Genomic DNA, 213,396 nt, shown 5'->3' on the forward strand with positions numbered 1-213,396 from the left:
GCCCCTCTGCCCTCCCCCATCCCAGAGCCTGGGGGGGGGGCATCGTCTGGGAGGAGACTCCAGGAGAAATGCCAGAACAGATGACTGAGCCCACGTCCAGGGAGCAGAGGCCGAGCTGCGGGGGGGGGGGGGGGGGGGGGAGGCAGAGAAAGGGTCAATGTGTCCCCCCCGAAGCCCCCAGGGCCATCCCTTCTGAGAGGTGAGGGCTGGCTCTGGGCCTGAGGCCTCTGGAGGATGGGGTGGTCTGGGGCCCAGGGGGTGCCCCTGAGCTGGGGGAGGAGCTGGCCCAGAGGCCTGGGCAGCTGGCACTGGAGTGGGGTCTCCCTGGTCTCCAGCTGCCTCAGCCCTGCAGGCTGGGCTGTGCTCTCCAGGTCCTGGCGGTGCCGCCCCCCCCCCCCCCCCCCCCCCCCCCCCGCGAGGCCTGGCCTAATGCGGGTTTACCTGACTGGACCGCCAGCCCCGCTCCCGCCCCGCCCGCCCAGGGGGTGAGCCAGACGTGCATTAAGGCCGGACGTGACTTATCGAGCTGTCAGGGGGAGCGTTTTAAGACAGAATTATAGGGGAGAGGAAAAAGATTTTTACCAAATTAATGAAAATCAATCTGGCTTCAAAAATCCATTAGCCTTCATAATGCGCCCTGCTACGGGCCGGGCGCCCCCTCGGCCATTCCATTACCCGCGGTGTTTACATCTGAGACTGACACCTGCCGCCCCACCCCCCACCCCCGGACCAGAGGCCCCAGCCCTGGGCTCCCCCGACCCACAGACCAGGGCCCGGGGGAGGGTGAGGCTGGGCAGACGGGAGGGGGGCTGCCGGTGGTGGTGGTGTCCGGCGGCTCGGGCAGGGGGCTGGTTGCGGTGGGGGCCGCGTGGCCGCGGGTCCGTGCGGCTGGCAGTGGACGGCAGGGAGGGTCCGTGTGGGTGACCGGGGAGGCTGTGGTCACAGGTCACTGTGGTGACGGCCTGTGGCCCGCCCATGGAGGCCCTTCGCTGTCCCACTGCCCCAGGCCACACGGGCGGGCGGGCGGGCGAGCCAGAGGGACAGGCAGGACGGCCGGGGAGTCCCCCGCCCCCCACCCGACAGCCCTTGACAAGTGGGTCCTTCCGGAAGCAGTCGCTCCAAGGGTGCCGCCTCCTGAGTTCTCTTGAGCGTCTTTTCACCTCATTTGTTCATTCGTTCATTCATTCACCGCATTTCTCCAGAGCCCTCCTGGAGCCCAGCTGGCTGCCTGCCCAGAGGGACAGAACGCGTGGGCTGCTGGGGGCCGACAGGCCTGGGGCAGGAGGCTGGGCTGGGGCGAGCCCAGGAGGTGGGCTGGGGGCAGGTGCCGTGGGGGCCTGGGGGCGCCAGGGATGTAGGTGCTTGGAGTCCCAGGCCCTGGGGGGCGGGCAGAGCCCAGGGGGCCTGGAGAAGTGGGGGGCCTGCCCGGCCCGGCCCGGCTCACCCACCCCTGGGGCTGCTGCAGGAGGCAGCGGGGAGCCCTGGCCCTGGGAGGGAGCCACAGCCCAGAGGGGCAGCTTCCCCGAGGCCATGAGCAGGGGGGAGGGGCAACATTAGCTCGGGCCCTGGGTCGGGGCCAGCAGGACCCCCCTCACAGCCGCCCACCCCTCACCCAGCCCCACGGAGCCAGACAGTCGTGCTGCAGGCTGTGGTCTCGCAGATCAAATCCCACTTCGTTAGCGGTGCGGCTGGGGCAGGGGTGGGGGCAGGGGCCCAGGCCAGGCGTCTGCGGTTCTCGGGGTGGCCCTGGCCGCCTGGCTCAGAGGCACCCAGCCAACTGTTTCCCACCACGATCGGGTGCAGGCAGAGCGTGGACAGCACCCGGTAACCGGAGGCTGGCCCTGCCTCTTGGGGGGGGGGCCCCGGAGGGGGCCCTTCCTCTCCTGGGGCCCCACTGGCCTCGCTGGTGCCTCGGGCCCTGCTCCCCCCCCCCTCTCGCCTGTGTCTCACTGCCTGGGTCCCAGGAGGCCTCCCCTCCCTGCCGCCCTCTCAGGGCAGGCGTCCCCTCCCGTCCTGGTCCCTGTGGGAGCACCTGTCTCTTCTCCGTGTCTGTGCCCCCCGCACCCTCAGGAGGGAGTTGGCAGCGTGCCCACCGGGCGCAGAGCTCAGCCCCTGCCTGGGTGAGGGGGCCCGCCCGGCAGGAGCAGAGCCGGGGTGCAGGCCAGGCCTGAGCTCTGCCCCGGGGGACTGTGCCAGGGCAAGCGTCAGGGACCCAGGCCCTCAGGGTGGGCCGAGCAGAGCCTGCTGGGAGGCTCACCTCAGCCTGCCCCCCGGCCCCCAGGGCCTGCGATCGATGCCGGCGCATCCTGAGCCCCGGGCGGATCTGCTGACCCGGCCGCCCGCCCTCCTGTCCCTTCCTCGTCAATAGTGGCTCCTCCGGCCGGCTTCCCAGCCCCGGAGCTTGCGGACCGTGGCCCAGCTCTGCCTCACCCTGGGGTGCGGCCCCCAGAGCCGGCGGGTCAGCTGGAGCTCTCCCCTCCCCTCCCCCCGCCCAGCCCAGTGGCCTCCTTGGCCCAGGGGGCGGCCGCCCCAGGGCTCACTCCAGGGCCCTGCGTGGCTTTGGGACAGTGGCCAGGCCCTGGGAGGGGCTCTCGGGGGCAAGGCCGGCCCGTTGGTGGTGGGGCTGGGGGGGCGGGGGTGTGGGGGTGAGTTCCCACCGCAGGGATGTCCACTGAGGCCAGGGCCTTGCCTGGTCAGAGGCTGCACCCACTGTCCCCAAGAGGGGGGACTGGAGCCCCCCCCCATGCCTCTCCCCCCACACCCCCTCAAAAACTGAGCAGCTGGGTGACTAAGATTTACCTGTTCTTGGAACCGGTGCTCTGAATATTCTTAAAGAGAGAAACCAATCAATGAAACCGGACACAAGCTATTTCTCCAACTGGAGGGCAAGCAGTTTATACACCTCGGAGGGGCGGCCGGGAATCGATGGCCAGCGAGCTGCCCTGTGGATCCTCTGGGGGCTGCCAGCCGCCGCCCGGGCTCCAGGAAGCCATCCACCCTGGGGCAAAGCGCGATACTGCCCGTCAGCAGCCCCGACCAGGCCCCTTGGCGTGAGGGCTGCCACAGACCGCCCACCAGGAGGACTGGCTTGGGAGAGAATGAGAGGCTCAAATCCCCAGTGAACAGGACTGCAACCATCCAGCCAACGGATTGCATAATCGAAAGCATTCGAATATTTCCAGAAAGAAAGGCAGTTGATTCCAGGGCAAAGCCATTGAAAATCACAAAGAAATCGTAGATCCCACGGATGTAAGCCAGAACGAAAAACAGTAACACGAAACCAAGATGCTAAGAACTAAAGAACCTAACCCTAACACCTAACCTAACCCTAACCCTAACCATAACCCTAACCCTAACCCTATCCATAACCCTACACTCCTAACCCTAACCCTAACCCTAACCCTAACCCTAACCCTATCCATAACCCTAACCCTAACCCTAATCGACAACCCTAACCCTAACCCTAACCATAACCCTAACCCTAACCCTATCCACAACCCAACCCTAACCCTAACCCTAACCTAACCCTATCCCTAACCCTATCCCTAACCTACCTAACCCTAACCCTAACCCTAACCTATCCTAACCCTAACCCTAACCCTAACCCTAACACTATCCCTAACCCTAACCCTAAACCCTAACCCTAACCCTATCCCTAACCCCCTAACCCTAACCCTACCTAACCCCTAACCCTAACCCTAACACTATTCCTATCCATAACCCTAACCCTCACCCTAACCCTAACCCTAACACTATTCCTATCCATAACCCTAACCCTAACCCTAACCCTAACCCTAACACTATTCCTATCCATAACCCTAACCCTAACCCTAACCCTAACCCTAACACTATTCCTATCCATAACCCTAACCCTAACCCTATCCCTAACCCTATCCATAAGCCTACACCCTAACCCTAACCCTAACCCTATCCATAAGCCTAACCCTAACCCTAACCCTACCCTAACCCTACCCTATCCATAAGCCTAACCCTAACCCTAACCCTAACCCTAACCCTATCCATAAGCCTAACCCTAACCCTAACCCTAACCCTAACCCTATCCATAAGCCTAACCCTAACCCCTAACCCTAACCCTAACCCTATCCTATAAGCCTAACCCTAACCCTACCTAACCCTAACCCTAACCCTATCCATAAGCCTAACCCCTAACCCTAACCCTAACCCTAACTACTATTCCTATCCATAAACCCTAACCCTAACCCTAACCCAAAACCGCTATCCATAAGCCTAACCCTAACCCTAACCCTAACCCTAACCCTAACCCTATCCACAACCCTAACCCTAACCCTAACCCTAACCCTAACCCTAACCCTAACCCTAACCCCTCCCCTCCCCCTCCCCCTCCCCTCCCTCCCCCTCCCCTCCCCTCCCCCTCCCCTCCCCCTCCTCTCTCCTCCCCCTCCCCCCCTCCCCCTCCCCCTCCCCCTCCCTCCCCTCCCGCGCCCAGTGAGCAGCTGTGGTGAGTGTCCCCACTCGCTCTCCTGCGTTAAGGAGACAGGAGTTGCAGCTGGAATTGAATTTGTTTTGACGAAAGAGCAGTGGCCTGAGAGGTTTTAAAATAAGGCCGCGCCCAAGCCGGACTGAGCAAGGACCTGAGAACCAGGAGGTCATGGTCGATTCGATTCCTGGTCACGGGCACAGGCTGATCCCCAGGGGGGGGCCTGCAGGAGGCCAGCGGTGGATGGTTCTCATCATGGATCTCTCTCTCTCTCTCTCCCCCCTTCTCTCTGAAATCAATAAAAATATTTTTAAAAAATAAACAATAAATGAAAGAAGGCCGTGCCCCAGAGCCCCCCTCAGGCGCCCACCCCCGTTCCCCCCTCGCCCCCGGGATGGGCGGGCGGCTGGGGGAGCGATGTGGAGGGCGGGCGGGTGCACAGACCTCCGCGGGGGCCAGAAGTCCACGCCCACCTGCGCCCGGTGGACCCGGGCTACTCCCCGCCCAGCGGCTCATCCGGAAACAAGAGGTGGTCCGGCCCCTGCCTCCTGGGGTGCAGCTCAGGGACTGTGGCTGGGCCGCCCCCTCCCCCCGCCGCCTCCCCCGCCCTAACGGGGAGTGGAGGAGGGGAGCCGGGCGGGGGGCCGGGGGTCACAGGTGGGGCCAGGACCCTGAAGGGGCCGGAGGGGCCGGACAGGTGCCCGGGAGGGAGTGGCTGCCACAGAGGAGCCGCACTTTGCCCAGCGATGCCAAGGGGTGCAGGCGGCAGAGCATGTGTCAGGTGGTCAGGGGGACAGCGAGGCCGTGGAGGAGCCACAGGGACAGAGGCGGATGCAGGGGCCAGCCCAGGGCAGGGCAGGGCTGGGCGGGGGGGAGCTGCCCCCTCACAGCCCCAGGGCAGGGCAGGGCGGAGGGAGCTGCCCCTCACAGCCCAGGGCAGGGCAGGGCGGGGGGAGCGCCCCCTCACAGCCCAGGGCAGGGCAGGGCGGGGGGAGCGCCCCTCACAGCCCAGGGCAGGGCAGGGCGGGGGGAGCGCCCCTCACAGCCCAGGGCAGGGCAGGGCGGGGGGAGCGCCCCTCACAGCCCAGGGCAGGGCAGGGCGGGGGGAGCGCCCCTCACAGCCAGGGCAGGGCAGGGCAGGGCGGGGGGAGAGCCCCTCACAGCCCAAGGGCAGGGCAGGGCAGGGCAGGGCGGGGCGGAGGGAGCTGCCCCCTCACAGCCCAGGGCAGGGCAGGGCAGGGCGGAGGGAGCGCCCCCAGGAGAGGCGTGCCCACTGCCAAGGTCGCCCGTCACCCTCCTGCGGTCTCCATCAAGCCGCTAATTAGCATCCTGACCACTCAATTAATTAGGCTGCGCGCTAATTATAACTCCAGTGTCTGCGGGCGGGCAGCGCTCTCGCCTGCGCCCCAGGCCCCGGAGGCGAGGTTTATTGACCAGAAAGGACCTGGTCAGGCCGCAGGTGGGGTACGGGGTGAACGAAGAGGGAGGAGGCCCCGTCCTGGGGGCACCCCCTCACCCTCCGCCCGCTCCCAGGTCCCAGAAGTGAGTCCACCTCTGGCCTCCAAGTGTCTACCCTGGGCCACCTCCCCGAAGCTGCAGCTGATGTTTCCAGGCGGGTGTGGGGGGGCCCTGGACCCCACGCTGGAGGCCACACCCCTGCCCGGCCTCCTGCCTGCAGCCTCCGTCTCAGGCCCACCGGGGCCTGGAGTGTGGGACGCCCCCCCCCACCCCCGTCTGGTCACGCTGTTCAACTCACTGTCCTTCCTGACCCCCACCCAGGGCTGGGCACAGGCCTCTCAGAAAACCCAGCCCCCGAACACCTCCCTGTTCACAGCTTCATGGGCGAACATGGCCAATCGGCACTTGGTGTTTCTCAGAAATTCACGAGGTTTTCTTACGGCGTTGATGGTGATGTGGTGATGATGGTGATGGTGATGTGGTGTGGTGATGGTGATGGTGGTGATGGTGGTGGAGGTGATGGTGATGGTGGTGATGATGGTGATGGTGATGGTGGTGGAGGTGATGGTGATGGTGGTGGTGGAGGTGATGGTGGTGGAGGTGATGGTGGTGGAGGTGATGATGGTGATGGTGATGGTGGTGGAGGTGATGGTGATGGAGGTGGTGGTGTGGTGATGGAGTGGTGGTGGTGATGGTGGTGGAGGTGATGGTGGTGATGGAGGTGGTGGTGGAGGTGGTGGTGGTGATGGAGGTGGTGGTGGAGGTGGTGGTGGTGATGGAGGTGGTGGTGGAGGTGATGGTGGTGATGGAGGTGGTGGTGGAGGTGGTGGTGGTGATGGAGGTGATGGAGGTGGACGATAGAGGTTGTGGTGGTGATGGAAGGTGGTGATGGAGGTGGTGGTGGAGGTGATTGGTGGTGATGGAGGTGGTGGTGGTGATGGAAGGTGGTGGTGGAGGTGGTGGTGGAGGTGATGGTGGTGATGGAGGTGGTGGTGGAGGTGATGGTGGTGATGGAGGTGATGGAGGTGGAGGTAGAGGTGGTGCGTGGTGAGTGGAGGTGGTGATGGAGGTGGTGGTGGAGGTGATGGTGGTGATGGAGGGGTGGTGGTGGTGATGGAGGTGGTGGAGGTGATGGTGGTGATGGAGGTGACTGGAGGTGGAGGTAGAGGTGGTGGTGGTGATGGAGGTGGTGATGGAGGTGGTGGTGGAGGTGGTAGGGTGGTGATGGAGGTGGTGGTGGTGGATGGAGGTGGTGGGGAGGTGGTGGTGGAGGTGGTGGTGGTGATGGAGGTGATGGTGGTGATGGAGGTGGTGGAGGTGGTGGTGGTGATGGAGGTGATGGTGGTGATGGAGGTGGTGGAGGTGGTGGTGGGAGGGTGATGGTGGTGATGGAGGTGGTGGTGGTGATGGAGGTGGTGGAGGTGGTGGTGGAGGTGGATGGTGGTGGATGGAGGTGGTGGTGATAGGTGGATGGTGGTGATGGAGGTGGTGGAGGTGGTGGTGGAGGTGATAGGTGGTGGTGGAGGTGGTGGTGGAGGTGGTGGTGGTGATGGAGGTGATGGTGGTGATGGAGGTGGTGGAGGTGGTGGTGGAGGTGATGGTGGTGGTGGATGGTGGTGGTGGTGGAGGTGGTGTGGTGATGGAGGTGATGGTGGTGATGGAGGTGGTGGAGGTGGTGGTGGAGGTGATGGTGGTGGTGGAGGTGGTGGTTGGAGGTGATGGTGGTGGTGGAGGTGGTGGTGGTGATGGAGGTGGTGGTGGAGGTGGAGGTGGTGGTGGAGGTGGTGGTGGTGATGGAGGTGGTGGTGGAGGTGATGGTGGTGGTGGAGGTGGTGGTGGAGGTGGTGGTGGAGGTGATGGTGGTGATGGAGGTGATGGAGGTGGTGGTGGAGGTGGTGGTGGAGGTGATGGTGGTGGTGGTGGAGGTGGTGGTGGTGATGGAGGTGATGGAGGTGGTGGTGGTGATGGAGGTGATGGAGGTGGTGGTGGAGGTGGTGGTGGTGATGGAGGTGATGGAGGTGGTGGTGGAGGTGGTGGTGGTGATGGAGGTGATGGAGGTGGTGGTGGAGGTGGTGGTGGTGATGGAGGTGGTGGTGGAGGTGATGGTGGTGATGGAGGTGGTGGTGGGCGTGACAGACACAAGGACCCATGCCCACTGGTGCTCCTCACAGGCCTGAATGGCATGTGCCCGGTGAGTCTCAGGAAGCCCTGGTGTCTGGGGAGGGCAGGGCAGGGTGCAGGCCCAGGGCACAGGGTCCTCAACAGGGATTTCGTGGACTCTGGGTTCCTGTGTCTCCTGAGACCTGGGCCTGCCCCCTGACCTCTCCCAGCCGGGCGCTCAGGCGCAGTCAGGCCCGGGCGCTGCTGGAGACCGCAGGGCCCCCTGCCCGCTGGCTCTGGGCTGGTGCTGCCGGGACCTGGGGAGACAGGCTTGGGGGAGGGAAGGGCGCGACACTGGGCGGGGGTGGGGTGGGGGAGGCAGGAGCCCTGTGGGCTGACAGGTCTGAGGGGAGGCCGCAGCCCCCTGACCGGTGGCGCTGGGCAGCGTGCCCGTGTCCGCCCCGAGGCCCGAGGTGCCCGAGGCTCCCCCTGTGCGCTGGGCCCCGGGCGGCAGGGCAGGGCTCGGAGTCCCCGCTGGTGGGGCTCAGGTCCCAGGCGAGACGAGGGCCCCAGGACAGGCCCTGTGGGGAGTCACAGAGGCCCAGCCACACCCAGACGGGAGCCGCCGGGGAGGGAGGAGGGGGTGCTCTGTCCCGGGGGTGAGCCCCATCGGACTCTGGGGGGGACGCTGTGGGTGCTGCCGGGAAGGAGGCCCATAAGCTCTGGGAGCCGAGGGCCCAGGACCTTGGCCTCAGGCCCAGGAGGGCCCCGGGCCGGGGTGCTGGGCGGGGCGGTCCCAGGGTCCCAGGCCGTGGGCAGAGCGACTGGGGGGGAGAGGGCCCGGCCCCCCCTCCATGGCAGGCACCGGAGTCAGATGCAATTACTCAGTCCGTGCGTCCTGATTACTGCCGATCGCCCATTAGAGGGGCATTGTCATCAGCATGCGATTAGCAGCAGCGGGGAAATGGAGAAGAAAAGTGCGTAATTACCCGCCGTGGTCCCTGTCACGTCCTGGGGAGAAACGGGGAGAAACGGGGCGGCAGCCGCACCGTCTGAGGACCTAACGCCCTCCCTCCCTCCCTCCCTCTGCCTGCGGCCTCCTGGTCCCCAGGGAAAGCCCGGGAGGGGGTGTGAGACTGGGGGGGCACAGGCGTCCCTCCTCAGTGCCTCCCCAGAAGCCACCAACATGGCCGAGAGGAGAGAGAGGACGGTCGGGAGAGGACCCTGCGCAGCGGTCAGGGGTCTGTCCCGCCCGAGGGACTGCGATGGCCCCGGAGCCCCCAGGTGGTTGGCCGCCCAGTGCCCACCCCTGTGCGCCAGGGCCCGGAGCTGGCTGACGGCAGCAGCCTCCCCGCTGGGCGGGCTCAGGTCCCCAGCCCTCACCTCCCCCTGATGGGGTCCCCCTGAGCCGAGGGAGGCTCGCTGCCCGGTGGCCCCAGGCGGTGGGGGTGGAGTGAGGCTTGAACCCAGCGGGGGGCAGGTGAGGGGCCCCTGCGACCCCCCAAGGAAACCGCTGGTGGCCTCTGCCCGGCCTGCGCCTCCGACCCCAGGGCCCTGGGAACTCGGGATCTTAGCGGAGCTCAGGGAGCCCCTCAGGGCGGGCGTTCGGCCCAGAGCTGCTCCTCCGGGGGGCGGACCCCCCCCTGGAGGAGGCGGGGGGGGGGATGGGGAGGATGGGAAGATGGGGGAGGGGAGCACCCCCCATGCACCCGGCTGGCCCCGCCCCTCCCCCCACCTCACCGCCTGTCAGGTCGGATGCCACCGGGCGCCCCCCACTTCTCTGCGCCCCCAGCCCTGTCCCGGGCGCAGGCGAATGGACTGTGACAGCGGAGCCCCCAGCAGCTGAGGGGATCGCAGTGAATTAGGCGGCGCCCGCAGCGGCCGATTACTGGTCGGGGCTCCGCGGGCAGGTGGGGGGCGCAGGCACCGCGACCTGGGAGCCTGACGGGCTGTGCGCTGGAGGGAGTGGCCCGCGCCCCCTGCCCCCCTGCCCTGTGCACCCCCAGCCTCACCCTCTCCCACCTCCTGCCGCACCTCCACTCTCCCTGCCCCTCCTCCTGCCTCCACCTCATGCAGACCCTCGCCCCCCCCCCCGCCCCCCGCTGAGGGGACCCCTCCCCGCTTCTCCCGCATCCCCAGGCCCAGCCGCCCGCAGGTCTCTCCTCCAGCTAGCCCCCTCCCCCGCCAGTCCCCTCTTCTGTTTTTTTAAAAATACATTGCATTGATGTCAGAGAGGGAGAGAGAGAAACATCAGTGATGAGAACCACCGATCAGCTGCCTCCTGCGCGCCCCCCACTGGGGAGGAGCCCGCAACCTGGGCCTGCGCCCTTGACTGGAACTGAACCGGGACCCTTCAGTCTGCGGGCCGACGCTCTATCCACTGAGCCACGCTGGCCTGACCACCTGCTCTCCTTTTAGCAAACCCCCCTAAAGTGATCTAGGGGGCCCACTGGCTGTGGGTCAGGAGGAGCCCAGTCCGGACCCGCCTCTCCGGTCAGGTCACCCTGCACCCTCTGGCTGGTCGGCTGGCAGTGTCCTTGTGCCCTGGGGCGCAGGCCTGCACCCTCTCACGCTGCCACCCCCTCCCCCAGGGCCCAGCCTGCCCACCTCCCTGCCCCCCTGCACCTGCCTCTCCCAGGTCCCCGCCCAGGCTCCCTCCCTCGGCTCCCACACCTCGGGGACCCCAGTGGGGGCTCTGTCCCTGGTGGGCAGTGCTGTCCCCATGCCTATGGCCCTGGCGCACAGGTTTCCCGTGAAGGATGAGTTTCCTGGGGGCCAGGGCTGTCCACTCACTCGGACCGGCCTGACCCCGAAGGGTGGGGTGCTCCTTGGAGGGCTGGGGCCAGGACCCCATCCCCGCACCCCAGCAGGGCCTCCTGGCAGGGCCTCCGGAACCGCTGACCAGGCAGCTGGGCCCCGGGGTGGCTGGTCCCACATCAGAGCCACAGGCAGGGCTGGGCCCTTCCCCGTCTCCCAAGCGGCCCCTGCGTCTCTTCCATGGGTCGCGGGGGGTCGCGTCGGAGTGAGGCCCGTTCCCCCCCTCCCCGCCCCCCGTGTCAGTCCCCAGGCCTGGGCCCTGGCTGGTGGGTGGCTTGACTCTTCCTTGGGGCCCAGGAGAAGGGGTCCCCCAAGCTCCTGACCTGTCGGGTGGAGGTCGAGCGCCTGTTCCCCAGGGGCCTGACCGCGGGCGGAACCTGTCCGTTCCCTGTGCCCCCCAGCCCAGCCCAGCACCCACAGGCCCAGCCCCGGGCGGCCCTGGCGCCCACAGGCAGGGTCCCTGGACAAGCCCCAGCTCAGCGATCGGTGATGGTCCCCACGGAGCGTGGCTGGGGGACGAGGGGACACCTCCCCCCTGGAGGGCATCGCCGTGCTGGGCACTGAGGCCCCGGCCAGGGTCCCCCCAGCTGTGCTGTGTGCCTGGAGGGTAGGGGGCCCTGTGGAAGCGGAGATGAGGCCCAGCTGGTGCTCCGTGGGCAGGAGCTGCTGGCCTTGGGCCCTGGGTGCTGGGCCCTGGGTACTGGGCCTGGGTGCTGGGCCTGGGTGCTGGGCCTGGGTAGTGGGCTCTGGGTGCTGGGCTCTGGGTGCTGGGCTCTTGGTGCTAGGCCCTGGTTGCTGGGCCCTGGGGTCTGGGCCTGGGCTCTGGGCCTGGGTGCTGGGCCCTGGTCTCTGGGCCTGGGTGCTGGACTCTTGGTGCTGGGCTCTGGGTGCTGGGCCCTGGGTTCTGGGCTCTGGGGCCTGGGGGCTGGGAGTGGGCAGCTGGTGAGAGGTGGCCTGGCCCCCATCCTGGGAACCCAGGAACAGAGTACAGCTGGGGGGGGGGGGGGGCGCGTGGGAGTGACCTCCGTCCTGACTGGCGGCTGTGGTGGGGCAGGTGTGCTGGGGACACGTGTGTGGGAGCCTGTGGTGTGCACACCTGTCTAGTGTCAAGTGTGTGCATGTGGCCCTGTCATCTCCCAGGTCATGCGACCCCTCAGCCCTCTCTGCCCACCCAGCTGCAGAGGGGCGGCTCCTGGGAACTTGAGGTCCTTAGCTGCCCTCAGGGCGCCCCAATCTATTCTGTCTCAGCCCTCCTCACGCCCAGACCCCTGGCATCGCTGGCTCCCTGCATGGGTTACTGTCTACCTCCCTCGGGCACACTTGGCCCCTGCTGGGTCCTCCCTGCTGGTCAGGAAAAGAGAAGGGACCAGGGATGGAGAGGAATTCCCTCCAGAGGCGGGTGGGGTGGGGGCAGGGGTGGCGCTGGGAGGCCAAGGTGTGGATTCTGTCAGCACAGGTCCCTGCGCCCCTCACAGGACGGATCTGGGGTGCACAGGGCCCAGGTGCCAAGAGGATGGTGCCGCCACAGCCCCCTGGGCATGACATTCAGGCAGGGGCTGGGGCCTTAGTGCTGAGCAGGCTCCTCCTGCAGCTGGACGCTGCCACTGCCCTGCCCCGGGCCCCCTACTACCCGGCCCCAGGCCCCTCCCCGCTGCCCCAGGTCCGGCTGCCCTGCCAGCTCCCTCAGACCCATGGGCCCAGGGGGCTCCTAGCTGGGCATCTTGGTGCCGCCTCTGTCCACACTCCTGAGACCCGTCTCCAGTCCCTGGGTCCCTGTCCCGTGGCCCACGAGTTCTCAGGCCTCCAGTTCTCACGAAGCCCCTGCCCAGCCCCAGCCCCAGCCCCAGCCCAGGCGGCTGCACTTCCTCCTCGGAGGGGAGGGAGGCCTGGGGCTGCCTGGGAGGCGGTGGAGGAGCAGGACGGGGCCTTGCTCTGCACTCTGGGCCAGGCCAGCGCTTCCCACAATCGGCTGTTCTCCCATGAGTCCGCGGTTCCCCCAAATGCGTTTGGAAAACGTCTCCAAACGCCCAGAGCAGGCCCCCCTGCCCCCTGCCTCCCGCAGCGACTGAGTCCATGCTCTCGGGACCCCCTGCCTCCCCAGGTCTCTCCTGGGGGAACTGGGGGGAGGGAGGGCCAGAGGAAAACGAAAGGGGGTGGTGGCAGGACTAGAGGATAAAGGAGAAGAGGAGGGACGTGAAGTCACAGCCAGGCGCCCGGGAAGCTCCCTCCCCAAACCCACTGGCGCTTCTGCAGGAGGAAGGCTCCCTCGACCACTCGACCACTCGGTGGAAACCGGAGGGCCTCCTGCCAGCGGCCGCCCCGCAGCGTCCTCAGGGCTGAGCCGGCCCGTCCTGAGGTGCTGGGACCGGCTGGGCCCCTCCCTGGTCACCCCGCAGCCTATTCCGTCCCTTTACCGACCGCCCCCCCCCCCCCCCCCCCCCGGCACACAGTCCCCGCTCGCGCCGGGGGCGCTGCCTCGGGACCTGGGGTGCTGCTCAAGCTCCGCTCTGAGTTCTATTCCCAAGCGCAGCCTCGCCTTTTGGAGACAATAAACCAAACTTTGGGAGAACTCAGACTCGCGGGAGGCAGCCCTCTACTCGGGAGCGCCCGGAGCCCTTCTCCCCGAAAGTGCCAGCCGCGGGGTCACTAGCTCCCTCCTCTGTGAAGGGAGGTGACAGTCAGGCTGCAGCCAGACTTCCCCAAGCCGCCCCGTCTCCGGCCGGCTGTCCAGGCCTTGGCCTTGCGGGATGGAGGCCAGGCCCCCTCTTCAGAGGGGAGACCCCGGGCTCAGGGGGTCTGGGGACAGCGCTGGCCACCAGGACACTAGGCACTGCACGTGGGGTCACCACCAAGGGCGCCCCAGCGGCCCCTCGCCGCCTGGAGGGGCGGGCGGAGGGCGGGCGGCTCGCCGTGGCCCAGAGCGGAGGCAGGGCCCAGGCCAGGGTCCCCTTCTGATCAGGGAGAAGCGCGACAGAAAGGAAACCAGCGCCCCAGCGACTCGTTTCGGCCTCAGCGGGTTTATTGGTGCTTCCCCTCTTTCCTCCCCTCTTTCCGCAGTTTCGCAGCAAATAAAAAAGGAGCCAACAGCCCAACAAATCGGAGCGTTGCCTTACCGCGCGCTCCCCGCGGGCAGGAGCCAGGACCGCGGGCCTCCCCACCCTCCCGCTCGCCCATAAAGGTCGGGCTTTTTAAAAAAATCCCACAAACAAAAGGAAACAATTTAAATGAAAATAGAGACACTTTTTTCACCCGCCCCCATGCCAGGAGGTTCAGGCCAAAACCTCCGCTTAACGTGGTTTTTCTGCTAGAAACGCGGCCACACTTTTCTCGTTCATTCCTCCTGAAGGTTAAATAAGATGCATCTCCCCGAGTCAGTACCATCTGGTGCAGAGAACGCGCGGCCGGGTCCGAGCCCCCCCTCCCCCCTCCCCAGGCAGCAGGACTGGGTGCAGCCCCGGCTCCTGGGCCTGCATCTCCCAGGGACCGGGCGGGGCGGGGCGGGGACGGGGCCAGGCCCCTGCGGGCGGGCGGGCGGCACATGCTGGGAACGCGGGCGTCCAAGGGAGACCCCGGCGGGCAGGAGCCTCTTCCGGGGCCTTTTCTAATCGCCAAGCGAAGTAAATACAAATGCGTCGAAAACAAGACCGCTTCAAACGGAGGCGTAAAAAAGGGCGAGGACGGGAGGCGAAGGAGAGACGAGGGAGGCGAAGGAGAGACGAGGGAGGGCGGGCCCCCACCCCCGGCCCGGACCGCGGCCCCTCGGTGGGCGGCGGCGTCCCGGCGGAGACCGCGCCCGTGCGTGCACGTGGGGCTCCCGGGAAGTCCGACCCGGAGCCACTTTCCTGGAAATCACTGCGCTCCCCGCGCGGAGGAGCCGCGGCCTGGCAGGTGCGCGGGGAGGGCCTCCGGTCTGGCGCCCGCGGACCTGGAGCGGGTGCCCGGGGCCGGCCCGCAGCGGCGGCGCTGACTCCGGGCGGCCTCGCGTCCTAGTCCCGGCCCGCGGGGTCTGAGCCTCTCCCGGCGGCGGCGGCGCGGGCTCGGGCCGAGTCACAGGAAGAAGTCGGGCGCGCCCTTGGCCCCGCCGGGCCCGGCCTGCGGCGGCGAGGACGCCCGCGGGAAGCCGGGCCCGCCCGCGCCCCCGGAGCCGCCGCGGCCCGCCAGCTTCTCGTACTTCTCCTTGTACAGGTCCCGCTCCTTGGCCAGGCGCCCCACCTCCAGCTTCAGCTGCTCCACCTGGCCCTGCAGCTGGCACTTCTCGCTCTCCAGGATGTGCCGCTGCTGCACGCGCTTGAAGCGGCAGGACTGCGCGTAGCCGCGGTTCTTGAGCGTGCGCCGCTTCTGCTTCAGCCGGATCACCTCCTCCTTGCTGACGCCGCGCAGCTGCCGGTTCAGCTCGCGCACGGACATGGACACCAGCTGGTCGTCGGAGAAGCGCTCCTCCAGGCGCACGTGGTGGCCCGCGCCGCCGCCGCCGTGGTGGTGGTGGTGGTGGTGGTGGTGGTGGGCCGCGTGGTGGTGGTGGGCGCCGTGGTGCGCGCCGTGGGGGTGGCCGGCGCCCACGTCCCCCGCGCCGGCGCCCGCGAAGCCCTGGCCCCGGAAGGCCTCGTAGGCCGCCGCGGCTGCCGGGTGGTGCGCGCCGTGGTGCCCGGCGTGCTGGCCGCTGCCGATGAGCGCCTCCACCGCGTCCTCCGGCGTCAGGCTGAGCGCCTCGGGGTTCAGGTGGTGCTGGTAGCCGCTCATCCAGTACAGATCCTCCAGCGCCGGCTTCCCCGAGGCGCCCCCGACGGGGCCGGGACCCCCGCTCGCCGCGCCCGGGGCGCCCCCGGCCTGCGCTGCGCCGCCGCCGCCCGCTGCGCCGCCGCCGGCCCCGACGCCCGGGCTGGGCGCGCAGAAGCTGGGCGAGGAGGGCACGGAGGAGCAGGGCGTGCTGAGCGGCGTCGAGGACAACGAGCCGGGAGGCAGGCGGTGGCAGAAACGCTCGGCCTCGGGGGGTTCCTTCTTCACCTCGAACTTCATCAGGTCGAAGTCGTTGACGTACTCGATGGCCAGCGGGCTACTGGGCAGCTCGGCGCCCATCGCCAGCTCCGCGGCCATCGCCCGGGCCTGGCCCCGCCCGGTTGCGCCCCAAAGGAGGGCGTGGGGGGGAGCCGCGGGCCTCTCCCCCCCTCCGATCCCCACGGGCCCTGGGTCCCGGCGGGTGGCAAGGGCGGCCAGTTCCTGGCTGCAGCGCCAAGGCGCGCGTGTAAAAGTTTCGCGCGCAGTCAACTCACTCTCGGCCGCTGGGGACACGCTGGCTGGGTCCTTGGGCGGCTCGGGCCGCGAGCGCGCCCAGGTCACCGCGGGCGCTGGCCAGCCGCGCTCCCCTGTCCCCACGCCGGCGCCCGGGCAGGTGGCCGGGCGGGTGGCCGGGCGGCCGCCGCCTCGGGCAGCTGGGACTCCCCCGCGTTCCGCCCGCGCTCGGCCGGCCCCGCCTCCAAGGCCGAGCGCCGCACCGAGCGCTCCCCTTTTATAGAGCCCGGCACCCGGGCCCGCCTCCCTGGGAGGGGCGCGCGCCCTCGGGCCAATAAGAGTCCCAGACCCACCGCCCTCATTTGCCTATCCCCATGGCAACCCGGATCCCAGCTGTCAATCTCCTGCGGGGAACAGCTGTGGGAAGGGGTGGTGACGGCCGCGGGCTGGAGGAGGAGTAGGGCCCTCTGGTGGCCACCGCGGGGGACTGCAGCGGCGGAGGGCGCGGGGGCGCGAGGCAGAGGGTCGCCGGGTGTGGGCACCGGTTCGGGGCCTCTGGGGTCTCGCGTCCGCGACGGGGCGGCCGGGGAGTCCTGGGAGCAGAGGGTGTCCCTTGGTGCCTCGGTCCCCCCACCGCCCCGCTGGCCGGGACCCAGCTGCCCCTTCCCGGGGCTGCCCGGCTGGCGGGAGGCCGCGTCCCGCCGCTGGCGTGGCCGTGCGGGGACCTCCCGGCCTCTCGACGCCGTGACACCCGGCCCGGCGGGCGCTGCGCGGGGCGCGCGGTTATTTTTAGCGCCGGTTCAGGCGGCTTCAGGAATTCAGTCAACAAAGTTTCACCCTGGCGGCGGGATCCAGGGGTGCGGACAGGTGGGGAGGGGACCGCGGAGGGGGTGCTCGGGGACGGGGCGCGGGCGGGGCCTGGCGGGCACGGGGGTGGGGGTTTGAAGGTGCAGTCGGTGGCCCAGGGCTCGGGACAGCGGAAAGGGCAGTGAAACCGGGGCGCCCTAGCGGGGAGGGTCCCTGCCCCCGCCCCCCGGGGTCAGAGGGCGGGGCCTGAGCAGAGTGAGCCCCTCCCCATTCTCTCTCCTGCTGTTACATGACTTGTAAAAAGTCAGTGTTAACTGCGGTGTTTATGCAGAAGGAAAGTGTGGCAGGACGCGGGCAGGAAGCCGCCAGGGGCCGACCAACCCCGTGTGCCTGGGCATAGCTACAGGGCTGTGCCTTGTTCTGTTCAAACGTCTGTCATTTATAATAAAAATGTCCCACCACTGGGGCTGAAACCCACCTGATGCGCCACAGGTGGCCCAGCCCCGTGTTAGCGGGCGCCTCTCTGCCTTCCCTGCTGCCCCCACACCCTGCGGGGGGCGGGGGGGGGGCGGGCAGGGACTCCTCTCACAGGGCGAGGCAGCGCGGGGCAGGAGGGAGCCCCCAGGACAGGCGTTGACTCCAGGACACAGGTTGACAGAAGCATCACAGGGTTTGGGGCTCCCCCTAAAGCCCCCCGTGTCCAGGGGGAGGCCTCTGGACTCAGGAGTGAAGCGTTTGTTTGCCTGTCCGGGGAGAGTGCCGGCACTGGGCTGCCCCTCGGTGCCGGCCTGCTGGGCCAGACAGGGGTGGCCCAAGCCCAGGAGGGTGCTGGGGTGGAGGAGCCCAACCCCAGGGCCCACCGGGCCTCCTCCCAGCTCCTGGTCTCCAGCTGAGGGTACAGACCCGTCACGCTGGGCTCTGGCACGCCCCCCCCAGTCTGCCCAAGTGCCTCCCCTCGTCCTGAGGTCACGCCGGTGGCCGCGCGGACCGGCTGAGCCCCCACCAGAGCCCAGGAGGTCCCTGAGGCCGGTGCTCAGCTACCACCAAGACAGCTGCCCCCGCGGTCCACCCCGAAACGTGACGTGCTCCGCCAGATGGTGCTGTGCTGCCCAGTGGCCAGGGCGGGGTCGGCAGGGCATGTCTGTCCCTGGGAGGCAGCTCCTGAGCTGGGGCCACCTGCGTGGACATGGACAGGAAGCTGCAAGCCTCTTCTCTCGCACTTCCTCCCCAGGCTTTGCCTCCTGGGCACAGTGTCTGCAGGGCCGCGCCTGCCCCACCTAGGAGCCTGCTGTCTGCCCCCTGCCATTCTGGGGGTGCGCATCAGCAGCCACAGTGGGGGAGGCAGGGGGTGCCCCTCCCCAGTCCATGCCTCCTCCAGACCCACACCTGGAGTCATCTCTGTCCTCTGGGCCCAGCGCCACTGCCCTGCCCATGGCCCCATCGGGCACCTTCCCTCTCCAAGACCAAAGGCCCAGATGCCCAAGGACCCGCCAGCTTGGAGCTGAGACAAGCCGCTCCAGGTCTCCTCTGCAGCTGCAGGCCCCCAGCCCCCCGGTCCACTCTGCTGGTCGCACAGCTTCAGGCCTCCTGGACGCGGGCCTGCCCTGCCTGGGGCGGCGGGGCCACCTGCTCCTGGCTGTCCCCTCAGGTGAGGTGCGCAGGGACAGCTGGAGAGGGGACAGCCCAGCGAGGATGGCAGGAGCCAGGGGGCACGGCCCTTCCCGGGCGAAAAGCCTGCTCCTGGCCGAGGCCCGTGGCGCCCCTTTAGTCTGGGTTGGGGGTGACTGCACCTTCATCCCCGAGGGTCTTCATCGCCCTGCCTCTTGGCGAGGGGAGCCCAGAGTGACGCGCGAGCTAGGATGTTGCTCAGCCGAGGCTGAGGCTGAGCAGGTCCCCTAATGGGTCACAGGGAGTTGGGGGGGCAGGGGGGTTGAGGCTCAGAGTGGCCATCGGCCTGGTATCTCCCACTGAGGCCCAGCCCTTCCAGAGCCTTCCATGGCGGCTGCGGGCAGTCTGGTGCTCCGGGCGCTGGGCTACAGCGGGGGCAGTGGGTCCCGGCTTCCCCCTCTTTGCCTCAGGCCTCCCGCTGGCAGCCCCAAAGCTTCGCCCTTCGAGGACAGCTCAAGGGCATCCAAGGGCATGGGGAGAAGGCGAGGGAACGCAGGCAGGTCCCGGGCCGTGACCAGGGACAGTGACCGATGACCAGACGCTGCGCTGCTGGTCAGCCATCGGCTTGGCTCCCGTCACCTTCGGGGCTGGTGTGGAGACCCCTCCTCGCAGGGGGCCCGGGGGAAGCAGGGCTCCGGGTTCCTCCTGGGCCCGCCCCCCGAGCATGGGCTGGGCCAAAGGGCCTGCGTCCCCAGCTCTGGACAGGGCTGCCCCTTCTACCTGGGCCGAGGGCAGGCAGAGCAACCCCAACTCCAGGCAGCGGGCGGAGCTGCTGGCTCCCAGACCAGGTGGAGCCCCTCCCTCCTCTGCAGGGAACGGGAAACACCCTAAAGGCCCGTGCCCTCCAGACCTCGGACTCTGCCTGTCACACCAGACCCTGTCCCAGGCCCCCAAGCTGAGCCCCAACCCTCAGCCAGGCTCGGGGTCCCTGTGGAGACGCCTGGAGCGTGGGAGGTGCGCGAGCCGCGCCAGCTGCCTCCGCCTCAGCCTGCCCGGCCCAGCCACTCTCGAGCTGCCCAGGGGCCTCCGGGGAACTCGGTGTGGGGACCCCATCCCAGCTAGCCACAGTCATGGCCCCTGGCTCCCTTGGGCCTTTCCCCACAAGTCACGGTGGCGTGGCCATGAGGGACAGGCAGGGAGGGGGGCACCTTTACCCTGCCTGGCCCTGTTCAGGTCCAGAGCCTGGTGGGCAGGTGGGAGGACAGAGCAGTGGTCACAGCTCTGTACCTCTGGGGTCTGCGGCCAGCCCCTCCCCTTCTCCAGGGCGACTCAACTGCAGGCCTCCAGGTCCCAGCAGGGGCTCCCAGAGGACCCGTGGGCAGCGGCCGTCCGTGAGCTGTGGCATGGCGACAGACAGGCAGCCAAGCAGACATGGGACAACCTTTATTGCTGAACAGAAATGCCCGCCAGGGAGCCTGGCTGGTGGCCCCGTGCCCAGGCGGGAGGTGCAGTGACCACCACTGCCTCACCCACAGAGGGCGGGGAGCTGGGGGCATGTGCTGGGTGGGAGGCTGAGGACCCAAGGGTGGGAGGTGCGGGGTGCAGAGGGGCCGGCCAGGCAGGACCCAGCCCGAGGGAGGGGGAGGCCTGGGCTCGCACTGGTCAGGGAAGCTGGGAGCCAGGGGGCAGAGCGATGGCCCTGCGGCCCCCAGGGCATCTGGTGGCAGGCAGCCCTCCTGGGGCGGTGGCGGTGGGTAGCCTCCTTCCTGTCCAGCGCGGAGGGCTGAGGTAGGCGCGGGCTGGCACCCTGGGCCCTCACAGCCGGGGTTTGATGTGCAGAGGTTTCCCTGTTCCGAGAAGGGCAGAGGTCAGGTGCCAGGAGCCCCCTGGCAGGTGAAGCCCCCCAAGCTCCCTGAGGGGCATGCACAGCAGGGGCTCTGTGGCTTCAGACAGGCCACCCTGGATCCAGCGTCCAGCGGGCGCAGGCCTGGCCCCTGTGGCCCAGGAGAGGTGGGAGCAGGGCCCTGGCTGGGTAGGCCCTGGCGGTCTGCAGGCGGAGCTGGGAGCAGGTGCACACCTGGCACCACGCTGCGCCTTCGCGGGAAAGCCAGGTGTGTGCAAGCAGCTGGCTGGGTGGGGCAGGGGGCGGGGCAGCCTGTGGTCAGGAGCAAGGAACCAGAGGGCGGAGAGTCCTGTTCAAGGGGCCCGCTCAGGTCCACACTCATGGGTGCCACCGCCTCTCCCTGCCCATGAAGCCCCCTCACAGGCCGTGTTCCCGAGGACCAGACGCCCCCACACAGCTGCCCACAGGCGGCCTCTCCATGTGCCTCTCAGGCTGAGCCCCAGCCACCTGCTCAGCTGAGCGCAAGCCCAGGAGTCAGGCCCAGCAGCTGGGGCCCCAGGCCTCTGGCCTTCACGGCTGTGCAGGCCTGGGCGGGTGCGGCTCGGCCTCCTGCCCTGGGCCCTCCCCCCCGCCTCCAGGGAGCAGGGAGGGCAGGCGGATGGGGTGCCCACCTCCCTCCTCTGACTCTGGGTTGGCTGCCGGGTTCCTGATCTTACAGAATAAAAGTGGCAGCAGAGCTCCCCGCGGCCCCTCTGCACCCCCGGAGGCCACACCTGACAGAGGGCCAGGCCGCTCCTCGCCCGAGTGGGGGCTGAGATGAGGCAGGCGGGCGGGCCGGCCCCTCCGCGTCCGCGTTTGAGCGTGCTCAGCGGAGCTGCTAGAGGAGGCTGCGGCAAGCATCTTCCATTAACGTTACGACCGTGAAATATGACAATAAAATGATGGCCGTATGGTCGCAAATTTGCAGCCCGCCGAGCTGCGTGGGGTTTATCGTCACTCAAACGCGCGGAGAGCTGTAAAATGTTTACAGAAAGGGTCGTTTGCAGCCATAAAATCCTCTTTTCTCTCCTCAACAAGGCTGAGTGGAGCCATTTACCAAGCCCCAAATGCTCATCGGGGAGAGGGAGCATCTGTTCTCTCCAGGAGCGTGCGCCGAGCTTCCAGAACAAATTAACAGAAATGGGTGCTTTCTAATTAAATCAGCCCTTGGCCGCTGTGCGCTCACACCTCAGCCCCGCCCCTTGGCGGCAGGTGCTCAGCCATGGGCCACCTGGAGACTCTGATTGTTGGGTCGGAGCTGGGCACGGAAAGACCCCTGGCCGTGCTGGGGCCGGCTGCCTACCTGAGTCCTTGGCGGGGGCGCTCCTGGTGGTCGGGGCCCTGGGCTGGCCGCCTGGGCTGGGCGTGGACTGCAGGGAGATGAAGGAAGGCAGCTTGGAGAGGCCTCCAGAGCCCTTCCCCACAGAGGCAGCCTCCTCCTGGAGCACCGGCTCCTCCCGGTCTAAGGAGGGGGAGGAGGAGGGGGAGGGAGAAGAGGGGGAGGGGGAGAAGGGAGCCTTTGATGGCAGGGCACAGGCTGCAGCTGACCCCCGTGCGGAGGAGAGAGGGGAGGCCGGGCCAGCAGCCTCCGAGGCGAGGGAGCTGGGCGTCTGCCTCGCAGGGCGCTGGGCGGCCGAGGGCTTCCTGCGGGAGAGAAGGGAGAGCACCGTGTGAAGGGCGGCCGCTCCGCAGGGCAGGTCTGGAGACCCCGGCCAACCACCTGGAGAACCCCTCCCGGCGGCCAGGCTCCCAGCGCCCCCCTCCTGGCCCCCCATCCACTAGGCATCACCATCCAGGTGCCAGGCCAGCCTGAGCCTGCCCTCCTCTTCCGCAAGGCTCCTTCCCACCCTCGGGAGGGTGAGCCACAGGCCCCACCTCAGCAGGCCCTCCCCTGGGAGTGGGAGTAATGGCTGAGGACCCCCACCTCCTCCCTGGGGTAGGGGCAGGGGCAGGGGCAGGGGCTGGCAGCACCACACTAGCTGGTTGGGGCCAGGGATGCCCTTGGCTCTGTCCAGCTTGGAGGCCACTTAGGGCTGAGGTTTCTTTTAGGATCTGAAGCCAAAAGAGCTGGGTGGGATATGGGGCTGCCCAGGGGCCCTGAATGTCCCCCTGTCACCTGGGCCCCTGGCCAGTGCAGGCCCTGCTCCTGAGAGGCACGTTGCTGGGCTCCGGGGCTGGGGGTGCAGATGCCTGGCGGCCGGGGCGCTTCTGGTTGCGGTGGAGCAGCTGGCACTGGGCGCCCCGGGGGCAGGAGCCCCTGCGGGAGAAGTCGGGGCACAGCAGGGTGTGCTTCTTCTTGCACTGGGGGAAGAGGGCACAGCTGGTGAGGCCTCGTGGGGCGGCAGCCTTCCTGCTCGGCTGGAGCCCAGGCTCCCTGTGCGCTGGCCGGGGCTCCAGCTGCAATCTCTACAGCATGTGCCCTGAGCAACCTGTACGGCGAGGGCAGCGCCCTGCTGGAACTGAGGGCCTGGGGGTCCTGCCAGGCTGGGTGGGGGTGCCCGGGGTGTGAACCCCTCCTCCTGACCACAGCTGCCCATCCTGGAGGAAGAGAGGGTGGGGTGAGGAATGGGGTGAGTGGGACTTGGGCCTTGAGGCCTGGGAGAACCTCACTGGGAGGGGTTCAGGCTTCAAGCCCAGGGGTGCGGCCAGTCATCCCAGGCCACTGCCACCAGATCCACCACACCTGCCAGGGTGGCTAATTATACCCTTGAGGGGCAGGCGCTCCGGGCACAGCTTCAGCCCCTGCCGTGGGCCCCCCTCCAGCCGAGGGGGTCCTTTCTCCCCCTCTCCCTGCAGCTGGCTCCGTGGGCAGGGCAGGGGCGAGGGCAGATGCTGCGAGCCTGGGCACCCCAACTGCCCCTCACGTGGTGGCAGCAGGCAGCCGGGGACCCCCAGAGACGAACCTGCAGGAGAGCCACTGCCGAGACCACTAAGCCCACCCAGAACCGAGTTCAGACCTGCCAGCGCCGGAGCGGCCGCGTGCTCGGGGGCAGCCACACACCGAGAATGCGTGGCCGTGGCCAGGGACACCGTGCTCCAGTGGAACCTCCCCCTGCACTCGTCCAGGGCCTGGCGGAACCTCTCTCCTGCCCTCGTCCACGCTCTGAGGAGGTCTGGGCACTGGCCCACTCTTGTCCCCACCTGGCCCCACGGCCACAGGGACCAGAAGCCGCCATACTGGGGTGCGAGCCAGCGGGCCCTGCATGGACAAACCTCTAGCAAAACAGACAAAGAAGAGAAAAGCCATACGTTTCCAGTAAGGAGTGGACATGGGATAGTTGTCCCCGCAGACACGGGGTAACCAGGGACACTTCCACTCTCCTACACACCGGCCCCGACAACTTCGTGAGGTGGACAACTGCGCGCACAGCCACCGGGCCTGACGCAAGAAACAGGGCCGGCTAGACCCGTGGGCGGCAAGGAGGCTGCGTCAGCATCTACCTCTGAGCAAGAAAGGCCCCACCAGATGGCTTCCCGGGAACCTCCTGAACGTGGAAAGGTTAGACCCCCCCGCCCCAATTCTTCCAAAACTCTGCAGAGTCCGAGGAAAGTCTGCCGACCTGAATGGCCCAAGCAATCTGCGAAGCTCGACTTGTTACCTCGATACCAATACCAGACCAAGATGCTGCAGGAAAAGGAACTACGGTTCATATTCCTTGTGCACAGATGCAAAATCCTCCACGAAATGCCAGAGGACGGGTTCAGCACACGTTAAAAGGATTATGTATCATGACCAGGTCGGAATCACTCCCAGAATGCAAGGATGGTCCAACACCCAAACAGCCATCCCTGTGACGGACTGACCCTGACAAAGGGAAGGGGAAGCACAAGGCTCATCTCAATTAAGCAAAACAACGGACAGGATTCAACGCCTCCTTGTGATAAAAACACCACACAAACTAGACTCTAGAAAGGGAGCACCCTGCACAGGACAGGCCTTCGAACAGCCCGCAGCTCAGCCAGCTCAGGGTGCAGGCTGGCAGCGGTCCCCTAGGGTGTGGAAGCGGACAAGGGCGCCCCCTTCTGCCACTTTTATTCAACGCAGTACTGGAAGTTCTGGCAGAGCAATGAGGCAAAAATAGATTAAAAAAACAGCAGGCATCCAGATAAAAAGGAAAGAAAATGATCTGTTAGCAGAGAAGAAGCCACAGAATAACTGTTAGATCAGTAAATACATTCAGCCACGTTCCAGGATATAAAATCAACAATTACATCCTTATACCCTTGCGGCGAACAATGTAAAAAGGAAGCTTCAAAACTCTCACTTATAATACTTAGAAATAAGCTTAAACAAGGCGGCAAAAGACTTGCACACTGAAAGCTACAGAACACGGCTGAGAGGAATGAAAGACACCGCCTCTGTGTGGACAGGAAGCCCTACCACTGCGGATGCTCCCAGAGGGAACCTACAGACTCAGGACAGTCCCGACAAAATCCCAAAGGCCTAGGACAGTGACGGCGAACCTATGACACGCGTGTCAGAGGTGACACGCGAACTCATTTTTTGGGTTGATTTTTCTTTGTTAAATGGCATTTAAATATATAAAATAAATATCAAAAATATAAGTCTTTGTTTTTCTATGGTTGCAAAGATCAAAAAATTTCTATATGTGACACGGCACCAGAGTGAAGTTAGGGTTTTTCACAACGCTGACACGCCGAGCTCAGAAGGTTCACCATCGCTGCCTTAGGAAAACTCACCCAAACGGCCACAGAGAACCTCGAGGGTCCCCGAGGAGGCAAAGCAATCTTGGGAAAGACCGGTATCTGAAGGACTGCTGCTCCTGATTTCTAAACTTATTCTAAAGCTGCAGTGATAGGGACAGACAGAGACCAACGGGACAGCACAGACCCCGGGAACAAGCCCTCCCACGAACGTCAACGGCCCCCGACAAGGGCGCCACCGTCGGTGGAAAGAACCGTCTTTTCGCGAATGGTGCTGGGACAACGGGACCCCCACAGGCAGAGAAATGAGGTGGCCCCTCTAACACCTCAGACAAAGATGAACTCGAAATGGGCCAAAGACCCACACGTCAGGCTGAAGCTCCAACACCCCACAGGGCAGGACGGGCAGCGGCATGGCGCTGAATTTACAAAACTGCATCTCGGACACCCGGGCGAGGGGGGGAGGCAGGAGCCACAGGAGAGTGACAGCACAGCTCACTGAGCCCGAGAAAGGATTCGCAGGCCACTCTCTGGTAGGGATTGGTTTCGACAATATGTTCATTTCCGTTCAAAAATGGCAAAGGACTTGAGTAGACGTTCTCCCACGAGGACACCCCAGTGACCAGTGAGCACCTGCAGGAACGTCAGCGCCGCCGGTCGCCGGGGAAATGCAAACCCCCCCCACGCGAGCCTCCTCAGATGCGACTGTAAAAGGGGAGCAGGGGCCCCGTGAGGGAGGGGGAGCCGCGCACACACTGCCGGGCGCTGCGGCGGGTCCTCACACGCTAAGAGCAGACTCACCCGCCGGCCCCTCGGCTTCCCTGTGGGGCGTGTGCCCCAAACAACACCCACGTCCACCCAGAGACTCGGCACCCACGTGCACAGCAGGAGGTGGAACGGCCGGGCCAGGAGGCCGTCGAAGGAATGCAGTCCTGCGACCACAACACGATGACGCCCAAACACGCTAAACCAGGGCAGCCACGACCTGCCCGGAACAGACCGTTCGGAGAGGAGGGGCGGCCGCGATGCTGCACAGCATTGCACATGGACTGGACTAGACCTGGGGGCGTGCGCCTGCCCTGGGTGAGCAGGAAGGTCCGCAAACCGCCCTCTTTACACAGAGCAGCGGCTTTGTGACCCTGGGCGCCGGGATCGGAGGGAAGGGTGGGCAGTTCGCACGCGGTGCGGGGAAGGGCCCATGTGTGAGAACACCTGGCCCCAGCGGGTGGACCGCGAGCAGCGGACACGGCCTTCCCTTCCCCCGGCGCCTGCGCAGAGGCTGCCGCGCCCCACGTGGTGGGCTCTGCCACATCCCCGTTTCACAGAAAAGAAAAGGGGCCCGGAGTGGCAGGCGTGGGGCCGGCCTGGGGCCGGCGGCAGAAGATGAGGGCCGTGGCCTAGGTGGGACAGATCCTAGAACAGACCACAGGGTGGAAAACGGAAGAACGGTGCCCCCCAAGCCAGGAAGAGTTCAGCTGAAAGGCAAAGCTACCAGGTGGTGGCCGACGGGGACGCTGCTGCGATCGGAAGGCAGCGAACGAACACCAGCCAGAGGACACAGCGTCTGTGAGGCAGCAGAGGGGACGCCTCGCTGCTGGGAGCCCCCAGGCAGCATGAGCAACAGGAAGTCCAGGGAGGGCCGGAGTGCGAGCAGGCAGGCGGCAGTGGCAGTGTGATCTCAAGGTTCTGTGCAGAGGGGGCCACGGGATAATCCACATGCACGGATCTGTCCCCACCTGCACTGGGAAGCAGGGAACACCTGACGCCCAGACCGAGGGCTTGAAACACAAGGAAAGGAGTCAGGCCCCAGGAGGAGGAGCGGCCAGTGCAGGGCTGGAGGGTGCAGGGCTGGAGGGTGCAGGGCTGGAGGGTGCAGGGCTGGAGGGTGCAGGTTGGAGGCTGTAGGGCTGGAGGGTGCAGGGCTGGAGGGTGCAGGGCTGGAGGGTGCAGGGCTGGAGGGTGCAGGTTGGAGGCTGGAGGGCTGGAGGCTGCAGGGCTGGAGGCTGCAGGGCTGGAGGGTGCAGGGCTGGAGGGTGCAGGTCGGAGGCTGGAGGGCTGGAGGGTGCAGGGCTGGAGGGTGCAGGTTGGAGGCTGTAGGGCTGGAGGGTGCAGGGCTGGAGGCTGGAGGGCTGGAGGGTGCAGGGCTGGAGGGTGCAGGGCTGGAGGCTGGAGGGCTGGAGGGTGCAGGGCTGGAGGGTGCAGGGCTGGAGGGTGCAGGGCTGGAGGGTGCAGGGCTGCAGCGGGAGAGCCAGGTGAGCCTGCAGCACCTGCAGTGCCTCAAATGCAAAGCGAGGCCATATGCCCCTAAAGTGGACAGGGACAGGGAGGGACGTAACCTGCAGAGTCCACAATGACGCAAACCTGACTGAGCTCAACCTGAGCCAGCACCACCAGAAACCACGGATGGGACGACGGCTTCGCACGCAAAGGACAAACACAGCAGCTGTGAAACTAGCGGGTGGAGCGGCTCCCGGAGTCTCCCCCGCCACACGCACACGCACACGCACGAAGCAGAAGGCTGACACCACACTGAGTGACGCGGGTCAGCAGGCCCCGTGGCCGGTGAGCCCCAGCCCAGAGGCCAGTGCAGCCTGAATTATTCACAAGAAAAGGGACGCTCCCCTTTAACAAGCCGCGGCTCCAGGAAGCAGGGTTAACAATTCCACTCGATCCAGTGGAATGTTACCAACTCTCTGGGGCCATCCGCCTGGCACTCCAGGCGGGAGGTGCCCACTCAGCACTTCTCATATTATTTAGAGAATCGAGTTAACCCTCCCGGGCCCGGCTCGCGCCCCGCGCGGCCTGCTCAGCGCTTTCCCATCTATAATTACGAGCCGCTATCCATCATGTGGGCCGCGCAGCGCCCGCACCGAAAGGGGCTCAGTAAGCACTTCCTCCAGGAGCAGCAGAACTTAAACACAGCTCTGATCTTCCTTTAAAGTGGAAGATTTTACAATAACCATCCACCGCCCGACCCCGCACCGGGCGTCCCTCAGGTGACCCGTCCACTCCGTCAGGCCCATCTCGGCCTGGTGCAGGAAGGGGTCAGCCCTGCCCGGTGCCTCCGCTTCCCTCAGAGCCCGGCCAGACTGCAGGCCCCCGCGGCGGGCGGCGGGCGCCATGCACCAGCAGCGGGGCAGGTGAGCAGCTGCCTGTTGGGGCGCCAGGGACTGAGGGGACCGGAGGGGGAGGGGCTCACCTTGGCGCCCAGCGGGCAGTAGCCTTTGAGGAAGTCGGTGCAGACCTCCGCCTTCCGGGACACGTAGACGTGGCTGTAGGGGCAGTCGCTGTTGCTGCAGATCCCCTTCAGGAAGTAGGAGCACACGGGCATCTGTGGGGAGGGAGGGGCGGCAGTGAGGGCGAGGCCAGCAGCTCCTGCACCTGTCAGGCGTCGGCACCCCACTTCTCAGGTAAACACCCCGACTCGAGGGTCCTGCCACGTGCTCCACAGCCAGGAATGCGCCGCACAGACTGTGGCTGGAGGCCTCACAAGGTCCTGCCCCAGGAGGAGGGGCCACAGCACCGGCCACAGCAGGGCCAGCAGGAGCCAGGCACCTCCTTGGACAGGAGCCGGGCAGGCCCTGCCAGGGGCTCAGGACCGAGATGGGACCTGCCCGTCCCAGGCTGTGGGCCGCACGGGGGCAGGCTTTCCAGTGACCTGAGGAGTGGACGCCTCAGTTTCCCGGGCTGGAGACCTGGCCGCTCCTGGGCAAGGGTGGGCGGTGGGCTCAGCGGGCAGGGAGCCACCGGAGCAGCCCGGTCTGTGGAGGCCTGGCAGGGGCCCGGCAGCACCCTGGCCTGTGGCAGGTGGCCCAGCTGGGACAGGAAGATGCACGGCCCCCTCCTTCCCACTGGGAAACAGGCCCGAGCGCCAGCGGAGTCTCTGACCCCACCCTGACCTTCGCAGCTGCCACTTTTCCAGCGACTCCTCTCTGGGACCTCAGCTGCCCGCTGTCCTGCGGGAGCCACACAGGGCCCCGCGGGCCTCCCTCTCCGGGTACTCTGCGGGCGGGGCAGCACCCCCAGTCGGTCCCCCTGACTCCCCACTGGCACTTTTCTGGGGAGGAGGGAGGGGGCTGAGGAGGGAGAACAGAGAAACAAAGGCGGTTTCCCTGCGTGCGAGTTTGTTTCTAATTGTCTTTTAACTGCAGCGCAGAGCGGAGAGGGGCGGGGGGGGGGGGGGGGGGGGCTGCAGACAATCCCTTAATGTGGCTTTTGATCTAGAGCCCAAATGAGCTCTAATAAAAAGGATAATGAAGCCAGCTCCACGCCAGGCGGAGCCCCGCCTCGCTGTCAGCACGGCCGTTATCCAGAGGAGACGGCCTTCTCGTTTCAATTAACCTTGTTTGCACCCACGGCGTCCACACAAATAACAGCAACATTAACGCAGATGCCGCGGCCACGCAGACAGCCCGGGCGCGCGGCTTTGGAGCCGGGAGCTAATGAACCCGAAACTCGACGTGAGTCTCCAAATCGCTCACCAGAGCTCGGAGCTCCATTAGGGAAAACGCTGATTCTCCCCAAGCTCCTCAAGGGGAAAAGCTGTTGCCGCAGCAGCACTGCCCGCTGCCCGTCCCCCTCCCCCGTCGGCCCTTCCTGGGCTCCCAGGCCAGCACTGGCCCGGCCTGAACTCCCGTACCCACTGGGACCACACGCCACCCTGGCTCTGCCCCTTGGGGAGCCTGCAGATGGGGTCCACTCACCTCAACCCACGGGGTAGGGGCCTGGGACCAGAGGCCCTCTGCCCCCCCCCCCCCCCCCCCCCCCCCGTTCCCTGTGATTGGGAAGCCTCTGGCTTCTCAGCACCCTGTGCCCACGGCTGCCCCTTGCCCATCGCAGGCCTGTCCTCACAGCGCGGGGCCCTGTGGGCACTGGCAGGAGGCATGGCACCGGACCCCACCAGGTGGGCTGGGTGAGAGCCAGCTGAGCAGAGTGGGGGGGCCCCCCCGGGGGATGGAGGGCAGAGCTTTTGGGTCACAGCCCAGCTCCTGGCAGACGCCAGGGGACCTGACAGGAACACACCAGGTGCCCCCGCCGGAGCTGTGCTCACCTTCTCCTTGGAGACCTGGTGGGAGAAGGGGCAGGTCCCGTCCGTCTTCTTGCACGTGCCCCGGAGAAACCTATGCGAACGGACGGGGAAGAGAGTTGAGGGTGGGTAAGACGGACCTCACAGACCCACGCCAGCCGCCTGGAGGCCGGGCTCACCTGGTGCACACGGCCACCTTCTCAGGGTCGTGGATGTAGGGGCAGCGCTCGCCGCGGTTGCACCTGCCGAAGCGGTTGTAGTACATGCAGTACTCCTGCTCCGCCCGGCGCCGCCTCTGCCGGGCCTGCCGCACGATGGCCAGGCTGCGCTGCACGGCCCGGCTGTGGACAGGGGAGGGGGGTGAGACCAACAGAGGTGCATAGACCACGTCCCCCGCCCCCCCCCCCCCCACCGCCCGCTACCCCAGGGACATACCTGGCCAGGGAGCGGCTGCAGCTGCCAGGAGGGTCCAGCCGGCCTATGGGGAGAGGCAGGTCAGGCCCACCCCCACCCTGGGCTCTGCCCGCTCCCCAGCTTGGCACAGGCCCCTGGGTCTCCACCCCCAGCTCAGGCCCTGCAGTCCCCTCCCGGAGACCAGCCCCCTTCCCCTGAGGCTGGGCTCCTGCCAGGCCCTGCCTCTCGCCCCCTACATGTGGCCTGCAGGTGTGGCACAGGGACACGGCTCCCCCAGGGCCATAATGGTTGCTGGCCCCTCTGCCCCCTCTGCCTGGGGCAGAGCCCAGGGCATGTGACCGAGTGGCTCTGGAGACAGCCCTGGCTTCCCACGAGCCAGTGGTCTTGTGTATGTAAAGGGAGTGAAATCAGACAGACAGAGGTACGTGGCCATGAGCCGGACACCCTCAGCCCGGCTCTGGGGAGCGGGCCCACCGGTGAGGGGCCCTGACAAGCAGGCCCAGCTCCCAGGCCTCAGCAGCCCAAAGGGCAGCTGCTCACAAAGTGGACGTGGGGGGGGGGGGGGGGCGCTTGGGCTTGCCCTGCGGGGGCTCCTTGAACACTGAACCCCGCATGTGACACAGGTCCCCTCCCAGGCGCAGGGCGGGGCGGGAGCCTCCGAGGCCACCACGTCCCATTTCCCCGGCCGGCGACCCCACAGGAAGCCAGGGGCCGGGCGATGACAGAGCACTGCTGCCAAGGGCTGTCCCTGCGCTTCCTGGCCTGGCAGGTGCCCTCCGGTGACCTTCCCACGGCTGCCTCTGCAGCCTGTGCTGCCCCCCAAGTCCCTGCCCCACCTGGGCACTCGGGCGCCCTCTACAGGCCCGGCCCTCACTGCCTGCTGGAGCTGGAGCCACACTCTGCCAGTTGCCGCCCCCCCCACCCCCCCTCAGTCTCCTCCAGTTTAAAAGGGAGGCAGCGGTGGTTCCTTGTCTCTCTCACACCCATGTCTCTCTCTCCCTTCCTCTCTGAAATCAATAAAAAAAAAAATAAAGGGGTGTCTCCAAGGCTGAACAGCAGGAAGTGCTCTGCACGGCAGCCAGGCTGGTGGCGGTGCAGGAGGCGGGGGCGGGGGTACAGAGGGGCTCTGGGGGGCGTAGGGCAGCCCAGGCCCAGTGGAGCCGGTTCCCAGGCTGGGACACCCCCGTGGTACGTGGGGCCAGCCCCGTGGTGCGTGCACCTGCCCGCTGGCGGGGACGGTGCGATGGGGTGGCCGGTGCTGGCGGTCCCGGCTGCCACCCAGGCCGCGCTGACGCCGTGGCGCCACCTGCTCCTGCCACCGCGTGGCTCCTGAGGGGCAGGCTCGCTCCCCTTCCACCTTCTGCTCTCAGAGATGCCAGTGTGGGGCTCGGGGCGCTCTGCCAGGCACAGGAGGCGGCTTTCAGACGCTCCGGGTGTTAAAAATGCACATCAAGTGGCGGCGAGAGGGGCCGAGGTGCTGAAAAGTTCAGCTGAAACCGCGACCTGGGAGCAGGAGGTGCTGAGCCTTCGAGAGAACTCGCACTTCCCAGGATCTTCCCAAAATAGCGGCAGCCGCCGCCCCACCCACCGTGCCCTCCCTGCGGGTGCCTGGCCCTGGCCGGCTCTGGTCAGAGGGCGCCCTGGGCACAGTGCCCCCGGGCGAGACGGACACCCTGGCCTGGCTCTGGTAACGGGAGCCTAGGAGGTGGCGTGTGGGAGGGAGGGAGGGAGGCAGGGGGTGGGGTGCGGGCCACAGTCAGGCACTCGGTGACCTCAAAGCAGCCATCTTGCGGCCGACAGGTCACAGGTCAAGGGTGAGAGGCATGCAGACAGACCTGCCCAGGAGGAGCCGCCCACGGCGGCCGTGCTCTGGGGCTGGGGCCAGCCTGCAGCCCCGGCCGAGACGGTGGCCCTGGCAGGGACGAGGCTTCTGCCCCACCGCAGGGACCCAGCTCTGGGGCCGGGACTGCACAGGCCAACGAAGTGCCCATCAGGGCCACACCCGGTGCACCAGGTCTCAGCAGGGCATGTGGGAGGGGTCCTGGGGCTGGGCCTGTGGAGGGCAGGCCTTGGACCCAGGAAGGAAGTGCCTGGCCCCAGGGTTGGGGGGCGGGGGTCTGCCCCAGGAAGACAGGCTCTGAGCTCTGCACCCCCCAGAAAGCAACGCCCCCCAGAAAGCCACGGAGGCAGGAGAGGCCGAGGGAGGGTCAGGAGGCTGCTCCTTCCTGCTGAGGCCACAGCTCCTCTCACATGAGGAGAAGTTATTCGGCCAAGTGGGCGCAGGTCAGGGCACAGCGCCAGCTGGAGCCATCGGCCCCTCCCAGGGAGGAGCCCTGAGGGCTCGCTCCCGTCTGTCCCCGCCCACCCTGCCCTGAGCTGGGAGGGCTGAACCCCAGGCCTGCCCCTCAGAGACCACCGAGGCTGGTCAGCAGGTGGCAGCGCGGCCTGCAGGGCAGGTCTTTGGGGAGGGGCCTCCTGGACCGGTGGCCCCAGGCCCCTGAGGCTGGGGGTGGGGAGAAGGGTGGGGGCCGATTCTGGGGAGCAAGTGCAATGAGGCCGCCACCCTGTGCGGAGAGACAGCTCTACCCCCAGCAGGTGGGCAGGTGGGGCCTGACTGGGGGGAAGGGTGCACCCCCACAGTGGCCCCGGCGCCGGCCCCTCCCACAGGCTCTGCCTGCCTCCCCAGGTGGCACCTGGGTCTCTCCCTAGGGCTGGACACAGGGCCCAGCGGCAGCTCTGTGAGGAGGTGCAGACCGCCTCTTCCTCTCCTGCCACGGAGACCAGGGGATACGGAAGGGGAGGCGGGGCCTGCCGGCGTGGCTCGCTGTTAGAGTGTCGGCCCACGCACCCAAGGGTCTCCAGTCTGATTCCCGGACAAGGGTGTGAACCGCTGGCCAGGGAGGAGTCCCTGAGGCCTGGTTTCAGTAAGTGGCACCAGACCCCCGGGGCTGACGGGGTGGGCATGTGGCCCCATGAGATGCCCACTGAAGGGCATCCTGTCTGCAGGCCAGTAAGCTCGTCCAGCCCGTGAGGAGAGGACGCAAGAGCAGAGCCAGGTCCTGCCAGCCAGGCCAGCGTGGGGGTCGGGGGACAAGAGCCAGTGCCAAGGAGGCCCCAGGGGAGATGGGCCAGCGGGTTCAACCACAGGGGCCAACCAGACATCCCTCTGCAGCGCGGCCCTGGGCCCGCCCTCTGTGGCTCCGTCACCCGGAGGAGCTCGCCCTCTGTGGCTCCGTCACCCGGAGGAGCCCGCCCTCTGTGGCTCCCTTATCCAGGACGAGCCCGCCCTCTGTGGCTCCCTTATCCAGGACGAGCCCGCCCTCTGTGGCTCCATCACCCGGAGGAGCCCGCCCTCTGTGGCTCCCTTATCCAGGACGAGCCCGCCCTCTGTGGCTCCATCACCCGGAGGAGCCCGCCCTCTGTGGCTCCGTCACCCGGAGGAGCCCGCCCTCTGTGGCTCCCTTACCCAGGAGGAGCCCGCCCTCTGTGGCTCCCTTACCCAGGAGGAGCCCGCCCTCTGTGGCTCCATCACCCGGAGGAGCCCGCCCTCTGTGGCTCCATCACCCGGAGGAGCCCGCCCTCTGTGGCTCCCTTACCCAGGAGGAGCCCGCCCTCTGTGGCTCCCTTACCCAGGACGAGCCCGCCCTCTGTGGCTCCGTCACGCGGAGGAGCCCGCCCTCTGTGGCTCCGTCACCCGGAGGAGCCCGCCCTCTGTGGCTCCGTCACCCGGAGGAGCCCGCCCTCTGTGGCTCCGTCACCCGGAGGAGCCCGCCCTCTGTGGCTCCGTCACCCGGAGGAGCCCGCCCTCTGTGGCTCCCTTACCCAGGAGGAGCCCGCCCTCTGTGGCTCCGTCACGCGGAGGAGCCCGCCCTCTGTGGCTCCCTTACCCAGGAGGAGCCCGCCCTCTGTGGCTCCATCACCCAGGACGAGCCTGCCCTCTGTGGCTCCCTTACCCAGGAGGAGCCCACCCTCTGTGGCTCCTTCACCCAGGAGGAGCCCACCCTCTGTGGCTCCATCACCCGGAGGAGCCCGCCCTCTGTGGCTCCGTCACCCGGAGGAGCCCGCCCTCTGTGGCTCCCTTACCCAGGAGGAGCCCGCCCTCTGTGGCTCCTTCACCCAGGACGAGCCCACCTCAGGGGAGCGGCAGGTGGGGAGGGCTCTGCTTCTGGGGAAGGCAGTGGAGGAGACCCTGCCCTCCACCATGCCACCGCTGTGTGTGGAGCCCGTGGGCCATGACTACAGATGCCACCGGCCTTTCAGCTCTGACGTTAGAGGCAACCGACCTGCTGGTGGGAGGGGCTGTCCTGACCCAGCACTGCACCCTTGGGGCTGAGTCTCAGGAGGCCCCGTAGGGAGGCCTGGCCAGCGCCCTGCACCTGCTTTTCCCCAGCAAAGGGATGGTGACGCTGAGGCCCACGGGCAGAATGGAGCCAGGCCTCCCAGGCCCTGAGTGTCTCCCTGGGTAGCCCAGCGAACCTGCCTGGAAGAGGGCTGTGGGCGCCCGGAGCGCCACAGACAGAGGCCCTGGGAGCCTGGCCGGCAGGGGCGGGGCCAGGGCCCTGGTGCTGAAACCCCACCCACCTGCAATCCTGCCCTTTTCTCTGACAGAAAGGGAAGAGGGTAAAAGTGGACCGAAACCAAAACATTCCCCGAGTCAATCCGTACAGTAAGCGAACCCAAAGCACCCCTCCGCTCGGGCTGTTTCTGGGAGGCGGTGCCAATGTGATTCCAGGGCCGCGGCCCCAGGTGCTCCCTCGCCAGCCCTGTTCACCATACCTGACCGTTGCCTTTGTCCAGGAGCAAACACGGGAAATCGGGGACCGCTCAGGCCAGCGAGAGCCCTCGCCTGCCTGAGGGGCCTTCCCTGGGAACAGAGGCTGCAGGGCCTCCCGTCAGTGCCTGGACTGCTGCCCGCCTCGCCCAACATCGGGGCGAGTTGAAGTGATGAATGCTGCTGGGATTTGGGGAGTACTCACTCGGAAGGGGGAGCACCCATTCGGAAGGGGGCCCAGGAGCATGTTGGGAGTGAAGGCGGGGAGTGAGGCGGGCCGGGCCTCAGGGAGCCTCACCTGTACGCAGGAGGGGCCTGCAGGCCCCCTCAGCACTGGGCCGGCCGGGAGTCTTGGCGAGCTTGTTGGCCGTCACCCGGTAGAGCACCCCTCCGATACAGCGGTAGCCTCTGTCCCGCCAGCGGGGGGAGCCGAGCTGGACTCTCCCACCCCCGCGGGCAGGGCGCAGGCGATTTGGCACCAGGGACCTGCAGACACAGGGAGATGCCAGTCAGCTGAGCTCCAAGATCCCAGGCGGGAGGCCTCTGTTGCCCTGCCCCCCACGGCACAGGAGGGGTGTCCCAACCCCACCAACCAGGCTCTGTGAGCCCCTGAAGGGTCACGGGGAAGGGACAAGCCTCCCCTCCAACAGGCACACCCCGGAGCCAGGACGGCCTGGGCCCTGGGAGGCAGCCTGCAGGCACCAGGGCCCCCACAGTGGGATCGGCCACAGGCTCCCGGGCTGGGCTCGGTGGCCCTGCAGCGTCCTGGCTGACCTGCCCCCAGCTGTCGCCTGAGCAGCTGCCACCAGGAGGAGGGGTGGGGCGTCCAGGGTGGGACCAGCCAGCCTCCTGACTCCAGAGGGCGTGGGGCTCACCCCTCAGGACAAATCCCAACAGTAATTTATTTATGGGAATGGAGCTTCATTCCATGCCAGCTATGACCACTGCGCCCCCTGCCCCCTGCCCCCTGCCCCCTGGCAAAGGAGCCTGCCTGTCTTCGTGGACACGTTGCCTCTCCCCTAGAGGCCCCCCTCGAGCCCAGCAGGGAGCAGTGAGGTGGAGGCCCACAACTCGCACATGGACCCCAACCCCACGTGGGGCAGCAGGAAGCCCTTTCCTGCCGCCCTGAGCCAGGAGGGCGCCCCTAAACGAGGATGTGATGAGTGCGGTGGGGCCACACTCAGAACTGAGGTGCTGGGTCAGCAGACCTGCTCCTGGGGGTGGCCGCCACCCCCACATGCAGCCTGTACCCCTCTCGGTCTGCAAGCTGGGGGGATTCTCGCCCCAGGCCCTCGGGACGAATCTGCGGCGTAAGGACAAGCTCCGGTGCAGGCACAGGGAGGCAGCCCGCCTGGAGCACTTAACCCAGTTTCCCTTCATTAAGTCAAGTCCCGAGCTCCGACCATGGAGGGGCAAGCCCCACCCAGGGGCCCGAGAGATGGCCCAGGCTGCCCCTGCCCGTGCGCTCCAGCTGCCCCACAAAAGGCGAGTCTGGGCGGGAGGGTGGGGTGCGTGGGCACCCCCTGGGGGAGGCAGCCAGCCCTGCAGGCTCTCCTGAGACCTCGGGCCAGGCCAAGGGGTGAGGAGAGAGGGCAGGGCTGGTAGGGGAGGGTCTTCTCCCGCCAGCCAACGCTGGGGGCCCCCAGGGGGCTCTGACCTTCCGCAGGAGCTGTGGCCCCTGTTCTCAGGGCAGCTGTGCCTGAGCCCCCATCCCACAGCCCAGAGCGGAGCCCCGGCCAGCGGGGTCGGGGAAACTGCGTCCCTGCAGGGTCATGAGGCCGCCCCGAGGAAGGGCGCACCCACAGAACAGCGGGGAGCGGGCCAGGGCCCGGGGAAAGCCCACCTGCCCTGGAAAACAGGCCCAACCTGCAGTGCCCTGACCACCTGTGTCCTTCCTCACCCGCTGTCCCTGAGGCTGGGACGGGGGAGGGGGCACCCGCCCGCACGCAGGAGCCTCTCGCTGCCTGGGTGTCAGAGCCTCAGCAAATGGTTACCTAATGGCGAGGACAGCCTGTGGGAAGGAGCTGTGCTGAGGAGAGGGGGTGAGATTAATGAGATAATAGCGGGGCCAAGGGCCTGGGGACGCTCCTGCCCTCGCCCAGGGCCTGGTAATTCCTTTTCTCCAACAGCAGCCTCAGGTCTAAAGGCTTCTCCCTGCGTCCGGTGGGCCCACGCCGCCAGGAAATTTCATTAAGGCTGGGAAATAGAAAAGGTATTAAGCGTGGATAATGAAGGCCAGGGAGGGAGCGGTGCCTTTAGATGGTCTTCTTTCTCGCCTCTGTAATAGGAGGCATGAACTCCCCTCAAATCCATCTCTAATCCATTTGAAATACTACAGCAAATTATCTTCCCTCCAGCCTGAAAGAGGTCAGCCAATTTACTCCGAATAGAAGTGACGATGCCCCAGGATTTATCGCCATAACCTTGACTACACCCCCCCGGGGGGGGGGCACGAAGGACGGGGGCGGGGGGGGGGGAGGCAACACTTTAAGTGAAAATGGGCAGCAATGGGGGCAAGACACACCACAGAGGCAGGTTAAAAAGAAGAGCTGCCCACGTGTCCTCCGCGTGGGGAGCAGCGGGCAGTTCCCGGCCGCCCGCCTGCCCACCGTGAGCACATGGGTGGGGCCAGGCCGTGCCGGGAGCGGAGTGGGAGATACCAGGGCAGAGACCCAGAGGAAGGCACCAGGGTCCGGGCAGGACAGGAGGCTGCGTGGAGAAGCCAGGGACCAGGGAAGGGTGTGCAGGGCTCACCTCGGGCAGACCCGAGAGGGCCACTCCGCCAGGCCCCCCTGGACACCAGGCTCTGCTCCTTCAACCCTGAGGTCCCCGAGGCCTCTCTCGGCTCAGCACACCAGCCCCACCAGCAGCCTGGCACCCTCCTCAGGGACTAGAGAGGGCGGGGCCTCCCCTGGGACAGGGTCACTCGGGGCCAGAGACCCCGCCCAGACCAGAGGTGCTGCCTCCCGCAGGGAGCCCCTGGGCACGAGAGTGTGGTGGCGGGTGGGCCGAGGCCTGGGCCGCAGGGGCGGTGGCTGGCAGGGGCTCAGCCTGGCTCCCAGGTGGAATTTGACCGCCGACCCCCCTTGGCTGGGGCGGGGGCAGTGAGTGGCCAGGCGGCCCAGGCAGGCTGGCTGGGGAGCAGAGAAAACAAGCGGGGAAGCAGTTTCAGGAAATGGAGCGCGGGGCCGCGGGGCTGCGGGGCCGAGGGGCTGCGAGGCGCAGGGAATGCGCTGTCAGCAGAAGCGGAGGCGGCTCCGCACAGCAAATCCCAAGTAGGTCAGGCAGCGCCACCGTGACGGCTGCAGGCTTAGCACGCTTCCCACAGAAACGCTGACGCCCTCCGCCCTCCCCCTGCTCCCGGCCCCGGCGCAGCCTGTGCCCACCTGCCTGGCAGAGAAGGGGCTCGAGCTCAGAGAGAGCCCACACCCGTCCTCAACCCCCCTCAAGGCCAGCGCAGCTCAGGCCTCCCCTCACGAGGCCCCCACATGCTGGGTGGTCTGCAGGGCGGTGCTGACAGAAGGTTCTGGGGGGAGACAGAGTCCCCCAGTGCGCAGGGCTGCAGCAGGGGAGGTGAGGGGGCCACCCCCCTGCAGCCAACCCCCTGCAGCCGCTCCCCTGCAGCTGCCTGGCTCTCTGGGCCACCTCCCACCCTTTCCCGCCACCGTGGGACAGAGGCAGGACCACTGCTGGGCACGGAGCCTGGGTAACATGGGGCTGTGTGACCTTGGGGGGCTGGCCCGCAGGTCACCTGGAGGCTCCCCCAGGTGCCGCTCCTTCCTGAGGGAGGCCCCCACCTCCCCAGGTAACAAGCAGAGGTGGCTCCTGCGCCCTGCCAGCCGCGCTGTGGCAACACGAACTGCGCTGCGTCCATCACAGGCCGCGGCCCCGTCACGAGGCTGGGCTACTTGATGTGCTCACATCTGCTCAATTGGTATTTCGATCAATGGATGCATTACAAGCTTTCCCTATAAGAGCCTAATAAACAACAAGATGGAAAGTAAAATTCTCCATAAAATGACACTTTAAACATCCATTCCAGCCAAAGCTATTGGTGTTTTGAACGTTAGCTGCAAAAAACAGGTATTATTGGGCCTTAATGGCCCCACGAGGGGGTGCAGAGTTCAGCTTGAGGGGCAGAGGGGCTGGGGCCCAGGGCTGGGGTGGGTCCTCGACCGAGTGTCCAGGGGTCACCCCCTCAGCCTGTGGCCCCTCCTCTGCTCCCTCGCCCCCAACTCTCTCCATCACCCCTCCTCTCCCTCTCTACCCTCTGTCTCTCTGTCCCCACCCCACCTGGCCCCGCACTGGCCATCCCCTGCCCTGATGTGAGCTCCTGAGGCAGCCCGCCACCTGGGCCGAGCCCGCAGGACCCCTGGCAGGGCTCCGCGTGGGGACAAGCCATGGATGGAAGGCACAGGCCGATCCTGCCTGGGTTCCCTGGGAGACAGTCCCCATGGGGGTCCGTGCCAGAGGCCTACCCTGCCCGGCACCTGCCCTCCCACAGCAGCGCAGCCTGAGGAGGCCCCAAGGCCTCGTCCCCAATACCCTCCCTCCACGGCCCAGCCCGGAACCCGGACACTTCGTCAGGCCGGACCCACCTGCCACCCCCGTCCACGCAGCAGCCCCCTGCACCCTCCACCCTCCACCCCGATGCCTCGTGTGGGCTCTGAGGCCCATAGACCGGAGCCCTGACGGCCAAGGCCCCTGAGAAGCCGGCACCGTGGCGTCTGCAGCGGGCGCCTCGAGCTGCTCCGATAGGCCCCTCTCGCCTGCTGGGACCGTCGCTGGGCCTCGTCCTCACCTCTGGTCAGCTGAGGTGCCACCTGGCCTGACCCACCGGGACAAGCCCCTCTCTTGATGGGCTCCAGGTAAAGGGCCCCGCTGCCTGCACCCCATTTCTCCAGCTCCCTCTGGGTCGTGCCCCTCACCCTCTGCCCCCTGGCCGGGTTCCAGCCCCCCGCCCCGCCACGGCCACCATCTGCTCTGCCCCTGCCCCCTCCCACCTCCCTGGCGACCCCTAGGACAGTCACCCCATGAGTGTCATGATGCAGCCCAGCTGAGGGACGTGAGGGCAGTCCGAGCCAGGGGTGCGCGAGCTTCCATCTTACACACGTCCCCAAACACATTCCCAGTAGATCAACGTTTTAAATGTAAAACTTGTAAATGTCACTGAACTCACATAATTGAGCAGGGGCCTCTGCTCTAAGCAGATCAATATCCTGCCTTAAGAGGATGGCAGATTGAAGTCCACAGGAAAGTGAAAACCCTGTTAAAAATTCTCAAACAAAACTGAAGGCAAAACCGAAGATGAAGAAAAAGAAGAGTCTGATGAAAGGGTGACACGCCGGCCATCTGACACGCCAGGAACACGCCAGGAACACGCGGAGGCACACGAACAGGACGCACCTGACAAGGACTCCGAGGGAACAGCCTGGCCTGGCGAGCGCGGCCGAGCTGCCCAGAGGCTCCTGGCTGGTGGCCACACTGAGGGGCCAGAGAGATGCAAACGGCCTGCAGGAGGCACTGCCCGGCTGGGCTCCCGGCAGCAGAGCAGCGGCCTGTCCTGGAGGGGCGGTCTCCCCGGAGGAAACCCCAGAAATGAGGACGAGTGATTTCAACAGGCTGCTTGGGACCTGCGTGGTGGTCCAGTTGTGTCTACCTAACAGACGGCCAACGCTCCTCCAAGAAGTCGCCCAGGCTGCAGACAGAGGGCCCCGGCCACCTGGGGGCAGGCTGAGGGGGTGCACGCTAGCGGTGCCAGGTGTCCAATTCCTCAGGGAGCCCTCCAGGGCCAAGCAGAGCCACCGCCCACACCCCCCTCGGGCGGGGCAGGCTTGGGACGGGGTGGGCGGGGCCTCTGGCCAGAGGGTAGGAGGGGCTGGAAGAGCGCCCCGCCCCCAGAGGAGCAGCGGGCAGAGGGGACGAGGCCGGCCATCCTTTAGGCCCGGCCGGTGCTTTATGGCCTTTTTAATTCGGCTCCGGCTGCTATTAATGCGGGTAACGCTGAGATTATATCTATTTTCTGGCGTCAGGCTGTGATTTACTCGCGCCGTCTTTCCGGTGGAGGCCCCCGCGCTGCTAAATCAAGCGCCTGCCAATTAAGTGCTGACTGGGGAGTGGACGCGGCCCACAGACATCGCCGCAAATTACCCCGCTCGGCGGGCGCTCGGGGCGCGGGTGGCAGCGGGCCTTGCTGACTTCAGGAAAGTCAAGAGCATAAACCCTGCACCTGCCGCTGGCTCGGCTGCCCCGCCAGGCGCAGCAGGAGCCAGGCCAGTCCCACTGGCCGAGGGCTGCCCAACAGCTGAGGGTGGCCGGAGGAAGGGCAGGCAGGGGTCACCTGGCCTGGCCCACAGGGGCTATCTGCAGCTGTAGTGGCCCCCACCCTCAGACACCCCTGGATTCCTGAACCACCCCTACCACCTGCACATGAAGCGGCTGCACAGCCCCTCAGCCCTGATCCTGGGGGACCCACATGGAGAGGGAGGCCCCGAAGGACACAGCCACACAGCAGGGTGAGGGGCAGGTACAGAAAGAAGGGGCAGTGGGGCGGGAGGGGGAGGGGAGGCACCAGAGCCACGCAGGGGACGGACACCGCCCAGGCCAGTGCCTCCTGGGGCCTCCCAGCCAGAGAACCCTTGTGTGACACTGGGACATGGGCCTCGGGACGAGGCAGTGGCCAGGCCGCCTGAGGCTGCCAGGGCCGGAGAGAGCCCTTGCTGTTGGAGCCCCCTGGACGTGGTCCCCAGGCCCCTGGGCAACGCCCCCCCGCACACCTGAGCAAGTGGGGGGAGGAGTTTGGGGCAGATGAGGCTGGAGCTGACATGGACGTCCAGCAGGACACAGACGCGGGGACGCTGCTCTCCCGCCTCAGGACCAGGAGAGGAGCAGGCGGTGTTGGACTGCGTGAGGCGACTGGACAACTCGGTGGTGAGGACACTGTGTCTCTGCGGTCGGGCAGTGTTCTGTGTCATCTGCTCGTCGTTCCCAGGGTCACCGGGCACCCACGGGGCCACACGAGGCCCTCAGTGCTGGCACGGTGTGGCCAGGGCCCGGGCGCAGCCGAGGGCAACCCTCACACGTCCCATGGGGACAACCTGAAGGGAACTCTGAGGCTCCGATGGTCAGAGCCAAGCTGCTCCGGGCAAACCACAGGGACCACCTTGTCCGTCAGGAAACACCCACCCGCCCACCTGCCGGCCCCAGGCTGGTCCCCTCCCTCCCCTCGCAGACCGCAGGGGGGTGCAGGGTCAAGGCCCCCCATCCCCCCCATTCCCCTGCAAGGAGCACGGGCAGGTGACAGCAGAGAGGCTGCCGCCTCCGACAGAGAAGTAAGTAAATACCGGCGCTTTGAACCGGCTTCCAAATTAAGAGTTGCATCCGCTGTCAGGCCCGCGGGCAGCCCGCACCTCCCGTGCAGGATGGCGGCGCGGCCGTCCATTAGGATGATGGAGGCAGAGGCTGCCGCGCGCCTTCCCTAATGAGCAGCGAAGGGATCGGTAAGCATAATCTCACAGGCAGTCATATTTTATGTAATCGCCAAGCAGTTTAAATTGAAAACCCCCAACTGAATCAATATTTACTGCATTGAAACGAAATGAATAGTAATAAGTCACTAAGTTCCCTGTCCTGTTTCATAAAGTAAAAAATTATAAAAATGAGGAGCACGGCACATGCGGCCATCACGTTAGCTTTTACGGCACCTGGGGAGCCGTACCCGCCGGCCCCATAAAACAGGTCTCCAATCCCCTCAGCACCGCTGGGGTCACCCCCACCCCCCACCCCTGCCTCTCTCCGAAGCTCAGACCAGCTGCCACCCGCCCTGTCTCCTCAGGGCAACTCCTGCTCCAAGTTCCCCTCCTATTTCCTCCCATTCGGCCAGGCAAGGGGACAGGCGGGACCCGGACAGGTGCTCTTGGCCGACTGCCCGTGGGCGGAGGAAAGCTATGCTCTCACCAGGGTGGGCGCGGGGCTGATGAGGGACAAACGTGCCCTGGGCTGGGGCAGGCTCCCGAGCCCTGGAGCAGCCAGACTCCCCTCTGGGCTCCAGGTCCCCGGGACACGGCCTGCAGCGGGCAGAGGCCAGGCAAGTGAGAGCCGGGGGCGGGTCCCTGATGGTGCTCTGAGCCAGGCGCACCCCTCCCCGCCCCCCCCGCAGACTCCTGGCCAGGAAACAAGGCCTCGTCCAAGCAGGGGAGGCCGACTTGGCACAGATGTGAAGGGCACCGGCCTCACCACGTTCAGCTCGCTCCGGCCAAACCAAAACCAACTGCCAATTTGAAGCTGGGCAGAGGCCTGAGGCCTGTCCCAGGAGAAGACGAGGAGTGGCCACGTGCAACGCACGGTCATCGGGGGACGCAAAGTAAGCCACGAGGAGCCCCGTGGCATGTGGGGGAGGTGACACTGAAGAGCCAGCAGCACCCGGCTGTCACGGGACAGAAGGCACCGAGGCCGTGGAGGCGGCAGCTCCACGTGAAGCCACTCTCGCGGCCGCAGGCCTGCACTCGGTCCCAGGCAACCGCAGAGAAGCCGTGTGCCCACAGCTGCGGCCCCGTCCATCCTCACTCAGCACGGAAACAGCTCCAGTCCACGGGGACAGACACTGGAGCGCCCCGGCTGGGGACCACGCTCTGTGGAGGTGGCTGGTGCAGCGGGGAGGGCAGGGGCTGGGGCCGACGCACCGCCCACAGCACCCGGCAGAGGCCCTGCGGCCAGGGTGGCCGCGGTCAGGCTCACACGGCTGCACAGAGCCGCTCGCACTCCCACAGCCCAGAGACGCTGCACCAAGCACTGGGCCTCTGCTCCCCACAGCGGCAGGTCACGAAAGACAGGGCGGGGCTGAGGCTGAAGAGGCGTGGCCGTGACCGTGACCCCGAGCCGTGGGCAGCACTCCCTGACCAGGCCACACTCAGTGCCTGGTCAAGGGGCACCACGTCTCCACTCTCCCCGGAAATCGTGCCTGAACAGAGGGGTGTGAGGAGCAGCGGGGACCAGGTGGACCCGGTCAGTGACCCCGGCGAAGTGCAAACGGGAATCCAAAGTCACCCCAAAAAGTTAAATGTACAATCAGGAGAGGGACAGGGTCTGAGCTGGAGTCCCAGGGCGACCGTCCTCCTTCCTCCCTGCCCCCTGGCCAGCGGCCCTGACTCCTCCCTCGTGCCCTCCCACAGGGCAGCCCTCGCTGTCTGGGAAGCTCCTCCTGGGCCAAGGGGTGGCCCGCAGCAGCAGGCACTGCCCCACAATGCACTACACAGCGGGGAGGGGCAGCTTGGGTCCCCTCAGGCCACAAGCCACAGAGCAGGTCTGCCTCGGGCAGGGCCCTGGGCAGCCGGGTGCCCCAGAGCAGGCGCTGGGTCAGGGTCACCCGTTAGGTGTTAGGTGGCCGCCACGTGTGGCTCCCAGCAGGTCCAGGGCTGGGCCGGCCCCTGTACTTGACCCTGCTCTGCCTCCTGCCCGGCTCCTGGTCTCCTCCAGCCACCTGCTTCCTCCACTGGGGGCGCCCTCTGTGCTGGTCCTCCCAGGGACCCGCCGAGCCTGCTGGCCTCCGGCGCACCGCCAGGGCAGGCAGCGGGCGGTGGGAGCACAGCTCCACGGCCTGATCACAACAGGTCTGGGCACGAGCAGGACGCCCTGCTGTGGACGGGGTGGTGTGTCCCCCAAACTCCTGTTGGTGTGATGGACCTGGAGGCGGGGCCTTGGAGGTGACGAGGGTGAGTGAGGGGGTGAGAGTGGGCCCATGAAGGATTAGGGTCCTCACAGGAGGGGCTCAGCGAGGAGGTGGCCGTGTGCGGCCGGGAGAGGACTGACCGGGGGGCCCTGACCCGAGCCTTCCAGCCTCCAGAGCTGAGAGACGATGTCCCGAGCGGCCCCACATGCTGCAAACCACGCGAACCACACGTCGCCGGCCGCGGAAGGACATGCCTGGGAGGGACGGGTGGGCGGACGGGCGGGCGGGCGGGCACTGGCTCGGGGGGGCCTGCCCCTCCTGGGCTGAGTTCCTCCTTGATGAGACGTCACTTGGGAGAAGCCTTCCAGAGCCTTCAAAGTCACAGCCCAAACCCGCCAAGCCGCCCAGAGAGCCCGAGAGTCACGGCACAGACACAAAAGCGAAACAAGATAGAGCGAGGCGCCGGCGACGGCAGTGCCGTGACAGCGCCATTTGTAGCCCGAGGAGCAGCTCAGACGCAGCGGCTTGTTTATTCCGCACTTTCACATCAAATGAATTTGGAGAGAAAAAAAGCGACAGGCGGTTTAGGGATATAAGTCACACTTCAGCCTCCGTGCAGATTAATGAACCTGCTGGAAGCCAGCGAGGATGCAGGCAAATCCACAAATCTTACAGCAAAAGCATTCAACCCTCGCTCATGAGCCTCAGCCCTGGGGTGCCTTCTGCTGCCCCCCCAGACCCCAGGCCTGGCAGACCCCGAGCACCAGGGCCAGTTCTGGGCAGCAGTGGTCTGGAGTCCTCAGGGCCCGGCCAGCTCCTGTGGCCCCAGATCCAGGACGTAGGCTGCCTGGGGAGCTTGAAGCTGCAGCGGCACAGGACAGCGGTCAGCGTCGGGGCCAAGGGCTCGGCCACTGCCAGCGGCTGCAGAGCCTTCCCCTGGTGAAGCTGAAGGCAGCGGGTGGGTGGCATCAGACTGGCCACTGGCCCCAGAGAAGGCCCTTTCCGCTGCCCCGACGAGCCGAGCCCGGCGCGCACTCCTGACGGGCTGGGCAGCTGGCGAGCAGCCACCGAGCAGCCACCGTGCTGAGCAGGCAGCCCCGGCGAGGACACAGGTGGCCTTGGCGAACAAAGCCCAGCCACTGGCAGCACTCAGCCCGTGGCACCCGCACCCCCCACCCTGCAGGCCCAAGCCCAGGGCTCTGCGCTCAGCTGTGTCCTGGGTACCTGCTAACGGGCAGACAGGCCTGGGGAGGCAGTCAGGGCGGAGGGAGGCCCACTGAGCACGGCCCCACGCACGCCCTTAGGTAACACACGGCCATCCGGTGGGTTCCCTGTGCCTCCTCCCACAGGGAAGGGACTGAGGCCCGAGAGCCACGCCAGGGCTGCAGGAGCCAGAGCATCCAGACAGCAAGGCGACTAGGCGGGGGCTTGAGGGGGGGAGCAGCTGGGCCTCCGTCAGGGGCTCACCCCCTCCACCTGACCCAAGGTGCGCCCCACACACCTGCCCGCCCAGCACACAGGCTCCTCGGGGCGGGGCCGGGCCGAGCTCCACCCGCTGGGCTTGGAGCTCCGCTGAGGAGCAGGGCAGCACTGACTGAGGGCGCCCAAGGCCACCGCCCTCCCCAGGGAACCTTCACCCACTGGGCCATGGACACCCCCACCAGGCCCCAGCTGGTGCTCAGAGGCTGGGAGGGAGGAGAGGCCCACGGACCACCCCGGAGGCGGGGCCTGGCCAGCAGGTGGGCGGAATACCTATGGCAGGAGGGGAGGCAGGAGTAGAACCAATAAATCTGAACCTCATTCACGACGATCTCTTATTAAGTAAATTAATTTAAGTTAATTCAGCGCGATCCTGGCTCCCGATCACAGTGATTTAGTGAGGGGGAAATTGCATTAGGAAAAGGCCACGCTCACCAGACAGAAGAACGGAAGGAAATTAGACCCACTTAGCACTGTGAATTAATATGGAAATAGCAGGTGTAAATTCAACCTTATCGAGAGAGTGAAAATTATCTTCATAAATTTGTAGAAATAGCCCCCAAGATGCTTATAAATCTATTTAAAACAAAAATATTACAAAAAGTGCAGTAAAATTAACTTAAAATATACTCGCAGCTCTTGCCTCCAGAGAAGCAGGCGCAGGGCCAAGTTCCCTGGGCCTGGCGGTGCGGGAGGAGGGCAGTGGGCGCCACCAGGGCAGGCTGCGTGCCCACATCTGCGGAGGCCGCAGGCGCACCCTCTGCCCACAGCCCAAGCCAGGCGGTCTCAGAGGGCGGCCGACACCACACTCTCAGCCGAGGCAGGTGGCGTGGGGCGGGCTGCGGCCTCCCTCCCGCCCTCAGCAGTCAGTGTACCGATGACAAGATGTCACAGGTCCCAAAGGGCTGCTCAGGGCCCAGCCTCTCACCACAAGGGCCTCCTGAGGGACACCACAGCCTCCAGCGCCAGCTGATAGCTCGCCGATGCAGGAGGCATGAGCACATGCGTGAGCGTGTCTGCGTGGTGTGCCACGCATCTGGGGCAGAAGCTGCTGAACAGAAAGATGAGCTCAATCCCAGTCGGCAAACAGGAGACCAGTGGTGAGCTCGGTGCCCTCGGCCTCAGGCCCGCCTGCAGCCCTGAGCCCCACCAGCCCGGCCCCAGGCCACAGGAGCCTGGGCAGGGCCTCCTACCTGGACAGGGAGAGCCGCCGAGCCCGCCAGGAAGGCAGGGACAGGGGGAAGGGGGATGCGCTGAAAGGCGACACCGGGGTCTTCTTGACGATGCGGTACCGGGTCTTGATCACTTTGCTGGTAGCCGGGGCCGGCAGGGCGTTCAGGTTGGAGGCTGCAGAGAAAACCCAGACGGGCGGTCAGCGGAGGCTGTAGGGACCTTCCAGCCTGACCCCCGAGGCCATGCACGTCCGCACCAGCCCAGCAGCCTGGGCTCCAGGAGAGCCGGGCCCAGGCCTAAGCCTTGACCAGCCACCAGGATGCGCGTGCGGTAGGCGGGGAGGAGGCTAGTGTCCTCTGCAGCAGCACCCATGTCCCCAAGCCCAGGGCGGCACCATGGCCGCGAGAGGTCCCTCAGGCAGGCCCAGGAGGCTGGGAGTGCAGGGGGCACCGTACCAGGTGCCCACGCAGGTTTGTGTACTTGGCCACATCTGTGTTCACCGCAGGGTGACGACACCCGGCTTCCTGCCTGCTGAGGGCTCACGCAATTGCAGGACCTGCTGTGCCCGAGTCCCTTCCACTTGATGCTGACGATGTCCCCACAGCTCGAGGAGCACGTCTGGGTGCCCTGCTGTCATCATCTGCAGCTGCACTGCCCAGATCACTGATCTAATGCCCCGCTTCCCCCGCGGCCAGGCTGCCTGGGCTCCCCCTGCGCCCCACCTGCCTGCACAGCGCCTCGGGCTCTGCTCCCAGGGGCTGCCGACAAGGCCCCAGCACAGGGCTCCTCAGGGTTCTGCCCACAGAGACCCCCACACCAGCAGCTCGGCCAGGCAGCCCATCAGTGGGAAGAGGCGGGCAGAGGCTGGGGGCGTCTGTGCCAGGCGAGGCCTCCCAGAAGGCACACAGGGATCTGCCCGGCGGCTCCCCTCCTGCCCCGCAGCCACAGGCAGCGCTCTCTCCCGCCCGCGGCCGGCTGAGGGTCTGTGTAGATAATCATGTTATTTAGATAGGATGTTGGTTTAATTCCCTTCATTACGGACTCCCAGGGCTGTAATTTTTTTCTCCGCATGATGTATCCCTGCGGCACGTTTCACTCGAATCAAACCCTTCGTGCCTTTATTGCCGACGAGGCCGGGCGCGTTATCAGGCCCGCACACACAGCCCTCCGCCCCGCCGTGCAGAGGTCACTTCTAATGACTAATCGACCTCATTAGCTTTCCTAATTAAAAACTTTACTGCCGCAATGGAAGACAAACCACAAAAACTGCTGGCATCATATCTGAATGGAGTATGAGCCCATCCATCAGCAGGGCCTCTCCGGTTCCCACGCCCCGGCCTTGGCCCAGTGGGGAGCCGGCAGGGCACCCAGGGGCCCTCTGAGCATGGTGCAGCCATGGGACCAGCAGGCAGGCAGGCGGCAGAGCCCAGGCCGTCTGGCTTGGCCCCCAGCGTGCACTGCCCTCTCGCCAGCCCTGGGGTGGCAAAGCGGGGTGTGCGAAGTGGGGTGGCAGGGTCCCCAGGCCCCCAGCACACTGGGCAGAAGGCAGAGAAGCAGGGGACGTGATTGCCCGGAGCCGCCTCTGTACCAGCCCCGTCCCCTTCGGCGGAGCCAGCAGAGGGAGGTCACGGCTCGGCTCGCACTGTTTACTGAGGAGCGGGAGTTGAGAAGGAGTTCAGGTCTTTATGGAACTTCAAGGGCACTAACTGGGGAGAAATGAATGGCTAACGCCACGATTCTCCAAGGAGGTGGTGAACCCAGAGCTGCCGTCTGTGCAAAGAGCTGCCTGTGCCACTGCCCAGGAGAGAGAAGGCTGCTCCCAAAACAAGCTGGAGCGGGGGGGGGGGGGGGGGGGGGGCGCGCAGTGAGTCCCCCGGCATCCGGCTGTCTGTCGCTCTCCATGTGAGATGGGAGCCGGGACGCCCTAGAAGACAAGCCACGCCCAGAGGGTGCCAGGCCAGTCCGCGGGGGGAGGGGGCAGTGCGGTGTGGCCTCCATCCCGTGCGATTCCACTTTCTCCAGTTACTGCCAATCCGCTTTTTCTCAACAGCCACCCTGACCCGGGTTCCGTGTCTGCCCACTGCCCCACCTCACCCGCCACCCGCAGCTCTAAAGGCCACGTCCTGGCTCAGCCTTGTCTGAAGCCACATGGACTTCTGCCCCATAAACCACGCTCCCTCCCCAGTCACTCCGTCCCGGCGGACACAGGGCAGCCTAGGGAGCAGGGCCCACCTGGTCCTGGGTCAGAGCCTCTCCCCAGCAGCGGAGCGGCTTGGGAAATGGAGCAGAAACTGAACAGCAGCAGGCACATCTGGGCCTCGAGCAGAGCCCGGCCTGCGGGCCTCAGGGCCCACGGCTGGAGCCGGAGCAAAAGCCACGCCAGCAGGACCCTGTCTCTGGGGATGGCCGTGCAGGCAAAGTGCTGCTCCCAGGGCCGGAGCAGGGCCCAGGGGTCGGGGCCTCAGTGCCTCCTGGAAGGCCTGACCCAGGCCAAGGGCTGGGATTTGGCCCCCAAACCCTGCTCGGCTCCAGCCGCGCTCTCGAGGCTGCCCGTCCATCAGGGCATGGCTGAGGGTTAGTCCCGTCTAAGCTCCCGCCTCAGGGATCCCTATGGTCCTGGAGACGGTGAAACCAGGGCTGCATTTGGGGGTAACAAGAATCCTGGGACCCCAAGGGCCACCATTGGCAGGAAGCATCAGGAGGAAGGCAGAGGGGTGTGGGCTCCGGTGCTCGGTGCTGCAGAGGGGTCCCGGGAGCACTCCCCCCGTGTCCCGCCCCACCGAGGGGAAGCTGGCCCAGTCCCCAGCGCGTGCACACACGTGTGGTCGTTCCCCTCGGGCCTGGCTGTCAGCCCCCGGGCCTCGGGGCTCACACCTGCACCCTACCACCTGCACCCCAGGCCCTCCAGTTCTGGGCTCAGCCAAGCTGGACGGGTCCAGATGCAGGGCTGGGACCCTGATGGCACCCCACCCGTACTGCTGGGAGTAAACATCTGGAAGGGGATCCGGTCCGGGACCTGGCGGAGGGCACCAATGGCCCAGCTTCTACTGAGCTGGTGAGACGCTGTGTGCCCTGCACCTGCCCTCTCAGCGTAAGGTGGGCAGCAGGGTCCCCCAGGAGGCTGAGGGGCAACCTGGCCCCCTCTCTCCCCTGGGCTGGACTGTCCCTCTGCTGCCCTCCAGCCCCGCCGGCGGGAGGGCTTCAGCAGAGGGTCCGGTGGGTGGGCAGGGTGCTCACAGGGCGGCTCTCTCCCCGCCAGCCACTGCCAGTGCCAGGCAGGGAGCCAGGCTGGCGCGGACGCTCATGGGGCAGGCTGGCTCTGGCCGGTGGGAGGGGGAGGACACAGGAGGCTGGCCCTGGCCGGTGGGAAGGGAGACACAGGAGGCTGGCTCTGGCCGGTGGGAGGGGGAGCATCCTTGCTGGGAGCAGTGGAAGCCTCTGTCCCCCCATCTCCTTTGCACAGACTAGTGCCCACCTCACGGCACAGCGGGCAGGGCACGGCGCTCCCAGGTGCACAGCGGGGGAGACGGAGCCCAGGGAAGGAGAGGGATTGCCCGCCAGGCCCAGAAGACCTGCTCCAGTCGCAGGAAGGGCGGGGGCTCCACTGCCACGGACCAGCCTGGAAAGCAAGGAGGCCCCGCCACGCCTGTGGACTGCCGGGCACACACCGCTGCCCAGCCCGGCTGCAGGGGTGGAGCATGCAGGCCACCGGGCCCGCCTCCGCTCCCTCCTGTGAGGGCAGAGCCCAGGCTGACAGCAAAGCCCTGCCCGCCCGGGACACTCACTCCGGAGCTTGCAGCGTCCATTCCTCAAAGGAGCCTCGAAGGCAGCCCAGGCAGGAGACGCGCACGCCCCACCCCCGCGTGAACACGGCGGGAGCTGCCAGGGACGCGCTCTAACAAGCTTCAGACGGGGTGGCTGGAATCGCAAGCATGAATTTTTATGAGTCTAATAAATCACTCCACTTTCCCTGAGCTTGCCCATGGCTCCTGGCACTTCAAACGCAGAAAAGCGCTGCTGCCATCAGAGGCCTCGGCCTGTGTCGGGGGGCCGCCCGGCAAGGCGGGCACACGGCTCCCACAGGAGGGGGCACACGGCTCCCACAGGAGGGGGGCACACGGCTCCCACAGGTGAGGCGGGCACACGGCTCCCACAGGAGGGGGGCACACGGCTCCCACAGGTGAGGCGGGCACACGGCTCCCACAGGAGGGGGCACACGGCTCCCACAGGAGGGGGGCACACGGCTCCCACAGGAAGGGGGCACAAGGCTCTACGGGTGAAGGGGGCACACGGCTCCACAGGAAGGGGGCACACGGCTCCACAGGAAGGGGGCACACGGCTCCCACAGGAGGGGGCACACGGCTCCCACAGGAGGGGGCACAAGGCTCTACGGGTGAAGGGGGCACACGGCTCCCACAGGAGGGGGGCACACGGCTCCCACAGGAGGGGGCACACGGCTCCCACAGGAGGGGGCACACGGCTCTACGGGTGAAGGGGGCACACGGCTCCCACAGGAGGGGGCACACGGCTCCCACAGGAGGGGGCACAAGGCTCTACGGGTGAAGGGGGCACACGGCTCTGCCGGAGGGGTGGGCGGACCAGGCCCTGCGGGAGCCCTCAGCGCCTCCTGGGGAGGATGAGGCAGCGGCCTGCCCGGCCCAGGGCCTCTCGCCGGCCGGCGGGAGGAGGACAGGGCGGGCTCCACCTGCAGCCCAGAAGCGGGAAGGCGCTGGGCACCGCCTTCCTGCAGCCGAGGCGTCGATCCGCCGGATCAGCCTGACAAACGCTTACCGATGATCAAGTCACAGCGGCAGCCGGCAGGCACGCGTCACCTGAGCCCGCCAGCACTGCAGGCTGCGGCGCAGGCAGCTCGCGATGACAAACAACGCGTCAGCCGCCTGTCCCGGGGCGGCCGTCCCACGCTACCTGGTGTTTAATGACAACACTGTCAGCCCGAGACGCAGCCGCCGCTGCGGCCTATCAGGCCTGTTAGAGGGAGATTGAGACCCTGCCCTTACACCCACTCGAGTGGCACGAGCCTCGTCCTGCACTCGCCAAGCAGGAGCCGTGGACCGCGCACAGCTCCCCCGACCCCAAATCTCGCGTCTGCATGGACCAGGTGGTCTGCTCCCTGACAGTCGCTGTAGGTTGTGGGGGTGGGTTTCCCCTCCCCTCCCCATCGCTCTGTGGGGGCAGGGAGCCCCAGCACACCCCCAGGCTCAGGAGGGTACCCCAAAGACAGAGGTGACAGCCTGGCGGGAAGCGAGGGGATCCAGGCAGAGCACGCTGCAGCAAGAGACGGCGCGCCCCAGCCACGCGCTCCGGCTCCCAAGGGCAGGGCCGGTGCCAGGCAGCAGCGCGCGCCCCGGAGCCTCATCACAGGCGGTGAGCAGGGTCTGCACGGAGCAGTGTGCCCACACGGCCGGTGCCCCCGCGGCCCGGGCAGCTTGGCCGTGCTGTGGGCCCCGGGACCCCAGCCGCTGCTGCTGCAGTGCCTGCCTGGCCCCCCTGGAGCAGCTAAGACCGTCGTCTCCTGGCACTGGTGTCCTTCAGCTGGGCCCCCAGGTCTCAGTCACATCACGTCCGCTCTGACGCTTCTCTGGAGGCGCCCCTAGCAGCCCCTCCTCACTCCACAGGACTCCGGGGGCCAGCAGGCTCCTGCCTCAGACAGCGCCCCATCCGTCTGTCCGTCCGTCCGTCCGTCGGGGTTAGGTCTGCTGGCTGCTCTCACAGGGGCTGTGGGAGGGCACCATGCGTCCACGGCCCTGCCCCAGCCTCCATGCAATCCCTCAGATTCAGAGAGGACAGTGAGGAGAAGGGCTGCGGGAGCCCAGCGCAGCGCAGGGTGCACTGAGAGAAGGGGAGGCTGCAGCTCGCGAGTTCACCGAGGAGCCACGGAGTCTGCAGCATGGCCCAGGGGACCGGCTGGGACCCGCGGCTCTCGGGCCACAGGGCTGGCCCAGGAGCGGTCCACCCCAGGCCGACACACGGAGGCACCTCCCTGACCGACCCCGAGCACACAGCCAACACGGAGCAGGCCAGGCCGCTCCCTCAGGGAGCCCAGGACTTGCTCGTGGCCAGTGGGACACAGCAGCTCTGCCACAGCCCAGGAGGCCCGGCTCCCGCCCCGAGGCTGAGGGGCGCAGGCAGGAGGACGCAGGCCCAGGCCGGGGCTCCCGGGGTGTCCCGTCCTCGCCGGCCCAGCACTCCTCCTGGGGTTTTCCCAGGTGCTGGCCAGCCCTGGCAGGAGCCTGCAGGCTGGTGCTGGCACTGCCCTGCCCCTTCCCCACCGGCTGCAGCTGTGCTGGGGGCGGCAGGAGGGCAGTGTGGCCGGCAGCACTCTGTTCACCCCCCTCCCTCACAGGGACAGGGGTGCGCCCAGAGCCCTGCCCACAGCCGCCCAGGACACAGCACAGTGTGGGGACGGCAGCCTGAGCCCAACACAGACAATGACCCCCCACCTCCCCTTAACGACAAGCGGCAAGGAGAGCCAGGCTGGAGACTGAGGATTCCTCCCGCCCCTCCAGGCCCCTCCGGGCAGAGGGGCAGGACCGCACGGCTCGCCCCACAGCCAGTGCGGCCGTCCTCACACCAGAGGCCTGCCTCGGCCCCAGGTGCAGAGGAGGAAGAGCAGGTGCCCAGCCCCTCGGCACCGGCCTGAGGAGCGCGCTGCACCTGGCCGTTTGCACCCCCAAGGAGCGCGCCCACTGGGATCCCCTGGCCCGGCCGGCACCCGCTGCACCAGATCCCTGCTGAGGGCGGCCGGCCCGCACCCCTCCTGGCTGCTGCCTCACCAGGGCTTCGCGGGACACAAAGCAGCACCCATGCCGCCGCTCCCACCTGTCCCCTTAGTGCCGATGCCGTGTTCAGCCCACACTGGCAGGGAGCCTGGGGCCTGGCACAGCCCGGAGGAGCGCCCAGCAGGCCACACAAGGGTGCACAGGCCCACACTTAGGTGCAGACTGCTGCCCACACAGGGAGGCCCAGGGCCCGCAGCTTCATCTCCGCCTCAGGAAGGGGGTGGTTGGGCACAGGGTTTGGCACAGCAGTCACTCAACCAGCAGCGTGGCTCCCTGCCCCCCCCCCCCGCCCCCCGGCCGCTTCCCGAGAGCCCAGAGCCCAGCAGCAGCACTCATGGCGCCGACAGTGCTGGGGTCCACGTGGGCACTTCCCAGGGCGGCACCACAGAGAGCGCAGCAGGCAGGGGTGGGGTCCTGGGAGGCCTGGCAGGCTGTGGGAGGTGGGGCAGGAAGTTAGCGTCAGATGATCTGGGGCCTCCGGCCTGGCTCCTGCACGCTGTGTCCCACCCCTTCGTTCAGGCACCAGCAGGTGAAGGAAAGCCACGCCTGCTCCAACACCACCGACCTCGTCCTCGCTGTGCACCTGCTCAGGAGCCCCTCCCCGCACCCAGGTTCCTCCACTCTCTGGGCCTCAGGAAGCCCTGCCCAGCCTCCTGGCCAGCTGGCCAGTCCCTCTGTCTTCTCTCTGCCCCCAGAGTCACGTCTGTGCTGCCGTCACCCTTTCTGTCCCCAGGTTGACCGGGCCTCACCAGGCTGGCCCATTGGCCACGTGCCCAGCACACTGCCTGGAGCAGGTGACATTTAGTGACCGCCAGCTTACCAGGGCAGGGATGGCACAGAGGAGCGAGTAGCAGAGCGAGAAGGTGCCCTGTGGGCTCGAGCTGCCTCCTCCCACAGCCCTGCTGACCAGCCCTGCGCTGGGCAGGAGACGCCAAGGGGCCTGGTGCTTCCTGCTCACCAGGATCTGGCCCGCCCCCAGGGGACCAAGACCCACATCCACGTGGAGGTCTGGCCACGCCCTGCCCTGGGGGTGGGAGGGCTGGGCCCAGGAGAGCCGGTGGGACAGACCACAGGGGTGGGGGGCGCTGCAGGGAGAGCCCTGAGGGGAGAGGGCAGAGCTGGGTGGGCCAGGAGGCCCTGACTCAGGGGCCAGAACACAAGGTGTGACATCCTGGGCACTCCACCTCCGTTGTCAGACACAAGGAACAGCCCACGCCATCCCTACCTGGGACCCAGCCCCCTAGGAGGGTGCTCCCCAGGCCCCTGGGTGCAAGCTCCAGGCACCCTGAGAACACACCCCTGCTTCCCGGCCCAGCTCCGAGAGGTCGCGGCTGCACTGAGGCTCCGAGCCTGCCGGGCATCGCTCGGCTCTGGGCACACGTGCTCGGGACGCACACGAGACTCCTGCCCGGCTCCAGGAAAATAATTAGCGCAGCCCCGGGAAACATAAACCAGAGCCTCCGACAGGCCTGTAATTTATGCAAAGCTCAGGACTGTGGTGCCTGCCTCCTGAGCCCCTAACTCAGCATTTTCTTTTCCCTGACGAAAGCAGGACTCCAGGCTTAACTGCTCTCACGCCCTCATGGTGCTGCTGTAGGAAACTGAACCCACTGCACACGCAGGGGCAGGCGAGCATGGGGCGGGGGGCAGGCGAGCATGAGAGGGGCAGGGGAGCATGGGGGGGGCAGGCGAGCATGAGGGGGGCAGGGGAGCATGAGGGGGGCAGGGGAGCATGGGGCGGGGGGCAGGCGAGCATGGGGGGGGCAGGGGAGCATGAGGGGGGCAGGGGAGCATGGGGCGGGGGGCAGGCGAGCATGGGGGGGCAGGGGAGCATGGGGCGGGGGGCAGGCGAGCATGAGGGGGGCAGGGGAGCATGGGGCGGGGGGCAGGCGAGCATGAGGGGGGCAGGGGAGCATGGGGCAGGGGGCAGGCGAGCATGGGGGGGGCAGGGGAGCATGGGGCGGGGGGCAGGCGAGCATGAGGGGGGCAGGGGAGCATGGGGCGGGGGGCAGGCGAGCATGAGGGGGGCAGGGGAGCATGGGGGGGCAGGCGAGCATGGGGGGGCAGGCGAGCATGGGGCGGGGGGCAGGCGAGCATGGGGGGGCAGGGAAGCATGGGGGGGCAGGCGAGAATGAGGGGGGTAGGCGAGCATGGGGGGGCAGGGGAGCATGGGGCGGGGGGCAGGCGAGCATGAGGGGGGCAGGGGAGCATGGGGGGGCAGGCGAGCATGAGGGGGGCAGGCGAGCATGAGGCGGGGGGCAGGCGAGCATGAGGGGGGCAGGGGAGCATGGGGGGGCAGGCGAGAATGAGGGGGCAGGGGAGCATGAGGGGGGACAGGTGAGCATGGGGGGGCAGGGGAGCATGAGGGGCAGGGGAGCATGAGGGGGGCAGGCGAGCATGGAGGGACAGGGGAGCATGGGGGGCAGGGGAGCATGAGGGGGGCAGGCGAGCGTGGGGGTCACAGAATCCCCAGGCCACACAGCAGCCCCAGGCCAACCCCCGGGCAGTCACAGCCAGGGAAGGGGCAGGGCCGGGCCAGCACCAGCCTGCAGGCTCCTGCCCGGCTGGTCAGTACCTGGGAAGCCCCAAGAGGAGAACAGGACGGGCTGCTTCCCAGCACCTGTGGGAGCTGACAGGACACCTGGGAGCCCGGCCCCGGCCCTGCTGAGCTCGAGGCACCTCTGCTCCCACCGCGCAGAGCCAGTTAGCCCAGCTGCTGACCACCCCACAGCACCCTGGGAAAGCACGTCGGTGAGGCAATGCCTCCTTTCTGTGGGAACTCAGGGCAAGGCTCCCTCCACCCACTGACCCTCCTGAAGCCCTGAGGCCAGTGCAGGCCACACACAGGGCTGCCCAGTGCCCAGCGCAGGTCCTGGGCCGCCTCCCCAGTGAGTGCAGCTGCTGCCTCCGCCAGGATCGCTGTGCAGCCTGTGAGAGGGACAGGGCTGGTCAGAGATGAACACTGGGCCCTCCTGTCCACCACAGCCCAGCCCCACAGTGGTGAGCAGCTGGCCAGGCCCACACCCTCCCCCACCACACTGTGCAGTCTGGGGCTTCGCAGGCAGAGCCCGGCTTGGGACAGGCAGGGGAAGGAGAAGAGGTGGGGCTATGGCCAGGTGTCCACTGTCTGGGGCAGGCGGGCATGGGACCTCCCACCCAGCGACTTCTGGGAGCTGACAACCCACCGCCCACCATGGCTTCTCCTTGGCCGCCACAGCACACGCTGCCCACTGCTGGAGGAATCGTGTGACCTGCTGTCACCATGAAGCCCCGAGCCTGGGGCTCAGGGGTCGGTGGGCTGCCAGCCCCACAGAGCAGGCAGGGACACAGCTCTCCGACCGGCCTGGGTGCGGGAGCTGGGCAGCACCCTCTCTGCCTTCGGGAGCCAGGCTCAGGGGCACAGGTGCAGCCTATGCCATCAGGGTGCCCCAGGGACAGCACTGGGCCCAGCGAGGCCAGAGGAGGCGGAGTCTGGGAGCTGGAGTCTGGGAGCTGGCCCTGAACCCCCGGGTGCTGCACTGCACTGAGAGTCGGCTCCCACGTGGGGCCGTGGGGCCGTGAGCACCCCTGGCTGGGTTGCTAATTGCCCCAATTACACGGGCGGTAAATTGGAAACCACTGCTGAGGTCTAGGAAAGGCTCTCTCCTCTCCTGCCTCCTCCAGCGCCTGCCCACCCGAGACAGGCCCCACGGGGTCCCTGTGCAGCCATCAGCAAGCGCTCCCGGCCGTTCCTCAGGCACCCTCTCCCGTCCCCCAGCTGCCCATGGACAGCTGACGGCAGAGTGAAACCGAGGCCCTCAGCTCCCTTAGCACATGGTGGCCCAGGGCCCCCACCCAGTCAAAGTCTGACTGAGCCCTCTGGGCCCACAGAGCCAGGCCGTGGGAGGGCAGGGAGCGAGGAGGGGAGCGAGGAGGCGGAGGGAACCCTCACCACTCCATCCCCAGGCGCCTGGGCCCCAGCCTGCTGAACAATGCAGTTTTGAATTCAATTAAAGCGATTATCTGTTGTGCCAAATAAATTGTGTACAGCATATATCCTGCAGCACGCTACACCTCCGGGCTCATTATTCCCTAACTGTTTCCTCCTGTTTATGCGCTCTCAAATTAAACTGCTGATAACATGCGCCAAAATAAAAAATGAGCACACCTTGTCCCAGGAAAATTGATTCTCCCTTTCCCTGAACCGGCGATTGCCAGGTTTTATACACTCTGTTCCTGGTGATCATTAGTAATTCAATTTTCTTTTTATTAGCCCCTTATCTGCTGAGCAATATAGTGGCGGAGCTGACCTCTTTCGCACGGGTAAATGTTTAAAATCTTTTCCCTGATTAATTTTGCCAGTTAAGAAAAAGAGGAGAAATGGCCCGGCTCTCAGCCATCACAATGAATAAAGCTTAATGTTGATTGTGATGGAATCTCTAATGCCAGGGAAATTGATTGAACGCGGCAATTACACCGCAACAGCCACTCCAGGGAGATGGGCTGGCCTTCTCCTGGCCGCAGCCTTTTGGTTATTTAAAACAATCCAATTTGCAAGGATAATTATGTATTAGTGTTTTATCTGCCACTTGAAATGAACAGGGGAGTTTCGATACTGGCCCCGCATTAGCAGGTTATTGCTGCAAATTACTTGATATCTGCTTTCTTTCACATAAACAGGAAATTAGGCAATCAATCACCAGAAAAAAGAGGGACCGAGGGATAGGAGGGGCAAGAGCGCCCTCTGCTGGGCACCCGGCCGCACGGCAGGGCGTGGGGCTGGGACTGGGCTTCCCCCACCTGCACCACAGGGGGCGCCCTCTCCCGTCACCTCGCCACGAAGTCCACACTCGCAGGCACACGGGCGGGCGGGCGGGCGGGCGGGCGGGCGGACGTGGCAGCCAAAGGGCAGGGGGACAACCAGCCCTGCAGCCTGGCCTCCGGCCTCGGGGCCCACGCCTGCCCTCTAGTGGCAGCTCCCACAGGCCCTCCCTGAGGCGCCCGCCAGTCTCCTCCACGCCGAGCTGGGCCCTGGCACAACAGTCCTGAGGGGAGAGCGCAGCCTCCACCTGCTCAGTGGGCGCAAGTCCCAAGTCAAACTGGCTGGGGCCCCGCCTGCTCAGCCCCAAACCCTGTTGCCTCCGTATTTCACAGGCGTCGGCCCGGCAGTCCCACCACACGCTCCCCGCTGCTCCAAGGGGAGGGAAAGGGGACCACAGGACCAGTGCGCCCGGTGGGGGGGTGGGGAGGGAGCCTGGCTCTCCAGGACGGCATCGAGTGACCCCTGCCTCCCCCGTGCCCACTCTCCACGGCCCCAGACCTCCACCACGAGCCCCGCCCGCCCGCCCGTGCCAGCAGTCCCCGTGTGCTGCCAGCACCTCACGCGGGCCACGCCCACGACGCTCCCCTCAGGCTGGCCAGGAACCAGTGACTCAGCTCAGCGGGCAAAGCCGGCCCTCCCAGGCCTCCTCCTTCAGGACGGCTGGGCAGCCACCCTCTCCTCCACTTCCCACTCCTTCCACCAACAGGAATGCAGCTGGGCCAGCGTGGGGCCAGCTGAGGCTTCCCAGAGCCCCCTCCCAGTGCCCCTCCTGTCCGCATACCTTCCTTGACGGGGAGGTGGGTGCGGCCAGGAGGCAGGCAGCACAGCCGGTGCCGGGTGACCTGCACCAGGCCCTTGGGGGGAGTCTTCTTCTGGACAGGGCCGCTCCTCCCCCGCAGGGCCTGCCTCCTGCGCAGGCTGAACTGGCTCTTGGCGGTGGCAGTTGGCGGGGGGCTGCTCTTCTTGTCCCCAGGAAGGCTGCGGAGACAAAGCGGCAGCTCTCAACAGGCCCTCCCCACGGAGGGCGACCCCCCCAGCCCACTCGGATAGAGCCCCATGGAAGCGGCCCCAGGAGTTCCCGCCTCGGCAGCACCAGGCCTGCAGGCTCCCAGCCACAGCGGGAGGATCCCAGGATCCGAGCCGGGCAGGTGGGGAGCAGAGCAGAGTGACCCAGCCCTGGCCCCACCCAGTCTGTCTCCTCCCCTCCGCAGGCCAAGAGCCTCCAGAGGAGCTGGGGTGGGGGCAGAGCAGACAGGGTGTGCAGAGGCGCATCCCGCCTTCTCCGCAGGAGGGGCTGTTCCCTCCTGACACAGAGGCTGCCACCATCCAGAAAAAGATGGAGTCACCCAGGGTCAGACGGCGGGAAGGACCCGCAGAGGGGCACGCACATGAGGATGGGCATGCGCCATGTCTGAGGGCAGAGGTAGGCCCTCTGCATGGCCAGCAGTAGCCACCTGACCCCAGGCCTCACGCCAGGCCATGTGCCATCTTTGAGCCTCCTCAATCCACAGGGTGGAGGGTGGGAGGGGACACGTGGTCACGGTGGGCAGCTCTCCTCCCAGGGTGGACAGCTCCTCCCACAGGCACACTACAACCCTGCGTGTGTCTAGCCGGCACCGGGCCAGGCACAGAGCCTCCTGCCCACAGATCCCGGGCCCAAAGGGAAGCTGCCCAGCAGCCTCTCCAGCAGAAGGGGGGTTGCTGGCACCAGCCTCCACCTGCCCTGCCTGGCCCTGCCCCTGCCGAGCCCCCGCACTCAGCAGCAGCCCGGCCTCATCCCTACTAACAAAGCTCCCCTCTCACTCAGGCTCAACCAGGCAGAGGCCAGGAGGCGGCAGGTGATGCTTCACCTCCCCTCCCCCTCCCCCATCACTGCAGGCGGGCCCTCCCACCAGCTGAGTCACCAGGAGGGGGTGCCGGGCCCAGCCCCGCTGCCCACTCAGGACCCGTACGGCCGGGACACGTACTTGGCACTCCCCCGCCTCTTGATGATCTTGGTGCGGCTCTTCACTTTGTAAGCCGAGAGCCCTGGGGTCTCACTGAAGAGGGGCTTCAAGCCACTGGGTCCCACTGCTGGCTTGTCCCCCGGGGGGGACCTAGAAGGGACTGGAGAGAGCTGGAAGGCATGGTCCTTGCTGCCAGCCTCCGACTGCCAGCGGAAGGAGGAGCAGGAGGAGGCCGAGGGGCTGGAGGCCTTCCACTTGTACTTGCTGCGGGGAGCCCCCGTGGGGCACACGGCCGGCTTCTTGGGTTTGGTCTCTGGGTCGGCTCTGGGCTGCAGCTTCTCGGCTCGCTCCGCTGTACACACGTTCTCCGCAGCTGCTCTGGGGCTGAGGGCCCTGCGAGGGGCCCGGGGGCTCTTCGGCGAAGCAGCCACCCATTTGTAGTTGTTTTTCTGGAACTTGTTGTTTTGACAGGACACCAGCAGCGAGGCCTCCGGGGCCTGCCTGGGTCCAGAAGCTGGTCGGGCTGGGCCTGCCACGGAGCCAGAGTGAGCTGGCTGATCGGGGTGGCCGGCATCGGCTCTCCTGTCCCCAAGGAGCTGTGCAGCACAGCTGGCCACAGGGTGCGAGCTCACCTTCACAGTCAGGGCCCCGCCACCGCGCTGGGGCCCGGGGGGAGGCAGGAGGCGGGCCTTGACGGAAATGGCGCTCTCGCTGACCGTCCGCCGGGACTCCGAGGGGCTGTCGCTCAAGCTGCTCACAGACTTCACCACCCGGGGCTTGCCGGCCTCCTTCTGGCAGACCAGCTGGCAGTCCTCTGTGCTGTCGGCCCCCTTGGCCCTTCCTGGCTTTGAGGGCGGGCGCTGCCCGCCAGGGGGCTCGCCCTCCCCTCCCCGAGGCCTGCGGTCGCTCCAAGGAGGGTCCTCATATTCTTTCGAGGAGCCCCGGGGGGCACCTGCAGCACCAGCCACGCCGGGCTGGGACGGGGGTTTGATCTTGATGACCATGCTCTGGTCAGCACTGAGCTGGACCTGCCTCTCCAGGACATACTGCTGGGGGGTGGGGTCCTGGCTGCCTCCAGCCCCAAGGGTGGGGTGCGCAGCACAGTCCCCGGGTGGGTCCAAGGAATCACTGGGTGGGTCCAAGGAGTCGCCAGGTGGGTCCAAGGGTCCCGGGGGTCGATTCACAAGGGAGTATTTCTTGCGCCACGCAGGCCCATGGCTCGTGGAGAAGCCCCTCCGGCTGGGACGAGGGTAGCGAGCCCCAAAGGCCCTGCTGCTGTTGTAGACGGGCGGCTGCCAGCGGCAAGAGGCTGAGGGGCCTGGGGTGTTGCCATGGAGGTTCTTGTAGTCATCAATCAGACCTAGGAGACAGAATCACAGGCTGACCGGAGGCTCAGAGCAAAATTAGCAACAGTCGGGGGGAGGGGGGGCATCAGTTGACAAGACACCCCAAAGACCCCCATCTCTCTCCTGAGCCCCTCCGCGGCGGAGACCCACTGACAGTTGAGCCCGATCCTCTTGGGCCTGTCTTTCGCCTGAGCCTTTCCCCATCAGATCTACTCCAGTCCTGTTTCTGGTTGCCCATCCTGATCATGCACCCTTGTGGCATCATGTTCCCTATTTTCTGGGTCCACAATCCTTTGAAGCCATAGCTGGTGTGGCTCAATGGATAGAGTGTCTGCCGGTGGAATGAAGGGTCCCGGGTTCGATTCCGGACAAGGGCACAAGCCTGGGTTGCGGGCTCCATCCCCAGTAGGGAGCGTGCAGGAGGCAGCCAATCCATGATTCTCTCTCATCACTGACGTTTCTATCTCTCTCTCCCTCTCCCTTCCTCTCTGAAATCAATAAAAATATTTTTTTTTAAAAAAAAGATCAGTGTCTCTCAGCATGAAAAGACCAGCAAGGCCTACGCTGCATGCCTCGGCCCTCTGGCTGCCCGCGGATGGGGAGGGGTTGGGGCGACACAGGACAACGGGTGCTCGATGACCGACAGCGCTGGGCACGCAGCACTTGACAAGAATGTCACAGCGTCCTCCTCGGGAGGCGAGGCCTGGCCCGCGGGGAGAACCCGGGGCAGGGGCTGACGGCCACCACGGCCTTTCCAAGGAGGCCCCGGACAACTGTCCTCGCAGGAGGCCGCCAGGGCTGCGGGCATTTCAGCCCAACGAGCAGCCAGCCCCCCAGCCCCCCAATCCCGGGCACCACACCCTCCCAGCCCAAAAAAGCCGCGTCCACACATGGGGACACCTCGGGGCGGTGGCCCCCACAGGCCAGCCCACCGGGACTCTCCCATACGCGCGTCCCAGGTCCTCAGTCTTTGTGGAAATAACCGGGGGGGGGGGGGCGGGGGGGACAGTTTAAGTATAAAAAGCCCGATTGGGTCTAGAATTTGAAAAGTTTGGAAACTGAGGCCTGGCGTCTGGGTCTGGCGTATGTGATGTGCGGAGCGAAAGCGCGTGGAAACGGGGTGCCCGGGAAGAAACACCGCCCTCGCCCGAACGAGCTGGGCCGCCTGCACCTCCGCCCCCTGTCGGGGCCGGGAGCGCGGGGGCGGGGGCCGCCTCCGCCGGTTACTAAGCGACCGCCCCGCCGCCCCAGCACAGCGCTGGAAAGGCCCGCGGTGTCCGTCAGACGAACCCGGGCAGGGCCGACCCCGCAGGCCCGGAGCCCCTCGGGCCCCACCTCCCGCCCGGCCCACATCCTGCCCGGCCCGGCCCGACCCGGTCCGGCTGTGGAGACCGCGGGCGGGTGAGTGCGCCCCCTCAGTGAGGGGAAGAGCGAGACGCGCGACCCCAACCCGGCCGACTCACCCTGCAGGAGGCGGATCTGCTGCCGTAACAACTCCTTTTCCTCCATCTCCCGAGTCTGCGACGCCCGGCCAGGCCCCCGCGACGTCATCGCCGCGCGACCGCTTCCCTGTGGGCGGGGCGGGCGGAGCGCGAGAGGCTCCGAGACTGCGCACTGCAGCCGGCCCGGCCTCCGCCGGTCGCCCTGGCAACGCCTCAGCTACGCATGCGCAGAGCAGAGGACGGGGCGCGGTCACCGCGGGGCGGAGGAGACGGCCGTGGGAGTCACCGGGGACGGCGCTCTCGATCCCCGCGGGACCGGACGAGTTGCCGCGCAGCCCTTCGCAGCCTCCGCCTGCCCCCCTCTCTGTCCCGCCGCCTTGACCAGCCCAGCCGGCACCCAGGGGGCCGGGGGTTGGCCGGCGGGGACCACTCCTCGCGGGTGCCCCCCTCGCCTGTACCACGCGCGGAGCGGGAGCAGGAAGTGGTTGGGAGAGAACTGCCCGCGAGGCCCTCGTGGGTCCTTCACCCCAGCATCTCGCCCCGCATGGACCCGCACTGCCAAGTGCAACTCGGCCGAGGCAGATGCTCCCGGAAGGGAAAGCTGTTGCCCGGCCGGGGCTCAGAGCGCCGCCCGGCGAACCCGGAGGCCAGGATACGAGCGGGGGTTGCGGCTGGGTCGCCCGGGGGCGCGCAGGAGGCGGCCGATCCGTGATTCTCTCTCCTCCTCTCCCATTCATTCTGAAATCCATAAAAATATTTTTTTAAAGAAAAAGAAAATGGCCCTGACCGGTTTGGTTCAGTGGATTGAGCGTCGGCCTGCGGACCCAAGGTTCCCAGGTCGGATTCTGGTCAAGGGCATGTACCTTGGCTCCGGGCACATCCCCAGTAAGGGGTGTGCAGGAGGCAGCTGATCGATGTTTCTCTCTCATTGATGTTTCTAATTCTCTATCCTTCTCCCTTCCTCTATGTAAAAAGTCAATATATTTTTTTTAAAAAAGAAAGAAAGAAAATGTCATTGGTCAGCTGTTCCCTGCAGCCCGGCATTCCCACCAGGCTCCCAGGACCACGACGAGGGTGGCGTGAGCTGCACGGGACCGTCCTCCCCTGCGCTCCTCCGGGCGAGGCGCGGGCGGGGCTGCCTGGATGCCGCAGCGCTTCCTCCCGCCGGGCGGACCCGGAGCTCCCGCACCTGAAGCCGGACGAGGGCCCCTCCCGCCCCGGGCCCAGCGGTTGGGCTGGGTTCCGCGTGCCCCACCCCGGGGGAGCCAGGCAGGACGCGTAATCCGGCGGCTACGGCTACGCGCAGGGCCCTCTGCGTGCGGGCGGGGGTTTCCCTGGCCAGCGGCCCGGCAGAGACGAGGGCGCGAGCTGGCGGGGCGGGGAGAGGCTGGCACCGGGGAATTCCGGAGGGAGGGAGGGAGGGAGCGGCTGCCCGGGCGCGGACGCGGGGCGGGGCGGGGCGGGCCCTGGCTGCTCCCCGGGCTCGGGAGGCCGCGCTGGAATCCGCGGAGCCCGCATGCGCCCGCCCCGGTCGCTGCGGCCCGGACCTCCCGGTCTCACTAGCCTCGGAGTCCAGGTCTCGGGCGGCCCGCCGCGCGCTTCTTTGAAGCGCAGGGGGTGCCTGGAGCTCGCTGCCCCCTCCAGGTCTCAGCCCTCCGGGCTCGGGCCGACTCCTCTCCCGGAGCCCGCTGCCCCCGCCCCCGCGGCACCCCCCGCGCTCCCTCCCGCGCACTCCCGGGTTATCTCCGCGACCTGAATGCCCTGCTCTTCCCTCCCAGGTCACTGCCCGCCAGGCCCCATTCCCTGCGTGTCTGGCCGGTCAGCAGCCCCTGACACGGGTGGGTGGGGACGGGCCAGCGACAGGGGCTTCCTCTCCCTTAGGCCCGCTCCGAGCGGCGCCCCCCTCCCCAGCACACGCAGCAGCCCCCTCCCAGCCTCCCAGTCCCGGGACACCGTGTCCTCCCCCGCTCCGCACCCCACCCAGGTGGCCGGACCTTGCCCCGGGCGACCCCCCACCTCCACATAACGGGGGGCGGGGGGGACGTGTGCCCCAGGGTTTCTGGCTGCCTCCCCGCCATGCGCCATGCGCCATGGGCCTAGGAGGATGGAGTGCACCCCAGCCCCTCGCACTTCCTCCCTTCCTCCCCAGCGGCTCACTTCCTGCCTCTGGCGCTGTCACACACACACACACACACACACACACACACACACACACCACACGCACACGCTGTCCTCTGTGAGTGGGGGCAGAGGCAACACCACCCCTGGCCAGCGCAGTGTTCCTTGTTTGGGTTGTTACTAAGGAGCACATACGGCCATAAATGGCGCAGGCCAGGCCAGGCCCGGTCCTGCCCACCCAGCTGGGCTGTGGCAGCCGAGGGCACTGCCTAAGGCATGTGGCCACAGTGTGCCATGCTGTCCCCCCGTTGCCACATGGATGTCACCTGCCTGGCACTCTGCCTCAGACCAAGGTTCTGTGCCCCCTCCCCCCAGTTCTCCCACAGCAGCGAGGCCCGTGCAGACAAATGACCGCACTGGTCACACCCCTGCTGGAAGCCCAGGCCAGGTCACCCCTGAGGAGGCTGCCCTCCTGACCTGACCGTGGCCTGGAGTCTGCCCGCTGCACCCGGCCACACAGAGCTCTGCCTGGGAAACAGGGAGCAGCAGATGTAGCTGGAGGAGTCGGAACCTCCAGTGGGACCAGCATGCAGCCCCCAACACACGCAAACACAGCACATGCAAACATGCACATACAAACAACACACGTATGAATACACATGCATGTGTGCGCGTACAGCGTGCACACATGGACACACATGTGGACACACACTCAGCCCTACTCAGGCTCTTGGAGCTCCTGCCACCACCAGCAAGGATGTCCCCTCAACCAGGGGCTGGACCAGAGCCGGGAGCTCCTCACCAGGCTGGACGGGCACCCACGGCCCCAGAGGCCCTCAGCTGGCCGCGCTCAGCCCCAGGCCTGCCCCCTCGGCCCCCAGCAGGAGGAGAAACCACAGGCAGGCACCGGAGCGGCCAGCCCCCTGCCTGCCCACCCCCAGGGCCTCGCCTGCCCCTGTCCTGCCCAGGGTACCCAGCAGGTGGGGACTTCTGCTTGCACAAGACATTGTTTCCTTTGTGTGGGGGGGAAGGGGGGCTAAAACATTTTTATTGATTTCAGAGAGGAAGGGAGAGGCAGAGAGAGAGAGAAACATCAGTGATGAGAGAAAAACATCGATCCATCGGCTGCCTCCTGCAAGCCCCACACTGGAGACCGAGCCTGCAACCCGGGCATGTGCTCTGTCAGGGAGTTGAACCCGTGACCTCCTGGTTGATAGGTCGATGCTTAACCGCTGAGCCACGCCAGCCTTTCCAGTCACTGCAGCTGCAACAGGCCAGGGCAGGGAGTCACCTTCTGGCTCACAGTGACAGCCCTCACGGTCGGGCACCGGGCACAGGTGCTGATGGGGTGGAGGAGTGTGCAGCGCTTTCGGGGTGAGTGTCAGCCAGCAGCCCCGTGCGGGCTCCCCACTGTCCTCTGGGTTCAGGGCGAGAGGCAAGGTGCGGAGCAGGAGGCGGGGTGCCGGCTGCTGCCTTGGCCCAGACAGGATTCGCTCGGGACCCATGACCCAGGGCAGGACGGGCGGGGAGCCTGTGCGGCTGGTAGTGCCCTCTGGCCGCTGTGTAACCGCCTCCTTAGGGGGGAACTCAAGTGCCTCATCATTCCCGCGCGGAGAGTGTGCGACTCCGTGGGTGTCAGCATCCTCAGGGTTGTGCAACCCTCACCACAGCCGGCTAGAACGTTTTCCTCACCCCAAGGGAACGCGCCCCTCCCAGCTGTCTCACTCACACACACACACACACACCCGCTACGTGCAGTGTGTGGCCTCTCCTGCTGACTCCTGAGCTGGCTCCTCTCACGGAGGGTGGTGGTCTGAGTTCCCCCCTGCTGTCCCCGCACCAGAACTTCACTCCTTTCCAGGGTGCGTGGCTGATGGGGGGGGGGTCTGTGTCCCTCTGTCCCTCTGTTATCTACACCCGTGTGCAGGCCGACGTGGAGGGACTCATCTCCTGACGCCACACCCGGAAGGACTGGCTGGGGCGTGCCACCGGCTCCTGTCCCCAGAGCTGGTGGTGCCGGCTCCCTCCCCAGCTCTTACCCGCACCCCCGGCGCCTGCGAGCGCCCCTCACCGCGGTCTGATGTGCTTGATGTCTGTGTGGACAGCACTCGGAGAAACGGAGAAACGGCGCTTCCGCGTGCCACAGGCATTTGGAAAAAAACCGCCTGGAAGCTCAGCCGGTGGGCGAGGCCCCTGGTCATTTCCGGCAGCGACTGGCGGTCCCAGCCGCGTCTGCAGGTTTCACTTTTGGGTCCTGAGCCCGCGGCCGGCTGAGCGCTGCTTTGGCGGCTCCAGAGCACAGTCCGGCAGCCCAGCCCCAGCGACGTCGCCTCCTGCGTCCCCGGAACCTGGGCACCAAGGTCAAAGTCACGGTGAGCTTCCCCGTGTTCCCCTGGCACCGGGGTGGCCATGCTCGTTCACACTGGGTCAGGGGTGCCAGCTCCCTCTAAGGACTCCCCCAATCCAGGCCCACCCGGGGAAGCCCAGGGCCCTGGGAAGTGGCCCCCTCACCAGCCAGACTGCGGGTGGGCCCTCCAGGCGCCCCTTGGCCCCTCTGATTTCAGGCCGGCCCTGGAGGGGCCCTTGCCTGGGGCCCAGGTCTGCCTGGGTCTCTAAGCCCTGAAGCCTCAGCCTCAGACAAGTGGCTCCTGAGGCTCAGGACACAGGAGCCTGGCTTCTGGGGAGGCGGTGACTCTATTTCTCCCTCTCCCCCTCCCCCCCCACCCCAACCCATTGAACACCTCAGCCAGGGAGGCAGTGGCTACAGCAGACAGAGCAGCGGTCTGGGGTCACCCCAAGGCCCCTGCCTTGCCCTGCCCTCCCTCCGGGGTGGACCTAAGCCACGTTGGGCCGACAAAGTGATGGAGGCCTGGCTGTGTGACCCGAAGCTGACCACCCCCATCACTGACTGCCCGGGGCGGCCCCCTGAGGGTTGTGGGAGACGGTCCCCCGGAGGGGCTCCAGGCTCCTTGGAGGGAGGGAGGGGGTGGCAGGCAGGACACGGTCCCTCTCCGTGCTGGGTGGTGCCAGTCAGAGCGCCCAGGACTGACCCTGCGGTGGCTTCGGAGGGAAACAGCGCCCGGTCCTCGGAGGCATCCAGGCGCCCACTGTCCCCTCCCCTCTGTCCCAGCCCGAGGCCGCCTCCGGGGAGCATGTCCGCCTTCGAGCGGGTGGTGAAGAGCGTGGTCCAGGAGCTGGACCGCAGCGGGGAGCTGGTCCCGGTGGACAGCCTGCGGAGCTCCACCAGCTTCCAGCCCTACTGCCTGCTGGCCAGGAGGCCCCCCGGCTCCCCGTTCTGGAGGCCCCGCTACAGGGGCATCAACCTGTCCATCAAGGACATCCTGGAGCCCGATGACCCCGAGCCAGGTACCGAAGGCGGCCCCAGGGGCGGAGCCTGTGGTCCAGGACCCGGATGCCTCCCCACCCACCCAGCCACCTGGGCCTCAGGCTCTGTGACCCCAGAGGGCAGCTCCTTTTCAAAGGTCCGGTCCCCCGGCGGGGCAGGTGGGCATGGCGGGCGGGGCCTCAGCTCCGGTCTCGTTCCAGCCGTCCAGTACATCGGTCCCTACCAATTCCAAGACGCGGTGGATGGGCAGCTGCAGGGCCGCGTGGAGCTGAGCGTCCCAGGGCAGGGCGGGTTCTCGGGCGGGGCCTCCGTGTCCGGCAGCTCCAGCGCCTCCATGATTGTGTGCACGCTGCGAGTGGACCCCAACACCTGGGTGGCCATGCACCAAGAGAGGTGAGCCCCCAAACCTGGGGCAGGCCCTGCGGACCCCACGCAGCCCGGGGTCACGGGGTCTGTGCTGGGTGCAGGGGAGGCCCAGGCTGGGGCTGCTGGGACCGGCAGAGGGAGGGAGGCCGCAGAGGAGGCAGGGCTGCTGCGGGGAGCGGAAACGGCGACACGGTGAGGGGTGTTACCTCAGAGTGGAGACCGAAACGTGAACTCAAGGGGTGGAGGGAGAGAGCAGCCCGTGAGCCGCTGGGGGAGGGGTGTCCACGTGTCCCTGCCGGGCCTCGTCCCTCCTCCCCGCACCCGCACCCCCACCAGGACCTGGGCCTCCCGGAACTCCCGGTCCCCTCAGCCGCCTGCCCCCTGTCATCCCTGCCGGGGGACACAGAGGCGGGGGGTGGGGAGGAAGGCAGGTCCCTGGGTGGGGTGTGGAGCGGGTGCACCCCTAACCTCCTGCCCACCCCCTCGGCGCAGGCGCCTTCGGCAGCCAGAGCACAAGGTCCTGCAGCAGCTGCGCAGCCGCGGGGACGACGTGTTCGTGGTGACTGAGGTGCTGCAGACGCAGGAGGAGGTGGAGGTCACCCGGACCCGCCGGCAGGAGGGCTCGGGCCAGTTTGTGCTGCCGGGAGCCATGTGCTTTCAGGTGCGGGACGGGCCCTGCCCAGGGCGGGGGAGGGCAGGGCATGGTGCCAGGCAGATTCGAACCCAGCAGCTCTGAGCCCAGCTCTGCCCCCAGGGCCAGGGCCAGGGCGAGGGCCACCTGAGCCGGAAGAAGACCGTCACCATCCCCGCGGGCAGCATCCTCGCGTTCCAGGTGGCCCAGCTGGTCATCACTGGGTCGGGCTGGGGTGAGCTGGGCTCGGGGTGACTTCTGGGCCCAGACTCCGTGGCGAAGACGCAGGGAGGCCTGGGAAGAGCCCTGCTGGCTGCGGGGGTGCAGGCATCTGGCTGTGCAGCTCTCTGGGTCCGGGGGCCGAGGGTCCTGGGTTCTGGTGTGTGGGAGGTTGGGGTGCACTTGAGGGACGGTGAGGGGAGCCCCAGTGGGTGAGGGGAAGGCGAGCCTCGGCCAACCTGCCCCCCACTTCCGCTCCCACCCGGCCACCAGACATCCTCTTCAGCCCCAACAAGAAGCAGAGGACCTTCAAGCCGCCCCCACTACCTGAGGCCCATGGACCCCCAGCTGGGCCCGGCAAACTGTATCCCTGCATAGGAAGTGGCCAGCTCCAGTGGCCAACCCGCCGCTTCTTCATAGAGTCCATATCTAAGCTACTCAGTCGCATAGGAGGTCAGTACCTTCCTGCCCAGCCCTGGGGCACCTGGTGGGCTCCCCCTCTTCCTCCTGGGGGTCTCCCTGTCTGGAACAGGGCTCTCGACCCTGTGGACACCCAGGCAGTGCCAGCCCTGTCCCCACAGATGGACTGGAGGATGACAGGCTGGTGCCCGCGGAGGACCTCTCGGGCCTGCAGGCCCCCACGGAGGACTTCCCGGGCCTGAAGGCGGAGGTGAGGGCCTGGGCCCAGTGCCTGGAGAGCCTGTCCAGGCCGCTGAGCGAGCAGCTGCTGAGAGGCCTGAGGCAGGTGCTGCAGGATGAGCCGGCCCTGGAAGCCCTGGAGGAGTCGGTGAGCAGCCCTTTGGGTGGGGTCCAGGGGGCGGGGTCTGCCCTGGCCAGCGGGCTCAATGGCCCCCCCTGTGCCTGCAGCTGGAGCAGGGCCTGTGCTGCGGGCGGGTGGAGCCCCTAAAGGGTCCCGCGGGCGACATCCTCGAGTGCCTGGTGTCCTCCGGCTGGACGCTGGTGGGAGAGCTGGCCGGCCCCATCGCCTACCTGCTGGAAGCCCTGGCTGGTGAGGGGCCCAGGGCTGGGCAGGTGGGGCCGGGGTGGGCTTCTCAGCAGGGCCTTCCGGAGCCCCTCTTATCCCAGGTCTCTCCCCAGCGCTGAGCGAAACCCAGCACGTGCTGCTGGCCGAGGCGCTGGAGGCCAAGGCCCTGTCAGAGCCCTTGCAGCTGGTGAGAGGCCCAGATGCTGGGGGAGAGGCTGGGCTGTGGGTGGGGCTGGGTACCTCTGGGAGGGGGTGATGCGGGGTGGGGGTGGGGCTCCAGGGACAACCTCCCACCCTGTCCTGGCAGGTGGAGAGCCTTTTGAAGCAGACCACACCGTGGCAGGAGCCTAGGGCCGTGTCCCTGCCACCTGAGCTCCTGGGGAGCAGCTGGGGCCCAGAGGTGCCCACCTGGACCCTGCTGGAGGCATGCGGCCTAGAGCTGCAGGCGGGGGCCCCCCAGGCGTCCTGGAGGCCCGAGGCTCAGGGCCGCACGTGTGCACTCTACGCCTGCCTGGCCCTGCTGCTGAAGCTGAGCCAGCTCTGCTAGCTGCTGGCCTGCCCCAGGCAGCTCTGGGCAGGGAGCGCTCCCGGCTGCCGGCTGCCAGCCTGGGAAGATGGAGCCCAGCCCAGCCGAGGCCCGGTCCCCACGGGACTGGGGGGACTGGGGGGCTGGGGAGAGTCAATAAATGTGATACACAAAGGGAAGACGGGTCGTCGAGTTTTTGAGGGGCTCTAGACCTGGGAGAGGGAGCAGGGGTGGGACCTGCTCACACAGGAGAGGGAGGGATGTGGACCAGAAGCAGGCTTCTCCCCCGTGGTCTCAGTCGGCCACACCGTGGGGCTGAGGAGGGCCTGCCCTGTGCTGACCTGGCCCCTTGGGAGTGACCACACGCGGCTGGAGCCCTGGCCCCTCCCCAGCGTGCTGGCCAAGAAGATGGGGTGGGGTGGGGGGCAGTTCCACCAGCACAGTTCTCCCCCTGCCTCAGGGACCTGGAGGACACACCACTGCAGGCAGGGGCCCATCCTCAGCCTGAGGGGCCCCAAAGGGGACTGGGGCATGTGGGGTGAGCAGTGCACAGACCCTACACTCCTGGGACTGCCTGAGGCCCCTGGGGAGGCAGGGACCCGAGCCCGAGCCACTGGCCTCCATCTGCGTCTCATCCGGGCACATCTGCTCTGAGGTCACAGGACCCAGAGCACTGCGGGCCAGCGCCGTGGAGTGGCCGTGCGTGAGGACAGATGGTAGCTGATCAGCTGGGAGTCTGCCCTCCTCGCTTCAGGGGGCGGGGCCCCCTCACCAGACAGGCAGCTTCAGGATTCACCGAAGAGGAGGCCCTGGGTTCCAGGGTTCGGCTGGGACATGAACCCCACACAAACCCAGGGTCCAAGCCCAACAGAGGCTTTAACGTGAAAACAGAAGACAGTGCCCCCCAACACGCCAGACCCAGGGACAGGAAACCCCTAGAAATGGACCCCGCACGGAGAAGAGGCTCGAGGCCTCTCCAGCCCATTTGTCTCTTCGGGCCCAGGCCTCCTCTGGGGACCCTCATGGGGCGACTTGAAAGGCGACAGCCAGGTGAGGGGTCGGGAGCCGCCCAGGTCTGGGAAGCAGTGGAAAGCGCTGCAGACGCACGGCTTCTGGGCCCGAGACGCTGCCTGAGGCCCGGGGCAAAGACGGTCCTGGGCAGCCCCCCCAAACGTTCCCCCCCCGACCCGTACTCCTACCCACGCGCGGCCTTATCTACACCCCCGCCTGAGCCCCATCTCCGCAAGGCCCAGACCCCGGCCTTAGACAGACGGGACGGGACCCCTTCGATCACGCGTGTTTACTTCAGGCGCTTTCTGCCGAGTGGGCCGGACCCCAGGCCTTCCTGGGGGTCCCAGCCCGGACGGGCTGCCCAGCCTCCACCCGGCGGGGTGAGTCCCAGCCCCTCTGAGGCAGCAGCTTGGGGAGGCTTCCTCCCTGCCCATCAGTCATGCTCTCCTCACTCAACCCTTGCAGGGCGGTGGGTGCCAGCCAGCAGGCTCAGTCTGGTGAGGTGCCGAGGCCAGCGCCCCCCGGCACCCACAGTGGAGCACCAGGCCTAGGGTGTCCCGTGGGGAGCTCAGCTCGGTGGCCCCTCTGGAGGAGGCTCCGAGGGCGTCTGACGCTGTGACCAGGAGCAGGGACGTGCGCGGGAACGGTGCGGGCCCAGGGCCCCAGGTGTGCACAGGCCAGGACACAGGCCAGGACATGGGCTGGAGGGGGGGGGGGCACAGGACGGGGGGTGCAGGGCTGCAGGGAGTGGAGGCCCGGCGAGGCCCAGGAGGAGGCAGCTCGTTGGGCAGCAGCTCACGGGGCTGTTTCGGCTTCACAGTGTCCTCCACCAGAGCCCAGTGTGGCTGGCCAGGTGTGGTCTGGGCCAGGGGCTGGGAGAGCAGCAGGCCCTGGGAGGGACGGGTGGCCCACGGGTGCACGGGGCTGAGGGTGGACGGTGCGCACAGAGCGCTGATGTCCCTTCAGGAACGTGGCCTTCACAGTGGGGAGCTCCTACCGAGGAGTCCGGGTGCAGCAGGCCTTGCAGGGGCTGGGGTGGGTTTGGGGTGGGTTTGGAGTGGGGGTGACACCCGCGCCCAGGCCCAGGCCCAGGCCCAGGCTGCCCACAGAGCGGCGGGGCGCCCGACTCAGATGCCCAGACCCCCTGGAGGACGACGGGCATGGGGTCAGGCTCGGCCGGGTCGGGAGCAGCCCCACCGGCCCGCGAGGCTCGGGCGTTGGAAGGGGTTGTCGGGGTAGACCGGCGGGGGCCGGGCAGGGCGAGCGCGGCGCAGGCGGAGGCGGGCCAAGCGCAGGCCCTGCCCACTGCCCTGCGCGCGGGCCAGCAGCGCCACCTGCTGGGAGGACACTTGCGCCGCGGCGACCACGGCCGGCTCGGGGTCGCCCTGCAGCTGCCCCAGGTCTGCGGGGGAGAGGGCGGGGAACAGAAGGGTTCAGGCGGGGAGGGGCCTCGCAGAGCCGACCCCTCGCGCCTGCACACCCGCCCCCTCTGCCCCAGCGCCACCACCTCTCCGGGGCGCACGCCCTGGCGCGTTGGGACTCACCCTGGAACAGGGAGTCCAGCAGGTCCTGGCTGAAGCGGCTGGGGCTGCTGTGATGGACAAGGAAGCCTGGATGAAGGCAAACCCGTGAGTGCCGGCCCCGCCCCCAGCGGGCAGGCGGCCCAGCTCCCGGACCTCCGGACCTCCGCCCGCAGGGGCCTCACCTATGAGCACAGCCGCCGCCCGGCGCAGCGGGTCCTGTGGGCTCCGCAGGTAGCCCTGGGTCTGGCTCAGGAAGCTGGGCACGTGGCTCGGGTACCACTGGACCTGGGACAGAAGGGTTCGTGGCAGCAGAGCCCGTTCTGCGCGGAGAGAGGGGGGAGGGGGAGGGGGAGTGCCCAGGCCAGGGGTCAGGGCCTGCGGGCTTAGACCTGCCCCCCCTTGGCTGGGAGGGTGGGGAGACTCCGTTTGGGGGTGAGTGGGCCACACCCCATCACTGTCACTGTCCCCCTACCTACCAGGCGGTGGCAGATGCGACTCAGGGCCTCGGGGCTGTCGTAGTGGGCCACAGTGACCATCTCCTCCAGCAGGCCCCAGCGCAGGGCCCGGTCACAGCGCACCAGCGTCCACTCCGAGCTCTGGAACAGGGGCGGGCGGCGGGGAGGGGTCCACACAGGGGCAGAGGTGACGGGTGTGGCCAGCACGAGGGTTGGACAGCCCAGGGCAGGAGGGCCAGGAGACGGGGAGCCCAGGAGGCCTGCGCCTGAGGTCCCTGGGGCAGCCCGACCTGCCATCTTCGGAGCGGCAGTGGGGTGGGCCGGGTGGGGAGAGGGGGGGACCAGCAGCCCTGGGACCGCTGCAGGGGCGACTGACCTCGGCAGCATCCAGGCTGGGGTCATGCAGGCGCAGCAGCAGCGGCACCAGGCTCCTCAGCACCAGCTTCCGCAGGGGCCCCCGAAGCCCCACGCGGAGCCCGCCCCGGCCCCGCCGCACCAGCGTCCCGAGGAGCCCGACCGCCGAGGCGCGGACCGAGTCCCTGGCCTGCGAGGGAGGGCGCTGTCAGGGTGGGCGGGGAGGAAGAGGGTCTCAGGGGTCAGCTGTCGGGGGGCGAGGTCTGGGGGCGGGGGAGCCTGGGGAGAGGGGCTGTACCCCGAGGGGCGGGGCTTGTGGAGGGCGGGGCTTGTGGAAGGCGAGCCTGTGGGGGCGTGTCCTGGGGCGGGTCATGGGGGGAGGGCCGAGTTCTGGGGCGGGGCATGGCCGGGCCTGGGCGGGGCTTATGGAGGGCGAGCCTGTGGAGGGCGGGGTTACGGGAGGAAGCCTGGGGTCCCGACGGTGCTCACGTCGTCCAGCAGCGGAGGGAGGCGCGACCCCAGCTCGGTGCTCAGGCACCGCACGGGCGCCCGCGGCTGCTGCAGGACCCTCCGGAGTGCGCCCAGCGCGGCGCCCACGAGTCGTGCGTCGCCCTCGCCCAGGGCGCCCAGAAGCGCGGGGAGCAGCGCCCGCACGTGCCGCACCTGCGGAGGCAGGGGTCGTGGGTGGAGCTCGCAGGCCCCGCCAGGCCCCGCCCGGCCCGGCCCTGAGCCTCACCTTCCCGCGGTTCAGCGCCAGGTGGCCGAGGCCCAGCAGGCCGAGCCAGCGCACGGTGGGCTCGGGGTCGCTCCGCCAGGCGCGCAGCCGCTCCAGGATGGCCTCCTCCCGCAGGAGCCGCGCGGTGGGCCAGCTCTGCAACAGCTGGGCGGGGGCCTGGGGTCAGCGGCTTGCGGGCGGGAGCAGCGACCAAGGCCAGGGTTCTCCTCCCCACCCACCCGGGCACGGGCTCACCCCGATGAAGAAGGCCATGGCCGTGAGGCGCTCAGCGTCATCCGCGCTGCGCAGCCGGGGCAGCAAATCCGCGAAGAGACCCCGCAGGTGGTGGTCCGCGTGGGCCACCATGGCGCTGGTGGGAGGCAATGGGAGCTCTCCCTCTGCTTGTCCTCGATCCCGGAGAAGCCTCCACCCGACCACCCTCATGCTCCCGCCCCCCCCCCGCCCCCCTGCCTCGCACCTGGCCAGCAGCAGGACACCCTCCAGGTGGGTGTGGGCTCCTGCCAGCCGCCTCCAGCCTCCAGCCTGCTCCATGCACGTGACCACCATGCGGCCGCCGTCCCCAGTGAGCAGGGCCTTCAAGGCCTCCACGGCGCAGCTGGAGGGGGGGCGGGAGAGGGGGCAGTGAGGGCGGGTGGGCAGAGGGCCAGGCCACCCCCGCTCCCCCAGTGCGCCCGCACCTGGCATGGCTGTGCGGTGGTCCACGGTCAGAGGGGGCCCAAACCTTGTGGGCGTCGGGGGAGCGCGGGCCCTGGGCCAGCTCGTGCAGCTGTGTGACCAGCGCCAGGAGCAGGTGCGAGTAGAAGCCCCGCGTGGCGCCCACGCAGCCCGACACAGACAGCATCTCCCCGAGGGCGCGAGTGGCCTGTGGAACAAGCCGCCCGCTCAGGCTCGGCCTCACCGCGGGCAGGAGGGGGGGACGCGCCTCGGACACTCAGGCTCATTACAGATGCGTGTGAGCCTCCAGCCCAGGCCCCCTGTGGCCTGGCCGGCCCCACCCCTCAAGGTGGGGGTTAGGGGGGGCCCGGAGGTGCCAGCTGGAGTCACTTACTGCCAGTGCCTCCTGCTGGGGTCCCGCCCGGCCCTTCAGCGCCCACAGCAGCTGCACCAGCACCTGCCCGTTCACACGCTGGTTCCGGCTCAGGCTGCGCCACAGCTCGGCCGCAGCCCTGGGGGCACAGGGTTCATGAGACTGGGTCCCTGCTGGTGTACCAGGTCAGGGTGGGGGTGGCCACTGAGACTCCATCAGGGGAGGAGCTGGTAAACCATCCCACCCCCGCATGCACCCCCAATTCCAGAGGAACAAGGTCAGTGGCATCTGTGCAGGCCGATCGCAGCCGGGTGGGCAGGAGCAGCTTGAACCCTGTCCCGCAGCGACAGAGACACACCGGCAGCACAAGCACCCACATAGCCCTGGCGGGGGCTCAGGGGTGGAGCATCATCCCGTACAGCAACCAGTAAAAGGGTTGAGGGTTCGATTCCCGGTCAGGGTACATACCTAGGTTGTGGGTTCTGTCCCTGGCAACCAATCAATGCTTCTTTTTCACATTGATGTTTCTTTCTCTCTCTTTCTCTCTCTCTCTCTCTCTCTCTCTCTCTCTCTCATCTATAAACATATCCTCTGGTGAGGATTTAAAAAACAACAACACTCCCGTGGAGACTTGTAACCAGATAACTTCTGGAGCCGATTAAACCAAAGACCAGGGGTGTTGGGCACAGAAGCCACCCAACTGGCCGGCCCCGCCTTGCAGCACCCCTGCCCCCTGCCCCAGGCTGGGCCCAGGGGCAACCAGGAGAGAAAATTCAGGCCCCAAGCCAGGAACCCAGTGCCCAGGTCCGAGGTGGGGGGGGGTAGGAGGTTCTGCCCCCTCCACAACCTGCCCACTGGGGCCAGACTCCACCGACAGGTGAGAAGGGGGAGGAAGCTGCGTGGGGACGGCCATGGGCTGCAGCCCTGGCGAGTGGGCGGGGTGGGAGTTACCGGTCTGGGGGCAGTGAGCAGGGCAGCAGCGCGCCCACCACGTCCCGAGCGTGCTCCAGGGCCAGCGAGCTCAGCACCCGCAAGGCTGCTCGCCGGGGCCTCCCCTCGGCCAGGCTGGGCACCTGCGCCAGCAGCCCCAGCACCAGGGTGTGCACCTGGCGTGGAGAGGCAGGCGTCAGTGACCCGGCCGCCTTGACCCCGGACGTCCCCTCTGCCGCTCCAACCCCCCACCTTGGAGGGGACCAGGCAGGAGCCTCGGGGCAGGAAGGGTTGGGGCTCACCTGGTCCTCCAGCCGCTGCCCCCGGGCTTCCAGGGCTGAGGACAGAGTGAGCGCCGTCGCCTGTGTCCCTGAAAGGCCAGCCTCTTCCAGGCAGGCCGCCATGTACAGCGCCAGGTCAGAGAGAGCCCCCTCCTCCCAGGAGCTCTGGGGGGCCTGGAGCGGGTGGGTGGGATGTATGAAGTCCCCTTGCCTCTCCCAGTCCTCCTCCCACCCCCCGACCCCCACCCCATGAAGTCCCTGCCCTCTTGTTCCTCAGAGCAGCTCCCATGCCTGCCCCCAGCTGCCCCCCCTTTTCAGATCCGTGTCCCCCAGGCCACCCCCCAGCCTTCCTTCCCTCCCACTCACCTGATGGGCCCCCTCAGGGGCTGGCTCCTGCCCATGGGGAGGGGAGTGGGGCTCCCCGGCAGCTGTGGGGGTGGCTGCGGCTACACTTCCAGGCTCTGCCTCAGGTTGGAGCTCAGGTTGGGGCTGAGGGCGCTGGGGAGGGGGTCTGATGGGCTGCCCCTGGTTGGCCTGGATCCCCTCAGCCAGAGCGGTCAGGGTGAGGGCCCCCACAGGGCCGCCCCGGGCCCGGGCCCGGCTCCACACACCCCCAGCCATGGCTGCCGCACAGCCCTCGGCAGGCCCGGCCACAGCACCGGCCACGGGTCCTCCCAGGAAGTCATGCCTGAGCCTGACCTAGAAGCAGCTCTGGACGGGCGGGGCGGGGAGGCGTGGTGGTGTGTGAGCCTCTGCTCCAGGTATGTGGGGGGTTGGGGAGCCACACAGCAGACCCAGTGGCTGGCCTGGCCCACGGGTGGTGAGTGGCCCAAAGCCTGAGCGGCTGGGGTCTGGCTCTGCCCCCAGGGCCCAGGGGAGGGACAAGATTCCCAGGAGGTGGTCCATCTGCGAGGGGAGGGCAAGAAGGACCCTTGACCCTGACCTCAAACCCCGCTGGGCAGGGGGACCCTGGCAGGTGTGGACGCCCGAGGAGGCCCCAGCAGGGTCTAGCAGGCTGGGCCCAGCCCCGGGCTGAGTCAGGTCCAGGCTGAGTCACTGCATTCTGACCCAGCTGGACATCCCGGGGGCAGGGTGATGGGAGAGCTGGCACCACCTCTGAGCTCGGGCAGCCCTGGGGCAGAGCGCACGGGGCTGGGGGAGCTGCACCTGCTGCCTCCCCTGCACCTTGCAAGTGACCTTCAGGGCCCTGGACGGTGTGAGGGGCCCCTCCCCCCCAGTGCCGGACCTCGGGGCTCCTGGGAAGTGAGCACACAGAAGTGGTGGCCTGGAGGGACGTGGTCCTGCGTTGGTGTCTCCGACCCTCCACTGTCACCTTAGCCCAGCGACAGGGCAGGCATCGCCCAGGCCGACCCCGGAGCCGGAAGAGCTGGTTGGGCCAAATACCTGGCAGTGGAAGTGCTCCGGGAAGCGCCCCAGGCAGCACGCCCCACGCCCTGGCCCGCCCGCCCCTGCACCTACTGCTGCTCAGACAGGCCTGGCCTTCCCTGTGTCCCGCAGCCTCGACCCTCCCTCCTGAGCAGTTTCTTTGTGTTTTTCTTACACTTTTATTGATTCCAGAGAGGAAGGGAGAGGGAGATAGAAACATCCATGATGAGAGAAAACCATTGATCAGCTGCCTCCTGCACACCCCCCACTAGGGATCGAGCCTGCAACCCGGGCATGTGCCCCGACCGGCGATGGAACAACCTCCTGGTTCATAGGTTGATGCTCAGCCACTGAGTCCAGCCAGCCAGGCCTGAGCAGTTCTTTGGAGTCCGAGCTGCCAAGCCAGTGGGGACCGGCAGGCTTGCCTGCAGTGGCAGGGCCCGCCTCAGCCCCCAGGCGGCGCCCAGGGCAAAGGTTGCCCAGGCCGAGTTGTGGGGGGCTGGCGGCAGCAGTGGCGGAGGCCTGGGCTTTTCCTTGTCTTGGGAGGCGTGGTGTCCCACTGACCCAGAGCCTGGGGCAGGGCCCTTGATGGGTGTGGGAGACCGAGGCCTCGCTGGCACGCAGGAAACCCTGGCAGCTCATCCCCAACCCTGGCTCCTGCTGCTGAGCCTCCAGCAGGGTGAGGCCTTCCACAGCAACTCCCAGGAGGGCCCCCAGCAACTCCCCCAGCCCCGGGGATGGCACCACAGCCCCCGCCCCCAGCAACTCCCCCAGCTCCCGGGAGGGCCCCCCAACCCCCCAGCAACTCCCCCAGCTCCCCGCGGCCCTGCCCTGTCCAGCCTCAGATCTGCCCCCCAGGGCCCAGCTCTCGGAGCTCTGAGGCTCCGGCCTTGGCCTGGCTCCGGCCTCAGCACAGGCCTTCCTGGGAGCATGACCTCTCATCTGGTTGCACCCCTCCGAGGCCCTGGGAGAAGAAATGACACGTGACACGTTGTGGGGACTGTGAGCGACTCGTGTTAACTTCTGGCAGCTCCTGGGGCTCTCACAGGGGGGCTCCGGCGCTCAGCCGCTGCACCAGGGCCCGCAGCTTCTCCGACAGCGCCACCTGCAGGAGGAGAGGAGGCGACGCTGGGCGGCCCAGGGGCAGAGGGGCACCTGGGAGCTGCGGGGCTGGGCGCTCCACCCACCTGGTACCCGGCTGGCAGCTCCAGCCGCCTGTGGGCGGGGCTGAGCCGGCTCAGGGACCGCTGGGCGAAGGCTCTGGATTCGGCCAGCGATGGGAGGGGCTCGCACAGCTGAGGGAAGAGAAGGGGCTCAGGGCCAGGGGTCAGGGCTGGATGTGGGTTGCGGGCGCAGACCGAGCGGGTGGGTGGAGTCGTCACCTGCCCCTGCTGGACCCAGAGTCGCAGGAGTGGCTCCACACGGGCCGGCCGCACGGTACAGGCCTCCCGGGCCCCTCGAGGCCAGACCCTCAGCTCCTGGCCGGCCTGGGGCGCCGGCTCCTCCGCCAATTGCAGCAGGTCCAGCAGCGGAGACCCTGTGTCGGGGGTTTGGGGTGGGCACCAAGAATGAAGTGGGGGCCTGGGGCGTGGAGGGGGCCTCAGAGGTGTGGGGCCTCACCATCGGCGCCCAGGAGCCGGAAGGCGGCCTTGCTCCCCGGCAAGGTCTGCTTCTCGGGGTCCTCGGTCAGCTTCATCCGAGGCTGGCCTCCCACAGACACCAGCTGCAGGGACAGGGTGTGGAGAGAGCTGGACCCTCTCCAACCCATGATGCCCACGGCGGTTGCAGGAAGTGCAAACAAGGGTCCGGAATGCTGGTGGACCTTGCACCCATGGCAAGGGCCAGGGTTATGCACCGACTGTCTAGTCCTGACAATGGGGGCTCAAGCTATTTCCTGACCAAATCCTTCTAATATTTCCTGGCCTTTAAGATAGTCTGTCTGCTACCGCACTTACCTGCCTAAGAGCTAGATGTGTATCCAACGTTGAATAAAAGGCTGGCGAGGCCTGGGCACCAGTGGAAGTCCTTCCCCTTGAGTTGGGCTTGCCCGCCTGGCCCCCAATATTTCCAAATTATTATTTCTTGTCTCGTCTCTTTCATTTGCGTGTGGCCCCTCCTCCAGATCCTGAACCCTGAACCACGCGGGGCGTGGGAACATTCACAGCCCACCCCCCATGGGCCCCAGTCCGTCTCTACCTTGTAGACGCAGCCCAGGGAAGGCTGGCGGGGGCAGGTGACCATGCTGGTGCCAATGCCAATGACATTCACTTCGCTGCCCTGGAAAGGGGGGGGGGCACTGGGCTCAGCCCGCACCTACAGGCCCAGGGCCTCCTGGCCACCCGCCCCCCCCCGCCCCCCCCCCCCCCGCTCCGCCCAGCCCCGCCCCGCCCCACCTGCTCTGCCCGCCCCCCCCCCCCCCCCCCCCCCCCCGCCCTCACCTGCTGGGCCAGCCGGGCCAGCTCCTTCTCATCGATGTTGTTGCTGACAGCGATGGGGACCGACTCCAGCCAGGGTGCCTGGAACCTGGGATGGGGGGCTCAGAAGTTCCTGATTCACCAGGGCTCCCTCCCTCCCTGGTCACGCCCCTCCCACAGGAGAATCTGCCCTCAGCCACACAGGCCACTGTGACCCTGCAGGGCCACCATGTCTCCATGGAGGTAGACCCAGACCAGACCTCCTCACTGTGGGAAAGGCAGGCGGCAGGGGACAGGGGGCAGGGGACAGGGGGCAGGGGGCAGGGTCCCTCCCTCTCCCTGCCCCACCCCTATATCGGCACCCCCGAGGGGGTCTCTCAGCACACAGCCCCCTGGACTCACTGGGCCGCCGTGGTCCGGAAGAGCGCCCGGACCTCCTGGGCCTGCTGCAGCAGGTCCCCACTGTCCAGCCGCACGCCCACAGCCCGGTAGCCCAGCTCCCCCAGGGCCAGGGCCACTGCCAGGAAGTTGGGAAGTCCGCTTCTGCGGCCGGGACAAGGAGGTCAGGGTCCTGCAGCTTCTCTGCCGAGCCCCCCGCCCCCACTGTGTCTCGGGGTGCCTGGCCTCACCTCCTCACGCTGTAGGTGTCCAGCAGGCCCTGGAAGGCCCGGGGGAAGGCCAAGGCATAGGCCACAAAGGCCGCCCGCTCCCCGGGGTGTGGATCCTGCACCCCCAGCCCCAGGTGGGCGCACACACGTTCCAGCCACGCCTCCACACGGGGGGCCAGGTCCACCTTGGGGCCCTGACCAGCAGCCGGAGCCAACATCTAGGGAGAGGGGTCCGCGAAGGGTGGGGACTGAGTTCACCCCAGGGTGAGGGTCTGAGCAGGGGCGATGCCACCTGCCTGCCAGCTTCCCAGGGCCACACTGTGGCTACCTGCCCAGGTGGCTTCTGTCCTTGTGCAGAGGACCGGACCCCCTGCTCTAGGCCGGCCGGCCTGGCCTTGGGGTCCGCCCTCTGGAGCTCAGGGGGAAGAGAAGGGTACTGACCGGGTCAGGAGGCACCTCCGTGCCGGAAAAGGAAGTGACGAAGGAGTGCGCCAGGGTCCCCACCACGGGCACGCCCCGCAGCTGTCCTGCCAGCACGTTGCTGCTGCCGTCAAAGCCTAGGCGGGCATCGGGGCATCGGGCTGTGCTCACAGGGGCCTCCGGCTGGGGGCCCTCCTCTGCCCCCGTCCCTCCTTCCCGGCCTCACCCCCCAGGTAGCTGTAGGTGGAGGCCGTGAGACCCCCGTCGGGGCCCTGCGCGCGCCGCAACCCCATTTCTAGCAGCCGTTTCTCAGGCCCTGCGATCAGGCGGAGCCGCGCCGCGTTGGTAGCAATGAGGCTGTGGGGGAGGCAGGGGACCAGGGTGAGGGTCACGTAGGCCCCAGAACCCGCCCCTCCTGGAGGCCGTGCGAGACACCCACGGAGCTCGGACCCGGGCGCATGCAGCCACGCCCACACCCCAAAGGGCCGGCCTCCCGGACGTCCAGGTCACCCCGGCTGGGGTAGGGGGCGAGGGGGCCCACCTGGCGTAGCTGACCAGGCAGAGGAGCGGCGTCTCCAGCAGCTGCACCACCAGCAGCGGCCCCGACACCTGCAGCAGCGGCACCTGCGGGGAGGGTGTCAGCTGGCGGCCGCCCCGCCCCCTCGGGCTCCCCTCCGCCCCGCTCAGCCCGCACTCACGCCAGGGAAGGCGAGGGAGCCCTCGGGCAGGGCCCGCACCGTCACCCCGGAGCAGTCCAGGGCCCGGAGGTGCTCGAAGAACGCGGGGTCAGTGTCTGGGGGCAGCACCGAGGCCAGGAACTGCACGTCTGGGGGCGACAAGGGCCGGCGTGGGCTGCGGCCAGAGCGCGGCCAAGGGGGCTCGCCGGGCGGCACCGTCTCCGCGACCGAGGGGCTCACTGGGGCGCAGTGAAGGGCTCATCGGGGTCCCCCACCCGGTCGCGTGTGGGGCGAGCTGGCCGGGTGGAGGGTCCTGCCCCGGGGAGTCCCTGGCGGCGAGCAGGGCCGGTACCTGCGTCGAGCAGGCGGAAGGCGCGCAGGAAGCGCACGCAGTCCCGCAGCCCCGCGGCCAGCGCGAAGGCGCCGCCGAACGGGCTCTGGCGGAAGAAGAGCTCGAACTCGGCGGGGGCGCTGGCCCGGCCCGCGCGCCAGTAGCCCAGCGCCATGGTGACCTGGTACAGGTCGGTGAGCAGCGGCCGCGCCGCCGCGCGCCCCTCGGGGTCCTGCTCCGCCGCCATCACGCCCGTCCGGACTCCGGCCTCCCCGCCCCGCCGGCCCACGTGACCCCGCCCCCCCAATAGCCGGTGCCCAGGCCTGCCCGTCACGACGCCCTGTTAGCCCTTGTGGACCTGCTCCCGGGAGGCGAGCACGCCCGGGAAGCCACCGCCTTTCCTGGCAACGGAGGGGCGGGGCGGGGCTGCCGGTCTCTGGACAGGGGTCCCCTAGGCCGGAGCGGGCTGAAGTGGGGAGTGCCCCCCGTCCCGGGTCACCCAGCTCAGCCCCTTGAAGCCTGGTCCCCTCCTGCCTCCCCCAGCTCTGTGCACCGGGTGGGAGGGTACAAGAGGGCAGTGGTGACCCCACCCCTGCTGGACTGTCCCCGCCCCTCCTGGGAGCCACCCAGGCCTGGGGAGGGACAGATGGTGAGGTGCTTCCCGTCAGCTCCTCCCAGGTGTGGCCGGGAAGCAGCCAGCCTGGTGCCCACCCCCAGCGGGCACCGCGGCTTCGCCCTGAGCCCCACAGGAGCCCTGTAATACAGGGCAGCCTCAGGGCCCCCACCAAGGGGGGCAGCTCCGGCCACAAGTGGCTGCAGCCCAGACCTTTCTCGGATATGCACCAGCAGGACTGGCCTGTCCCGGGCGGAACCCAGTGGCACCCGGGCTGGTAGGCGGGGCTGGGGGTGGGGCAGCAGGCAGGAGTCCACAGGAGTGTCAGGACTTGTCCCAGGAGTCCTCCAGCAATGGAGCTGCAGGCACTGCGCTGGGGAGGGGGTGCCCTCTGAGGGCTGAATGAGGACCAGGGAGGGAGGCAGGGTCTCACAGGGCAGGAGGGCCAGGCCGGCCTCCAGGGCCTCTCTTTCCTGGACAGCTGCGGGCCGCACTTTTGCTCCCACAGAGACAGCTCAGCGGGAACAGCGAGGAGGCAGAGGGAGAGTGGAGGGCTGGGTGCCTCCTGGGCCCCAGGGAGGAGTGAAGGGCCTGCCTTCTTCCTGGCCCACAGCTTGAACGGGACATGGCACTTGATGGGCGAGTGAACACAGGCCCAGAGACGGGAGAGGGCAGCAGGGTGAGGTCACAGCCACAGGAAGGGGGTGAGGTCATGGCCCCCGGGACCACTGCTGTAGGACAGACGGGCCCCAAGTGGGACACCACTGAGGCTGGGCCTGGCAGCGCTGCTCACTGAACACCCCCGCCCACAGGGCCCAGACCAGACAGGAGCCAGACAGGGAATTGCAGTCTTTAATGGGGGCAGGGCCAACCGGGTGGGGCTGGGGCTGGGGCTCAGATCTTGTTGAAAGCAGCAATGTCCACACTCTGCACCTGGAGGAAGGAGGGCGGTGGTCACGTGAGGCCCAGGTTCCCAAAGGCCGCCCCCCCCGCCCCGCGCCCCCCCCCGCCCCCCCCCCCCGCCCCGCGCGGCCTGCCCACTCACGTGCTCCTCGAACTTGGTGATCTCCTCCTCCAGCAGGTCGGTGCCCACCTTGTCGTCCTCCACCACGCACTGGATCTGCAGCTTGCGGATGCCGTAGCCCACGGGCACCAGCTTGGAGCCCCCCCAGGTCAGCCCATCCAGCTGGACAGAGCGCACGCATGCCTCCAGCTGGGCCATGTCTGTCTCGTCATCCCACTGGGGAACGAAGGGAGGAGGGGCTGGGTCAGGGGCCCACAGACTGCCGGGAGGCCCGCCCAGCAGCGCAGTTTACTCCTGTCCTGCCCCCACATCTCTCTCTTAGCCCGAGATTCCTGAGCCGGGCAGGGGAGGTCCGAGGCGGGCACTCACAGGCTTCACGTCCAGGAGGATGGAGGACTTGGCCACCAGCGCCGGCTTCTTGGCCTTCTTCTCTGCGTACTGCCGCAGCCGCTCCTCCCGCAGCCGGACGGCCTCCTTGTCGTCCTCCTCGTCACTGCCGAACAGGTCGATGTCGTCGTCCTCGTCGTCCTCCGCAGCCGCCGCCTTCCTGGTGGGCGGCTCTGCTTGGCGCATGGGCGACACGTGCTGCCAGAGGGGAGGGGGCTGAGACGCAGGCCCCTGGTGGCAGGCCTCTCACCCTCACTACCCCTGGGCCGGCCTCGGCTCCTCTGTAGCAGCACCAGGTGTGGGGGCTCTGGTCTGCGGGGCGGCCTCACCTGGGTCTGCGGGGCTGTGGCCCGGTGGGCAGGCGAGCTCTTCTCCAGCAAGCTCAGACGGGCCTCCAGCTTGGCGATGGCCCGCTGCAGGTCCTGCACCACTGCGGGGTGAGGGGATGCTGGTCAGACCACAGCAGCCGGGCCCCACCCCTCCCCCACCGAGCCCAGGGCCTCACCTCCTCGCAGGCTCTGGTTCTCCACTTCCAGGCTGGCGATCCGGGTGACCAGCTCACTGTGGTCTCCGCTGGGCCCGCTGGAGGCTCCAGGGCCTGAGCTCTGCAAGGCAGGGGGAGGTGAGGGTGTGGCACTCAACCCGCTCCAAGGCCCCCACAGCCACTGAGCAGCACAGCCCCGAGCTGGGTAGGAGGCCTGAGACACGAGACGCAGTTCCTGTCTTCCCAGCCAGTCACCTGCCAGCGGCAGCCCTGTGGGGCCAGGGTGACTTCTCGGCCACGCAGGAAGCAGGGGGCCCAGGGCAGAAGCTCAGAGCCTGGCTGCCACTGCCCGGTGTGAGGCAAGGAGCAGGACTGACAGTCCCAGGGGCAGCCTGGCCTGGGGCCTCAGGGGGGCTGGGCAGCATGGCCTTGAGGTGGAAACGGGAGGGGAGAGCAGCTGAGAGGCCCGAGCAAAGGCAGCCCCCTTAGCAGCCAGCACAGCGCCTGGCCTTCCCCTGCTGGGCACACCCCGCTGGCTCACTGAGTCTGCGCTGGATGGCGCTGGCCCGTCCGACCCACACATGCTGCCCAGGGAGCTCAGCCACAGGGCGCCACAGCGCAAGCCGGAATCACGCCCTCGTGGAATGGCTCTGGGACACGGTGCACCTGGCCCGTTGCCCAGGGTCACTGTCCCTCCTCCAGTGTCCAATCATGATACAGACCTTGGCCTGAGGCCCACCCAAGCAGCCACAGGACAAGCCACTGCTCCGCACCCCCCAACCACGGAGAAGCTAAAGGTCTCCAGGCAGGACAGGTGCCGGGTGCCTGGCTCTGTCACTCACTGCGGGCAGCGCAAGGCTGACGCTGTCCCATGACCCACCGAGCAGAGCCGGCTCAGGGTGGCCAGGGCGCCGTGTGGCTGGAGAAGGAGCACTGACCAGCCAGGGGACCAGGTGGGCTCTGCTCACGCCACTCCCCTCCTCTCGGCGCACCTCCGTGCCCTGCTATGGTCAGTCAACAGCACCCATCGACTCTGCAGCTCCCGTTGGACCACCCACACCTGCATCTCAGACGCCACCACCAGCCGTGGCCCCCACACCATTCCCACTAAGACCTCCGATGGCCTGGATCACACAGGGATGGAGGCCAGAGCTACCGCCCCTGCCCAGCCGTCCGGCCCCAGCTCCGGAGGCTCCTCTCCCAGGGGTTAGTGCCGGGAGCAAGTGAGCGGGGTCCTGGCAACAGGCTGGTGCCTCGAGCCCTGCTGCGGGGCAGGTAAGTGGTGGGAAGACAGCAGGTCGCTGGTACCAGCCCTGCACATCACCAGTCCACTCCAAGAAGGCTATGCCCTCGCCCCGCCCCAGCATGAACTCACCCCCAAAGTTCTGGAACAGAGCCTCTACAGGGCGACCCCGTCACACTGGCTGGTGTCCTCGTAGGACACACAGAGGCAAGAGGATGCAGAGACAAGGGAAGAAACGGCCATCTGTAGGCCAAAGAATGCGGCCTTGGAAGGAACCAGCCCTGCCCACACCTTGATCCTGGACTCCAGCCTTCAGATTACGAGAAAATGACTGACGCTTACGCTGTGGTCCGTGGTGCTTTGTGACCCAAGCCCCAGCAGCACAGCACAGCTGTCCCCAAAGACCAGGGCCCAGCAGCTGGCCACCACAGCCAGGCCCAAGGGAGGGAGGAGGAAGAGCCTCCTGGGTGCAAAGACCTCGTGCCGCCAGGGCCTGTGTCTGCCCGGCTCACCCTGGGTGAGGTAGGAGGCAAGGCAAGTAGGGGCCATGCCCAACGCAGGGCCTGCTGGGCAGCTGGCAGTGGCACCACTTCCCAGAGGACACCTGCCCGGGGCTGCCCAGCCTGTGGCCAGGAGCCAGTACACCCGAACCAGCTGTGCAGGCAGGTGACCTCACATGGCAAAAAGGACTTTGCAGACGTGATGCGGTAGGGGAGATGGGAGGTGACCCTGGATTTTCCAGGTGGGCCCAGCGTCACCCCCCAGGTCCACAGAAGAGAAAGGCAGGGAGAGGAGACGTGACTAGAGCAGGCCGTGAACTGCTGGCGAGGAGCCACAGGCCACGGAGTGGGCAGCTTCTAGAAGCTGGAAGGGCGGGAAGGATGCTCCTGGAGGCTCCAAAGGAGCACAGCTGTGCGGACACTTGCCTCCAGGGCCAGGACACTTCATGTCCCAGAGAGAGAGGCCCCGGCTCCTCTGGCCAGGGAGGTGGACCAGTAGGTCCGCTGCCTCCTAGGGACACGCCTCCTGGCCTGGCAGGGACAGAGGTGGCCATGGTCCCATCTGGGACCAGGAAGCCGAGCTGGGCTGCAGGGCCCCTGCTTGGGCCTCAAACTCGATGGTGCTCGTTCTGTGATTGAACTCCACCCCCTGTGAACCCGGCTCCTCTGGGGAGGTCAAGGCCTAGGAGGGAAGGGAGGCTTCCCTTAGCAGAGAGCAAGCAGAAGGAAGTGACTGGCGGGGAGGGAGCAAAGGAGGGGACCCAGGTGAGCGCCAGCAAGCAGGCGATCAGCACAGCAAGGAGGCAGAGGAAGAGGTGCCTGTGGTCTGGGCCAGGTCCGTGCCTGCGCAGCAGCCTCGCCCTGGCTTTGCTCCAAGGGCAGAGCCATCAGCGGCACCGGGGAAGTCATGCGCAGAGGCATGAGGGCGGCGGCAGCGCCAGCCTGGATGCTCGGCCGCGGTACTCACTCCGGCCAGGGATTTCTGGATGTTCTCTCTGGCTCTCGCAATGTCCCGGAGGATCACGCTTGCGCCGTTCTCCTGCAGACAGTGCAGAAAGAACCAGTCTTTTCTTTCATTAAAAATTTTATAATTTCAAAAAAAAATAGGAACCTTATGTCCCTCATGTGGAGAGCGAGGAAGCGATGTGCAGGACGGAAGCTCAGCGGGGCAGCGAGGTGCGCGAGGTGCCAGAGCCCTGCCACAGTGGCCTCGGCCCCAGGCTTGCGCGTGCTGTGCTCCCAGTGGCCTGCAGACCGTGGGTGTGTGCTGCCTCGTGCTGAGACAGGAGCAGCCAGGACCCCTCCACAGACCCAGGAGCAGCCAGGACCCCCCCCACAGGCCCCCACCTCCAGCACCTGGGGCAGAGCCACCCAGCGCCCCAAGCACAGCCCTCACCTGGCGCGAGGAGCCCGCCACAGGCCCGTTCATCTGCTCATAGAATTTCCTTTCTGCATCGTCGTATTTGAACTTGTCGAACCAGATCTTCTCGTGCACAAGGAAGTTTGTGGCCATCTTCCTGCTGGGAGGAAAGGAGAGGCTGACAGCCTGGACTGCACAGGCCCCTTCTCACAGCCCAGATGCCAAAGGTGCAGGGTAGCCGCCCGGTGCCTGGGAGACCAGGCCTCCAGGCCCCACGGCAGAGCTGGGAAGCCCCCATCCACGCCACCTGTTCCCACGGCCATGCGGCTCCCTCCATGCACAGGCCACAGTCCCAGGCCCGCCCCAAAGACCAGCGGCTCTCAAAGTGTGGCCAAGGCCTGCTGAGGATCCCGAGGTCCCCCCTTTTCCAAGCACACATCAGTGCAAAGCTGGATTTGAGTCCGACAACACACACTCACAGCTGAACACACTGCCTCTTACTGAGCAGACACTAAAGATTTCAAAACGTAAAACGAGGCCACCTGCTCAGTGAGTCTGCTTACAGGAAAGCTCTTTCTCATGAAGTGCCCACCAGCGTGTAGCAAGCTGGTCACTACTCCCAGTGCACACCGGCAGCACCTCAGCTGATGTGGTGGACCCACAGATAAAACAAAAGCTCTCCAGGGTTCCGAGATCAGTCAGTTTGAGAACCACTGCTCTAGACCAGGGCAAGCCAACTAGGGCCCGAGCCACACCCAGCCTGGTGTCGGTCTGTGCACATACTGCCGGGCACAGACGCCCCTCTGCTGCTTCCCCAGCCCGACAATGTGGGGCAGCTGCCCAGACCTGGGCCCGCAGAGCTCTCTTGCTCCTCGCCCATCCCACCCGTTCCCTGTGCCCAGGAACCAGGTCCTCCAGTGGCCTCTTGCTGACAAGAGTAAGTGGGTCTCACCCAAGAAAAGCCAGCTCCATGAACTCGGCTTCTGCCCCATGCCCCCTCCTCCACGATGGGCCGTGCCCTGTCCCTCACGAGGCCCGTCCTGTCAACCCATCAGATCAACCCTTCAGAGAGCAGAGCAAAGGGGCTCCCACCGGGAATCGGGGGCCAGGCTGGCGCCCTTTCCCTGGAGACCCAGGGAGCCTCTGCAAGTCCCACTGGCCCAGCCCCTGCACCACAGGGCCTCTAGCTGCCCTAGGGTCCATAGTCTATGCCCACCTGCCTGGGAACCCCTTCCCTGGCCAGGCACTGGATGCCCCCCCCCCCCCCTCCAGGCCCCTGACCTGGCTTCCAGAGACCACGGCTGCACTGAGTGATGCTGTCCTAGGAGGAGGCCCTGGGGTCACCAGGCCGTAAGTCTGCCTCGATCAGCGCATCCTTCAGACTCAGGCCAACAGACTGGCCATGGGTGGGTCCCAGTGGGCCCAGGAGCCTCCACTGCGGCCCTAGGAATTGCCCAGACAATACCCTGCATGGGGCAGACTCAACCCTGAGCTATGACCCTGAAGGCTGCACTGCCCAACCCACTCCTGCATCCAACTTAGCCGGGTCCAGGGGTCAAGGAAAGAGCTCGCTGGGGTGGGGGCAGGGAGGGGGTGCGCGCGGCCCCGGCCCAGGCACCCATCCAGCATGTTTCTCCTACTTGGGTCTCAGGCTGGACATGGACGGGCCAGACCGGGCACTGGGCCGGTGAACCAGAGCCGTGGATTCGAGGCGCCAGGCCACACGCAGGGCCTCGGCAGCGTGGTGGCGGCACTCCGCACTGTCGTAGGTGGGCTTGCTGAGCCAGGGCGCCTCGGCGTCCTTGTGCAGGAAGTACCAGTAGGGCAGGGCAGACGGAGGGACGCCCGCCTCGGCCCGCCTCAGCTCAGCCCGCTTGCTTCCCACGGCGTTGCGGGCCCGCCGCTCTCGGCGGGCCCGCTTGGCATTCTCGGCCTGGCTGGCTCGCTCCTGCAGGCGCACCTTCCCAGGGGGGTGGCCGTCAAACAGGGCCTCGTAGAAGCCCCTCTCAGCTGCGTCGTAGCGGGGCTTGTCCAGCCACACCTCCCGCACCAGCGCCTGCAGGCTGCCCAGCAGGGGCTGGCCATTGGCTGGGGAGCTAGGCTGGTGGGCGAGGGCCAGGGCCAAGGCAGGTGCCCGCTGGCCCGTGTCAGGAGCCCCCTGCCCGCTGCTGCCCTCGGTGGCCAGCAGCAGAGCCTGAGACCACTCCACGAAGGCCCGCTCGGCCTGGTCAAAGGCAGACTTGTTGACCCAGATGCCCCAGGTCACATGGTGGCAGGCCACCTGGCTTCCGTGGGTGCAAGGGCCCCTGGGGGCCAGCGCCGGTGGCCGGGCTGCCTGGGCAGCCAAGTCTGCCAGCCTCTGACGGTAGGAGCTCTCCGCCTGGTCGAAAAGCGGCTTGTCCAGCCAGACGTGGTCGGCCGAGAGGCCCACGAGGGCCAGGTCTGCCCTGCCCAGCCCGCTCTTCGGGGAGCGCTTCCGCTTCTTCTGCAGGGGCTGCCGCCCGTAATGGCTCTTCCGGGGGCTGCCCCTGCTGCTGTCCGGGGCCTCGGCCTCCTCCGGCCCCGGCCCATTCACGGCTGGCACCTGAGCCGGGAGCTGCTGGGCAGCGGCGGCGGCTCGCGTGGCCTGGTGCTCGTGGGCGCGCTGCTTGGCCTCCCCATGCTTCTGCTTGTCCTCCCAGACGGTCTCCAGGGCACAGGAGGCCTTGCCGCTCCTCATCTGCGCGCAGCAGTGGAAGCAAGCACAGAAGGCAGTTGAGCACAGTGCCCCGCGGCCGCGCCCGCCCCGCCCTCAGCAGCCCGGCTGGTGCCGCAGGACCCTGCGGATGCTTCCCAAGGGGGGTGCCGTCCGGCAACATGCAGGACCCCAAGTCAAACCCGCAGGGACCTCGGTGAAGCGATCAGTAGGTAACATACACGTACGGGTGTATAAATATTTGTATCCTTTAACTGTGAAGCTTGTTTTCTAACCCAACATGCACCATGCTCTCCAAAGGGGTCTAGAGAAGATGGTTTCCAAGCCTCAGAAACCTTTTCTGATAGAATCCCCGACTGGGTGCCGGGGAACCAGTGCACTCCCTCCACCTGACCCTCACGGGAACACCCTTCCCAACAAGCCTGGCCCATGAGACAGGCAGACTCACGTCCACGGACAGTTACTATTGACCTGAAACGGTCCCTGGACAGCCTGTGCCTTTGCTAAGCCCGACCACTTCCGGGCACTGGTTTTAATGGATGCACTGGGCGGTCTCTGAGGTGGCCATCGTGGTGTAAGGGGCACCATCAGTGGGGCAGTGGGAGGCAGCTGGGGGCTGAGCCCCACCATCCTCATGGAGGGGACTTTCGTTGTCTGCCGCCCTCGTAGCAACAGCCTCACCACCCACCCCCCTGCTGCCAGGCGTGGCGCTGTGGAAAGGTGGCTGGCACCGTGCGGACCAGCCCAGAAACGGGAGGCAGCCCCCACTGAGCAGGAGCAGAGGGGCCTGGGCCCGCAGCCAGGGATCCCTGTGAGTCTGACCGGGATCCCTGCTCACCCAGGGCCTTCCTAGGAGGTGGCTGTGAGCTTGCCTCCCAGCCACAGCCCCACCCTGGGCCCTGCTCCCCAGAGCAGAGGGAGGCATCCTGACCAACACCCAGTGCTAACTCGCCAGGGCTGCAGCCCTCCCTCAGGACACCCCTACCGTCCCCGGCTTCTGTGGGTCACTGGTGGAGCCTAAGCAACCGCCGACCCAGTGGCCCACAGAGCCAGGCAGCCCTCAGACCTAGGAGGCAAGGTCTCCAGAGCAGGGCAGCCTTTCAGCCGGGAAGGCAAACCCTTCCCCCTCCTCGCCTGGACCCACACGCTTCCTAACACCAGCAGAAGTGGAAGCCCACGGACACGGGGACCAAGCCCCACACCTGCCGAGCACTTTGGGGAGAGACCCTTATCCCCTGGGCCTTTAACGGCACATGCCCCTGGCACCTTCCTGCCCAGGCTGGTGGCAGCACTTACCAAGGCCAGGCTGGCCGCAGAGGCAGTGGTGGGAGGCAGGAGCTTGTGCCCACAAGGCAGGGCATTGTGACATCACTCACTGTCCCTGAAGGGGCAGCAGGATGAGCAGGCAGGGCTTATGTGCCCTCTGACCTCTCTGAGGCCTGGCCCCTCTGGCTCAGCCCACAAGGCTGGCCCCTAGTGCCCAAGCCCTGCCAGACCCTGTTGGCCACAGCTCAGGGGAGGGGAAGTCAGTCTCTGGACGCCCCAACTAGGCCCGAGGACTGAGGCAAGGGCTGGTGGGGCCCGTCACCTGACCTGCCCAGGGAAGCCCTGAGGGGTGCGGGGCAAGTGGAAAGGCAGTGCCGCTACCTGGGGCCCCGGCTCAGGTGATGGGAGCTTGGGCAGGAGCAGGCGTACTTACTTTCACTCTGACCTCCTAGGACAGCATGGAGAGAAAGCAGCAGGTTAGAGGCAGTCAGACAGGCGGGCCCTTCCAGAAGCTGCTCGCTGAGGCGGCGTGCGGCGAGGTGGCTGGAGGAGCAGAGGTGAGCACCACAGACCCACCACCGACATCCCAGGAGGGGCCAGCTCCCCCTGCTCAGGCACCGTCACACTGAGCCGGGCACTTCCTGGGAGGCGCCATCTGAGCGCCCTCCCATCCGCTCTGCTGGGGCCTGAGCCCCACTGCCCACCGGAGCTGTGGAGGGTCCAGCGCAGCCCCGCCCTCTGCACCCGCGGGCTGAGGGATGCGGAGCAAGGTGAGGAGGCCCACACCACGAGTGTCCGTCACCAGAGCGCTGTCTGGGGGAGCCTCCCTGCCCTGAGCACAAGGACAGGGCTGTCAACGCCACGCAGACGGGACCAGCCGGCCAGATGCCGCACCCCAGGAGCTGAGAGCCAACCAGCTCTGCAAGGCCCTCCGGGCACAGACAGCAAGACCTCTCGCCCGGTGGCTAGAGCCCTAAGAACCTGCCTCCCTTCTCCAGAAGGCGCTCTGCCACCCAGGTCCCTGCCGGACAGGGACACACGAGGCGCCCTGAGGAGCCACTGACAAGAACGCGTACCAAGGGGAGCAGCGGCCTGCGGAGCGCACGGGAGGTCCCGGCTGCCGGGCTTCTGAGGTGAGGGTGGCAGATGGCTCTGGGGAGAGGGCACGCCGGCCAGAGGGGCAGCGCCCAGAGCCTGGCCACAGCGGAGGGCAGCAGAGCGCCACGTGGGCGTGGAGCGGTGTGGGGATGTGGCCGAGCGCCCACAGGGACGTCCGGGGTCCCAGCCCTGCGGCCAGATCCCCCAGGACAGCTGAGCGACGCAGGGCCCACCTCTACTTCCTCAGCACCCGCTCCCGATGGCCCGAGTTCCATGAGGGCCCCCAAACGAACGCCCATCCCTCGCGGGAGAAAAGCCACTGGGAGTTGGGACACTTCCCTCTGAGAACCAGCTCGCAAGCCCACAGCTCAGGACAGGTGCCCGCCCCGCCCGGGGCTGCAGGCAGGAGACGGGGCGAGGCTGCACCAGGAGCGGCGCCACAGCCAACAGGAGAATGGCCCCTGAGCCCCGCTGGCTGCCGACTCCCCCACTGGGTCAGCCCTCAACCCGAGGCACACTGACACCTCTCCCATAGAGGGGCCACCCTGCCGAGCTGCCAGAGTCCTCGGGGCCCATGGTTTGGGGGGCCCATGGTTGGGGAGGCCCCAGAGGGATGCCGCCCGGCCTGGCCCCCAGGCCCAGGGCAAAGGCGCGGACGCAGCAGGGCTGGTCCTGGTTAGAGAGACCTTACTTGCGGCTGCACTGACCTGCAGGACCTCGGTCCCGGGCCCTCTCGCCCCTGCAGAGCCGGGAAAGCAGCTTGCGGAGCCAGCACGGAGCCTGCTGTCCGGAGGGCCCTGCGGGAAGCTGAGGACCTGGCCTCAGAGCTGTGCCCAAGGTGCTGGGGAGCCACGAGGCTGGGCTAGTGAGGAAGGTTTCTGGGAGAGGTGGGCCCCCCAGCCCTGCTGGACCAGACCACCTTCCCATCCCCCAGACCCTGCTCAGGCAGCCCGTAGCCCACATCACCGCACTGCAGTCACACACGGGCTGCAGACGGTACACCCAGGGGTCAAAAAGCCTCCAGCTCCCAGGGAAGTGGGAAGTGGGAATGGCATGAGGTGTGAGGTGCTGGGGCCGGGTCTGCAGGCAGCTCGGCTTTCTACCCCCCACCCCCAGGCTGGAACCGGTGCTGCACAATGGAGCTGTCTGCAGCGTCCCAGCCGGCAATGAGCACCCCAAGCCTTGACGTTCTAGAACAGCCAAGTCGTGGGGCAGCTGCGTGGACAGGAGGCAGAGAGGATGCCCTTTGCCTCCTGTGGGGCCGCTCCAAAGGCCCAATTCCCACTCAGATGCTTTCTGACCCGACTCGGCCCCACTCAAAAATGCCAGCCTGTCCGAGGCCCTGCACCCCAGACCTCACACTGTGGCTGCCCATCACCCTGTCCCAGGCCCCGCCTCCAGCACCACAGCTGGTGGGGGTGTGGCCTAAGCTGACCAGCCAGGCCCTTCCCTTGGGGCAGCTCTAGGACTGCACACGTGCTCCCACCCCACCCGTCTATGCACACATCACGCGTGTGCGTGTCCAGGCCTCTACACGGCTGGGAGCCACGAGCGGGAGGGGAAGGCTCCGAGGCGGTGAGGAGTGGGGGTCGGTGTCCACGCCTGCACTCGGCATCAGTGCACGCGGCCACCCACTTCCAACACATACGTGTCATCGCCAAGTACCAGCTCCGGCCAGGGCTGGACAAATGCCCAGGCCGGCGCTTCCTGCCTGCAGCCCCCGAAACGCTGACGCTAGCACCTGACACTCCGGACGTATTCTTTTTGTTGATCTTTTTCAAACCTCACCTCCAAGCAACCATTTGCAAAAACACCAGTCCAGCAAGCCCTGCCCCCCTGAAGGCCGCGGCCTCTCCCAGCAGCCCAGGCGCAGAGCCCAGCGGCGGGAGGCGGGGATCCAGGCCCTTCGAGGCGCAAAGGGACCGACGGTCGAGTGCCCACTGCCCAGGCCCCCTGAGGCCCACAGCGGCCACACTCCAGGGTGAGGAAGGCGGCCTGGCCTGGCGGGCACCGCCCAGACGGGCACGGGGTCCAGGACGCGGCTCTGTGCCCCGGGAGTGTGCCCGGCGCTCTGGGAAGGCACTTCCCCCGGGACGTTCTGTCCCGCGCAGGCCGGGTCCATGCCCCCGACTCCCCGCAGGCGGGGCCCACCCCCTGCGCCCGGGCAGCCCCCCTGCTGGGACCCCTCACGCGGCCTCCGTGGGTCCGCCCCCCCGCCGCCCCCGGGGCTCCCGCAGGAGCCTTTCCCTCGTCCTCACTGAGGTGCCCGCTTGTAACGGACGGCACCGCCTTCCCTCGGGGCCTGCCGCCAGGTGCGCCTCCCGCCGGACCCGGATCCAAGTCGAGACCCGGTCACCCTGAGGACCCTGTCTCGGTCGCTCGGCAGTCGCTCCTCACTCCTCCCCGCTCAGGGGCCCTCACGGTTCCTAGACGGCCCGGCGCGGCGAATGCTCAGTACACACGGGCCGGGGACAGCTGGGCGGACGCCGGTCACCACCCGGGCTGGCCCAGGCGGCTCCCGCTTCCCCGCCGCGCTCGGGCGGCCACGTGGCCCGCGGGCCCCGCCCCTCTGCGCCGGGCCCGGGAGCCGCACTTGGCCCACGGCCCCCGGCCGGCACTTGGGCCCGGTCTCCGAAGGCGCGGAGCCGCCGGCGCAGCCCGAGCCGCCCGTCCCCTGGGGCCTCCCGGCAGGCGCGGCGGCCTCGGCGCGGGCCGCAGTACTCACACGCCAGCCAAGGACGCGGCGACCAGACACGAGTGCTCGGGGCGCGGGGCTGCGGAAAGAGAAGGCCGCCGGGGCGCGCACGGGAAATGAGACCGCGGGGCCGACCGCGCGACGCGGACGGGGACGCAGGGGAAGCGGCTCGCGCGCCCGCCACACCCCGCCGCCGGGGTCCGCTCTGCGACCCTCCCCGCGGCTGCAGAGACGGAAGCCGGAGGGAGACACCCACGCAGCTCGTCCTTCCCCGGAGGAGCCGGAGCAATCGGCTGGGAACCGGACCGCAGCTCACCAGGCCCCCCTCCGCTGCGGGCTCAATGGACTCGCCGGGATGGGGCGGAACTGACCGGCCTGTACGCACTGCGCGACGCAGGGGGGCGGGTCCTAGGGACGCTGGGGGCGGGGCGGAGTGCCGCGCTGGGGCGGGGCCAGCTTGCCCGCACCGCCCCCATCCCACCCCCCAAGCCAGCGAGACAAAAGGGAGGGCCGCAGCCAGCCCCGCCCCCAGAGCCCGCCCCGCCCCGCCCCGCCCCGCGCGGCCGGCAGGCCGGGCTTCTGGCTCCCGCGCCCCCGCCGCCGCCTCCATGTACCCCACGGGCCCTCTGGCTGGCCCGGCCCCGCGCCGTGGCCGCCACGCCCCGCCCGGGCGCCCGGCGCAGACGCCGCGGCCTCCCGCCCCCGCCCCGGCCCCCGCCGCGCGGCCCCGCGTGGCCGTGAAGATGGCCTTCCGAAAGGCCTACTCCATCAAGGACAAGCTGCAGGCCATCGAGCGCGTCAAGGGCGGCGAGCGGCAGGCCAGCGTGTGCCGCGACTTCGGCGTGCCCGGCGGCACGCTGCGGGGCTGGCTCAAGGACGAGCCGAAGCTCCGCTGGTTCCTGGAGCAGCTGGGCGGCGAGGTGGGCACGCAGCGCAAGAAGATGCGCCTGGCCAACGAGGAGGAGATCGACCGCGCCGTGTACGCGTGGTTCCTGGCGCTGCGCGGGCACGGCGTGCCGCTGTCCGGGCCGCTGATCCAGGCTCAGGCCGAGGCCTTCGCGCGCCAGATCTACGGGCCCGAGTGCACCTTCAAGGCGAGCCACGGCTGGTTCTGGCGCTGGCAGAAGCGCCACGGCATCTCCAGCCAGCGCATCTACGGCGAGGCCGAGCCCCCCGCCGCCGGACCCGCCCTCGGCCCGCCGGTCAAGCAGGAGACCCCGCCGCCCCCGGGCGCCGCCCCCCTGCCGGGCCGCGCCCGGGCCCCGCCGGCCCCGCCGCCCCCAGCCGAGGGCGGCTACGGTGATGAGCAGATCTACAACGCCAACGTCACCGGCCTCTACTGGAAGCTGCTTCCGGAGCAAGCTGCCCCCCTGGGCGCGGGGGACTGCGGCCGGCGACGGCGGGGCGACCGGGTGACCGTGCTGCTGGCCGCTAACCTCACTGGCAGCCACAAGCTGAAGCCGCTAGTCATCGGGCAGCTGCCAGACCCGCCCAGCCTGCGGCACCACAACCAGGACAAGTTCCCGGCCTCCTACCGCTACAGCCCCGACGCCTGGCTCAGTCGCCCTCTGCTGCGGGGCTGGTTCTTCGAGGAGTTCGTGCCCGGCGTCAGGCGCTACCTGCGCCGCAGCTGCCTGCAGCAGAGGGCGGTGCTGCTGGTCGCCCACCCGCCCGGCCCGAGCCCGGCCGCCAGGGTGCCCGCCCTGGAGGAGAGCGAGGAGACCCCTAGGCAGTTCCGGCCTGAGCCTCTCGGGCCCCCGGAGGAGCTGCAGACCCCCGACGGGGCCGTGCGAGTGCTGTTCCTGTCCAGGGACAGTGGCCGGACGCATATCCCGGCGCCGCTGGAGCAGGGCGTGGTGGCTGCGTTCAAGCAGCTGTACAAGCGGGAGCTGCTCCGCCTGGCGGTGTCCTGCGCCGGCGGGTCCCCGCTGGACTTCGTGCGCAGCTTCATGCTCAAGGACATGCTCTACCTGGCCGGCCTCTCCTGGGACCTGGTGCAGGCCGGCAGCATCGAACGGTGCTGGCTGCTGGGCTTGCGAGCTGCCTTCGAGCCTCAGCCAGGGCAGTGCACTGGGCAGCGCGCTGGGCAGGCTGAGGCCGAGCACAGCAGGGTGCTCAGCGACCTCACCCACCTGGCAGCCCTGGCCTACAAGCGCCTGGCACCTGAGGAGGTGGCCGAGTGGCTGCACCTGGACGACGACGGGGGGCTGCCTGAGCGCTGCAGAGAGGAGGCAGGCCCTGGCCGGCCCCCTGCACTGGCCCCTGTGGCCCCTCTGTCTCTTGGCAGCCTACCCTCTGTCATGGAGGGCGGGGAAGAGGAGGCAGCCGCCATGCCCACCGCTGGGGAGGCCGTGCGGGGTCTGGAGACAGCTCTCCGGTGGCTGGAGAGCCAGGACCCGCGGGAGGTGGGGCCCCTGAACCTGGTGCAGCTGCGCTGCCTGATCAGCACAGCCAGGAGGCTGGGGGGCATTGGTCCCTCCGTCCCCAGCAGCCCCTGACGACGGGGTGTGACAAGCCAGGCCTATTGCCCAGGGGCCTTTGTCCTGTCGCACCTGGAGGAGGGGGCACAGTCCCCTCTGCCCTTCCCGGAGTGGCCACCCCATGGCTGAGGGTTACGGGATCCCAGCCCCCACAGGCTTGGGGAGCTCTGTTGGTAAAGGGTTGTCCTACTCCACTGGTCCTGTCTCCTGGAGGAGCTGGAAGAGAGGCCCCTGCTCCTGCTCCCCCCTGTGGGAGCCGGGAGGTCTGCGGCTCAGCCAGGACCCCTCCCTCGCACACTGGCTCGCACACACCAGGGCACCTGTCAGCACAGCACAGCTCACTGTTCCTGTCCTGGCCACCAGGACCCAGGCCTCCTCCACGGCCCGTCAGCGTGCACTGGACAAGGAACGGCCTGGCCAGGCTGTCCACCCTGAGCCTCGGTGCTGTGGGTTCCTGTGCCACAGCCACAGCCACGGCTTCTCAGTGGGGAGGCACGACCCTTGGGTTTTTATCACATTACGGCCGTTTTTACAGATACTTGTGTGTGTGGGGGGGGGGTGGTCTCAGTCCGCAGCCTGGGTCCAGCCTCGCTCGGGTCTGGGAGACGGTGCCCAGCAAGCAGGCCCCCTAACGTTCTGGATGCAGCAGGAGCATCTGTTCCACTCTGACTTCTAATTTTCCTAAGAAAATACATTCTCCAGGCAGCTCTCTTGTTCCGTGGGGTTGGCATGCAACTGGATCTGGGCCCTGGTGATCTGACCAATGACTGGACAAGCTCGCTGGACTCTCGCAGCAGCCACAGCCCTTTGTCCAGGCCCAGGGCCCAAGGCCACTCACCCACCCACCGACCGGAACAGGGAACAGGCTCCTGACAGCCATGCAGAGCCACCCTGCAGTGCCTTAGCCCTCAGGCGCCTCCCCTCGCTGGCAGCTGGCACGGCCAGGGCCCCGCCCCGCACCTGGGCTTCTGGGTGGCGGTGTAAAGGGGAGAAAAGCTTCCTGCGTCTCAGCCCAGCTCTTTCAGGGTCTGCTGCCCTGTCCACTCGATTCAGATCCCTGTCCCTCCTGGGAGCTGCCTTTGCAGAGGCGCTGCCGGCCCTGGCCCCATGTCATCCTGGTGGCCAGAGGCTGCAGACGGGTGTTGGTAGAATGGCTGCCCTGGGGAGGCCACTAGAGGGCGCCCCTAGCAGATTTCACACAAATCCAAGACCATGAACTTAGGACTCGCCCAGTGCACACACACCTCAAATCTGAAAGTGAGGGAGGGTGTGGGGAATGGGAGCAGGGGAAGTGAGCCTGGGCCGGCCCAGGGCGGCCGCCCCTGCCAGCTGTGGAGCCTGCACACCCAGGGGGCCTCTGCAGTCAGACCCGCCCCCGGGATCCCTGCCTGTTACAGACTCTGCCCAGATGGGCAGCAGGCGAGGGTGCACGAGGTTCCAGGCAGCCTCTGGCCAAGGCTCCCAGCCCTTGCAGCCCTCGTGGGCCTGTGCAGGGGGTGCTGGCGTCCATGAGGCCGTGTCAGATTTCTTGCATGGGAGCCAAGGCTTCACCCCAGGAGGCTCGGGCCTGTCTGGGGGCCGAGTGGGCACTGGGTAAAGCGAGGCCTGTCCACACTGGCCTGGGGCCTGAGAAGCTAGTTTGAGTGCCAAGTGGGGGTCTGGAGGCTGTGGCTTTGCTGGACAGGGGACACCCTCATGAGGCCTGTAAAGGTGCCCCCTCCGAAATGGCGGCATGGGGGTGCCTTGGGGTGGAGGCTGCAGGCGCCCGGCCGTGGCTCTGGCGTGCCCGGGGCCCCATCCTGGTGCCGCGGGTTTAGTCACGTCTCCCTGGGCTAAGCTCCGTGTGAAGTCATAGGGCACCTGCCAGGGGCTGTCTGTGGGGGACCCGAGTTTGTCTGCAGCAAAAGCTGAAACAAACCCCAGGTTGTGGCCTCATCCACAGCCTGCCCCTCACTGTATCTGCTGGGCCCAAGGGCATCTGAGCTTGTCACCGGGTTTGTGATGACCTGAGAGTGAGCGGGGTCTGGGTTGATGCTGCTCGAATCCCTCACCCACAGTCTGCAAGCGGGAAACCTGCCTGGAGGGTCGCACGCTCCCTGCCTGGCACAGGGGCCCTGCAGCCTGGAGGGCGCGGGGACAAAGCCATCAGCCTCCTCCTGTTCACAATCCTTGCCGAAGGCACTGCTCTCCACACAGCAGCCAGGGTCAGGGTCAGGGTCAGGGTCACCGTGGGAGACCCCCTCCATGCGCTCGGCAGTGCGCAGGGGAGGTGTGTGCACAGGCTTCTGCTGAAAGCACCCCTGACCTACGTGGCTTTTGGGGGGTGAGGCCAGGTTGCAACAGTCGGGGGGAAGGGCACTGCTTGCCTAAGGGGCTCCATGCTTGGGAAGTGGCCCTCCAGACGTCAGCAGATGAACTACCTGAGGGAAGTGGGAGAGGAAGGGGAGGGCCTCAGCTGGGAGGCCCATCACCCAGGGGCCCCAGCCCATTGGCCCACGTGCAGGTCGGGCTGGTGAGAAGAGCCCAGGTGGGAGCAGGGCCCCGGCAGCTTGGTCCTTGGTAAGGGTGCCCCGGTGAGCCTGGCTCTGGTGCTGTATCCCTGAGGGTGCCGTGGGCAGCCTGCTCTGAGGGGCATGTTCATACCTGGCCTCGCTGAAGGTGGAGTTCCCCTCTCAGATGAGCCCAGTGGATTTTGTAATAAAGGCTGAACTGCCACCTCCACACACATCCCTATTCTAAAGTCTTATTTGTGTAGCTCTGACCCAGTGCTTGGGTCTGAAACACCTCATATGGCCCAGCCACGGTGGCTCAGTGGATGAGTGCTGACCTATGAGCCAGGAGGTTAGGGTTGGAGTCCTGGTCAGGGCACGTGCCCGGGGGCATGCAGGAGGCAGCCAATCAACGATTCTCATCACTGATGTTTCTACCTCTCTCCCTTACTCGCTGAAATCAATAAAAAATATATTTAAAAAACAACACCTCATATGCTGAAAAGCGGAAGGGTATGAAAATGGGACAACACGGAACAAAGAAACCATCACATGCACGTTTCTTTGGGAAGCCGTTCGCTGTGGGACTAGGGAAGAGACCTGGCCGGCCAGGGACTGGGCTGCGACCCTGCCCCCCTTGAATCGGTGTGTCCTCCAGGTGGGCTGGGGCTCACCAAGGACCTCATTCAGGGAGTGGCTGCTGGGCCGAGCCCACCCTGGGCCCCAGGACTGTGAGGCGATGCGTGGCTGGGTGCCAGGGTGACGGCGGGAGTCACTCACCGCTGCCAGGCCCAGGGATTTGGCTTTACCGCCTCCTGCTAAGTACCGGCCACTCGGTGCTACAGGACAGCGACTTTATTCCCACTTCACAGTAGAGAGAGCCCTCCTCTGATAACGGACTCTGGCAGACCCTCCGACCAGAGGCAGGAACAGGGTGGAGGAGGCCTGGGAGAAGGGACCGCCTGGGGCTGCCTGGATGGCGGGAGGCTGCTGCATAGGGCCCCGGCGCCCTCCTGGTGATCTCCCTGAGGCCTCGCTGGTAGGTGGCAGCGAGAACCGGGTGGAAGCCAGGGGAGCGCCAGCCTCTGGGGCCTTGGCGGGCGGGAGGCCTCAGTGAGCCTTGGGGGCAGAGCCGCAGGCCACCCCCACCGAAGGCCCCACAGCCCCGCCTCGCCCCAGTGCCCAGCCGGACAGTCTGTTCAGGGACATGGGGAGGGCCAGGACCTGCCGTCAGAGGCCTGGGACCTCAGGACTTGACGGAGAAGGCTCACCAGAGCCAGCGACACCTGCCCCTTGCCAGGAGCCTGGGGTCTCGGGCAGGGCCATGCCAGCTGAAGCCAGTGTGTGGTCCCCACTGGCCAAGGCCCATCCTTCCAACCCTGATGCTGCCCTCCCCCCACAAGGCCCCAGGCCACCCCACTAACAGGACAGACTGGCTTCACTAGGGGAGCAGGTCTCGTGCAGATCCTACGTCCCCACCCCCCGAGCTCTCCTGTGCCTGGGGCTCTGCTCCTGCTCTGCCAAGCAGCAGGCCACGGGCCCCTGACCAGCACCACCAGTGCTCGGCCTCGGAGCCTACGGCCCCTGGGTGGTGGCCAGGTGATGGACGCTCAGGGTCCCCCCGGTCCTGCCCCTCGTATTCCCCATGTGGGAAGCAGGGCACAGCCGTGAGGCCCCAGGGGTCAGAGAAGCAGTCCTCCGGGAGGGGCTGGGAGAGGGCATGGGGGCAGAGCTGCTCTGGGACCCTACTTCCTGCTGAGCTCCTTGGCCCGGAAGGTGGCGGCCTCCACGGCGCTCATGGTGGCTGCCCGCAGCCCGCCCTGCTCCAGGACGTGAAGCCCATGAATGGTGGTGCCGCCCGGCGTGCACACGTCCGTCCGCAGCTGGGCCGGGTGCTGCCCCTGCTGCAGCAGCATCTTGGCTGTCCCCTGGGAGAGGAGCAGGGGGGGCAGTGACGGGGGACAGAGGAACCCCTCTCCCTCCCCGCACTGTGCAGCTTTGCCACGCGTCCCCTCTGCTCCGGGAGGCCCCCAGGCCCACCCCTTTCCCTGGTCCCCGGGCCACAGTCACTCACCAGCAGGGTCTGGGCGGCGATGCGGTGAGCCAGGCCACTGGGCATGCCCATCTTGATGGCGCCTTCAGCCAGGGCCTCAGAGAACACGCACACCTGTGGGGGCGGCGGGGTCAGAGCCAACGCTCCCCTGGGCGCAGCCCCCGCGGGAAAAGGCTCGGACCTTCAGGAGCCGGCCCAGGCACCGGCCACAGGGCAGGGCCCAGAGCTGAGGCCCAGGAGGGCAGTGACTGGGGGGAGCCGAGCTCATGGGCAGCAGGGACCACGCCGTCGCATCTGAGGGTAGGAGCAGCCACAGGGACTTGGCTGATGGCTGGCCCGTGGGGGGTGGGGGGGTGGGCAGGTAACACTCACGAAGGCCACTCCACTGCCACTGAGGCCTGTGTGGACATCCACCTGGGCCTCAGGCACCTCCTCGCACTGCCCGCAGGCTTCCAGCAGATTCCGCAGGAGCTCGACCTCACTGCTCCCCGCGTGGCGGCCACGGGCCAGCACCATGGCCCCCTCCTGGACCACGCAGGGCAGGTTGGGGGAGACCCGAAGCACCCGCGTGTGCGGAGGAAGCAGCTGGCCAGAGAGAGGCTGTGGTCAGAGAGCCAGGCCACACCTCAGCCAGGCTCCCTCCCACTTCCCTGGTGTGGCGCCAGAAGGAACCCTAACCCCAGGCCCCCTGGCCACCTGGCCGTTCTGCAGGCTGGCTGGCTGCCACCCGTCCCCCCTGTGCTGAGCCCAGGCTGGCGCTGGTCTGAGGTCACACCTCATCGCCCTCCTCCCATGGGCCACTCACCTCCTCCAGGGAGCTGAGAGGAACCCCGGCAGCCACAGACACCAGGACGTGCTCGGCGGTGACCACAGGGGCCACTTCAGCCAGGACAGCGGGCAAGACGTGGGGCTTGGTGGCAAAGAAGACAAGGGAGCAGCTCTGAAGCACCTCCTGGTTGGAATGGGTGGTCTGGCAGCCCAGAGCCTGTGCCGGGGACGCAGGGGCCAGGATGGGGTAAGTGGGCGCCTGCCTGGACCTCGGCCCTTCTCGCTGAAGGCCACCCTGCACTCCCCTGGTGCCCGTGGGTCTGTCCCGTGGCAAATGCCTCACCACCCCACGCCCAATGCCGTGGGCTCGCCCAGGCCACCCCCTCTTGCTCAGGACCCAACCCTGAGCCTCACAGACTCCCTGATGCCAGCACCTCTGCGAGCTCTCCAACCCATGAGTGCCCACGACCATCCCTGCTCACCCCAACATAGGCACACGCGCACATACACACGTGCACATACCCACGTGCACACTCACACACGTGCACATAAACACGTGCACACACCCACAGCCCTTCACTCTGCCATGGCCTCCACAACCTGGACTTTCCTCCTGGCCTTTGACCTCCGCTTCCCCAGCCCAGCCCAGCCAGCCTCGAACCTTAGCTGCATAGGCAGGACTTCCCTGGCCTCAAGAAGTGTTTCAGAGGAGCAGGAGCCAAGAGCCCCCCTGGGTCCCTGGAAGGAGCCTCAGTTCAGAAGAGGTGGGCCCCCGCTCACCCGGAAGTGACAGAGGTTCCGGTCCGTTGGTGCACTGGCCAGCACGTGCTGGGCTTCCACTTTCCCTGGAGAGGAAGGCGAAGGACTGGTGTTATTGGGGGGGGGGGGGGGGGGATGGAGGGGAGGAGCCGGCCTGGCTGCCCCTTCCTGAAGATGGCCCTTGGCTGGCCTGAGACTCTCCAAGAACCCAGAGCTCAGCAGAGGTGCTCCGTGCAGCCAGGCCCAGGCAAGCAGGTGGCTGAGTTCTACGCGGCAGCCACGGCCACTCGTGCTGCTGAGTCCAGAGGCCCTGCTGGCCACGGGGGCAGAGCTGGCCTCATCCTGTGAGGACACAGATCCCAGGGGCCTCTGCCTCCAGGGACTGGAAGGTGGAGAGGAGGGGGACCTGATGGGGGTGAGGCCCAGTGGGGGTGGGGCTCCCCTGGGAGAGGGTAAAGCACGTGTGTGTGTGTGTGTGTGTGTGTGTGTGTGTGTGTGGAGGACGGGCCTAGGGAGGTCTAACCGGCGGCAGAAGTGCACCCCAAACCTGAGCCCGTGGTGTCCACTTTGCTCAACACGGAACCGGCCCGGCCCTGGGAGGCAGGTGATACTGCTGGTCTCCACAGGTAAAACGCCGGAGACTCGCATGCACTGTTCTGGGACTGGTTGTGCCCCTCTGGCCTTCAGTATACAGTGAAAGGCAGAACGCCAGCCAATTCTCCCCAGGAAAAGGCTTCTAGTTACTGCGAAGCAGCAAACCAGTGTCTCCAGATGACCTGGCCCCCAGGTCCTTAGAGCAGAGGCAGAGGAATCCTGTGGGTTGCGGGGAGGGAGCTGGTGCGAACGGGAAAGAGAATCGGGGCTCAGGGAGGTTAAGGCACCCGACCAAGGCCAGGGAGCCGGCGCGAGCCCGGACTCGGCCAGCGCTGCCCCGGAAAGGACACTCGCTCCGCGTGCGTAACTACACGTCCAGTCGCCACGGGAGCGAGGAGGACGCCCGGGAGGTTAACTGAACCCCCAAGCAGGGTCCCTCCAACACATAACTCATAAGATACGTTAATTTTCCTTCTTTGAGCCAAACCTTGCAAACCCAGAGGATATTTTATTCTCTACACTCAGAGCACTTCTCAACTCGGCCCCGCCACCCGGGTGCTCTCTGGCCGCGCGCGGGTGGCTCCTGTGGGGACAGCGACTCCGCCTGGGCCCCCGCCGCCCGCACCGGACCCACCCTGGGACCCCAGCCCCGCCGCCCGCACCGGACCCACCCTGGGACCCCAGCCCCGCCGCCCGCACCGGACCCACCCTGGGACCGCAGCCCCGCCGCCCGCACCGGACCCACCCTGGGACCCCAGCCCCGCCGCCCGCACCCGCTCCACCTGGGACCCCAGCGTGCAGACCCCTGGCTGCCAGGCTCCGCCCGGAGGTTCTGCGGGGTCCATCCCCGCGGGCAGGTGAGCTCGGCCAGACAGGCCCGGGGTCCCGCCCACACCAGCCCGGGGCCGGACGTCCCCGCGCGCCCCACCTGCTCGGATGAGGCCCTGCGCGATGGCCTCCGCCATGCGGCCCGCGCCCACGAAGCCCACGCGCCGAGAGGTCGGTTTCGCAGCCGCCACCGCCGCCATCACGCTGACCGGGAGCCCCAGGCCACGCCCCGTCCCGCCCCCATCCCGCCAATGGGCTACGCCGTCCCGCCCCTTCCTCGTCATTGGCTGTCGGGACCTCACGCTCCGCCCCCTCCCGTCGGGCTCTGCGCTCCACAGCTCGTGGAGCAGTGGGTCCCGCCCCTTCTCCGCTCATTGGTCGGAGGGTTTGGCGTCAGACATCCGGTGGGCGTGGCGTGGAAGGGACGCGTCCCGGGGCCGAGCTGGCGGCGCCCGGAGTCGTCGCGCGTGGATCGCGGCTGGCGGGAGTCCGGTCCCGGCAGGAGAGCGGCGGCGAGCCGGGGCCCATCCGGGCCGGTGTGTGCAGAGCAGGTCCTGGCTTTCCAGAGGGCGGCTGGACGAAGGGTCGGACCGGCGGTCGGTGCCCCGAGGAGTGCCCGGTGGTGTCCCTCGTGGGGACGCTGCGGAGCCCGGAGCCGCTGATGGCTGATCGCTGGGCAGCGGGGAGGCAGGAGAGCTCGGGGCCCCAGGAGTGCCCAGCGGCAGGGCCCGTGGTAGAGGCCGACCAGGGCCGGGGCGGGCGCGGGGAAGGAAGGCGGAAGGTCCGCGATGGCAGCTGGTGCGGCTCTTTGCTGCTCAGCCTGATCCACTCGTCGTTGTCCCTGCGGAGTGTGGCCTGCGGCCGCTCTGGTCGGGATGGGGCCACACAGAGCGGACCTGACGCCGGGCGGCTGAACCTCGGCCTGAGCACCCGCGTTCTGCGCGCACTGTCTGGGGAGACAGCGCCTCTATGTAAACACACACACAACCAGGGGCTCAGGACACACAACTGCTCGCGTCCTGCCGGTGCGCCCAGGCCTCTGCTCGGTCTGGCCTCCTTCCCATTGTTCTCACTGGCGGATCCCGCCCTGAATCCCACAGGGGAGCCCAGCGGTTACACTGGAGGGTCCTGGAGCTCCATGTATTTCCAGACAAGCAAACGGATCGCTACAGTACCGCACGGCAGGGTGGGCGCCCAGAAGAGAAGGACCACGGCTGAGACCACGGGGAGGCACTGACATGGGAGGGGCTCCGGGACCAGCCGTGGGGAGGCCCCTGGGATAGATGTCTGGGTGGTGGGAAGTCAATGGGGCCTGGCGCTGTGAGACAGCCAATACCGCCTAATGGATGAAGGAAGGAATGGACAAGGCAGCCGCCTCTGGGTCGGAGGAGAGCCAGGTGAAGGTGGCACCAGGCACGGCAGAGAGGGGCCCTGAGAAGAGGTGGCCCAGGCCAGGGAAGGTGCCGGGGTCCCGGGCGAGACAGTCCAGCGACTGGCTTTGGAGCTGGGTGCTCCAGGGCCCACACCAGTGCCAGCCGGCTGGCCGGGGCAACCTGTCTGAGCTCTGCTCAGCTCCTATTGAGAATGGGAGGCCCAGGCACTCACCTCCCAGCCCACCAGGGCCCCTCGGTGACACCTGTTACTGTTCATGGAATAAGGGCAGTTGGGCCCCACACCCAAGCTGCCGCCTGAGGCGGGGAGGGAGGCTGAGCCACCCAATCACCATCCTCCCCTCGGCCTGTCCAAATCTAGCCCCAGCCTCTTTCCCCAAAGCCCTTGTGGAGCTCAGGTCACCAGGCCTGCTCATGGCCAGGGGTCCAGCAGGGAACGCCCAGCCTGTCTCACCCCTGTGGCCTGCCTGCTTCCTGCCCACACACCGGCCTCTCCATGTCTCCACCTCCTCCGCCACCCCAGGCGCAGTTGGCCGCCGTGGCTCAGCACCTCTCAGGGGCTGGGCAGTCAGTAGGGGCGGCGGAGGGTCCTGGGGCTGGCCAGGCTCGAGCAGGCAGTGCCTGGGGAGGGGGACAGCTGGCACAGAGTGGCTGGGGCCGGGCCTGTGAAATGCACTTTATTGGATCCCAGAAGTGGACACACGCAGGACCCGGGCACTGGACCTGAGGAGCAAGGTGCGGGGCCTGGGCAGGCCTCGGTTTCCCTGAGGAACGACGTGAATGCTGGCCCCACTGGACAGCTGCCTGGAGCCTCCCTGGGGGAGGGGTGGAATGTGGGCCGAGTTGCTGGGCAGTGCCCTGGACTCCTGGCAGGGTCTGAGGGTGCTGCCCCTGGGCTCCGCCAGCTGAGCGGCCGCGGGGTCTGGGGCAGGGGCGCCGGGCCACCACCACGCTCACGGCTCACTTCCGCGCCTGCTCGTAGTTGTCACTGAACCAGGCACAGGTCTCCTTCACAGCTGCAGGGGGAGGTGAGGGTGGCAGGTGAGGGCAGGGCTGCACGGAGCTCCAAGGGAGGCAGGGTCGGTGGGGTCCCCAGCCTCAAAGGGTAGTCACCCCTGTTTCCTGCTGCCTGATGACGGTTTGAAGACCAAACCTGCCAGGCGTCCACCCCTGGCTGGAGTAGGAAGCTGAGGCCTCGGGCCGGGCAGTGGTCGCCCAGAGCCAGGAAGGAGAGGCCGGGAGGTCGTGAGGGACGGGGGCGGGAGGGCCATGAGGGGCAGGGGCTCACCCTGCTTGAAGGGCGTGAACCGGAAGTCGGGCAGGTAGGCCCGCAGCTTGCCGTTACTGGCCGTCTTCTTAAACTGCCCGTCCGACTTGGTTGTATCAAACTGGGAGCCTGGTCAAGGCCATAGCAGAAGGGGCAGCCCCGCCCCCAGCCTGCCCTTGAACCTCCCCCGCCTTTCCGGGGAGGCTCTGCCTTCCGGCTCCCAGGGTGAGCCCCATCCGTTGATCAGGATACGGTGACCTCCCCGTGGAAGTCCATGGCCTCCACCACGGCCTCGGCAGCCTCCTGGATGGAGACTTCATCCTCCTCGCCCACTGCAGGGAGCGCGGGCCGAGGCCAGGTCAGCGTCCGCTGCCTGGTCCCCCACCCCCGCCCCCACGCCGTGCCCGCCGCTGCAGTGCCCACCTGACAGGATGATGGGCTCCACCTCATTGTACTCCCGCAGGACCCAGAGGAAGAGCCGGGCCAGGTCCTAGTCAGCCAGGCAGGGTCAAAGGCCACAAGTCATGGCCACATGGGGCCCTGTCACCTCTCCCAACAGCCCGGCTAAGACCGGATCCCTCCCTTGGGGCAGCAGCCCTTGGCCAGCTCATCCCCAACGGGTCCGGTCCTCTCTCCCGCTGAGCTCAGCGCTGCACCCAGCAAACCCATGGGGCTCAGCGAGGACCAGTGGCTGCTCCTCCAGGTGTCAGCCAGGCCTCCCCTCCCCAGACTCCCCCCCCCGCCACCCCACCCCCACCCCCAGCCAGCGAGGCCGGCCTGGGGATGCTCTGGATGGGGACAGCTGTGTGCCCTCCAGCACGAACCAGTGAGTAGATGAACTGCCTCCGGGGCTTCCCCGTGCCCCACACCGTCAGGGCGGAGCCCCTGCCTGCAAATTCGGGGAGGGGCGTGTCAGAGGCGGGGCAGTCAGCGCACACCTACCCCAGCTGAGCCCAGGGGCCCATCGGGAGGGCGGGGCCTCGAGGGCAGCAGGCACTCACTCTTAGCCACGTGCACCTTGTGGATCAGGCCGGGCAGCACGTGGCCATCCTCGATATTGAAGTTGTCGTGGGGCCCGAAGACGTTGGTGGGGATGACGGCGGTGAAGGTGCAGCCATGCTGCTGGAAGTAGGCCCTGCAGAGCACAGCGTCCCTCCGGCCCTGCTCTCCGCCGCTCGCCCTGCCCCGCCCCGCCCGGCCTCCTTGCATGGAATAACCAGAGGCCAGCAGAGGACGGAGAGGAGGCCTGGGAGCCCCACGGGTGACCCACTGGGCCCTCCCCCTCAGGCCCTCTCCCCCATTCCTGGCGGGCCCCAGCTGGGCGGGTGGCGGGAGGACCTGTTCTGCACGTCGATCATCCTCTTGGCGTAGGAGTAGCCAAAGTTGCTGCTGTGCGGTGGCCCGTTGTGGATCTAGGGGGTGGTGGTGGGGTTAGAGGAGACGCTGCTTCCCGGCCACGCCCAGGCCCGATGCTCCGCCCCAGGCCCCGCCCCGCCCCGCCCCGCCGGGGGTCTCACCATGGTCTCGTCGATAGGGTAGGTGGTCTTGTCAGGGAAGATGCAGGTGGACAGGCAGGACACCACCTTGCGAGCTCCCACCTCGAAGGCCGAGTGCAGGACGTTGTCGTTGATGTGCACATTTTTCCTCTGGCGGGGCGGGGGGGGGGGCAGGTTCAGGCCCCTCCAGGCAGGGCCCCAACCCCTACCTGCTCCTCCAGGGACAGAAGTGGGGACACACCCTGGCTCCTCCCACAGGGGCGGTGCCTGAGCCTGCTCGTCCTCCTGCCCCTCCTGAGCTGTGGGTCCCACTCCCAGGCTGTGGGAGGGGCCTGGAGGAGAGGACCCCACCCCTCAGCTCAGGACGCGGCCCCAGCTCTGGGGGCTGCTCAGGGCAGGGGCAGAAGGAGCTCAGTGGCCCAATCTCACCGACCCAGAGGCGCGCACCCCCTCTCCTGCCCAGGAGCAGTGAAGCCTTCGCTGTCCGCACCCTCCCAGGGCCCCACCTGCCCCCTGGGAATTGGACATGAGGTGGCCCAGCTTTCGGACTGGCCTGGGGAGAAGGGAGGGAGGGTGACTAGGCTGCAGAGAAGGCTGTGTCTGGAAGGAGGGCCCCGGGCAGAATCTGGTTGGAGCTTCTGCCATCCCAGTGCCGGCCACTGGGCGGAACCACACCAAGGCCAACGCACAGGCAGAACCTGACAGCGCCCCATCCTCCTCCTGCCCTTACAGCACGTCCCATCCCCCCAGGAGCACATGCCACAGACCCCACAGGCCTTAAGGGGTGGCCGCAGCCGGTGGCTCAAGGGCAGGAGCCTGGCTCCTCACACAGCTGCACCCGGCAGGCCGGGCCCGGTGCAGCTGGACAGAGAGGTCCCCGGAGCAGGAGCATCTGGAAGCGCAAGTGGCAGGAACCAGCCCCGAGCCCCACAGCGGAGGCTGACTTCCCTCAGTTCCCCCGCCTGGGCAGCTCCACGGCTTTTTCTATTCGGCCAAGTGCCCCCAGACCCACCTGCATGCCCTCCGCCCACAGGCTATGCCCAGCCCTGACCATGAGTGTGGGAAGCCAGCCAGGAAGTTCCCAGAAGCCGGCTCTTGGCTCCCGTGCTCACTGGGGCCCTTCACTCACCCAGAAGTCCAGGTTGTATTTAATGTTCCGGAACAGGCCTCCCACCATGGCAGCAAGATGGATGACGTGCGTGGGCCGGACCTTTTCGAACAGGGCTCGGGTCTGTGCAGCATCCCTGGGGATAGCCGGGCTGTCAGCGGTCCCTTGAAGGCCCAGGGACTAGCCCTTGGGGTTGCGGAACTGGAGACGGGGCTGGGCAGGGCCCATGGCGGGATGGGCTGCCCCAAGGGAAGGCGGCCAGCTCAGGCCCTGCTGCTATGAGGGTGTGGGAGGATGTTTGCCTAGGAGCAGAGCTGTGCACATCCAGGCCACGCCTGCCACCTGGCGGGGAGGGTGCAGACACGAGGTCAGCAGGATCAGGGGTGGGCCTGGCCCAGAGCTGTCGGGAGAGGGCCTGAGGGGGTGGGTATGCCAGGGATGGGTCCACTCACGTGAGATCGGCATCCTTGGAGGAGACGAACACCCAGTCCTCGCCTGGCATCCTGGCCCCGTCTGCTACCACCTTCTGGATGGCTCTGCCCACCAGCCCAGAGCCCCCTGTCACCAGGATCCGCATGGACCCCTGGGGCTCACCCATGGCGCTGCACCTGCACAGCCAAAGGGTGTGAGGCTGAGGCCATCCTGTTTCCATCCGACCGAGCCCTAGGCTCCGGGGATGCTGCTGTTTAGGGTCATCTGTCCAAGGGCTGGCCCAGGACGCTGCCCCCAGGAGGGGAGAGACCCAGCTGGCTCGAGTCATCCCTCCTCCCCTCCAGCCACCAGAGCCTGTCCCTCGGTCCACCTGTCCCAGGCCTCGGGGCACCACCACCCCCAGTACCCTATCTTGGGGCCTGGAAATCGGCTTGAGTCCCTACTGGAAGCCCTGAGCCCGCTGCAGGGCCCCCTGTCCAGCCCCGACAGGAGGGGCCCTGCCCGGACACCCGCTGCTGCTCCCGCCCGCACAGGCAGTCCAGCAGCCGGCCTGTGGGGAGACCCCACGCGTCCAGCCCCCCACCGCTCCCTCGGATCCCTCTTCAGGCCCAGGGCCACCTACAGCCGCGGGTTCCCTCCCACGCCCCAGGCCCTTCCCGGCCCCTCCACAGGCACCTGGCAGCCAGGACCCGTCCCGGGTCCCCAGGACCCTCCCACGGCCGGGATACCCGCCAGCACCCTCGGGTCCCGCCCACGCCTCCGGGGCCCCAGCACCCCTCGGGCTCCGGGCAGTCGGGGAGCGCCCAGGGCCCAGGCCCGGCGCGCGACGTCTCACCCTCCCTCGGTGTTCAAGGGGTCTCCCCTGCACCCCACGCCACCTCACCTGCCCGGCTGCCAGCTGGCTACTTCCGGCGCTGGCGGGGTCCAGCCGCGCGCCAGAGCCAGGTGGAGGGCGGGGCGCGCGGTGCTCCCGGGGCATGCGGGGACTTGGAGTCCTCCCGGGGCGCGCGGGCGCTCCGTGAAGGGACTCGGGCACCGCGGGAACCGCGCAGCAGCCTGGGAAATGTAGTTCCCGCCGCGTCTGCATCCGCGGGGCGGGTCCTGGGGAGCTGATCCCGGCGCGGTGGCCTCCGGGCGCTCGGGCCACCACCGCCCGGGCGCGGGGCGCGACCCCGCTGGGGAGGCTCGGAGCCCGAATGAGGAGGAGAGGCAGTTACTGCTGGAGAAGCCGAGGCGCGCCGTCTGGGACTGGCCGCTGGTGGCTGCCGCAGAGCCGGCCGGACTGCGGGGCAGGGTCCGCAACCGGTGTGGAGCCCACGGCCTATCCGGCTACCGACCGGGTCCAGCGGGCGCCCACGGTGGTCCCGCCTTGGTCCGGGAGCTGCGACCCCAATGGCCCGAGCTCGGCCAAGAAACTCCAGCCAGTGAGTGGGAGGGTGGCGGGCAATGGCGGGGGGATAAGGACACATATGTAATGCCGTAATCCATAAAGAAAAAAAGAAACTCCAGTCAAGCTGACCATTCCACGCGCGGTGGGCGGGTCCCTTACCGGCCCCTTTCGCCTCTTCACCCCACAGGCCCCGCCCCCATCCTGGGCTCAGGCCCCGCCCCCCTTCCTGTCTCGCGCTGGGGCTGCCCCACAGGCCCCGCCCCTCGACTCCGTCCCTGGACTTCGCCTTCCCCGCCCGTGCGCTCAGTCTACGCCCCACACCATCTCAGGCCCCGCCCCCTCATGTGCACGCGCTCAGGCCCCGCCCCTGCGCCGATCGTCGACTCCGCCTCCGCTCAAGCCCCGCCTCCATCCTGGGCAGCGCTGGGGGCCTAGCTGTCTTCCGTTACCTGCCCTGGCTCACCGGCTCACCGGCTCACCGGGATGCTTGCTTTCGGCACAGAGTTGTTCAGATTTGAGAATCTTGTCACGAATTCCTTTTAAAGTTACGCACGGATCTTCTTCAATTATTTGCACAATTTTGTTTAATATCGAGGTGTTTAACTTACTACTTCTCTTACCTCCGCGTTTTTTTTCTATCAACACCCAACCATTCTTCTTATACTGGTAAATAATTGACTTTGCCGTATGGTTTTTAATACTGGCGATGGCAGCTGATTCATTTACCGTTCTACCATCTTCGTAACATTTTATTAAAACCTTTTATTTATCGTTGCTGGTACGATCGTATGTTGGTGGATTACTACGTCGGACAACGGGGCTTCTGATCCGGATCCCTTCATTTCCCACGATGGTGTTGCATTCCTCGGAGGATGCGTGTTGCCAATGACCTCCCAGAGCTTGACTCAGTGTTTGATGTATCCATTTCCAGGGTCTGAAAAAAACATTCAGGATTTATGTAAAAATACCTTAATGGAATCAAAATATGTAAAAAGCCTATTAACGTTATCACAAGGTTAGGTTCAGAGAAAAATGAAACATGTTGCGATGCACTATCTTTTTCGTTGTTGTGAACACTGCATAAGAAACTACATAGAATTGAAGCAGTTCTACCTTTCCCAGACGCATACCCCCTAGACTGGATTCAGTGGTGCACATGTACATATTAACATTTAACTTACCTTGGTATCATACCATTTATGGGAAAGTGTAATTTTTGTAAGTACTTTGTGATTTGAAGTTAAGGTGGCTCACCAATTGAAAGAAAACTGTTTACAATATAAGATTAAATTAATAAATGTATATGTATCAATTGATCACCTATCGAATGCCAGTCAATACGACTGGCTTTATGCATGCCTTAACTATGAATACAATCACAAAAAAAGTGACTTTATTGTTTTATTTTACTCTATTTTCACCCCAAAGTGAATTTGCTTTGCAAAGGATGAATTTGCTTTGCAAAACGGTGAATTTTTTTTTTTCCGGTTAATCCTCACCTGAGGATATTTTTCCATTGGTTTTTAGGGAGAGTGGAAGAGAGAGGGAAAGACAGAGAGAAAAGTTGATGTGAGAGAAACACATCGATTTGTTGACTCCTGAACGAGTCCCCACCAAGGACTGGAGTGGGGAGGAGCCTGCAACCAAGATAATCGAACCCGGGACCCTTTGGTCCGCAGGCTGACGCTCTATCCATGGAGCCATCCGGCTAAAATTGCAAGAGGTGCATTTGATTTGCGAAGGGTGTCCTGCTTCCAGGACTTGAGCAGCAGAAATGCAGATTAGGGAGGAGACAAGACAGACGAGTGAGCTGTGGCGTCCTTCCCGGGCGAGCAAGCTGATTCTGCACAAGGAAGCAGCCGCTGGTCGTAGAGAGGACGGTCCCTTGTCTTGCTTCATGTCTTATTGCGATCATCCAGGAGCAGGGTAGACGCCACCCAAAACGTGGTTCTGACGTCGGCGTGTGACCACACACACACACACACACATGCACACACATGCACGCACACACACACACACACATGCACACACACGCGCGCGCGCGCACACACAGTGTTTGAAGAAAATGTCCTACTTAAATAAGGAGGCTTTTCTGGACGCAGCAGGACGGGCCTCTGAACATGGCTCGAGAGAACCCAGAAAGCGAACTGGTTTGGGGTTTGATGGCGGGGCCGGAAGAGGGAACAGCCAGGCTTTCGCATCAGCCCGCCCAGGCGCGTGGTCCCGGGGAGAGGGAGAGCGAGGCTGGGAAGCCACCAGCAAAGGCGGCCTAAAGCGGTTCTCAACCTGTGGGTCGCGACCCCTTTGGCGGTCGAACGACCCTTTCACAGGGGTCGCCTAAGACCATCCTGCAGATCAGATATTTACATGACGACTCATAACAGTAGCAACATGACAGTTACGAAGTCGCAACGAAAATGATTTTACGGCTGGGTCACAACATGAGGAACTGTATTTAAAGGGCCAGAAGGTTGAGAACCGCTGGAACGGATCCCATTCCCTCTTCACGCCGCAGCTCAGGCGTCGGAGGCCCCGCGGGTCGGGCCGCTGAGAGGAGGGGCCTCGCGGCGACGAGCTGTGCCCGGCGTCAGCGTCGGCGCCGACAGCTCACGGGAGACCAGACCCGGCCTACACGGGGGCAGCCACGCTCCCGGGGCGCAGAGGCTGAAGGGCGCTCAGCACCGGGTCCCGCCGCGCCACCCCCCCTCCCTCCCTCCTCACCCACCGCGCGCCGGGCCGGAAGCCCCGACCACCGAGAGGCCGCCTAGAGCAGAACCGGAAGTCCAGGGGCGGGGCCCGGTCCGACTTCCGGCCGCGGGTGCCGGACGCCTTGCGGGCTTTGTCGCTGGTCCTGCGAGGTGGGCGGCCCCGGTTCGCTGCGGGGCGCGGCTGTCCTCTCGCCGCCGGGCACCGGGTGAGTGGCGCGCTCGGGCCGCGGGCGGGGCGGGCGGCGGGCCCCGCACGGGGGTCCCGGAGCCTGGGCCTCGGGAGCCGGTTTCTCGGCAGCCGACCCGGCCGGCCCGTGGCCCAGCTCCTCTCCCTCAGGGGCGGCCTGCGAGTGGGTGCCGGGTCCGGGACTCCCGCCGGCCGCGGGCCTCTCGCCTCCTTCCCTCCGCGGCGGCCGGGCCGGGGGCGGGGCGGGGTGTGCGGAGCCTGCGGCGCCCTAGCGGCCTCCCCTCCCCGACCCGGGGAGCTCCAGGCGGTGCTGGAAGCGGCGGGGCCCGAGACCCTTGTGCGGGAGCTGCCGAGCCGGGGCCCGGGTGCGCGGGGAGGTGAGGGACGGCTCGGCCCCCGCTGAGGCCTGGGAGCATCGCCGGGTGAGGAGAGGGGTGGCCGCAGGCGCCTTCCGAGGGCTCCCTTTCCCTGTCTTCTCTGCTGTCAGGACCCCCACCCCCCCCCACACACACACACGCACACGGGCTGCATCACGGTCGTGGGGTCCGCGAGCCCCCCCCCCCCCCGCAGCTTCTCTCCCCCCACGAGGCCCGTGGCGGGTGGACGGCAGCAGCGGCCAGAGATGCCGGCCTCCCCGCGATTCCAGGCACAACTCGCTGCTCTCCCGGAGCTGGGCTTTGGCCCCTGTCACAGCTGCAACCTTGTAAGAGCGTCTTTTCTTTCTTTTCTAAATGTTTTTATTGATGTCAGAAAGGAAGGGAGAGAGAAACATAAATGATGAGAGAGAATCACTGATCGGCAGCCTCCTGCACGCCCCACCCTGGGATCAGCCCGCAACCCGAGCAGCACGTGCCCTGACCCTGACCCTGACCGGGAATCAACCGTGACCTCCCGGTCCATAGTCGATGCTCACCCGCGGAGCCCCGGCCGGGCGGGGGTGAGAGGATCTTGATCCTGGCGGAAGCCCCAGCATCGCTTACAGAGAAGTCGGAGCGGGGGTTGCTCTGTTTTCTTACACGCGGCCCCAGTCCCTCTCGGGGCGCCGGGATGGGCCCCTGACTCCGGGAACGGCCTCGGGAATGAGAGGGAGGCCCAGGCAGCGTGTGAGCAGGAGGTGAGGAGGTGGCAGGGTGGTCAGGGAGCAGCTGACCCCTGACAGGCGGTGCCTCCGAATGCAGTTCAGGGAGCTGTCCGGCCTGTGCGGTGCTGCCTGGGGCCTGGAGGATGGCAGGTGCCAGGACACTGGGCACGTGAGCAAAGAAGGGTGTTGGCGTCCTGGGCAGAGGCCTGGGAGCAGCGGCTGAATGGCTGTGGGGTGGGGAGGGGAGGGGAGGGGACGGCACCAGTAGTCGGGGTGGCCTTAAGGAAGCCACCTCCTGAGCTGCACGGGTGGTTGTGGTTGTGAGAACCAGGGAAGCGCACACCAGTGCACAGGTCCCTCCTCTCCAGTGGCAGGAGCACAGGTTGATGGCAGTGGCTGCTCATCAGGTTTGCAGGGGTGCTGGGGAGAGTGCAGGTCCGCTGCGAAGGACTGTGCCTGGTTCAGGTTCCAGGGGCACCCCTCTTCCCCCCAGTTCCGAACCAGTGAGGCCGGTGAAGAGCGACGCCTTACGGTTCTGCTGGCCACCGGCTGGGATGGAGCGGCACTGAGCTCCCAGGCCGGGTGCCAGTTAGGCTGTCCTGCCGCTCACAGGCGGCACCGGCTGGCTGCAGCCTCTCCTTGGGGGGCTGCCCCCCCCCCCCCATGCTGCAGGCTGGTCCGAAAAGAGCTGCCCCGGGGAGGGGGGGGACCGTGTGCCTAGAGGTGCTCCCACGCCTTTCAGTCGCGCCCTCTGCACCTCAGGGAACACCGTCCTCCGGACGCCAGGCATGCGGGGACCCGTGCTGCTCCGGCGCCTCATCTGCCGAGGGACTCAGTGAGGGACGCGTCCCAGCAGCCGGGTGTCTACAGGAGGAACTCGATGCCAGGGCACGGGTGGGAGGGCCCAGGTGGGTGGGCCTGGTGTGATCTCGTCCTTCTTTCTCTTTTCTTTTCTTTTCTTTTCTTTTCTTTTCTTTCTTTCTTTCTTTTTAAAATTTTCTTTTTATTGATGTCAGAGAGGAAGGGAGAGGGAGAGAGAGATAGAAACATCAAAGATGAGAGTGAATCATGGATTGGTTGCCTCCTGCACGCCCCCTACTGGGGATCGAGCCCACAACCCAGGCATGTGCCCTAGGCCGGAATCGAACCTGGGACCCTTCAGTCCACAGGCCGGTACTCTATCCACTGAGCCAAACCGGCCAGGGCTCGTCTTTATTTTTAAAAATTGTGTGTAGGTGAGTGGATGACTTTAAGGGGAGGTCTGGGTAGATGTGTATAAGCAGTTAGCAGTACTTACCTGTTGAACTGCTGGGGGTTTACCAAGTTAGTGGGCCTTTAAGGAGAAAAACGTCTTTGTGACCATCACAGGCCTGTGGTCTACAGGCTGCGTCACGGCCACGCCGAGTGGCCACGGCTGCAGGAAGCGGTGTCGCCAGACCCGTTGGCACATCATGTGCCCAGTGTCTCAGCGTTGTCGGTTGGTGGTGTGCGTGGCCTCCAGCGGTCAGGTAGCCTGTGAGCCTGTTTCAGTGTGGGTTCAAGTTGCTGTAACAGATTCAGAACTAGTGTTCCCAGCAGGAAACTTGATTTCTCAGGTTCCTCCGCACAGGCAGGCACTGGCTGTACCCCTCGCCCTCCCAGAGCCTGGCTGCTGGGCCCCATCCACATGTCCGGTGGGGAGGGAGACAGGCCATGTGCCGTTCCTGTCTCCCTGCCGCACCTCCATCACAGGGTCACACCCAGCCTCAGGGACCCTGGGAAATGGAGTCATTGGCTGGGTGGCCATGTGCCTACAAAAATGTCAAGTGCTGCCCTGGCTGGTTTAGCTCAGTGGATAGAGCATTGGCCTGTGGACCAAAGGGTCCCGGATTCGATTGTAGTCAAGGGCACATACCTCAGTTGCAGGCTCCTCCCTGGTCCGGGCCCTAGTCAGGGCTCGTGCAGGAGGCAACCCATCGATGTGCTCCTCTCACATCGATATTTCTGTCTTTCCCCCTTCTTCCACTCTCTGTAAAAGTCAGTGGAGCCCTAGCCGATTTGGCTCAGTGGATAGAGCATCGGCCTGCAGACTGTCCAAAATCAGTTCCAGTCAAGGGCACATCCCTCTCCCTCTCTGAAATCAATAAAAATATATACTGATTTCAAAGGAAGCAGGGATGCTGGGCAGTCTTTACTCTCTGCTGCAGTTTAGCCCACTGGCCACCCTTCATCCCAGCCAGACTCCCTGGTGGCACCAGGGTGGCTTCCCACAGTCACAGGCATGTGTTCGACGGCTCCTGACTGTGGTGCTTTAGATGTTGCCGACAAAGTTGGAATCATCTAAACAGTCCAGCTGCCTAATTCTAAATATAAGTATTTTACATTGTAAAGAGCAGGTAGAGAGCTCAGTCCTGGCTGGTGTGACTTGGTGGTTTGGAGCAATGGCCCACACAACAAAAGGTTGAGGGTTCGATTCCCAGTCAAGGCATGTACCTGGGTTGCAGGTTTGATCCCTGGCCCGAGTTGGGTGTGTGGGGAGGCAACCAATCAATATCTCTCACATCCATGTTTCTCTTTTTGTCGTGTCCCCCTCCCCGCCCCCCACCCCCCGCATCCACTCTCTTAAAAAAAGAATGGAAAAAAGTATCCTCGGGTGAAGATTAACAACAAAAAGAATGTAGCGATGCATACAGAGACAGGAAGCAAGTGGAATTCAACCCGAGCGGTCCCCGTGCAGGTCTGGTAGAGGACGAAAGGGGCAGGCGTCGGGGTTGAGATGGAGAGAGTGGCTTTACACTTGATCTTGGCCCAAAGTGCCGAAAGTCTGAGAAGCGATGCCCGAAAAGGGTTTTCATATATGACCAGAAAGAATGTGTAACACACTGACATGGCGGCTAAGCTGGCGAGGAGGGAACGTTTCGCTCTTCACCTGCCTCACTGGTTCAGAACTGGGAGGACATGAAGGAATGAGGGGCATCGAAGAGGTGGTAAGACTGTTCTCTTTGTGTCTTTGGAAATACATCTTGATTTTGGTAGTTCAAGCCCTACCCCTACCCATTGGCCACCCAACCGTCTGTCCTCGGGGTTTGGATGGTGGAGCCCCAAAGAAGCCTTCCCAAGTGGGAAGCTGTTTGGGGTGAGACGAGTGTGTGGGGGACGTGCGTTGGGTCGAGAGTGTGAGCAGAGGACACACTTTCCTCTCAATAGGTGTGTGTTTCAGCCCCACCCGCTCCAGCGGATTCCTGTCTGTTAATGAGGCAGAAGATGATCTTACTCTGTTTTATTTCAGATTCTGATGTAGGAACTGGTGATGAGAAGGTGCCTCTGGCGTCTGCATTTCTGAGAATGGAAATCCGCACAGGACACTGTCAGAAACACGCACAGTGATGGAGACCCCTGCCCCTGAGTCTGGGGGGGTCTCTGCACCAGGATTAGGAGGGCTGTTGGGAAACCTGGAAGGGCAGAGCCCCCCGTCTCGGGAGGGAGGCCGCCAGCCGGTGACAGTTACTCACTGGAAGATCCAGACAGGAGAGGCCGTCCAGGTGGGAAGTGCGTGCAGAGGCGGCCCCGTTCTGAGCCCAGACCTCCTCCTCCTTCAGAGAGAACTTATGGAAGGGGAAGCCCACCCATGTGGGACCTGTGGCCAAAGCTTCCCGTTTACTGCAGACCTAGTTAGACATCAGATTTCTCACACCGGGGAGAAACCTTACAGATGTGACCAGTGTGGGAAAGCCTTCAGCCAGAGCTCCCACCTTGTTGAGCACCAGAGTGTTCACACCGGAGAACGACTCTATGTGTGCAACGCTTGTGGGAAAGACTTCGCTCACTATGCGGACCTGATTGAGCATCAGAGAGCACACGCAGGAGAAAAGCCGTTCAAGTGCGCTCAGTGTGGGAAAGGCTTCTGTCACAGCTCAGACCTGATTCGACACCAGCGCGTCCATACCCGGGAAAGGCCTTTTGAATGCAAAGAATGTGGGAAAGGCTTTAGTCAGAGTTCACTACTCATTCGACATCAAAGGATTCACACAGGAGAAAGGCCCTATGAGTGTAATGAATGCGGGAAATCCTTCATTAGGAGCTCAAGCCTCATTCGACATTATCAGATCCACACAGAAGTGAAACAGTATGAATGTAAGGAATGTGGAAAGGCCTTCCGTCATCGCTCAGACCTCATCGAACATCAGAGAATTCACACTGGAGAGAGGCCCTTTGAATGTAACGAGTGTGGCAAAGCCTTCATCAGGAGCTCAAAGCTTATCCAGCATCAGAGGATCCACACTGGAGAGAGGCCTTATGTTTGCAACGAGTGTGGGAAGCGCTTCAGCCAGACGTCAAACTTTACTCAGCATCAGAGAATTCACACTGGAGAGAAACTCTACGAATGTAATGAATGTGGGAAAGCTTTCTTCCTGAGCTCATACCTTATTCGACACCAGAAAATTCACACTGGAGAGAGGGTATACGAATGCAAGGAGTGTGGCAAAGCTTTTCTCCAGAAAGCTCATCTCACCGAACATCAGAAAATCCACACGGGGGACAGGCCCTTTGAATGTAAGGACTGTGGGAAAGCCTTCATCCAGAGCTCCAAGCTGCTTCTACACCAGATCATTCATACTGGAGAGAAGCCCTATGTGTGTAGTTACTGTGGGAAAGGGTTTATTCAGAGGTCAAACTTCCTTCAACACCAGAAAATCCACACTGAAGAGAAACTGTACGATTGTAGTCAATATGGGAAAGATTTCCACTCTAACCCGAACTTTAAAAATAATCAAGGTCTTACTCAAGCGGGGCTTCCCTTGAGTAAGACCCCCGCACATGTGGGTGAGAAATCTGTAAGTCAAGGGGGTCACACAGGTGACTTATAATTATTCTCCAGGTCAGCGATGTTTGCAAACAGTGGCACGAGTGTTGTGGCTCCTGTGCCTTTGGACATGTCAGCATTCCCCAGAGTCACGGCTGGGGCTGCTTTAGGAGTGGGCTGCCACCTGCGTGTGCAGCCATGCTGGACTGACCTCGGCCAGGAACCTGTGTCCTCGGGAGAGCCACCTGAAGACCGTGCCTGAGCTGGAACAGTGGGGGCCAGGAGCTAGGTCTCTAGATGTTCCTGCACAACTATAGGTCGCCCCGGGTTAAGTCCCCTTAGAGAACGGTGCGCCCACTCATTAAACAGTTGATGGAGCAATTGAGATTGATCAGCAGGCAGTGGGAGAACCTCGGGGGCTTCCCTGAGGTCCTTGGCACATTCTGAGCTCCCTCCCTGCATCCTAAGGTCTTTTGCTTCCTGGAGCCTCGTCTCCCACCACCTCACTCAGTGTTGCAGCAGCACTAACGGACATTCCTCGGATCCAGGCTGTCCCTGCGCCCTGGCCTCTGTCCTTGTTCAAACGCTCTCCCTCTCCTCCCCTGGCTACTCACCCAGGCATCGTGTCAGGCTCAGCCTCTTCCACTGCTGGGCTCCTGTCGTCATTCTCTCCCTGTTACTGCATTTACTTTGATATATAAGAATTGTGTCTTTATATATGTCTCATTATTGCACTGCTGATTCTTTGTGGACACAGTTATATCTGACTGATTTGTGTCCCTGGTGTCTATCGCAGGACAATAAAAAAGGCCACCCCATACCTGTGTAAGTGGTGCCTCTCCAGCTTTGTCCCTTTTTGCTGCTATTTTAAAACGCTTGGATTTTGTCCTTGCTTTGTAAAGTGTAACCTGCTGGGCTGCTGGGAATGCCTTCTGGGCCCAGTCCATGTCTGCTCGTCCTCAAGCCAGAAGCCACAGGTGGTGGCCAGTGTAAGCCCGTGCCCTCGGGTTGCTGCTGAGCTCAGCCATGGCCAGGCCCCGGCTTCGGAGCATGTCTGCACGTAGTTGTCTGTGCATCTTTCTGGCTCGCTCCAGGGCAGAGTCCCAGCACATGACCTAACTTCCGCCTCTGAGCAGTCCAGGCCTGAACTCAACTCTTCTCTTTCTCTACTCGCTGGCTCCTCCTGTCGATGACTTGAAAATGTTTTGACCTGTAAGGACCAGTGGTAAGTCCTGGGAAAACACGAGAAAGACACGTGGAACCTGAGGTCATTCCAGGCGTCTAGGGAAGCCAGGTCACGGCACAATGAGCAACGTGTGGAAACAGACACGTTCCTGGCTGTGCAGGAGCGAACGCAAGGAGGTGGCTGACATCGCCTTTGAACTGGTCCACGGAGATTAGATGTTTGTCAGCTAGAGAAGATGGAATGAAGGAATTGGAGCAGAAGCAGGGAGTTGCATGGAGCTGTTCAGAAGCAGGCGTGTTCGTTACACAGCAGATAACCGGCTGGTGACGCCATTAGTTGTTGCCTCTGCATTTCCTTTATCTAAACATTAACCAGAACACCCACTTGTGAAATTGTGTAAGTTCTTGGGTTTTTCTGCCAATTAAGTCATATTTTGAGTTAACAAATTTCAGCAATCCCAGAAGCCCCAAGGGAGTAAGTACTTTTAAAAGGGCTGCAGAACTCTCTGGAGAACTTGGCATCTGCAGCGCAGACACTGGTATGACCAGGTCATTTTAACCAACTTTGTTGCGGTCCAGTTTCCACACAGTGAAAACACCTACTTCAGGTGTGGTTTTAACGTACTGCTGTGTCACCACCGTCATAACCAGGAAGCAACATTTCTATTGCCCAAAAGGTTCCCTTTGGCTGTTTCTCAGTTAATCCCACCCCAGCCCCAAACATCCACTGTCGGTCGGTGTAATATGTTTACTTATTCTAGGACTTGATAGGAGTGGGTGCACATGGTATGTAATCTTGTGTGTCTAACTCCTTTTCATTTTGGCATGTTTTAAAACACAACCCAGTGTAGTTTCTAGCTGCAGTAGCTCTTCTCTTTGCTGAGTCATGTTTGATTGTATAAACCATCATTTATTATTCATCTGTTAGAAATTTGAGTTTCCAGCTTGGACTGTTAAGAATAAAACTGTGATGAACATTTGTGTACAAGTATTTGGAAATGCCTCTTTATTTCTCCTGGGTGAGTGACTAGGAATTGCTGTTATAACTGTTTTTAACTTGATAAAAAGTCCTTCCCGGCCAGTGTGACTCGGTTGGTTGGCGCGTTCTTCCTACACCAAAGGTGGCTGGTTTGACTGAGGGGAACTGGAACTCATTCCTGCCCTCGCACCTCTGCCCTCCCCACCCAAAAAAAAGAAGGAAAACAAAAGGTGGCTGGGCTGAGTCCAGTTGGGGCACATACCCAGATGGTGGGCTCCGTCCCCAGTTGGAGTGTGTGTGGGAGACAGCCAATCAATGCATCGCTTTCACATTGGTGTTTCTTTCTCCCCTTCCCTTTCTTTCTCTAAAAAAGTCAATAAAAGCATGTGCTCGGGTGACTTAAAAAAAATTTGCCAACAAATTTCTCCACACTGACTACCATTTTGTCCTCCTGCCACAGTGCCAGGGTCCAGTAGCTCCACATCCTCATCCACACGCCACTGTCACCCCCTAACACGGAATCCCTCCCAGCCGTGTACATATGTCTGCATTTCGTCCTGTGTGGCGGGGCTGAGCACCTTTTCACATGCGTGCTGCCACCAGTGTCATCCCCGTGATGTGTCTGTTCACGACTTTTGCCCACATTTTTGTTGCTGTTAATCCTCACCTGAGGATATTTTTCCATTGATTTTTTAGAGTGGAAGGAAGCGGGAGAGACACAGAGAAACATGGTTGTGAGAGACATCAATTAGCTGCCTCCCACACGTGCCCTGACCAGGGCCAGGGATCGAGCCTGCACCCGAGGTACATGCCCTTGGCCGAAATTGAACCCGGGACCCTTCAGTCTGTGGACTGGCGCTCTGTCCAGAGCCAGGCTGGCAAGGGCTTGAGCGGCTTGGTTAGCGGAAGAAGCCGGAGAGCCGTGCGAGGAATGAGGAGCTGGCAGCAAGATTTTCCAAGTAACTCTTATTAAAGTGTAACTTACATACAAATATGTCCCAAATGTCAGTACCCAGGGGAATGACTTTCCACAAAGAGGAACAGTGGCCGATCTGAGGGTGATGTGAGTGTTGGATTCTTAAGCCTGGAAGGTGGGATGGAGACAGAAAGTGTGTGGAGGGTTGGGGGCTCTTCATGAATCATGAGCTTAAATGTGCATGTTGACATCTCTGAGATAACCACTGAAAAAGAAGAGGCGAATGAAATGGGGGAGGAGTCCAACTGAAACACAAAATGAGAAAGAAAATTCAGAAACTATAGAATAAACGGATGAAAAGTAACACTGCTACTGATACTGCAACTCAACCTCTATAAACGAACCACACTCTGTGGTCCAAAATAATTGCTTCAAAATACTGAACGTCAACCGGTTTCGCCTGCTTCCTCTGTGGTTCCCCATGTTAGCTGCTCCTGAAAACAGGAGCTTCGTTGGGAACCTGTGCTCTCAACTCCTGCCACTCGCCCAGGTCCCGTTCCAGCCCAGGCCTGCCCATCCCAAGGGTCATCTCCTTCGGGCTCAGGTCACTGCGCCGTCCTCCGAAGACCAGCGATTTCCTAACCTTCCCTCTGCGCTCAGGGCGATGTCGCTGTCCCGGGGCCAGCGCTGAGGGTGCGTGGCCTGCTCCCCCCGCCCACAGCCAGGCGGCCTCCTGGCACAGCCACCGAGGAATATGCACACCACCTCAGGGACATCTTCACCGGCCTGTGCACGGGGACTGACAACTGAATGTGGTAAACGCTGGCAGACGGGTGGCCACAGGGCACTGTGGGGCAGCTGACAACACTTGCATGTGAAGTGAGGACGCTAGGACTATTTTCTCCCCACGGACCTCCGGACCGGTCACTGGGCTGCAGCGATGGAGAATGTCCCTGTCCTCAGGAAACACTGAGGACCTAGAGGTGAAGGGGCACCACCTAGCGAACCTAATCTGAAATGTTTGGGGGGTGGGGCGCACGCGCGCGCGCACACACACACACACACACACACCCCAAAGAGGTAGAAAGCAAACTGCTGGTGAATCTAGATAAATGCTATACGAGACTTCTCTGTACTAGTCTTGCAACTTTTCTCTACATTTGAAATTACATTTTTTTTTAAAAAGTTACCCAACCCCCCCAGGAGCTTAAACACAATTGGTGGCCGACACTGGCCCTCCTGACCACAGGCACAGCCACGCACCCAGGCTCCTTTTCTGCCCTGGCCACCTTCCCATACCCCTCCCCCCGCTTGCCGTCTCTGCCACCAAGGTCATCCCGACTTTCTCCGGCCCTGGCCCTGCGGGAGCAGCCGTGCCGGCCATGGTGGGGAGGGATGCTGGCTCCGGCTGACACGGGTGAGGGCACATCAAGCTACCGTGCCGCCTGGAAAGGAGTCAGGGGCCCGGAGCTGGCAGGAAGTGCTGCAGCAGCAGGGCACAGAGGTGTGTGTGGGGCGGGGGGGGGGGGGGGGGGGGGGCGGGTTGGGGTGTCACATTTGTATGAACAACTGCACTCACCAGCTAGTTTCCTGCGCTCCGTCTCCCCCACTCTGGACTCCTTCCGGGCGGGTTCAGTCTGCCCTGTCAGTGTCCTCGGTCTCCTTCGGCTGGCCCGGCCCCGGGACAGAATCAGCAGAGGCAGTGGTGCTCTTTGAGGCCTTGCGGTACGAGGACCGCGAAGGGATCCTGGAGCCATGGAGGGACTGGGTCAAGGATGAGACCCGCGAGCCGGGGCTGGACAGGGCCAGGGAGCCCAGGCGGGACGAGGCCAAGGAGCCCAGGTGGGACGAGGCCAAGGAGGGGACTTGGGAGTCCCTTTTCGACCAGTCCTGGGAATGCAACTGTGACCCCGCCTTCAGCGAGACCAGCGACGGGACCGTGGAGCTCACACGCAGCGAGACCACTGACGGGGCCCTGGAGACGGTGAGGGAAGAGACCTGGGACGGGTTCCGAGAGGGCTCGAACAAGGAGCCTGGGGGGGAGTTGGAGGAGTCTGTGCCGGAGGCTATGGACCCCTGGCGCGGGGAGGACAGCGGCTGAAACAGCTCCGGGCCCCCGGGCCCCCGGCGCAGCCAACTGTGCACGCGCGCCAGGTCCCACGTGTCCTGGTGCTCGCTCCACAGCTGCTCACGCTGCACCAGCAGCTGGCGCCGCATTTCGTGCAGCAGGTGGGCCCGGCGCAGCAGCCGCAGCAGCTCCTCCCGCAGCCGCCCGTTGTCCGCCTTGATGGACTGCGTGTGCGCGATGAGCGCGCGCGCCGCCTCCCTCTCCGCGCGACGCGCCATGGACTGCACCCGCTGGCGCGCCTCCCGCTCGAAGGCCGCCTTGTCCTCCAGAAAGCGCCGCTTGACGCGGTGGAGCAGCTGCGTGTGCTCCACGCGCATGTGCAGCAGCTCGCGCTCCAGCGTCCGGATCCGCGCCAGCTGTTCCAGCTGCAGCTCCTGCAGCGGCGGTGGCGGCAGCGCGGGTCAGTACGCGCCCGGCCCACAGGCTTCCGACCCCCGCGCGCCGCGCCCCGCCCTCGCCCGGCCCCGCCCACGGCGCACGCGCACTGGCCTTGTAGGGCTGCAGCTCCTGCACCTGCCGCGCCATGTGCGCCGCGCGCGCCTCCATCTCCTGCAGCTGCGCGCGCACGCCCTCCTCGCGCCCGTGGTAGAGCGCCTCCAGGTCGGTGCGCTGGCTGTGGATCTGCGCCAGGTCCACGCGGTTCTGCTCCTCCAGGCGCACCGTGGCGTTGGCGCAGCGCTGCGCGTGCGCGCTCACGTAGGTGGCGTAGAAGCGGTTCTCGTCGCGCAGGCGCAGCGCCTCGCCGTCCAGGAGGATGTTGTCCTGCAGCACCTGGTCCACGCACTGCTCGTAGGCGTCCAGCTGCTCGGTGAGCAGCCCGAACTCGCGCAGCAGGTACTGTGCGCGCTCCGACAGCTGCGCCTCGGCGGCGGCGGCGCTGTCTGCCGGCCGGCTCCCGCGCTTCTTTTTGGGCGCCATGAGCCCCGGCCTGGGGCGGAGGGACGCGTGAGGGCCCGCCCGCAGCCCGCGCCCCGCCCAGCCCTGCTCCTCCGCAGCCCGAAAACTCTAGCGGGTGGGGCGCGTCTCAGGGTTGGGGAGGCAGAATCAGGGGCACGTGGTGAGTCGGGAGTCGGGGCCCCGTGGCCAACCTTTACTCGTGGGCTCTTTGGGGACCGTGGCCATCCGTGGGGTGCGTCCACCTCGAGTATTGTTGGTGTTCAGCCCCGACAGTCTCCGTGGAGACAGAACTTAGCCGCCCGCCCCCACTATCACCCCGTTGCCAGGGCAACAGCCCTGCGCCCCTCCCCCCTCGAGCCCCCCAATTCCCTCACTCAGAGTTGATGCCTGACACCGTGTGTGCCCCGCACAGGTCACACCCAGGCGACTAGAGTGGCTCCCGAATCGGACGGACGGAGCCGCAGCCCGCGGATCCCGCCCGAGGCCCGCAGGTCGATTTCAGAGCCGTGGCAGTTCACACCCATGGCTACACCTGCGCGACACCGTGGCAGCGCCTCTTAAAATTACGAACACAACTGAGGCATTTTCCTTCTTGTAAAAATGTGTTTTATAAATAAAGACAAAATGGCATAAACTCCAAGACAATGCAAGATCTTTGTTTATTTTAACATTAAAATATTAAAGAGACGGCCCGGCTGGCATGGCTCAGCGGTTGAGCATGGACCTATGACCCAGGAGGTCACGGTGGATTCCCTGTGAGGGCACAGGCCCGGGTTGCCGGCTCAATCTCCAGTGTGGGGCAAGCAGGAGGCGGCCGATCAGTGGTTCTCTCTCATCACTGTTTCTCTCCCTCTCCCTTCCTCTCTGAAATCAATAAAAATATATATTTTTAAAAATATTATAAAAGAAACACTGCTCAGCCCTAACCGGTTTGGCTCAGTGGATAGAGCGTCGGTCTGCAGACTCAAGGGTCCCAGGTTCGATTCCTGTCAAGGGCATGTACCTTGGTTGAGGGCACATCCCCAGTAGGGGGTGTGCAAGAGGCAGCTGATTGATGTTTCTCTCTTATCAATGTTTCTAACTCTCTATCCTTCTTCCTTCCTCTCTATAAAAAATCAATAAAATATATTTTTTTAAAAAAGAAACATTGCTCATAGCCTAAAACAGCATCTGAACGACGGGCTTAAATGTTACGAACTTTTAATATGATATTGGTGCCTGACTTGCAGAAAATTGACAAAAGACCATCTAGAATCAGGGAAAAACAGAAAACCTTGAAGCTGCAAGGGGGGCTCTCCAGGGCCTGGCATGTACATACCAGGATCTCTGCCCCCAGGGGCAGCTGCCTGCACCTCCCGATACCTCACCACCCTCAAGGCCTGCCTGGTGCCACTGTACCCATTGGACAGATTTAGAAACTGAGACTGCAGAAAGTGGAGGCCTATTCCCATGGCCCGTCTAGGCCTTCGCAGTCTGACTCTGTGCCTCCCAGGCAACGCTGGCCCTGCCTCTCCCCGGCTCCTGCGCGGCACACAGCTGTCACGGAGTGTCTGCGTCAAACTTGGCCTTTTAATGTTGTTGCTAATGGAGGACTCAATGGGCAGAGCTTTAAGTCCCCCCAGCCTCCTCAGGCATCCTCATCTCTTTTCTTTTTAAAAAATATATACGTATATTTTCTTATTAATTTCAGAGAGGGAGAGAGAGATAGAAACATCAGTGACAAGAGAATCATTGACCGGCTGCCTCCTGCACGCCCCCAACTGGGGATTAAGCCCAAAACCCAGGCATGTGCCCTGACCGGGAATCGAACCGTGACCTCCTGGTTCCTGAGCCGATGCTCAACCACTGAGCCACACTGGCTGGGATCAGGCATCCTCATTTCTGAGTCTGGGGGCACGATGTCAGAGACCACCACACACAGCCCCAAGGAGCCCTCCTGGGAAGGGCCCTGGCAGGTGCCCAAGTGGCCTGGGCACCTGAGTCCATAGCGCATGCGGGGAGCAGGCAGGGCAGAGGACAGCTTTGGGGCTGAGGGAGCACAGCAGGGCCACCCGGCGGGTCGGGGAGGCTGTGCCCCAGACAAGAAGGGCAGTGGCTCCGACTGTGACTCAGAGGGAAACAGCCGTGATATCCGCTCAGACTTTGACCCTGAGGAGCAGGGGAGGGGTGGGCCCACACGCAGGACAGTGACACCCAGAGGGCGGGCCGGCGCTGGGCTGGTCTGCAGTGTGGGCGGTGGGTGGGGGCTGTGCGTCGGGGCCGTGAGCGTCTGGTCTCCTAAGTTACACGGAGGCTGGTGGAGGTTGAAGCTGAAGGTTCCCATCTGATTGTTTCAGCGAAGGGCTTTGTGTGCCACCGCCCACACCCCTGACTCTGGTCTCCGGGTTGAGGCCTCCCCATTTCCGCCCAAGGTTAAGCCGAACATTAAATACACGGCCCACTGTTTATCCGATGCATAATAAATACCCCACGTGGGTAATGCCCTCACTCAAAAGAGCCAATGGGAGAACCCAACCATGCTGATCAACTGAACGCTGCCTCCGTGTCCTTCCTTCATCGCCGACTCCGTCCACACCTTTGGGAACCCCTGGACCCGCTGGGGCTGGACCCCAACATATGGCGCCCGAACAGGATTCCCCTAGCTGACCCAGAGGGCACAGCTCACTCCTCCCGGGACGCCGACACCACCATCAAGCGCGGCCCTGATGGACCCTTTGATCCAGCCGTTCAACGCGCTGACACTTCGGGGAGCCCGGCGCCAGCAACGCCGGCCGCTAACCAGATCAACGAGGACGACCAAACCCTGACTTGGGCTCGGCTGAGGAAGTTAACAACTGAGGCCCAGCAGACGGTAGGGAAGCAAGAGGTGGAAGCTACTCTCTCAGCCAAGCCCGAGCACTCTGAGTAAATCAGCAAAAGAAACTTTCATTCAGCAGAAACTCACTTATTGCTGTTTGGCATTGCCGTTGTTTTACTATTCTTACTAGTTTTAAAAATGTTATGTTTAAGTTTTAAAATGTTTTGGGTTTTGCATTGGCATTGTCTTGTTATTGTTTTAATAGCCAGAGTTTTATTCTTTTTTAAAATATATATATATATAATTGATTTTTTACAGAGAAGAAGGGAGAGGGATAGAGAGCCAGAAACATCGATGAGAGAGATCGATCAGCTGCCTCCTGCACGCCCCCCAGTGGGGATGTGCCCGCAACCAAGATACATGCCCTTGACCGGAATCGAACCGGGGACCCTCCAGTCCACAGGCCGACGCTCTATCCACAGCCAAACCGGTTCGGCCAGAGTTTTGTTCTTGATGCTTAAGTTTTACTTTCATTATGGTAGCTTTTTGTTCTTGATGCTTAAAGACTTTCATTATAGTAGCTTAAAATATACGGTGAGATGTGGGGAACCGATATAGGGTTAAGCCTCTGACTGACCTGTTAGCAAAATCACAAACAAGTCTTCTTCCAAGTCTTAAACAACCCAGTCTGAGAGGTGGCCGCTGATTTACACGCGCTGTCATTTAAAAAATAAAAATGGAGGAATTTGCTGGAAGCCGATCCACCCTTGTTGCTTGACGCAGTCGCTGCAGGGAAGAAACATCTGCACAGCTTATGTTTCAAGGGACCTGGCGTATATGGCATATGTTTGCTCCCCCTCTTAGCGCCATGTGTTTTAACCAGGACCACCTCCCCGAGAAAGGTTGTTTCCCCAGGTTAGGGATTAACAGGACTAAGGAAGAGAATAAATCAGTAAAGCCCCTAGTGTTACAGAAATACCATGTACTACTTATGAAGAACTTGGACTAAGACTGTTGGCAATAAATTTGGGACTTGTTAGGCCCACATCCCCAGGGGTCTGCCCACCAGGGAAAGCACCAAAGCCTATACCCCTGGAGACCCACCGACACAGGGCAGTCCAGGGAAGGCAAGCAGCAGGGCTGGGAGGACATAACCTTTACTGGGTAGGATAAACTCCTTCAGTCACTTCCTTGTACCTTATCAGTAGAGCAGTGACCTTGGAATAGCCCTTGTGATGGAACACAGAGATTAACCTAGACAGGATTAAAACCAACAGAACTAGATGGAGACAGGATTTTTGGCAAAGGTCAGATAAGAAACAAAGAATTGTAGAACGTTACCCAAAACATACCATGATGTAATTATAGAGGCATGCTTATGGGATCAAATAGTATAAATACAGATGTAATAGGACAATAAAGAGAGAACCCAACCGTGCTGATCAACTGAAAAAAAAAAAAAAAAAAGAGCCAATGGTTGCCCTCACCGGTGTGGCTCAGTGGATAGAGCATGTGGACCCACCTTCTAGATCCCCGATGGGGGGTGGCGGGTGTGTGTGTGTGTGTGTGTGTGTGTGTGTGGAGGCTGCGCAGGCTCCTTGGGGCAGAGGCGGACCCGGGTTCTGGGCAGTGGCGAGTGGGCGGGGCTTTGCTGCAGGCCCCGCCCCCAGGCCCCCCCCCCCCCGCGCAGGCGCCGCCGGTTCCCAAGGCAACGGGGTTCAACAGCTCCAGCGCCGCCGGTTTGTGCAGCCCGGGCCGCCGCCGGCATGTACACGGCCGAGGTGGACGCGCACGTAGCCCAGCGATACCTGCTGAAGCGGCGGCTCGGGAAGGGGGTGAGCCGCGCCGCGCCCGCAAGGCCAGGCCGGGTCTGTCTCCCCGGCTCCGTGGGGACCGGGGCTGGCATCGGGCCGCCGCCATCTGCTGGAGGGGTGGCCTCGGTTTCCGGTAACAGGCCCCCGGCATCGCCTCCTCCCAGGGGCACGGCTCTGGGTCCCGGAGCAGCACCTGCCCGCCGCCCCCGGCCCTCCTGCTCCCCAGCTCCGGCTCCCGGCGCCCGCACTGCTCCCTGGGAGCGGGGCCCCCTTGCCCCGGGCTCTGAGGGGGGCGGGCGCTGAGAGGACAAACGCGGCGGACGTGCATCGGGAACCAGAGCGTGTGTGAGCCAACGCGTGTTTGTGGTCGTGAGTGAGCACGTGGGATTGTGCAGGAGTGTGTATGTGAAGCTGTGCGAGCGCGTGTGTTCATGGGGGAGGGGGGCAGTGCACACAGCAAGGGCCAAGGCGTGACTTCGGGGGGAACCAGAGTTGTTGAGACCGGAGACTGGATATGTGACGGGGACGGGGCGGGCGGGTCACGGGAGCTCTGGGACTTGGGCTTCGGCTTTCAGTGACACCGGGAGTGGTCGCAGCCCTTGGTGCCAGGTTACCAGGCTCACCTGCCGCTGTTGAGGATGGGGGGGGGGGGGGGCGGGCAAGGGAGGTGAGTGAAGGTGTTAACCTCCACTAGCCAGGCGAGACTGCGGGAGGCTCAGGCTGCGGTGGGGGCAGCAGACATGGCAGCAATGGTTGGATTCTGATGAATTCTGAAGGAATGGCTGGCTGGAGCATGTGAGAGAGAGGTTAAGGTGCCTGGAGAAGGGTGCTGCCCCAGACCCCAACCCTCCCTGGCCTCCATCTCCCCTTGCTGCCTGTCACCCCCTCCCCCCAAAGATGCTGGGGTCCTGAACAGCCTGCAGTGGCCGGTGCCTCGCCCAGAGCCTCGGCCCTCATTGTACTCCTACCCCTCCCAGCAGCCAGAGCAGGAAGGAGGGGGTTGGGTGGGGACAGGGGGCTGACCTCCCTCCTCCCCAGGCCTATGGAATTGTGTGGAAGGCGGTGGATCGGAGGACTGGCGAGGTCGTGGCCATCAAGAAAATCTTTGATGCCTTTAGGGATAAGACGGATGCCCAGGTAACAGAGCGTGGCAAAGGGCGAGGGCAGGGCCGGCCCCCTGCCTTGGGCCTGCTCGGAGGAGCGGTCCCCAGGGTCAGGTGGGTGTGGGCCCTGCTGCCTGGCACACACCTGTGTTTCTGCCTCCTTCCAGAGAACGTTCCGGGAAATCATGCTGCTCCAGGTGCGTGGCCGAGGCATCGGCCCCTTCCCCGGGCGCAGTCTCCCCAAAAGTGGGGAGCCGGGCCCCTCCACCCAGAACACAGCTGCTGGCTCTCTCCCCAGGAATTTGGGGACCATCCAAACATCATCAGGCTCCTGGATGTGATCCGGGCGGAGAACGACAGGGACATATACCTGGTGTTTGAGTTTATGGGTGAGTCAGGCCTGTCAGCCCGCAGCCTCCTCCGCCCTCGCTGGAGACCCCCCCCCCCCCCCCCCCAGTGGTCTGGCTCCCTCCGAACGCCCCTCGACTGCTCAGGTCCCTGCCGTGGCCGGCACCGCCCCTTGGGCAGTGCCCTTGTGCCCAAGGACTTGGCTGATGGCAGTGCCCCCAGAGGCCCCTGCTGTGTCCACTGTTCGCAGCTCCTTTTCCTACTCATTTTATAAAACAAAGGCACAGCCCGAGCTGGTTGGACTCCGTGGAAAGAGGGTTGGCCTGTGGGCGGAAGGGTCTGTTGCAGGCTCCACCCCGCCCCAGGGCCGTGCCTCCCCCCGCCCTCCACTCTCTCTAAAGCCAAAGGGACAATTCCCTCAGGTGAGGATTAACCAGAAAATCAAAATAAAACAAAGGCACAAAATAATTAAAACAATTCCACAAACTTCCTGCTGTCCCAACAGTGAGCAGGTCCCCGCTGCCTGCAGGCCCACTGGGAGGTGGACCCGCCCAGGGCGTGGCCCTGCGGGTGGCGGGGGACCTGGGCTCGGCGGGCGGCGGCCAGCAGGTGCCCTGAGAGGTTCCAAGAGGGACGGACCGAGCTGCTCTCCCCAGGACCCCTGGGCTAACCAAGACCCCACTGCCGCCTCGGTGCCCCCAGACACGGACCTGAACGCCGTCATCTGCAAGGGCTCGCTGCTGAAGGACGTGCACAAGCGCTACATCTTCTACCAGCTGCTGCGGGCCGCCAAGTTCATCCACTCGGGCCGCGTCATCCACCGAGACCAGAAGGTGCCACCCCGCCGGGCCCACTGCACCCCTGTCCACCGCACCCACCCCGTTCCCCGCCCCTGCCCACCGCGCCGGGCCCACTGTCCCCGTCCCCCCGCCCCTGCATCCCCCGCCCCCCAGCCCTCCCACCCCCGCCCACCGCGCCGGGCCCACTGCACCCCTGTCCACCGCCCCCCCCACCTCCGTCCACAGCCCCTCCCCTGTCCACCGCACCCACCCTATCCCCCGCCCCTGCCCAGCGCGCCGGGCCCACTGCCCCCCTCCCCTCGCCCCTGCATCCCCCGCCCCCCAGCCCTCCCACCCCCGCCCACCGCGCCAGGCCTACTGCACCCCTGTCCACCGCCCCCCGCCCCCGTCCACTGCCCCCGCCCCCCGTCCACCGCCCCCGCCTACCGCGGGGGCCCACTGCCCTGAGCCGCCTCCTTCCCCAGCCCTCCAACGTCCTCCTGGACGCCAACTGCCTGGTGAAGGTCTGCGACTTTGGCCTCGCCCGTTCCCTGGGCGGCCTCCCCGAGGGCCCCGAGGGCCAGGCCCTGACGGAGTACGTGGCCACGCGCTGGTACCGGGCTCCAGAGGTGCTGCTGTCCTCCAGCTGGTAACGCCCCTCCTTCCCGTCGCCACCTCCCCAGGCAGCCCCCCCCCCCCCCCCCGCAGGTGTCCTCACCCGCCCCTTCCCAGCACCGGCCCCGCCCCTTGAATGGCCTCGCCGGCGCCCCTCTGCCCAGGTACACGCCGGGGGTGGACATGTGGAGCCTGGGCTGCATCCTGGGAGAGATGCTCCGGGGGAAGCCGCTGTTCCCCGGCACGTCCACCCTCCACCAGCTGGAGCTGATCCTGCAGACCGTCCCGCCGCCGGCCCAGGAGGGTGCGTGCAGGGGCCACCGGGCGAGGGCACGAGGCCCTGGGGAGGCGGCGGACAGGCCAGGACTGGGGGGCAGGATGCCAGGGGTCCGGAAACCTCGGGAAGACGGGAAAAGGGGGGAGCCGATGGGGGTGTCAGGGAGTAGCTGTGCTGCCTGCAAAGCAGGCAGGGCCTGGCCACAGGGTTCACGAAGGTCCAGCCCTCTGAGTGGGCAGGGGGAGGAGCTGGAAGGAGGCAGCGGTGGGCGTGGCTGGGTGTGGGCGGGGTCCTTCCTCTTTTCGGAGGGAGGGGGGGCCGGGTGGGGGGGACCCCATTCTCTCCCAAGTCTTCACTCTCCTGCGTGGAGAGGGCAAGGGCTCTCCGTAGACGGAGGCGTGTGCGCGTGGCCGCCCGTGGAAGGTTTGCACATCCAGATGTTCCAGGTGGGAGCGCTGCCAGGCAGCCCAAACCCAGAGAGGGGTCACTCGAGGGGCCAGAGGGATGGCTGGACCCAGACGCCCCCCCCCCCCCCGCCCTCCTTACCTCACACCTGCTGCCCCTCGTCCCCCCAGACCTCCTGGCTCTCGGCTCAGGCTACGGAGCCTCAATCCTGCAGCACCTGGCGGCCGGGTGAGTCAGGGCTGGGCCTGGACTCCCGCAGCTTCCCGTGTCCCTGCTGAGCCGGCCAGACCCCAGCCCGCCCCGCTGGTCACGCTAAAGAGGGCTCCAGGGTGGACAGGAGGGGACCGGAAGTAAGGCCCGGACCTGGTGACCGCCCCCCCCCCCCCAAGGCTGCCTGAGTCCTGAATGGGTCGAGGGGGTCCAGAGACAGTCCAGTGGGGTCCGGCAAAGGGTGGAGCCTGGGCCGCAGGTGCGGCTGTGGGGGACCCGGACCGGACAGGACGGGACTCGTGGCCCCCGCAGGCCCGTGCAGGCGCTGGACGCCCTCCTGCCCCCGGACACGCCCCCCGAGGCCCTGGACCTCCTGCAGCGACTCCTGGTGTTCGCCCCCAACAAGCGGATGAGCGCGGCCCAGGCCCTGCAGCACCCCTACGTGCAGAGGTAGGGGGGCCTGCCGCCCGCCAGCCCCGCTGCCCCCCAGGCTGTCGGGGAGGCTCGTGGGCCGCAGCCCGGGCCTCGTCCCCTCCCGTACTCGCCTCGTGGGCTCCCGCAGGTTCCACTGCCCGGCCCGCGAGTGGGCGCTGGAGGCGGAGGTGCGGCTCCCGGTGCACGAAGGAGTCCAGCTCACGGCCCCCCGAGTACCGCAGCCGCCTCTACCAGGTGCTCCGGGCGCGGCCCCCACCCACCCGCCCCCACCGCCCGGGCCGGCCCGGCGCCGCCCGCGCCCCTCTGAGCGCCTCCCTCCCGCAGATGATCCTGGAGCGCAGGGGCTGCAGCCGCCCCCCCCAGAGAGAAGGGCCAGGGGGACGCCCAGGGGCAGGCCCCGGGGGCGGAGCTCAGCGCCTCCCGGCCCCAGGCGCGCGCGCTCCAACCCGGAGCCGCGCCCCCGCCGCCCGCGCAGGACCGCGGGCACAGGCCGAAGAACAGCCCCGCGCACGGTGCGTGATGTGAGCGGCGGACCCCAGGTGTGGGACCCCCCCTTGCCGCGCCCAGACTCCTCACCCCGGGCTGACATCCGACCCACAGACGCCCCCGGCGGAGCCAAGAGCGTCCCCAGGCAGAACTCGGCGCCCCCGCTCCAGCCAGCGCCCCCTCTCCAGCCGGCGCCCTCGCTCCAGCCTCCACCCCCGAGAGGCCGGGGGAGCGGGGAAAGGCCCCCCGGGGCGACGGCGGAGCCCCCCTCGTGGGTAGGTGGTGTAGGGTGGGCACGGGAGGGCCCTCCGTGGTGCCTCCCTGGGGCGCACAGCGCCGGCCGGTGGTGACCCCCCTGACGCGTGCCTCCCAGGCGAAGCCCCGCGCCCAGGCAGCGCCCTCGCTGGCCTCGCAGGCCGCCGCGCAGGTGGCCGTCCAGGCTCTGATCCGGAACAACCGGGACCCTGGCCCCGGGGCCAGCGCGCGACGGGTGAGCCCGTCCCCCTCGGCCCTCCTCCCTCCGTGTCCCCCTCTTCTCGCCCCTCCCCTCCCTCTCACCAGGACCCCCGACTTCGCGCAGGTCCCTCAGGGGCGTCCCGGGGAGGCCCGGCCGGGCCGGAGGATGTTCAGCGCCTCGGCCTCGCAGGGGGTCCAGGGAGCCGCGCGGGCTGCGCTCGGGGGCTACTCCCAGGCGTACGGCACCGTCTGCCACTCGGCGCTGGGCCGCCTGCCCCTGCTCCCAGGACACGGCCACAAGGCCACGGCGTGTGATCCTCGCTCCCCTCCAGCGCCCCCACCCCGCGCCCCTCCCTCCGTCCCAGGATTTGTCCCTGCCCCTCCCTAGGCCCCGCCTACTGTTCGGGGATTTGCCCCCCCCCGAGTCCCGCCCCCCCCTTTGCTGGCCCCATAGGAGTCCCAGGAGGTTTGTCCAGAAGCGCCCCCTCCAGCCCCATCACCTCCAATAAAGTCCTGCCTGTCCCCAGCCTGTGGCCAGTCCTTTCTCCTCAGGGGACCCCCAAGTCCTCGCACCCCTTTCCTGGAGCCCATCCCCTCTCAGACCCCCATCTCCCCAGCACCCAGCCTCTCCCTCAAGGCTCAGGGCACCTGTGGGGAGCATAGGCTAAGGGTGCACTATGTAGTGAGGTGGTTGTATACATTTGGGAACGTGCTAGAATATTCTGTGCTGGTGTTTTATTACCATCAAAATATTAAGAATCACAGTGAGGAGCTGTGCCACTCAGCAAGACATGGGGTGCAGACAGGAGGCTTTGACGGCCCCAGCCACTGGCCTCTGGTGGCCAGAAGGGTCCCCCGTGGGCCCTCCCTAAGCACCAGGCCACACGGAAACGTTTGTCGGCAAACTCCAGCTCATCCAGCTCCACGTGACCTTTCACCCAAGGACCAGTCCTCGCCGTCAGCCCACCTGGGTGGTTGCCTTCGGGTGGTGCCGTTTCTTAAACCCTTTTCCATCTGGGCGATTGGGATTCTTACACTTAAAAAACCAAAAGCTATTTGAGAAGAAATGGCAGAAGCACGCACTTCACAAGTGCAGCACCTGTGGCGGGAGACTTTCCAAGCACTTGGTGTCGAAAGGTGTCATTTTAAACCCAAAGTCACTGCTGGTGAGGGCACAGGACGGGTAAGCAGCACGGCGGGCAGACTTGGCACGTTGGTGACCAAGAGGAGAGGATGCAGGGGACCAATGGGTTGGGGCTCGGGCGCCGCTCGGCCGTCCTCTGCCCTCACCTGGACAGGTCAGGCGCTCCGCACCCAGCCCCTGTCTGGCTGGCTGTGGCCGTCAGGGCATACGGGGACCCTTCGCCAGGCTGGGGCCCACACCGTCCATCACTGAGGCTTGGTGCTGTCATCCTGGCCCAGGACCTTGCTGGAGGGGTGGCCAGGTCTGCTCAGGTCTGGGGGCAGGGCAGCCCTTCCAGGATCCCTCTGCTCCCCCACCCCCCTGCCCTGCCTCCCTGCAGGGAGAGGAGGGGCGGCCAAGCAAGCCGGCAGAAAGCAGATGGACTGGCAGGAAATGAGCCTTCAGCGACCACAGATGGAGATGGAGGTGGGAGGCCCAGAGAGAGGAAGAGGCAGCCAGGAGACGGCAGAGAGGCAGCGGAGTGAAGAGGCGGCGTAGCCAGGAGGGTGGGCAGAGGGGAACCCTGAGACACAGAAGCCCTGAGACGTGAGGTCCCCAGAAAACTGGGGATAAGGCACAAAGGGATGGGTCCCTGAGGAGCATGAAGGCCCAGAGGGGACCTGAAGCCCAGAGAGATGGTGGAGGCAGATGCCTAAGGAGGGGGAGGCGGGGCCTGGAGATGGAGGTGCTGAGCAGAGATGGGAGTCGGGGGATAAGGCAGGGGGCAGCAAGGGCTGTAGTCCCCAAAGGGAGAGGCCAGGGCAGGCACGGGGTGAGCCCCAAGGGGGCCGAGCTCTGGCTGTGCTCCTCCGGGTTCCTAGCTTCTGCGCCCAGGACCGAGTGCCCTGCGGGCCAGCAGCAGGGATGCGGAGACCCCGGCCGGGGCTGCAGGCGGGACACTCACTTCTTGCTTTTGAACGTACTCAGGATCTTGGGCATGAACTTGCCCACCTTGCTGTCCCGGGCGTCCTCCTCGGCCGGGCTCTCCCCTGCGCCTCCGCCGGCCTCCTCCTTCTTGCAGAAAACCTCGAAGCGGCTGTACACGCGCTTCTCCTTGCGCATGCTCTCCATGCGGCGCAGCAGCCGGTCACGCTCCTCGGCGCTGGCGGGCAGCGTGCGGCTCAGCCGGCCCTGGGCCCCCAGGCTGTCTGAGCGGAAGATCGCCGAACACTTGTCCTTGTCGGACATGTCAGGAGCCAGGCCACTGGCAGCCGGCGGGCGGCCCAGCTCCGGGCTGCTGTGGGCCGGGGCGGGGGCGGGGGCCCCGCGGTGCTTCTGACCGTGGGCGCTGATCTGCTCCAGGATGGCTTTGGTGTCGTCCCGCAGGTTGCTGCTGTACAGGGCGTTGGCGGTGGCCGAGGCCGTGCGCGCCCGTGGGCCCCGCTCCTCCCCGGCGGCAGCCTCTGCGCTGTCTCCCCGGCTCAGCGAGGGCCGTCGGGGGCTCTCTGGCCGCCGGGGGCTCTCGGGCTGCCCGTTCTCCTGCGGCGCCGGGAAGCCGCCCTCATCCTCTGCGCGCCGCTCGCTCTTGGGGCTCAGCAGCTGCCGGAGGCGCAAGGAGCCCTTGCGCAGCACCTCCATGGGGCCAGTGGGCGTCTCCTCGGCGGGCCCGGCCTTCGGAGCCTCTCCCGAGAAGGTAAGGGTGAGGCTGCCCCTGCGCTCGGGCACGGGGGGCACTGGGCTGCCCCTGCGCTCGGGCACGGGGGGCACTGGGCTGCCCCTGCGCTCAGGGTAGGGGGAGGTGGGGCTCCCCTGGCGCTCAGCGAATCCTGCGGTCGGGCTGCCTCTGCGCGGGGGAAACCCAGGAGTGGGACTCCCCTTCCGCTCGGGGTAGGCTGAGGTGGGGTTCCCTTTTGGCTCCGATTGGGGCGTGTCCACCGGGGAGCTGTCCTGCCCTTGCAGGGAAGAGGAGAGGCCCTGGTTCAGGAGGAAGCGGGAGGGCAGCCGGTCGGGGCCAGGGCCGCTCCGGCCCAGCGTGTCGAGCAACTGGGCGGCGGTGAGCGTGGCGGCACCGGGCTGCCGCTCGGCCTCCTGGTGCAGCCGCTGCGTGAAGGAGTCGCGGAGGTCGAGCAGGCAGCTCTCCAGGCTGCGCCGCTCGGCCCCCGCGTTCCCCGACGCTGCCGCCTCCTCCCGCCATGCCTGGGACTTGACAGCTTTGCTGTGGCTGGAGGCGGTGACTGCGGTGGCCGGGGCGCCGCTGGCGTCGCGCGCTGGACCCTTGTACTTCTCCAGGAGCTCGGCCACCTTGGTGGAGGCGGCGGAGCGGACGGCCTCGCCCCCGGGGCCCAGCGCCTCGTGCACCGTCTGCTCCTTGTGCAGCAGCTGCACCTTTTCGGTGGCGGCCCCCGCCTGCGCCCTCCGCCTGCGACGCGAAGATGAGCGAGGAGCGAAGCCGAGAGCTGCGCTGGATCAGCGGGTTCAGGCGAGAGCGGAACGAGTCCTGCGTGGCCAGGCCCGTCTCCTCCGGGCCCTCGCCGCTCCCGCTGCCGGAGCCCTTGGCCGGGAAGATCGAGGGCCCGCGGAAGGACGAGGGCAGCAGGTCCCCAGCGGTCGCCCGGCCCCCGGAAACCAGCACATCGTCATCGTAGGCCTCGGACTCCATGGGGCCCGGCAGGCCCTCTTCACCCGCGTCCTCCCCGTGGCGGCCGCTCAGGTAGGAGGCCAGGCGCCAGTGCCTCAGCCCCGCCCGCCCCTCCGGCCCAACCCTGCGCTCAGGCTCTGCCTCCAGTCCCGCCTCCTGGCCCAGCCTCCCCGCTGCCTGGCAGGGAAAACGCAGGCCCAGGTTGGGGCGCGGCGCCCCACTGGGTTCCAGGCCCCGGGGCCCGAAGGCCGGGTCTGAGCCATGGCGGACCTCGCGTGACTCACTGGACGGCACATAGTCCAGCCGCTGGTGGGTGTCCAGGCCCAGCTCCGGGAAACGAGGCCCAGCGCCCAGCGCGAAGTCCTCGGGGTCTGCGAAGCCGGGGCGGCCCGCGCGCAGCTTCTCGAACAGGCCCTGTGGGCGCCCCGAGCCGAACTGCGGGTCCCACTGGTAATGCTGCTGGTAGAGCTGGTCGCGGTGGAAGTGGCTGGTCTGGAAGCGGAAGTCGTCCCCGTGGGCGAGGAACTGTCGGGACACCTGCCGCGCGGCTGCGAAGTTCTCCACGGCGCCCCCTCCGTCGGCGGCCGCGTAGCTGTGCCGCTTGAAGGAGTCCATCTCCAGGTGTCGGGCCTGGAAGAAGCCCCGCGGGCCTGCGAGCTCGGCCCCGGGTCCGGCCTCCGTGTCCCACCGTCGCGACTGTAGCCGCAGCCCGGTGTGCGGCTCCAGGGCGCCCCCGGGCATCCGCTGTGGCTCCTCCCGGCGGAAGGCCGACAGGAAGTGGCGGTCAGGGTCGAGGAAGGAGGGGAAGCCGAGGCCCTCTTCCCGGGCCGGTGGGAACAGGAGGTGCGCTCGTTTGGGGAAGGAGAAAGGAGTTGGCGCCCCGGGCATCTGACTGGCCATCAGGGGCCCGGCCCCGGAGTACGGAGCCAGGGCGTAAGCGTCCATGCGGGCCAGCGCCCCGGCCGAGGGCACCAGTGGCTCAGACTGTGCGAAGAGGATGCGGAACTCCTCGTCGAAACTGGACACCAGCTCCCCCTGGAACACGTGCGCCAGGCTGCGGTGGATCTTCTCGAAGGACCACATGAAGCTGCGGGTGGGCGGGGCCAGAGTCAGGGGCGGGGCCGAGTCAGCGGGAGGGGCGGGGCTCAGCGGGAGGGGCGGGGCTCAGCGGCCGGTGCCTGGGGTGTCAAGTCTGCAGAGATGGGGCAGCCGGGCTGTGACGGCTACGGGAGGAGCCCCGGTGGGGAGGGGCCGGGGCTGCGCACCTGTAGCTCCCGCTCATCACCACGGCGCAGTCCACCAGGAGGAACTTCTCCTTCACGTGGCCCTTGAAGGACTTGCCCGTGCGGCAGTAGTAGGCGGGGCCGGCCACAGTGCGCACCCGCAGGAACTGGGGAGGAGAGGCGTCAGGTCTCGGCGGGGGGCCCTTCCCGCCTTCCTGGCGCCCCCCCACCCCCCGCCCCCCGCGTCACTCACGTCCACGTTGTGCAGGTTGACGCGGCACTTGTCCGCCGTGTCCAGAAAGTGCTGCGCGTTCATCTCGTCCAGGAGAATGTAGACGGGGACGCGGCGCGCGGCGGCCTCCAGCACTTCGCTGAGGAGGTCCACGTCGGTGAACATGTCCATCACCACGGCCACCACCTGCGGGGCGGGCCAAGGACCAAGGGCAGAACCCTCTGCTGTCCCCACCGTTCTCCAACCAAGCCCAGGGGCTCTGAATCACCCACAAACTGAAAAACCGCCACTGGCCATCCCAGGGGCGAGGGGTCCCGTCGGGGAATGGGGTCAGGAGGGCTGTCAGAGGGGCGTAGGGCTGCTGGTCAGGTGGGTGGCCGGTGATGGAGCCTAGGCAGGCACAGGGCCTGCATCTGCTGGGGGTGGCTGCTCCCTCCGGGGCAGAGCAGGTGAGTGAAACCCTCGTAGTCCCACCCGCCCCAAGACGTCTGGACTCCCCTGACCCTTAGGCCTCGGGCAGAGGATGGTCTTTAGCATCTGATCTGCTGCCTGTCTCCGTGGTGTAACAGGTCCCTTTGCTGTGGACCAACTGCCTGGTGAGGGTAGGAGCCCTCAGCTGGGTCATGGGCAGGGTAGAGACCATTGTATGACAGTAAGTCAGGTCCGGAGAGGACTCAACATCCGTGAGCTCCTGAGCGCTGGCCATCACCACGGACAAGCAAACCGAGGCAGAGAGGCAGCCTGCGGCCTGGGGCAAGCCAGCCCCGGGTGACCCTAGGGGTGGCCAGGGCACCCTCGCTGCAGCTGCCCGCCCCCCGACCCTCCGGAGCTGCATGCTCCTGTCCCTCACACTCCGCATGCTTCAGGTCCAGCTCAGGCCGTCCTGCCCCCTCCCACTGCCCCTGCCAGCGCACCTGCTGGGCAGAGCGGATCATCCTCCGAGCCTCATCCTTGATGCTGGGGCTGTCGGGGGGCGGTGGCTGCACCAGTGTGGTGACCTCCGTACCCTGGAAGCCGAAGGTCAGTGGCCAGCCCAGGTCCAGCTCAGGCACCGCCTGGTCTGAGTTCATGGGCCAGTAGGTGCCCGAGGAGCCGTCCATGTCCACGTTGGGAGGGCTGCCTTCGGGGGGCTCCGGGGAAACATACTGTGGGGGCCGCAGGTGGCGGCTCACGTGGTCCAGTTCCTCAGGACACAGGAAGGCGGGGGCCCCCTCGGACGCCAGGAAGTGGCTGTAGGCCTCGGGCCCGCCCTCCGCCAGCGCGTCCACTGCCAGGCGGTAGTACTCTTTGTAGTGAGGTGGCAGGTACCCTGGTGCCAGGGGGTTGTCTCCCTGGGAGGAGCTCTGGGAACGACGGGCCATGTTGAGGCCGGGGGCCTGGGGGAGGGGCAGGAAGACGTTACCAGGGCTGGGGCACCGGGCCACTGCCCCCCACCGCCCCGCAGTGTCTAAGGGCTGGCAGGGACCTGGGCTGGGCTTGGTGTTCGCCCAGGCCTGGAGGCCTTCCTGGCACCCCAGACCCTAGGACAGTGATGGCGAACCTATGACACGCGTGTCAGAAGTGACACGCGAACTCATTTTTTTGGTTTTTTCTTTGTTAAATGGCATTTAAATATAGAAAATAAATATCAAGAATATAAGTCTTTGTTTTGCTATGGTTGCAAATATCAAAAAATTTCTGTATGTGACACGGCACCAGAGTTAAGTTAGGGTTTTTCAAAATGCTGACACGCCGAGCTCAAAAGGTTCACCACTGGTCTAGGATGTGCCCCAGCTGGGGGACGGCAGAGGAGCCAGCAGCCTGGGCCCTGCTCCCCCAGGACCAGGACCAGGACCCAGGGAGAGCCCGGGGCCCAGACTCCAGGCGGGACTCTGGCTGCACAACCCCCGCCCCCGCCCGCCCCCCTCAGGGTCACTTCACAGCCTCGTGGCCCCACACTCCTGCCTGGTGCTCCCTCCACCGTAACAGTAACGCGCTATGCGCTATGCCTGTCGGTATGAAGTGAACACAATGCAGTCGGGTTTATGATGATGGGCATGTTTCTCTCCTGATTCTATGACAACGCTGTTTTGCGGGTCCCTGCTCCCGTGCAGAGGAGACAAGCCGAGTGGCCCACACCCCAGGCCACGCCCCTCCCTCCGCCCTCGTGTGCAGCTGCCAGGGTTGGCCAGAGAGCACACGGGGCCCAGCTGAGCTCAGCACAGAGCTGTCCCATTTGTCCAGCCAGGGTGGGTCAGGCTACACCCCAGCCCACAGCCCTACTTCACAGATCTGCAGCCTCCTCAGCCCATGAGCTGAGTCCCGGCCGGCCCAGCCCGTCTGTCACCACCCTGCTCCCGGCTTCCTTCCGGATGGGTCGGAGCCCTGTGCTGTGACCGTCAGGCTGTCTGTCCTGGGCTTCGAATGAGCCTCCAACCACACCGCTCGCCCCAACCTCACCGCCTCCACGGCCCTGCCCGGCCAGGCGTCCCCGCCTGAGCTCCGCCACGTGGAGACCTGTCCGCCCGCCCAGTCCCCGCCCCCGCGCCCCCCGCTCCTCCCCGCCATGCCTGCTGCCCCTGCCCAGCTCCAGCCGTGGACGTTGTGGTGGCCGGGGTAGCGGTTCTGCTAGTCGCCCGCAGCGCGCCCTCCCCACACGCAGCTGGGTGAGGTGGACGGCAGGGTCAGGGGTCAGCAGGAGACACTTGCCTGACAATGTGGGGTCAGGGCTCTTGTGTACAATGACCTGGGAGCCTCTCGGTCCACTTCCCCTGGGGCGGGAGGTGAGGGAGCCCGTGTGTCCTTCAGGCATCGGCAGAGCTGCTGCCTGGCCCTCTGACAGCCCCGCTGGACAGCGGTGGCCATGCCGCCCTCACGGCACCAGAACCAGACTGAGGAGGCCACAGGGGTCCTACTGTGCCAGGGCCCCCTGTCCCACCGCAGCAGGGGGGTCTCACTATCTGACCACAGTGTGGGGGGGGCCTCACTATCTGACCACAGTGTGGGGGGGTCTCCCACTATCTGACCACAGTGTGGGGGGGGCCTCACTATCTGACCACAGTGTGAGGGGGCCTCACTATCTGACCACAGTGTGGGGGGGGGCCTCACTATCTGACCACAGTGTGGGGGGCCTCCCACTATCTGACCACAGTGTGGGGGGGCCTCCCACTATCTGACCACAGTGTGGGGGGGCCTCACTATCTGACCACAGTGTGGGGGGGCCTCCCACTATCTGACCACAGTGTGGGGGGGGCCTCACTATCTGACCACAGTGTGAGGGGGCCTCACTATCTGACCACAGTGTGGGGGGGGCCTCACTATCTGACCACAGTGTGGGGGGGCCTCCCACTATCTGACCACAGTGTGGGGGGGCCTCCCACTATCTGACCACAGTGTGGGGGGGCCTCCCACTATCTGACCACAGTGTGGGGGGGCCTCCCACTATCTGACCACAGTGTGGGGGGGTCTCCCACTATCTGACCACAGTGTGTGGGGGCCTCACTATCTGACCACAGTGTGGGGGGGCCTCCCACTATCTGACCACAGTGTGGGGGGGTCTCCCACTATCTGACCACAGTGTGGGGGGGTCTCCCACTATCTGACCACAGTGTGGGGGGGTCTCCCACTATCTGACCACAGTGTGGGGGGGCCTCCCACTATCTGACCACAGTGTGGGGGGGTCACTATCTGACCACAGTGTGGGGGGGTCTCCCACTATCTGACCACAGTGTGGGGGGTCTCTCACTATCTGACCACAGTGTGGGGGGCACTGTAGTATGTGGCTGGTACACAGGGTCAGCCTGACCCTGCAGGGCTTGGTGGCACGGTCCCTGTTGGGGTGACACTAGGAGAGGGACTGACCCTCTGGCTTCACTGGGAGGGGACACAGCACAGACTGCCCAGGCGTGTGCAGTGGGGTTGGGGGTCGCATGGGGGTCAAGAACCTTCCATCAGGTAGGACTGCGGGGGAGGCGGCCCTGCTCGGCCTCAGCAGGACCCCGACCTCAGGGACCTGCTCCTTTGCTGGTTTCCTTTCTGGGGTCCACACACCCCTGAACTGGGAACGGAAGGGAGCCATTCCCCAGCCGGAAATGAACCCCAACCGCGTGGCTCCCCACACACCTGCCTCCCGATGCCCGCCCTCCGGGAGGGAGGGGTTCTTTCCCACTTGGCCCATGACTCAGCAAGAATCAGCTCGGGGCTGACCTCTGACCTCTGACACGGCCTGGCAGTGTCCAGGGTCCCCGGGATCAGTGGACTCCGGTCAGGTGACCGTGACATCCCCCAACCCCCCGCAGCAGGAGGGGGGGCGGGAACCCTGGGCCTGGTATGGAGGGGGGCAGGAGGAGGGTCCCCGGGAAGGATTGGGGGGCAGGAGGAGGGTCCCCGGGGAAGGATTGGGGGGCAGGAGGAGGGTCCCCGGGAAGGACTGGGGGGCAGGAGGAGCCCAGAGGTGGCCGGGACAGGGGTTCCCGAGGATGGGCTCGCCGACTGCAAGTCAAAGTGGTGTCGGTTTGCAGTTTTCGGGGTGCTCGCCGCAGGAAGTCAGTGCACCCCAGGGAGTTAGCGGCCACCCGCCGGGGCCTGGGCGCGTCCCATTTCCCACCCGCCGGGGCCTGGGCGCCAGAACCGGCTTCCGCCCGCCCCGCGCTCCGGTGGGAACCAGCCCGGGCTCAGGGCGGCGGGCGGGGCGCCCCAGGGAAGAGTCCGCCGGGCCCAGCTCCCCGCCCCCCCCCCCCCCCCACTCTAGCCGGGCCGCGGGGCGGAAGCGGGCCAGGACCCCGGGCAGGTCGACCTGGGCCCGGCCCTTCCCACTCGGCTCCTCCCGGGCCCGCATCGTGCGCGGGCCTCGCGTCCACCCCGCTCACCCCGCCCGGCCCGGGGCGCGCAGCCCCGCACAGGTGCCGGCGGGGAGGCCGCCCGGGGGCGCCGCGCACCGACCCCGCCCCACCCCCCGCCGGGCCGCGGCCTCCGTCCCGCGCGCCGCCCCGCCCGCTCCCGCCGGGGGAGGGGGCCTACCTGGCCAGGTGCGCGGGGTCCCGGGACGAGGACAGCAGGAGCCGACCGCCGCCCAGCGGCCTCGCGGTCCGGTCGGTCCGGCGGCCACTCCCTGGCGCGGCCCGCCCGCCGCGCGGCCTGATTCACGCGCCCGCCCCCGCCCCGCCCGCTCCCGCGCCGGCCTGCCCGGGCAGCACCTGGGGGCGGGGCGGCCCCACCCGCGGCGCGCCCGCATTCCTCCGCCCGCCGCCGCCCGCCCGCGGCCCCCCGGCCCCCCGGGCCCCGCCGCGCCCCCCGGCCCCGCGCCCCGGGGACCCGCGCCCCGCGCGCGGCGGCCGCCGGAATCCCGCGCCCCCATCAGGCCACCGAGGGCGCGCGGTGCCCACACCTGACCCCTCACCCTCGCCCCGGAAGTCGAGGCGGCCGGGACGTTCCAGCTCGGTCGCTAGGCAACGGTCCGGCCCGACGCGGGGGGCGGAGCTTCCGGTCTGGCTCAGGCAGGTGAGGCAGGTGAGGCCGGTGAGGCTGCGGGGCCGCGCGGAGCCGGGAGCGAGGCTGGGCCCGGGCCCCGGGAGCACACCGCGCCCCCCGCTCCCCGCACACGCTGATCCTGCAGGAACCGGGGCCCTGAATGCCGCAGCGAGAGGGGAGCCCCGCACACAGGGGACCCCTCTCCACAGAAATGGCCCCCACTCCTGGCCCCGCGGCCACACACGGACAGGGCCCCCCTGCACATACCAACCCCCTCCGCGCACGGCACCTGCACAGCCGGAGCCCTACGTGCACACCAAGTCCCGCACGTGCCCATCGGCCAGGCACCCCCACAGTCCGCACACCAACAGGGGGCCCCACGCAATGACCTCTGCACGGCCCGCCCCACAGAATCTGCGCACAGATAAGACCCCACCGCAACACTGAGCCCCCCGACACACACCGGGGATCCTGCAAGTACTGACCACACGGGACAGGGGACCCCATTCACACCCCGCAGCACCTCTGCATGCACACACAGACGCCCTTAGCTGCCCCTCGGCACCTCAGTCCTACCAGCGTCCCACCAAACACTCAGACCCCCCAGTCCTACCAGCGTCCCCCCAAACACTCAGACCCCCCAGTCCTACCGGCGTCCCCCCAAACACTCAGACCCCCCAGTCCTACCGGCGTCCCCCCAAACACTCAGACCCCCCAGTCCTACCGGCGTCCCCCCAAACACTCAGACCCCCCAGTCCTACCGGCGTCCCCCCAAACACTCAGACCCCCCAGTCCTACCGGCGTCCCCCCAAACACTCAGACCCCCCAGTCCTACCGGCGTCCCCCCAAACACTCAGACCCCCCAGTCCTACCGGCGTCCCCCCACTCAGACCCCCCAGTCCTACCAGCGTCCCCCCACTCAGACCCCCTCAGTCCTACCGGCGTCCCCCCAAACACTCAGACCCCCCCAGGTCCCTGCCACCTCCCCTCCCTGTCACTGTGCCTCCTGCTGGTCTCAGTCGCCTTCCCCCCCCCCCCCCCCACCAGTCCCCATTGTCCCAGGATCCTCCTGTCCCCAAACACTCAGCAGCTCCCCACCGGAGCCCGCGGGCGAGGGTCAGACCAGTGCCCAGGCCACCGCGCTGCCGTGGGTCACCTGGCTGGGGCGGGGGGGGGGGCCTGACCCAACCTGGGCTGGGGGGTGTCCCACAAAAAGACAGGAACTTTGGGGTCAGCCGAGCAGACTAGGGAGGGAGGCGTGGCTTCCAGGCCAGGATAGCAGCAGCCCGGGGCGTGGAGGGGGCTGGGCTCCCCTGTGCCTTAGACAGAGCTTGGCCTGCTGGCAGCCCAGTGGTTTGAGCAGAGCGATGGGGATGGGACACCCCACCCCGGGGGTTGTGGTCCGGGCCTGGGCCCAGAGGATGGAGCCAGGGGTGCAGGGGGGGGGGGGGGCGGGGGGATGAGCTGTGGCCAGGTGACCTTGCTAGGCATCCCACCCACTTGCGGCTCACACGCCAATCACCAGGCAGGCAGGTGGCCGGGAGCCGGCGGGTGCTGTGTCCCCATCGGGCACCGGCTGACGCCACCAGGCCCAGGCGTGTGCAGTGTGTGCCCACGGCCCCTGCCACTCTGACACCCCTCCCTGACCTCCCCTCCCCGCCCTCAGGAGGATGAGCAGTAAGAAGGGAGGCCCCAGAGCAGCGTCAGGGAAGCGGCCATCCCCCCGGGGGGCCGAGCCCAGAGCCGCTGCTGGTGAGTGAGTGCCCCTCCCAACCTCCAGGGCCCCCCCGCAGACCCTCACTTGTGAGACCCCCTCCGTGGCCACCCGGGAACCCCCCCCCAGGAGACCCTCTCCTCTGAGTCAGGGGTGGGGTGGTAGACTGAGGGCTCAGAGCTCAGGCGTCCACTCCAGGGCCTGGGGTGGGGTCAGGGGCCCGGGGGCCGTGTTCCGAGGAGGGAGGGAGCTGGGGAACAAGTTCTGGAACGGAGCAAGGTTTGCATCCACGTTGGCAAGTGACAGACTAAGCCTGTGGTCCACTCTGACCCCCTGCTCCACGTCCAGGCTGCAAGGCGACAGCTGGTCCGGGGCCCAGTCCTGCTGGGTCAGGAAGGACCCCTCGGCCGTGCCCACCCCCGCTGGCTGTCACTCGCCTTCTCTGAGCCCCTGTCTTCTCTGTCACCACACTCACCCCTTCCAGGCTGCTGCTCCAGGCTCCCCCAGCCCGGGCCCAAGGGGGCTGTGCTGGCTAAGAGGGGGCTTGCCCTGCTCCCCAGGGGCACCCCTTCTGCTGGGAGTGGGCCCCAGAGGGCCCGGAGCCCTAGACCTGGCTGGATGGTGGCGCCTGCTCCTCAGGCCACGCGGGGGTTGGACTCTGGTTCCCCAAATAGCCCCAGCGTGGCGGAGGCAGCCGCTGTCCTGGAACGAGGATGCTGGTTCAGGCGCCGCTGGCTGCTTCCGCGATCAAGCCTGGGATGCACAAGGCAGTAAACAGGCGGGCAGGTGCGCTAGGGAGCTGCGCTGGGGGCGGTGACCTGCTGGCTGTCCACCTGGCTGCCACCCTCTCCCCCCAACCCTGCCCTGGACAGCACCTGGCCAGGTGCCTGCGGCCTCTACGGGAACACCTCTGCCTCAGTTTCCCTGAACAAGCGCCCTGCCTGGGCACCCCTACCTGCCCAGCGTGGCCTGAGAGGGCATGCTGTCGCCGGGCCTTCCCATGCCCTGTGCAGTGGGCATCAGCCTCACGTTGCAAATGTGGAAACGGGTCCGCCGGTGTCCCGCGGCCGGCCGGCCTCCCAGCCCTCTGCAGGTGCCTGTGGGTCGCTGGCATGCTCAACACCCCCCCCCCCCCCCCCCCACTGTCGGTGCCTCCGCCACCCGCGTGCCCTCCAGGCCTTACCTGGCCTTGGGTCTGCAGCACCTCAAGGCCCTCGCTCTGGAGCTGCTCCAGGGCCATGGCCAGCTCCAGCCCCTCCATGCGCACCCAGGCCTGCTCCTCCTGCAACTGCTGCAGCCACAGCTGCTCCTCCTGCCACAGCTGCTCCCGCCACAGCTGCTCCTCCTGCCACAGCTGCATCTGCAGCTGGACCTGCCGTCGGCGGTCCGCCAGCAGCTGCTGCTCCTGGGCCAGGCACAGCTGGACCTCGTGGAGCCTCAGCAGCTCGGCGCCCAGGCTGCGCGTGTGGCCCCCCGGCCGGCCGTCCTCCATGTCCGCCGAGGGGACTGGTACCAGCTCGGACCCCGGAGCAGCAGCCGGCACTGGCCTCTCCGCTGCCTGTGGCTGCTCTGGCCTGGCCACCTGGGGATGCCCCGGGGGAGCTGGCTGGCTGCCGGTCACGTGCCCCACAAGGGCCACCCCTGTCTCGTCCAGAGGGCCCCCTGCGTCGGGGGGCGGGGGCTCGGCCTCAGGGCCCGGCTGCCCCGGAGCCTGCTGTGCCCGGCCCGCCCTCCTGGCTCGGGGCTTTCGCGCTCGGCTCCGTCTCCCGGACATGGTCCCGATCCGGCGTCGGCTCCCAGGGGCCCTGGCTCATCGGCAGGCAGCCCGGATCCTGGGGGCCCAGAGGGGCCCGGGAGACAACAGTGGGCCCCCTGAGGCGGCTGCCCTGTGCCCGCCCTGCCCCTTGGCTGGTGCCCACGGTGCCACAGCCCCGGCCCTGGCTCTGCCTGTGGGCCTCAAGGGCGACTCGGGGGCCGGGCCACGCCGGGAGTTTATAGGGACTCGCGGCCGTGGCTCACCGCGCGGAGGCTGACTAAGGCGCTGACACAGGGCGCGGGACTTTACGGGCCACGGGCCTCGCTGGCCAGACGGGAGGGAGGCTGAGAGGAGCCGGAGGAGGTGACTCGGCAGCCAGACCGCGGCTGGTGCCGGGCGAGTCGAGTCCTGCCCTGGGCGGGCACCCCCACCCCATCCCAGCCCTGGTCTTGGGACTCAAACTCCAGCCCAGCGGGCCAGGCGCTGCATCCCTGCGACTGACCATCCGCCAGGCCAAGGCCCTCACTGGCCACAGACCATCCGACCGGACCAGCAGGGGGACGCGGGCCCGGGCCACGCTGAGCACGCCCCCCACCCCCACCCCCCCAGCTGCCAGCGCCCTGCCCTGGGGGGAGGACAGACCCTCTGCCCAGACCGGGACGGTCTCAGCCGGCTGCCCGGTGGCTGGAGGCAGATCCTGGGCCTGGAAAGGCCCCACCCGTGGCCTGAGATGGGCAGCTGGAGGCCCCGCCCACCTGGGGTGCAGGGGTGCAGGGGCTCGGCCGTCCTGGTTGGGGGTGTGGCTGCCCTGCTGCCGACACGGAGCCCTGAGGAGCTCCCGGAGCCTTTGTTTGGGGGGACGCGGACCTATGTTCCTGCGTCCCCTGTGCTTCCTGTCGGGAGGGGCTCCCCACGGCTCCCACCCCAGCGTTTCCCCAGCCTGGGGCCGCTGACTCACCCGCACGCCCAGGGCCGCCCCAGCCAGCTCTGCCACACTGGCCCGACTGGTTTGCCTGGCGCAGCCCTGCCCACACCCCACCCCCACCCCACTCGGCCTTTGCCCTGAGACTGGGGGAGAGACTGCAGCCACCAAACCTGAGCGCAGGGGGCACAGGAAGGAGGAAGGGGCTGTGGGGGGCAGGGGCGCTGACTGGGGCAGGGTTGAGGGGAGGCAGGCAGCGGGCGCCCCCTGAGGCATGGCCACTCCTGGCTCCCCAGAGCCCGGCTGCAGGGCCAGGGGCAGGACAGTCCTGCCTGGGGCACTGTTGGCGCTGCCACCCCCGCGGCACGCGGGTCCTGTATGTGCTGCACGGACGCGGCCTGGTCGCTCGTTAAAGCTGCTGCACGGTGGGTGCCCCTAACAAGCAGGACACAGCTGCCCACAGGAGGCCCGTAAACACCTCCCGAGGTTGAGGGGGTGGGATGGGTCCACACACCAACCTCACTGACGCCGCCCCCCCCCCGCCCCGCCCCGGAAGCCAGGGGAGAGCCACCAGTTATGGAGGAAGACTGGCCGGTGGGCAAAGGGGTGGACTCAGGGCGGGCTGTCCGGCCTGCTGTCGTGTGGTATGTGTGTGTGCATGTGTGTGCACCCGTGTGGGTGTGCATGTGTGTATGAGCACGTGTACATGCACGAGCATGCATGCGAGAGAGCATGTACATGTGCTCACGCGAGAGTGTGCATGTATGTGTGAGGTGTGAGCACATGTCTCTGTATGTGTGCGTGCGTGTGAGCTTTACATGCGTGTGAGTGTGCATGTGTGTGAATGCTTGAATGGGCTCATGGGCGAGCAAGTCCCTCCCAGTAGCAAGTGGGGAGCCCAGTCGTCCCTGCTCCCACTGCCCGGCCCCTGCTCTTCCGTGAGGGCTGGGCTGGGCAGGTGGCACCGGTCCCTCCTGTACCTCCCAGGGGTGCGGCCTCTCGGGGAGCCTCCTCCCTGCACCCTCCAGCACCCTCTTTCCACCCGGAACACCGGAGTCCTGGTGTCTGCTCTGGGTGCTGTCGCCCTCCAGTGGCAGGAGCCGACCTCAGGAGGGCACCAGGGACGGGAGCCCCCGGCCTCTCCCGCTCGGCCGCCCTGTCTCCCCGCGCAGCCTCCACAGCTGGGTCTCCCCCTGAGCCCTCCTCCCCTGCTCCAACCCCAGCACACCCCCTTCCTCCGTGTCCGGCCCCCCGAGGCTGCTCCCCGTGAGCCACGGTGTGTCCTCGGCCCCCCGCCCCCCGCCTGACCCGTCGGCTCTGCCTGGCCTCCACTCCGTGTGCTTCTCGTCTGTTCTCTGCGGAGCAGCCGGTCTCGGGTCTCGAGCACATGTTACCCTCTGGCCGGTGGCCGGACCCCCCGCGGCACCCGTCACCTTTGCCCCCGAGGGAGCCGGACCCTGACCGGAGGACGGGGGACGCGGAGGTCTGTGACGTCCTGACTTGCTTTTATTTTTACAATCCTCACCTGAGGATGTGCTGATTTTTCAGAGAGAGGGAGAGAGAGAGAGAGAGAGGCATGGCGATGTGAGGGGGAACACTGATTGGTCGCCTTCCCGTACGTGTCCCGCGGGGATCAGCCCACAACCCCGGTCTGTGCCCTGACTGGGAATCGAACCGGAGACCTTTCAGTGCTCGGGACGACGCTCCAACCAACCGAGCCCTCGCCAGCGCCTGACTTGGTTTTCTAGAGGCTCGAATGCCCGAGGTTGGCCGGCTCCGGGCTGGGCCGGGCACAGCAGGGGCAGAGCTGCAGCGGGCGGTGCCCAGTGCCTTAGGGGTGCAGTCCCCTGGGGTCCGTCCCTGCCTGAGGCCATTTTTTCACTTTTCCTTGGTTTCCAACCAACGTCTTCCCGGGGCTAGGAGCTCAGGGGGCTGGCGGCTCCCCGCTGTCTGGGATGGGACCCCTGGGACTTCCTGCCCAGACCGGGGTCTTCCCCTCCTGCTGGCTCTGCGGGTGGCCGGGGCCTGTGGCCAGGTTGCTCTGGCTGGGCGTGTGGATTTAGAACATGTGCCTTCAGTGAGGCCGGCAGGGTTAGGGTCAGGGCTGTGCTCTCACACCTGGACCGCAGCTCCGAGGGGGCCCTGGACCCACAGCTGGTTCCCCACCCAGGGCCAACCCGGGAGGACCAGGCGGCCACCGTCATCCAGTGCGCCTTCCGGCGGCACCTGGCGAGGAAGGAGCTGGCCCTTCGGCAGCAGAAGCACGGGGAGTACCTGGAGCAGATGGAGAAGCTGCAGAGAGAGGTCAGGCCAGGCTCCGGGCGGAGCCGTGGGAGTGGGGCAGGGGGTCGGGTCCTAGGGGTGCGAGCTCCGGTACCGACTCATGACCTCGGGGCTGGGGGCCATGACCTCGGGGCTGGGCGCCATGACCACAGGGCTGAAGGCCGTGGCCTCAGGCCGTGACAACCGCCGCCCGCAGGCCTTCCTGGCCCTGGTGCGCCGCGAGCGGGAGCTGGTGCGGCGCCGGCGGGAGGCGGAGGCAGAGGCGGAGCGGCGGCGGCAGGAGGAGCGGAGGCGCCAGGAGCGCCTGCTGGACGCAGCCTTCGACGGGAACCTGGGGGAGATCGTGGCTGTCCTGCGAGAGGTGCGCGGGGCGGGGCGTGCGGGGCGTGCGGGGCGGGGTCCGAAGGTGACCCGAGCTGATCTGGGCGCAGGTGGAGGAGGTGCTGACGCGCGAGGGCGTGGGCCACGACGAGGCGGGCCTGGCGCGGCGGCGGCAGCGGCGCGTGGCCCTGCTGGAGTGCGAAGACTCGGGCGGGAACACGCCGCTGTCCGAGGCGGCCGTGGGCGGGCAGCCCCGGGCCATCCAGCTGCTGGCGGAGCAGGGTGCGAGCCCCAACTGCAAGGTGGGCGCCGGGACGGGGCTGGGGCGGGCGGCGGGGCCCGGGGCGCGCGGCTCAGGGCGGCCTTCCGCAGGGCGCCTTTGGGCGGACGCCGCTGTACAGAGCCGCCTTCGGGGGCCACCTGGAGGCCGTGGAGGTGCTCCTGAGGCTGGGAGCCGACCCCCGGGTGTACGCGGACGACGGGAGCACCCCGGTGCAGGTGGGAGCGCCTTCCCCATGGCCAGGATTGGTGGCCTCGCTTTTTTTAAAAAAAATATTTTTATTGATTTTTAGAGAGAGAGGAAGGGAGAGGGAGAGAGAGGTAGAAACGTCAATGAGAGAATCATTGATCGGCTGCCTCCTGCACGCCCCACACTGGGGATGGAGCCGGCAACCCGACCGGCAACCAAACCTGCCACTCGGGTCCCTGTGTCGACCCTCAGCCGCTGAGCCCCGGCCGGGCCACGTCCTTCATTTCTTTAAGCGACTCTGACTTGCGCGCAGGCCACGTCCCACCCGAGTGCTCTGCCTCCCGCCCCAGCGGGGAGCCCCAGGCTTGGAGGGGTCTGCAGGGGGCTCCAGGCCTTTGCTCAGCTGGGGACCCCAGGCCCAGGGCGCCCCCAGGTTGCCTTTCCAGGCTGCCCCCTTCCGCCCCTGGGGCCCTCCACTCCTCTCTTTACTATTCGGGAGGGGAGGCGAGCAGCAGAGCTTCTGGCTCCCCAAAGGGAAGGAGGCCCGGAGGGCAAAGGGCCCGGCCCTCTGAGGAGAAGGGGGAGCGGGGGACGTGACCCAAAGGAGCTCTGGATGGTGATGGTGGTGGCTGCACACGACTGGTGACACACACACACACATACACACACACACGGATGCGGTGAAACTTTGTAACGGGCACTCGGTCTGTGTGACACGCATCCTGGCCTGGACACTACGGGGTGAGTGAGAGCCATCCTGGGGGAGACTTGCTAAGGGCACGCGGGAACCCCACTATTGCCGCCACTTCCCGGAAAACCATCATTGTTTCCAAATAAAAGTTTAATAAAATGACTGCGAGGCCACAGGAACATATACCCACAGCGAAGAGCAATCGCAATCCCAAATGACAGCAGTGACACAGGTGGTTCCCTGTCACCCGCTGACCCCGCAGCCCCTTGTTCACAAGGTCTCAGTCCGCGCACTCAGCACATCTTTCACCCTCACGGCCATCGTGAACCACCCTTGATCTATAATTAACCTATAACCTATAATTATAATTTATAGTTAATTCAAACATCCATCCCTCCATTGATACACACACTGCTGCTGTTGACAGAAGGTTCTGGGAAAGGAGGGACCGTGTTGAGTCCACAGATCTGTTCTCCAGGGTCATACATCTTGGTTGTCAGAGAAAAGAGACCCAAAATTGTTTTGAACCTGCCCGGCCAGTGTGGCTCAGTGGTTGAGCGTCGACTTATGAACCGGGAGGTTGAGGTTTGATTCCTGGTCAGGACACAGGCCCGGGTTGTGGGCTCAAGCCCCGGTGGGCCCCTGCAGGTGGCAGCCAATCAATGACTCTCTCTCATCATTGCTGTTTCTATCTCCCTCTCTGAAATCAATTTAAAAAATATATTTTATATATAAATAAAATAAAATGAACAGTACAGCGTGTTCTCCCAGGCTGCATAGAACCAGCCCCTGACCGGACCCGTCACTAGGTGGCCTCGCTGGACGCCGTGGCCAGCGTGCTGCAGGCCTGGGACCTGAGCCTCACGGAGGCCATGCTCCAGAACATGGAGGCGGAGCGGCAGCGCCGGGCCCAGGAGGCCCAGCAGCACCAGGAGGCGGAGACCAAGCGGTGCGCCTGCGGGAGGCGGCCCCCCAGCCGCGACCCCCCCAGGAGATGCTCAGACCCGGCTGTTCCCCCCCACCGCAGCCTGAACCTCAAAGTACAGCAGCTGGCGAAGGAGCAGCAGCAGTGCCACAAGGAGGTGAGCGCCACCTGGGAGGGAGGGGGTGGGGGGCCAGGTGGGGCGAGGAGCGGCTGGAGGAGGAGCTGGGGGGGACTGCAGGGCTGGCGGTGGGGCTGGGGGGCCAGGTGGGGAGAGGAGCGGCTGGAGGAGGAGCTGGGGGGGACTGCAGGGCTGGCGGTCTGAGGCCCCGGGACAGCCTGCGGCCGCCCTCCCGCAGCTGCATCAGGCCTACTGCGAGCTCAACCGCAGGATCACCGAGCACGACAAGTGCAAGCGGAGGGGCGCGGGCAAGACCGAGCTCACGCTGAAGGTGGGACCCGCCCTCCAGGAGGGTGGGTTTGTCTCCCTCCCAAACACCGCCCTCCAGTTTAGGGGCGGGGCGGGGCGGGGCGGGGCCTTGGGAGCTGAGCTCGAGGGCCCCCCCCCCCCCCCCCCCCCCAGGCCGTCAAGGACGCGGAAGCTCAGGTGGACCGGCTGCGGCAGGAGGCCCAGAAGGCGGAGGAGACGCTGGCCCTGGCGAGGCTGGAGCTGCGGGAGCAGACCCAGGAGGGTGGGCGGGGCTGGAGGCTGGAGAGGCCAGGCCCAGGGAGGGCACCCGCTGGGAGCTCCGGTTGCCCCCCTTCTGCCCCCGCAGGGGAGGAGGAGTTGCCGGGGCTGAAGTGCCAGGTCACCGAGCTGCACGACGTGCTGATGAAGGACGTGGGTGACCGCATCCGCGCCGACGGCCGGTCAGTGGCCCGGCTTGGGCGAGGGCCAAGCTGAGGGTTCGGGCAACAGCAGTGACCGGATGGCCGCCCGCAGGTGGCCTCTTGTCATCGACCCCTCAGGCCAGGCGGCCACTTTCCTGCGCTACCAGGACACCAACTACGTGGACACGGTGAACCCGGACCACATGCGGCCCGAGAGGATTCGGTTGGCGCTTCTGGGGGCGCTCAGGTGAGGCGGTGGGAGCTGGGGCACACGGGGTCGCCCCGTCCCACCTCACCGCTCGCCCCGCCCCCCAGGTACGGGAAGCCGCTGGTGTTCGACCTGCGGGAGGTGGACCTGTTCCAGGCGGTGCAGCGGCAGCTGGAGGCGGTGCAGCAGGGCCTGGCGCAGGAGCTGCTGAGCCGCAGGCTGCTGGAGCAGGACCGGTACCTGTCGCTGCTGAGGCCCACGGACGGGCCGGAGTACGGCCCCACCCAGTTCCAGGAGTCCCGCCTGGAGCAGTTCCGCCTCTTCTTTGTCACCCAGGTTCGGTGGCCCCCGGCTGAGCAGTTGCAGGTCCTGCTCCCGGTGCAGGTCCAACTGCCCAGCGGAGGCCTTTAGCACCAATAAAGCAAAGCCCTGGACCACCGCTGTGCCTGCGCCTGAGCGGGAGGGAGCAGTGCTCGGTCCAGACACCTGGCCAGTGGGAGCCCAGCCTGAGGACACTGGTTTGCAGGACTTGGGGGTGCTCCTGCCTGGAGATGGGCGGGCCAACCAGTCCCTCCAGACGGGAGCAGCAGAGTGTGAGGGAGACCGGGGAGCTCGGTGACCCGCCCCAGGGCCCCCAGCCTTGGAGGGCAGAAGGGGTGGGTGTGGGTGTGTAGAGACAGGCAGCCAGAAGGTAAAACGTAGTCAATTTTATTTTCCTTAAACCACAAAATAGAGTCTTTGGTTTTACAAACATCACTAGTTACAGTCTTGCCAAGGTCCTGGCTGGGGAGGGAGCTGTTAGTCGGTGGCCAGAACTCCTGAGGGGTCTCTAAAATGCTAACACCCAGGTTAAAAGACTTGGGGCAAGGGTGGTGTTGGTGCTGGCAGGGCCCCCACCCCAAGTCCGGGGAAGGGACCCACCCCTCTAGGAGGGCACTGGGCCCAGGCCTCGGCGCCCTGGCCGCAGGGGGCGGCGGCTGCTGCACAGGGCCACGTCCTCAGGGCCCACGGCGTCCGGTGAGGGCCTGCCCAGAAGCACCAAGGCCACCTCTCCATCCTCCTCCTGCAGGCCTGGCGGGCAGAGGCAGGGGAGTGAGGGAGGGGCCAGGGGCCCGGGTACCCCCTTCCCCCCACGGGGCCTGGCAACTCACCAGGGCTGGGAGATGGCTCCAGGGACCTCAGTTCCTCTGCAAAATCTGGGGACTGTGGTGGAGAAAGGGCTGCGTCAGGCTCTGCCCAGACCGTTCTGGAACCACCCAAGGAGCCTGGGTGGGGAGGCCCCACACCCAGGAGCAGGTCTGGCCCCAGAGAGAGAGACAGGGAAGGTGCTGGAGGCAGGACAGGGCGGGGGAGGCCCAGGCGGAGGTGGCAGCAGCTACGGCCTGTCCACAGGGGCCAGGCGCCTGGTACCTGCATGTCATAGACAGGCCTGGAAGAAGGCAGGGCGGCGAACACCCTGTAGTCGAACTTCCTCCCAGACAAGGCCTTGAGAGGACAGCATGAGGGGAGAGAGGCAGAGGCGGAGAGCTGAGAAGAGGGTGGGGGGTACAGCCTGGACCCCCGCCCTCGCTGCAGGGAGGGGGGCGGGGAAGGGGAGGCAGCTGGTCCTCACCAGACGTCCCGGGGAGGTGCTGGTCAGGGGGCCGAGGTCTGGGGGGACAAGAAATGGGTGTTGGGAAAGGTCCACACGGCAGGCCAAGCCTGACTCCCCTCGGGCACACGGACCTTCCAGGGGGGTGGGTGATGGGGTGGGCGCGGGCGAAGGGGCCTCGGCCAGCCGCTCCAGGGGCCCTCGCTTGCTCCGGCCGTCCTGGGACTTGCTGAGAACCATCTGTGCGCGGAGGGCGTCCTGCTCCAGGGACTTCATCCTGCGAAGGAGCGGGAGGCGGGGCTGGGCGGGGCAGCGGCAGTGGGGGGGCGGAGGGCGGGGCAGCGGCTGGTGGGGGGGGCGGAGGGCGGGGCAGCAGGAGTGGGGCCGGGTGGCAGGGCCTCACCTGGCCGCCCTCCACAGCGCTCGCTTCTCAGCCTCCAGCGCGCGGCGCTCGGCAGGGGACAGGGCCCGCTCGGGCACCGGCAGCTCCGGGCTCTGCACACGCAGCCGCTCCTGATGGCGCCGTTCAGCCTTGGCCGTTCGCACCGGAGCGCTGCTTCCCAGGGGGGACGGGGACGCGGGGACCAGCCTGGGCCGGGGGGAAAGGGCAGAGGGCCAGGTGGGCGGGCGCTGGCGCCGGGAGGGGGGGCGGGGACGGTAGGCACTGGCCCCTCCAGGCCTCACCCTGCAGCAGGGGCGCCAGCCCAGGGAGGCTCGTCCTCCGGCTCCTCGCTGTCCAGGGCCTCCCTGTCCGCCAGCTCCGCGTCAGCCGCCTCCCGCAGCATCTGCGCCCTCTTCTGCTGCAGCTTCCGGGCTGGGGGGTGGGGTGACGCGGATCAGATGGGTGGGGGCGCCCAGCCCCTGCACCGCCCCACGCCGCTAGCTTCCAGCTCACCTTCTTCCTCCTGCATCTTCCGCAGGTCGTCGGCTCCCACCAGGGACACACGCTTGGGGGGGCCCTCGGCTTGGGGCACCCGCACCTCCAACTCAAAATACTTCTGCCGCTCGCGGAAGGACAGCTGCTCCGGGGAGGCGGCGGGGCCCGGTGTGCAGGGCTGCAGAGAGGGGTCTGAGACGGGCTTCCTCAGCTTGCACCCCACCCGCCCCACAGGCGGGCGCGGCTGGGGCTGGGGCTGGAGGCCCGGCACCAGGCACCACACGTACTTGGGCAGTTGGGTCCTGGGGGGGGTGCGGGCCCGGCACAGCAGCGAAGGTCCGGTAGGCTCGCTTCACATCGGAGGGCAGCTCGTCCGGGGAGGGGGGGGAGGGGGGCTGGGAGAAGGCGCTCCTGAGCTGTGCTGGGACAGCTGTCTGGGCTCCAGCCACCACCCACCCCACCACCCGCCCGGCCCACAGCTGCTCACTCTGAGCTCCGACCTCCACCCCCGGCCCGCGGGTCAGGGCACTCACAGAGCAGGAATTGCCTCTGCCCCTGGGGGCCGGGGAGCCCCTTGGCCAGGCCTGAGCCAGTGGCTGGATCACCCCGGGTTTTGTCTGCAAAGGGCAGGGTCCAGAGGGAGGGACCAGGGGTTCAGGTCAGGGATGGGGGTGGAGGGGAAAGAGAGATGGAGCCACGGTGGGAGCAGGCCGGTGCTCAGGTCCACGTGCAGCAGCGCCAGGAGTGGGGAGGGGGGCAGGGCCAGGTGGGCCCAGGTGCAGGGAGGAGGCCATGACCACCAGCCCCAGGGCCCCAGGAGCTCCCTGCTCCACTGCCAGTCGGGTCTGGCCAAGAAGGTGCGTGGGCTGTGCCCACCCAGAGCGACAGGTGCACCTGGTAGGTGCTGCCCCCTGGCCCCACTTCCTGGAGGACAAGACGCCGGACACAGCACCTCTCCCAGCGGCACTCACCTGCTGGAGGCCGGGGGAGCGAGGAGTGTCCGCCATCTTCCCTCCAGCTGCCCCAGTCGGGACCTGGAGGAGCCAGGAGCCGGGTGAGTGGGGGGAGGGTCAGGCGAGGTGGGGGTCCCACAAGGAGTTAGGGAGTGGGGTGCTTGCCTGGTGCAGAGGTTGGTCCTCAGCTCCCTGACCCGATCACAGCCCAAGGGGGTCCCAAGATGGGCCTGGACTACTGCATGGCCAGCGCCAAGGCTTCTCCCCAAAAGGCTGTCCTGGAGTCCCCCAGGCTCCCGGCCCCATGATGCTGGGAACAGAGGGCTTGGCCTCTGCTCTGCCCCCCGCCCCCCAGGTGTCTGTGGCAGTGGGTGGTCTGGAGCTTCATGAGAGGTGGGGACAGACAGACCAAGAGGAAAAGGACAGAGTAGGGCTGGGGCGGGGGCCCGTGTGCTGTCCCACAGCTGCCCTCCAGGGAGTCTCAAAGGCACTGTCAGCAGGAGGCCCATCCCAGCCGGCCCACAGCGTGCCCTCGGTCAGAGGACACAGCCCCACCTCCCCTGGGGCCTCCTGCTCCAGGCTGTTCCTAGCCGAGGGGGGCACCAGGCGAAGCTCCCTCAGCCCGTCTCCCTGCCCCCGAGGCCCTCAGCCAGCGCCCCTGGTGCCCACCCGTCACCACTCACGTTCCTTCGGGGTCCCAGTGGCGCTGGCTGGACACAGCCTCTGGGGGCTACTTATGCTCTTGGGGAGGAGCAGGACCGGCTGTCCATCCTGCCAAGCGCCCCCGCCTGCCCCCGCCCAGCTGTCGGCTCAGCCTCCCCCAGCCCGGCCTCCATGGCTCCTGGCAGCTGCTCCAGCCTGTCCTCCACGTGGCAGCTTGTGCCGATCCCACCAGGACTGAGAGCTCCGGTGGCCCCCAGGGGCCTCTGCCCTGCCCAGAGCCGTTAGGGGCCCCTCTGTCTGCAAGGGGCTCGGGCTCCCCCCACCAACTGCTCTGAGAGTCCCAGGGCCTTTGCAGGCGCCCCACCTCCCGTCCCCAGGTATAAGGAGTCGACAGCCACACAGCCGCACGGCTTGGTTCAGTGACGGGGGACTGGACCGTGCCCAGCCGGGCGGCGGAGCTCCAGCCTGCGGGCCCTGACCCGGGTTCCCCTGGCCCCACCCGCTCCAGCGAGGGCCTCCCGCAGTCTCAGCCTGGCCCTGGGACAGGAACCTGCGGTCCCACCCAGCTCTGCCCTTCGGGGTCTCAAGTGAAGGGAGGAAGTGAAGGCAGGGACGGGACCAACAAGCAGGTGGGCAGTGGCCACAGCACAGGTTTCACGGGAGACACTGACCCTGTGCACACGCCAGTGCTGGGCCTGCAGCCGGGGTCTGGCCGCCAGCTTTAGGCTCTCTGGGCTGCAGCCGAGAGCGAGTGGACACAGTGCTAAGGAGGGGCCGTGTCTGGGACGGAGCGTGGGGCGGCAGCTTTGAGGACTGTGGAGCGGGGTCTGGGACACGCTGCCCGCTCCCCTGGGCTGTGTCCCTCTCAGGGAGGGCCCGCTGCCGGAGCTCAGAGCTGGGCCCGTGCGCAGGTGGCAACGGCCCAGCACTCACCGTGGCCTCCGGCCCCCACTGTGGCGTCTGTCCAGGCAGCTCCTTCTCCTGGGAGCAGAGCAGACGGCGGTCAGGACCTGCGGCCTCGGGCTCCCCGGCCCTGGGCTGCCGGCCGCAGGCGGCGCTGACCTTGGTGGGGCCTTCAGGGCTCAGCTCCCGGTCGATGGAGGAGACGCTCTCCAGGCTGTTCCGGCGGCCGATGCCAGCAAAGGGGTTGGCGATGACGCCCGGGGACACCTAGGGGATGAGGACACGCGTGTGGAGCCGTCCCTGGGTGACTGCTGGCCCCGAGACACGGCCACATCCTTCAGGACAAGGGAGGCTCTGCCTCTGATGGACCTGCAGCGGCTCTAGAAGCCCCCACACGGCGTGAGCAGGTGGCCTAGACCGTGGCCCGGCGCTTGCCTGTGCCCACAGCTCCCACCCGGCCCCGGGCAGCTCCTCACCCGCAGGCGCCCGGCACTGACCTCGGCGGGGGCGGCGCTGGTGTCGAAGCCGTCACAGACGAGCACGGTGAGGCTGTCGCCCGCGTTGCGCAGCAGCTGCACGGCCTCGGCGTGTGTGAGGCCCAGCAGGCTCTGCTGGTTCACCTCCAGCAGCCGCAGCCCCACGTGCAGGCGGCCATCGCGCCCGGCAGCTCCTGCGGGGCTCACCTGCCGGGACACCAGGCCGGCACCTCAGGACTGGCCGCCCTGGCCGCTCGCCCGCGCCAGTGCCCGGCGGGCAGGCCCTCACCTTGGAGATGAAGATGCCCTCGTCGGTGGGGTCGCAGGGGTTCCCGGCGTGGCCCTTGGCGCCCCCACGGATGCTGATGCCCAGCTTCTCTCCGGGCGCCTTCTGGATGCAGAGCTCCCGCAGGCCCGGGGGCGGCGGGTCCCTCCGCACCAGCAGGACCAGCTCCAGGCAGGGCCGCAGCAGGGCGCTGACGGCCTCCTGGTGCGTGGCCTCCTGCACGTCCTGCCCGTTGACGGCGAGGATGCGGTCCCCGACCCGCAGGCCACTCCGTGCAGCCAGGCCCCGAGGGAGCACCTGTGAGGGCGGCAGAGGCGGCTCAGCGCGCAGGCCCGGCGCCCTCCCTGCAGGGGCCCGGCGCCCTCCTACCTTGGAGATGAACACGCCAGGCTCCTGGGCGCCGAACGGGTGGCTGGAGTGGTCGGAGCCCCCGACAACGCTGAGCCCCAGTGGGCCCCCCGCCCTCGGCAGGCAGATCTCCTGGGGACACCAAGGGCGTGAGGGGTGGGGCCAGCCCGTCAGCAGCTGAGGGGGCTCCCCTCCAGCCCGAGGGCAAGGCCCAGGGCAGCGGCACCAGGTGTCGGGGTGGGGCCCACGGGCAGAGGATGCTGCACTCGGCCAGAGCCCGGCGTCCTGGGGCTGAGCACCCACCTCCCGCCTCGGCTGTTGGGGTGCAGGCTATGTGGGTGCTGTGTGTGTTGGGGGTGAGGTCTCACCTCCACGGGATAGGGCCCCTCCAGGGCAGCGGCAAGCAGGCTGGGGGCCAGCCGCAGAGGCCCAGGACCCGCGGGGGTGGCAGTGGCCACGGTGGTGGGGGCAGCAGCGGGGAGCACAGGGGAGTGTGGCGGGGGGCTGGGAGAAAGGGGGCCCCCTGCCTCCCGCTCCAGCAGCAGGGCGATGGTGGGGGAGGCGGCGGTCAGCAGGGAGACGGCGTGGTCGTGCCTGGCCTCAGTCATGTCCACCCCGTTGATCTGCGAGGGAGCGGCTGTCAGGAGACCCGGCGGGTGACGGTGAGGTGCCGTGCCCGGGGAGCCCACGACCTGACTCACCGAGAGGACACGGTCGCCGACCTGCAGAGTGCCCGCCCGGTGGGCAGCGCCCCCCTCGGCGATCCGGGAGATGAAGATGCCCTGGGGAGGGAAGGGAGGCAGCTGTGCCGCAGGAACCCAGGATGGAGGTCCTGGCCCCATGCCCGGCCCCTGCGCCCCCTCACCGTGTCGCCGGCCCGGTAGGGCGTGGAGCCTTTCCCGCCGGCGATGCTGAAGCCCAGCCCCTTCTCGCTGCGCACCAGGCAGGCCACGTGGCGCCGCCGGGGGGGCCCGGGGGTCTCGGGCAGGGGCAGGCGCGGACCACCCCGCCGCTCCCGGGGGCTGTAGTCGTCCTCGGGCCGCAGCGGGGTGAGGGTGACGGCGTTCTCGGGCTCCACCATGCGCTCTCGCCACAGCCGCATCTGCACGGTGGTGCCCGCCCCCCGCAGCGCCTCCACGGCCTGGTGGTGTTCGGCACTGTGCAAGGCCACGCCGTTCACCTGTGGACGCAGCCATCAGAGCCGGCCACGCCAGAGCCCTGCACACCCTCCACAGACAGGGAGGGCGGGGACAGGCCACGGGCTCCTGGCGGGTCCCCTTCCCGTCTGTGCAGCCTCAGGACCAGGACACGTGTGGCTGAAGGGAGCGGTCAGGCCCTCCTGCTGCCCACGCCTGTGTCCCGAGTCCAAGGGTCGCCCGGCTCCTAGGACTCCCACCCAGGACGGCACCAGCCCGGCCTGGACCAACACCCTCGAGCTCCCGGACGCCTGCCGGGCTGGTGGCGGGGCCGGGCAGGGGCTCCAGGGCACGCATCCAACTCCCAACCAGACCCTCGGGTGCCACGCGCCCGGGCCAGTGCCCCCGGGCCCTGCCTCGGCCTCCTGAGCCTCCCCTCGCCCAGGCCTGGTGCTGGGAGCCACAGACCCCGAGGGGCGGCCTGTGTGGGGTGGGGTGGGCCCTCCAGGGGCCGCGACTCACCTCCAGGAGCTTGTCCCCCACTCGGACTCCAGCCCGGGCCGCGGGGCCCTCCTCCGACACCCGAGAGATGAATATGCCCTGGAGGGTGAGCGAGAGCTGAGCCCGAGGGCGGCGCCGCGGAGGCCATGCAGCCCCAGGCTGAGTGCGAGCCACTGCGGTCCCCTGACCTACGGGTCCACCTCCAGGAAGTTATCGACCTAAACCAGGCCAAGGCCCCGCCTGCAGATACGCTGCCCTCAGACTAGATCCCACGAGCCCGAGTTCAGTCCTGGATCAGCGGTCAGTGCCCGGGGAGGGCTGGGCGGGCAGCCGGAGAGCAGGTCTCCTGGGGCAGGAAGGCAGGTTCGAGGGCAGCGCCCATCGAAAAGCAAGCCGTGCCCGGCCGGCGTGGCTCAGTGGCTGAGCGTTACCTGCGACTCTCTCAGCATTGGTGTCCCTCTCCCTCTGAAATCAGTAAACAGGTTGGAAAAGCAAGCTCGGGGTTAGGATGTGCCCCGGGGCCAGGGGCCAAGGTGGTGGCAGAGGCACTCACCTCGTCGTCTCCCTTGTAGGGGGTGGAGCCCTTGCCACCTGCAATGCTGATGCCCAGGCCGCCCGTCTGCCGCACGATGGTCAGCGTTAGCTGGAAACGAAAGACACGCAGGGTTCAGGGAGGGCAAGGGGCGGCCCTGTCCTCTGCGTAGGCACCGCTGCCACGGGTTCAGGCATGAGAGAAGCTGGAAGAGGTGGACGTTCCTGGGCATGTGGCAGCTTAGGGCTGGGGGGCCCCGCAGACGGGTGGTTGGCAGGAAATGCCTGCACCTGCCGAGACCCCCCGCCCCGTCCCCCTGGGCCGGAGGTCAGCGGGCCCCTCAGGGACAGGGTGGCGGGCAGGGCTCCTCTGGGTGGGGGCTGGGCAGGAGTGGGGAGGAGGCGCGTGAGCCCGCAGCCCTGGAGGCGAGCGCAGCAGCGGGTGGAGCAGACAGCAGTACAGACCTCTTCCTCCTCAATGCGAGCAGGCTCTATCAGCAGGTTATGGGCCTGGTCAAACGACACCCCCTGTCAGGACAGGACCAGCGAGGCATGCGGGTGAGCGCCCGGCCCGCCACCTGCCGGCCCCACCGCAGCAGCAGGAGGAAAGCCCACAAGCCCCGAAGCCACGCAGCCGCCCGCGTGCTGGGCCCCGAGGGCTGGGCCCGGCGGCTGTTTGACCTTGAGCCCCCTCAGCGACCACGTCATGCTCGAGCTCAGGGCAGGACGACGGAGACGTCAGAAACGGGAGCCGTGGGCACAGGGCACCGAGCGCAGGCAGGGCCACGGGGGCACCGGGCACCGAGCGCAGGCAGGACCACGTGGGCACAGGGCACTGAGAGAGCAGGCAGGGCCACGTGGGCCAGAGGACGGGCAGCGGGAAAGCCCAGCCTGAGGCGGGCGGGAAGGCAGAGCAGCCGGGGCAGCCGGAGGGGGGCTGCCGGGCGCAGGAGGGGCCTCTGGGCCCCGCCTGGAGGTGGTGGCGTCCAGCCCTGGGAGCAGGTCCCTCCACTGAGCCAGAGCTGCCACCGCGCTGGCCAAGACCGGCGCCGGCACAGACCTGGCCACTTGGCAACAAACAGGGATACCACCGCCGAGGCGGCAGCCGGGTCAGGTGTGAGCGGAGGGAGACGCACCTTGACAGAGGGCACCGAGGCCGCAGCCTCTTCCTTCTCCTCCTCCTCCTCCTCCGCCACCATTGCCTCCTCCTCGTCCTCCTCGGCCCCCTCGTCCTCGGCCCGCGGAGCCCAGGGCGTGTGCGGGCCGTTGTGCCAGCCGCCCAGCCCCGCAGGGCCCTCGCCGTCCGGCTGCATCCCCTGCAGCAGGGCCACGACGGCTTCGGGCTGGGGCAGCTTCGAGACCTTGAACTGCTTCTTGTAGTGCGGCGTGTCCTTGCGGGTGAGCCGCTGCCGCCCAGGCAGGGCCCAGGGGGCCTCCAGGGGCCCCTCCTCCCTCTCGCCATCTTCCCCGGGTGGCAGCAGCAGCGTGTCCTCCGCGAACCGCACTGTGGGCTGCGAGGGGCAAGTGTGAGGGCAGCCTACCCTCCCGCCCCCAGGAGCCAGGGCTGCCCACTCACAGGAGGCAGCAGACGGGGCTGGAGGCTCCCTGCTGCGTGGAGATCGAGGGGGGATGAGGCCGGGGGCACACACAGCCCGGGGGCCCCTCCCTCTCCCCGGCAGGACTCAGGGCCGTCGGAGGCAGGGCGCAGTCAGGACCAGGGAAAGGTCTGGGGGGACAGTCTGCAGAGACCTGCCTGGGTGACCGGGGGAGGGCAGCATCCCTGCAGCTGTGGGGGAGACCCTCACCCTGGCCCCCCTGCCCCTGTAGAGCTCAGAGAGCCCTCCTGTGTGCCCCCTGCCCCCGCTCCCTGATGGTCCTGCAGGCATCTGCGTGGGGGAGGGAGGGGGGTAAGCAGTCCCCTCCCAGGCAAGTGGCCTCCAAGGCAGCCTCACCTCCTCATAGGTCTCCTCCTCGGCCTCCTCCGGGGTGGCCGGCTGGCGTGGGCCCTCTGCCTCGGCCGGCAGGCCCTCGGGCTCACCCTGGGAGGCGGGGCTGGCGGGCAGAGGCGCATCCTCGCTCAGGCCGGACCCGGCGCTCAGCCTCCTCTCCTGCAGAGGCCGCGGTCAGGCTGCGCGGGCCAGGCCCTCCCTGCCCCAGCTTCTGCCCCCAGCCCCTCACCTGCCCCAGCTTCTGCCCTAGCCCCTCGCCTGCCCCAGCTTCTGCCCCAGCCCCTCGCCTGCCCCAGCTCCTGCCCCCAGCCCCTCGGAGCTGCCCGGGTTGGCCGAGAGGGCTCAGCTCTCAGCCACCCTGTGCCCCAGGGAAGCTGCACGGCCTCCAAAGGGGATTGGGCATCCGGAGCCACTGCCTCTGGGAGAGCCCTCAAGTCCCCCCGAAAGTCAGAAGAGCAGGCACAGAACCAGCTCCCAGGAGGACGCAGCCTCAGAGCCCAGCGGGTGCGGCAGCGTCGAGGCCAGGGTGGGGCCCAGGGGTCCAGAGCACCCGAGCCCTCCCGGGGCCCCAGCACCCTTCACAGCAGCTGGTCACACCTGTGTCTGCTGGGTGGGCACTCAAAGGGCCGTGCCACCTGACCCAGACCCCTCCCTGCGCCACCAGACAGGGCTGCGTGGTCCCGCTCCTGCCCATACACCTGCACTGCTCCCCACCCCATCCCAGCACCCCTGCACTTCCCACCCGCACCAGCTCTGCCCTCCTTGGGCCCTCAGAGCCCCACACCCAGAAAGATGAAGGCCGGGCCCCTCCCGCACTGTGCCCCATAGGCACCTCCTCCGAGGGCGAGGGCGAGGGCGAGGGTGAGGGCGGCCGGGGGCCAGGCCTGCAGGCTTCGCCACGCCGCTCCTCCACGCCCCTCTTCATCACCTTGAGCTCGCTGGGGTGGGGCGTGGCCCGGCGCTGCAGTCCCTGCGGGGCACAGGGGTGAGGGGTGGGCAGTGCAGGGTCAGGGGGTGGGGAGCAGGGCCCCGGCCCAGGGACCACGTCCCCCCATACCCGCTTCTCGGCGGCGGCTTCCTCAGCATCCTCGTCGCTCACGGGGGCCCCCAGAAACTTGATGACGCTGACGCGGCTGAGGGGGGCGTCACTCCAGCTCTCGGAGGGGCTGCTCCGCGGCCCGGGGTCCTCTGGGGAGCGGCAGGGCTCACTCAGCCCGGCCCCAGGCCACACCCACGCCAGGTCTCCCACCCTCGGCAGCAACCTACCGAGGCTGGGCGGGGGCTGCTGGGGCAGCAGATAGCAGGTGAGCACCTTCTCGCCGGTCTGGGCATCGTCCTCCGTCTGGAACCGGAGCATGGGCTGCGCCTGGTTCTCTGCCAGCCACAGGGCCTTGAGGTTGAGGTGGGTGAGCGCGAACGGCAGACTCTGCAGCCTGGGGGCCACAGCACGGTCAGCCCGGGGGGCACGGTCAGGCCGGGGGCACGGTCAGCCCGGGGGCACGGGCAGCTCAGGGGGCACGGTCAGCCCGGGGGCACAGTCAGCTCAGGGGGCACGGTCAGCTCAGGGGGCACAGTCAGCCCTTGGGGGCACGGTCAGCTCAGGGGGCACAGTCAGCCCTTGGGGGCACAGTCAGCCCATGGGGGGCACGGTCAGCTCAGGGGGCACGGTCAGCCCATGGGGGCATAGTCAGCTCAGGCGCAGGGCTGTGGGCTCTCACCGGTTCCCGGCCACGTCCAGCACGTGCAGTTCGGCCGTGTGGGCAAGCTCGGGCGGCAGGATGGCCAGGCGGTTGTCCCTCAAGGACAAGACGCTGAGGGCTGCACAGCCCCCGATCTCAGGTGGCAGCACCTCCAGGCGGTTCCGGTCCACGTTGAGGTTGGTCAGCTTGGTCAGCTTCCCGAGGGAGTGGGGCAGAGCCTGGCGGGGGTGGGAAGAAGGGTCAGAGGTCGGCAGAAGCGCACTGGGATGAGGAGGGAGACACAGCCCTGGGGCCGTCGCTCGCGGGGTCTGGCCTCTCCCCCTCCCACTGCCTCCCCTCCAAGCCGACACCTGCTCTGCCCGCCCAGGGCTCCCCTGCTCTCTGCTCCCCGCTGACTCTGGAACCTACGAGCAGGGCGCAGCCGCGGGGCCGGGCCTACCGTCAGCAGGTTCTCGGTGAGGATCAGCTCAGACAGGTTCTCGCAGCCCCCGATGGCCTCGGTCACCTCGCTCAGGCGGTTCTGGTCCACCTTCAGGATGGACAGCTGCTTCAGCTGACCTGGTGTTGGGGCGGCGTGGCGACAGGGCCAAGTGGGTTGGGGGCCAGGCGCCCACTCGGTGGAGACAGCCTGACCCTGCCTCTCCCACGCCTCAGCCTTGGGGACGAGCCGCCGGCTCTGCAGGTGGCCCCCCTCTAGGCCATCGTCCCCACTCAGCACCAAGCGCCTCAGGGGGGCCCTCGCAGCCACCCCACACCGACCGCAGCCCGGCCGCCCAGCAGGACTGACCGATGCCATCCGGGAGCCGCTGCAGCAGGTTCTGGGACAGCAGCAGGTCCGTGAGCAGCGCCAGCCCCCCCAGCTCTGTGGGCAGCGCCTCCAGCCGGTTCTCCGACACGTCTAGGCACACCAGGCGCCGCAGGTTCCCGAGCTCCTGAGGGTGGAGGAGGGTCAGGGCACCGGCTGGGCCAGGGGCGGGGCGGCTCCCCCTCACTCACCGGCGGCAGTGCCGACAGCTGGTTCCGGTCCAGCCACAGCTCCCGCAGGTTGGGCAGGGCGCCCAGGGTGTCAGGCTGTGGGAACAGGGGCAGGAGTCACCAAGGCTCACTACAGCCTGGCTGCCCCGCCCCAGCCCCAGCAGCCCCGCCCTCCGCACCAGCACTTCCAGGTCGTTGCCTCCCAGATCCAGCTGTTCCAGCTTGACCAGGAAAGACAGGGACCTGCACGGGAAGCAGAGCAACTTTCGTTCCAGGTGCCCGGCCCCAGCTGCCCCCCGCGGGCACCTGGCCACTCACGCAGGCAGGGACTTGAGCAGGTTCTCCCGGAGCTCCAGAGTCACCAGGTTGGCGAGGCTGAAAGAGAGGCCGGTGGGGCGTGAGGGAGGCGGGCTGGGGGGAGGGGCAGCAGGGCAGAGCCAAGACCCCAGCGAAGGGCACTCACTTGCCCACGTCCCCAGGCAGCGCCTGCAAGGACACGTCGTTCAGAGCCAGGTGGGCCAGGCTGCGCAGCTGGGTGAAGCCCTCGGGGAGCCTACGCGGAGGACGGGGGCTTCAGACATGCAGGCCAGGGCGGGGTCCCCGCGTCCCACCACAGCCACCACTCACCGGGACAGAGGGTTCCCGCTGAAGTCCGCGATCTCCAGGGCCTTGCAGAACTTGATGCTCTCGGGGATCTCGGGGATGTCTGTGACAGGAGGGGGGTCACCAGAGACGCCCACGGCTTCCAGGAGCTCCCCGACCTCCTGCCACCCACAGACTCCACCCCACCCGCCCGGGCCCACACCGTTCCGCGACACGTCCAGCTCCACCAGCTGCATGAAGTTGGCCACCTCGGGGGGCAGGCGCTGGATCTCGTTGTCACTCAGGCCCAGCTTGCGCAGGTTCAGCAGCCGGAAGAAGGGCTGTGGGCAGGGGGTGAGGTCAGGGGGGCAAGCTCGGGACCAGAGGCCCCTGCAGGGTAGACGCAGGCTCCCAGGTCATAGGTCCCCTGGCCTCTGCCTGCTCCGGCCACACAGGAGCCCAGGTCCTGCCACCTGCCCCGTCTGCAGCAGGACAGCGAGGCGGCAACACAGACACACACACACACACACGCACACACATGGCTGACACGGGGTCCCTTCCTGTCACCTCAGACCTGGTGTGTGCTTTCTGCTCCCGGCTACACCTCGCCTCACACTTTCCAATCTCATCAGAGCCCTGGCCAGTCCCTGCTTCCTACCCCGTGTTCCTCGGGGCCTCCACCTACCACCTGAGTGACCCCCCCCCTGCAGGTGAGCCCTCCAGTGGCTTCCCCGCTGCACTCCAGCCCCCGGCCAGCCCCCAGGGGGAGGAACGGAGGCGACAGTGCCGCGGTGCCCGTGGAGCTGCGTGCAGGGGCTGCAGGGAGCGTGGGCACCTGGACAAGACCTGCGAGCGGCCCTGGTGCGCGGCAGACGGGAGCCACATCCTCTGTGGCCCGCAGCCCCGGCCCGTCCGCTCAGCACCGGCCTCCACAAAGGAAGTGCCGGGGCGCTCGCTTCCTCCAGCCTCGCTGCAGAGGAGCCTCGAGGAGGACAAGCTGACCTGAAGGGACACAGCAGCGGGCGGTGGACAGAGGGCAGGGCTGCCAGGACAAGCCCCTTCTGGGGGCTGCCCGCCCCTCCCCCGCCCGGAAGGAGGAGGAAAGCAGCCCCGAGAGCCGGGCCCCACCCCCCGCGCCGCCGGCCAGCGAGCGCCCGCACGGCCGGGCTCACTTTCACCTTCGCCCGCATCTGCCTCCTCGGTCGCTCCCCCGGCTTTCCCTGCGGCTCCGGTGGCGCGGTGACCATCCCGCCCCCAGGCGGGCGCCTGATGACCGCGGCCACCTGGTGCCGGCGGCGGGGCGAGGAGGGCGAGGCCGGCGGGGTGGGGCTCCGGCCGGTGAGAACCAGCAGGGCCGGTGCAGGCGCCCCGCCCGGCCGGCCGGCCTGCGAGCGCGGCTCACCTTGGGCAGCTCGCGCAGCTGGTTGGCGTCGAGCAGCAGCTCCTCGAGGCTGCGGCTGTAGCGGTAGATCTCCTCGGGCACGGCCTGCAGCGAGCAGTGTCGCTTGTCCACCGACTCCACGTGCCGGTTGCAGCGCCAGAGCGGGATGCACTTGAGCATGGTGCGGGCGGCGCGGCGCGGGCGCGGGCAGGGGCGGGGGGCGGGGCTGGGCCCGCATGAGCGCCCGGCGTCGCGGGCGGCGGGAGGGGCGGGGGCGGCCGGGCTGCCCGGCGCTGGGCCCGGCCCGCGCCCGGAACGCTCGGAACGCTCGGTCCGCCGGGGGGCGCGGCCCGGCTGGCGCTCACACTCTCGGGAGACGGCGAAGGTGGCGGCGGCCCCGCATCCCGCCCGGCCCCCGACCCACTCGCTCGCCGCTGTGCCGCAGCCGGAACCGCCGCCGCTACTCGCCGGACTGCCCCGCCGACAACCGCCGGCCGCCGCGCAGCCCGCCGGGAAGCCGAGGCCCGCCCATCGCCGCCGGGACTGCAAACCCCACAAGGCCGCGCAGCGCCGGCGCCTCCGAGGACCCGTAGCGAACCCGCGCAGCCTGCTGGGAAACCCCGCTCCTGTCCTGAGCGCGAGGCACGATGGGAGCTGAAGTCCGCGGTGGCTAGAGGGCCCCCGCCTCCGCCGTGTGCGGGCCTTGGCCCTCCTCCCACGTCGCCTAGACCTTCCTATCACCTCAGACGTGGTCCCTGCTCCCGGCGGCCACTTCGCCTCACTCTCTCGGGGATGAGTGACCGGAGTGGGGTCACCAGAGACGCCCATGGCCTCCAGGAGCTCCACGGCCTCCTGCCACCCAGACTCCACACCCACCCGGCCCCACCCCGTCCCGGACACGGCCCGCTCCGCGGAGCTGGCCCCCTGGTCACGGATCCAGCCGGCGCCCTCCTCTCCTAAGCGGCCCTGCGAGCTCGGTGACCGCCGCCCTCACCCCCCAAGGCCTCCCCCCGCCCCGCCTCGGCCAAGAAGACAGGACCAGCGGGCCTCGGGCCAGCAGCATCTGCACTTTATGCGCGCGCAGCCGAGACACTACAAAACCGAGGAAACAAGGGCAAGAGCAAGTCCAGGGGCGGGGCCGCGGTCACGCGGAGAGGTCACTGTTATCAAAACGCTCCTGGTCGTACACTTCAGCCACCACCTTGCGGCCGGCGAACCAGCGCCCATTGAGGGCCTGGATGGCCTTGTGAGTCTCGGAGGCCATGGAGAACTCCACGAAGATCTTGACGATGATCTCGGCGTCCTCCTCCTCGCCCTGCTTCTCCTGGTAGATGATGACGCGGTTGACGGCCCCGAACTTGCCGCACTCCTCGGTCACCTCCCCCTCCAGGTCGTCGTCGATGTCCTTGGGGTCCACCATGTTGCGCAGAACCATCACCGTGGACTGTGGGGGGACGACAGCTGAGCTGCTGAGCCACGGCACCCGCCTCCCCCGCCCGCCCCCACCCCCGCCCGCCGCCCCCCACCTCCTGCTTGCGGAGCAGCTTCTGCATGACCATGTGGCGGGCGCTGCTGCCAGAGATGCTCATGTGCTCCTGCTCACTCAGCATCTCCGGCCGCTCGGACTCGGGGAACAGCTCCTCCTCCTCCTTCTCCTTCTTGGGCTCCAGGAGGCCCAGCGTCGGAGGGCTGGCCAGGATGGGGTTCACCACGCCCACAGAGGGGATGGTGACCGGGATGGGAGGCCGGGCTGGGGTCACACCTGCAGCAAACACACCAGGTCCAGCAGTCACTCCCCACCCCCCTTCCCAGGAAGGAGCACAGCGCCCACACGCCCACACCACGGCTGGCCTGCCTGGAGCTTGTAGGCCAGTAGCTGCAGGCAGCTGGGGGTAGTGAGCCCAGAGGAGGGGCAGGGGGAGGGGGGAAGCCTTGACCCAGCAGGCTCACCTGTGATGACTCCTGGGGCCTGGGCAGCCATGACAGCCTGAGGTAAAGCCCCCAAGGGCTGGGCCAGAGTCAGTGCAGGGGACACCAGTCCAGGGGTGGCCAGAGTACCCAACACTGCTGCTCCGGCCACTGCTTCCTGCAACCGAAAAGGCCACCACACTGAGTCCCAAGTCTGGCTGCCTCCACTCTATACCACCCGGAGAGCCAGTCAGTCCCCAAAGCACTGGGGGCCTATTGCCCAGGATTGAACCCACACAACTGTACTAGCCCTCACCTGAGCCGTAATCTTGGCTGTGGCTGCAGCTGCAGCCACAGCAGCAGCTGGCGGGAGGCCTCCAGGTGTGGCAGGTGTAAGCAGGGGCATAGGGGGTGTGACAGCCTTGCCCACCCGCAAATACTGGCCACCCAGGTCAAAGAGGTTCATGGAAGACACGGCATCTTGAGACGACTGGGCCTTCTCATACTCTGCAGGGCAGGAGCAGCAATGAGGGCCAGCCACAGAGTGGAGTGGGCCCCAGCCCAGGCCCTGCCTCAGCCTCCCCAAGCTCACCAATGAAACCATAGCCCTTGTGCTTGCCGGTCGTGGGGTCCCGGGCCAGCGTGCAAGATTTGATCTTGCCAAAGGCCTCAAACACGCTCTTGATGTCATCATCTGAGAGGTCCTGATGCACAGAAGCCACGTAGATTCGGTTGAAGGCACGTGCCTCTTCCGCCAGCTGGTCTATGATGGGCTGGGCCTGCCCTATGTTGCTGGGCCTGCCCACCTGGGGGAGAGGCAGGGGACCAAGAGCCGCCAATCAGCCAAGGCTTGGCCACTTCAGGCCTCCGGAGGGCGACTGCATCTCCTGGGTGACTGGACAGAACATCTCCCATCAGCCCCAGGGCCCGCCTCCCTGGCACTCACCTTGATGTTCCTGCCGCCCAGCATCACTGAGTTCATCTGCTCCAAGGCCAGCTGCGCAGCCTCTGGGACCTCGTACTCCACAAAGGCAAAACCCTGGACACAGGATGTACCATTAGGCCTGGAGAGCCCGGGGGGGGGGGGGGGGGGGGGGCAGGGCAGAACTAATCTCACCTTGTGCTTCATGGTGACGGAGTCCCAGGACATGTCAATGCTCTTGATGGGCCCAAAGGGGGCAAAGGCCTGGCGAATGGTGTCCTCACCCAGCTCATAGTAGATGGAGCCCACGTAGACCCGGCACATGATGGCCAGCGCCCGCTGCCGCTGAGCTGCCATCTGGAGCAGGACACAAGGGAGAGAGTGCCACTGGCTTGTGACGGGGTGGCAGGAGGCCAGGCAGCCCACGCCCCTCCTGGCCCACCCACTCAGCACCACTGTGGTGAGGGCTCCCCACGCAGCAGCACGGTGCAGGCTCAGCCCTGCAGACAGGGTGTTGAGGGTCCGCAGAACCCTACCCCAGGAAGGAAGACCAGGCCCAAAGGCAGGACACGGACACACCCGGGCCCGCCCAGGTCCTGGGCAGACTGGCAGCAAAGCTGACAGGTGGCTGGGAGGCAGGGCTGTGTGCCCTCCCGCCCAGCCCCCGCTCCAGCCTAGAGGCCAGGAGTCCTGGGCTGGGCCGGGAGATCCTCCTGGGGTCCTGACCACGTGTTCCAGCAGAAGAGGGAAGGGGTGCCATCCCAGTTGGAAGGACCCGCTGGTGTGGTGGTGTGGAGGCAAGAGGGGGGCACAAGGCAGGGCGCCCAGAAGAGACCCCAGGGAAGGTCAGGAGCCCAGATTGGGGGCTCCCTGCAGAGAGAGTGAAGAGAGTGGCCCTACTTGTGCAGGGCCAGCTCAGGCAGAAGCTCAGCGACTGCAAGACCCCATGCCTCAAACCCCTCACAAAAGAGCTGCCTGGAGCCCACCCCCGCACCCAGGGGACCTGGCCCCAGGAACATCAGGTGACAGGTCTGGCAGGCCCAGGGCAGGCACTGCCTCTGTGTTGGGGTGAGTCTGGCCATTGTGCTTGGCGATTTCCCATACCCCCAGGGAAGGGGCTCCCATTCCTGCCACCTCAGACACAACGTGCCCGGCAGGGGGAGGGGGGTGTCTAGAGCCACAGCAGTGGGCCCCCAAGAGGAGCTGGGCCCAGGGAAGAGACCACAGCCAAGGGCAGGCAAAGATGATGGGGTCTTGGCTCTAGCTTTTCCACCAACAGGGGCGCCCCTCACCCTCACAAAAGTCCCCGTAACCAGAGGCCCATTTCCTTCTTTAGACACCAGCTTAGTATAAGCTGGGCATCCCCTCCCTCAAGGAGGGACCTAAAAAAAAGGTCCACAGCTCCCCCAAAGAAGGAATTCCCCCAACTGGGCACCTCCTCAAACTGGGCTCCTGACAAACAGGCCTCAGGCTCCCTGTTGAGACCAAGGACCCCAGAGGTGGAACCATGACCCTCTCACTAGGCACCTGAGACATGACACCACCTGTCCCTCCTCAAAGCCCCCCAAGACAGAAGCATGTCCCTCTTCAGTGGGAGTTCCCCAAGCAGGTGGGCGAAGACCCTCTCCCTGACGTTCCCCACAGACAGACGCTTCCCAGAGAGGACACGGGGTCTGTCTGGCCCTTGAGGACAGGACCTTGCTACCCTGTGAGAACAGCATGCCCAGGAAGGGCCCCCAGAGAAAGGGCCATGTTCCCAGAGGGGTCCCTGGCCTCCTCAGCCTGCCTCTGGGGGATGGAGGGGTCTCCTCCCCAAACTCCTCTGCCCATGGCAGCCAAGGCCATGGCTGCACCTCCTCCCTGGCCGCAGGCCCTGTACCCCTTGCTCACAGCCAGGCCCAAGGCCCAAGTTCTTGCCCTTCCCTCTCGCTTGCTCGGGTTCCCCCAGCCCCACCTTGTCCCTCCATCCTCCCTCCAGGGTCTGATGGGGCCATGAGTTACGACCCTTCTCTTCTCAGGGCCTGACCCCAACCCAGGAGCCAAGGCAGCCTGGAGACTGGCGGAGCTGGAGGCCTGGGCGGTGCACCTGTGTGTGGAGGTGGCACGGGTACAGGTGGGCCAGGCGTGGGCACCTACCCTCCTGGCCGGCTGCCCTCCGCAGTTACCTGACCCTCAGAGCAGATGGAGGCCTCCCCGGGGCGGTCCCAGGTGGGTGCCCGCCCACACCACTGGCCCCGCCACGCCTGGCGCTCTGTTGCGCTCGTCCGAGCTGGCGGGCAGGGCCGGCTCGGGGAGCAAGGTCCCCAGCACGCGGCTGCACTGCCCCCCTCTAGCCCTGACTAAGGACATGAGCCCCGGAAGAAGTGAGCATTTCTATTGACCGATTGCAAAGGTGAGAGAGGATCTCCAAAGCCCATTGTCACTGCTGCCATCTGAAAGACAGTAAAGACAGAGTTCAGTCTGTTGGAGCCGAGCAGTCTCCCGCTCTTGTCACACCTCACGCAGACAGCGGCAAGGCCCGGAGTCCCCGCCCTGCCAAGAGGCCCACATGGCCGGCCAGTGGCGGCTGCCGGCACCTGGCCAGAGGGGCCTCAGAGCCCCAGGTGCCCCGCCCCACAGCCTGGCCGGCCTGGGCAGAAGGAAGGGAGAGGGGAGCGAGCGCAAGGGAACAGCCAGGCATCACCTGGCTGTGTGAATGTCAGGGGCTGGGCAGGGGCGGGGGCTCAAGGCCCAGGCACCTGTCGGCCTCGCCTGGCCTCATCGCAGCTTCCAGCCACAGGTCTAAAGCAGGGCCCTATGGAGGCGCCCGAGCCTGTCCTCAGTTCCGGGCCCCAGCCCGTGTGGTCTGGACTCGCTGCGGGGGGGGGGAGCCTGACCGTTCTTATCCGAGGCCATGGAGGCAGGGAGGAACGCCCCTACGTGCTGCACCGTCAGCTGTGCAGCGGGGGGCACGGGCGCGGGGCGACCTGAGGCAACAGTCTGAAGTCCGAGAAGAGGAGCTGGCTCGGGGAGCGGGCAGAGCTACAGAGAAGGGGCGGGAGGGGCCGTGGGTGCTCAACAGGCAGGTAAGGTGGTTACTCATGGCTGGGGAGGACCCAGGCGTCCCCAGGAGGAGTCCTTGAGAAACCGAGACCACACACCTGGTGGGGAGCCACAGGCGCAGGAGGAAAAGAAGGAGGCGGTGGGAGGGTGTGGAGGGCGGGCGGCGGCTCACCTGCAGGTTGGTAAGCTGCTGCTGCTGGTGGGCGATGGTCTGCTTCACCAGCACACTCTTAATGCTCTGCTCCATGGCGTACTTCTTGGCCTGGGAGAGAAGGCGGTGAGGAGCACTGGGGGGCCCGGCCTGCGGGGAACAGGCCTCCTGCCCCAAGCGGCCCCCCATGCCCACCCAGCCCTGGGAGGTACACTCTCACCTTCTGGAGGGCCTCCTGCTGCTCGGGCGTCAGAGGAGGCAGTCCCAGCTTTGTGGCTGTGCTCTGCCCGTTCTCCATCTTGATGGAGTCTGTCCCCTAGTGGGGGGAGCAGGGAAGTGTTAACAACAAGCTCAAGGCCTCCCTCCTGTGGACCCAGGAGCCCACCCGACCAGCCTCCCCCAACAACTGCACAGCCTCAGCCCACCCCAGGAGCACACAGGTCCCAGCACACTCGCCCGCATGGCCTGGTGCAGTCTCCCCCAGGACCACGGTCAGGACGTCCACCAAGGCAGCAGGTGCCTGGGGGGCCCTGGACCAACCTGGGGCAACTGCAGAGCCCAGCCACAATGGCCTTCTCAGCAGCCAAGACAGGTGGCCAGCCTGACTCCAGAACCTCCGTCCCGTGCTGGGCAAGAGTCGGCCCTGGCTGTCCTCCAGGACAAGGGGAGGTGTCGGGGGTCTGGATGGTCCAGGGCCCCTCACTCCAACTGCCACCTGGCTGTGGCCCCAGATGGCCAGACTCAGCTCCCCTGCTGGGGAGGAGTTCCAGGAACCACTGCCCGAGCATGTGTTGGAAGGGCCCCCACCTGGTGTAGTGCTCCAACCCCCACTCCCGCACATGTGCACACGGCACAGAGGGCCTGGAGATGCTCTCCCAGGCCCCACGGCCCTGAGGAGGCTCCTGCCCCTTTGCCAAACTCTTCCCTGGGAGAAGCCAGGCGCTGACCCACCAGGGAGGGACAGGAGGACTGGACACCCTCCAGCAACTGGCAGATGAGCACAGGGCCCAGGAGAGGCTTTGAGGGAGGCAGGCAGAGCCCGCTGCAGACCTGAGAAGATGCTACTAGGATTATGTTTACATTCCTCTGCCAAAATTCATTTCTAGACTGTGTGAGAGGGAAGAACACAGCTGTGTAAGCAGAAGTAGACCAAGTAGAGTGTGGGCGTCGGAGCACCCCTGCCTGCCCACCAGCTCGGGCTGGGGGCTCCCCAGCAGCTGCAAGGAGACCCGCTGGCCCCTCCAGAGGGGCGTTCTGAGCCCTGGGCATGCAGCCTTGGGAGGGACAGCAGAGAAGAGAGGCAGGTCTCAGCACAGGAGTGATGCTCAAGGAGAGGAACTAAGGAGTCAGGAAAGGGCTGGCTGACCCAAACTCCCAGAACCAGCATCCTGACCAGCACAGGTGAAAGGGCAGGAGGCCCCTCCCCTGGCAACCCAGCTGGCCCCAAGCCCAGTCCTCCTTAGTGGGAGAGAGGCCCCCAAAGCCAGGGGCTGCATGCTAGAGCAGGCTGTCACCATGGTCATCGATGCCAACCCCCATTCAGCCCTTAGAAACTTTTCAATCTCCTCTTTGTCTTGGTAAACAAAAGGCCCTTCTCTCACGACCAATGGCTGTCTGCACAGCCAGCCAGGGCCAGGGAGGGCTGGTTGGAGGAACTCCCTGGCCCCCTGGCCCATCAGCTGCAGCCCCATAACTTCCCAGGATCCAGGCTGCATTCCTCAGCCCTTCCCCGAGTGTAGGGGTCGGGGGTGGAGTGGGGGGCCCAGAGGAGGGCCCAGCCCCAACAGTCACCCAGGCTCCGTTGTTGAGGCCCCGCTGGAACCCCCTGGAGGCAGGCGCTGCCATGGCGAAGCACAAAGAACCCTACCACCCACAGGCCCACTCCACCTCCCACAGGACCCTGCCAAGGGCCAGGCGCCGGAGCAGGACAAGATCTGCCCACACCCACCCTGAGATCAGAGTCCACCTAGACCCCTGCTTTGGCTTGCACGGAATTCTGCTTTGCTGCTTTATTTAAATTAGACCGGAAACAGCACCCTGCAAGTCTGGACAGCGCACCAGCCCCTCTGCACACAGTGGCTCAGAGCCCCACCGTCTGCCTAGTGTCTGGAGACAGGCAAAGCGATGACCCCCCACAGAAGCAGGTGGATGCTCAGCGGAGAGGCAGAGACAAGGAAGCTAGAGCCAGGCCTGAGGCTGGGGGTCGGGGCAGGACAGGTGCCTCTGCCCAGAAGGCAGAGAAGAGTGCCTGGGCTCCTCCCGCCCCGCCCCGGCCAGTTCCTTCGGGGCCCAGGGACGCAGGCAGGCGGGCGGGCAGGCAGGTGGACAGGCGGGCCTGAGGGCGAGGATGCTTAAGGTAAGTACCTGTGGCGGTTTCCATTTGTCTCCCGCTGCCACCACTGCCGCCGCCGCCGGCTCGGACCCCCCTCCTTGCTGGCCATTGACCTGCTGCAGGCAGGAAGGAGATGTTGTAATGGACAGTCACAAGACCCACCCACCCAGGCCCTCTCGCCTTCCCCAGCTAAGGGCTGAGCTCCCCCGGGCGAGCCAGGGAGGCTGGGCAGGGGCACAGGAAGGGACCAGTGCTGGCCTGGCCCTGAACATTTCTGACACGACTCCTCTCCGCCCTGCCCATTCCTCCAGCACACCTACCGCTGCCCAGGGCCCTGGCACAAACCAGAATCTGGGGCAGCCTCCAGTTGGCAGCCAGCCCCAGGAGGGGAAGGGTAGGGGGCAGAGCCAAGGAAAGGCAGCTCTACCCTCTGGCCACGCAGCTTAGGTCTTAAAGATCAGTTCCTTTCCTGCCAGCAGGGCAAGGAGCACCTCTCGAGCACTCTGCACACACGCCTGGGCCGGCCACAGCTTAGCATCAGTCCCAATGCCTCCCACAGGCTCTGCCTGAGCCCAGGGCCCAGGCCCCTCCTGGAGACACCTGTGTCCTCTGGATGGCAGGGCCATGCAGGTCTGCACGTGCAAGAGCTCCTCTTGCGGTCACACTGTCCAGGCCGTGTCACTCTAGAGGGCAGCTGAGAGCTTGGTCACAGCCCGAACCCACACCACAGGGGCCACGGAGCCCTGCCCTGAAGCGTGAGGGCAGGAGCAGCTCCCCATGGCTTAGCGGGGCGGTCGCACAGACAGCCAAGGTCAGAACACAGGCCATGTCTAGGAGCAGGGCCTTGGTGGGAGGACCCCGAGGCCTAGGTGCACAGTGGGAACCAAGAGCAGAAGGCACTCACCCGCTCAAGGATGAGACCCACAGGGATCTAGGAACACCGGCTGGCCGTACCCACCCTGGGCGCCTGTGCAGACAATACCAGAGGCTGGGATGACTCGGCCAGTGGTACTGAAGCTGTGGCTCCCAGCCCTGCACCTGGCGGCAGCCACCCTGACCCGGCACCACTGCTGGTACGAAATGGTGTCCCAGAGTCAGAGGGGGGACCCTCTCTGACGCGAGCCCACCAGGGGGTGCATGGCAGCGGGACCTGAGTCAGAGGCAGACCTCACCCACGTCCCGACAGCCCTCCAGGCCCACAGCAAGCGCTCCCTTCAGGTCTGAGGAAGCATCCAGCCTGAGACCCGCAGGAGGCCAGCCGGAGGGCACGCTCATAAGCAGCTTCCCGCTCTCCCCAGTCACCGTGACGGCCGCACAGGGACCAGGACAGGGTGAAGGCAGGAGCCTGGGAGAGCCTCCGGGGCCGCTGTGCTGTGCATCTGAAACTAACTCAAAGCACTGCTGACTGTGAGCTGTGGCTGAGAAGTGAAACCTGAAAGCAAAATTAACAACAAAAATCTCTGTCCTGGTATAAGCGTGTTTTTAGTGATCACGATAAACGTGTCCTGGAGATGACACTTCAACACGTAACATGTGAGTCACTGCTGCTTGGAGGTGTGTCTCAGGCCTCCTGGGTGCTCAGCTGGTTAGTGGCGTCTGATATGCTAAGGTTGGGGGCTTGATCCCCAATGGGGGCACAAACAACAACCAACCAACGAATACGTCAATAAGTGGCACAACAAATGGATGTTTCTCTTTCTCTCCCTTCCCCTCTTTAAAGTCAATTAAAAAACAACAAAAAATTGCCCTGGCTGGCTTGCTCAGTGGTTAGAGCATCATTGTGGACCGAAGGGCCACAGGTTCAATTCCTGGTCAAGGTCACATACCTGGTTTGCAGATTCAATCCTGGGCTCCGGTTGGGGCTTGAGCTCAAGGCAACCAATCGATGTGTCTCTCTCATGTCAATGGTTCCCCCCCCCCCCTTCCTCCCCCTCTCTCTAGAAATCAATGGGAAAAAATATCCTCAGGTGATTTAAAAATTAGATAAAAATAAGTTATTAAATAAATGCCCAGGGCTCTGGGGTAAGCAGACACAGAGCCTTGAGGCCACTGCCCTCCTCTGGCCTCGAGTCCGAGGCTCTGTGCTCACAGCCAGCAGCAGGCAGCAGAGCCTGGAGGTGGAGGCTCTGCTCAGCAGCCCGCGTGAAACAGGATGATTCCACAGAAAACCTGGAGCCAGGGAGCCCCCAGGGGGCATGGCAGCTGGGCCCGAGCCAGGCAGACCTCGCCAGGCCTCAGGCTCTGACTTCAGGCCTGTCACTGGGGCTGGCTGAGAATTAGGGGGTTACCGTGTGCGTGTCTGTGCGTGTGCGTGTGCGTGTGCAGTACCTAAGAGAGTCCCTGTCCGTGAAGTCGTGTCAAAGCTCAGACAGCCCTGCTGCCTCCCTGCCCGGTCCTCGCCAGTGCCAAGCCGGGCACTGCACACGCGGCGAACGCAGCAGGAGGCAGCCCACAGCCCCGGAGCAGGAGCAGGAGCAGGAGCAGGAGCAGGGCCGGTGCGGATGGGGGGTGAGGCAGCTTTTCTCTCAGCCCACCTCAAGGATGAGGCCACTGCGGAGCCAGGGCCCTCACCCCGCAGTCCTGTGGGCACAGGGCGCAGCCGACTCCAGCCTCTGGGGTCCCCCAGGCCGGGCTTGGCGGCCACCTGCTCTGTGGGCGGTCGGGGGCGCAGGCACCCACCGGTGCACCCCGTCTCCGCCTCCTCCTCCCCTCCCAGGAGCCTCGGCCTGGTCTCGGCCTCCCTCTCCTCCCCCGGGTCACCGGCCCCGCCCCTCCGGCTTCTCTCCCCCCTTCAGGCGGCAGCAGGAGGCAGGCGGTGGAGGACGGGACTGGCTGCGGCCCACCCTCCCCGGGAGTCAGCCTCTGCCCGGGAGAGGCAGGTCCAGCACCCGCACTCCTGACCCCCAACTGTCCCCCGCCCGCTCAGCCTCCAGCCGCCCGGCTCTGGGTGCGGGTGGGGACAGGGAAGCCAAGCATCTCCGGACGGCAGTGCCCCGCGAAGGGTCCGGGAGGGAAGGGGGGGTGAGTGTGAGCAGGGCTCCCGCCTGCGCTGACCGCTCCGTGTGGCCGAGGCGGGGAGCCCTGAGCGGAGGGCCCTCCTGCCAGGCGCCCGCACCCCGAGCACGGCCCCCTCGGGCGCCAGGTGGCGGCCTGCGGGTGGGAGCTGGGCCCTGGGGCCCCACTGTGCCCCCAAGTCCTCGCACAGCGCTCGGGGCCAAGTCATTACGAGAGAACGTCCTTCCCTTCCCGGGGGGGGACCCCGGGACGGAGCCCGTTTGCGGGGGACACCCCCCGCAGGCATCAGCGCAGAGCAGGCCCGGCTCTGGGTGCGAGGCGCCCAGGCCCCCCTTCCCGCGGGGCCTCACGCCGCCCCACACGCCGGGCACCCGCTTCACACAGGCGGGAGGAGGAACGCCACCTCCCAGGCACCCCGCCTCCCAATCGGGGCCCCAGGCGCACCCGAAGACCGAGGGGGACCCCGGCCGCCTAGCTCCGCCCCGAGGCTGCGGCTCGCCGGGGCCTGACGGGCGCCCCGCGAAGAGGCCGGGCTTGGCGCGCTGCACGGCCCCCCGCACGGCCCCCCAGACGCGCTCCAGCCTGGGTCCCGCGCGGCCCTCCGGCCGGAAGCAGCAGCCTGCGGGCCGGAAGCTGCGGCCACGGCTCGGCCCCCGCCTCACGCGATCTGAGGCCGCGAGGGCCCGCGAGCGCCCGCCGCGTCCCCGGGGGGCCTAGGCCGGGCAGGCGGCCCGCCAGCTGAACGGAGCCCCGCGTCGCCGGGAGCTTACTTACGAGAGCTAAGGCCGCCGTCGCCATCTTGCGCCCGTCGCGGCCGCCGCGCGCGCCGCCCGCTCCAGCTCCCTGCGCGGTCTCGCGCGATGTAGGGGTTGGCGGGGGCCTTCGAGGAAAGACGGAACTATCGCGATAAAAGGTCCTCACTCCCGCGACGTGGAAGGAAAAAGGCTCGCGCTTCCGGAGTGGGGCGGAGCCGGAGGAAGGGGCGGAGCCGGAGGAAGGGGCGGAGCCTAGGGGCGGAGTCGGCGGAAGGGGCGGATCCAGGGCGGGGCGCTGGCGTCGCGGGCGCGCGCGCGCGGCGGGTCGAGGACTCCTCGGTCCAATCAGCCCCGCTGCTCCCGGTCCGGCCTCCGTTTCAGAAACACGGGTGCCGTCCGCCACTGGCACCCAAGACCCGGCCGGACGGCCGGGCGCCCCGCACGGCTGCAGGAGTCCCAGTCGCCCAAACCGACGAGAGTGGTAACAAAATCGCGCTATTTCGCAGGCAAATTTCGAGATGCACCGTCGCATCCCAACACCTGAAGTCCGCATGCGCCTACCAGCGGGTGGTGTGTCCGCATTGAATGGGCGACGTTTGCTCTTTCCAGTGACTCATAAGCCAGTGGTGCATCGTTTTAAACAATATATATATTTTGTTGCCCTGACCGGTTTGGCTCAGTGGATAGAGCATCGGCTTGTGGACTGAAGGGTCCCAGGTTCGATTCCTGTCAAGGGCACGTACCTTGGTTGCAGGCACATCCCCAGTGGGGGGTGTGCAGGAGGCAGCTGATCGATGTTTCTCTCTCAGCGATGTTTCTAACTCTCTATCCCTCTCCCTTCCTCTCTGTAAAAAATCAATAAAATATATTAAAAGATATATATATATATATGTATATATATATATGTTTTGTTGATGTCAGAGAGGAAGAGACAGAAACATCACTGATGGGCTGCCTCCTGCGCGCCCCCCACTGGGGATGGAGCCTGCAACTGGGCACATGCCCTGACGGGGAATCCAACCGTGAGCTCCCGCTCAGAATGCATCTTACCGCGATGGCGCTCAGAATGCATCTTACCGCGATGGCGATGGCGTTGTAAGCTCAGTGATGTGCAGCCCCCCCCCTCCCCCGCATGCACCCAGATTCCTTAGTCCCTCCGCTGACTGTTAAAGGCCCAAGGCGCCCCTCCCTCCCTGGAGCTGCCCAGGCCTTTTGCCACGTGCAGCACCAGTACCAAGACTCTAACTAAAGAAACCATGGCTGCGAGCCCAGCAGCTTCAGCCTCCCTGACACAACAGCTTCTTCCCCTTCTCAGCCCTGGGAGAGTTCAGCATGAAACAGAGGCAGCGGCTAGTTCAACGTGGCGGATACTTCCGCATCTTCCTCCCCTCTGAAAGGATGGGGGTCGCATTCGACAAAGGCGGGAACCCATGAAGACAGGAGGCGGGTCTTGTGGAGCTGGGGGACAGTGGGCAGTGGGTGGGTTGGGGGGACTACAGTGTGTCCAAGGCGTCCTGTGTGACAGCGCAGTGGGTGAAGGAGGTGGCCCCGACCTCTGTCCCTCTCAGCAGGAGTACGAGCTCTGAGCTCAGCAGGAGCACGAGGAGCTCTGGGCTGGCCAGGGGCAGGCCCTGCTGTGGAAGTGGGGGAGTGAGTGAGACCCCTGCCCTTCCCACCAGGTGCCACGCGGGTCCTCAGAGAGGAGAGCCCCTCTGCATCAGCTCCCAGCTCAGGAGAAAAGATTGACAGCTGGGGGGCGGGGGTGCCCAGGGGAGTGACCTGGCTAGATACATGGTCTCAGCTCAGAATGTCTCCCTCGTAAATGCAACCGGGCAGCCCAGGATCACCAACACCCGAGGGAGAGGAAAAAGACGAAGGAAAAGGGACTCAGGAGGAACAGAGACAATAAAGCAAGAAGAAGAAAAGCTAAAATTACATCCGCAGAGATACTGAGAGGGTGTTGCATCCAGAAACAACAAGAGGCTATAAAGAAGGACATTCAGCAAATGAGAAAGAGAGCTTACAAATGAAACGCGAGAGGAAAGCCAACAGTTCAATAGAAGGGTTGAAAGATACAGCTGAGCCCAGCCGGCCGGCGCGGCTGTGGTGGAGCATCGACCCATGCACCAGGCAGGCACGGTTCCATTCCGGGTCAGGGCACATGTCCCGGTTGTGGGCTCGATCCCCAGTGTGGGGCGTGCAGGAGGCAGCCGATCCATGATTCTCTCCCATCATTGATATTTCTCTCCCTCTCTCTCTCTCTCTCTCTCTCTCCTTTCCTTTCCTCTCTGAAATCAATAAAAATAGTTAAAGCTGAAATCTTCCAGAATGCATAACAACAAACTAGGCAGCTCGAAAACAGAAAATGCGATCATTACCATGCTGGTCAGTACTGTCCAGAGTTTAGACCAGGCCAGACACCTAGGCCTCCATACTGGGGGGCGGGGAGCCTCGGGGAGCCACAAGCACCCACACGCTGATGGCAGCTCCCTGTGAAATGGGTATGTAATGCAGCAGTCAGAGGCTTGTGGCTGAGCGCTGTCCTCATGACACCCTCACCTCGTGGGACCCGTGCAGCAGCCCTGGAGCGGGCACTGTGACCCCGTGTTTGCAGAGGAGGCAGCGAAGCACAGACCAACGTCCCGGAGCAGGACGCAGAGGAACAGCTCCCCGACCCCGACCACCACCTCTCGTGCCTCTCAAAAGACAAGCCCAACATCTACATGACAAGAGTTCCAGACACTAGGGAGAGGGGAGAAATGAATAAATATTTTCTGGAATTGAAAGGTTGGGATCTCTGGACACGATGGAAGAGGCTACGTCAAGGCATATGGCTGGGAACTCCCAGAGCACGGGAAAAGGGGATATGGAGAGAGAGCGAGGAGAGAGAGCAAGGAGAGAGAGAGAGTGAGGAGAGAGCGAGGAGAGAGAGAGCGAGGATAGAGAGCGAATAAGCAAAGGGTCAGAAGTCAGGAAGGCACCGAGTTCTGGGGCCAGAAGAAAATATACCTTCCATGTCTTGGGAAGAAATGGCTCAACCTCGCCAGCCTTTGTACCTGGCCACCCTGACGCCCAGTGAGTCCCATGGGAACAGGCCAAGACCCCCCACTTCTGGTGCACCCTCTCGGGAAACCGGGAGGATGTTCTTCCCTGAACAGTGCAAACGGGCGGAGGAAGCTGGGGATCCAGAGGCCGGGGGAGCGCCAGGAGCCAGGGCAGGAGCAGGCCCTGCTGGCAGCTGCGCCCGCCCGCCGACGCCCAAGGACAAGCAGCCTGGGGTGAAGTGGGCCGGGTGGGGCTCCAGCCGGAGGTGAGGCCGAGTAGGCACTTAGGTAAGGGGTCCCCCAAATTGAGGGAAGGCCCCCCTCCTGCAGGAGGATGTAAGGGTGGATTGAGACATGCACAGAAACCAAGTAAACAAACCGGAGAGGCAATTATTAGCTCCAGGGGAAACCAAAAGTTGTGCAAGAAGCAAATATAACCCCGGGACACCTTGTTCTCTGCCGGGGCCTGTGGTGATGAAGCTGTAAGAATACTCTTCACTCGGGGATGGCAGTGGGTCAGGGGACACCTAATGTAAACACCACACAAACGCCGTCAAAAGGCCTGTGGTTTTGTGGGACCTGGATTTTCAATGACAGGAGATACAGCTACGAGTGAACTTGGAAAGGATCAGGGTCGGAGACCACGTTTATTGTTTATTATTCGCCTAAAAAACCACTTTACTTTTTAAAATAATATGTGTATAACTTTGATAAACGTTAAAACGAAAACCTCAACATAGGCTGGATTAAACGACGCAGTGGCAGTAAGGGGAGTTCCGCGTCCGGTTTAATCGCTGGTACAATCTGTTACTCCTTTGACATCAAACTGTTTAAGATGATGTGGATCCAACAGCTTAGCATCAGGGTTTCCAACTAGGCATGTAAGTGATTTTAGATTTGTAATTTCAGGGTGAAAGGTGTGAGAATTCAGATAGTTTTGTGGAGTGAAATGTTAATGACTCGAGAGCCACCGTATCTGCTCACGTCTTGGATGTGCCTTGGTTGGTTTTGTCTTGGGCTTTGGTTCCGGCGACGTGGCAGGTGGAATGACTCTCCCCTCCCCCCAAAGATGTCCGTGCCCTAATCCCCGGCCCCTGTGGATGCTCCTTCCCACGGCAGGACCTGGAGATGGGGAGACTATCCAGGGGGACTCAGCCTAATTACATGGAGCTTTTCTGGCTGCAGAAACCAGACAGGTGGTTCACGAGAAAGACTTGGCCGCTGTTTCTGGCTTTGAAGGTGGAGGCTGGGGCCACGAGCCAAGGAATGTGGCAGCCTCTGGAAGCTGAGCTCGGCCTGCAGTTCACAGCCAGCCCAGCACGGGGCCTTGGCCCTGCCGCTGCGAGGAAAGGAATGCTTGCCCAGCGCCCAGTGCGTGCCATGCCTCGCCCCGCAAGCCAAATCCCAACCTGAGGGAAGAGAACCCGGATCCTCCCGGGAACCTCCAGGAAGACGTGGTCTGGGGGCGCCTGGGCTGTGGCCGGGCGAGGCCTGGGCCAGACGTCTGACATATAGAAACAGAACCACCTGGGTGGGCTGTAGCCATGAAATCTGGGTGATTCTTGTGGCAGCAACAGGCACCTGGTCAGTGGGAGCTTCCCCGGGTTGGCCTCTGAAACGCCTAAAAGGAACCCTGAATGCACTACGTGTACGTGTACGCATGCAGTGTAAATGGTCAGAGTGTCTACATCTGAGAACAGAGGAGGGGGCCCGAGAGTAGCCAGTCCAGGGCAATGGGGGTGGTGGTGGTGGGCAGGATGGGGGTGGGGGAGGCCCCTGGGGGGTGAGTTTGAAGGAGGCACCGTGAGGAGCAGGGGAGGAGTCTGACCTGGCCCCTCTAGGCCAGGGAAGGTGGGAGAGAAAAGAGCCCTTTGGAGGGGCTGCAGGGCCCGGCCTCAGAGCCGTGCAAGCTCAGAGAGGGTTCCAGAGCGGTTGCGCTGGAGGCGGGATGGGGCGCAAGAGCCACGTGGTGCTGCGGGCTGGGTGTCTCTGGCTGCTCCTCCCACCAGCTGGCGGCCCTGCACCCTGCCCGATGCTGCAGGTGCCGGGCCATTGACTGGAGGTGGGCGCTCCCTGTGGGTCTGTGGTGCCCCCCTCAAGGGCACCCTTGCCACTGACCCACAGCTTGGAGGGTGGGGTGAGACTCCTGGCCAGCACAGGGGGGACATGGGAAGGAATGGTGAGCTGGGGAGGCAGGTGGGGTGAGGGGATCCTGGTTCCAGGAATGGGCGTGGCCTCATCACGCCCCCGCCCCCCCCCCCCCCCCCCCCCCCCGACGTCCAGGGTCTCTCAGCAGCTGCCCGGCGGAGGGAGGGCCCTCGTCCAGGCCGCTGGTCCTCAGCCCCTGGTCCCAGGCCTGGCGCCCGCTTCCCTGTGCGTCACTGGGCTCCGCGGTACTTGAGGAAGGTGCTTTCCAGGAAGGAGGCCAGCTTGGTCCGGTCGTCCTGCAGGGCGGGAGGTCGGCGTAGGGGACGGGCGCCTCCACCTCCCCTCCCCTCCCCTCCCCACCCGTCCCCACCTGGCCAAGCGGCCCGCACCTCGTGCAGGAAGCCATAGTGCACCAGCTCTGCTGCCAGGTCCTGGGCGCTGTCCGCTGTGCAGAGGCCGAGGGGGCAGGTGTAAGGTCAGGGGCACAGGAAAAGCAGGGGCAGTGGCTGCTCCGGCCACTGCAGGAGGGGAGGGGCGTGGCGGGGCGGGTCCTGGCCACATGGCGGGCATGTCCACTTACTTGGGAGCAGGTCGTAAGTGAGCTGCCGGTGCAGCCGGTCCTCCAGCACGAGCAGCAGCGTGAGCTGGGGAGGCGGGAGGCAAGGTCGGCTCTGGCCCGCCCCCGCCCCGCCCCCCAGCCTGGGCCCCCCACTCCCAGCTCCCCCCCCAGCCTGGGCCCCGCACCCCCGCCCCGCTCACATGCCAGCGTGCCTTGTCCTCGCTCCTCTCCAGGTTACACTGCATCTGGATCACCTGGGGGCGGTGGGGGCCCAAGGTCACCCACGAAGGCTCAGACTCAGCAACTGAGGAGCAAGAGCGGATGCACCTCCAAGGGGCCCGGAGGGACAGAGAGGCCTGGGCCGGGACTGGACGCACCGCTCACGAGGGTGCGAGAGGGTTTGCACAGGTGCAGGGAACAGCTGGGCAGAGGGGGCTGGGCAAGCAGAGGTCGGGAGCACAGGAAACCAGCAGCACCAGGCCCCGCTGAGGGCCCCACGGTCTCTGGTGCAGCGCTGGCTGTTGGGACATGAATTCTGGCTGCGGTGTGGAGGGGAGCCAAGAGGAAGGAGGCCAGCGGGGAGGGGGGCAGGGGGGGCATCCAGGTAGGGAACAGAGGTGCCTGGAGCAGGGCAGTGACCATGGAGATACCCACAAGGGCAAAGCCAGAGGCTCTGGAACCAGGGGTTGTGGACATGGAAGCAGGGAGGGAGCCAGGCAGGAGGAGGGGCCGGGAAAACATGATGCGGAGGGGGGCTGTGGGGGCACCAGGACACGAATGTCAGGGAGTCAGCAAGCCAAGGGGGTGGATCAGAGGGGCGGGGGCAGGTGAGATTCCCTGACAAGGGCTCCTGGAGCAGGGGCAGCTCTTAGGACACAGGCAGCAAGGGGTGGGAGAGGGGTGTCTGTAGGGGCAAGGAGTTTCTGGGAAAGGGGGTACCCCAGCTTCTCTTAACACCCCCAACTCCCCAGCGGGGTCGGCCCGGCCCTGGTTTCCAGCAGTGTGGAGAGTGGGGTTGGGGACCCTCCAGGCCCAGCTACGTGCAGGGCACCCGCCTGGCAGTGCCCAGCAGGGTGGGGGCTCACCTTTCTGGTCTCTGAGTCAAAGGGCTCGGGTGTGGGGGTCTTGGCCTTCTGGGCCTCCTCTGGGGGCGGGGCTAGGACGCGGGGCAGCCCCAGGGGCCGAGCAGCAGCAAAGTTCATCAGAGGGTAGATCCCGTTTCTGGGGACACAGCGGGGATGACTGGGGGCTCGGGCCTGGCAGCCGCCCGCCCCCCGCCTCACGCCAGCTCTCACCTGACGTCCTCTAGGAATTTGTCCAGCTCCATGCAGGAGACCTCCGAGTACCTGGCACGGGCGTGAGAAGCACATGAGGGCGGCTGGCCAGTGCCTGGCCTGGGGGCAGGACGGAGCAGGGCCAGCCAGATGGAAAAGCAAGGCCCGGGGCAGCGGCCGCTCACCGCCACTGCAGGGGGGGCCGGGGGGGCCGGCAGATCTCGGCCAGCACCGCGTGCATGTCCATGGACTTGGTCTTCTCCTCCACCACGTTCTCAGGCATGAGGTCTGCAGGCCAGAGGAGCACTCAGGGGACAGAGCTGGAGCCAGGGTCCTGCAGGCGCCCTTCCTCGTCCCCCCCGCCCCCGCCCTGACCCTCCTCCCCCCTCCCTCCTCCCCCTCCCCCCTCACACTGGTGCTGGATGAAGCAGTGAGCGGCCAGGAGTTTCAGCGAGTGCACCTCGAACAGCACGCGGTGGAAGAGCAGGTTGTGGGCAGAGGGCCTGTGGGCGGGGTCCCGCGCCAGGCAGGAGAGGATGAACTCCTGTGGCGGGGGGAGAGAAGAGGCCACATGCATGGAGTTTCTCTGCTCTGGCCCCACAGTGTGAGGAGAGGAGGCCCTGAGGCCCCCAGACCGCAAGGGTCCACCCCCCTGGAGCCTTCATGATGTGCACAGGGGGAGGCATCCTGCTAGCCGCCAGGACCTGATCCTATAAGCAGGACAGCCAGGCCCTGGATCCCTAACTCCCTCAAACTCACAAAAACCTGGTGGGGGTGAGGGTGGGGGGCCGGGAGGGATTCACAGAGGAAGTCTGCAGGAGGCGGGCAGATCAGCACCGCCCCTCCCCCCCAGTCACATGGCCTTGCAGGAACCCACCCACCGTAGCCAGCCCGCCTTCTGGAGATGACCTTGACAGGTCCCTGCCCCCCATCCACGCCTTGCACTGCCTGCCTCTCTTGTCTGTCTTGGCTCCACCTCCCCACCAGCCCCATCCAGGCCCCATGGCTCCCCTCTCCCATCCCCAGAGGCCGTGTGCTTCAGCCAGATTCCCAGACGCCGGTTAGAGAGGCTGTGGGTGAAGCTCCATCCCAGGCTCCGTCTGCCCACCCAGCTGCCCACACGAAGGCTTAAAGGCAAGAATGTGGAGCCAGGCAGACCAGGTGCAAACACTGGGTCTACTGCTCACTCTGGAGCCTCTCTGAGCCTCAGTTTCTCTATCTATAAAATGGGCTTCACCACAGTACTCACCCACTATGTCTCTGGTTTCCCTGACCTTACGATGTGCCCTTAAAAAAAAAAAGGAGGCCGGCCCGGCCATAGTGGCTCAGTGGTTGAGCCGTGGACCTATGAACCGGGAGGTCACAGTTCAAGGTTCAATTCCAGGTCAGGGCACTTGCCCAGGTTGTGGGCTTGATCCCCAGTGGGGGGCGTGCAGGAGACAGCGGTCCATGATTCTCTCTCATTGTTGATGTTTCTATCTCTCTCTCCCTTCCTCTCCGAGATCAATAAATATATATATATATTTTTAAATATATTTTATTGATTGTTTACAGAGAGGAAGGGAGAGAAACAGAGAGTTAGAAACATCGATCAGCTGCCTCCTGCACACCCCCCGCTGGTGATGTGCCCGCAATCAAGGTACATGCCCCTGACCGGAATCGAACCTGGGACCTTTCAGTCTGCAGGCCGATGCTCTATCCACCGAGCCAAACCGGCTAGGGCAATAAAAATATATTTTAAAAAAGAAAAAAAAAGATATGCCCTTAGAGCCTTCAGGCCTGGAACTCAACACCCACTCAGGTAAGGCCCTCCTGGTGGGTGGGCCCCGGGCCCCCAGGCCTGCCCCAAACCTGGCCCCAGTCCCCCTTGGGGGGCGGGAGCACTGCTTACCCGCATGTTGGGGTCGCTCAGCGAGTGCCTGGCCCGCGCGATGGCCTCCTCGGTGACCCGGGTGTCCCCGTTGGCCTGGATCTCCAGCACAGCCATCTGAGGGCAGGGCTGGTCAGGCGGGGCGGGGCGCCAGGGAAGACGGGGCGGGCAGCTGGGCGGAGGCCAGGCGGCCATGGCCGTACCTCCAGCGCGCACATCCCAAAGGAGAAGATGTCCACGGCGGTGCGGTCAGCAACCTCTGAGAGCGGGACAGCGTGTCAGGCGGCTGCGGGGCGGCGGCTGCGGGGCGGGCGGCCTCCCGGGGCGGACTCACCTCCGTACTCCGGGGGGAAGAAGTGCAGGTTCCGCAGTTCCTCCCGCTCCGCGCGGATGGGGCTTCGGAGGTCGTCGGGGAGCGCTAGGAGGGGCGCGGAGATGAGCAGACCGGCCCTCTCCGCGGCCCTCCATCCCCGAGGGCCCCCACGCACCGTTGGAGAAGATGCGGTGCCACACTGCGCGGGGCGCGGGGGAGAAAGAGCGGGGTCAGCGGGGTGGGGCTGCGGGCGTCCGGGCCCTCGGCCCCGCAGGTCCCCGCTCCGCCCCGACCTGCCCGCACCGGAGCCGATCTTGATGAGGCCGTTGTGCTGGATGAAGATGGTGTCGCTCGTCAGGTTCCCGTGGATGATGGGGGGGCTGCAGGCGTGCAGGAAGCTGCCGGCGGGGAAGCGGAGAGCGGGTCAGGAGGCGCGGGGAGGAGCGCGGGCGGGGCAGGGGCGCGGGCGGCCCAGCCTCACCTGAGCGCCGACAGGATCTGCGTGCACCAGCGCTTCCAGGCCTGGCGGCGGGCGGGCGCATCCGTGGGTCGGACGGGCGGGGAGAGGCGGCTGGGCCTGCAGTGCTCCCACCGCGACCCCTGCCCCGGCTCAACCCCGTTCCTGCCCCCAAGCCGCCCCTCTCCCCGCGCGCGTCCCGACCCCACCCGGTCCCTGCTGCCAGCCCCGCCCGCTCCCGGCTCCCCATACCCGCGCGTTCATGGCCTTGTGGTTCTTCTTGGTCTTCTTGAGGAACTGCTTGAGGCTGCCCGACGACACGTACTCCGTGATGAAGATAACCTGCCGGGCGGACGGTATCGGGCTCCGCCAGCTGCGGGCGCCGGTGCCCACGGACGCCCCACCCGCCGCACCGCGCCCGCGCCCGCCGGCCGCTCACCCTCGCGCGGGCCTCGGAGGCGTCCAGCCAGTACTTGTGCAGCTTCACGATGTTGGGGTGGTCCACCAGCACCAGCTGCTCAAACATGGTCTGGATCTTCTCCTGGGAGGCGTGGGGGAGCGGTCACGAGGTGGCCACAAGCGGTGGGGTGCGGGGGACGCCACAGGCCTCACCTCGTGGGCAGAGAAGGCCTTCCTGTCGCTGAAGCGCAGCTCGTTCCACACCACCTCCACGCCCTCCTCCGTGTCCATGGCCAGGAAGGTGCTCTGCACGCCCGGCATGTTGCCCTGGTTCACCTGGGGGTGGGGGTGGGGGGGTGTCGGGGAGGCGGCGGGGCTGGGTCTCTGCTCACACCCTTCCCACGGCCCAGCCCGGAGGCAGGTCTGGCCCGCTGGGGGGGAGGGGGGGAGCTGAGGGCACCCAGGGGCGGGGCTGAGGGGTTTGGAGCAGGTTCAGGGCGCCGAGCATGTCCCGGAGGCTGGTGGCTGGTCCCAGGGGCCTGGGGAACTGGCTCTGCTAGGCTGGCCCTTAGGGATCGGGGTTCCTCTCCAGGGCGCGGGCCCAGGCCAAAGGGGTGCACGAACGGGGTCGCTCCCTCGAGCCTGCGGAGAGGTCTCGGGTCTCCTGCTCCCCCAGCGACCCCCCGACCCGTCCCGGTGGCGCCCACCTGCTCCCGCCGCTTCTGCCAGCGGCCGCACGGGCTCTCTTCCAGGATGTCGCTCTCGTCTTCGCTCTCCTCCTCCCGCTCCCGATCCCGGCCCCGCCTGGGCGCAGGCTCGGGAGCCGCCATGGCTCGGCGGGCCCAGGCCGCCGCCCGACCAGCGATCCGCCGCCGCCGCCCGCCCGCCCAGGCCCCGCGCACAGAGCCGAGCCCGGAGCGGAGCCGCCACTGCTGGGAGCCACGACCCAGGCTCTGGGAATGGAGCGGAGCGGGCGCGCGACCCGGAGGGCGGAGCCTGCCCGCCCGGCCGGAGCCGCCTCCTCGGACCGGATCCCGAGTGGAGCTCCCCGCGGGCGGCTGAGCCCGCGCAGCGCGCGAGCAGGCCCCGCCCGTCGGCGCCCGCAGCCCCGCCCGGGAGCCACGCCCGACCGCAGGCCCCGCCCCACGCGAGGCCGCGCCCCGGGCCAGGGCCGTCCATCCGCGGCTAAGGCCGGCCCCGCAACCCTGCCCCGCAGCCCAATCCTGAGCCCCGCCCACGTGAAGCTCCGCCCCATGTTGGTCCGTCCCACCAAGGCCCCGCCCCACAGAACAAGGCCACGCCCCGGCGCAGGCGGCACCGATCCCTGCATTCCGCCTCCCGGCCAGACGCCCACCCTTAAGCCCCGCCCCACAGAAGGCCCTGTCTCGCCTGAGACCCCTCCTCGACTCCCCCCACCTGTCCATCGCGTGCTAAGCCCCGCCCCCTAGAAAGTCCTGCCCCGCCCACCTGGCTAATGCCTCGCCCCTCGGGCCGCCTTACTGCTCGGGCCCGCCCTGCCTAGGCCACACCCACCCGCGCCTTCGGCCCCGCCCCGGAAAAGCCCACTCGAGGCCCCGCCCCCACGCCTCTCTGGAGGAGGCGGGGCGGAGCCGCGTCCCTCCCCGCTTCCCTGGGCGCTGCAGCCAGCGGACGGCCAGGCTCGGGGTCCTGGGGCCGACCCAGCCCAGCTCTTAGAGCCTCGCGTTCTCCCCCTGCCCACCGCACCCCCGTCACAAACAGCCCGGGACCGCGGTGGCCTCCGGGCTTCCCCCTCGGCTGGACCCACAGTGGAGGCAGCCTGCTCGCCCGACTTGCTCCCCTGGGATCTTGGGGGGAGGGGGGCGGAGCCTGGGACCTGGATCTGGACCTGGATCTGGGACCCGGGCGGGAGGCCCGCTCTCCCACAGGAATGCGGGGAGGAGTCGCGTTCCCTGTGCGCTCCCTGGCGCTGCAGGTGGACCCCAAAGTGAGAGGAACGGATGGGTGGATTAGCACACAAAAGGCACACTGGCTTCGAACGGAAAGACAGGCTTTAATAACAACCAGAAAACACACAGTGAGGCAGACACCGCAGTGTGACAGGCTGAGGTCCCAGGAGGAAGAAAAAGTCCTTTGTTCCAAGCGAAGCAGAGCCTATAAGATGGCCACCCGCCAATAGTCCCAGAAATAAAAACAAAAGCACAAGGGGGACCACGGCTGGCCAGGATGAACACGGCCAGGGACAGGCCTGCTCTGGATTCAAAGGAAAAACACGGACCACTGGAGGCCATGGGAAGGGAACGATGTTACCAGATACATGTAAACACTGAGCCGCCCAGCCATTGGCTCCGTGGTTGAGCAACGGCCCAGGAACCAAGAGGTCCCGGGTTCGATGCCAGGCTTGCCCACTCCAGCCCCAGTAGGGGGCTTGCTGGACGCAGCCGACCGATGTTTCTCTCTCATCCATGTTTCTATCTCGCTATCACTCTCCTCTCTCTATTAAATCAAAAATGTACACATTTTAAAAACGAAGTGAAACCTCATTAAAGAATATTTTCAAATCTTGAAGAGTAAGATATATTTGAGAGTTAACATTCCACCACATAAAAAGTCCATTCACCCTCAAGACAGAGAAAGAAGTAACAGGCCAGTTTCAGGGTCAAGAGTGGCCTTCTGCAGCAGCTGCAGGTACGAGAGGTTCTCGTGCGTGTTGGGGTCGAAGAAGCCCTTGGTGTCGTCGCTGGGGTCGGCCAGGACACGGTTCATCTCCTCGTCGAAGTAGCCGCGCTGGTAGGCCACCTCCACGGGCACGCGGTGGCTGTGCACGGGGTCGATGATGCCGCCCGTGGCGATCTGGGCCTCCAGCAGGCGGATGCCGTGTTCCCGCACGATCAGCTCCTTCTTCATGGCCTGGAAGAGGGAGATCTGCTCCCCGGTGTAGGGGTCGATGTAGCCGGTGACCGCCCGCTCGGCCGACAGCAGCTTGTCCCGGATCTCGCCGCCCACCAGGTCCGCGGCCACGGCCTCGTCCACGGACAGCCGCCGGTTGCCCACGGGGTCGATGAGGAAGCCGGTGGCCGCCTGGGCCTCCAGCAGCACCAGGGCCGTGCCCGGCCGCAGGTGGCCCTTCCACATGGCCTGGTAGACGCTCATCTTCTCCCGCCTCCCGGGCTTGTCCCTGGCGGGCACCAGCACCCCCGCGATGCAGCTGGTGCCCTCCAGGTAGCGCTTGACTGAGTCCATCTCCATCACCTCCTGGGGGCTCTTGGTGCCCTGGGCCAGGCCCTGCAGGGTCTCGGGGTCCAGCACCCTGGAGACGCCCAGCTGGGACGCGGTCACCTGGCGCCTCAGGCCCGGGAAGGACATCTTGCTGAGCCGTTGCTCCGTCTCCTCGACGACCTGGGTGAGGATGGCCACGAGGCCCGGCAGGGCCAGGGTGCCGGCTGCGTGCTGGGCCAGCAGCTCTTCCCGGCGGGCCTGGCTCAGGTAGGAGGAGGAGAGGACGTCCCACACGGACACCGGCTGCCCTTGGAATCGCCCGGCGTGCACCTCCATGGTGGCCGCCCGCAGAGCCTGCTCCTGGAGGCGCCTGGCGGCCTGGGGGTCACCACGCCCCGGGGGGCTGGGCTCCTGCAGGTGCTCGGTGCCCTGGGCCCCCTCGGCCGCCTCGATGATGGTGGTCAGCCGGCGGGTCAGCGCGGGCAGGCCCAGCCTCCCCGAGCGGAACTGGGCCAGCAGCTGCTCCCTGCTGCCGGCGCTCACGTAGTCCGACTCCAGCACGTCCCACACGGGCACGGCCGGCCCCCGCAGGCGGCCCACCTTCACCTCCATGGTGACCGCACTCAGGGCCCGCTGAGGGTTGGCCGGGGCCGGGTGCGGGCTCCCTTCCTGGGCGCCGGCCAGCAGCGAGGTGAGCGAGGCGCCCAGCTCCTGCGCGGTCAGCGTGCCCGCCCGGTACTTGACCAGCAGGTCCTGCCGCAGGCTCTCGGACACCTCCCGGTAGAAGAGCAGCTCCCAGACCGAGACGTCCAGGCCAGGGGTGCCGCCCGCGCCCGGGGGCAGCGTCACGCGGACATCGTGAAGGGCGCGGCGCAGCTCCTCGCTGAGCTGGCGCACGACGGAGTCCTGGCCGGCCAGCGGCAGCATGTAGAGTCCCGTGTCGGGGTCGCGCACGCAGCGACGCAGCAGCTGCAGGTACGTGAGGTTCTCGTGCGTGTTGGGGTCGAAGAAGCCCTTGGTGTCGTCGCTGGGGTCGGCCAGGACGCGGTTCATCTCCTCGTCGAAGTAGCCGTTCTTGTAGGCCACCTCCACGGGCACGCGGTGGCTGTGCACGGGGTCGATGATGCCGCCCGTGGCGATCTGGGCCTCCAGCAGGCGGATGCCGTGGTCCCGCACGATCAGGTCCTTCTTCATGGCCTGGAAGAGGGAGATCTGCTGCCCGGTGTAGGGGTCGGTGTAGCCGGTGACCGCCCGCTCGGCCGACAGCAGCTTGTCCCGGATCTCGCCGCCCACCAGGTCCGCGGCCACGGCCTCGTCCACGGACAGCCGCCGGTTGCCCACGGGGTCGATGAGGAAGCCGGTGGCCGCCTGGGCCTCCAGCAGCACCAGGGCCGTGCCCGGCCGCAGGTGGCCCTTCCACATGGCCTGGTAGACGCTCATCTTCTCCCGCTTCCCGGGCTTGTCCCTGGCGGGCACCAGCACCCCCGCGATGCAGCTGGTGCCCTCCAGGTAGCGCTTGACCGAGTCCATCTCCATCACCTCCTGGGGGCTCTTGGTGCCCTGGGCCAGGCCCTGCAGGGTCTCGGGGTCCAGCACCCTGGAGACGCCCAGCTGGGACGCGGTCACCTGGCGCCTCAGGCCCGGGAAGGACATCTTGCTGAGCCGTTGCTCCGTCTCCTCGACGACCTGGGTGAGGATGGCCACGAGGCCCGGCAGGGCCAGGGTGCCGGCCGCGTGCTGGGCCAGCAGCTCTTCCCGGCGGGCCTGGCTCAGGTAGGAGGAGGAGAGGACGTCCCACACGGACACCGGCTGCCCTTGGAATCGCCCGGCGTGCACCTCCATGGTGGCCGCCCGCAGAGCCTGCTCCTGGAGGCGCCTGGCTGCCTGGGGGTCACCACGCCCCGGGGGGCTGGGCTCCTGCAGGTGCTCGGTGCCCTGGGCCCCCTCGGCCTCCTCGATGATGGTGGTCAGCCGGCGGGTCAGCGCGGGCAGGCCCAGCCTCCCCGAGCGGAACTGGGCCAGCAGCTGCTCCCTGCTGCCGGCGCTCACGTAGTCCGACTCCAGCACGTCCCACACGGGCACGGCCGGCCCCCGCAGGCGGCCCACCTTCACCTCCATGGTGACCGCGCTCAGGGCCCGCTGAGGGTCGGCCGGGGCCGGGTGCGGGCTCCCTTCCTGGGCGCCGGCCAGCAGCGAGGTGAGCGAGGCGCCCAGCTCCTGCGCGGTCAGCGTGCCCGCCCGGTACTTGACCAGCAGGTCCTGCCGCAGGCTCTCGGACACCTCCCGGTAGAAGAGCAGCTCCCAGACCGAGACGTCCAGGCCAGGGGTGCCGCCCGCGCCCGGGGGCAGCGTCACGCGGACATCGTGAAGGGCGCGGCGCAGCTCCTCGCTGAGCTGGCGCACGACGGAGTCCTGGCCGGCCAGCGGCAGCATGTAGAGTCCCGTGTCGGGGTCGCGCACGCAGCGACGCAGCAGCTGCAGGTACGTGAGGTTCTCGTGCGTGTTGGGGTCGAAGAAGCCCTTGGTGTCGTCGCTGGGGTCGGCCAGGACGCGGTTCATCTCCTCGTCGAAGTAGCCGTTCTTGTAGGCCACCTCCACGGGCACGCGGTGGCTGTGCACGGGGTCGATGATGCCGCCCGTGGCGATCTGGGCCTCCAGCAGGCGGATGCCGTGGTCCCGCACGATCAGGTCCTTCTTCATGGCCTGGAAGAGGGAGATCTGCTGCCCGGTGTAGGGGTCGGTGTAGCCGGTGACCGCCCGCTCGGCCGACAGCAGCTTGTCCCGGATCTCGCCGCCCACCAGGTCCGCGGCCACGGCCTCGTCCACGGACAGCCGCCGGTTGCCCACGGGGTCGATGAGGAAGCCGGTGGCCGCCTGGGCCTCCAGCAGCACCAGGGCTGTGCCCGGCCGCAGGTGGCCCTTCCACATGGCCTGGTAGACGCTCATCTTCTCCCGCTTCCCGGGCTTGTCCCTGGCGGGCACCAGCACCCCCGCGATGCAGCTGGTGCCCTCCAGGTAGCGCTTGACTGAGTCCATCTCCATCACCTCCTGGGGGCTCTTGGTGCCCTGGGCCAGGCCCTGCAGGGTCTCGGGGTCCAGCACCCTGGAGACGCCCAGCTGGGACGCGGTCACCTGGCGCCTCAGGCCCGGGAAGGACATCTTGCTGAGCCGTTGCTCCGTCTCCTCGACGACCTGGGTGAGGATGGCCACGAGGCCCGGCAGGGCCAGGGTGCCGGCTGCGTGCTGGGCCAGCAGCTCTTCCCGGCGGGCCTGGCTCAGGTAGGAGGAGGAGAGGACGTCCCACACGGACACCGGCTGCCCTTGGAATCGCCCGGCGTGCACCTCCATGGTGGCCGCCCGCAGAGCCTGCTCCTGGAGGCGCCTGGCGGCCTGGGGGTCACCACGCCCCGGGGGGCTGGGCTCCTGCAGGTGCTCGGTGCCCTGGGCCCCCTCGGCCGCCTCGATGATGGTGGTCAGCCGGCGGGTCAGCGCGGGCAGGCCCAGCCTCCCCGAGCGGAACTGGGCCAGCAGCTGCTCCCTGCTGCCGGCGCTCACGTAGTCCGACTCCAGCACGTCCCACACGGGCACGGCCGGCCCCCGCAGGCGGCCCACCTTCACCTCCATGGTGACCGCACTCAGGGCCCGCTGAGGGTTGGCCGGGGCCGGGTGCGGGCTCCCTTCCTGGGCGCCGGCCAGCAGCGAGGTGAGCGAGGCGCCCAGCTCCTGCGCGGTCAGCGTGCCCGCCCGGTACTTGACCAGCAGGTCCTGCCGCAGGCTCTCGGACACCTCCCGGTAGAAGAGCAGCTCCCAGACCGAGACGTCCAGGCCAGGGGTGCCGCCCGCGCCCGGGGGCAGCGTCACGCGGACATCGTGAAGGGCGCGGCGCAGCTCCTCGCTGAGCTGGCGCACGACGGAGTCCTGGCCGGCCAGCGGCAGCATGTAGAGTCCCGTGTCGGGGTCGCGCACGCAGCGACGCAGCAGCTGCAGGTACGTGAGGTTCTCGTGCGTGTTGGGGTCGAAGAAGCCCTTGGTGTCGTCGCTGGGGTCGGCCAGGACGCGGTTCATCTCCTCGTCGAAGTAGCCGTTCTTGTAGGCCACCTCCACGGGCACGCGGTGGCTGTGCACGGGGTCGATGATGCCGCCCGTGGCGATCTGGGCCTCCAGCAGGCGGATGCCGTGGTCCCGCACGATCAGGTCCTTCTTCATGGCCTGGAAGAGGGAGATCTGCTCCCCGGTGTAGGGGTCGGTGTAGCCGGTGACCGCCCGCTCGGCCGACAGCAGCTTGTCCCGGATCTCGCCGCCCACCAGGTCCGCGGCCACGGCCTCGTCCACGGACAGCCGCCGGTTGCCCACGGGGTCGATGAGGAAGCCGGTGGCCGCCTGGGCCTCCAGCAGCACCAGGGCCGTGCCCGGCCGCAGGTGGCCCTTCCACATGGCCTGGTAGACGCTCATCTTCTCCCGCTTCCCGGGCTTGTCCCTGGCGGGCACCAGCACCCCCGCGATGCAGCTGGTGCCCTCCAGGTAGCGCTTGACTGAGTCCATCTCCATCACCTCCTGGGGGCTCTTGGTGCCCTGGGCCAGGCCCTGCAGGGTCTCGGGGTCCAGCACCCTGGAGACGCCCAGCTGGGACGCGGTCACCTGGCGCCTCAGGCCCGGGAAGGACATCTTGCTGAGCCGTTGCTCCGTCTCCTCGACGACCTGGGTGAGGATGGCCACGAGGCCCGGCAGGGCCAGGGTGCCGGCCGCGTGCTGGGCCAGCAGCTCTTCCCGGCGGGCCTGGCTCAGGTAGGAGGAGGAGAGGACGTCCCACACGGACACCGGCTGCCCTTGGAATCGCCCGGCGTGCACCTCCATGGTGGCCGCCCGCAGAGCCTGCTCCTGGAGGCGCCTGGCGGCCTGGGGGTCACCACGCCCCGGGGGGCTGGGCTCCTGCAGGTGCTCGGTGCCCTGGGCCCCCTCGGCCGCCTCGATGATGGTGGTCAGCCGGCGGGTCAGCGCGGGCAGGCCCAGCCTCCCCGAGCGGAACTGGGCCAGCAGCTGCTCCCTGCTGCCGGCGCTCACGTAGTCCGACTCCAGCACGTCCCACACGGGCACGGCCGGCCCCCGCAGGCGGCCCACCTTCACCTCCATGGTGACCGCGCTCAGGGCCCGCTGAGGGTTGGCCGGGGCCGGGTGCGGGCTCCCTTCCTGGGCGCCGGCCAGCAGCGAGGTGAGCGAGGCGCCCAGCTCCTGCGCGGTCAGCGTGCCCGCCCGGTACTTGACCAGCAGGTCCTGCCGCAGGCTCTCGGACACCTCCCGGTAGAAGAGCAGCTCCCAGACCGAGACGTCCAGGCCAGGGGTGCCGCCTGCGCCCAGGGGCAGCGTCACGCGGACGTCCTGCAGGGCGCGGCGCAGCTCCTCGCTGAGCTGGCGCACGACGGAGTCCTGGCCGGCCAGCTGCAGCAGGTAGAGCCCCGTGTCGGGGTCGCGCACGCAGCGACGCAGCAGCTGCAGGTACGTGAGGTTCTCGTGCGTGTTGGGGTCGAAGAAGCCCTTGGTGTCGTCGCTGGGGTCGGCCAGGACACGGTTCATCTCCTCGTCGAAGTAGCCGTTCTTGTAGGCCACCTCCACGGGCACACGGTGGCTGTGCACGGGGTCGATGATGCCGCCCGTGGCGATCTGGGCCTCCAGCAGGCGGATGCCGTGGTCCCGCACGATCAGGTCCTTCTTCATGGCCTGGAAGAGGGAGATCTGCTCCCCGGTGTAGGGGTCGGTGTAGCCGGTGACCGCCCGCTCGGCCGACAGCAGCTTGTCCCGGATCTCGCCGCCCACCAGGTCCGCGGCCACGGCCTCGTCCACGGACAGCCGCCGGTTGCCCACGGGGTCGATGAGGAAGCCGGTGGCCGCCTGGGCCTCCAGCAGCACCAGGGCCGTGCCCGGCCGCAGGTGGCCCTTCCACATGGCCTGGTAGACGCTCATCTTCTCCCGCTTCCCGGGCTCCTTCCTGGTGGGCACCAGCACCCCCGCGATGCAGCTGCTGCCCTCCAGGTAGCGCCTCACGCTGGCGTCCTGCCCCACGTCCTCCACGCTGCTGTGTCCCGCCTCCAGCTGCTGCAGTGTTTCCTGGGTGATGATGGCCGCCCGGCAGAGCTCTTTGGCCGTGATGTGCCTCCGGATGCCCCGGAACCACAGCTGCTTCGCGCTCTTCTCCTTCTCGTCGATCATCACGAAGATCTTGTTCACCACCGTGTCCAGCGCCTTGGCCGTGTCTCGCTTGTATTTTCCCACCAACTCCAGCTTCTTCTCCTCCGTGACATACTCGGAGTTCAGCAGCTCCCACACGGACGGCCGCTGTCCGCGGTACCTGCCCACCGGGACGTCCACCCGCTCGACCTCCAGGGCCTTCCTCGTGGCCTCGTCGATGTGTGTGCTGTCCTTCTCGTCGCGGGTCACGGGGAACAGAGCCCAGCCCGTCCCCTCTTCCTGGCGGCTTCGCCCCTGAAGCTCCTGGTACGTCACCTTCTCGTGGGTGTTGGGGTCCACGAACCTCCTGTTCATGTGCTTCTGATCAGACACGAGGGGGTAGGTGTCTCGTCGCAGACAGCCACGCTCGTAGGCCGTGTCCAGCGGGAGCCGGAGGTGGTGCCGCGGGTCGACGACCCCGCCCGTGGCCACCTGCACTTCCAGCAGCCGGAGCGCCTCCTCCCGCTTGACCAGCTTCCTGTCCATGGCCTGGCACAGCGGGACCGTGTCCCCCGTGTCTGGGTCCACGTAGCCTTTGGCGGCCTTCTCGGCGTCCAGGAGCCTTTCCCGAAGCTCCTCGCCCACCAGGCCGGCGGCCACGGCCTCGTCCACCGAGAGCCTCCGGTGGCCGCGGGGGTCCAGCAGGTAGCCTGTGGCCGCCTGGGCCTCCAGCAGCAGGGCCGCGAACCCTGTGGGGACGAGGCCCCTCGCGCTGGCCTCGTAGAGGCTCAGCACCTCCTGCGTGGAGGGGACAGTCACCCCCGCGATGCAGCCGCTGCCCTGCAGGGCGACCTTCACGTTCGGCAGCCCCAGGAGGGCCTGGGCCCCGGGCCGTGAGTCCAGCGTCTTTTTGTCGATGACGCCGGCGTTGAACAACTCTGCGGCGGTCACCTCCCCGCCGATCCCGGCCACCCTGACCGCCTGGTGTTGCTTCTCTGTCTCCTCCACGACGGCCGTGATGAGGCCCAGCAGCTGCTGCAGGTTCAGGGCCCGGGCCTGCCACTGCTGGGCCAGCTCCCGCCGCCGCGCCTCCGAGAAGTACTGCGACGACAGCAGGTCCCAGACGGAGACGGTCCGCCCGGCGAACCGGCCCACGCGCAGGGTCATGGTCTGCGCCCGCAGAGCCCGCCTGGTGGCCTCGTCCACATACGCGTACGTCTCCCCTTTCTTAACGATTTGCAGCAGGTACAGGCCGGTCTCGGGGTCGCGCACGCAGCGCTCCAGCAGCTGCAGGTACGTGAGGTTCTCGTGCGTGTTGGGGTCGAAGAAGCCCTTGGTGTCGTCGCTGGGGTCGGCCAGGACGCGGTTCATCTCCTCGTCGAAGTAGCCGCGCTGGTAGGCCACCTCCACGGGCACGCGGTGGCTGTGCACGGGGTCGATGATGCCGCCCGTGGCGATCTGGGCCTCCAGCAGGCGGATGCCGTGGTCCCGCACGATCAGGTCCTTCTTCATGGCCTGGAAGAGGGAGATCTGCTCCCCGGTGTAGGGGTCGGTGTAGCCGGTGACCGCCCGCTCGGCCGACAGCAGCTTCTGGTAGGTTTCCTTGCCGAACATCCCCGCCCCGAAGGCCTCCTCCACGGTCAGCTTCCGGTTCTCCGTGGGGTCGATGAGGAAGCCGGTGGCCGCCTGGGCCTCCAGCAGCACCAGGGCCGTGCCCGGCCGCAGGAGGCCCTTGTCCAGGGCCTCCGTGATGCCCATCCGCTTCTGCGTGGCCTGGACCAGGACGCCGGCGATGAAGTTGCCTCCCTCCAGGAAGGTCCGCACGCTGTCCATGGCGGTCACCTCCTGCACCGTCCTGGTGCCCTGGTTCAGCTCGTCCAGGGTCTTCTTGTCGATCACGTGGGACCGGAACAGGTCGCCGGCCGACACCTGCTTGCGCAGCCCCCGGAAGACGGCCTGCGCGGGCTTGGTCTCCGAGGCCTCGACCAGGGCGGTGAGGGCCTGCACCACCTGCCGCAGGGCCGTGGCCCGCCCCGACTGGCAGAGCGCCGCCAGCTCCCGCCGCTTCTGGTCGCCCACGTACTCCGAGTGCAGCAGGTCCCAGAGCGAAACGGTGAGCCCCTTGAACCTCCCGGCCCCGACGAGCACCTTCATGGCCCTGAGGGCCACGGCCGTGTGGTTGTCCACCTCCAGGGCCACGCCCTGGGGGAGGGGCAGCAGCCACAGGCCGGTGTCCGCGTCCTGGACACAGCGCTCCCTCAGCTGCTGGTAGGTCACCCGGTCCCGCCTGCTGGGGTCGAAGAAGAACTTGCTGTCCTCGTCCGTCCCGGTCAGCGCCTGGAGCGTCTGCTCGTCCAGGAGGCCCAGCCTGCAGGCCGCCGCCGGGGGAAGGTGCGCCCCGTGGGCGGGGTCCACGGCGCCCCCCGTGGCCAGCTGGGCCTGCAGGAGGGGCAGGCCCTCCCGCCGGGGCACGAGCCCCTTCTCCATGGCCTGCCACAGTGAGAGGGGGCTCCCGGAGAGGGGGTCGGTGTAGCCGGCCGCCGCCCGCTCCGCCTGCCTGAGCTGCTCGCTCAGCGCCCCGCTCACCAGCCCGGCCTTGACGGCGGCTTCCACGGACAGCCTCTGGTTGGTCAGGGGGTCCACGAGGGAGCCGCAGGCGGCCTGGGCCTCCAGCAGGCTCTGCCCCAGGCCGGGGGGCAGCAGGCCGTCCTGCACGGCCTGGGCGATGCTGGCCTTGGTCCCTGAGGGCTGGAGCAGCACGCCGGCCACGGCGCCCGTGCCGCACAGGCAGGCCTTCACTGTGGGCTCCTCGGCCACCTCGGCGGGCGACCGTGCGCCCTGGGTCAGCGCCGCCAGGGTCTCCTGAGTGATGACGCCCGCGTCCAGCAGCCAGACCGCGGGGACCTCGCCCCGAGGGCCGGGCACGGTGACCCGGGCCCGGGCCAGGAGCTTGGCCCCCTGCACCCAGCCCTGCACGGCGGCCTGCAGCTGCGGCACCGTGGTCTTGCCCACCTGCACGTCCTCCAGGTAGTCCCGCCGCTGCTCCTCCGTGAAGTGGCAGGAGGCCAGCAGCTCCCAGAGGGACGAGCCGTCCTCCGCGCCCGGCGTGGCCTGCAGGGTCTCCCGCAGCTGCTGGTCGGAGGGGCCGGCGGGCACCCCTTCCTGCACGGGCAGCAGGTAGAGGCCGGAAGCCTCATCCTTCAGACACTGGCCCAGGAGCCGGGCGTAGCTGGTGCGGCCCCGGCCGTCCGGCGCGGGGAAGGTGTCCGGGGAGCTGGACAAGGCCGCCTCCATCTCCTGGTCGATGCAGCCACGCTCGGCGGCCACGGGCAGGGGGAGGTGGTAGTGGCCGGTGGGGTCGATGACCCCTCCCGTGGCCACCTGGGCCTCCAGGAGGCGGGCGGCCTGCTCCTCCCGGACGAGGCCCTTCTTCATGGCCTGGAACAGGGACACCCGCTCCTCGGAAAAGGGGTCTCGGAAGCCGGTCAGGGCGCCCTCGGCCCGTCGCAGCCGGGCGTACAGCTCCGGCCCCACCAGCTCCCTGCGCACGGCCTCCTCCACCGACAGGGCCTCCTGGCTGTCGGGGTCTATCAGGGCTCCGGTGGCCGCCTGGGCCTCCAGCAGGGCCAGGGCCAGGCCCGGCCGCAGCAGCTGCTGCTTCATGGCCTGGTAGAGGCTGAGCCTCCGGTTGGAGGCCGGCAGCAGCACCCCGCCCACGGCGCCCGAGCCGCGCAGGTACGTGCGGACGCGGTCCACGCGGAGCAGGGCCTCGGGGCTGAGCGTCCCCGCCAGCAGCCGGTCCAGGAGCTCCTGGTCGATGATCTGGGCCTCCAGCAGCTGGTAGGCGGTGGCCCGGCCCCGCAGGGCGGGCAGCGTGACGTCCGCACACCTGGCCGCCTCCCTCTGCAGCAGCTGGGCCACCTGCTCCAGGGAGACCTCGCGCCGCCGGAAGCGGTGCAGGAGCTGCCGCCGCCGGGCCTCACTGAAGCACTCGGAGTTGAGCAGCTCCCACGCCGACACCCGCCGCCCCCGGAACCGCCCGTACTTCCCCGGCAGCAGCAGGTTCTGGAAGGCCCGCCGGGTGGCCACGTCCGCCAGCTGGGGCTGGGCACTGCTGAGCGGCAGCAGGTACAGGCCGGTCTCGGGGTCGCGCACGCAGCGCTCCAGCAGCTGCATGTAGGTGAGGTTCTCGTGCGTGTTGGGGTCGAAGAAGCCCTTGGTGTCGTCGCTGGGGTCCGCCAGGACGTGGTTCATCTCCTCGTCGAAGTAGCCGTTCTTGTAGGCCACCTCCACGGGCACGCGGTGGCTGTGCACGGGGTCGATGATGCCGCCCGTGGCGATCTGGGCCTCCAGCAGGCGGATGCCGTGGTCCCGCACGATCAGGTCCTTCTTCATGGCCTGGAAGAGGGAGATCTGCTGCCCGGTGTAGGGGTCGGTGTAGCCGGTGACCGCCCGCTCGGCCGACAGCAGCTTGGCGAACACGCTGGGCCCGATGACGCCGGCCCTCAGCGCCTCCTGCACCGAGTACCGCTTGTTCTCCTTGGGGTCGATGACGAAGCCGGTGGCGGCCTGCGCCTCCAGCAGGATGAGGGCCGTGCCCGGCCTGAGCAGCCCCTTCCTCTGCGCCTCGTCGATGCTGAGCCGCTCCTGGGAGCCGGGCAGCAGCAGGCCGGCGATGCAGCCCGTGCCCTGCAGGTACCGCTGCACGGAGTCCAGGCTGCCCACGTGCTGGGCCGTGGTCTGCCCGCGTTCCAGCTGCTCGTACACCTCCGGGCAGATGATCTCCGCCTTCAGCAGCTCTCCCGGGGTCACGGGGACCCGCAGCCCCGAGAAGGTGATCTTGGCCGCGGATGCGGCCTGCTCCAGGGTGGTCCTCAGCACCGTGGCCAGCTCCTCCACCGACAGGGCCCCCGCCCGGTGCTGCTGGGCCAGCGCTGCCCTCTGCCCCGCGGGCACGGCCTCGGCGAAGAGCAGCTCCCACAGCGACACGGGCCGGCCCTGGAACTTGCCTGCGGAGACGGTGGTGGTGGCTGCACTCAGGGCCTCCTGGGTGCTGTGCTCGATGAACGGGAGTCCCTGTGGCTCCTCCCCAGGGGCCTCCCCAGGGAGGGGCAGGAAGGCCAGCCCGGTCTCGGGGTCGGTGAGGCAGCGGGCCAGCAGCTGCCCGTAGCTGAGGCTCTCCTGCGTGCCCGGGTCCGAGAAGCCCGCGGCCCGTGACAGCTGCTGCTGCGTCTCCTCGTCCAGGCAGGCGAAGCGCAGGGCGGCTTCCAGGGGCAGCCGCAGCCTGCGGGCCGGACACACCAGCCCGCCCGTGGCCAGCTGCGCGTCCAGCAGCCGCAGCGCCAGGGGCTTGTCCACCAGCCCCTTCTTCATGGCCTGGAAGAGGGGGAGGCGGGAGCCGCTGAAGGGGTCGGGGAACCCCGCCACCGCCTGCTCGGCCTCCAGGAGCTGCCCGTGCAGCTCGGGGCCCACCAGGCCCGCCCGGACCGCCTCGTCCACGCACAGCCGCTGGCCCGTGGCCGGATCCACCAGCGTGCCGGTGGCGGCCTGGGCCTCGAGCAGCGGCAGCGCGGCGCCCAGCGGGAGCAGGTGCTCGGCCACGGCCTGGAAGAAGCTCTTCTTGCGGCCGGCGGGCAGCAGGACGACGCCCGCCACAGCCCCGGTGCCCTGCAGGCAGCGCTGCACCTGGGGGCGCGCGCTCACGTCCGGCACCGCCAGCCGGCCCTCCTGCAGGCCCCGGGCCGTCTCCTTGTCCAGGACCCCCGCCTCCAGCAGCTCCGCCAAGCTGGCCGCCCCGCTCAGCGTGCGGAAGGTGGTCTTGAGCGGCAGCAGGGCCAGCCCGGTGCCGGGGGCCGGCACGCACCTGCCCAGCAGCTCGCGGTAGCTCAGCCGCTCCAGAGTGTTGGGGTCCAGGAAGCCCGGCGCGCGCTCCGCCAGGCCGCGCTGCGTCTCCCGGTCCAGGAGGCCCTGCTGGCAGGCCAGCTCCAGGGCCACCCGCACACCCCGGGAGGGGTCTATCAGGCCGCCTGTGGCCAGCTGGGCCTCCAGCCAGCCCCACCCCAGGGCCCGGTCCACCACCTCCTTCCCAATGGCCTGGAAGAGGGGCAGCTTCTCGCCCCCGTAGGGGTCAGCGTAGCCGGTGACCGCCCGCTCGGCCGCCAGCAGCTTCTCCCGCAGCTCCAGGCCCACCAGGCCCCGCTGCAGGGCCACCGACACGGGCAGCAGCTGGCCCTGCGCGGGGTCCACGAGGCCCCCGGTGGCCGCCTGGGCCTCCAGCAGAGCCAGCCCGAGCCCGGCGGGCAGCAGGCCCTGCTTCATGGCCGCGTAGAGGCTCAGGGCCCGGCCAGAGGCCTCCACCAACACCCCGGCCACGCTCCTGGCCTGGGGCCCAGGGGGAGAGCCGGCTTCCGGCACGGCCTTGATGGTCTTGGGGACCGTGGCCGGCTCAGGGCCGCTGGAGGCCAGGACGTCAGGAAAAGCGTCGCCGTTCATGGTGCCGGCTGGCTGCAGGCCTCGCTCCGCTCGCCGGGATCCGCTGTGTCTGCTCCCTGCGGAGGGTGGAAGGGTCCGTGAGGGGCCCTGGAAGGCCCAGGGGGGCAAGGTCACCCGGGAGCAATCGGGGGCCAATCCCCGAGTCTGGGTGCCCTCCAGGGGACGGGGTCAGCACCCAGGTGAGTCCCTCCATCCCCGGGCCGGCCCAGGAGGGACCAGGGCACGGAGACCCCAGCGACGCCTCTGCTCCCTCCCATGGACACGCTCAGGCCTCCCTCCAGCCCAGCACCCTCCCCCCACCCCATGCCCGGGGGGTGCTGGGCCCGTGTGCCTGCCTCGGGCCTCACCACCCTGTTCACGGACACCAGCTCCCGACTCATCCTTCCCCCAGAGACCTACAAACTCACACCCTCCCTCCAGCTTCCTGCTGGCCGCAGCACCACACCCCACATCCCCTCCTCCACCCTCTGACCCCCCAA

At 66.7% G+C, this 213,396-nt stretch overlaps 19 protein-coding genes across 40 annotated transcripts in view; 6 read left to right on the top strand and 13 right to left on the bottom strand.

The window, feature by feature from the left end:
- The window catches only part of RHPN1 (rhophilin Rho GTPase binding protein 1), a 15,689-nt gene extending 9,310 nt beyond the window's left edge, over positions 1-6,379 (top strand). The window contains 1 exon segment of the mRNA XM_070392110.1: positions 5,993-6,379. Within this exon segment, the coding sequence (XP_070248211.1) occupies positions 5,993-6,379 (387 nt within the window).
- An 8,279-nt stretch (positions 6,380-14,658) lies between these two features.
- On the bottom strand, positions 14,659-15,928 carry MAFA (MAF bZIP transcription factor A). Its single transcript, XM_070392486.1, has one exon. The coding sequence runs from the start codon at positions 15,926-15,928 to the stop codon at positions 14,882-14,884; it is 1,047 nt and encodes a 348-aa protein (XP_070248587.1). The 3' UTR covers positions 14,659-14,881.
- Positions 15,929-19,914: 3,986 nt separating this feature from the next.
- ZC3H3 (zinc finger CCCH-type containing 3) lies at positions 19,915-68,561 on the bottom strand. Of its 3 annotated transcripts, XR_011468259.1 has the most exons (13): positions 68,080-68,561; positions 61,124-62,462; positions 59,938-60,134; positions 47,576-47,729; positions 35,535-35,722; positions 30,487-30,529; positions 30,231-30,392; positions 30,076-30,145; positions 28,225-28,356; positions 22,477-22,661; positions 21,664-22,004; positions 21,095-21,334; positions 19,915-20,325 (listed from the first exon to the last, which is right to left on the bottom strand). XR_011468259.1 is itself a non-coding variant. In XM_070392462.1 (12 exons), exons 1-12 carry the CDS (start codon positions 68,417-68,419, stop codon positions 20,294-20,296), a joined length of 3,183 nt encoding a protein of 1,060 aa, XP_070248563.1. In that variant the 5' UTR covers positions 68,420-68,557; the 3' UTR covers positions 19,915-20,293. The 3 variants fall into 3 exon arrangements, 2 of the variants coding, with proteins under 2 accessions (XP_070248563.1, XP_070248564.1); XM_070392462.1 differs by lacking the exon at positions 21,095-21,334 and having other exon boundaries at positions 68,080-68,557; XM_070392463.1 differs by lacking the exons at positions 21,095-21,334; positions 68,080-68,561 and adding an exon at positions 63,912-63,999.
- Positions 67,053-72,253, top strand: GSDMD (gasdermin D). Its single transcript, XM_070392476.1, has 10 exons — positions 67,053-68,380; positions 69,139-69,374; positions 69,555-69,747; positions 70,213-70,381; positions 70,475-70,586; positions 70,844-71,023; positions 71,152-71,357; positions 71,438-71,579; positions 71,669-71,742; positions 71,863-72,253. The coding sequence occupies exons 2-10, from the start codon at positions 69,161-69,163 to the stop codon at positions 72,100-72,102; spliced, it is 1,530 nt and encodes a 509-aa protein (XP_070248577.1). The 5' UTR covers positions 67,053-68,380; positions 69,139-69,160; the 3' UTR covers positions 72,103-72,253.
- Positions 72,254-73,371: 1,118 nt separating this feature from the next.
- MROH6 (maestro heat like repeat family member 6) lies at positions 73,372-79,462 on the bottom strand. Of its 4 annotated transcripts, none has more exons than XM_070392464.1 (14): positions 78,765-79,462; positions 78,420-78,572; positions 78,139-78,293; positions 77,209-77,326; positions 76,838-77,022; positions 76,618-76,755; positions 76,395-76,509; positions 76,161-76,304; positions 75,914-76,087; positions 75,447-75,614; positions 75,092-75,211; positions 74,798-74,900; positions 74,637-74,683; positions 73,372-74,494 (listed from the first exon to the last, which is right to left on the bottom strand). In XM_070392464.1, the coding sequence occupies exons 1-14, from the start codon at positions 79,017-79,019 to the stop codon at positions 73,907-73,909; spliced, it is 2,463 nt and encodes an 820-aa protein (XP_070248565.1). In that variant the 5' UTR covers positions 79,020-79,462; the 3' UTR covers positions 73,372-73,906. The 4 variants fall into 4 exon arrangements, 2 of the variants coding, with proteins under 2 accessions (XP_070248565.1, XP_070248566.1); XM_070392465.1 differs by having other exon boundaries at positions 74,178-74,494; positions 74,637-74,702; XR_011468261.1 differs by lacking the exon at positions 73,372-74,494 and having other exon boundaries at positions 74,798-74,935.
- Positions 79,463-80,606: 1,144 nt separating this feature from the next.
- Positions 80,607-84,527, bottom strand: NAPRT (nicotinate phosphoribosyltransferase). The gene is made up of 13 exons (XM_070392475.1): positions 84,256-84,527; positions 83,925-84,052; positions 83,768-83,850; positions 83,453-83,583; positions 83,248-83,363; positions 82,828-83,024; positions 82,601-82,741; positions 82,223-82,307; positions 81,981-82,061; positions 81,405-81,507; positions 81,167-81,321; positions 80,972-81,079; positions 80,607-80,889 (listed from the first exon to the last, which is right to left on the bottom strand). Exons 1-13 carry the CDS (start codon positions 84,479-84,481, stop codon positions 80,827-80,829), a joined length of 1,617 nt encoding a protein of 538 aa, XP_070248576.1. The 5' UTR covers positions 84,482-84,527; the 3' UTR covers positions 80,607-80,826.
- A 1,158-nt stretch (positions 84,528-85,685) lies between these two features.
- On the bottom strand, positions 85,686-97,712 carry EEF1D (eukaryotic translation elongation factor 1 delta). 6 transcript variants are annotated; one of them, XM_070392469.1, is made up of 8 exons: positions 97,630-97,712; positions 89,882-90,005; positions 89,453-89,524; positions 86,764-86,863; positions 86,588-86,688; positions 86,241-86,456; positions 85,893-86,087; positions 85,686-85,780 (listed from the first exon to the last, which is right to left on the bottom strand). In XM_070392469.1, exons 2-8 carry the CDS (start codon positions 89,996-89,998, stop codon positions 85,742-85,744), a joined length of 840 nt encoding a protein of 279 aa, XP_070248570.1. In that variant the 5' UTR covers positions 89,999-90,005; positions 97,630-97,712; the 3' UTR covers positions 85,686-85,741. The 6 variants fall into 6 exon arrangements, with proteins under 6 accessions (XP_070248570.1, XP_070248572.1, XP_070248573.1 ...); XM_070392471.1 differs by having other exon boundaries at positions 89,882-90,002; positions 97,630-97,711; XM_070392472.1 differs by lacking the exon at positions 97,630-97,712 and adding an exon at positions 97,163-97,346.
- Positions 97,713-98,207: 495 nt separating this feature from the next.
- TIGD5 (tigger transposable element derived 5) lies at positions 98,208-103,020 on the top strand. Its single transcript, XM_070392473.1, has one exon. It carries the CDS (start codon positions 98,208-98,210, stop codon positions 100,095-100,097), a length of 1,890 nt encoding a protein of 629 aa, XP_070248574.1. The 3' UTR covers positions 100,098-103,020.
- Positions 103,021-103,408: 388 nt separating this feature from the next.
- PYCR3 (pyrroline-5-carboxylate reductase 3) lies at positions 103,409-107,773 on the bottom strand. Its single transcript, XM_070392488.1, has 6 exons — positions 107,671-107,773; positions 106,170-106,234; positions 105,427-105,606; positions 104,994-105,206; positions 104,643-104,735; positions 103,409-104,496 (listed from the first exon to the last, which is right to left on the bottom strand). The coding sequence occupies exons 1-6, from the start codon at positions 107,768-107,770 to the stop codon at positions 104,314-104,316; spliced, it is 834 nt and encodes a 277-aa protein (XP_070248589.1). The 5' UTR covers positions 107,771-107,773; the 3' UTR covers positions 103,409-104,313.
- Positions 107,774-109,625: 1,852 nt separating this feature from the next.
- GFUS (GDP-L-fucose synthase) lies at positions 109,626-114,224 on the bottom strand. The gene is made up of 11 exons (XM_070392487.1): positions 114,148-114,224; positions 113,285-113,440; positions 112,854-112,968; positions 111,746-111,874; positions 111,567-111,640; positions 111,230-111,363; positions 111,053-111,117; positions 110,652-110,718; positions 110,481-110,560; positions 110,250-110,349; positions 109,626-109,977 (listed from the first exon to the last, which is right to left on the bottom strand). The coding sequence occupies exons 2-11, from the start codon at positions 113,428-113,430 to the stop codon at positions 109,922-109,924; spliced, it is 966 nt and encodes a 321-aa protein (XP_070248588.1). The 5' UTR covers positions 113,431-113,440; positions 114,148-114,224; the 3' UTR covers positions 109,626-109,921.
- Positions 114,225-117,482: 3,258 nt separating this feature from the next.
- ZNF623 (zinc finger protein 623) lies at positions 117,483-125,575 on the top strand. 2 transcript variants are annotated; one of them, XM_070392477.1, is made up of 2 exons: positions 117,483-117,568; positions 121,899-125,575. In XM_070392477.1, the coding sequence occupies exon 2, from the start codon at positions 121,996-121,998 to the stop codon at positions 123,475-123,477; it is 1,482 nt and encodes a 493-aa protein (XP_070248578.1). In that variant the 5' UTR covers positions 117,483-117,568; positions 121,899-121,995; the 3' UTR covers positions 123,478-125,575. The 2 variants fall into 2 exon arrangements, with proteins under 2 accessions (XP_070248578.1, XP_070248579.1); XM_070392478.1 differs by lacking the exon at positions 117,483-117,568 and adding an exon at positions 121,395-121,596.
- A 933-nt stretch (positions 125,576-126,508) lies between these two features.
- CCDC166 (coiled-coil domain containing 166) lies at positions 126,509-129,790 on the bottom strand. The gene is made up of 3 exons (XM_070392114.1): positions 129,111-129,790; positions 128,073-128,995; positions 126,509-126,798 (listed from the first exon to the last, which is right to left on the bottom strand). The coding sequence occupies exons 1-2, from the start codon at positions 129,537-129,539 to the stop codon at positions 128,126-128,128; spliced, it is 1,299 nt and encodes a 432-aa protein (XP_070248215.1). The 5' UTR covers positions 129,540-129,790; the 3' UTR covers positions 126,509-126,798; positions 128,073-128,125.
- A 4,243-nt stretch (positions 129,791-134,033) lies between these two features.
- MAPK15 (mitogen-activated protein kinase 15) lies at positions 134,034-141,125 on the top strand. The gene is given in 16 exon segments (XM_070392514.1): positions 134,034-134,150; positions 135,168-135,266; positions 135,400-135,429; positions 135,531-135,621; positions 136,283-136,413; positions 136,845-137,008; positions 137,139-137,278; positions 137,827-137,884; positions 138,179-138,316; positions 138,429-138,507; positions 138,509-138,535; positions 138,626-138,655; positions 138,657-138,813; positions 138,902-139,062; positions 139,161-139,277; positions 139,368-141,125. Coding segments are annotated over 16 exon segments (1,755 nt in total). The 5' UTR covers positions 134,034-134,081; the 3' UTR covers positions 139,632-141,125.
- FAM83H (family with sequence similarity 83 member H) lies at positions 139,964-154,343 on the bottom strand. The gene is given in 6 exon segments (XM_070392513.1): positions 139,964-142,767; positions 142,769-144,091; positions 144,270-144,394; positions 144,481-144,645; positions 145,374-145,835; positions 154,336-154,343. Coding segments are annotated over 5 exon segments (3,501 nt in total). The 5' UTR covers positions 145,821-145,835; positions 154,336-154,343; the 3' UTR covers positions 139,964-141,326.
- IQANK1 (IQ motif and ankyrin repeat containing 1) lies at positions 151,578-160,502 on the top strand. The gene is given in 13 exon segments (XM_070392515.1): positions 151,578-151,667; positions 154,856-154,943; positions 156,470-156,603; positions 156,779-156,943; positions 157,014-157,205; positions 157,276-157,401; positions 158,873-159,027; positions 159,091-159,145; positions 159,345-159,437; positions 159,569-159,677; positions 159,762-159,855; positions 159,929-160,063; positions 160,132-160,502. Coding segments are annotated over 13 exon segments (1,740 nt in total). The 3' UTR covers positions 160,436-160,502.
- A 214-nt stretch (positions 160,503-160,716) lies between these two features.
- SCRIB (scribble planar cell polarity protein) lies at positions 160,717-175,353 on the bottom strand. Of its 8 annotated transcripts, XM_070392506.1 has the most exons (37): positions 174,898-175,353; positions 173,719-173,836; positions 173,541-173,619; positions 173,377-173,466; positions 173,232-173,288; positions 173,093-173,156; positions 172,935-173,009; positions 172,726-172,870; positions 172,378-172,496; positions 171,957-172,156; positions 171,505-171,671; positions 171,296-171,426; positions 171,071-171,208; positions 170,242-170,397; positions 169,426-169,800; positions 168,755-168,817; positions 168,312-168,401; positions 167,780-167,857; positions 166,987-167,301; positions 166,823-166,903; positions 166,490-166,744; positions 166,143-166,253; positions 165,777-166,070; positions 165,509-165,694; positions 165,171-165,278; positions 165,042-165,089; positions 163,464-163,526; positions 163,026-163,109; positions 162,780-162,887; positions 162,511-162,670; positions 162,300-162,429; positions 162,019-162,204; positions 161,750-161,892; positions 161,637-161,674; positions 161,435-161,509; positions 161,176-161,227; positions 160,717-161,095 (listed from the first exon to the last, which is right to left on the bottom strand). In XM_070392506.1, the coding sequence occupies exons 1-37, from the start codon at positions 175,054-175,056 to the stop codon at positions 160,950-160,952; spliced, it is 4,887 nt and encodes a 1,628-aa protein (XP_070248607.1). In that variant the 5' UTR covers positions 175,057-175,353; the 3' UTR covers positions 160,717-160,949. The 8 variants fall into 8 exon arrangements, with proteins under 8 accessions (XP_070248607.1, XP_070248612.1, XP_070248605.1 ...); XM_070392511.1 differs by lacking the exon at positions 163,026-163,109; XM_070392504.1 differs by having other exon boundaries at positions 161,637-161,892.
- A 570-nt stretch (positions 175,354-175,923) lies between these two features.
- On the bottom strand, positions 175,924-187,159 carry PUF60 (poly(U) binding splicing factor 60). Of its 4 annotated transcripts, XM_070392519.1 has the most exons (12): positions 187,021-187,159; positions 183,264-183,347; positions 181,120-181,215; positions 180,921-181,010; positions 180,088-180,138; positions 177,902-178,063; positions 177,731-177,823; positions 177,377-177,590; positions 177,101-177,291; positions 176,827-176,962; positions 176,403-176,638; positions 175,924-176,320 (listed from the first exon to the last, which is right to left on the bottom strand). In XM_070392519.1, exons 1-12 carry the CDS (start codon positions 187,042-187,044, stop codon positions 176,021-176,023), a joined length of 1,677 nt encoding a protein of 558 aa, XP_070248620.1. In that variant the 5' UTR covers positions 187,045-187,159; the 3' UTR covers positions 175,924-176,020. The 4 variants fall into 4 exon arrangements, with proteins under 4 accessions (XP_070248620.1, XP_070248621.1, XP_070248617.1 ...); XM_070392520.1 differs by lacking the exon at positions 180,088-180,138 and having other exon boundaries at positions 187,021-187,158; XM_070392516.1 differs by lacking the exon at positions 183,264-183,347 and having other exon boundaries at positions 187,021-187,131.
- Positions 187,160-190,658: 3,499 nt separating this feature from the next.
- NRBP2 (nuclear receptor binding protein 2) lies at positions 190,659-198,104 on the bottom strand. The gene is made up of 18 exons (XM_070392521.1): positions 197,773-198,104; positions 197,279-197,401; positions 197,106-197,207; positions 196,919-197,008; positions 196,691-196,731; positions 196,513-196,607; positions 196,385-196,408; positions 196,231-196,314; positions 196,100-196,155; positions 195,918-196,013; positions 194,438-194,570; positions 194,212-194,314; positions 194,048-194,098; positions 193,838-193,973; positions 192,953-193,006; positions 192,774-192,837; positions 192,583-192,638; positions 190,659-192,489 (listed from the first exon to the last, which is right to left on the bottom strand). The coding sequence occupies exons 1-18, from the start codon at positions 197,893-197,895 to the stop codon at positions 192,424-192,426; spliced, it is 1,497 nt and encodes a 498-aa protein (XP_070248622.1). The 5' UTR covers positions 197,896-198,104; the 3' UTR covers positions 190,659-192,423.
- A 973-nt stretch (positions 198,105-199,077) lies between these two features.
- EPPK1 (epiplakin 1) lies at positions 199,078-212,927 on the bottom strand. Its single transcript, XM_070392522.1, has one exon. The coding sequence runs from the start codon at positions 212,915-212,917 to the stop codon at positions 199,667-199,669; it is 13,251 nt and encodes a 4,416-aa protein (XP_070248623.1). The 5' UTR covers positions 212,918-212,927; the 3' UTR covers positions 199,078-199,666.
- Positions 212,928-213,396: the final 469 nt, after the last annotated feature.

Source organism: Myotis yumanensis, unplaced genomic scaffold (assembly GCF_028538775.1).
Source record: "Myotis yumanensis isolate MYYU_CA2020_CCGP unplaced genomic scaffold, mMyoYum1.0.hap1 SCAF_15, whole genome shotgun sequence".
Taxonomy (NCBI): Eukaryota; Metazoa; Chordata; class Mammalia; order Chiroptera; family Vespertilionidae; genus Myotis; species Myotis yumanensis.

Bases quoted from the DNA above. Each gene is read 5' to 3' on its own strand.
- ZNF623 (XM_070392477.1), top strand. From the start codon at position 121,996: ATGGAGACCCCTGCCCCTGAGTCTGGGGGGGTCTCTGCACCAGGATTA.
- ZC3H3 (XM_070392462.1), bottom strand. From the start codon at position 68,419: ATGGCCACCCCGGTGCCAGGGGAACACGGGGAAGCTCACCGTGACTTT. The intron at 62,463-68,079 runs GTGAGGGGCGCT...TCTGTCTCCTAG, and splicing joins ATCAAGCACATCAGACCGCG to GTCTGATTGATGACTACAAG. The intron at 30,393-30,486 runs GTATGTCCCTGG...CCCTGTCCACAG, and splicing joins TGCAGCCGCTCCCTGGCCAG to CCGGGCCGTGCAGCGCAGCC.
- NAPRT (XM_070392475.1), bottom strand. From the start codon at position 84,481: ATGGCGGCGGAGCAGGACCCCGAGGGGCGCGCGGCGGCGCGGCCGCTG. The intron at 82,062-82,222 runs GTGAGGGCGGGG...CCCCCTTTCCAG, and splicing joins TGGCCCGGCTGGCCCAGCAG to GGCAGCGAAGTGAATGTCAT. The intron at 80,890-80,971 runs GTGGGTGGAGCG...CTCCTCCTGCAG, and splicing joins AGCTGCCAGCCGGGTACCAG to GTGGCGCTGTCGGAGAAGCT.
- PYCR3 (XM_070392488.1), bottom strand. From the start codon at position 107,770: ATGGCGGCGGTGGCGGCTGCGAAACCGACCTCTCGGCGCGTGGGCTTC. The intron at 104,736-104,993 runs GTGAGTGTTACC...CCGCCCCCACAG, and splicing joins GTGGCAGTGGAGTGGCCTTC to GTGTGCGTGTTCTCTGAGGC. The intron at 104,497-104,642 runs GTGAGTGACTGT...CTCCTCTCCCAG, and splicing joins TCGCCGCCCAGACCCTGCTG to GGGACAGCCAAGATGCTGCT.
- CCDC166 (XM_070392114.1), bottom strand. From the start codon at position 129,539: ATGGCGCCCAAAAAGAAGCGCGGGAGCCGGCCGGCAGACAGCGCCGCC. The intron at 128,996-129,110 runs GCCAGTGCGCGT...CCGCCGCTGCAG, and splicing joins AGGAGCTGCAGCCCTACAAG to GAGCTGCAGCTGGAACAGCT.
- GFUS (XM_070392487.1), bottom strand. From the start codon at position 113,430: ATGGGTGAGCCCCAGGGGTCCATGCGGATCCTGGTGACAGGGGGCTCT. The intron at 111,641-111,745 runs GTGAGACCCCCG...ACCACCCCCTAG, and splicing joins ACCCTATCGACGAGACCATG to ATCCACAACGGGCCACCGCA. The intron at 110,350-110,480 runs GTATCCTGATCA...CCAGGCTCCCAG, and splicing joins ACTTCCACGGGGAGGTCACC to TTTGATACAACCAAGTCGGA.
- MROH6 (XM_070392464.1), bottom strand. From the start codon at position 79,019: ATGGCTGGGGGTGTGTGGAGCCGGGCCCGGGCCCGGGGCGGCCCTGTG. The intron at 76,305-76,394 runs GTGAGCCCGTGC...GCCCCCGCCCAG, and splicing joins CCATGGCCTTCTTCATCGGG to CTGTTGCAGAGCTGGCCCAC. The intron at 75,615-75,913 runs GTGAGCACCGTC...CCTCCCTCGCAG, and splicing joins TCCCTCCGCTGCTGGACGAC to GCCAGGGACTCGGTCCGCGC.
- TIGD5 (XM_070392473.1), top strand. From the start codon at position 98,208: ATGTACCCCACGGGCCCTCTGGCTGGCCCGGCCCCGCGCCGTGGCCGC.
- PUF60 (XM_070392519.1), bottom strand. From the start codon at position 187,044: ATGGCGACGGCGGCCTTAGCTCTC. The intron at 177,591-177,730 runs GTGAGTGCCAGG...CCTCTCCCCCAG, and splicing joins TGGGCGGCAGGAACATCAAG to GTGGGCAGGCCCAGCAACAT. The intron at 176,321-176,402 runs GTGGGGGGCGGC...GTCCCCCCACAG, and splicing joins AGCTGCTCCGCAAGCAGGAG to TCCACGGTGATGGTTCTGCG.
- EPPK1 (XM_070392522.1), bottom strand. From the start codon at position 212,917: ATGAACGGCGACGCTTTTCCTGACGTCCTGGCCTCCAGCGGCCCTGAG.
- GSDMD (XM_070392476.1), top strand. From the start codon at position 69,161: ATGTCCGCCTTCGAGCGGGTGGTGAAGAGCGTGGTCCAGGAGCTGGAC. The intron at 71,580-71,668 runs GTGAGGGGCCCA...GTCTCTCCCCAG, and splicing joins CCTGCTGGAAGCCCTGGCTG to CGCTGAGCGAAACCCAGCAC. The intron at 71,743-71,862 runs GTGAGAGGCCCA...CTGTCCTGGCAG, and splicing joins TGTCAGAGCCCTTGCAGCTG to GTGGAGAGCCTTTTGAAGCA.
- EEF1D (XM_070392466.1), bottom strand. From the start codon at position 92,564: ATGAGGAGCGGCAAGGCCTCCTGTGCCCTGGAGACCGTCTGGGAGGAC. The intron at 86,689-86,763 runs GTGAGGCCCTGG...CTCACCCCGCAG, and splicing joins GAACCAGAGCCTGCGAGGAG to TGGTGCAGGACCTGCAGCGG. The intron at 85,781-85,892 runs GTGAGTGGGCAG...TCCTTCCTCCAG, and splicing joins TCACCAAGTTCGAGGAGCAC to GTGCAGAGTGTGGACATTGC.
- SCRIB (XM_070392504.1), bottom strand. From the start codon at position 175,056: ATGCTCAAGTGCATCCCGCTCTGGCGCTGCAACCGGCACGTGGAGTCG. The intron at 173,620-173,718 runs GTGTGGGCCCGG...CTCCTGTCACAG, and splicing joins GCTGGACGTGTCGCGGAACG to ACATCCCCGAGATCCCCGAG. The intron at 173,010-173,092 runs GTGCGGAGGGCG...CTGTTCCCACAG, and splicing joins GCAACGACCTGGAAGTGCTG to CCTGACACCCTGGGCGCCCT.
- NRBP2 (XM_070392521.1), bottom strand. From the start codon at position 197,895: ATGGCGGCTCCCGAGCCTGCGCCCAGGCGGGGCCGGGATCGGGAGCGG. The intron at 196,608-196,690 runs GTGAGGCTGGGC...CCCCGCCGGCAG, and splicing joins CAGATCCTGTCGGCGCTCAG to CTTCCTGCACGCCTGCAGCC. The intron at 193,007-193,837 runs GTGAGCCCCCAC...CACCGCCCCCAG, and splicing joins TTGACTCAGAGACCAGAAAG to GTGATCCAGATGCAGTGTAA.
- MAFA (XM_070392486.1), bottom strand. From the start codon at position 15,928: ATGGCCGCGGAGCTGGCGATGGGCGCCGAGCTGCCCAGTAGCCCGCTG.